Genomic DNA, 288,358 nt, shown 5'->3' on the forward strand with positions numbered 1-288,358 from the left:
CAGCTTCACGCCCTGCCAGGATCTGAGGTCATAGAAACACGAGGAGGTTGTTAACACATCAATGGAGGGATCTCTTTGGAATCCAGAATTTGGAATAATATTTGCATCTCAAGCTCAGAAGCCGCCCAGGCAAGCCTGCTTATTGATTGCCTTTAATTTCCCCTTAAAACAGGGTCTGTTTCTGAATAAAAGATTAATCGAGGAGGGATCCGTTTGTCGAGTGATTTATATTCAAGTTCTGCCACCTGTCCATTCAGAAACACGGCGCACCCAGGTCCCAACCCTTGAGACGTTTGGATTCAGTTCTCCAAGAAAAGTAGCTGCTGGCCACGAAAGCCTGCAGCTTCACTGAATTCGTCTTTGTCCACGTAATCTTCACACTTACAAAAAGTGGGGTGGGTGGGATTTGTGCAGAAAAAACCTACGTGAAAAATACAGATGATCACTAGGAGGACAGGCTGAGGAAAGACGTGTAAGACGCACCGTAAAATAATGAAATCAAGGATGCCATTCGGAATGTCTGTGCTACACTTCTCTTTGCTTTAGTATTAACAGATACACCACTATCACCCCAGTATAAACATGGTGACCTAAAAAGTAAACTACTGCACCAACTTGGAGCAGTTCTATCATTTTTGTCTTGACTGCAAATTTCTGTTTCCTTTTGGGGAAGAAAAAATGAGAGGAAAGTGAAGATTTCTGTTTTGTGTAAAATTTGGAAACCTCTTTCTATAAACGAATGGTTGTTAATAACATAATAGCAATCATTTATCAAGCACTTTTTACCCTAACCATTGTACTAAATGCTCTTTATCTCATTTAATTTTGGCTCCAAAACTCTAAGGAGGTTCTATTAATAATCCCACACAGACAAAGCCTGGAGAAGTCCAGGAAGCCCAGTTTGTAAAGTGGCAGAGCCCAATTCTGAAGCTGGGTGTATTTGAATTGAAAATCCAAAACTGTAATCCCACCAGAAGTGCATCCATCCGTACGGGCTTGCCTCTACACACATTTATTTCTTCAACATGGCAGATGGAGGAAGGATGAACTTTCCAGGTGGGCAGCCAATTAGGACTCAAAGGCTTGAGCTTTGAGTCCCAGATCTGTTTCTTACGAACTACTCTTAACCACTAGGCAGTATTATCTCCCATGGCCAAGCAGGGTTCCTGGAGCCAGCTTTCTTACAATCTGTTGGCTTGACCTACTACAGAGTCACTTTCTGTGCAAGTGACTTATGACGCTGCAGAGGTACAGGAAGCAGAGAGGAAAGGTGAGTCAATAAGAATATCCAACACAATGCATCTCACCCCAGCCAACAAGAATTACATCCCAGGCACTGATAAAGAGAATGACACTCCCAAGATGTCACCCACTACAAAGGCAACCATTTTGCCCTAAATAACCCTCTTGATGTCCCAGGTTGGAGCTGTGACCTCGAGAGGTGCCCATTTGGATGTTCTCTAGTTTCCCTCTTTGATCGGACACGTGGAGAATAATTCTTGACCAACGTGGAGCTAGAGTTAAAGTTCTGGGGGAAAGAATGAGATCAGATTTTGGAAGGCAGGAAGTGAATATGCCTGCTTTCTGCGTTGGGATAATGATTCCTTCATTTTGTGACTCTCCACACTTCCCCTTTCCAATGACTGCTTCCTTGACTCAAACCAAAAAAACAAAAGCAAAAAGCAAAACAGAAGACACTGGTGGAGCATTGACTGTGTGCTGATTCTGTTATAGTCACTGGGCCCAAGAGGGTAAGCAAGACAAGGTTCTTACAGATAATTACATGGAGACATACACTGAACAAATAATTCCTCAAAGAATAATTTAAGGGACTTCCCTGGTGGAGCAGTGGTTAAGAATCCGTCTGCCAATGCAGGGGACACAGGTTCAAGCCCTGGTCTGGGAAGATCCCACATGCCGTGGAGCAACGAAGCCCATGCACCACAGCCACTGAGCCTGCGCTCTAGAGCCCATAAGCCACAACTACTGAGCCTGTGTGCCACAACTACTGAACCCCGTGCGCCTAGAGCCCGAGCTCCGCAACGAGAAGCTGTGGCAATGAGAAGCCCGCGCACCGCAACGAAGTGTAGGAATAGCCCTCACTCACCACAACTAGAGAAAGCCCACACAGCAACGAAGACCCAACGCAACCAAAAATAAATAAATAAATACAAATTTTAAAAAAGAACAATTTAATTACCATTTGATAACTTGCTATGAAAGAAACGAACATAGGGTGCAATGAGGCTTTATCTGAGCTGCATCTAAGCTTCCATCCCACCTCCTGTCTCCCTGAGATTCCTTTTCCTTTTGCTTCACTGCAGGGGATGACTAAGCATGCAGACTCTGCAGCCCCACCACAGGGTTTCAAATCCTTAGAGAAGTTACTGAACCTTTCCGAGCCTTAGGTCCCTCAGCTGTAGAATGAAATAATAGAAATGCCTACTCACAGACTTATCATTAGAATCAAATGAGATGATCTAAGTGAAGCACTTAGCTGTAGAAATGGGCACACAGAAGGTGCTCGATTAAGACTAGTTGTTAATATTAGTCTAAGTGGTATCTCTGCTCTTTTCTCCCCCATGCCCAGAGGTATTGGACTGTTTGCTCAAGATGCGACAAGGAGCATGATTTAGAGAATGACTTGCCAGGGTCAGAAGCCTGGAAACCCTTCAATAGCTGCGTGTCTTTGGGCAAGTCAGTCAGCCTCTCTGGACCCCACTTCCTTCACCTGCAAAGGGAAGATCTCAAATCCCTTGGTGAATCAGCGCTGATGCACATAAAACACTTGGTAAACAACAGCTGCTATTATTATTACCTTATTATTATTTTTAGACTTTATATAAAACATAATAAAGCCTAACTATGCCTTTTAATTCCCCAGGGTTAGAGGTGTTTATACGCCAGTTTCAAAGTGGGATTCTGAAAGTCTTTCTCCCTAGAGTGAATTGTCTTTTTTTCTCCCCTAACATTTTTCCTGAAAGCTTTTATTTGGTGAGTAAAATTTACAGGAGGGATGGTAGATAAGGGATTCATGTGGAGTTTGTCCTTAAAACACTTCTTTAATCTCCACAGTTGCCGTGGAATTTGTGTCATTTTTGCTTGGGTGATTAGATTACGTTTCATAAACAATATTCTCTATGTTTAAAAATCTTTAAACAGCTGCTTGTAAGTGGCTTGACATGGACTACGGTTAATGCCGTGTTTGACGTGGCTCTTCCATTGTTGACAGTGCTGACAATCTACTGTTTATGTCAGCATCGGACTCCTAGTGGAGACCTGTGTTTTTCAGAGTATTCTTTTCTTATCTGAAATACTTCCTGAGTTTTCTGATATCCTCCTGTTGAAGAATTTGGGCACATCGACTATCTCTTGTAACCTTCCCCAAACTGGAATTATTGCTGCATTTTTGTATTTCTTATTTTCCCGGGTGTGCATCTTCCTTCCAGAACTTTCAAACATCAAAACGGCCAGCTGCCCCTGATCCTTCACCACCCTGGGGCAATTGGGGAAAACTGGATACTGAAAAGTACATTCTTAAGTTTGGTTTTAGCTAAATACTAACTTCCAAATTGAAGGATTAAAACTCCTTTTGCTTACGGGCTGCTCTACAGGTAACGCACTTGATCTGGGCTATTCAATTAATTCTCTTCTCCACAGAGTCCTAGAGGGTTTTCCCTCCACTAATGGCTCTCAGATCATTTCCCTGGTGTCCCCACCTGCCTCGTTTGGACGGTGCATCTACCTGCTCTTCCTGCTTCATTCTTGCCCTCCTTCAATCCTCCTTCAATGTCATTCACAGAGCAGCCAGAATGGCTTTTTTAAGATGCACAGCTGATCACGCCAGCTCCCTATTTAAAACCTTTCCATGGATTCCCACGGTACTTCCAACAAAATAAAACATCCTCAAAAAAAAAAAAAAAAAAAAAAAAAAAAAAAAAAAAAAAAATAAAACATCCTCAGCAGGCATATGGCCCCGGTCCTCCCCGCATCCCCTCCAGGCACCTCTGCTCACTCGACTGCAGCCAGTCTTGCAGCCTTCTCTTCCTTGAACAAGCCATGCTTGGCCAGGGCTCATCTGCCTGGCTCCTTCCTAGCTGCCAGTGTTCAGCAGAAACGTCCTGTCCTCAGGGAGCCTGCCCTGACAGCAGCACCCCACCCCACCCCGCCCCGGCTACAACAGCCGTCCGGGTCACTCTGTCCCAGTCCCAGATTTACTGACTTCGTAGCACAGAGCAATGTCTTGAATTGTCTTTAATTTGTTTATTCTAACTTTGTTTTCTCTTTCCCCTCCTAGAACAGGGTAGGGCAGGAGCTCTCAGCCTCAGCACTATTGACTTTTTGTGGTGAGGGTTTCCTGTGCATCGCGGGACCTTTAGCTGCATCTCTGGTCTCTACCCACCATCTCCCTCTGCTCCTCCGAGTTGTGACAACTAAAAATGCCTCCAGACGTTGCCAATGTTTTCTAGAAGGCAAAATTGCTCTGTTGAGAAACACTGGTCTAGAATTTAAGGTCTTGTCTCAGCCTGAAACAGCACCAGGCACATTATTGGTAGTTAAACGTTTACATGTTGAAGGAGTGAATAAACAACCCTCGCTCGTGGTGTGTAACGATCCCCACTACACACAGCTACCGAGGATCTGGAATTGACGTGACCTGCTCAGGGTGCACAGCCAGCGCGCTTTGGAGCTGGATTCCACCCAGGTTGGTCTGAAATCCAAGTTCAATCTCTTTACTTTACGCAACATGAACATATAGATATGACAATGATAATGCTACCTGGGTATTTTCCATTTTGGTCACTTCTGCGTGCTGCCACAAATAGCTTCCACTTCTACCACATTCTCTGCAGGAGCTGCCGTTCCAAGCACACTATTTAGCTAATTTCATCTATTTTTCACATAGTGCAGAGAAACAAAAATATTTTAACATCGAGTAGCAACATGCTCTTAGAAAATTACTGCTCTAAACACCTTGATAGTTTTTTTAAAAATTCAAGCTTTTGAGTAGTTAATGCATTCACATGGTTTGAAAAGACAACAATATAAAAAGGGATAGCACGAGAAGTTACATTCCTGTTTCCATCTGACCCATTACTACCTTCATTGGCCCCTTTTTATTACTTTCCTGGGTGTCCTTTCAGAGTCTTCTTTTATACACGAAGCACAAACATTTTCTTGTTCAGTCTTTTACTTTCTCAAGGTAAACTCTGGTGTAACATACATCTTCTTAGACATCTTGCTTTTTTCACTTAACTTATCCTGATATCTTTCCACATTAGTGCAAAGAGAGCTTCTTCCCTCTTTTTAAAAAATATCCCACTTTATTTTTTTATTTTTATTTTGTATTTTTATTTATTTTTTTGCGGTACGCGGGCCTCTCATTGTTGTGGCCTCTCCCGTTGCGGAGCACAGGCTCCGGACGCGCAGGCTCAGCGGCCATGGCTCATGAGCCCAGCCGCTCCGCGGCATGTGGGATCTTCCCGGACCAGGGCACGAACCTGTGTCCCCTGCATCGGCAGGCAGACTCTCAACCACTGCGCCACCAGGGAAGCCCAAAATATCCCACTTTATAATCACATATAAGTTTATTTAACCAGTTCTCTGGTGCTGGATATTTGGGTGGTTTTTTGTTTTTTGTTTTTTTTTAAATAAATTTATTTATTTATTTGGCTGTGTTGGGTCTTCATTTCTGTGCGAGGGCTTTCCCTAGTTGCGGCGAGCGGGGGCCACTCTTCATCGCGGTGCGCGGGCCTCTCACCGTCGCAGCCTCTCTTGTTGCAGAGCGCAGGCTCAGTAGCTATGGCTCACAGGCCCAGTTGCTCCGCAGCATGTGGGATCTTCCCAGACCAGGGCTCGAACCCGTGTCCTCTGCATTGGCAGACAGATTCTCAACCACTGCGCCACCAGGGAAGCCCTGGGTGGTCTCTTTCTTGTCTGTTATAAACAGTGCTGACATGAATAGCCTCAATATACAGTATTTTCCTGAACCTATCAGAGAGATAATTCTTCATATCATATAGAATTGCTGGGTCAAAGAACAGTGCTTTTGGTAGATGCTGCAATGGTTTCTTTGAGTAGAAGAGTCCAGCTTTCTAGGTATGGTATCAGTGGGGTCAAGGGAGATGAAAAATTGATGAGGATCAGTTGTAACAATGGAATGCAAAGAAGGTGGCATTTCAAGGCGGGCAGAAGTCTCAGGAACCAAGGAGAGGTGCAGACAGGAGAAGAGGTCAGAGACAGGAGGGAGAGGTTGGCGGGGGGAAAGCAGGGTAAAGAAGACCACAGATCTCTAATGAAAAATCTCCAGTGGCAGAGGCACATGAGGGGCTTCAGGAAACACCTCCATTTCCTCCAGGTGTTTGGTCAATTTCTGCTACAACAGGGGGAAAAATCTAGAGTGTCTGCAAGATTGGAGAACTTGAAGACACCTGGTGGTATGTGAGGCTGGTTCTATTCATACTCCCATTTTACAGATGAGGGAGGTGAGGCTCAAAGAAGCTGGCCTGACCCCACAGTTGCATTTACCAATGGTAGAGTTGAGATTTGCACTATGTGTCTGATGTTAACTCCTGTTTTCTTAAGCACTCTGTCAAAGGCTATCAGGCAACGAGTAAACGAGTCCTATTTTCACATTAAAAAATACAAATAAACCTGATAAAAGATGTCCAGGGCTTTTGTTATTGTTACCTATGTCTTTTTGTGTCATTAAAACCAGCCAATTATTACTGTTTATATCTTCTGTGTTTCTAAAGGTTAAAGCAACCCAACGAACAATTTACCTGAAAACTGTTAACACTGAGAAACATAAGGTTAAGCTGGCCAGAGGCTAATAGGATAGGCTTGCCTGCAAAATGCCCAGTGAATATTGCTAGTGCCTGCATTTCCTGTAACCCGGAGAACGCATCCCTGGAAGCGGTAGCCTTCTCTGCATCAGCTTTAAATGCCTGTTTTGTTCTCTTCAACTTGCTCAAGTTCATATTAGGGCTCTGGTCCTGATTTCTTTTACCTGTTCTTTAAAGTTGGTGACTTCTTCCCTGGTTGCCACGATAGTTACAACCCCTCATCCTGCCACGTTATACCCGAATCAATCTTCACTCTTCTGCTTCCCGGGCCATTTATCCTTGCTTGAATTCTAACTTCCAGTAGAACATTTCCTTTTTTGTTTTTTTAAACGCATGTAGGAGAACAAATAGAACTCACAATCAGTACTGCACTCAACTCTGCATTCCTAGCCAGAGGAACAGCATGGCCACCAGGAAACTGAGGTCACAGCCAGTAACTCAAAGTTCTTCAGTGATAAATTAACCCACGGAATTAGAAGGCATGATGGTTGAGGATGGGTTAGCAGGCTATGATCCATGGACCAAATTCAGCTTATCTAGTTTTGTAACTTAAAGGTCCTATTTGACCTGCCTATTTGAGTAGGATTTCGCCATGCAGATTTGGAAGGAAGAATATTCTAGGACGGGTTGGCCAACTACAGTCTGTGAGCCAAATGGGGCATACCTTCTTGCTTTTGTAAATAAAGTTTTATTTGAACACAGCCACCTCCATTTATTTATGTATGGTCTACTGCTGCTTTCACACGACAAAGGCAGAAACTGGATGGTCCCCAAAACCTAAAATATTTACTGTCTGATCTTTTACAGAAAAAATTTGCCCACCCCTGGTGTTGGGATTAGGCACTTTGGTTGTCAACAGCCTTAATTCAAATCTCACTTCTACAACTTACTTCTGTGTAAGCTTGGTTACAAACCTATAAAATGGAAATATGAATACCTCAGGGTTGATGTGAGAAGTAAATTCAATAATCCTGGTAGTGCCGACTCAGTGATAGTTATTATGATTCATCTAAATTAAAGACTTCCAGAGGTTTTCCCATATTCTTGGATCTTTTCTGTCCTTATAACAATTAAACATCAAAAATATTTGAGGAATTTGTGCAGCCACTCTTCCTGTTCCAGGAATATATAAGATCATAAGATACTTGCAGCATATTTTCAGTATATTTAATGTTGATTACTAGAGCCATGGCAACTTAGGAAGTGTCCATTGGTTGGCCACGGGGCACTGATTTAGGTCTATTCTGGATATCATTTCAGTTCAGGACTGAAAAATTAAGGTATACAGATGAAATGTCTAGGAGACAAAAAGCTGATATAAGAGGATCAAGGTTCACAATGGTCCCCGCAGCCAAATGAAACTTTTTACCAGGGACTGATGTGGATTCTGGCATCAATTATTTAAGTCTGGGAATCGGGAGACTTGGCCAGACAGCAGTTCCTGGGAAGGAGATCTGGGGCTTCTAGTTGGCCACAAGCTCAATTTGAGCCAGATGTATACAGCTGCCAAGGAAATGACCTTAGTTTGCATTAACAGTCAGTACATGCCTTGTGGGTCCAAGGAAGGTAAAGGAAGAAAACAATTTAAATGAGCGAGGCAGCCCACATTTGGAGAAGGGAGGTTAGTTATGGAGACAAATTACAAATTTGAGTGGGGATCTTGCAAAGTCGTGCAGGCCGAGGGGGAGGTGGGGGGAGTACTCAGGTTGATGGGTCATCTGGGATCCGTCATAGTGAGGAATGACTGAAGGATCTAAGGATGTTTCCCAGGGAAAGAGATGACCACAAGGGAAGAGAGAGCTTTGTGAAAACCCCCAAATTCTTCCACGTGGAAGAAGCTGTCTTATTCTCCCTATTGCTTTCCTGGCAAACTTTGGGGAAATAAATGTGATACCTTTTGGGGTATCAGCTCAGCTCATGACAGCTCCTCCACCCCTCCCCTGTCCACCCCGAGTCCACTGTCTCAGGTGAGGTGAGACCCTGCAGGCCATACTTGTTCTTTACAACCCTGCCTTCCAGTTGACAGCTGATGGGACAAAGGGTGGATGCCTGCGGGAAGCCAGAACAATTCATCCTTTCTCTGGGGAACGTGGAGTCTGCCTTGGGGACAGACTGCCTGGCCGCCTCTCCATATGATTGCATCTGCAATGTGTAAATGTGGGACAGCCATTCGCCACCATGACAATGGCGCAGCCAAGAAAAAATCAATCTACAGAAGAAAAGAATGAGGCAGGAATGCAAAGAGGCAGAGGTGGAAGATGGAGGGTTCTGCCTGGCCCGGATTCTTTTCAGCTCCCCATTTCTTGGTATTAGTTCTTCTGAAAGTGTAACTGCCTTCCTGGACATGTGCTTTGTGAGATATCTTTTCGTCTTTGTTATAAAGCCACCTCCCCTTCTTACTTCCACCAGGCCAGCTGGGTTGCTTCACTTGTAACTAAGTGTCTTAACTATTGCAGAATGCGGCAGAAGGTAGCTCAGTATATGGAAGACATAATGGTGAACCCTATTCAGCCATTGAAAGAGTAGCCTCAGGAAGTAAGGATATTTCTGTTTCTGGGATCATTCATGTAGGAGCTGAATGACCTTCGATAATTGGGAGTCATAAGGAGAATCTTGCACTTGGGCTTCAGAAAGTCTTGGAATTGACCCTGGACTCTGCCACTCTCTTGCTGTGGGTCCTTGGACAATGTTCTTAAGCTTTACTGAGCCTGTTTCTTCTGCAGAAAGGATCAGTTGTAACAATGGAATGTTACATACCATTGGCATACCTCATAGAACTGTCGTGAGGATTAAACAACCTAATATATTAGTTTGCTATTGCTGCTGTAAGAAATTGCAACAAACTTAGTGGTTTAAAAAAGAATAAATTAATTATCTTTCGGTTCTGGAGGTCAGAAATCCAAATGGGATTCACTGGGCTAAGGTCAAGGTGTCGGCAGGGCTGTGTCCCTCTGGAGGCTCTAGAGGAGAACCCACTTCCTTGGCTTTTCCAGCTTCTAGAGGCTATGTGCCTTCCTTGACTCACGGTCCCTTCCTCCATCTTCAAAGAGCATCACTTCAACCTCCGCCTCCATCGTCACATCTCCTCTGACACTGACCCTCCTGCCTCCACCTTTCACTTCCAAATACCCTGTGATTACACTGGACCCACCTGGATGATCAAAGATAATCTCTCATTTAAAAATCCTTAACTGCATCACACCTGCAACACCTCTTTTGCTGTGTAAGGTACCATATTCACAGGCTCCAGGGATCGGGATGCAGACATCTTTAGGGGGCCATTACTCCGCCTCCCACACCTAATGATAGGAAGAGCTAACTTTTATTGAAAGCCGTCTAGGAGGCACTGTGCTAAATGCTTTCACGCAGAGTATTTTATTTAAGCATCACCACAGTGCCAGGGGAGAGACTCAGAAAGGTGAAATGATTTGCCTTAGGCCACCCGACTAGGAGGCAGCAATGCTAAGAACCAAGACTTGTCGTTGGACTCTCCAGAGTCCTCTCTTAACCACCAATGAGAAATGGCAAACCCACAGGGCTTACTTCAGGCACGTAAAGAGTCTGTGGTGAACCAGAAAGTACTCACGCTGTCTTATGAGGTCAGTGGCTCCAGAGCTCCAGCCCATAGGCGTCAGTGTTCCAGGAGATGCCATACATCTGGATTAGTCATGTGAAATGTCCCAATTTTGAAACTGTGGAAACAAGTTCAAACGTTTAAAAAACTTTGTGCTGCCAAATAATACAGGTTGATGGGTGCACCTCACCCCTACACTATCAATTTAAGACATCTTTAATAATATACTATATATATTTTTTGTATGTGAAGATCTCTGCCTCATCATAATGACTAACAGTTAGTTAGCAGTTATTATATGCCTGGCATGATGCTACATGCTTTACTGTCTTATTTCATTCACTAGTATGTGTTCTTAATTAAGAATTTAATTCCATACTTGGGAAGTTATTTTTGTTTTTAATGGGATTCTTATTGGCAAATGGAAGACTTCGATGAAGGATCTTACAGAGCAAAGGTTCAGTTGATCTTGGTTCCAAACTTGGCTCTCCCATTTCACTAACTGTGATGGTGGGCAAGTTAATGCACCTCTCTGAAGTGATCTCCTCACCTATAAAGTTTGTTCATAGTTTTCTGGAAGGGTTTCTATGACAATATGATTGTAGGTGGAATTCACTTTCCAAAGCACCATACAGATGCTACTTATGATTCACACATAATTCACCGGAAGAACCAAATCAGGAGGTAAACAGCACAGAGATGGTGGACCCTGTTATAAATAGACGATTGAGGTTAAATGTGATGTTTCCAGCTAGAACTTGTCACATATTGGGTCTCAGGGCTGGAGGGAGCCTCCACTGCACAACTTAAACTGTCCTGGAACAAAGATGGACATTTACTGGCTGGGAAACAGGAGTTATGAGTACTACCTTCTTGAGTTTCTAACTCATTGGAAAGGTCTGTGTTCTACAGTGGAGACTTACATGCCCAAAGTGGCAGCAAAGACTGGGTCTCGGGGAATCTGGGTGCTAGTTGTAAACTGGTTACCAATCAGATGGCATTAGGACTTTTTCATTTTCTTGACTCAGTTTTCCCATCCAGCAAATGGGGCAAATTGGGAAAAAAATCATGTAATCTATAATCAATCCTGTTACTTTAAAAAACAGACTAAAAAGAGACAAGGGAATTCCTTGCCAGTGGATCTCAGAACTTTTCGTATTTTCTGAAACTGTTTCTGTTTTGGAGAGTGGAACGGTGGTTACCAGGAGCTGAGGTGGGAGCAGTGATGGAATAAGAGAGATGTTTAAGGTACCAACTTGCAACTAGTAGATAAATAAGTCCTGGAGATCTAATGTAGGGCCTAGTGATTACAGACAACAGTACTATGTTACAAACAACAAAAGAAGAAATGATAATTCTGAGATTCTACAGAGGTATTAGCTAACACAACAATGGGAAGCATATTGTAATTATAAATTAATCAAATCAACATGTCATATATCTTAAACTTATACAATGTTTATGTCAAACATTTTTAATTTAAAAAGTGGTTTCTGTTTTACAGGTATCTGGACATCAGAAAAAATGTAAATGAAACTTTTATTATATTTGTGTTTTAAAAGTTAAAAAGTTCAAACAGGTGAAAATAAAGTTTCCTTTCCTCTTTTGGTTGTGGTCTTCTAGCTTTCATCTTCAGACAAAGCCCCAGTTACAGGTTTCTGGTATATTCTTCCAGAGGTGCTCTGTGCCAGTGGTTCTCAAGTGGTGGTGATTTTGACCCTAGGGGACAGTTGGCAATGTCTGGAGACATTTTTGCTTGCGACAACTGAGGGAGGGGTACTACCAGCATCTTGTGGATAGAGGCCAGGGATCTTAAAGATGCACAGGGCTGGCCCCCCAGAGCAAAGAATTATCTGGCCCCAAATGTCAATACTGCTGAGGTTGAGAAACCTTGTTGTATACATATATTAGCAAATACAAGTATGCATGCACACACACACACATGCACACACACCTCCTTTTTATATACAAATGGTAGATACACCACACTCTTTACTTCATCTTTTCCGTTTCACTTAACCATGGAGATTGTTCTGTATCTGCACAAATAGATCCTTTCAAGCTGCAGAATATCGTACTGTATAAATGATCATTTATTTACTCAGTCTCCTATTGAGAGACATTTAGATTGTTTCCAGCTTCTACAAACAATATTGCTATGATTCTTGTTCACAAATGCCCAGATGCTAGCGTATCTGTCTTATAATTCCTCTAAGTGGGACAACCAGATCGAATAGTATGTGGCTTTAAAATGCCGATCGGTGTTACCAAAGGTTACAACTAATTTTACATTCTCACCAACGATGGAGAGAGTGAATCTTGCTGGCGCCTTAACAACAGAATATGGCCCTCTGTCTTTCAGTTGACTTAGCTTCAAACAATCACACACTTTAAACTAACTGTAATTTCCAACCACTCATTTTTCAACAAATATTTATTCATTGTGTCAGGCACTGGGGTGAGGTGGGAGGAGAAGAATAGATCTTGGTGTCTCTCAAAGGTACTCCCAGTAGACTAGAGGGACACACAGTTTGTACTAGAGTGTGGTAAATTCTATAAATTAGGCCAGTGTAGAAGGGTACCTCATTCTGCTTGGTGCTTTCATGTGGGCCCAGGGTGTGTCTAATCTTCTAATTTTTCAAGAAATGCTTGGAAATTAGAGTTTCACGGGATAGCTCCTCATTTTGAAATGCAGGCAAAAAATTCAAATGATTTAAAAACATTTTGAGAGTCAGAGAAATCAGGTTTGAAAGGTGGGGCTAGCTTGTGGACTCTAAGCTGTAAACCTCTGACGTTCAGCTTTTATTGCTTCTCAAGGAGACTAACGGATGCAAAACCTCCCTCCACAGGGACCAGGGCTGTGGCATATATGTTTGCATGCATCCTTATTTCTTCAGGATAAATTCTCAGAAGTGGAATTGCTCAATAAAATAGAATATGGTTCCAAGGCATCTGATATATATTGCCAAGGTGGCTCCCAGAAGATTATGCTAACTTCCATTTCTACCATCAGTATATGAGTGCTTTCCCCGGTTCCCTTGCCAATGCTGGGTATTAATAATAAAAACATCCTTCTGCCAGTTTTACAGTTAAAAATATTCTCATTGTTACATTATTTTTATTATGTATGATATTCCTGGCTAAAGTTAAAATACCGACTTCATGAAAGTCTGGTGAGAACGCAGACCTGGAGCCTCATACACCACTGGGAGGAGTGCAAAATGGAACAACTGCTTTGGAAAAGTTTGCCAGTTTCTTAAAATGTTCAACACACATCTAACCTATGACTCAGCCATTCCATATTTAGGTGTTTATCCAAGAGAAGAGGAAATAGATGTCCATATGAAAACTTGTGCACAAATGTTTATAGTGTCTTTACTGCAATAGCCCCAAACTGAAAATAACCCACATATACGTCCATCAACAGATGCCTGGATAAACAAATTGTGGTTTATCCATTCAATGGCATACTACTTGGCAATAAAAAGGAATGAACTGTTGTTCATGTGATAATATGGATGACCCTCAAAATCATTATGCTCGAAGGTGCCGGACAGAAGTGTTACATACTGTATGATTCCACTGAACTCTAAAAGCTCTAGAAAGTACACACTAATCTATAGTGACAAAAAGCAGCCCTGGTTGCCTGGTGATGGTAGCGGGGAGAAGAAAAGAGGGATTACAAAGGAAAATTGGGAATAAAGGATATACTCACTAAACTGATTGGTGGTGAAGCTTTCATAGGTATGTATATACGTAAGACTGAACACAGCAAACTGTACCTTTAAAAATGTGCAGCTTATCGTGTCAATTACATGTCAATAAAGCAGTTAAAAAAATATCCCTCCACGTACTACAATACTCTCGTTGTTGTTTTGTTACTATTATTGTGCTGCTTACTAAGTAGGGACACTGCGCAGGAGCAGGCTGCCTGTGAACTGCACAATTCTGGGAGTGCGTTCCAAATAGGCTAGGACGTGAGCCCCGCCCCCTGGAGGTGTGCCATGAAGGCAGCAGCCTCACTAATGAGCTGGATGAACATCACTGCATTCGCTGACAGCCTCTTCTGTTTCTTCTTGCGGGAGTTGCCTTTTAGAAACCATCTATAAGCTCTCTTTGTATACTAAGGAAGGCTCTCAAATGAGTGTCTGTTGTCCAAAGATGTTTTCCAGCTTTGCACTTTGGAGCTGAGTTTTGCTGCTCATAAACCAGTCACATTTACTTCTGATCTGATAACTTATTTCTTGGCAAAGCACTGCCCTGTGAACTCCTTTCTTGGCACCTAGGATCATGGCTTCAGCACCTGTTATTTTAGGAAACAGGTTTGTCCAGCAACTTGTATTTGTAATCTTCCTTGTGATTTGTTTGATCAAGCCCATTGTCTCTGAAGTCGGGGTGCCACTGGCTGACAGGTTAAGTGCACTAAGCTTTGATGGGCATTCTGGGGTGCTTACCAAAAAACCCCACTCTTAATAGAATAACTGTCGAGAGTGCTTCTCCTTTTCTCTTTTTTTTTCTAGCTGTCACCCTCATCTACCTAGGTACTGTCAGGTTCATTTTTTCACATGAGGACACTAACTTCCGGAGAAGTGAAAAGTCTTATCCAGGGTCCCACGGGGAATAGCTGAGGAAGCTGAGTTTGAGCTCATATTGGTCAGACTCCAAGTCCCAAACTGTCTCTCACTTACCGCCCTGGGTTTCAATCAGTTCCTTAGGCGGTCTGTCTTTCTTTATCTTAAAGGACAAAGGTAGAAACATGTTTCATCTTTTAACCCTGATAACAAACCTAATATCTTGTGCACAATAGGCCTTGAGGTCCAATGGGTTTGAAGAGGAAAAATAAGTCTGTGTGGAGTGAGATGGGGGTGGTTTCTAAAATGTTTTCATTTCAGTTCCACACACAAACGTACAATGGATCAAAAAGTAGTAAGACAATAAGCTCACTTTGTCACACACTGTTCCAGCGGTCAGACTGTGCATGAGAACACCAGGGGTGAAGTTTCTCAACTTCGGCACTACTGCCATTTGGGGCAGGTAGCTCTCGTTTACAGCGTCCTTGGCCTCTACCCACTAGATGCTCTGTGGTGACTGCCAAAATTGTCTCCAGACGTTGTCAAATGTCCTGAGTGGTGGGGAGGGGGTGAGTAGAAGAATTGTCCCTGGTAAAGCACCACTGGTCTGTAATTAATAAACGCTTAACAATGATTTTCAGAGCTCCAAAGAAATATCCTTAGGTTATAGGGCCAGTAAAAACACACCGGGGATTTATCTCGCTCTCTCTCTCTCTCTGTCTCTCTCTCCCACTAGCAGAACTTCCTAGTGGAAGCTAAATGTTTGATTAGCAGAAGGCTGAGAAATGTTTACTTAAACATATGGTTGATTCAAAGAAAACATTTTTATCATCCTTTCCTCATTAGAGATGATACTTATTGAACTCATACTATTTGCCAATCTCAGTGCTAAGTCCCTTAATGCGTGTTATCTCATTTAATACTCAGAGCTTTTTAAAATAGGCATAAACATTATCCGCAAGTTACTGGTGAGGAAACAAGAGATTTAGGGAGATGAAATAACTTCTTCAGAGTAACTCAGAAGAATTGATGCAGCTGGGATCTTCACCCGAATTTATTTTATGCTGCGGTTCACTCACCATACCGATTTCCAAAATTACATTCATTCACAGTAGGGCATTTAAAAAAAACCCAAAACAAAAAGAAGAAAATAAAATCACTGCTAATCTCACCATCTAACAATCACCAGTGTTGACATTCTGTTAGGAATCCATCCAGTCTTTTTTCTCTGCATTTAAAACGTGTACTTTATGAAAGGTGGGATGTGTTTAATATTCTAATTTTTCTTTTGACATTTGGGACTGCTTTTCCATCATGATGTTAAATATTCTTCACTAGCATCATTTAAAAGGGCTGTATCATATTCCAGCAGGGAACTTCTAGGCAATCTCCCAATATCAGACATTCTGGTTATATTTTTTTTCTCCCTCCCTTTCTCCCTCCTTTTCCGCTTGCTTCCTTCCTTCCTTCCTCTTCCACGTTATTTACTCAGGATAAATTCCTGTCAGTTGAATCCTGGTGTAGTGGTTGTCATATTTTTAAAGCTTTTGATGCATTCTGTCAAATTGCATTCTCCCCAAAGGTTGTATTGATTTACAGTTTACCTGCACTGTGTGGATAGATATATTTGTTTCTTCCAAGAAACTCAGGACTTTAAACTTAAAACACACACACACACTTGCAGATATTACAAAAGAAATCGTATTTGGTTTTTATTTGCATTTTTTGACTCCCAGTAGTTTGAAATCTCTTTATGAAACATATGAGAAATGTATGCACTTTAAAAAAAGTAGTCGGGGCAGCAGTGGTGAAAGACAGATTCTCTGAAATATGAGTAATATTCAGATACCTTTCAAAGAAAAGAAGTCTTGTAGATGTCAAGTGTTAACATATATGTATGTAACTATACAACATAAATGCACAGTAACATAAGAGAAGGCTTACGTCCCTTACACTCAGTTCTTCGGGAGCCCTAAGATCAAAGCAAACTTACAGATGAACACAAAACTATGAAAACTGTTAAACCCAAATAAGCCACAGTAATTTAATATGGTGGCTGAAACAACTGCACATAAGTGACATCTGGAAATCTCTGCAGACAGCGTGGACTCCCAATCACAGGCACTTTCTGACGGTGCAGTGACTCAGCCCGCCCACCACTTTTCAACTTTGGGACCAGAGGGAGAGAAACAAAGCCTTCCTGGGGCTCAGATGCACCCTTTACATGTTCAGCCTGCCTCTCTTTTCTTCCCATTCACTCCACAAATAAAGTAATATAACTTGGAGCCAGTGACTGTCAACCCAAGCACAGGAACCAGCAGGATGCTCAGTTAGAATACGGAAAGATTATTTTTAGATGATTTGCAAAAGGGAACATAAAATGTGAACGATTTTCTTATAGGGAATTCAAAAGCCTCACTTTGCTGGACTTTGAAATCACTGAGCAAGGATCAGACAGACTGAGAGCAAGTCAGAGCCACAACTTTCTCACCTGTAAAGTGGAACAATAATAACTACCATATGGGATTGCAGTGGGTTGTGTGAGAATAATGCAGGTAGGCTGCTCAAAACATGCCAACCTGTCCTCAGTTCCTCAGTTGGTTTCTGTGGGATTTTAAAATGACTTTGGCTATGTTGTCTTTACAGGAGAAATGATGCACTCCAAATCAGGACCACGAGTTATTAAAAAAAAGTCCCTAAAATACAAGCTCCAGGGTCCCCACTTTGCTCCACTTAGCCCAGGGGTAGCTTGAGGGCTCTACACCAGGATTTGTATTAATTTTTATTGGTACAATTCAATTTGATTAGTCTCTGTGATCAAATAGTTGGCTGCATTCGGAGGGGTTTTCTAAGTGAGAGAATTACTGGCTTCTATGCTGCATAAACACCAGAACCTGATTCACAACGTTCTGCGTGGGGCCTGACTCCTACGGAAGGCTCCCCAGAGATCTCTGCTCTCCTTCCTGCCACGTGACTCCAGGAAGGCGGCGTTTCAGCCTCTTGCCAGCAAACTCTTGGGAAAATAAAGCTGGCCTCATGGAGGCACATCCCTGTCACCCCAGCTAGCTGGAGTGAATCTGCATGCACATTTTGTTGATGTTTCCTGCGTTTATCCTCCTTTCTGTCGCAGCAGGAGCAGGAGCAGGTGAGGACACATTCAATGCTTTACCGGCTTCCCCATGGGCCCTCTGGCCCCCTATTTCGAGCCTCCCTATTGCTGCGACTCACAGAGTCTCACCCTCACCGTGAAACCCTGCCAGTCCCTGCAAACCTTTCTAAGAAAAGCCTTTGGAAGCCCGACTTGATGATGATGATGGTGATGAACTGGGGTCCAATTTGTATACAATAAATTGCAAAGATTTCAAGTACAGTTTCACGAGTTTCGACAAATGTCTACAACATTGTAACCACCGCCCTAATTGATACAGAACCTTCCATCACTCGCATATACTCCTTCACGCCTCTTCCCAGTAAAAACCCTCCCACCCCCATAGCTATCCCCACAGCTCAGCTTTGTCAGTTCTGGAGCTTCATGTAAACAGAACCAGGCAAAATGTACACTTTTGTGTCTGGCTTCTTTCAGTATGTAAGGTTTTGGAGATTCGTTCATCATGCTGTGTCTCCTTAGTTCATTTTTATGTATTTATATATTTATTTTTGTTTGTTTTCTTTTTTGGGCCGCATTTTGCGTGGCGTGTGGGATCTCAATTCCCTGACAAGGGATTGAACCCGGGTCAAGGCAGTGAAAGCCTAGAATCCTAACCACTAGGCCACCAGTTCATTTTTAAATTGCTCCTGGGTCATAGTTCTCTGTGTGGAAAACCAGCACTTTGTTTATCCATTCATCTGATGATGGACATTTATTACTTCTTTTCCAGGTTTTGGCTACTATGAATAACACTGTAATGGATGTATCTGTGGATGTATCTGTATAACTCTTTTTTTTTTTTTTTTCTGTATAACTCTTTTTAGAGACATGTATGTTTATTTCTCTTGGATAAATACCTAGGAATGGAATTTCTGGGTCATAGGGTAGATGTAAGTTTAATGTACATGTAAGAAACTGCCAACTGTTCTCCAAAGTGGGGAACTTACTTGGTTTTGAGATTCCTGATTAAAGTGTGTGCCTCATTACCTGCCCTTTAGTAACACAAGAGCTTGTATTTTTCTTTGTCTGGGTAGAATGACTGCGAAAGATGGCTGTATCTCTCTATCCCTCCTTATACTCATATCCTTTGCAATGTCACCTTTGCAGTGCCTTCCATCAAGAGATGGAGTCTACTTACCACTCCTTGAATATCAGTTCGATTTGTGTCTTGCTCTGACCAACAAAAAGCAGGGGAAATAACAGTAAGCCAATTCCCAGCCTGTACCTCCAGAGGTCTCATGTATTCTGTGCATGTTTTGGGACCCTGCTACTGCCATAAGCACAGGCCTGGCATGGCCTTCTTGAGGATGAGAGACCGCACGGAGCCAGGCTCAGTTGTCTCAGCTAAAGCCACCACGGACCAGCCTACAGCCAGCCGACCTCCTCACCTGTGAGAGAACCCACTCTACATCGGGAGAGCCACCTGCTCAACCCACAGCTGACTACAGAGGCCTGAGTTTAACTCTGAAGAGAGGAACCACTTGGCTAAACCCACAGACTCAGAATCAATAATAAATGCTTATTGTTTTAAGTTACTGAATTTTGGGGTGATGCGTTACACAGGCATACCTAACTGACACATTTCTATTAGGACAGGTCTTCACCTCTTCCTCTACCACTTACTACTTGGGTAAACATGGTCAATTTAGTTACCACCTCTGAACCTTAAGCTACCACATCTGTAAAATGAATATTGTAATTCTCACTTTACAAAATTGTTTTGAAGATCAGATGAGTAACTGAAATAAAAGAATATAACAGTGCCCAGCTGATAGTACGTACTCAATAAACTCTTGCTATAGTAATAATAATTTTTAAAAATCACCACATGCTCTTTGTGCCGTAACACATTTTCTTGCAGCAGAATCTTCTACATTTTAGAAGCAGAAGTGTCTAGACATTCTGAAGGTGTGTCCTTCCAGGTTGGAATATGAGCTCATTTTTTTTTTTCACCAGACGTTTCACAGTCACATGATATAGTTAAGCTATTCGTTTTCACTGACTGAGAAAAATATAATGGCAAATGCATAACTGTAAATTCTCAAGGGCTGCTGCAGTGTATTTGTATTTTGGGAAACTACAACAACATTGCCAATACATTTAAAAGCTAGTGGTACACGAGAAGTGAGATCCATGTATTTAACTGATAGATACTATTTTATGTATATACCAAATCTGGGGTCTTTATAATAATTTCCTCTCTTCGTGAATCCATCCATCAGCTTTCGTCACTGCTGGGGACTACAGCCCAAAGGTTGGAAACCACTGATATAGGTCAACAGTGGCCTATAACACAAGCCCTGTGTGGCCCAATCTTTCCTCAAGCTGCTTACTTTTGGCCCTTATGTCTCTATATTCATCTCTATATTCATTCATGTGTCTCACTTATTCATTTAGCTCCATCTGTGGCAGCCTTCTGGCCGTTCCTCAGCCACCCCCCAAATTAGTTTTTGCTCTTTTACTGCCCCCCCGACCCCCGCAGCTCTTCACACAGGCGGCTTGTCCTGTATTCAGACTGATGCCCAAATACCCCCTCCCTAAAAAGGCCTTCCTCAGCTCTCCGTGTAAAGTGCATACACCTCCTTCTACCCATTCTTCTATTTCCTCTGGTTTTGTTTCCTTTTGTGCGCTTCTCTAACACTGTTGAAATGGCTTATTTATCTTTTTCTTGACTGTTACACCCTGCTATAGGATAAGCCTCATGAGAGAAGACAACAGCGCTGTGCAGTGCCTGACATGTAGTGGTGCTTAGTAAGTTTTAATCTAATAGATTAATCTTATTTTACAGATGAAGACCCTGAGGTCCAGAGAGGAAGAAGACAGCCAAAGTCATGTCGCCTGCGAGCAATTAAAATCAAGGTTTCGGGCTTCCCTGGTGGCGCGGTGGTTGGGAGTCCGCCTGCTGATGCAGGAGATGCGGGTTTGTGCCCTGGTCCTGGAGGATCCCACATGCCGCGGTGTGGCTGGGCCTGTGAGCCATGACCGCTGAGCCTGCGCGTCCGGAGCCTGTGCTCTGCAACGGGACAGGCTGCGGCGGTGAGAGGCCCGCGTACCAAAAAAAAAAAAAAATCAAGGTTTCTAAATCTCTTGATAATGTTCGTTCACACCATCACCCAGCCCTCATCCAACCTGAATTAGTACGGATTCAGTTTAAATGCAAGAAAAGCAATTGTTTGGGACTTCCCTAGTGGCGTAGTGGTTAAGAATCTGCCTGCCAGTACAGGGGACACGGGTTCGAGCCCTGGTCCAGGAAGATCCCACATGCAGAGCAACTAAGCCTGGGTGCCATAACTACTAACCCTGCGCTCTAGAGCCCATGAGCCACAACTACTGAGCCTGTGCGCCGCAACTACTGAGACTGCGCTCTAGAGCCTGTGAGCCACAACTACTGAAGCCCACGCGCCGAGAGCCCGTGCTGCGCAACGAGAAGCCACTGCAATGAGAAGCCCAGGCACTGCAACGAAGAGTAGCCCCCGCTCGCCACAACTAGAGAAAGCCTGTGCGCAACAACAAAGACCTAACGCAGCCAAAAAAAAAAAAAAAAAAAGCAAAGCAATCAAGCAATCGTTTAATGAATTAAATATAGTAGAAAAATATTTTTCTTTCACATAATCTTGATGGTAAGCAAAGACTGTTCTGGGTATCACTCTGAGTAACAAACCATGTCAAAATTTTGTGGCCTAAAAGAATAATTTATTTTTTTCATGATTCTGAGGTTCAAGGGGCTCAGCTGGTCACTTTTCCTGCTCAGTTGGGGCTTTGCCCACTGAACATAGAGTTGAGAGGAGCTCTGCAATAGTACCACGTATTACTTCCACCATACATGTAAATAACCTCAAGAGCAACAGTAAAATGTAGGAGAAGCATTAGAAAGTGAATTTTGAGTATCTGTTTCCTTTAAGTTATATATATACACAACGGATAAATACATATGTGTATACATATACAACACACATGTGCATTATTGTTGTAAAATATACATAAAATTGACCACTTTAGCCATTTTTAAGTGTACAATTCAGTGGCATTAAGTACATTTACAGTGTTGCATAAGCATCAGCACTATCTCCAGAACTTTCTCATCATCCCAAACAGAAGCTCTGTCCCCATCAACCAATAACTCCCATTCCCTTCTCCCTCCCCCAGGCCCTGGGAACCTCTCTTCTTTCTGTCTCTATGAATACACCTATTCCAGGTACCTCATAAAAGTGGAATCACACACTTGTCCTTTTGTGTCTAGCTTCGTTCACTTAGCATATCCTTTGTATTTAATACCCTTCATTTAATCGTAAGTGTGTAGAATTTAATTTTTTCATAAGCTGTGTTTAACCACCAGCTTGTGAGATTCCTGAAGATTCGATCACCAGCTCCTGCGCGCTGGCAGAGCGGGCCCCAGCGCAGCCCTGAGCCAGCCCACGGCCCAGCCGTCGTGGATCCAGAACTCCAGCGTGGGACTCTCAACTCCACAGCCCTGCTCTTCATCACTGGTCTCAATGGATTTCCTGACCTCATTCTATTCCATCACCAGCGACCTCATCACAAACCGCGGCAGAACGTAGGCATCCTAACCCTCCGTTTAGAAACGTGGGAGAACACCACCTGGGAACACGAAGGGTGCTTCTGTAGCAAAGCCAACACTTACTGACTCATATTAGGCCAAATACATAGTAAATGTGACTCTCCCCAAAGCCATTCTGTATTTTTGTTTGTTTGTTTTTTTGCAGTACACGGGCCTCTCACTGTTGTGGCCTCTCCCGTTGCGGAGCACAGGCTCCGGACGCGCAGGCTCAGCGGCCATGGCTCACCGGCCCAGCCGCTCCGCGGCATGTGGGATCCTCCCGGACCGGGGCACGAACCCGTGTGCCCTGCATCAGCAGGCGGGCTCTCAACCACTGCACCACCAGGGAAGCCCATTCTGTATTTTTAAGCCAAGAAAACTGAGAAAATAACTTGCCCTTGAAATTGCAGTATCCTGTAAATTTTTTTCATCACTTAGAAATGGAAGTCTCTCGCCAGGAAATTGTATGCTCACATCACTCATTCACCTGCACCTAACCGGACTGTGCATCCACCCTCATTCGATAAATCTCTGGACAGAAGATAAGGACACGACTTACACACTACAGTTTTTCCCCCCATTTTCTTTGCAAGGGTGCAGCCACTTTCCTCGTAGGAAAACAAGTTCATAGTGAAATGACTCAGTCGGTGAATCTGACAATTAGATTCAAAGGGTTGAACAGCGGGTAGGGCAGCAAATGATGGCGGACACCCCGCACAGCGGCTGGAGCTCGGACTGGGTGCCCACTCACAGCAGATCTTCAGGTCTGTCGGGGATTCTTATCTGTGGGCCTCCAGGCAGGCTGCTCAGCCCCTCGGAGCTTCCTCTGGTCATCATCCCAAGGCCGTGCGATGGGTGGCTGCCAAGCCAGCCTCTCAGCAGTTTTCCCCTTGTTCCCCCTGCCCAGCCACACATGCTTCTTGCTGGTCCTCAACACAGCCACACACTCCTGCCAAAGGGCCTTTGCCCTCGAGGCACCCTCTACCAGACACTTTTTGCCCAGACACCCACGACGCTCAGTCTCTCACTTCACTCCATCTTGGCCGAGATGCCACCTCTTCATACAGGAATTTCTTGACCACTTGAGCTGAAAGAGCACCCCTTCTGCCAAAATCACTCTGCCTCCCCTTCCTGCTTTATTTTCTCCATAGCCAGTTTCTCCGCAATGGTCCGGGGTGTAATTGGTTTTGTTTAACAGCTTTATTGAAATATCATTCACATACCATATAATTCATCCATTTAAAGTGTACAACTGAATGGTTTTTAGTATATTCATAGCCTTGTGTAACCATCACCACAGTCAATTTTTAGCACATTTTCATCATCTCAAAAAGAAACCCAGTACCCTTTAGATATCATTCCTTATTATCCCCTTTCTTAGCCCTAAGCAACCACTCATCTACTTTTCGTCTTAGATTTGCCTATTTTGGATGTTTCCTATAGATAGAATCATGTAATATGTGGTCTTTTGTGACTGACTTCTTTCACTTAGCATAATGTTTTCAAGGTCCAGCCACGGTGTAGCACACATCAGTACTTCATTCCTTTGTATGGCCTAATACTACTCCCTTGTAAAGATATGCTACATAATTTTTTAAGTCATTCAGTAGTTGATGGACATTTGGGTTGTATCCTCCTTTTGGCTATTATGAATAACGCTGCTATAAACATTCAAGTTTTTGTATAGACATGTGTTTTTATTCTTTTCTTGGGAATATATCTAGGAGTAAAATTTCTGGGTCATAAGGTAACTCTATGTTTAATCATTTGAGGAACTGCCAGATGGTTTTCCAAAGTGGTTGTACCATTTTACATTCCCACCAGCAGCGTATCAGGGTCCAACTTCTCCACATCCTCTCCAGCCAGGACGTATCTGTTTACCCGTCTGCCGTCTCCACCCCTGGGATATAAGTGGTCTGAGGGAAGGGACTTTGTTGAAGCTGTTCACTCCTGTACACCCCTCCCCACTCTGGAATATAGCAGATGATAACACTGGATGAATGAATGATTCTATCCTTCTTCTTTTCCTAGAACCTAGCATAGCACTTGGCATTTATGATGGGCTTGGAAATCTTTAAAACTTGAAAATACTGGTGATCGTAGAGTCCATTCGAAATGCATCATACGTGCATTTAATTTTTAGGCTGAAGTTAAGGCCATCCACCCCCCTTCCCTCCTACCATAAAAATACACACATTTTCACAAACAAATCCCACTCTCCCAGTTAATTCTCACAACTGCAAACAAATCTATGAACTCATATCAAGGCCACAGAGGCTTAACATTCGAGCACATGGAGGTAAGTCCCATGATAAGCAGGCCACTTTCAAGCTCCCCACCATCCACCATCTACTGCTGGGACAGAGCCGTCCTGAAGACGAGGAGATGTGCGTGCCTGCAAGCACACAGGTGTGGACAGGCTCCTCGTGCTTGTCTGTTTAGTCCAGCTCAGAGGATCTTCAACCTTAACCGTGCATAAAAAGGATTCCATAGCTGTAGGTACCAGGCCATACCTACATCACGCGAGATTTAGGCTCAAGGGATTTTCAAGCGTAACTTGGATAATGTGATTTTAGGTTAATCCTGACTTTCAAAATTATCTTCCACCCCACATCCTGCCTCAGAAAGGATGCCTCTTCATTGTCACTCCAGAAATGGACTCCAGCAACAGAAGAGGGTCTGAGGGCTTAACAGGGGGGACTGTTGAATCTTTCATTTATAAATGATACAGCACCTGCCAGTCACACTGATAAGTGAACTGCTAAGTATCACACGAAGCACACAGAGGTACCAGCAGACCTTCCTAGCATTTCCCAAATGACTACAGGGGAGCAGCCACAAGGATGGGTACCATTTCCCAAACTCAAAAGACCCTGTTGCTGTGTAGGATGTGTTCATTTCTTTCTAAAAGTACTGCTGGCCCATGCACTGTGCTGGGCACTGTTCAAGATATAGCAGTGGGGGCGGTGGAGTCAGTGATTAAAATCGAATATCTGCTTCAGGGAGTTTACAGACTAATGGAGAAATCAGGTAATGAACAACTAAATGTGTTGATTTATAATATAGTATCAGGTGGTGACGAATGCTGTGAGGGAAAAAATACAGCATGTAAAGGAATAGGGAGTGACAGGGGGAAGCTATTTTAGATGGTGTCCAGGGAAGAACTCTCTGCAAAAAAGGTCATCTGTGTAGAGGCTGTGATGAGGATGTCTGGGGAAGAGCATCAGGCAGAAGGAACACCAAGTGCAAAGGCCCAGAGGAGGAACAAGTGAGGTGTGCAGGGACCAGCGCAAAGGCCAGTGCTTGCAGCAAAGGGAGCAAAGGGAGGAGGGAGACATGGAGGATTAAGTTGGAAGGTACCCAAGGGCCAGACTGCGTAGGACATCATAAGCCACGAAAAGGACTTTGGGTTTTATTTTATTAAGTTTTATTTGGATGGAAGTCATTGGATGGGTGCTTATATATTGATTCCCTTAATCCTTATTAAAAATATTATCTTACTTAATCCTTATAATAATACTGTGGGGTAAACATTGTTATCCCCACTGGGACACCAGAAAAGTAAGGCTCAGAGAGAAAAAAATAACGTGTCCAGGGTCACGCAAATGGTCACTACTAGAGTCAGGATTTGATTCCAGATAGCGTGACGAACCGGCCCGATTTCCCCAGGACTGACCCAGTTTTAGCACTGAAAACCCTGCATTCGGAAAACCTCTCCCTCCCAGGCAAAGCAGGATGGTTGGTTACCCTAATTCCAGGTTTCTTTGCCTCCAAAGCCCATATGCAAGGATGACTGCAGAACCCTGAAAGAAAAGGATCAGAATTCCAGGGCCTGCAAGCTCCCTTTCTGAATTCTGCCAAGGAGGAAAAAATATGTTAACTGCTCCCTCGAAAGAATTTCATCAGGGGCTTGGCAGCTACGAGAGAAGGGTGTACTCCTTACCTACAGTGACTATCTAATATATCATACAAACTGGGATGCTATGAAGAGTGAAAATGATGCTATGAATAATCACATGGAAACTGCAAGTATTGTCCAGGGCAGGCCTGGGTAAACTGGGCCAGAGGACCACCCAAACTGTATCTGGTTGCAGAATCTGGAGGGTGGATCTCACCAGCAAGGCTCTAGCAGCCGTGTGTGTTTCTCTTCGGCCTTTTAGCTCCAGAAGCTCTGCTCAAAGTCTTTTCCTGATAAAAAGCCTGAAGTCCTCTTAGCAGAATCAGTTGAAATACATGTGCCCTCTGCTCTCTGTCCCAAGTTACAGTTTTCAAGCTTCAACAGCCACAGGGATAGTTTCCCTCCCTTAAGTCACCAATGACTCAGTTTGATTCTGTTAAAAGCACTGGAGCTTCCCAGTCAAAAAGAACTGGCATAAGTAAAACAGAAATAGTAGCTACTATTTTCTGAGCATCGATTACATGTCAGGCACAGTTCTACATCATTTAAGCATCAGAACACTCCTTGGAGGTGACGCCATTAGCCCCATTTTACAGATAAGGACACTTAGGCTCAGAGTAGTGAAGGAATGTGTCCAAGGTCACACAGCCTATAGGAGGCAGGCGTAAGAGTCTGAATTCAGGAACATCTGACAGCAAATCTTGGCTTTTCATTTGTACAGCCTCTTTCTTGTGTGGAGATCTTTGATCTATATTCCCTTGAACCCTTGTGCTAATTGCTCTCTCCACAGGAATCTTTAACCTGGTGCCCACGGATCTCCCCAAGTGATCCTTGGATAAAATTCAGGATAAATAGATAAACATATAACACTAACCTGAATATTATTATTATTCTCATTTTAAAAATGAGAGAAAATTAGCAGCATTGAAACTTTGTCACCAGTGGAAACCAGATACTTTCATATCACATCAGTTACAGATAATTTGAAATATCATTTATAGTTATTCCCACTTCAAAATTAGTTATTAGACTTCATATTGGTCTTGTCATTTAGTGTGTTAATAAAAAAGCACATATATTATCATAGTACATATTTGTTGAAAAATTTTGTTTAGTAACTGCGTTTAAATATAATTGGTTTTCTTTGCAAGCCTATGCATTTTTAAAGATTTAAAAACCATTCTGAGAAGGGCATAACAGGCTTCCCCAAGCCCCCAAAAGGGTCCACGACATAAAAAGACTGAGCTCCTGTAAAGAGCTGGGAAGTGGGCCATTTATTTAATAAATGATTCACTGTTTGGGCACAAAGTTTTAAATAATTTCTTTACAATATCACCAAAACTTGTACATGTAAGAGGCAGGGAAAGCCTTAATGGAAATATCTCATTCATTCGTGCGTCCCTTAAACAAAGATTATTTGGGCACCTACGGCGCATCAAGCCCTGTGAATGGCACGGGAGACGGGACAGACCAGAAACTCTGCTTTCACAGAGCTGACCTCGCAAAGGGTCAAGGCAACCACACAACAATCATCACACATATAATCAGGTAACACAAGGGTGACAGGGCCTGGGGTGGGTGCTCTGGGAATTCCCTGACTGCTCAGCTGAGGTCTGAAGGACGGGTAGGCATTAAATGGGCAAACAAGGTGTGGAAAGTGAGCTGAAGTTGACTTACACAGGCTCATAAGAGCCGACTGATAGATCTGAAGGGATTTTGTGATCCAGTTGTTAAACACAGCCATTATTAAAAATTAAGCTATAAAACTGACAATTAAATGAATTATATTTAAAACAGAAAAGAAATACCTCTAGCACTGCTCCAGACGTCGTAACTGGTGGGGCCTAGTGTATTCCTACATCACTCGACGATGGCGGTGGTCAATGCTACTCATTTCAAATGTCCCCTTTCCACTCAGAGCTCTCTGGAACCCCTACAACTCCCATCACCTCCTATTTCTCTCCCCTGCTTGCTTTACTTTCCCCCATAATTTTTATCACCCTCTGCCCTACTATATAACTGGATTATTCATCTCCTGTCTTTATCATTCTAAGGTTGAACTCCATGACGGCAAGGAGTTTTTTTTCTGTTTCCTTCCCTGCCAGGTCTCTAGTTCTATAACTGTCCTGGCATTTAGGAAGCCTAAATATTTTTTGGACGCATGAATGCTGGGATTTGAACACTTGTTACGAGTTGACTGATAATTTTAAGAGTCTGTTTCCTTAACCCCCATCCCTTCCTGGCTAAACCAGGGTCAGCACTCTGCCCTGCAGCACACGCCATTCTGACTCGCGGGCTCCACCGCCATCTGAATCCACTTGACGGTTGGGAGCCTGCCCCACGGAGCTCATTTTTTAATACCAGAGAAACTCTTAAAGTCAAGACTCTGTAATCTATGACTTGAACTTGAATCCTAACTCTTCTTATGCAGGAAACTAAAGATACAGATCCAAAAGGCTTTACAGAATCTTAAGGAAAAAAAGAGAAAAATCAGAAACGTAACGACGTGGCTCCTAACGATCCCTTCAGCTGCCCCGACATCAGGAGCGCCCTCCTCAATCAGAAGCACAGCAGTCACACGTGCGGCCCTAGAGCTGTCTGCCGGAGCTCAACTTCTGCCTGTGCCATTGGCTTTGCAACCTCGGGGAGTGAATTAATCTCCACCAGCCTCAGTTTGCTCATCTGTCTAACGCGAATAATAATATCACAGTTCAACCACTCCAAGAAGCCACCGAAAGGTAACACCATGAACCAGTAAGAAAGAAAAAATTGTTACTAATTATAAAATAACCCACTGACTCTAAGACTTACAGGGACTTTAGAAATGTTTTAAGTAGAGTTGCTGCATAAAATACAGGATGTCCAGTTATATTTGAATTTCAGATAAAAAATGAATAATGTTTTAGGATCAGTGTATCTCATTTGGGGCATACTACTTGGGACATCTCTATATGAAAAAATTATTCATTGTTTATCCAGATTTCAAATTTAATTGGGGTCCTGAATTTTATTTGCTAACTCTGGTAACTCTAGTTATAAAGGTCAAAAACATATGTCCTAGACTCTAAAATATGGTAGTGCACATCGCGTTGGGAGGTGCGGGTCGAATGGATTAACATAGGAAAAGCCTTAGATCAGCGCCTGGCACACAGCAGGCCCCCACGAAACGTTAGGTGGTGTTGTATATAAGATAAGCTCGTACCAGTTCACCAGCCTGGAGCTCCTGGAGAACCCACCATTCCATCCCCAGGCCTTGGCTCAGAACTTCTCACCCTGAAAGAGTCCAATTTATTTATTCAGTCAAGAGAGACTCCTTTTTCTTTCTCAATGAATGGAAAAATACCCCTTTAAAAAATGCAATGAATGGAGAGCTTCAACTTTGTTTTCCACCCCTTTTCTGTACTGGTTCCCCCATGGTCTCAATCCTTTGAATGCCCCCAGGGTGGGAGGTGGGGGTAGTCTGTTCCAAATCTTCTCCGAAGTCTGGAAAGAGAATACTTTTAGATAAGCCCCTGCAGTGAGCTCCTCTCCTCCATGGTGCCTCCACCCCTCCAGAAGCCTTCCAGCATCTACCTTTGAGAACCCAGGTGTCTGCGGCCAATTACTTTTTTTTTTTTTTTTTTTGGACGTGTTGGGTCTTTGTTGCTCCACGTGGGCTTTCTCTAGCTGCGGCGAGCAGGGGCTACTCTTCATTGCGCGAGCTTCTCATTGCAGTGGCTTCTCTTCTTGCAGAGCACGGGCTCTAGGCAGGCGGGCTTCAGTAGTTGTGGCACACAGGCTCAGTAGTTGTGGCTCATGGGCTCTAGAGTGCAGGCTCAGTAGTTGTGGCACATGGGCTTAGTTGCTCTGCACCACGTGGGATCTTCCCGGACCAGGGCTCCAACCCGTGTCCCCTGCATTGGCAGGCGGACTCTTAACCACTGCGCCACCAGGGAAGCCCCCCAATTACATTTCTGTCCTACTCATGAAACTGCTTAATTAGCCTAATTGCAGGGCTGCAGCAGCAGGCTGCCTGGGAAGGGGTATTAACCCTGTATTTCCCTTGCACAATGCAGGCTCCCAGGGTCCCCTGTGGCCCCTTTTACCAAGTTCCTTTGCAGTGGCCAGCACACTCTACAGTTTGCTCGGAGTCTGTCTGTTTCAAAACAACAACAATAATGTAAAAATAATAGTAATATGTACTCATGGTCAAAAATTTTAAACAGAAGTGTAAAGTGAGACCTAAAAGTGATCTGAACACTCATCACCTGCATTCCAGCTCCACTTCTTGGAAGTAAAAATTGCGCAGTTTTTAATGTACATAGGAATGTCCTACACTCAAATTACATATATATATTAGTCTGTAAGCATATGTGCATATTTGGGATGTATTTACATTTTTGATACATAGTACCAAACTGGAAGATAGTCTTTCTTCTGTTGATGTTTAGTTTTTCTAAATAATAATGAACAATATCAGCTGAACACTATGTACATGCATTGCATGTTTTATATACGCATATATAAAAATTTATACATATATTGCATATACTCACCTATAAATGTCTGTCCCATTTATTTTGTACAAATGGAATTGTACAATATATACGCACAGGTGACCTGCTTCGCTGGCTGTCTTTAATGTCTACACTTTAGAGCCAACAGTTCTGTGCCTTTTTTTCTTTTTGGCCACACCCCCTCCGCACGTGGGATCTTAACCACTGCACCACCAGGGAAGTCACCGGCCGTTCTTTCTTATAAGGCTGCATGATATTCAATAGGAGGGACATGCCACAATTTAATGAGCCTCCTATTATGAAGCACTTAGGTTGCTTTCAGATTTGTGCTGCACACACACACACACACACACACACACACACACACACACACACAAACAACATGCAAAGAAGCAAATGAAACAGGGAAACATCCTTGAGCTGGTGGTGGTGGTGAAGGTGGTGGTGATGGTGGTGGTGGTGCAGCTTCAAAGTAGCCCTGTTGGCCGGACCAATCGGAAGGCAGCAGGCAGTGGGACCCTTTGTTGACCCTTTAGTTTCTGGATCCTGGGACGCCCCAGATGGTTCCAGGGAGAGGCCAAGGCAGCCTGGGTGGTGGATTGATGGGCCTGAGGAAGCAGCTGTTGACCATCTGGTATGGAAACCCTCCTGTATTTTAACGTCAATACGCTTCTCCTGGTCTTCCTTGTTGGCTATTGTCCCTGTTTGAATATATCCACAGATTTCTAACCCTGGAACTCCTGGGTCAAATGGTACGAACACTTCACCTCAATTACGCTATTATCAGAATGTTCTTTGGAATCTTTTTTGGGGGGGGAATTAAAAAATAATATTAATAGATGATATTTATAAGAGCTAGGCACCCACTAAGCGCTTTATACATCTGATAGCCTGCAATCCTCCCAAGAACGCTGTGGGGCTGGTATTTTCACCACCCCCATTTTACAGGTGGGAAAACTGAGACTCCGAGGCTGACTTGAGTCACATAACAAGTCACAGGTGGTGCTGGGATTCAAACCGATTTCCATAGGGCCCTGCAGCAGCTGCTTGATTGACTTTCTATCAGTAAATCCTAATGAGACGTGAAGAGAATGAGAGGGATGCCCACAGTTCCCGCCTGAGGGGGTCACAAGCTCATGCACATATATGCACACATACGCATCCAGGTGACAAAGAGACAAAAGAACAAGACAGGTGTCAGGTTCCTATCGACAGCAATTTGTGGTGTTATGAGAGGAACTCCCAACAAGTGGCTACACGGACTTGACTTTTCCGAGCCTCAGGTTCTTCATCAGGAAATGGGAACCATAACCCAATCCAGCGGAGCTGCTGAAGGGAACTGAGTTAACCCACATGAATGCCTGTGGCCTGGCAGTTACTCTTAGGTCTGTGTGTGAGTCCAAGGGCCCCTTCAAACTTTCGAGAACACAGCTCTGTGATATCAGAACCAAAGGGGGAAGACTGTCCTTTAAGGGCTGACCATTCCTCCCAACAATGTCCTAGCCCTGCTCCCAAGTACACTAAAAATAAAAAATTTCCCCAATTCTATAAATGTCTGATTTACCATACGAAAATCGGAAAATATGATTAAGTTTTAAAAGACAAAAATAAAAATCACCTGCAGGGCTTCCCTGGTGGCGCAGTGGTTGAGAGTCCGCCTGCCAATGCAGGGGACACGGGTTCGTGCCCCGGTGCGGGAAGATCCCACATGCCGCGGAGCGGCTGGGCCCGTGAGCCATGGCCGCTGAGCCTGCGCGTCCAGAGCCTGTGATCCGCAATGGGCGAGGTGACAACCGTGAGAGGCCCGCGTAGCACACACACACACAAAAAAATTACCTGCGATGCAGTCTACTGCTAACATTTGGCATTTATGTTGATATACATTTATATTCACATACTTTAAACTGACCCCAAATATTCCATCACAATGTACTATGCCTCCCTCCAGTCTGGTCTTTGCACTGTGGCCTGTGTGGCTTTTCTGGGACACAACGGGGACCACTTCATGCCTTGGATGGAACCCTTTCAGTGGCTCTCACTGCTCTCGCTGTCCACGCTCTTTCACTGAAATATAAAGTCCGCACGTTCTGGAGGGTTTCTTTTCCCGCTGTCTTCTCTCTATATTCCCTTTCTCCCAGACTCAGTGTCTCTGCTTGTCACTGAAGAGCTGAGCCCACTTTCCCTGTTGAACCCAGTCATACAAGGGAAATCCAGTTTCACCTTCTTTGGGAATCCTTCCCAGCTCCCTTCCTGGGGGTCTGCCCCTGCTCCCCTAACCCTCGTCGTCCCAGTGATCCCTGATCACACTTCATTGTTCTGCCTGGTTATCTGTCCCCATCACAGTCTATGAAGGCAGCCAGCCATGTTTTGTGAACCAAACTATATCCCCAATGTCTAGCATGAGTGCTTGGCACTGATGTCCTCATTATGCACTTAGCAAAGTGATAAGCAAACCTGGGAAGCTTTCACTTAATACAGCAGGACAGACTGAGGGCAGCATGTGTATGTCTTCATACTCCATGACAAGGGGTGAGGTGGGGCAGTAAAGGAGGGACCCCCAGGTTATCTCTGACACCGGCTTTAGACACTCTCCCAGGAGTCACGCAATGCCCAACCTTACTGTGACTCACTCCCAGCATCGTGAGTGCTGGCTCCACCCCTGGAGTTCATGCCAAAAAAGATCTAGAGAAACAGGAATATTACTGATTAATGTTGCACTGCCCTCCCCATAAGGTACCCAGATCCTACAAGTGTTTCACCCAGTTGCTGGTGCACAGAAACCACAGTTTCAACCACATTGCTCTGCACACAGGTTTCTTCTTAAGTTCTCACCACTACTTTTAGCTTAACAGGTGTGCACACAGGTGTCTTGTTTTATTTTTCGAATATATGATGCGCCGTGGGACACTGACATCGGCACCAATGGACTCAGTAGGCAGAGACCATCAAGAAAGCTTTGCGTGTGAGAGCGTGTGGGTGAGAGTGAGCAAAGGCATTCAAAGTGGTTGAGCGGATGTGTGTTCACTTCCAAAAGAGGGGACGAAGCCCCGAGACAAACCTGGTTTGGGAAAAGCTCCTCGGCATCTCCCGTGGGTGTCAGGGTGTTCTCATGTTTGAACATGGGAGTGAGCAAATGTGTTTGGAGGGACTGAAAAGGTAGAAAGAAGAGGCCGTATCAGAGCTGAGCTCTTGGAAAGAAGGACAGTATCGTTCTCACCACCCAGAGTTAACCGGCAATAGCATGGTGGTGTACTTTCCTTAGAATTGTTCTGTGTGCGCATGTGTGTGTGTGTGCGCGTGCGTGCGCGCCATACCATGTTGTACACACCACTTTCCCACGGTTTAGTCAAGGACATTATGAGCATCTTTTCATGCCACTAAACATACTTTTATACCTTAGTTCTGAGGACTATCGAATATTCTATTTTCTATTTCATGACGGGACTATATTATTCCCTCATTGTGAAATATTTAGGCTTCTAACGGCAAAGCCCATTAACAACTCCTGGGAAATAAAAACACAATCTGGGTAATCAAATAAAGTCTAACCTTTTTTTTCCTTTTTCCTTTGTGCTTGGTCTAGTTTCACTGGCTGGCAGGAGACCACGTGCAGACGTCTTGCATCTGGAACTTCAGGTTTCCTACCGTGAAATGGCTGCTCAGGCGCCTTCAGTGGGGCTGCGCATGCGTAAGCACTGCACATGGCACTGCAATTCAAGATGGCGGCGGCGGGCCGTGTGCAGTGGCTGCGCAGGGCGCTTGGATCCAGAGCATCGCCAGCCGCACAGCTACGCTCATCCCGCGAGAACTCCGCCCCCTCCCCGCTGACACTATAAAGCAGTCCTGCGCACCGCCCGTTGGGAGAGTGTGTGCTCTGGAGCGAAGAGCCGCGCTGTTGTATCTTTTGTCAAAGAATGAAGCTTTCCTTTACTTCTGAATCCACCTCGGTCTCCTTCAATTGGCTCCAAGGACGGCAGGCCGGAGGACGCTTCTTCGCGCCCCACTCCAAAGGTGGGTAACAGGTTATTTTCTATTTGTCACTGTATTACAGTGCAGTTTGGCATTTAAAAATATCTGTTTATAAAATGGAATGGCGTTGGGGAAAGGCTTAGTGAATATTCAAGTTTTTTAATTTTTGCTATTTTCATTGTCCTCGTTGACTCATCGGGTGTGTTACTCTCTTGGCCCCGACCACATGGGAAGTGTTCTGAGGGCAAAGACTGATCCTCATTCCGCCCTTGAGGTCTCCAGACCCCAGCACAACACAGAGCATGTGGTGGGAGCCCAGGAGGAGAGGTCAAGTGTGACTTGGTCACTGATAGGCGGCAGCTGACCACTGCAGAGACTTGAACACATACGTCACAGTTTGTAGTTTTTTTAATTAAGAAGTAGATCATTGAGAGAATTTTCTATTATGCATAGGTACATTTTAAAATGTGTATATATCGTAAACGTACAGCTTAATGGAATTTCACCCACTGAACAACAGGTCTGTGTGAACAGCCACCAGATAGAGACATAGAATATTCCAGCACCCCAGAAACTCTTCTCGTACCCCCCTTACGCTCCATGCATTAGTTTGTTTTGCTTTGTGGTCGTTGTAGGTGCCTTTTTTCCCCCTTTTCTTTTTCAGATTCAACCTTAGCAAATGGAATCTTGTCTATAGCCTTGGGAGAGCAAGCCCTCATTGTCTGTTGCTCTGGGCCCATAAGGGGGGCTGTTGATGGAAATGCAGAAAGACAGCATTTTAATAACAAAAAATTAAGGCATTTAGAAGAGCTGATGAGATACAGTTGGAAGCTAAGAACATTTACAAGAATATCGTCCTACTAACCTCTTAGTACAGACCTCCACGGGAGAAAATTTATACTCGGCATTACCTGGTCCTGTGTTTAGTAGTCAATCATACATTCATTTCATCTTCATTCTTCATTCATTCCATCCAGCAAATATTTTGATTGATTGCCTGCTACAGGTTTTAGACCAATTGTGTGTGCTGGAGAGAGAGAAGGAATCAGAATCAATAAAGCCCCTGCCCTCAGGGACAGACAAACAAATAAGCAAAGCATACTGCCTGTCAAATGGGTGTGGTGCTGCCTAGAGGGGACAGGGGACACCAGCAAGTGGCCCTGTTTTCTGCAGGCAGGCAGAGGAGGATCTCCTACGAGGAAAGCCTTTAGAAGAGCCATACATGGGAAGAGCATTCCAGGAAGAGGCCCCAGCAAGGGCAAAGGCTCCGAGCCTCGCTCGGGCTACCCGGCATATCTGAGGAGTGGGAATGAGACCCAAATGGCTGGAGCCAGAGGGCCAAGAGGAGGAGACTGGACGTGAGGTTAGGTTGTTTTCTTCTTTTGTTTTTGTGTTTTGTATTGGGTCTATTTTATGGCTGGGATTTCTCCTTCTACGGGGCGGGGAGGGGGCGGGAAATTTGACATCAGGATGTGTTAGGTATGCCTTAAATGTGAAAGCGCAAAGAGGAGTGACTGGGCTTCATTTTGGGAGGCATAAGTATGTTTCACCAGGTGGGTGGAGAAGCACAGTGTGGAGGGCCCCCTAGAGATTGTTGTTGTTTACTGGGGGAAATGGGAAGCCATGGGAGGGTTGGGAGCCTAAGATGTACGTGACCTAGACTAAAGATCACTCGGACTGCTATTGAGATATTTATAGGGGGCAAGAACGGAATCAGGAAAACAAGTTTGGAGGCTAGTCCAACACTCCAGAGCAGACAAGATTTTTTTCTCCCCAGTTTCTATTGTTTAACAAACCACCCCAAAATTTGTGGCTTAAAACATCAATAGTTTATTATTTCTCACGGTTCTGTGGGCTGCCTGGGCAGTTCTTTTGCTTCACAAGTATCAGCTGGGTCCTATTTTCCTCCATCTTTGCAGGCCTAGTTTTTTTTTGTTTGTTTTTTTTAATGTTTGCCCATATGTATTTGACCTTGTTGGCTGTGGGGTGTTTTTATGTTTCCATGAATATTTCCAAGCTTTGTTCTGGAATGCAGTTAAAGGACCTGGAAATGGTTTGATTCTTTCAGGTCTCGCTTTTAAGATTTGTTTGGCAGGATCAAAGCAGCGTTCAGCGTCCAAGGCTAATTATTCTCTGCTACTGAGGCAAGACAGTGTTCTGCCCATTGCCTGGGAATTGTGAGGTTGTCCAGCTGGGCTGTGTGAGCTCCAGTGTGGCTTGCTCGAATCCAGGGTGGTTGTCTCCGAAGCCTCGAAGTTTCTTGAGTGTGTGCTGATCCATAGTCAGCTGAAGACCTCACGTGGGCCCTTTGCCTGTCTCTGGAGTTCTCTCTCTCCACCCCACTCCTCCCTCTGGTACCCTGCCCTCTGAACTCAGCTGACTCAGTCTCCCCAGCCTCTCAGCTCCATCTCTTCAGCTCAGAGTCCATCTTGCTTCTCCTGGGTTCTCCCTCCCCAAACATATTGACTTTGAGATGCCTTTTAACCATCCCACTGGAGATTCCTTGAAATGTTTTCTGGAAGAATCCCTTCTGACACCCCAGACTTCTCGTGTTCAAGGTGAGTCAAAGACTCAGGTGCACCTCCTACGCAACCTAACATTGCCTATCAAGTGATTGCCTTGGCATTTGGAATCTGACTCTGGACTCAGTCTGGCAGCTGTAACTCCTTAAATTATTTCACGTACTAGGTCTTGGATTTGGTTGACGAGCCTCAAAACTTTAGCTTTGCTTCTTCCCTGATCAGGTAAAGGAAAACAATACATTGGTGATTCTGGTTATCCCTTATTTTAAATATACACGGAAGAGACTTTGCTTTTGACTAATGGGCTGCAGTGCTGTTTGTTAGTAGTAGCAGCTAAAGTCCTGGCATTGGTGAATGACGTAGTCTTAAAAATATTAGTTAGAAAGTAAGGTATTCTTATAATAATATCACTCTCACTCGCCAGCTTCTGTATTAGCCAAGACTCTTGCTGGCAAGTCGTGGAAGTCCACCTCAGATTAGCTTAAGCAAAAGTCCTAGAAGAAATCCCCTTACATAAGTGGAATTTATAGGCTCCTATAGCTCAAAAGCTTAAGAGGTGGGAAGGCAGAGCCTGATTCAAACAGTCTTCAGACCCCTCTCCCTCTCTGTCTCTCTCCCTCTTAGTTCTCAATCTGGTGGGACCAAGTTTTTGTTGGCCTTAAGGTTTTGACCTGAGAGAGAAATAGAGAACACTCTTCCCAATATCTCCGGCAAAAGTCCCGTGGGCAAGGGGATCCCAGTTGGCCAGGCTTGGGTCCCCTGTCGGTCCTTGGTGCAGGGTCAGGAGGAGGTCAGGCCCACAGGGTGATAGGACCGGAGCAGCACTGATCTTCTGGGCCCTAGAATTCTTTGCTGTGGGGGCTGACCTTTGCATCCTAAGACATGTAACCGCACCCTTGGCCTCTACCCACTAGATGCCAGTATTAACCTCCCTCCACCCACCGTGACCAGGAAAATAACTCCAGATATTGCCACATGTCCCCTGCTGGGCAGAATCACCCCCGTTGAGAACCAGTTCTATGGAGCGAGAGTAGTTTTCTACGGGAAGAGATGCCGGCTGGGAAAATAGGCCTGTGACCTATTCCAGTGTGTTTTCTGAGCAGAACAGAAGGAGGTGGACCAATTGTTGGGATCTGTTAATGTACAATGAACCACTGACGGGTACAGTTTAGTGCAGTGCTTTAATTCTTACAAAATAATTTTGTGACAGGGTACATAAAAATTGGGGGATACCTGTGAACGTGTTCGAGATGTTATAAGTGTTATAGCAGGACCAGAAAATTCTCTGGTGTCATGATAAAAACCAGAAACTAAGATTGATATACCAAGGTTAGTTTTTTTTTTTTTTTTTTTTTTGGGCTGTGCTGTGCAACTTTCAGGATCTTAGTTCCCTGACCAGGGATTGAACCTGGATCCCCACGAGTGGAAGCACGGAGTCCTAACCACTGGACAGCCAGGGAATTCCCGTACCAAGGTCTGTTTTGGCTCAATCTTGTACTAGGTGCATGATCTTTCTTAAATTATTTAATCTCCTTTAATCCTCGACTTTCTTCAATATACAAAATGATTAGTGATGTCAGACAAAACAATAATATATGTGAAAGTCCTGGGTAAATGGCATTCAAATTGGAGGTATTATTTAAACTTTTCAATTAATTGAACATGGACGCTACTTCGGTGACTTCTGAGTTTTTAGAATAGTGCATTCAGGTGTGTTTGGGTTGTTTATTCTGTGACTGTGGAGCATGGTATTCTGTTTCTTATTCTCTCCTTTTCCTTCTCTCCCCTTTTTGGTTAACATAGCGATGTCAGTGTTATAAGAAAAAAGATGGTTATTTTTACTTTCTAGTGTGTTCCAAGAGGCAAAAGAATTGCTCACCTGAGAATTATCAGTCTCTTCTGTTCCTCCTGTTTAAAAAAAAATAATAAGAAAAAAAACATTTCCAGTTCATCTAGCTAACTGGTGGGTGAGAGTCCTAGGAATGATCCTGTCCTCAGGAAGGCAGACATTATGTTCCAACAGCGCATGGTGTATATGTTTTCAGCTTTCTGGCTCTGTTCCACCTTGGTAATAACCCACCCGGTTAATTCAGTGGGATTTAAGCTTCTCGTCTTTGTCTGAACAAATCAGAGATTGCCAGAAAACGTTTGAACAAATCGTGGAACCCAGTCATATTCAAGCATAGAATATATCCCAGAAACAAACAAATGACCTAATCCCATGTCAGATGCAGGGGCTAAATGATTCGTCTCCTAAAAGAGTCTTATAGTCAGTGTTTACTTCCCAAGTGAAAGAGAAAATTTGCGTCTTGATCTAAACCAGTTGTAGGAACATTCTCAGAGTGTCACCTTTTGGAGCAAACGTTGTTTGACTTTTGGATTAGATTCGTGATTTTTTACGCAAGACTGTCTTTAGAGTTTTGGGTTAAGAATGCTGTGTTTTCCTTTTCTGTTTGTAGAGACAGGCTTTCCTGGGTGACATCTCTTGTTGTTATCACTATTAGTGGATCATTTTTCATATTCTTGTTTCAAATCTAACAATTGCTGAAATGAACACATACATTTCTCAACTAGTGAAATATCTCCTAAAAGGTGCTTTCTTCTCAGCAGGAGGCTTTGGTAACTTCCGGAGAAATTCAGCATTCTTTAAGTCAGAGACGACACTAATAATCACGATTTACATGTGAACATATAAACTACAGGAAATCAGAGAGGGAGAAGAAAATTTTATTATGTGCTTGGCTAGGAGTCTTTGAATGTTTATAGTCTGGGAACGGATACTGCGCAAGTCTTTCTGGGATTGACATATATACACTAATATGTATAAAGTGGATAACTAATAAGAACCTGCTGTATAAAAAAAATTAATTAAAAAAAAAGTCTCTTCTGTTGTTAGGGAGGGCCCACGTTCCCACCCCACAGCCCCAATCCTCAGCCTTGGCTTTGGAGTCAAAACAGCACTCTTCTTACACTTGATAGTGTTAGGGGAGATGTTTTTTTTTCCCCTTGGCATATTTCTACAGCTGGAAACTAGGGAAGCAAGGAGGCTGATTAATCGCTTTCTAGCTAAGCACATTAATACTATCCTCTTGGCATCTTCCGACAGTTTGTTTTATTTTGTCGTAAGGACCTATTTCCTTTCTAATGAAATTTTGGTGCGACCTTCTTGTGTGAATGCTTCTTTCTGGGCCCTTTGGGGTTTCCTTTACCAGTATTGGTATTTCCACCAGAGAGCTAATATCTGTGGACTGCTGCAGGCACTTGAATCGTGTGTGAGTTAGAGATGAGAGGTATGCAAGCGTGTGGGGTGGGGGAAAGGAGGAGTCAACCTCTGCTCTTCCGAATATGTCCTCAAATACACGTAGCTCTCCGTTCATGGTATATGATGACTTGGTCATTCCAGCTGCTGTTAAGTTTTTTTTTAATTTTTATTTATTTATTTTATTTTTGGCTGTGTTGGGTCTTCGTTTCTGTGCGAGGGCTTTCTCTAGTTGTGGTGAGCGGGGGCCACTCTTCATTGCAGTGCGTGGGCCTCTCACTGTCATGGCCTCTCTTGTTGCGGAGCACAAGCTCCAGACGCACAGGCTCAGTAGTTGTGGCTCACGGGCCTAGTTGCTCCGTGGCATGTGGGACCTTCCCAGACCAGGGCTCGAACCCGTGTCCCCTGCATTGGCAGGGAGATTCTCAACCACTGCGCCACCAGGGAAGTCCTGCTGTTAAGTTTTGAAGGGCCAGTCAACAGAAATAATAATCAAATCATTCTTCTTCCTCAAGGGTGTCTGAGAACTCTGGCCAGAACCTAGTTTTTAAAAACATAACATATTAGTGATTAGGACAGAATTCTTTCCCAGGGCTCTTCTAGATAATGCCTCCCTAAATGATGGCTCAGATGTATGAGTCAGTCTCAGGAGCTGACCATTAAGCCACTGGCCAAGCTTCTATTTTTAAGAATCGCTAGGAAAAACTGGAAGCAATTTTAGAAAATAAAGGAAATACTCTTTGTCCTTTCTTTTTTTTTTCCTTGTGGGGAATGAGAAGAGACAGAGTCTTTGATTCATGTACAGCCAAGATCTAGGAATAAAACAAATACAGTAGAACCCTTTCCTAAGTGGTAGGCACAGTTCTAATTCCCGCAATTTAGAGATCTGTTGTACATCAGGGTTTTAGTGTATGGGGCTTGTTGTCAACCACACAGTATGATCTGCGATATACCTAGGGTTCCCTGAATATGAAAGCAAAACTTTGCAATAATTTATTTTATTGGATTTGAACCCACTAAACACAGCTCTTGAGTTGTGTACACAGTCTCATTGTTCTAATAGTAAACATTGTGTCCATTGTCAAGTTTAATTAAAATGCAGTGAACCTGTGGCAACTGTGGACAATGGAATCCATGAACTGATAAATAGCTCTGAGATTGTACACACCTGACGTTTTAAGGGCTTTCTGATGATCAAAGTTCAAGCACATTTAATAGTTTCAGCAGTTGCACTGCTTCGATTTGTGTTTATTTTCATTTCCCCTGGGCAGAACTCTCTAATCTGGGCTTAACTTTTCATACCATACTTTTGAGAGAGGCTTAAATTACCCTATTCTCGTAATAGCAATACTCTTAATATGGAAGACTTTAAAAGTGTCTCTGCCCACTTGAAACAGAATTTCCACTACTGTGCATTTATTCTGTAGATACAGGAAACCCAATTATTGCTTGGAATCGAACTAGGCCTTGAGGAATGTGAAACTCTCGTTTTCTCCTCCGCCCCCTACCCATCATCAGACATGGGTTTTATTTTATCAGAATTAAATAAAAATGGATGATGTGAGTGCAAATAGCTACAGGGAAGGGAAAATCTATTTCTAAGATCTTTACTACTTGTGCCTAAATAAGCTTGTTCTCTGATTATTTGCTGGCTGTTTATAAGAGAAAATCATTATTCCTGGCTCCTAAGTCTGGAAGTCATTCATACAAGGAGGCACAAAATATTTCAACCGTTTTTATTCCCTCAGTTTTCCTGTGAGTATTCATTCAATATTTTGGCTGATAATACAGTGAAAGAACAGGCTCTAGGCAGTTTTTCTAGAAACCAAGATTTATCTACTTCTTTGGATAATCAAATATTCCTTGCTCAGAATGTCCTTCCAAGAACAACCTTTATGAAATACTGCTAGAGCCCTCACCTCCCATCTCTCTCCGTTTTCTTGCCCTGCTTTACTTTTTCTTCAAAGCATTCATCAATACAGGTTATTTATTAACTCCCGTATTTATCTGCTAGCTTATAAACCTCTAGAACAGCGCCACCCAACAGAAATCCAGTGCAAGCCACATAGGACATTAAAAACGTTCTAGGAAACACATTCTAAAGGTGAAAAGAAATAGGTGAAATTAATTATAATAGTGTTACCGACCCAGGCCCTTAGACTCTTTAATCAATAGAAATTGATAAGAGGCCAGATGAGAGTTCCAGGCAAACCTTTATTGGGGCTCAGGCTACAGCACGAGGGAGTGAGAACAAGAAACAGGTGCCTCTGCACTCTCCCTGAGAGGAGCTGCTTAAGTCCTTAAATGGGGTAATGATGGAGGGGGGGCGGGTCTGTGGGGTGGGTAGGTGGCTAGCTTAGGTGGTCTGCCCACCCCCTCAGTGGTGCTGCATGCAGGGATCACACACAATCCCCTGTTTTTGCTCCCAGCACCGCAGAAATGGCAGTTGGTTTGTGGCCTTTTTGTATCCTGTTGTTCATAATTGCCCCAAATGCCCATTCTTGCAGTTATTTTAGTCCCTTATAGTTTCTATGTATTCTGTTGCCCAGAGAGATGTTAGCCCAAGTGCAAGCACTCTGGTAGAGGGTCCCAGGTCCCAGCCTATCTCAACAGTATGTTTTATTAAACTTAATACATCCATAATATTATCACTTCAGCATCAAATCAGTGTAAAATGATTGCTAATGTGATTTCATTTTCATTTTTTGGACTAAGTCTTCAGAATCTGGTGTCTATTTTATACTCCCAGCACCTCTTAATCCCAACTGGCCACCTTTCAAGGGCCACATGTGACTTGTTGCTGCCATGTTGGACAGCATGGCTCTAGGATGTAATCTCCACATGGTTAGTGGCTTTGCTTTGTTCACTAGAGAAAATAAATACTAAGCACGTCCTAAGTGCATAGTAAATAGTCAGTGAAATAGCAAATGAATATTAAAATTATAATGACCACACTGTTTAGCCAAAGGTCTGTGTATTACATGTCATCTAGCATGCTGCAATGCCTCTAGTTTTCTCTTCTTCCTAACATTTCCCTCTTGCCTACTACTCTAAGAATATCAAAATGTAAGAAAGTCACTGTGATCATTTATTCTGCCATTGACCTACTTTTGCTGGGAAAAGCCAAAGGCTATATCCTGTGGTGACTCTTCCGCCCTCCCACCCCTCAGAACGGACCCATTCGAGTCTTGTTTCTGCTGTTGCCCCTCCTCTTAGTTCTGTGCTCCCTCCCTTTGATCAGTTCTCAAGCTCCCTAATCAGCAGTGGCTCATACCATTTTTTTAAAACATCATATATCCCTTAATATCTGGGCAACACCTCCTTCCCTTCTCTTCCTCCTGTCAAGTCCAGTAAGTAAAGAATGCATTAGGCACCTTCCTTGTGCCAGATACCATGGAAGTAGGCACTGCACATACACCTTAGGGCAGTGTAGACACTGGCCCTGCTTTTGAAGCACTTTCAGTCCAGTGGCTGAGAAAGACAAACAGTCATTACAGTGACGACACAGGAGAGTGTCATGGCAAAGGCACAGGCTCTGGGAAAAACAGGGTTCAAACCTTGGCACTGCCACTTACTAAGTATATGGGCTTGAGCTGATCACAGTATATCTCTATGCCTTAGTTTTCTCATCTGTAAAATGGAGCTAATAAAAGTATGTACCACATAGTGTTGTTGTAAGGATTAAATTATAGGCAGGTCGGGTGGGGTGGGGAGAAAAAAAATTATCTGCAGGCATACCTTGTTTTTTTTACACGCAATTTGCTTTATTGTGCTTCACAGATATTGCGTTTTTTACAAATTGAAGGTTTGGGGCAACCCTGTGTCGCGCAAGTCTGTTGTTGCCATTTTTCTAACGGCATCGGCTCACTTCATGTCTCTGTGTCACATTTTGGTAGTCCTTGCGCTATTTTTTTTTAATATAAATTTATTTTTATTTTTGGCAGCATTGGGTCTTCATTGCTGCGCACGGGTTTTCTCTAGTTTCGGCGAGCGGGGGCTTCTCATTGCGGTGGCTTCTGTTGTGGAGCACGGGCTCTAGGCGCGCGGGCTTCAGTAGCTGTGGCTCGCGGACTCCAGAGTGCAGGCTCAGTAGCTGTGGCGCATGGGCTTAGCTGCTCCACGGCATGTGAGATCTTCCCGGACCAGGTCTTGAACCCGTGTCCCCTGCATTGGCAGGCAGATTCTTAACCACTGTGCCACCAGGGAAGCCTTCCTTGCACTATTTCAAACTTTTTTATTATTATACTTGTTACAGTGATCTGTGACCAGTGATCTTTGACGTTACTACTACGACTTGTTGAAGGCTCAGATGATGATTGGCATTTTTTTTAAGCAATGAAGTATTTTATTTTTTACGTATTTTTAAATTAGGGTATACGCATTGTTTTTTTAGACATAATGCTATTGCACGCTTAACAGTGTAAGCATAACTTTTACACGCACTGGGAAAACAAAAAATTCACATGACTCACTTATTGCCATATTTGTTTTATTCCAGCGATCTGGAACTGAATTGGCAATATTTCCAAGGTGCCTGTGTGTATCACCATTATACTCTTGTAAAGAGATGACCTTGGATCATTGCCAACTGTGGTTAAGAGACATGCATATCTAATGTATATACACTTACTAGAAGAGTGTCTGGCATTAACATGTTTCTAAGTGTTAGATATTTTTATTATTATCCATGTTGGAAGAAGATGGCCCTTTGGGAGAATTCAGGGGGCACAGCAGCCCAGATAGTGAAGGGTCAGGTGACATTTCCTGGAGGAAACCCCATCACCAGTGAAGCCTGATGAGGAGTTTAAGGGGGAGGAACAACATTCATAAAGACCTGGAAGCAAGAGCTCTTACGGCAGTTTGAGGAACTGAAAAAAGTTAAAACTGCCTAAAACGCAAGCCCAAAGGCCTCTGGGGACCAGGTAGAACATATGAAACTGTTGATATTCGACACTTTTCAAACTATAAAAATGGAGGTTATTTATGGTTTAGCCTTAGTATGGCTAATGTGAGCTGTGTAAAAAAACCAAACCAAAACAAAACAAAACAAGAGCGAGCTCCTTAATACACCGTGTGTCATGGGACATTGGGTCTCACTGGGACACTGGGTCTCACCAGGACACCTGCTGCCCTTCGGCTGGGAGGGCTTGTGGGGAAGAGAAGACCTGGGCCCAGGTGGCCTGAGTGCATGGCCGGCTGCAGGTGCCCTGTGGGACTGAATATACTCAGCTGTGCCCATTTTAAAAGTCCAAAGGGTGAATTTTATAGGTTTTTTTATTTTTAAAATGTTAGCCCAGATTTTGGGGAGTGGGGCACAGGAGGGACCAAAGCGTTTGTCAGCCAGACATGGCTGCTTAACTACTAGTTGGTAATCTGCAGCCTGAGTTTAGACCTGGGGGCTGGGGGGTGGGGGCAGGAATGAGGCTGGACTTACGAGTGCAAGATATTTTTTTTTAGGAGTGAAATACTGAATATATTCCCCACTTTCTCTGGCCCTGCCTGCTGCCATCACTGTTCAAAGTCATTTCCTTCTGAAGCCCTCCAGTATCTTCCCACCACACTTAGAATCACATTCAGACTCTACACCCCAGTTTATAACTCCACCCGATCTGCCCCGGCCACTCCCAACCCTGCATGGTGTTCCTACTACACTCAATTTTTTTATTCCTGAAACCCACCAAGCTCATTTTGCCCTCGGGGCTTTTGCACCAGCTATTCTGTCTGCTTGAAATACTTGTCTTTCAGATAGTCCTAAGCCTGGCTCTTTCATTCAGGGGTTGGCTCAAGTGTCACATCCTCAGAGAGGCTGTGTTGGAGGTCTCCAAAACCACTTCTGGATTTAAGGATTTGCTAGGAGGACTCCAGGAAGCAGCATGGCCATGATTTTTACAGAGAAAGGACACAAAGGAAAATGGGCAGTCAGCGAATATCCAGTGGATGGATGGATGGATGGAGGATTTTACCTGTCCTGTTGCTCAAGGGCAATGCTTGCTCCCCCATCTGTACTGTCCTAAGACTTCTCTTTCAGGCCCTTCCCTTTGGCCTGTAGATACCAACATGTGTACCCGACGTGTGCCCAGCTGAGAGGCTGATTTCATGAGTGAGAACAGTTGGATTTTATCCCGTCCCTGACCAGACTTCAACTTTGCAGACTGCAGTGTTTTCGGTTTATCTCGTAGCTGTGTCCTAGCATCCCCCTGCCCCTCAGCCTCCCTCTCCTCCCTCATCCCTTTGATCAATGGCATTATCCTTCTCTGGCTGAACTGTTTACACACACACACACACACACACACACACACACACACACACACACACTTTATAAGCACTGAAGCAGTGAAAAAGCAGAACTCTGACCCATACTCTATATTTCATGGGAAACCTTTCCAAAGAGATTCAGCTGAAAGAGTTTCTAAGAAACTCCTTCCTCCCTCCCTTCCTTCCCTCCTTCCCTCCTTCCCTCCTTCCCTTTATCCACTTTTTTTTTTCACTCTTTCATAAAACTCTGAGCCAGGCACTTTGTCAGGCATGGGAGACAGGTGTGAACAAGACAAACACCTGTGGTTTTTATCCTTAAAATCTGGCTTTTAGATGCTGCAGGCATGGACACTAGTAGGTAAGGAAACAGCAAGCAGCAATCATTTTGTAAAAGGTCCCAGAGGTGAGGAAGCCGCTGAGGTTATAACTGTTGGCTGCCCTACTCTGCACTGAAAGTAAGGCCACGGGTGCCAGGACTGGCCGTGTGAGGAAGTAAAAAAAAACACCACCTCTTTGCATCTAAGAAACTTAAAGGAGCACCGCTGTGTCCAGCCCTGCTCGTTCAGCCTGTGTCTGGAGCTCAGTTTCTCCACCTGAGGATGGCGCTCTCCCAGGCTGTGTGGCTATGGGGTGTGTTTTCTACTTTTTGAGTGGTTGCCCTAGAATTTGCAGTGTACACTTACGTACATGTGCATTTACTCACATTTATAATTGATCCAAGTCCACTGTACCACTTCACAGGTAACACCAGTACCTTCAAAAACAATCCTTATTCGTCCACCATCCCTTGCATCATCGCTGTCATTCTCTTCACTTAGGCATAAGCATACACACACACACACACACACACGTGCGCGCGCACGCGCAGGCATACATAACTGAATACATTGTTGCTATTATTATTTTGAACAAGCTGCATCTGTTAGATCAGTAAAGAATAAGGAAAATAAAGGTTTTTATTCCACCTTCACTTTTTCCTTCTCTGTTGCTCTTCTTTATGTAGATCCGAGTTTCTGATTTTTTTTCCTTCTCTCTAAAGAACTTCTTTTAGTATGTCTTAGAAGGCTGGTCTGCTGGCAGCAGATCTTCTCAGTTTTTCTTGGTCTCAGAACATCTTCATTTCTCCTTCACTTTTGAAGGATAATTTGCCTGGAACAGAATTCTCAGTCGGTCAGTTTTTTTCTCTCTCAATGCTTTAAGTATTTCCCTCCACTCCTTTTGTGTGTTGGTTTCTGGCAAGTCAGGTGTCATTATCTTTGCCCATCAGTAAGGCAGTTTCCCTTTCCTTCATGAGTTTTTCCTTTATTTTTGATTTTCTGCCATTTAAATATGATATGCCTAGATGTAGTTATACGATATGAAGAAATAAGATATAGCCTAGACCTAGGCATTTATCCTGCCTGGTGTCTCTGAGCTTCCTGGATCTGTGGTTTAGTGTCTGACATTCATTTAAGGGAAATTCCCAGTTACTAGTGCTTCAAATATTCTGTTGCTTGCTTTCTTCTCCTTCTGGTATTCCCCTTATACATATGTTATACCTTTTGTGGTTCTCCCACAGCCCTTGGAAATTCCATTCTGTTTTTTCTTTTTTCAGTCTTCATCGTCTATGCGTCTTGGCTTATGAGGATTCTATTGATACATTGTCAAGCTCAAAGATGCTTTCCTCAGCTGTGTCCAGTCTACTAGTAAACCAATTAAAGACGATATTTCTGTTACAGTGCTTTTTATCTGTAGCATTTCCTTTTCATTCTTTCTTAGAATTTCTCTGACTCTCTGCTTACATTGCCCATCTGCTTCTACATGCTGTCTACCCAGTAGAGTCCTTAGCATCTTAATCATAGTTGTTTTAAATTCCCAGGCTGAGAATTCCAATATCGTTGCCACATCTGAGTCTGGTTCTGATGCTTGCTCTCTCTCCAAACTGTGTTTTTTGCTCTTTGGTATGCCTTATAATTTTTTGCTGATAGCCTGACATGATGTACCCAGTAACAGGAACTGCTATAGGTTTTTAGTAATGTGGTGATGAGGTGGGAGGGGAGGGGAAGCGTTTCGTAGTCCTGTGTTTAGCTCTCAGTCTTTTAGCGAGACTGTGCCTCTGGACTGTGAACCCCCCGATGCTTCTCAGTTCGTCTTCCTCACCCCCTAAGGTGGGACAGGTGGCTAGAGTGGGCTGAAGCCGGGTATTTCCCTTCCTCCACGTGGAGAGCTATAGGGGCCTGGAGTTAGGTATTTTCCTTCTCCTAAATCAGTTAAGTTCTTATAAAATCCCAGCAGGTGAAGTCCTGGTTAAGTAGTTTCTCCTGAGGGCAGACCTTGTTAAGAGGTACAGAGTGGTCTGGCCTATTTCAGAATGCTTCCTTTTCCCCTCCCCTGCTGGAAGAATGAGGGGACTTTTCTCTGATATTCACTGTGAGTACCTGGTCCAGTAAAACAGTGTGGGGAACCCCCCCATGACTGGGTACCCCTGGAGTTTTTGACTCTCAGATCTGTCCACAGCAGCCTTCAGCAATTCATCAATTTCAGCACCGGTTTCCCTATGCTGGCACTGGCTCCCGCCAAGGTTGATGGTCCAATAAGTGGTGATTTTCTGTATTCAACTGTCTGTCTCCCCGATTTGGGGGCAGTGGTTTGCCCTGTGACCTCATTTCTTTTACTGATCTAAGAACAGCTGTTAATTGTTTTCAGTTTGTTCAGCTTTTTGCCTGTTTCTATGATGGAGAGGTGACTTCTAAGCTTCTTACATGATGGACTAGAAACCGGAAGTCTGCCCACCAGTTTTAAGAACCAAAGAAGTGACGAATTGAGAATGTCAAGAATTTTTTTTTCGGGGCGGGGGGGATTTATTGGGTTAGAAATGGAAATTTTAGGCTTCTGTTGGAAGTTTCAAAGGTGCCTGAAAGAGAAAGTTTTGACCGATATTCTGGCCACGTGCAGGAAATGGTGATATTGCAAAGCACGTGAGTCCGGGGACCAGCGAAAGGGGAGCTTGAAATCTGCTTCTCTCAACACCCTGTTGTGTGCCCCAGGTCAGTCACTTCCCTTTTCTGAGATTCCTTATCTAAAACTGGGTGTTGGGACATTTACCGGAAGCTTTTGAAGGGATTAGAGGTAATTTGTATAAAGTACATAGTAGAAGGTATATTTCCCGTTGTTTTGTACATAATAGAATAGAAACATTATAGATCATTATAGACATAAAGTTTTTTCTTCCTTTTACTGTGGAAAAAAAAAACCTGAATGTTCACTTAGCTCTCCAAGGACACAGGAAGAGATTCAAGGTTAACACAGTGCAAACCAAACTAGAGAATGGTATGTGGAAAAGCGAATTTGAGCAACGTAGAAAACACAACTCATTATTCAGATCTGTCCGAAGATTCTGGGCACATGTGGCAAAGTGTAAGATGGTGAACTTTTCCCCTCGCAGCCTTGTCTTCACTGCGAAGTTTCTCCCTTGAGGGAGTCACTTTATGATATAGTAATTGAGTAGGAAGAGAGAAATCTCTTGCTAAAAGAAGTAAGTGACTGGGTAGCAAATCAGTTATCAGAAGCATCATTAAAAAAAAAAGTCTACTAAGCACCAGGGTATTCTTTTGTGGCTGGGAGAGTAAACTTATATAAAGCACAAAGGTACCCCCTCCCACTTTGAAAAATCTCCAACTTCTGTTTCCTCTCCACTTTGAGGGAAGTGATACACTAAAATTAAGCGGTGGCTTCTCATCGCGGTTAGCAGCCTACACTTGGAGCCAATCTGTCCTGGGTTTGCAGCCAGGCTGGCCACCGCATGTCCTCATGGAACCTGGGGTAAATTAACCGACTTCTCCAAGCCTCCATTTCTCACCTGTAAAATGGCAGTTGTTGCAAAAAATGAAATGTTGATAATCCCTGAAAAGAACTTAGCTCAGTGCTTGTGAAGGTTAGTCATCATGATTTCTAGAAAAGGGCGGCTTCAGGACGTTTTTGGACTCAAAATCCTCTGCAAACAGTGACTCAGAAAGACTTTTGAAATTAAAGGAACAATTCAGAACAGGTTTTAAAAGTTGGGAAAAGATGGCAGTGGGGACGATCAGGAGTAATCTTGCCTGCCATCTGGAAGAGAAGCCAACATCCTCCTGTGGTTTTGCTTTCCTAGAATCACTTCTGCTTCTAGCCTGGAAGTGGACAAGGATGGAGAGAGATTGGAGATGAGCAAAATGAAAGCAAAGCAAAGTGTTCCATCTTCCAGAAGGGTCCCCAGAGTTACGCAGCTTCCCAGTTCTGGGTGGAACCCAGAAACTATTGCCTCTGAGCAGAGGGCTGGATGAGTCGATGTATGTGAAGCCCTTAACAGTGTCGGGCACCAGGTAAGCCCCGTTTCATACTGTGCTGCTGGGTTTGCTCCCCCTGACACCCACGTTCCCAAGGGGCACAGAGCTGCCCTCCAGGGGATCACACTGTTTCTCGATTTCTCAAAAATCATACTCTTTATAGATAAAGCACAGAAATATGCACAGTGCATGAACAGATGTATAGTGTATATGTGATATTAACGTATCATGGGGTAATTACAAAAAACAGTCTAAAAATATTCCTTATGGGGGGATGCAAATGAGAAACATGTTAAATAACACTGGCTAACCCTGATATAACGGGCTGGGGGGGACATGGACGGGGCAGGTACCCAATATAAGACTAAAAATGGCGGGATCTCAGATGGCAGGAAGGTGGGGGGGGATGGGAGGAGGGATTTCATGTGTGCAGGAAGCACGTTAAAGTGAGAAAGTTCCCCTGAGTGAGCAACATCCTCCTCCTTGCTGCTGCTCCTACTTCCTAGTTGGGAAGGCAGTATTGTGTAAGGAGGAGAGAAGGAACGTCTTGGGAATTCTGGCTCTGCCATTCATTTGCTGTGTGGTCTTGGGCAAACCACTGACCTCTCTGAGCCACATCTATAATGTGGGCCTAGCAATACGAGAGTCCGAGTGAAGTACCTGAGGAACAGCAGATGTTTAGGAAATGTGATGTCATTTTTACACCGTCCTCTTTGTCCTGTAAAATGGCAGATGACCCAGGAGTGTTTGAAATTTTCAGGAAGGGAAATCACTTCCTTTGAGGTGAACTCCTATCCATTGACATTTTATTCAAATTCTAGTCCCTCTGTCTTCTTTTTAACCCTCTCTTCCAAAGCTCTGGTTCTTAATTTTCTTTTGAAATTTCCAATAACACATGTATTAGGGATGCATTATTTGCCAAGTATCAAACACACATTATTTTATTTAATCCTCACAACAGTCCTATGAAGCCAGCACTTGATATGTTTTTTTTTTTTAATTCAGCTATTCTAAATAGGTTTGTAGTGGTCTCTCATTTTGGTGACTAAAGATGTTGAACATTTTTTCATTTGCTTATTTGTCGTCAGTATATATTTTATTTGTGGCTGTTCAGATCTTTTGCCCACTTAAAAATATTGGGTGGTTTGTTTTCTTCTTATTGTAGTTTGAAAGTTTTCAAACACATATTCTGGATACGAATCCTTTGTCAGATATATGATTGGCCAACATTTCCTTCTAGTGTGCGGCTCATCTTTTCATTTTCTCAACAGTGTCTTTCACAGAGCAAATGTTTTCAATTTCGATGATGTCCAGTGTATCAACATTTTTTTCTGTGGATGAAGGTTTTGGTGTTGTAGCTAATTATTTTAAACACCGTGAGCCAGTCAAAATGCATCTGTGGGCCACGTGCATCCTGCGGGCCCCACAATGGGGTGGGATTTTTAGACTAGAAGGAACCTCAGGGGATGTGGAAGCCATGACAATGTGCTTCTCGGGTCTCCCGCAGCAGGGCCTGTAATTGACCGAGGATCCGGATGCCCTGCTCTGAAATCCACCTTTGTGCCAAGACCACATTTCCCCCAGGTTTCTCCTTACCAGTGACTGCCTGCAACAGGGGTACTAAAGCAGGCTCGTTTCTGGGAAACACGTGGCTTTGCCAGAACTTTCTTAGAATTGTGCCACAGACTCAGACTACTCCTACCCACCTGTTGGTTCTTCTTTTCTCCTCTGCGGGGGTTAGACGAGCGTTGTGGTCTAACTCTTCTCCCAGCCTCCTCTGGCTCCTTTCTCGTGTTCCCATCCTATGGGTCGCCCCCATGAAAAGTCTTGTATGTCTTTTCCCAGCTTGGCATCTGCTAGTACTGTGCCTGGCAGGTCATATAAATGGCTAAAGTGGTTCAGGTGAGGCCTGAGGTGAGTTAAAACCCCACCCCTGTTTCACCAGGACAGCTTGTATCTAATTCTGATTGTTGCCAAGGAGAGAGTGAACCCAGGGCAGAACATCACTAGTTTTTAAGGAGAAAAACTACAAAAAATTATAATCCTTAATTCACCCCTCTCCTTTGACAGAAGAAATTGAGGCAAGGAAGGGAAATGCCTTTTCTAAGATCATTCGTGTAGTAGGTGGCAGAATGTGGCCAGAATCCAGAGATGCTAGATCCTGATCCAACTCTTTCCCTTCTTCCTGTTTATTGAGTAGGTGGGTCCGTATTCGTTATCTATGGCTGTGTAACAAATCTCTCTCTCTCTCTCACACACACACACACACACACACACACACACACACACACACACACACACACACACACACACACACACACACACACACACACACACACACACACACACCCCTCTGCGCCAAATGGCAGCTTATAACAAGGCACACTTACTGTCCCACAGTTTCTGTGGATTGGAATCTGGACTCTGCTTAGCTGGGTCTCTCACAAGTCTGCATTCAAAGTGTCAGTTTAGGCCAGGGTCTCATCTGAAGGCTCAGTTGAAGAATCTGCCTCCAAGCTCATGTGGCTGTTGGTAGGACTCATTCCCTCAAGGGCGCTTGGACTGAGGACTTCAGGTCTTTTCTTGCTGTCTGTCAAAGGCCACCCTCAGCTCCTTGCTGCGTGGAGCTTCCCAACATGACAGCTTGCTTCATCAGTGTACAAGCTGAGCAGGGACAGAGCGTCTGCTGGCAGAGGTGGAAGTCACAGTCCTCTGTAACCTAATCACGAAGTGCTATCCTCCCATGTTTATTGTATTCTATTTGCTAGACAGTCACTAGGCCAGCCTACACTCCAAGGGACATGAATACAGGGGGCCATGTTCGAATACTGCCTTGGAAATTAGGACACCCCCAGTTGTGTTGCATCTTTCCCCTGTAAACCAAGACACTACTTTCGTGGGGAGAGGTCGGGGATCTATTATATTAAAATGAAAACAAGTGCTGATGTAACTGCAGGACAAGATTGTGGAGGGAGAACTAGATCAATGTGGACAAGAAGGGAAGCGGTGGTAGGGGATAGAGCGGGGGTAGAAAAAGAACCTCCAAGCCAGGGCAGCAAAACCCTGTTTTCCCCACCAGACACCCTCACCGTGTTCTATCTTCATTTTGTTCTGTGCCATGGGCACGGAAAACGTTGTTAGCAAAATTCAGGACATTGCTTTTGCAGAGATCCTTTGCTCTCAGATTACTGCATATTCCTTCTAGTACTGGGAGTGCTCATAATTGTCGAGGAGAAATACAAGGATCAAAACTGTCTCCTTTGTATATAGGGAGGAAGTATGGGACAATAATTAAAATAATGATAACCATTAATATTTGTCAAGGGCTAGCTGGACAGCCTGCCTGGAGCCCAGCAGCTTTGCCCCATTGAGTCCTCAGAACAATTCTGTGAGGTTGTATTAATATTCTCTCCATTTTACAGAGGAAGAAACTGAGGCTTAGAGAGATTGGGAGATTTACTTAATGTCACAGCTAGATGGGGCTAGAGCAGGAATTGACCCATGTTTTATTTCACTTCAATGTCTACCACTAGAGTCTTTCCCAAATTTTATTCATTCATGTATAAACTGTCAGAGTTGCTGCCATATCCAATATCATTTATTCTGCTCTCACATACGGGGTACATCTTACTACTCTCCCCTAACTTGCAATGATGCAGGCTCTGGGCTATGGCAGAACTGAGTTTAACCCTGCTCCTATCACCTCTCTGAGCTGCAATTTTCTCATCTCTAAAAGAGGAGCACGGGCTCAACTTGTCTGACAGAAACAGGTCATGGGAGTAAATTAGGAGGCACATTGTAGGTGCCCTAGAAATATTTTGCTGAAGGGACCCTCAAGGCATAGGATCTATCTTTATTAACTCTTCTAAAAGATATATACATGGTTAGTATATTTTCAACGTCATCATCAATATTAAGGAATTCCTTAGCACTTTCCATGACCTCCGAGAAATTTGCAATTAAGTGTTAAGATCGGCATGTAGATTTAGTGTCCTGGAGTTGGAGGCAACATTAAATAGTCTTGTTACTCTATTTGGAGCACATACATTTGCTCTAGCGTTTTTGCTTACTTGAGGGAACCATAATGACAGTATAACATCGTGATTAAGGGTATGGATTTTAAGGTCAATGAGATCTGGTTTTGCTTTCTGATCTCTCCATCCACTGGCTTTGTGACCTTGGCTATCTAAACGTTCTCTGCTTCAGTTTCATTAAATCAGTTGGGAATGCTTTCAGCTGTAAGTAGCAACCACCATACCAAAAAGCCTACAGAGACTTAGGTTGTTTTTCCCCTCACTTAAAAGGAAGTCCAGAGCAGGAAGTTGTTATGTTTCAATGGCTCCAGAATGTCAGAGCTTTGCGATTCTCTCTTCATGCTTGCAGGATGCCTAACCGCTTTACTCACAAGTTAGGGAAAAGGAAGGCAAGTAGAACCAAGGACATCTTTTCCTTTCTGAGACAACAAACCTGCCCAGAAAACTCCCAGCGATCTCCTTCACCGGCCTGAACTGTGTCACATGGCCAAGTTGCAAGGGAGACCAGGGAAGGCTCCAGAATGGAGGTGGGTGAGGGAGAGCGGGCTGTGGTGGGCATTATGTCAGATAATGTATGTAACTGCAACAGGGAAATGGAGGCTTCATTCCAGTGTCCTGCAGTGAGGGAGCGTCACATCAGAGACAGGGCAAAAACCTGGTTTTCTACCAGACTGGAAGCTCCATGCAGGGAGGGTTTTCTGTCTTTCTCGTTTATTATTCTAGCTTGATGCCTAGAACACAGATAACCATATGGTGCTTCTCAGTAAATATTTGATAAATAAATGAATGGGTAATAATCTGATACATTTATTTGATTTACTGTCGTTCATCATCTCCTCAAACAACATTTATTCATTGCCCCTAAACAAACATCGGAATGTAAGAATCATGAAAACAGGACTTTTGGTGGTGTATTATTTATCTCTTGCTGTGTAACAAACTACCCCAAAACTCAGCAGCTGAAAATAACAAACATTTCTTATCTCACACCGTTTCTGAGGTCAGGAATCACTGAGATTCTGGACAGGTGGCTGTGGCTCAAGGTTTCTTGTAAGTAGTCACGATATAGTCAGGATGTTGGTCGAGGCCGCCAACATCTAAAGGCTTGACTGGAGTTGGAGGATCTGCTTCTCAGATGGAGCTCACAGGGCTGCTGGCTGGAGGCCTCAGTTCCTCCCCATGTGGACTTTTCCATAATGCTGCTTGAATATTCTCAGGACATGGTCGTTGCCTTCCAGAGGGAAAGAGCAAGGAGGAAACCACAGTGTGTTTTCTGACTAGGCTTGGGTGTTGCTCAGTGTCACCTGCATAATATTCTACTCCTTAGAAACAAGTCATGAGGTTCAGCCTAAGCTCAGAGGGAGAGGCTTCTGCCTTTTGAAGGGGGAGTGTCACAGAATATTTTCCCCCAATGTGTTTACACTTAAAAAAATTTTTTTATTGAAGTACGGTTGATGTACAGTGTTTCAGGTGTAGAGCAGAGTGATTCAGTTAGACATATATGTATTCTTTTTCAGATTCTTGTAGACATTTTAAAACCACCAGTGTCTATTCCATTCAGTGTTACATTTCTAGCATCTAGAGATGCCTGGCTCCTATAATAGATGCTTAATCAGAGCTGGTTCCAGGTTGGTAGCCTTGAAGGTTATAAAATTGGGGGCTTTAAGAGAAAGGATGTAGAAAAGTTATGAAAAATGTTATACAAGTTAGTATTTATTTAGAATAAAAATATACTACAAATTACCCAATTTTTAAAGCTGAAAATAACACTGACATCACAAAATCCTCCAAATAACATCTTTATATTTTATTAACTACCTGACTTTCCCTGTAATGTGCGTTTCCTGTGTATTTTGGCTGCACGCTCTTGGATTACCTGTTAATATGACAGTGATCTTGGATTATCATTTTCTTTAGAGAGACTACTAGAAAGAAGATTTAATCTTTCCACCATCAGGATTGATCAAAATTTGTTGTTGTCAATTTAGAAAAGTTTCTTTTGGCTTTGCAACACATTACTGGTTAGGTGATGTAAATTTTTAGGATTGTTGTGTCAGATTTGGGAAAACATCTGTCCAGTTGTTTATAATGTGACCTGTAAGATTTTAGGCAATTTGAGTTTTCCACAGCAGTGATGAATCTCAAATACTCTTTGAATGATGACACCCATTAACTAGTTTGTAACGATGGAGCGTTTCTTTTGCGTTATCTTTGTCAGTGCCAATACTTCTTCCTGGGTGACCATTATCGTGTGCTCCTCTTCAGCAGACTGTAATGGTTAATTTTGTGTGTCAGCTTGACTGGATCATGGGTTGCCCAGATGTTGGTTAAATGTTATTTCTGGGAATGGCTGTGAAGGTGTTTCCTGATGAAATTAGCATTTGAATCAGTGGACTCTGTAAAGCAGTGCGCCCTCCCCAGTGTGGGTGGGCGTCATCCAGTCCATTGAGAGCCTGAATAGAACAAAAAAGCAGAGGAAGGAAGAATTCAGCCCTTCCTGACTCACTGCTCGAGTGGGGACTTTGATTTTCTTACCCTAGGTGCTCCTGTTTCTTAGGCCTTTGGACTCAGACTGGAACTACACCCCTGGGTCTCCTGGGCTGCCTGATTATAGACAGAAAATTGTGCAACTTCTCAGCCTCCGTAATGGCGTGAGTCAGTTTCCTAATAATCTCTTCCTATACTTACATATCCTATTCTGTTTTTCTGGAGAATCGTGATTAGTAGAATGATTTTAAAAACCCAGTTATTAGTTAAAAACCTAGTTATTAGTTTTATTCAAAATTATGTTTTACTGGTATCACTTATACTTTGATAGAGAACTCACCAGAGTTCCAAGCTCAAGGTGTATCAAATGTAAGTTCCCTGATATATGAGAAATGCACCACATCTGACTATCCTGTGTGTCTTCACACACATACTTGCTGTTTATGGAACTGTCACACTGAAATTTAAATTTCAGTGTCCATATATACAGTTCTATTGGAACTTGGACATGCTCATCCATTTACTTACCGTGTACAGCTGCTTTCATGCTGCAGCATCAGAGTTGAGTAATTGAGACGGAGCCCACAGAGCCGACAAAGCTTAAGGTATTTAGTATTTGGTGCTTTACAAAAAATCTGTTGACCAACCCCTGTCCTATGGAGATGAGCAAGAGACACACTCACCTTCTTGGCCTCCTGAAGCAATGGCCATTTTTCAGTCCCTAAAATATACCAGTCTGTGTACTGACTCAAGACTAACCTGTCCGCTCTTCTCTCTGGAGAACAATCTTCTCTCAGCCATTTTTGGTCTGATCATATTCATCCTTCAAGCAATTTCCCCTACCTAGAGAAGACTTCTCTGGCAACCTGTCTAAAACAGTTTCTATTATTCTTTTTTTTTTTTTTTTAATTTTTGGCTGTGTTGGGTCTTTGTTGCTGCACGCGGGCTTTCTCTAGTTGTGGTGAACGGCGGCTACTCTTCGTTGCGGCGCGCCAGCTTCTTATTGCGGTGGCTTCTCTCATTGTGGAGCACGGGCTCTAGGCGCGTGGGCTTCAGTAGCTGTGCCTCGTGGGCTCTGTAGTTGTGGCTCGCGGGCTCTAGTGCGCAGGCTCAGTAGTTGTGGTGCACGGGCTTTGTTGCTCCGTGGCTTGTGGGATCTTCCTGGACCAGGGCTTGAACCGGTGTCCCCTGCATTGGCAGGCAGATTCTTAACCACTGTGCCACCAGGGAAGGCCAGTTTCTATTATTCTTAACCCTTGTTTCCTGTTCTTTTCAATCATAGTCCTGCCCATGGTTTGTAATTATTGACTTGACTTGTTCGTTAAGGTTGCTGCCCCTTTTACTCTGCAAATTCCCTGTCAACATCCCAGGGTGGGTAAGAGTGTGAGCTCTGAAACCAGACAGCCTAGGTTTGAATCCCAGCTTTGTCACTTACAAGTTGTGGAAGCTTGGGTAAGTCACTAATCTTCTTGCTTCTTCCATTTTCTCATCTGCAACATAGGGATAATCATAGTAACTACACAGTAAACATAGTAAGTACTACATTCAGTTTTGAGGATTAAATAAGTTGTAGATAAAGCATTAAGAAGGAAGCAGCAAAGGAAGCCATAAACAAAAGGAAAAGACAACCTACGGGCTGGGAGAATATATTCGCCAACAATGCGACCGACAAGGGCTTAATTTCCAAAATATACAAACAGCTCATACAACTCAATATCAAAACAAACAACCCAATCAAAAAATGGGCAGAAGACCTAAATAGACATTTCTCCAAAGAAGACATACCGATGGCCAACAGGCACATGAAAAGATGCTTAACATTGCTAATTATCAGAGAAATGCAAATCAAAGCCACAGTGAGGTATCACCTCACACGGTCAGTATGGCCACATCAAAAAGTCTACAAATAATAAATGCTAGAGAGGATGTGGAGAAAAGGGAACCCTCCTACAGTGTTGGTAAGAATGTAAATTGGTGCAGCCACTGGAAAAGAGTTTGGAGGTTCCTTAAAAAAACTAAAAATAGAGTTACTATATGATCCAGCAGTCTCACTCCTAGGCATACATCAGAAAAAGATGAAGACTCTAATTCAAAAAGATAATGCACCCCAACGTTCATAGCAGTACTATTTGCAATAGCAAAGACATGGAAGCGACCAAAGTGTCCACTGACAGATGAATGGATAAAGAAGATGTGGCATACACACACACACACACACACACACACACACACAATGGATTATTCAGCTATCAAAAAGAATGAAATAATGCCATTTGCAGCAGTGTGGTGGACTTAGAGATTATCATACTAAGTGAAGTAAGTCAGAAAGACAAATACCATATATCACGTATATGTGAAATCTAAAAAAAATGATATAAATGAACTTATTTACGAAACAGAAATAGACTCACAGACATAAAAAAAACAATCTTATGGTTGCCAAAGGGGAAAGGGAGGGGAAGAAGGATAAATTAGGAGTTTGGGATTAACAGATACGCACTACTATATATAAAATAAACAAGGACCTACTGTAGAGCACAGGGAACTATATTCAACATCTTGTAATAACCTATAATGGAAAAGAATCTGAAAAATGTGTGTGTGTGTATATATATATATGTGTGTGTATATATATATTTCTGAATCACTTTGCTGTACACCTGAAACTAACACAACATTGTAAATCAATTATACTTCCAAAAAAATACTAGTAAAAAACCAAAAAACGAAACCCAGTACCTGGTAAGCAATTGATAAGGGTTAGCTATTAATACTTAGTACTGTATCTTCAGGGTTGAACACAAGAGTACAACCAGTATCTCTTTGAGTGAAAAATGTTTTTGGAATGAAGCATTTGTGGAAATGAAGGCTTTCATCTGGTGCCTCATACCTCTTTTATTTTTTAACCATATGCTGTTTCATTTAAACATTATGGACCTCAAGTTTCATTTAGTCTATGAAAGGCTATAACTGACCTTGATTTACATAACAAATCAGTAAGACAAGTGTTTGAAGCTTTTTTTTTTTTTTTTTTTGGCGGTACGTTGGCCTCTCACTGTTGTGGCCTCTCCCGTTGCGGAGCACGGGCTCCGGACGCGCAGGCTCAGCGGCCATGGCTCATGGGCCCAGCCGCTCCGCGGCATGTGGGATCTTCCTGGACCGGGGCACGAACCCGTGTCCCCTGCATCAGCAGGTGGACTCTCAACCACTGAGCCACCAGGGAAGCCCTGAAGCATTTTTTTTTTAATTACTTTTTTTGGGGGGGTGGGTAATTTAGTATCTGTCACGGTATGCCCACGGACAGATTAAGACCTATAAGTATTATGAGGCCTACATCAGTCAGCTATTGCCATGCTAATGTCATGTAACAAATCACCCAAAGCTCAGTAGCTTAAAACAATAATTATTTAATCTCACAAAAGCATCTGCAAGTTGGCTGGTTTTCAGATGATCTAGACTGTCTGGGCTGGGCTTCAAGGTGTGGGTTGCATCAGGGTCTGCTCTAGGTGTCTCTCATCCTCCTTGAATGAACAGGCATGTTCTTCTCACAGCACCGTTGGACATGCAAAAAGAGTGAGACCCACGGTGTAAACACGTTCTAAGGCTTTGCTTGCATCCTGCTTGCTAACAGCCTATTACCAGCAAAGTTACATGACTGAGCCCAAATCAGTGGGTCAGGGAAGTATATTCCATCCAAAGCAGGCATGGGAGAGGTGTATTTCCTGAACAGTAATACACGCTATCCCAAGACCCATAACCAAATAAAAGCTAAAATAAAAATCAAACTAAGGGCTCCCCTGGTGGCGCAGTGGTTGAGAGTCCACCTGCCGATGCAGGGGACACGGGTTCGTGCCCCGGTCCGGGAAGATCCCACATGCCGCGGAGCGGCTGGGCCCGTGAGCCATGGCCGCTGAGCCTGAGTGTCCGGAGCCTGTTCTCCGCAACAGGAGAGGCCACAACAGTGAGAGGCCTGCGTACCGCAAAAAAAAAAAAAAAAATCCAAACTAAAATGAAAAGTTATATTTTTCAAAGAGACAAAAACACGTACATGTTAAAAATAGCTTTTCTGAATTTTCTGGTTGTCTCCTTTGGCAGTCAAGAGGGATTGTAATGGTGTCCCTGCTTTTCTGGTCCTTTAAGTGTGTGTCTAGTCTTCATTTGGGGCCAGCCAGCACTGATGCCTACTCCTTTTTGTATCCTAGTGCCCAGCACTTGGTGGGTATTTGACATAGTTTGTTGAACGCAATGTTGAATTCTGTAAATGTATGGCAGTTGCATCAGTGCATGATCGCTCTATTGCTTTACAGAAATTCAGGAGCATTGTAGGTATTGCACGTTTCTACATCAAAGCTTTAAAAGTAGTTATGGGGTGTGGAGGTGCACACAGCTTCTAACACTGCCGTGCATACCTTGGAGGCCTCCAAGCAAGTCGTTGCCTCTGGGTTTCCTGTTTCTCTGTTTCCCCTGCAATGGAAAAGCGATTGCTTTCTCATCTGATGTTGCTCAAGGGAAATGCGTGCCTGGAAGATAATCAACAGAGAGGAGAGTGTAGACGAGTAAATAAATAGTTTAATGAATATAAGATAAAACATGAATTAGGGCTTCCCTGGTGGCACAGTGGTTAGGAATCTGCCTGCCAAATGCAGGGGACATGGGTTCAAGCCCTGGTCTGGGAAGATTCCACATGCTGCAGAGCAACTAAGCCTGTGTGCCACAGCTACTGAGCCTGCGCTCTAGAGCCCGCGAGCCACAACTACTGAGCCCGCACGCCTAGAGCCCTGCTCCGCAACAAGAGGAGCCACCGCAATGAGAAGCCCGTGCACCGCAACGAAGAGTAGCCACCGCTGGCTGCAACTAGAGAAAGCCTGCGCGCAGCAACGAAGACCCAACGCAGCCAAAAAAAAAAAGAAAGCCATGAATTAAAGCCAGCTTTCAGAACCTCACATTTTCCTTTCATCTACTGTTTATTCAGTAATTGCACAATTACAACTTGCATAAATGATTTTATATACCTAGTAGTCTATAAATATCTCCAGTGTATATATGTTTGTAGATAAGGAGGGCAGGGATGATCATGATTGAACAAACATGTTCTGACATAGAAATAACCTTGCAAATACTACGATGTTCAGCTTCTACCAATGCTAGTTTTTCCTGACCCGGGGAACTCAGTGTTATGAATTTTATTAACAACTACCTTTGAGAGTAGGTAGTTATTATGCCACACACTGGGGTGAGATATCTCTATATATTATTATTTTTAACCCATGTAACAGCACTGCCATGTTAGAACATATCCCTGTAGTAGAGAAGGGAACACAGAGATGCAGTAAGTAGCTTGAGCCTGTATTTGAACTCTAACATGCTTCACTAGAAAATCAGGCTGTTCTGAAAGTTGACTACCCACCTGTGTACAGGGAGGGCCAGTTGAGGACAGGCAAGCGTGGCGTATAGATATGCATATGACTGTCACGTCTTATTTCTTGCACCAGGATTAATGTAACAGAACACCCAGTGCGGGAAGCCACCGCAGGGCCATCCCCGCCATTCTGCTTTCCTTCAGTTATGTAGTGCAGAGCTTCTTAGTTAGATGACTAAGGTAGGCATGGTAAACACGTCACCCGGATTGTCAGATGCCTCTGGTTTGGAAATGTTCACTCAGAGCCATCAGTGAAGCCCAGAGATGACATCTTACAAGCTGGTGATAAAGCTTCAAGTAGCTTCCATTGTGAGAAGGGCTTAATTATGTGTGATTTTTCAAGCAGCGTCTGTAGATTATACAGATAAGATGTCTCCTTTCTGTCTGGCGTGTGCCTTGTACTAGCACCCTTATTGAATCGTGACTGTTGCCTCTCCTTGATTGTGAATTAGGGCCCCAGGAGCCTCCAGTCAGGTTTAGCCATTGTCCTCACGAAGCTCATTATTGCTCTTTTGGTTGAAATTTGAAGGGAAGAACCACCATTAGGTAAGTATGCAATGTCAGGGAAGCAATTTGGTTTGAAAAGTCTCAGAAACGGCCTTTTAAAAAAAAAAAAACCCGTCTAGGGCATTTCTTTTTTGAAAAAATAAGTTGAGTATCTTTGTTTAAAAAAAAAAGAGGGTTTCTGCCTTTCCAGTTAAGAGCAATCTTTCAAAGGCATCCAAAAAGAAAAAAAGTTGGCTCTGTTTTCTGAATTGCTAGTTGGGAGAACAAAAGCAGCAAGGGAAAGTTTGACTTGACTTCCTCTGCAATTTGTTTATATCATCGGAGCAGAAAGAATCTCAGGGCTCAGCTCGCCACTTCCTGAATAAAGAGAGAAAAATGCCCAGAGTGCTGGATTCATTGAGAGGTGCAGAGCGATCAGCAGAAATCCTGACCAACTGAGGGGCCCCAAGGGCAAAGGAAGAACGTTTCTCCGTTCAGCTACAACCTAAGATAAGTGCGAGGTCCCCAGTCACCAAATACTCCCCCAGCCCTCCCAGTGGCCACAGGGAGGCCAGCTGGGAGGAAGGTACAGGCTTCCCTGGCTTGTTGCTGTGGAGTCGGCGTCATCCAAGACAGTATCGTCAGTCAGTCCAGTTGAAAGACAGCAGTGGCGGTGATGGAACTGCATTGAAATTACAGATATTTCCTTGGGGAAAAAAAAGTCCAAATCAGATGTAACTGAGATGATAAGGTTCTGTTTACTTCTCTAGGTAGTAGCCGGGAAACAGCCAAACCAGTTAGGGTAGGAAATTTTCTTCTTTTGGTCAGGTATGTACTGAATCACTGGCAGCAAACTTCAGGGATTTTTAAGAGAGAAGATTTCTTTCTCTCTAGGTTCTCCTGGGCAGAGTGCCTGTATTCCTTCCCCTCCGCACACTTTTTTAAAAGCAGTTCGAGGCCAGCTGAGCTCATTTTGATTATTGCTGTTAGTTTCCTGCCACTTGTCTTTGTAGGCTGGAGTGAGGCCTCAGGATTTAGATGAGAAACATCGGGCTGCTCTCCTCTTCGAGAAACCTTACCTGTGTGGTTTCCTAGCTTGCCTTTTCATCACTTACTCGGTTGAGGTCTGCCATAGCTGGCCTATTAAAGAGAAATTTGAAATCAGTGGGTGAAAGGGCTAAGAAAGAGAAAAATACAGTTGAGCAGTGAGTGTACTTGGCTGGGTACCCTTATGGGAGACTGATTTCATTGGCCTTTGGAACACTGGAGGGGATTGCAAAACATGCAGCTAGAACAGAGCGAGAATGCAGATAGAAGCGGGGGGCAGAATGGGGAGACAAAGAGGGGTTTCCCTTTCCTCAGACAGGGGGGATCATCCTTACTAAAGTGCGTTTCTTGGGGCAGCTCAGAAGCAGGAGAAAATGCCAGGCAATAAGGGCGGTGGCCATTTGAATAATGAATATATAACACGCAGTGATTTCAAACCTCACAGTTTGTTATTGGAAGTTTTTCTTCCCATTTGGAGGGCAGGTTTCCATCAATTCTCTTGTCTAATTCCTGCTTCCTGCCAAGCTGCTGCTGTTTTCAAGAAAACACTTGGGTCATCGTTTGAGAGCTTCAAAAACCTCAGTGTTCAATTAGCCTCCTTTTGAATCCCTTCTGACGGTTGGTTAAATATGGGTCCAAAGTCCTTTCTGTGAGTAGGGCTGATCCTGGGGTGAGGAAACTTAATTTTCTGAGTGTTAAGAAACAAAAATAATGTTTTAACAGCACCATTACTAGAAAACTTGGAAATTGCACTCTTCTAGTCTGTTGTGTTCAATTCCATTTTATGGACCTCTGAACATTTCATAGTACAAAGGGCTATTATATAAAAAGGACATTTGGATATCCTTCTTAAAGGTTCCCTTGTACTTTCATAGCATGTTTACAAGGTTACTAAGTATGCTTTCTCATCACTGTATTTTAAATGGCTCGACGACTACTCCCACGTTTGAGAATCATTGAAACTGCCTGAATGGAACCGGGATATCCTTTGTTCCCCATTGATTCGGAAACAAAAGACGCAGGAAAAAAAGTTTATTTTGCTGCTGAATGCCATATGCAGATGAACGCATTGTCGATTAAATTAAACCAAGGATCTGAAGACTTTTTCAAGCCTTAGAAAGAATGTTCTTATAGTTATGGTACATGTTAGAATTTGCCCTCCAGTTTTCATTTATTCTGTTGTGCTTGTGTCTAACGTGGGGTTATTTAAGTCACACACCCAAGTCTTCAGGAATAATAAAGCGTAATCAATAGAGGAGAATCAGCATCAAAAAAGACCAAAGTGGCTGTGTTGTTTCTTAGGTGGGAAAATACCAGCTGGACATAAGTAGGCAGTGCCCTCCATTCATTTCCTCCCTTCTCCATCTTTTCCAGTTTCTCTAGACCGGAGATTCTCATTTTCGGCACTGTTGACATTTGGACTGGGTCATTCTGCGTTGCAGGGGGCTGTCCTGTGCGTTGTGGGGTGTCTACCAGCTTCCTGGGCCTAGACCCCAGATGCTGGCGGCACCCCCCACAGTCATGACAGGTAACCTCGGCTCCTGTAGCTGCCATGTGTCCCCTAGAAGGGGGGTGGGGAGGGCGTTCGGATCGCCTCGGGTTGAGAACCACTGTTATAGGGCAACCCACCCACAGAATCCTGTTTGAAGGAGGAAGAGAAGATTAACTTAGTGTTCAGCCAGCGACAGTGAAAATCACTGGTTACAAAGCAGTTATTTTAATCAATTCATAAAGTTAGATCTCAGAATATGAGAGAGAGAGCAAGAGAAGGAATCAAAGGAGTCAGACAACGTAATAGCTGCCCTTCATTTTACAGGTGGGGACCACAGCAGGAAGTGCATCCCAGCATATACAGCTAGATGGTGAGCTAAGGCTAGTTATTGTCAGCTTTTTTTCTTGTTATTTCAAGTAGTTCATGGATTCACTTACCTATCGTTGTGCCCCTCCTGCTGGGAAGCATCTCAGAGTAGACGAGAAACAACGCATCTCAGGATCCTTTTCCTTATGACTGTGAAGTAATTAATATTCACTAATTTAATTTTCAGTGGCTAGAAATGGGCATGTAGTACAGTAATACACATTTTATGAGATACTGTTAGAATAATAAAAATGTATCGGAATGACGATATGGCTAAAGAAGTTTAAAACACGTCTTAATAAAGATGTATCTCTGTTTCACTAGGATGTATAGTTCACATCAACTATTTTTTATTAAATATCGAACAAGAGAAGCAGTGCCCAGAACCACATAATCTGAGCCCTGTATGTACAATAATGAAGCTATCAGTGTTCATTTTGAGTATTTTTTTTTAAATTTTAAATGAAGTGTTTTGAACGCTGTGACAAATGGACAGAATGAATGGTGCAATGGTCAGTACACGTACTTACTGCCAAGATTTGCTGGTTTCCAGCTTTCCCATTTCAGAGCCTTTACTGGTCCTTTTGGCAGTCATTTATCTGCATGGCTCATTCCCTCCTTCCCTCATCCAGGCTGAAATGGCACCTTCTCAGGCCTCCCAGTCTTTCTTTCCAGTGATACAACTACAGAGTGTGTTCTATATGATGAACAGAGGGCACCATCCGTCACTTGCCCGCCAGCCCTGCCTTAATTTTTTATAGCACATACTATATATAAATATGTATTTGGTTTACTTATTTATCTGTTTCCTCCAACTAGAATCTAGCCTGACTCCCTGATGGCTTTGTTTTATCTAGTAGTGCTCAGAACAATGCCTACCTAGTACACAGTAGGCGCTCAGTAAATATCTGTTGAATGAAAGTGTTGTCTGGGCAAACTGGGGGCGCGAGCAGGTGGTAACAATTTAGTGTGGGTTGATGCAGTCTTGCACTCTTGTAAATGACCTTTGTCTTCTCAAGTGTAATATTTAATATTTAATTGGCATGACAAGTTAAATATTGCAAGCGGTTAATCATTTGTTCATTTTAAATAACAGGTTGTTTTTTAATAGAAGTCTAATGAAGAAAATAATAATGGACTCCCAGCCTACTGATCAGAGAAGCCTACTGATATTTAAACAGCTAAACAAAAGTACATGCTTATAGTTAGAAACTTGAAATTGCATAGAAAAGTTACAGAATAAAAAGTGGAAGACATTCCCCTATCTATCTACAAAAAGAAACACTTGTAACCAATTTCTCATGAGTTGTTCCAGAAAATTTCTCTATGCCCATAGGTATACATTTACTAGCAAAATATACCTTAAATTGCTTTAAATGCGCACACACACATGCATACACACATACCAGAATGGTTTCTTTAACCCTTGCACGGTTTGTACTTAGATACTTATTTGCTCAACTATGTGTTGAACATCTCTCTTCCATCCAACTGCACCTGCCTGTCCACCATTCTATCCCCGGTGCCTGGCACACAGCAAGCCTCATTACCTGTTCGTTGAACAATTGGTTAAACTGGTACACAGTCTTCAACAGCAGGTGCTATGCTTTTATTAATGTACCGTGTCGTGGCCAAAACACGATCCTTATGCCATTGGTGAAGTTCCTTAGGATTTGTATCCAATGAACATTTATAAATTTTTAAAAATTGTTAGCATTCTAGGTGTTTTCAAGTGAATTAGCTCATGCAGTCCTCAGGCAGATCTCCTAAAGTGATTATTTTCATTTCTGCTTTTCAAATGAGAAAGACTCAGATATCAAGACCGAACTATAGATGAAGATGTAATATTAGGAAAAAGTTCTAGGCCTCCATGCCCTATTTCTATTTCTCGGTAACTTCATTTTTTTTTCTTTTTACCAATCTCAGCAGTTAGAATGCTGTGACCGTTTGAGCTGAGCTTTTAATACCAAATATTTCTATATAGTCTCTCGCGTCACAAAGATACATTTCAAGTCTCTCTAATTAGCCCAGCAGATGAAACAAAGATCTGAAGACTCACTAAACACTAACAAAACAAACAAGCAAACAGAAAATTCCTCTAACAACACAAGAGAAACTTCGTGACAGTGTAAAGAATGAATCCACCTGGCTTCTAAGAAGCAGGTCTGAGCAGCTCAGAATCAAAACACAGGAAGTAAGTTGTAAATGGCAGAATGAATAAAACAGCTATTTTGGGGGTGAAACAGAAGTTGCTGTCTGCACTTTAGATGTCACCTTTCAAAGTGAGGAGGGAGCACGTGGGGTCAAAATGTTCACCCACGGGCTCCATTTTCAAAAAGAAACAGCCAGTATACAACTCGGTAAATAAGAAGAACATCGAACTACATGGCTAAAAATGGGTGAATTTTACGGCATGTAAATTATATCTCAAGGTGTTAAAGAAAAAAAAGGAAGAGCCAAATTAAGTTAAAAGTTGTTTTATCTTTGCCAGAGTGTGTGTGTGCGTGTGTGTGTGTGTGCGTGTCGTGTGTGTGTGTGTCTGTGTGTACTGTGGTCTGTGCGTCCAGTATGTGGGGACTCAAAGGTTACTGTTTAATATTATGTAGAAAACATGTGCAGAGCCAAGGAGGTGAAAACAGTTCTCTCATAAAAAGACCACGGGGCTGGGGGGCTCCTGAGAAGTCAAAGTAGTTGAAAAGATGAACCTTTTGTCCTGGAGGTGTCATCACGTCCTCCTACTGGGGCGAAACCACAGAGCATAAAGCTTGCCTCCCGCTTGCCGCTTCCCTGTTGATTCTGTTCCCTCGTAATAGCAGCCTTGTTCCATCTGCCGGGATTCAGAGATTTATGGAGGCAGAGTGTGAGAGGAATTATTTCCAAAAGAAATAATCGCAGGAACAGTGAGACGGGAGGAGGAGGAGAAGAGAGAGAGGGAGGGAGAGAAACAGAAACAGAAGAGAGTAATTTCCAGGACAGAATAAAATTGGCTGTCATGTCATTAAAGTGTTAAAACACTGCAAGCACTATAAACTGACGACGGTGCCTTATGAAGAGCCTTCTGTTGGGACTGGACGAGTAAAATGAAACGCAGAGGGGAAGGGGGTGGGGGGGGAGGACCTGCTCGGTGCCAGGGGCAGGGCTTCGCGGTTAAACCTCGGGCCGTGGTTTGATGCCCTTCTGACTCACGGAGACAAAGGCCACCTGCCAGCCTGGGGTCCGGCGAGACCTCACACTCCACGTGAGCACCTCCTGTGGGAAGAAGGAGAAAAAGACGCACGAGCAAACCTCAAAATTACAACAAAAGAAAACAAAGCCTTAGTCTAAAAAACCAAGTGAGGTTATTTTTCTGAGAATTACATAAGCAAATGCTCCACGCTTACCTCTGATTATTATCTCTTAATCATAGGTTTAAAAATGCCAGTAAAACTATGTCAGACTAGGACAGAGGTTACTTTGGGGAAAGAAGAATGATTAGGAGAGGACACGGGGACTTTCAGGGTGCTGATTTCCCGGATATGTGACAACTTTGGGAAAATTCATCAAGCTGGATAGTTGCAATTTGCAATTATGTATGTTTTACTAACATTAAAAAAATGCCAATATGATCTCCCTGTGCCTCCTTCCTCATTCATTTCAAAGTTGATGTGACCAAAGAGGGCTTGGATCCTCCTAGCTGTGTCGCCCCCACTTAGCTCATGGTAGCCTTCAACGACTTACCCCAAGACTGCAGCAGCATCCTGGATGATTCTTTCATCCTGCTGGCCCTGCCTCCAAAGCAGATTCCACATCTCTCTGATTTACTCCATCTCCAGTGGCCTTCCAAGGCGACGTCCTGTTTGGCTAGACGAGGGTTAATGGACTGCCAATCACGTTTCCTGCTCCCTCTAATGCTAATCCAGTCTCCAAAGTTACCTTTTGTAAAAATGGAAATCAGGTGACCACATCCTCCCTCAAAGTCAGCTTCCCATCACATGTAAAGTAAGACCCAGCTGTGGGCAAGCCTTCTGGAGTTGCTTTCCTTCTATTCCTCTAACTCACTAAGTTCATTCCTTCCTCCGGGACTTGGCTTTGCTGTCCCTGTCCTGGGTCTGAGCTCTCCCGTCACCTGCCCACCGAGGCCGCCCCCAGTCAACTATGACAGTCACCACTCCCCATCACATGACCATCACGACACCTGGCACTGTATGACAGGTTAGGTTGTCTCTTAGTTGTGGTGTTGACGGGATTTCTCCCTCACTAGGATATAGGTTCCCAGAGAGGCAAGGACTGTGTCTGTCCTGTCAGTATCTCCAGTTGGATGTTATAAAAATAGTCTGAAACATCACATGCGTGAAACCCAGCCTCTGGAATTCTCCCTCCCCACCATCACCACCTCTCTCCAACCTGCTTTCCTCATAGTACTCTGCTCGTGGCAACTGTTCATTCAGTGACTCAGGCCAGAAGTATTGGAGTCACCCTTGACACCCCTTTCTCCCCTCACATCCCACCTTCAATCCTTCAGCACTTCCTGGTGCTCTTACCTTCACAGAGCCTGACAACTCATCTGCCACGTGAGCCCCTGCCCTGGTGCAGGCAGAAAAAGGGTTCCTGGAGCTGCCTAACAACCCCCTACATCTCCCTGGGTCCCCCTTTCCATTTAGTCTCCAGAGTCAGGTTATTTGAATTTTTTTTTTTTTTTTTTTTTAGCCGCTCCACACGGTTTGTGGAATCTTTAGTTCCCTGACAAAGGATTGAACCCAGGCCCTCGGCAGTGAGAGTGGAGTCCTAACCACTGGACCACCAGGGAATTCCATCGAAAATAATTTTAATTCCCACATCTCTTCCCAGATGTGTCTTTCCAATGACTCCCCATCTCAGAGCAAAATCTAAACAAGTCCTTCGGTGACCTGCACGCATCTGCTCCCCTGACTGCCTCACCCACCCTCTTTCCCTTGCTTTCTCCACTGTGGCCACACTAACCAAGGACACACCCCCTCAGACCTTTGCACCTGCTGCTCTTTCCGGAATTATCCCCCAGGTGCCCCTCACTGTGTTCCCTCACTTGTCGGGGTCTCTGCCCAAGGAGGCTTTCTCCAGCATCTCTCTTCAAAATTGCCCCCATCCTGACCCTCCCTATTTCTCTCCTCTACTTATTTTTCTCCAAAGCACTTAAGGCTCCACAAACTTATGTCATATTTATGTATTCATTGATGGTCCCTTCCCCCTAAGTTCCATGAGGGTGGAGATTTTTGTTTCTTTGTCCCGGCTGTGTCCTCATTGCCCACATTTGTGGGCAGATAGTAAACACTTATAGGTTATTAATAATTAATTGAATGAGAAGTGTTCATGCTAAATATTCTTTAGCATGAATATATAGTATTCATGCTAAAGATTTAAGTCCTCATATAGTGAGTGAATGAATGATAATAGAACATTGCCGAAGTCATTAAATCAACAAAGATACACAGAGTTTCTGTTGTGGGTCTGAAACCAATCTAACCTGTTCTACAGTAGTATATACAACAAACAAGATCTCTGGTCACCTGGAACTTGCAGTCTACTTGGGGAAAGCAACTGATCCAACAACTGCAAAAAGCATCTCATTACAAACTTGGTATTGCTGGGAAGAAAGAGGACCTTCTGAGATCATAGCTCCATTAGAACTGGGAAGGCTTCTCAGAGGAGGTGACATTTGAGGTGAGATGAGAGAGTTTGGGTGTACAGGGAAGTGGGGGACTGGGGAGAGCATTTGTGGCAGAAGAAAATTCCAGTACAGAGCTCCCCTCCCCACCCCCAGACTTTTAATCCAACGCGTATGGATTAATCAATTACATCTGTTTCCAAGATCCTAGTGAGCCTTGGTATTTGGTTTCTGATATTTACTATTAAGTTCATTTTTTAGCTGCCAGTATTAGTGATGGTTATGATTCTTTTCCTGATTGAGGTGGGAACCACCTCCAAACTCAGGAATCCGATTAAATATTGGAGACCTCAGAGTTTATACAGTGTGTGGCTGGATTTTTACATCATCCTTGTTTGTTTTCTTCTTTTTCCAGTCCTTCGACACTGGCTGGTCATTAAAATTTAGAGCTCACCCTGGGTTAAGTGGATGATTTCCTGGAAAACAGCTGGTTGAGCCTCCCCCTGTGTGCCTCTGAAATAAACATCCCCTTTGGAGAAAGGCTTTCTTTAGTGCCTCCCTGCTCAGCATCTTTTTTGCAATTTACATTCCTGTTTTGCATGACTTCTCAGAAGAAATCTAGAAGAATAATCACTAAAATAACAGCCAAAGGTTATTATGCACTTCATAGTGTTCCCAGCCCTGGGAGCTAGGTACTATTAGTATCCTATATTCAGAGATGATGACCTGAAGCTTGGAAGTTAATGTGTCCCGTATCAATCAATAACTACAAAATGGCAGAGGCAGGCTTTATGTCCAGACCAGATGACTGAAGAACTCGTGCTGTTAATCATCAAGCCACAAGGCCTCCTCGACCCCAAACTGGAAAGTCTCCTCTTAACTTCATTTTCCCCAGCTGTTAGATGAAGGTGTGGAACCCAAGGTTCTAATTCTTCCAGTCCATGTGCAGACAGTGGGGTTGTATATTCTCTTGCAAAGGCAACCAACTCTGGCTGACCTGTGCTGAGAAGAGTTTAAGGGACATACTGAGTCACTCACAGATGGGGAATTGAGAGCTAAGGAAGGAAAAAGAGAGGAAAGGAGGAAGACAGAGAACCAGAGCCGTCCCATGCATCTAGGGAGCAAGCAGACTTCTCAAAAGTATTCTTCTGGAGTAGGGGAGCTACAGTTTGCTTTCCACCCTGCCTCACTCTGGTGAAGATCAACCGTCCCAGAATCTGCAGTGCATTGACTTAATCTCGGCTGTGGATTCATCCCTCCGCTAGGAAAGGGCAGAGTGCCTGGACAGTCCCACCGGGGTGACTCATGAGGGGGTGCGTATTTCCTCAAAGAAAAATCAGGGCACTGTAACCCAGGCAATAGGAACTGGATGCCAGCCTTCTCAAAAAGAGCTGACCCCACTCTACAGTCAAAAGGTCAGAAGGGAAAACTCTTTTCAGTCTTGATGAAGCCTTTTGCTCCCACTTGGAGCAGCTCATCCTTATCTAAAGGGTGTCTAGTGCAGGGCCAGTCAAACAGCAGGTGCTTAGCCAGTAAATGTGGGATAAGTAAGTGAACTGAAAAGAAAGAGCATCCCTGATGCTGAATCATTGTTCCCGCTTATAGATCAGACATCACACCTCTTTAAAACTAGCATCCTCTGGGATGGGCTTTTGGGGTAGGTCCCTTCCCAGCCAGAGTTCTTAAGCAATTGAGAAATAAGACAAAAGAACGAGCAGGTTGTCTTTGTCCATTCGAGCTGCTGTAACAAAAATACCCCAGACTGGGTGGCTGACAAACAACAGAAATGTCTTTCTCACAGTTTTGGAGGCTGGCAGCCGGAGATCAGGGTGCATCATGGCCAGGCGAGGGCCTCTCCGAGTTGCTGTCTTCTCACTGTGTCCTCCAGTGGTGGAAGGGGCAAGGGAGCTCTCTGGATCTCTTTTTGTAAGGGCACTAATCCCACACGTGAGGGCCACAACTTCATGACCTAATTACTTCCCAAAGGCCCCCATCTCCTAATGCCATGACACCAGGGATTAGGTTTCAACATATGAATTTGTGGAAGGGGAGGAACATACATTCAATCTATAGCACAGATGGGAGCCCAGACGTCACCTCTATTGCTGATAAATCTAGATATCTGTGGGCCACTGGACTTCCCCACACTGACCCCAGAATGAAATGAATCTTCCAACTCCAACATAGGATCAGAGAATAACTCCCCCTCCACAAGGAGACAGGGAGCAGAGGACAGCTTGATTCTTCCCCAATTTACCTAGCAGATGAGTCTCTGCTCCTCTCCTGAAGGGGAGTGGGTGAAGGGCAGGGAGAGGCCAGGAGTTTTAGGAGCAAGGGGAGAAGCAGTCTTTCCCAGCTTCCTGACTGGGCACCAGGGGGCCCGGGGAAGGTACACAGAGCTGTTGACCCCAGGCTGATAACAACCTACTCTGCAGCCGTGTTCATATTCTTTGTGGCTATCTACCAATTATGTTTTCACAGCTGAGACCAGAAATATTTCCATCACTCAGGACATGACACCAAAACACCTGGTTTTGAAATGTGGAAAATTTTGTCAAAGGACTGTGAAAGTTCTCTTAAAATAGAAACATTAGGGCTTCCCTGGTGGCGCAGTGGTTGAGAGTCCGCCTGCCGATGCAGGGGACACGGGTTCGTTCCCCGGTCTGGGAAGATACCACATGCCGCAGAGCGGTTGGGCCCGTGAGCCATGGCCGCTGAGCCTGCGCGTCCGGAGCCTGTGCTCTGCAACGGGAGAGGCCACAACAACGAGAGGCCCGCATACCGCAAAAAAAAAAAAAAAAAAAGAAAAGAAAAGAAACATTAAAAGCCCCAGAAAGGAAGGTATAATAATTATCATCATCAACTCAGTTACAATCAAAGGGCAGTTTGCCTGACACTGAACTGACTCACAGGAGAACAGTGGCTAAACTTTGTGGTCTGAGACTCCCAAGTTTGAATTTCTGCTCTGCTCCATATTAACTGTGTAAACTGAGGCTTGTTGATGCCCCTGGACCTCATATCTGCAGCTATAAAATAAGGATAGGGGCTTCCCTGGTGGCTCAGTGGTTGAGAGTCCGCCTGCCGATGCAGGGGACAGGGGTTTGTGACCCGGTCCAGGAGGATCCCACATGCCGTGGGGCGGCTGGGCCTGTGAACCATGGCCGCTGAGCCTGTGTGTCTGGAGCCTGTGCTCCGCAACGGGAGAGGCCAGGGCAGTGAGAGGCCCACATACCAGAAAAAATAAAAAAATAAAATAAGGATAATAGCTTCCATTCCATGGGGTTTTTTTGGGGGGGAAGATTCTAGAGATAATGTATTTCAAATACACATACACCTGGCACAGAGTAAGCTCTTAATGAATCTTAGCTAATGCTATTATGATTTTTTTCTCATTGGTGATGATGTTTAGGGTCCTCGTGTTGCCATGAAATATTCTTTCTATTCACTTGCATTATCCTCTGGTTCTTTGCTAATGTGCAGTAGAAACAACCCGGGAACAGGAGTCTGGGGGCCCAAGTTCAAATCCAAGTTCTGGTACTTTCTAGCTGCATCGTAATTGACAAACTCACTAGAACTCTTTGAGCCTCAGTTTCCTCATCAGTCATGGGTGACATCATAGAAAAGCTTAATCTGAACTTGAAACATGAATTTTTCCTTCCTTGGAACATTTTTTCCTTCATCCCTTCGTCTATTAACAGGTGTCCAGCCAGGATCTCAGTTCATCTACGCATCTGCAGGGCAGCCCTTCCCCCACCCATTGCACATATGCATTTGCTCCACAAATTTTTACTGAGCAGCTACACTGCGTGCCAGACACTGTTCTCGAAGCAGAGTTCTGTGTTAGCAAGACGTGGTCTCGGCCTTTCAGAATCAGAGGAAAATGTCAAGGGACTCTTCTCTGTTTTGTGTCTCCCGGGGTCAGCCCCTCTCCCTAGTGGAGCATTGCTCTGAGTTGTGGACACAATCAACATGATCCAGACCTAGAAACGTACACACTGTCACACCCTGGTCCACTCTCCCCGAACCAGGGGCCTTGTGAATCTCCTTATTGGATGCCAGCTGACGATGCATTAAATCCCCCCAACAAAATTCTCCCAGCCTCAGGCCTCCTCTCCACCCCAGAGTGAGATTATTCAGATTCTTTAACAAACTTCTTCCTCGGAGCAGCCCCAGGCCATGGTGATGTTATGGGAGCACCAAGGTCCTGACTCAATCAAGAGGCCTTTCCATAGGCAGACAGGTACAGAAAACAAAATAAGACAAAACCAACAGCAGTGGGTAGGTCACCTCCTTTCTCACTGTTCCTGCTGGGACACCCTTGGCCAGCTTCCCTGGCCGGGCAGGCTGGAGAGCTGAGCTTGGACCACATGTGCCTGGGTACCCACATACTGCCTCTTAGTACCAGTGTGGCCTTGGGCAAGCAACTCACTCTCTTTAGGCCTCAGTTGCCTCATCTGTAAAATGGGGATGATGGCATTTACACCTAATATCATCATGAATGTTAATGGAGACAAAGTGTGAGAAGCATTTAGTGTCATGCTTGGGGCATAATTGCTCAATAAATATCGGCAACCATTCCTATTAGGACACGTCATTATTCTCACGTAGGAAAAAGACCAGTGCGGTTTGATAAAAATACATGACTCATAAAATGTATGGCCTGGAGTGAACCCTTCTCCCCCTCCCCCCATGGCTGACTCCTGTTCACTTTTGAGGTCATGGCTGTAACATCATCTCAGTTTTTCTCACCTTGGCTACACACTGGCAGCACCCGGGGAGCTTTTTACAGTTAGTGATGCCTGGTGCAGCCTCCAGAGGTTGATTTAACCGGGTACAGCCTGGACACGGGGATTTTTAAATGCTCCCCAGAAAATGCTCGAGTTCAGCCAAAGCTGAGAGTGACTGCTTTTAAAGGCAGTGGATCGTGGTAGCTGAAAGCCAGGCTGCTGGGGTTTGAATCCTGATTCTGCAACTCACTAGATGTGTGACTTTGGGCAAGTTGTCAAAACCTAGTGCCTCAGTTTCCTCATCTATAAAATGGGTATAATGATAATAACAGAACTTACCTCATAGTGTTGTAAAGATTAAGTAAATTGATATGTGATACATTTAGTGCAGTGCCTGACAGACTCAGAGAAAGACTTTTAATTATAATTCCTTTCATTTCTAAAAATATGTATATTTTACCACAATAAAAAATTTACCATAGGGGCTTCCCTGGTGGCGCAGTGGTTGAGAATCTGCCTGCTCATGCAGGGGACACGGGTTCGAGCCCTGGTCTGGGAAGATCCCACATGCCGCGGAGCAACTAGGCCCGTGAGCCACAACTACTGAGCCTGCGCGTCTGGAGCCTGTGCTCCGCAATAAGAGAGGCCATGATAGTGAATGGCCCCCGCTTGCCACAACTAGAGAAAGCACTTGCACAGAAACGAAGACCGAACGCAGCCAAAAATATAAATAAATTAATTAAAAATAAATAAATACTCCTGTTCTCTGTTTAAAAAAAAAAATTACCATTTAACCAGTGTTAAGTGTACAATTCAGTGGCATTCAGTATGTTTCCAGTGTTATACAACCATCACCACTGTCAGTTTCTAAAACTTTATCATCCCAAAGAGGAACGCTATTAAATAACTCCTCCTTCCCCCCAGCTCCTGGGTAACCTCTATTACACTTTCGGGCTCTCTGAAGTTGCCTGTTCTATATTACTGCAGATAAGTGGCATGATACAATATTTATCCTTTTGTGTCTGGCTTACTTCACTTAGCATAATGTTTTCCAGTTTCATCTATGTTGGAGCATGTATTAGAATTTCATTTTTCTTTTTATAGCCAAATAATTTTCCATTGCATTTATACATGTTTATTCATTCATCTGTTGATGGACATTTGGGTTGTTTCCACCTTCGGTTCTTGTGAATGGTGCTGCTATGAGCATGGGTGTACACGTTTCTGTCTGAGTTCCTGCTTTCCAATTCTTTGGGTATTTACCTGGGAGTGGAATTGCTGAATCATACGGTAATTCTGTCTAACTTTTACAGGTTTTCCACACGGCCTGCACCATTTTACATTCCCACCGGCAAGGCACCAAGGTTCTAATTTCTCCACATCTTCACCAACACTTTATTTTTAAACAAATAATAGCCATCCTAATGGGTGTGAAGTGGTATCTCATTGTGTTTTAGTTATAATCCCTTTTGATCTCATCCGATTACCCATCGCCTATTATTCTCTCGCCCACAGCACACAGCTCTTTACTCTCAGGCTGGTGTCACAGCGTGTCCTTCTGTTTGTTGAATGTCTGCCTTGCCGAGTAGCCCAGGACTTGGCAACCTATGGCTTGAGGCTGCAGGTCAAATCCGGCTGCTGTTTGTTTTCGTATAGCCCACAAGCTAAAGATGATCTTTACATTTTTGAATGGTTAAAAAAAAATCAAAAAAATAATAGTTCGTGAAATGCAATAATTATACGATGTTCAAATTTCATTGTCTGTAAATAGTTTTACTGGCATACAGCTATGCCTTTGTGTTTACATGTTGTCTATAACTGCTTTTGCACTACAAAGGCAAAGTAGAGGAGTTGCAACAGGAACCATATGGCCTGTAAAGCCCAGAATATTCACTCTCTGGCCCTGTTTCTATGTATAGAGAAAGATTTGCTGAATCCTGCACTAGACCCTGAACTTAGAACAGTCATCCTGATGTCTCCACAGAACTGGCCGTGGAATTTGTTGATCCCATCTCCCGCGCTAACTCCAGACACACACAAAAATTTGAGATGGATCAGAGAGTTACACGTAAATGCTAGTACTAGAAATCTTCTAGAAGAATACATTAAAAAAAACTTCTTTGTAAACTTGGGTTAGGCAAAGAATTCTTCGGACACAAAATGAACGAATCATAAAATAAACTGGACATTAAAGTTTCTGCTTTTTCAAAGATACTATAAAGAATACAGACAAGCCACAGATCGGGAGAAAATTTTTACACCTGTATGTGATAAAGAACTTGCATCTAGACTATACAAAGAATTCCTACAACTAATAAAAGACAAACATACATGTTTTAAAAATGGGCAAAAAACTCAGACACTTCACAAAAGATATAGGCATAGCCAATAAGCACGTGAAAAAGCACTTAACATCATTAGTCATCAGGGAAATGCAGTTTAAACCCACAATGAGATACAATTTCACACACATTAGAAGAGCCAAAAAAAAAAAAAAGAACAAACCCACAAGGAGGAACAACTTAAACCTTTACTATGGTTCTGTTATTTAATGGCCGACGGAAGTACAAGGGCTTTGGGAACTGTCTGGCCGTGTCTTATAATTCTACTCCTCCTCGGTATTACTCAAGAGAAATGAAAACAAGTGTCCATACAAAAGGCTTATACGTGAATGTTTACAGCATTTTTATTCAGAACAGCCACAAACTGGAAACCACCCAAATAGCATTAACAACAAAACAGATTTTTTTAAAATAAGATACATTGATTGGATGTATCTACTCAGTAATAAAATGGAAAGAACTACTGATCTACGACACAGATGAATCAAAATTATGCAAAGTGGAAAAAAAAAAACAGACATATAGGAGCACATGCTGCCTGATGCCATCTATATGAAATTCTAAAAAAACTAATCTATAGCAACCAAAGCAGATGAATAGTTGCCTCTGGAGAGCGGCTGGTGGCTGGTAGTGCCCAGGACAGGGCACAGGTAATGAACACATTCTATAATTTGGTTTGGGTGTATGTAAGTGTCAAAACTGAGAACAATTGAGATCTGTGCTTTGTCTGTAAAATTGACTGCCGTTTAAATAATGAGAGCGAACAGCTGAAGTTGAAAGTGAGAAAATCTCCCTTTACAGGTGGACCAGTCTCTAAGGGTCAGCCTCTCCTGCCCATGATGAAGCCAGTCACATTTGCAAAGGAAAAGGAGAAACCGACGGTGCCCTGATGTCTGTCAGATGCCAGTGGCCCTACAACTCGTTTCCTGTTTTAACCAGAGCTCTGGTGTGAAGGAAATAACAGCGATCCCTCCTCCTCTGAGCCCTGGAACTCGGAGACTAGAAAGCCGTTTCCTGGTCTTGCAAAAAAAACGACAGTTCCCTCCGCTCAGCTGGAAACGCCTTCCACCTGCTACCGCGTGGAAACTGCTGGTGGCTGGGGCCCGGGGGCATCCCTCCTCCGGCTGAGTAGCCGGAAGCCCACTCCCCCGTCAGGCTGTATAGACGCGCCCCACCCCCTTCCCAAGCACAAGGGTCCGAGCACGCAGGCAGGCGAGCTGGAGAAGCAGAAGCAGTGGCTGCCTATGGTTTTATTTTTAGAGGGCAAGTGAAACCAACCTGCCTCCGTGAAGCGAATTGCCCAGACCTCTGACTTCCTATAAATCTGAGGCCAGAGTCTGAATCTTTCCTTGCTGAATGCGTTTCCTAGGGCTGTAACAAATCACCTTAAAACAACTTAAAACAGGCTTCCCTGGTGGCGCAGTGGTTGAGAGTCCGCCTGCCGATGCAGAAGACACGGGTTCGTGCCCCCGTCCGGGAAGATCCCACATGCCGCGGAGCGGCTGGGCCTGTGAGCCATGGCCGCTGAGCCTGCGCGTCCGGAGCCTGTGCTCCGCAACGGGAGAGGCCACAACAGTGAGAGGCCCGCGTACCACCAAAAAAAAAAAAAAACAACTTAAAACAATATAAACTTATCTGCAGTTCTGGAGGTCAGACGCCCAATCCAGGCCTCCTCGGGCTAAACTGAAGGTGTTGGCGGGGCCGCGTTCTTTCTGGAGGTTCCAGGGGGAGAATCTGATTCCTCGCCGCGTTCCTTGGCCCCTGGCTCCTTCCCGCACCTTCAAAGCCAGCAACGCCGATGCCGCCATGACTTGTTTCTAGGGCCTCCCTCTTCCACTTTTAAGGACCCTGTGATTACATTGACCCCACCTGGATAATCCAGGCTACCCCTTCCTACTTTCAGCTGACTCCCTACTGTCCGCTGATGAGCAAGCTTAGTTCCATCTGCGACCTTTATTCCCCATTGCCATTCAAAGTAACAAGAGCCACAGGTTCTGGGGATTAGGCTACGGACCTTTCTGGAGAGCCACTAGTCTTCCAACTACACCCCCTGATGTTCAAGTCCGACTTCAACTCCCAACCTCTTCCCTCTCTTAAAATGACCCTGGGTTGGTAGTTCAGTTCTGAGATTCACAAGTATGATAACTACAGCAACAGCAACAATTACAGCGACCATATGTTGAGAACATGATGTAAAGCAGGCACTGGGGACACAAGGTCTCATTTGATCCTTCTAGGACCCCTGTGGAGTAGATATCATCATCCCATTATAGATGGGGAAACCGAGGCCCAGGCAGTCTAAGTTGCAGCCCAAGGTCGCTCAGCTTTTAAGTGGCAGATCCAAGATTGGCACCTAGTTTGTCTGACTTCGGAGTCTGTGGTCTTAACAGCAGATGTCTTAATAGCAAACCTCTACGACATCTCCATGTCACCCTTTCTCTGAGCAAAGATTTTACGTGAGGATTAAAGGTAACGTCTGTCCAGTGCTTAGCACATAGTAGAACCCATGACATGGATTCAGGACTATTCAAAGATCGTCCTGTTGCCTCTTTATGCCTGTCCTGAACCTTCCTTCCATCCATCCATCCATCCATCCACCTGAGGCATCTTTTAAAGTGGATTCAATGTTGTGTAATAGTTAGGATCTAGGTTCCAAGTTCAGACTACCACCTGGGTTCAACTTCTACTTTCAGCTGCTTCCCTTTGGGCCCACAGCACCTCTGTAAGTCTCAAATTCTTCCCCATTTATAAAAACTGGCATGTAATCATATCTACCTTATCAAGTTATCAGGGGGATTAGAAGCAATCATGCATTCATATCACACACGGTAAACTATCATTATTAAGTCACCTCTACGTGTCCACTACTGAAGCACGTAGTGTAAGGAAAGAAAGTATGATCTTCGTTTACAAGGATCCCTCTCTCTCTTTCTTACACACATACGCGTGCCAGTTAAAGGTGTAAAATGGGAAATTAGGAAGGACTTAACATAGGAGACCAAGACAGTTGATAAGATGGTTCTAATTTGTGGTTAGGAAATCTGTCAAGGACAAGGTCAATGTGTAGTCAGAGAGAGGAAGGGTTCACTAAGAAAGAACGTAGAACGCAGGGTGAATCACACAGGCCGTCATTGCCTGGAGCCCTCAAGAGGCCCCTTGACCATCTTGCTGGGCTGTTTTAATCACCAGATATGATGGACCACAGTCTCTGCCTTGTATAGGATTCAGTTAATACTTTTCTTTAGATCGATCTACTACTTATTACTGCACAACTAATATTAATATTAAAATAATATTGTATTAATAAGTAGTACTTATTACTACTTAACTACATTTATATCAAAAGGAAACTTTGTCACCTTAGTAAATGGGAGACCGATTCCCTTGCCACAGGTAGAAACTGTGAAAATAAAAACATGACTATTAAAGGTAATAAATAATTTTGTCCTTACATCCCCTCATGTCATTCTGTATCCCACCAGCCGTCGACATAACATCCCTGGGGGTGCACTGTTCTTAGGGAAAACACTGAGGATTCTGCACCTTTAGGTGCTGTTGCCTGAATTTCTGCTTCTCAGTTTCTTGTCATTAGGATAAGATGTCAATAAAAATAGCCACCACTATAGAAAAATGACTGAGCTGAGCAGTGTACACCCCACAGCTCATTCAGTTCTCTCAAAGTCTCCATAATGATGGCTGTTAACTGAGGTTGGATCTATGAGGAAACCGAGGCACGGAGAGGGGAAGCGGCTTTGCCCCGTCACACAACTCGAGGCTGCAAGAACAGGAATGTGCCACCAAGTCCATCTGTTTACACACTTGGGACTCTCGTGCCTCTCTGTGCCTCCTTATGGGGCAGAGAGCAGTCAGATCAGCTAATGCTTAGGAGGATGTACTGGGGGAAGAGAGGGGAGGATATCTGTGGTTGCCTAGCATGGGACCGTCTTCTTAACACTTTTTCTGTGTTAACTCATCCCGTCCTCACAGCGGACCTGTGATGGTGGTCTTATTGTGGTTCCCATTTTACAAATGAGCATGTGAGGCACAGAACCTTTAATGAACCTGCAACTAGTCAGTGGTGAACCTGGACTGGAACCCAAGGGGTCTTGGTCCCGAGCCTCTGTCCCCACAATTTTATCAGGGCATCGTATAAGCGGCATGACTGTTTATGTCACTGCCTGTGACAGTTTCCACTTTGCAACTGAACATTTATCAGTCGGCCCCAGGTCTTATCTAGCCCCTGCCAAGCCCCCCCCCCCCTTGCTTGATTTCCTGTTTAAGGTAGAATTGAGATGACCTTGGTCTTCTAAGAAATTAACTTCCTCCCAGGAAGGTGCTCATCCATTCATTCGACATGGAGGCTGACTGCCAGTTGCTGTGTTCTGTGTCACAGAAGCAAGAAAGCAGCTCAGGTGGGAGACAATCATATAGACCCAAGATCCACACCCAACACCAGTGTTTGGCAGCTGTGGGACCTTGGTTTTGAAACCCACCGAGCATCTGTTTCCACATCTGTCAAATAAGATTACTACAACTGCCCATAACTTTTTCTTTTTTCCATAATTTACTTTTTGGAGAGGATTTTTGGGGTGAGTGTTTACTTCATAATACCTCCTCGATTCGTTCTACTCTGCTGAGTAGAGGAGTATCTCGATGCTTTCCCTATGTTTTCGTTTGTTTGTTTTGCTGATTGTAAAAGTAATACAGGCCCATAGTCCTATGTCCCAAAACCTAGAAACCAGGTGTGTCGTGTAAGCCAGATTCTTTTCAGATTTTTAGATATGTTTTGTTTACACTGAATATCAAATAACACATTAATACTTATTCAAACAAATGTATGAATATTCATACCACCTGGGATCATTAAAGCCCTCAAGTAAATTCAGAGGAGTCCAGATTTGCTGTCAAAGGAGCTCTGTGGATTTTGGAATTGTGGGTAAGAGACTATGAACAGGACCTGCCATGGTGGAAAATTTGGAAAAATACAATGATAATCAAATGATGTAACAAAATAATCATATTAACAAGAGATAACTACTGAAATTTCCATGTCTCTTTTCTAATTAATTGAATTATTCAACAATATTATTGAACACCTTTTATATGTTTAGGCCAGTGGTTTTCTACCAGGGGTGATTTTGTCTGCAAAGGACATTTGGCAATATCTGGAGACATTTTGGTTGTCACAACTGGGTGCATGGAGGGGCACTACTGGCATCTAGTGAATAGAGGCCAGGGATACTGCCAACTATCCTACAATGCTCAGGACAGGCCCCACAATAAAGAATGATCCAGCCGCAAATATCAGAAGTGCCGTGACTGAGAAACCTGCTCTAGGTTCTGGGCACACAACCAACACAACAATAAAAATAAATCTATTTACTATGTATTTATAAAATATACATATATACACACAAACAAATATAAACGTTTTACACATTTGGTATTCTTCAGTATATAGTTTTTAACTTATTGTTTCATGAACATTTTACAATATTCACAAAAACTCTTTAAACATGGGATTTTCATGCCTATTAAGTGTTCCTTCAGAAAAATGTGAAATTGTTTTCTTAGCCATTCCTTTATATTAAAATTGATTTTTTCATTTTTCCTATTTTTTAAAATAATACCATGATGAATATCCCTACATCCACATCATTGGTGTCATCTCTGATAATTTCATTAGATTCTAAGGCTTGGGACTGATTCTAGAAGTGAGGTGATTGAGTTGAAGGGTATAAACTTTAAAAATGCCTCGATGTGCATGATGAAATTGCTTTGCAGAAAGGTTGTCTCAAATTTTACCTAGCATAGGAGTTTACATTTAAAAATCAGGAGTCTTAAAGATTAAATAAGAAACATAGCTAGTACAAGCTACCAACAACACAGCTAGCAAATTCTGGTGACCAGAAAAGTCTTTCAGAGAGAGGGAAATAGTATGCTGGGTTCAAATTCAACTTGCCATTTGAACCTGAATGGATTGGGTATGTTTCCTTTCAGTCAGTCTCCTGGTACTCATTGTATTTTAATCATCCCAGAATGCAAACAGATTGGATGCAGTTCAAAGACTGGGCAACAAAACACAATTAAGAAGCACCTGACTTATGGGAAAAGATGAAAAGGGCTCAAAGTCTGAGAGTTGTGTGGCAGAAAACCCTGGAAGGAGGTGATCACCATTTCCAAGCATTGAAATTCAGTAAATAAAAGGCTAGAAGAGGAACTTCTTGGGGGGGGGGGGGCGGTTCAAAAGGTAATGGGATATATTTGAACAATGAAATCTCGAGAGGAAACTTCCTTGTGGTTCTCTATAAGCATCATCCGTTGAGGAAATGATAGAATTCCTTTGAAAGAGTTAGTAGGTGAAACAATCAGGGAGATGTAGGCCAAACAGACGGTGTGATTTTATTCTCCAGTGAGTGTTTCATGAGAACTTAATACAGTGGGTAAGCTGCTCCCTTCCCCTGGGTTGAGCAAGGATATACAGTCTCTGCTATAAAACGCGGTGGAACAGGAAACTTTGATTTGAAGGGAAGAGAATTCACGTTTCATCTGAAGCTAAACTACAACAACAATAACATCATTTAAAGTAGGGGGCTGGCGGGCTTCCCTGGTGGCGCAGTGGTTGAAAATCTGCCTGCCAATGCAGGGGACACGGGTTCGAACCCTGGTCTGGGAGGATCCCACGTGCCGCGGAGCAACTGGGCCCGTGAGCCACAACTACTGAGTCTGCGCGTCTGGAGCCTGTGCCCCGCAACGAGAGGCCGCGATAGTGAAAGGCCCGCGCACCGCGATGAAGAGTGGCCCCTGCTTGCCACAACTAGAGAAAAGCCCTCGCACAAAACGAAGACCCAACACAGCCATAAATAAATAAATAAATAAAGTAGGGGTTGGCAAATTTCCCGCAAAGAGACAGATTGCAAATATTTTTGGCTGTGTGGGTCTGTGTCAAAGGCTGAACTCTGCCTTGGTAGGCTGGAAGCAGTCATAGACAATATGTAAATAATGTGCACGGCTGTGTTTCAATAAAACTTTATTTATAAAAACAGACAGGGCTCAGGAAGCCTGGCTTGCTGACCCCTGATCTAGAGACTTGGGAAAGAGACCATGTAAAAGAGTAAGGAGGTTCTGAGAGATCTGGGTTCAAATCTCATCTGTACCACTTATTGGCTGTGTGACCCCAGGCAAGTTAATTAACCTCTCTGAACATCGCTTTTCTTGACTCTAAATGGACTAATTGGAGTCCCCACCTTATGAGTTTGTTCTCCGAATCAAATAGAACAACACTTGAGTAATGTTTCACATACTTATAGTATAAATACTATAATAAAAGAAAGGTAATAAAAAAGGATGCAGGTGTTGTTATAATTCTTATCTCATTGTATGTGGGTTTGTGTAACTGTTTTCTCCACTAAGTTTCTTTCTCCTGAAGTTCAAGGACCACATCTTATTTGAGCGTTCCAGTGCCTGTTGCCTTGGCACACAGTGGGTTTCTAGAAGCAGATGTGGATTTGGGTGCCCACGGTTTAGCCAGAGAAGGCGGCCGGAAGAAGGCAAGGGAGGGAAGCAGGACAGGGCAGGGGGAGGAGTTAAGCAGAGCTTTTTCTTAGCTGGAGTCTAAGCCCAATCCCACCGGGATCTAAAGTATACAAGGCACCACAGTGTCACCTGGGGGCCAAGGGGCTGGCCCGTCACACCCTGGCTGTGGGCTGCCCCGCGAAGGGGGAGGGACCATCTCCTAGGTGAGCTGGCGCCTGTTGTGCTGACGCTGCTGTCAGCATCACTGCAGCCGGGAAGGTGCTCTGCCCGTGAGCGAGACCCGAGGGAACACCGACAACCTTTCACACAGTGCCCAGTGATTGCTGGTTACGTAAATTATATTCTGAGGTGTGCTTTAACCACCCATGAAACACGGCTGCTTATAGGAAGAGGGAAAAGGGCAGGGTCGGGGTGACTAAGTCATCATCTGTCACTACAAGGATAAATTGTTTAGCTTAGAGGCTGAACCCAGGGATGGTGAGGACCTTGAGGAGGATGTTCTCATTCTGCAGGGACAGGAAGTGGCTTCTTTCCCAGTGGCCTGTGGCATTTCCTTTGCCCAGAGGAGTGAGTGGTATCATCCAGATGATCCAACCCTGCGCTTGGCACGAACGGCAATGACATCACAGTTAACACCTGCCCAGGGTTCTGGCGTCTAGTGGGAGTGGGTGTCCTAGCTCTGACACTGTAGCTAGGTCACCCTGAGCCAGTTACTTGGCATTCCTAAGCCTCAGTTTCCTCATCTATAAAATGGGGATAAATAATATTTCCTTTAGAGGAAAACATAGGCAGAACATTCTATGACATAAATCACAGCAAGATCCCTTTTGACCCACCTCCTAGAAAAATGGAAATAAAAACAAAAATAAACAAATGGGACCTAATGAAACTTAAAAGCTTTTGCACAGCAAAGGAAACCATAAACAAGACGAAAAGACAATCCTCAGAATGGGAGAAAATATTTGCAAATGAAGCAACTGACAAAGAATTAATCTCCAAAATTTACAAGCAGCTCATGCAGCTCAATATCAAAAAAACAAACAACCCAATCCAAAAATGGGCAGAAGACCTAAATAGACATTTCTCCACAGAAGATATACAGACTGGCAGCAAACACATGAAAGGATGCTCAACATCATTAATCATTAGAGAAATGCAAATCAAAACTACAATGAGATATCACCTCACACCAGTCAGAATGGCCATCATCAAAAAATCTACAAACAATAAATGCTGGAGAGGGTGTGGAGAAAAGGGAACCCTCTTGCACTGTTGGTGGGAATGTAAATTGATACAGCTACTGTGGAGAACAGTATGGAGGTTCCTTAAAAAACTAAAAATAGAGCTACCATACGACCCAGCAATCCCCACTACTGGGCATATACTCAGAGAAAACCATAATTCAAAAAGAGTCATGTACCACAATGTTCACTGCAGCTCTATTTACAATAGCCAGGACATGGAAGCAACCTAAGTGTCCATCAACAGATGAATGGGTAAAGAAGATGTGGCAGATATACACAATGGAATATTACTCTGCCATAAAAAGAAACGAAATTGAGTTATTTGTAGTGAGGTGGATGGACCTAGAGTCTGTCATACAGAGTGAAGTAAGTCAGAAAGAGAAAAACAAATACTGTATGCTAACACATATATATGGAATCCAAAAAAAAAAAATTGTTATGAAGAACCTAGGGGCAGGACAGGAATAAAGCTGCAGACCTACTAGAGAATGGACTTGAGGACACGGGGAGGGGGAGGGGTAAACTGGGACAAAGTGAGAGAGTGGCATGGACATATATACACTACCAAATGTAAAATCGATAGCTAGTGGGAAGCAGCCGCATAGCACAGGGAGATCAGCTCGGTGCTTTGTGACCACCTAGAGGGGTGGGATAGGGAGGGTGGAAGGGAAGGAGACGCAAGAGGGAAGAGATATGGGGATATATGTATATGTATAGCTGATTTGCTTTGTTATAAAGCAGAAACTAACACACCATTTGTAAAGCAATTATACTCCAATAAATATGTAAATAATAATAATAATATTTCCTAATTCATAGGTTTTTTTGTGAGGATTAGAGTTAATGCTTATAATACTTTGTAAGCATCAAGTGTCTGGCACCTAAGGAACGTTTAATATATGGTAAAAAGAATTTTCATTTTTCTTTTCTTTGTTGTGGTGGTATTTTTTGTTTGTTTTGTTTTATTTTGAGAAATAGTATTGTCCAGCTCATCGTTTCTCCGTTGTTATTTGCACATTACTATGGATTTTTGCCATATCTGTTACCACCTGCACTTATTTTTTATTTAATATATATTAACTGACTCTAAAAAAAAAAATCCTTAAACACTGTAAACTTGCAAATAAGACCAGTGCAATAATGGTTCAGATAAACTAGTGCCTGCCACATGGTAAGTTTGCTATAAATGAGAGCCACTGTCACCATCAACAACGATGTTGAATGACTGTCAGTTTTGCCCCGTTTCATTCCTGCCTTTTAGAATCAACTATCTTTCGTTCCCTCCACTGAAAGAGGTCACACCTTCGATCCTGCGTGAGCTCATCGACATGTTCTTATAGTGGCTGTCTTTGTTAGGAATTCTCTGCATAATATCAGGGGATTTTTTTTTTTTCCTGTTAAATAACTTGGACTCTGACAGATTACAGGGAAGTGGTTACTCAGAGCAGAGTGCCCGCGACAGATTAGAGGGAGAAGTGGAAATTCCCTTCTTTGCCTAAAATAACTGGAACTGGACCATGACAGTATGAGCTTTGTCCAGACTTGATATCCTTTCCAAGTGAATTTGGTACAGAAATACTCACCAATATATGGTGGTAGTTCTCACTGACAGGCTAGAAGAAGTTTAGCCCTTCTGTGTTTGCAGCTAAAAGGGCCATTGTTAAGGAGCGAGGAGTCCCAGAGGGGTGAAATGTAAGTAGGTGGACATGGTAATACTGGATTCACCTGACTTCTCTCTGCCCCTTACCCACTTTTTTTCTTTCCTATCACACACAAAAAATCGCATTCCAGAAAGAGACCTGCTCCCCATTTATTTCATTGTTTTTATGGCAAGTCTGTTCATGACAGCCTCCCGGACACTCCCAAGCAGACTCTGAGGAAATGAGAGTAGGAAACGCACAGATTCTTACAGTGGAGCAGAGTTCAGAGTGGCCAAGTCAGGACGAGTATCTGTGAGTTCAGCTTCCGTAGCAGCTTTAATCCCATGCCTTGAGCTGGGTCAGAAGGTCCATAATTCGAACAAGGGCAAGGTGTTCAGCCAGAGTCCGACTCAGGATGAAAAGATCTGGGATTTGGTTTGGATGAATATCCTAACCCTGAACGATGATTCTGACTATTGTAAACTTAAAAAAAAAATAGACTGGGCAGGATCTCAAGAAGTACTTCACTCTGTTGTCTTGTTTTTTTTTTTTTAATTTTATTATCGTTTACAAAAATGTATTAAAGCCTAAGTGTGGGGAGGCAGGAATGAAAGTGGGAAGTCATACATCAACTTTTTATTTAGGCTGCAAGAAATTCTGTTATTGCCGGTTATGTTAGCCAGTGCTAATGTTTTCTCAAGCCCTGAAGTCTACTGCACATGATTTATTAAGATGAAACGCCATGTCAGGGAAAATTTCCTTCTAAAGGAAGGAGGCAGAGTGGAAAGGTCATTTTGACTCATTTTCCTGGCTGAGGGCTTGGTCTGTGGGCTCTGTGGACTCAGCCCCGGCAGCAGGGCCTCCCCGCCCACGGTTTCAGGAGGGAAGCGCTCAGGGCCGGCTTTGGCACCGTCCGCAAAAGGAAGCGCAATGCTTCTGGTAGCTAGCAGAGTGGCAGGTGGGACTTCAGAGCTCACTCGGCCTTTTCTGTCTCTGTCCTCTTTTCTCACATCCTTCCATCAATGCAGAGACGTTGCATCGTTCTGCTCATTGAATATATGCATTACTCAAACTCTGTGATCCAATGTGGCCAGGGATGGTCACAGGTGAGAGAGCAAACAGTAATGTTTGTGACACTGGTGATGGTGGTTCCAGCTCTCAAGGGAGCTTGAGGTGGGAGGACATGCCTGCTCTTCCTGTAGGAAGGGAGAGCTCTCTTGTTCTTTGGTGTGTAAACCTGGTTTACAGATTCACAGTGTTTTCTTAGACCATGGCTCCTAAAGGTAAGCCAGCTATTGTGTCTGGTGTCCAAAGACATAAGTCATCTCTCTACTCCAGCGTAAACTTACATGAATGCCTAGGGAGACCTACGAGAGCATCGGCGGGCCAGTCTGGTTTGTAATGGTAAACAACTGGTTACACACGAAATGGCCAGTTAAGAGAGAACGTATTCTGGACTGGGTACGTGCCTCAAGTATATGGTCAGTGAGGTTCTTACCTGGGACTTTTGTTAGAGGTATTGGGAAAGGTGCGTGTGCGCATGTGTGTTTCCTTTGGACTCACCAGCCATGAGGATCATCTAGGCCTAAAGCTACAGATGATAACTTTATATTCACATGGAGAGAGTCTACCTGAAAATAACGCCAACACAGAGGAAAAGAGAGCCAAGAAAAGGAGAATGGCCCGCTCCTGCTGCTAACTGCCTTAGACACCTGGATCCAGCTATGCCTGAAGTCGACAGTACATTTGGATGCATCAGTTACATACAATGATAAATTCCTTTTTATTCTTAAAGCAGATGGAGTTATGCTGCTTCCACTTGCAACGGCAGTAGTCTTGCTATTACATCCTCCTCCTTCTGATCTGAACTCTAAATGGATATGTAAATATTTACTTTGACTAATGACCAAATTTTGCAACAGAGAAAATCCACTAATCCAAGAATCAAGTGCTAGGGCTTATCTATATGCAAGGATGGACTTTCATTTTAAGAAACTGGGCAGCTTCAACCGTCGAAAATTTGTCTAAGGGGAAGCAAAAAGGTATTCTAATTGCTACTGAACAGTCATTTTTGGCATAATTTGGGACCAGCCAATGCCATCAAACGTTGATATCTGTGATAAGCACAAAGGATTTCTTTAACAATCAGTTTTCATCCCAGAAGTATAAAGTCACCCTTTGGGTCACTGGTTGGCTAATAGTTCTTTTTGCCACTTTGGGTCGGCTATTCAAACAGATTTTGAGTTTATGACAAACACACTCCTAGATATCTGTCCCTTATGAGCTTCTGTGTAATGCCCTCTGGCACGTGGGATGTTGCCTTTTAATCTAGTGGCCTGAGCATAGCCAGGTACCCATTTCCCTTGGCTGCTCGCTGAGTGAGTGCTGATTTCACCATCAGGGCCTAAGCCTTTGACTTGTTTTTCTTGCAGAGATAATGTTTCATGCCAAGTCATCCACAGAACAGCATGCAACCAGGGATGAGGCTGAGCTGTGTAGAGATGCAAAAGGGAAATTGTGTAAAAGCCAGTTGCAGAAACACCACCTCCTGTTAGAGCTTGTGCCTGAGAAGACTGTCTTTCTCAGCCTTCCAGAGAGCTGTGTACCCCCAGGGAATGAGTATGATGGGGATTCTATCTCAAAGAATGTGGACACTACACAGGTATGGGACCCAGGACCACAGAGCGTCTGGGAGAGGACCAGGCTGTGCCTACTTGATGAGACTTCTAGCATCTCAAGAAATAAAAATAAAGAATTGCGGAAACAGGGGTTACCAAAAGTTATGAAATATTTTCAGTGTCTACACTGAATAAAATAAGAACTTGAATACACACACTGATTACTGTTCACTGCAATGACGTTGGGCTGTATACAGGATTATAGGATTTATAAGACACCATATCTTAGAATGAACTATATAAGCAGCATGATCTGTGGATGGGACACAAGTATAAAGGTGAAGCCCTATTACTACATCCCTGTGAAGGCCTGCAATATTTTTGGAGATGACATCAGAAGATCACTATAAGGCCTGGGTCAAATGTCCCCTAGACCCCTCACTGCCAGCCCTACTACATGACATTCAAATTAATTTTTAAAAATGATTAAATTGTGTCTTGTGCCTCTTGCTTTCTTAGACCTGGACATGAGGGCATTGTGAAGAAGCAGAACCATCACCTGATGGGGACCCAAAAGAATTCAATGCTTGCTCTATGGCTTTGCCCCAACCAGCTGTGTGACCTTGGGGAAGTCACTTAACCTCTCTGGATTTCCCCATCTATAAAAATGCAAGCATTGGATGAGGGCCTTACAAGTTCCTTCTCAAACTTTATGATTATACCAGTTCCATGTGAAGAGTCTAAGTACTAGGGGTAGCATGGTGGGGAAGAAAAAACCAACACTCCACACAGATTCAGCCCTTGTCTGTGGAGTGGGGGACGAGGATAGGGAGGTGTGTGTGTGTGTGTGTGTGTGTGTGTGTTGACAGTCAACAAAAATGATACTATACAATGTCAGAGAGGGCAAATGCCATGAAGAACACAGCAGTAAAAGGAGATGGAGAGAGGTCAGGGAAGGCCTCTCTGAAGAGATGACCATGAATGCTTTCCAACTGATTTGATATTCTTTTAGCAAGACACTAAGAAAGGATGTGCCATAGAGGTGGGTGGAGGACTCAGTGGGCAGAGGGGCCATTGAAGGATCTAATGACACAGGATATGACTCCTTGGTGACTCAAGAATAGAAGGGAAACAAGAGAAAGGAGAGCAGTGATGATCAGAACTGGATTCCCGTAGCACTTCTGAGTGTGTCGTCAGGCAGGGTTGGATTTGAATCCCAAATCCAACCACTTACCAGCTGTGTGACCTTCTATCCCCCCCCACTGGTCTGATCTTCAGCCTCATCTGTAAGAGGGAAGTAAGAAGCAGCCCTGCCCTGTGAGGGTGAAATGGAATAAAGTCTCCGAAGAGCTTAGCCCAGGACCGGACACAGTAACAAATGCCCAACCTATAATTAGTGTAGTGCTTGCTAATACTTGCTGAGCATCTGCCAGGTCATACTTAATATGGATGACTTCCTCTTGCCCTCCCCCAAACAAGCCTAGGAGGCAGGCCTTGCGATGATCCCATTTTACAGATGAGGAGGTCAAGGTCAGTGACTGGGCCAAGGCATGAACATTAGTCATCATTATTATTTGTCCTCTGGCAACACCAGAGGAGGTTATGGTGACCCAGCAGCTTAACAAGAACGTCAGCGTCGACAGGCAACAGCTGCTGAGGCTAGCACTCTTCCGCAGGTGGAAAGTGAATAAATATCACATCTGACAGAAATACATTTTTTTTTCATCCAACATGCTTGTATTTTATTGAGGTATAATTTACATACAACGCAATGCACCCATGTTAAGTCTGGTTTTGAATTCTGACAAAGGCATACAGCCCTACAACCATCACTACAACCTTGGCAATGCCTGGTTTGCTCTCTGTCTCTATAGCTTTGCCTTCTCTAGAATTTCATATAAATGGATCATATACTTCTTTCCCTGAACGTGTTTTTGAGATTCACCCGTGTTCTTGAGCATATTAGTAATTCCTTCCTTGATGTTGCTGTGTGATAGTCCATCACAGGAATGTATAACAATTTGTTTATTCATTCGTCAGTGGATGGACATTTGGGTTATTTCCAGTTTGGGGCTATTATAAATAGAGCTGTCATGAATGACTGAACACGAGTTTTCGTGTAGACGTGTGCTTTTATTTTTCTTCGGTAACGCCTTGGAGTGGGATTGCTGGGTCGCATGCTAAGTGTATGTTTCACTTTATAAGAAATACCAAACTGTTTGACAACGTGGCTGCACCATTTTGCATTCCCATCAGCCCTGTATGGAAGTTCCAATTGCTCCAGATGCTTGCTGACAGCTGGTATTATCAATCTTTAAAATTTTAGCCTAGAATGCGGGTGTGTGGTAATATCTCATTGTGATTTTAATGTGCATTTCCCTAATGACTGATGATATTGAATATCTGTACATGTGCTTATTTGATATTCTTCTTTCTTCTCTGGTCAAGTGTCTGCTTAAACATTTTCCCCATTGAAAAAAATTGTCTTCTTATTACTTATATATCTAGAATACAGGTATTCTTGATCTATTCTACTGCAGGGTCAAGCCTTTCATCAGCTATATGCTTTGCAAATATTTTCCCCATTTGTAACTTGATTTTTCATTTTGTTAATAGGGTCTTGAAGATCAAAAGTTTTTAATTTTTATGAGGACTAATGTATCCATTTTTTTCCTTTTATATAGATGATCTTGTGTCCTAAGAAATATTTGCCTAACCCAAGGCCATAAAGATTTGTCTCCTGTGTTCTTTGAAAAGTTTTATAAGTTTCTCTCTCATATTTAGGTCTATTAGCTCTTTGGTCCATTTCAAATGAATATTTCATGTATACTGTGAAAAAAGGATCAAGGTTCATTATTTTTTGTTATGGATATCCAATTGTTCAGCATCATTTGTCGAAAAGATTACCATTTTCCCGTTAAGTTGATGCCTTTTTTTTTAACTGATCCTATTTGTGTGGGTATATTTCTGGATGTTCCACTGATCTACAAAGCTCTCCTTACATCAGTAAAAACTCTCTCTTGGTTACTGTAGCTTTATAGTAAGTCTTGAATTCAGGTACTTGAAGGCTTCCAATTTTGTTCTTCTTTTCAACGTTCATTCATGGAGTGCCAGCTGTGTATCCAGTTCTGCTCGTTTATTCACTGATTCATTCAAGAAAAATTCTAGAGTGTCTATTATGCCAGGCTCGGCTTTAGGTGCTGGGATACAGTGGTGATAAAAATATACACACTCCCTGCCCTCATGGAATTTACAATCTATTGGAGGTTGGGGTTGGGGAGTTGGAGTGATAGTCAGAAATATATGTAGATTATATTTGTCAGATATATACTGTGTGTGTGGTCAGAGAGTAATAAGTGCTATGAAGAAAAATAAAGGAAGGAGGAGAATGTCGAGGGAAGGGCTCTCTGAGGAGGTGAGGGTAACCCCAAAAGAAGGGTGGGGTCATGCAGCATAGTCTCTTTATAAAGAGCAGAAGCGAAAAGAAGTACCCAGAGACTGAGCAGAGTGGGAGATGTTTAGATAAGGTTTCTGCACTATATTTGTACGAAGTTTTAAAAGAAATCCACTTGGTGGTCATTTCTATGATAAATAGAGAGAGCTGGACAACAGTTGAGACTGACATGATCTTGGAAGATGAAGACAGTTATGTGAAGCACTGGATAAGAGTTTTCCAGGAGAGGGAACAGCAGATGCAAAGACCCTGAGTTAAGAAAGGGCTTGGCGTGTTCGAGAACCAGAAAGCAGGCTAACGAGGGGGAGTCTGAGATGAAGCTCGATAAATGAAAGAGACCAGGGAATTTCCTGGCGGTCTGGTAGTTAGAACTCCACGCTTCCACTGCCGGGGACCTGGGTTCTATCCCTGGCCAGGGAACTAAGATCCGGAAGCCACGTGGTACAGCCAAATTAAAAAAAAGAGAGAGACCAAATGCTTACAGGGCTTCGTGAGCCAGACGTTAAGAGTTTGGATTTTATTCTAAGGGGGCAATGTATACCACCGGGACGCTCTAAGTAGAGGGAGTGTTTCTGTGTGTACTGCAGTGTAACTTAGTGGGTCCTGAGAAGCCATTGGGGTGTGGCTGTACCATCCGGCAGCTTCCTGTAAACCCCCTAATCTGGGAGAGTTTATGAAAATGTTCAGGAATGCACCTCACATTTTGACTGTTGAATTGTCTCGGGTGCAAACAGGAACGCTTCATTTTATTAGTGTGAGGTATGAGCTTTGATATATGGGGGTTGGGGTGTGTGTGCGTGTGTTTGGAATTCTTAGTCTTCATGAGTTATGAAGTATATTTCTACATTTCAACTAAACGAACACTCTGTTTATTGTTTATAGCCTCTCTCTGTCTCCAGCTTTTAAAACACTGTTTACTTGAAAATAATTTCAAACTTACCCACCAAGTTGCAAATATAGAAATAATACAGATTACCTGTATACCCTGTATATTTACCTATTAAAAAAATTTTTTTTTAAATTTATTTTATTTATTTATTTTTGGCTGCATTGGGTCTTCGTTGCTGTGTGCGGGCCTTCTCTAGTTGCAACGAACGGGGCCTACTCTTGTTGCATTGAGCGGGCTTCTCATTGCAGTGGCTTCTCTTGTTGCGGAGCACAGGCTCTAGGCGCACAGGCTTCAGTAGTTGTGGCTCGCGGGCTTCAGAGCGCAGGCTCAGCGGCCATGGCTCACGGGCTTAGTTGCTCCGCGGCATGTGAGATCTTCCCTGACCAGGGCTCGAACCCATGTCCCCTGCATCGGCAGGCGGATTCTTAACCACTGTGCCACCGGGGAAGCCCCTAATATTATTAATATTTTACTCCATTTACTTGATTGTTCGGTTTCTCTCTCTCTCTCTCTCCCCGCCCCCCGCCACACACACACAAACTTTCTTCCTGAACCATCTGTGGCTGTTACATTCATCATGGCCCTTTTCTCCTGAATATTCCAAGTATGTATTTGCTAAGAATGGGGATAATCTCTCACACAGCCACAGTAGATTTAACAACTTCATACATTTATCCTGATACAACTCTTTAATTTATCGTCCATATTCCAGTTTCCTCAGTTAGCCTGTGCTGTTGCTTTTGACATTCCCCCCGCCAGTACAGAGTCCTGTCTAGGGGCAGGGTTCGCATTTAATTGTCATGTTCTTTTAGCCTCCTTGGATCCAGAAAATTTCCAGTTTTCCTTTGTTTTTTGTGAGATTAGCATTTTTGAAAACCACCATCCTTCCCCTGACTGCTACCCCATTATAACAGAATGTTCCTCAAGTTGTGTTTGTCTGATTAGGTATAGGTTGTGCATTCTTGGCTGGAGTGCGGAGCAGAGAAGATGCTGTATCCTCAGGATATCATCTCTGGAGGCACATGATGTCCGCCCGTCTGTCATTGATGATATTAAATACCCACAACCTTTTATCCGACGTTTGTGGATGACATGAGGTGGAGGAAGGGGGAAGAGAGTTGAAAAACAAGGAGGCATATGACTCAGCATTAGTTAAGTTTGAGTCATCTGTGTTGCTGATTTAACCACTCCAGGTAAGGTTTTGTATAATCACAAGGGACACACACACTCTCACACACCCAAGCTCTGTTCCACTTTGCACTTTTTTAGCTACCACCAAAGTCTGGTTTCAGCACATGGGACACTGGAAGAAATAATGTGGAGAGATTTTAAAATTCTGCATTGAAGCATCCCATATAATCATTACTTCCTAATAATTCCTTGGGTCTTAAAGGAGGTGGTCCCATGGCTGAGAGTTTGTGGGCACCAGCCAAGCGTGTGTATTAGCTTCAAGCAGTGGTTTTCAGCCCCACACATTATGTTCTCCTGGGTGCATTTAATAACCGGTGCTGGGCAGACCTCACCCCAGATCAACTGAATCAGAACCCGTGAAGGTGGGGCTCAGGGATGGAAGAGTTTTAAGACAAAGAACCCCCAAGATAAAGAACCACCGGCTTAAAGGTGTGATTCTGGAGCTTCAATGATCCCCTAAGGTCTTTAACTTTTGGTCAAGTGCTCCCTTTAATAGCTAAAGTGTATTGAGCCCTTACTGCATGCGATGGACATCCATATATTTTGTTTACAGAGTATCCATTTTCCGTTCTTTGAGTAAAAAGCTCCCTCATTTTCCTTTGACTAACACCACCCCAACTTGCAGCTCATGTGGGTTTTGGGGGCCTTACCCTGAATCCTGTCTTCAGGGATGGACATTAGTACCTAGGCTTGGCAAATTGATCTGTTCACGAATGGTCTAAGTTAGTTAGATGAGACCTGAGCCAAGACTTTTGCTGGAATTATTGGCAAAGAGGTGTTTTATTTCCACTGGGGCTTATAGCTGAGAGAATGTTAATGTGAAGTTACCAGAGTTACTTGGTCCAAGAGTACCAAGTTACTCTTGGATAGGTCCCCTATCCAAGGGGGACCTCGGAAAGGGGACCCGTCCAAGAGTGAGGCCAACACAGAAGAAAGCAGAAAAAGAGATGAACTTGGTGGATATTGGTTTGAGCCCCAGTCCTGGATCCAGCCATGCCTGAAGCTATCAGCTCTTAGATCTTTAAGTTATATGAGCCAATAAATTCCTATTTTGCTTAAGGCAGTTTGAGCTGAGGTTTAAGAAGCAGGTAAGACAAATCTCAGCTATGAGGACCCCATAACTTGACCTAAGGTGGAAAGTAATCAGAGGCAGGAAAGCCTTAGAGAGGGAGGAGAGTCCAAACACTGGTCCTCTGGCCTGTGGCTGTCACAATCACCCAGCTTCCCTGGGCTCTGGCTTCCTCCTCAGTGGGGCAGGGGTTGGGGGGTTGGGATAATAAAATTCAAGAAGGCATCTGGGGACTTCCCTGGTGATCCAGTGGTCAAGACTTCATGCTTCCACTGCAGGGGGAGCAGTTTCGATCCCTGGTTGGGGAACTAAGATCCCACTTGCCACATGTAGTGCCAAAAAAAAAAAAAAAAAAAAAAGGCATTTGGAGAGTTGGTGGAGCAGGAGACGTGGATGTTTCTGAAATGAAAACCGTGCTTCCTTTGGCCTCTGCCTCATCTGCTCTGTTTGGGGGTATGTGCGAGCAGGACATGGCAGGAGGTCTGGGCTCCTATTCAGAAGGCCACTTTCTCTGCCTCCCCTGTCCCTGTCCCTCTCCTGTCACCCAGCTTAGGCAGAAGCCATCACGCCATCATCCTTTCCCCTGTTGCATGGTGTACGTCCTCCACCCTAGCCCTCACCCTCCTGGCCTGCTGTGTTGTTGTCAGTTTAGATGACCCGTAATCTGACAGTAGAGCCCATCTCCCCAGCCCCAGATGAACTCCAAAAGAAAAATGTACTAAACCATAAAATAGAATTCTATTTCCTGACACGACACACAACACTGTATGCTACAATTATTTCCTTTTGAGATGCTCTCTTTCTTTCTTGGGGGGGTGAACCCCTTCTTCGCTAGAGCCGCGACCATGTGATCGGTTGCCCACTGAGAAAACTTGAGCTGATTGTGCATGAGCACAGGCCAAAGCACCTGCCCGCTAGTCAGCCCACCAGCCCCAGAGATGGGTACCACCCAGTGATCCCTGGTTTCCAGATGAAGAATGGAGACGCAGAGAGGAAGTGATTTGTCCACGGTCACAGAGCTACTCAGCTCTGCAGGTAGGATGTGATGCCCGGTCTAGGTCTAGCTCTCTCAATCTCCCGTGTGTTTGTCTGTCTCTCTCATCTATTAATCTATCTATCTATCTATCTGTTTCATCTGTTGTCTCTAATCAATTGTCTATCTAGCTATCTATCTATGCATCCATTTATCTATCATCTATTTTTCTCCTATCTATCAGTTATCTCTCCGTCATCTATCAATGTATCTTTGTCTCTTACACCTGACTTTGAGCTTACCCAGGCCTGGTGTTACGTTTTCTGTAGAGTGACCTTATTTGTCACCCAACCAAGCACACCTGGGGAACAGAAGGACGTGCCCTTAGCACTGAGGCGAACACGGGCGCTGCCCCAGGCACCCTCACCATGCCAGGTGGGGCAGTGACCGGGTATTTCTTTCTAAACCTAGCTCATCATAAGGGCTCCATAAAGGTGTGCTGAGTGTGTTTTATCAACAGTATGGGAGGAGTGGTAAGTAAAGAGCATTTGTTTTATTCAAAGAGAAACTGAATCACAAAGCCCTGACTTACAAAGTCACAGAAAGGAAGTCGCAGGTGAGGTAGGGCCAAACCTCTCCCGCAGGACTCCTCGGTTCAGGGGACACAAAGCTCCCTCCGTCAAGCACTTGTGCTCAGAAGCCAAGCTCTAGCCTCCTGGAGGGAGCTCGTGGCAAAGAAATAATAAACTAGCACTCGCTGCAGTTCACTGAATCCATGCCATGTGCCTTCCCGAAGCCCTTTACCTGCACCGTCCTACTTATTCCTTAAGGAAGGCGCAATTATTCCAGAAAAGGACACTGAGGATGCCGCCGACAAATCGCCCAGCAACTAGAGCCCAGGAGCCCAGCCGCAGGCTTGTCTTCTTCCCAGAAGGTACAACAGAGTAGTCCTGGGGGTTTGCCACCGAGAAGCCCTTTCAAAAAGTTGTCTGGGAATCTTGAAAAGAGCAGTGAACGTCCATTTAGAAAGGAGCTTTTGAACCTCCTACGTTTGAGGTACCAAAACAGGAAAAAAATAACCCAAACCCAAACTTGCCTCAGCACCTCACCCCTTAGATACAGAAAAATAAATCACAAACTATGCTCAGCAATGAATTACGAACACTGAGAAGCCCAGAGCAGACATCAGATCAGCTGGGACTCCAGCCCCCTTCCGTGGGGAGAGCGGAAGACGCCAGCAGAGAATGCTGCCGGAAGAATAAGGAGAGAGATGGGGGGTGGGGGGGACGGAGAGAGAACGAAACAGAAACTGGAAAAGAGGGAGTGGGGGGGAGAAACAGAGATTGAGAGGGATATTGGTGGAGGAGAGAGAGGGAGAGAGAGAAATGGGGGAGGAGGAGATAGAGACAGGGGTAGAAAAAGAGATTGAAAGAGAGGGAGATGCTAGATGACAGACGGACAGATAGATACTGAAATGCGGCCTGATGGTGCAGGGAGGGGCAGCTAAGCAACTTGTATACGGGTCCACCTCCGGTCCCTGCAGCCACCCCTTTCCAGTTCCCACCATTTTGTTCCCTGGCAGGGGTGTGAGATGCAAGACTGTTTCCAGGGCGCCCCCAAAGGGCAAAGCCAGCATCAGCGGGGAGCTCCTGGGGGCGGCCCGCTAGCCCCCCAGGCCTGGCCCAAGGGGCGGCACGGATTGAAGGGAAGACGGTTTGGACCTCCTTCCTTAGTTCTGCAAAATGGTGTCTGCGCCACGGACACGGGGGCTGCGGTGTTGCGTCCGCGGGGGCGAGTGTGCGGTTCCCTACGAGCCGCCTGCCGCCCCAACGGCTCTCATCTCCACGTTTGGATGACATGTCCTTAAAGTGACCTATATTATCTGGCACCTCGGATTGCTACTCACAAAAAAAGTAACACTGGAAGAAGAAAAAAATCCCCAACGATTGTGTAAATATTCCTTACAGAGAAGAGTAAACTCAGGTGCCCTCTGCTGGGCGAGACAGGTAGGGGCCAAGGCCAGGAGGGAAGGCAGCTGGGGGCGGGGCCTGAGTGCGGAGGTCCCTGGCATAGAGGCGGGGCCTGGCGGCCGCGGTGGGCAAAGCCTGCCTCCCCATCTCCCATTCTTGTGTGACCCACCGGCAGCCTTCAGGGCAAATGGGGCCAAGCTGAGGTCTTTGGGGCATGGGGAACGAAAAACCAAAACCGAAACTGCTTACGAGCAGATCATTCACTTTGGGAGAACTGACAATTTCTTCACTGGGATTTTCTTTTTTCCAATAAATATTGTTGGATTTGACAGGTGCGAGAGAATCAGGAAAAAAGGCAAGGGGCTTGCTGACACTGCCAACTTTTTCATCAAAGCAAAGGGCTTGGGGTCTCAGCGCAGCGAAGTCCTGCCAAAGACTGGCGTAGGGAGGCTGCCAGGAGGTGGTGGCCAAGTTCATTTCCATTCTTAAATTATTATTTATGCCTTGAGAATAAAAGAAGGTGCTATTACTGATTACAGCTGGTCAATAGATGTAATCCAGGAGTGTCCCAGGCAAGTCAGACTCTCTAGCCCAGCATTGTCCAACAAGAACGTTCCATGATGATAAAAATGTTCTAGATCTGTGCTGCCCAACAGGGTGACATCAGCCCCACGTGGCTATTGAGCATTTGAGATGTGGCCAAGGCAACCCAGGAGACAAATTTGTAGCTTCCTTTACCTTTTGTTAATTTAAATGTATTGATTTTTTAATTTTATTTTTCCGCATGCGGGATCTTAGTTCCCAGACCAGGGATGGAACCCAGCCCCCTACAGTGCAAGTGCGGAGTCTTAACCCCTGGACCGCCAGGGAAGTCCCTTGTTAATTTAAATTTAAATACTTGCATGTGTCTAGCGGCTAATGTATCAGACAGTAGAGCTCTGGTCATATTATTCATAGCAAAAGACCAGAACTCTGGGTGGTAGCAGCTAAGGCCCCAGGCATAAGACTTGCTGAGACAGGCCCTCAGTAAGAATTGGTTGAACAAATGAAAACTCAATGATCAAAAGTCACTGTGTTCCAACTCTGCAGTGGCAGAAATTCAGACCACTTCTCAGAGATTTCCAGGAACTTCGAGAAACACAGCTTTGCCTGGGGAGAGCCAAGATCCCAGTGACATTTCCTGCCAAGTGTCCAAGGCTAACCCCAGGTCTTGAGTGTCCACCCTGGCATGTGGCACTGCAATCAGCACTTGGAAAGATTATTTGCCGCTTGTTCCCAGTGGTTTCCTGGTCGCGTCCTAAAAGCCAGTGGAGTGTCCACCTGATCAGAAAAGCCCTTTTACATTTGGGGTTTCACCAACAACTTCTAAAAATCTCTCCAGTTGTCTCCTGGTGTTATAGATTTGGAAAGAGGCGTTTTTGTTTCTAATTATAAATTCCTGGGTGATGTCACGCAGTCCCCCAACACCCACTGGGGCAATGCTAAGCAGGGAAAGACAATATGCTAACAAGTTATCTGGAGGTGTCAGAAAGAAAGGATGAAAAACAGTACAGTTTGGGGAAATGTTTTCCAGGCCGCTTTCTGGTTTTAGCAACTGCGCTGGAGGAGATAAGATACACATGGCTTTTATAAGGAGGCAGCGGGATCTCCAGGGGACATGAGGCAGGAGAAAAGAATCAGGCTGAAAGCATCCAATCATCACATATTCACTGAGAAACAGATTACAATACAGCAAAGGAAGCTCTTCAAGGAAGGACTCCTACGGGGACCTTTGGGGCAAAGATTCAGTGCACTCTGGAACAACTTGACTTCAACTCGATGGTATTTGAATAATCGGCCAGAGAGAAAGCAGATATAGCACACACGGTCACATTTAGCGTTGAAACTTTCAGTTTGACTGTGAGTAATGATCTGCCGTGCCCAGAGGTCAGGCTGACACTCACTCAGAAACAAGTGGGGAATTGAAGCAATTATTCAGATACCCACAGACATAGCTACTGGCCAGGGTTGCATCCCCAATTTAGCCCAGAAACAGTAACACTATTATAAACTGTTTGCGATGTGTGGGGCCATCTTGAATTTATTAAGGAAAGGAGATTACAGAAAAATCCAGAACGTCAGTGGGAATGCAATCAGGTTAAGTCACATAGAGTAAAGTGGGAGATTGAGGGCCTCTTACCACCGAAAGGAACATCTTGCTTTCGGCCAAAATGGAAATAAAAATTGGGGTTTAAATATTTCAGATGGTCAGTTCTTCACATCACCCTTTATTATATGCACAGTTGCTAAATTTCACATTGGACTACATTTGAGCCAGAAGACCAAAAAATGGTGAAACAGGACATTAAGAATTTTGAAATATTTGCTATGAATAAAGTAATATCATTTCAGCTGTTCCTTAATTAGTCCCTTCCAGTGATTTTTGGTGGGCTAGCCAGAGGGAAAAATGTTTTTTTTCCTCCCTTCAAAGTAGCTTCGAATAGAATATAGTTTACCTGCCTTTAAGAGATAACCCAAATATCAGCAGCTTAAATAAGATTTATTTTTCCCGTTTAGTAAGAAATTCAGAGGCATGTTGGTGTAGCATAGATTTTAAGGCTAAATTTTTGGGTCTTTTCCTCATAGTCACATAGTTTTTCAGGTAGCAGAAAAGGAGAATGGGAAAAGAGATCACCTGAGTCTTGACCACCCCCCTACCCACCCAACCCCCAAACTTTAAGGAGCCTTTTGAGAAGGCCCCCCAACCAATGACTTCTGACATCTCATTGGCCAGCACCATGTTACACGGCCACGTCTACTTGCAAAGGAGGCTGGGAAATGTAGTTTTTAAAGCTAAAGTTTCTAAAGCCCCCACCCCCACCCCCCTTAAAGTTGATATTCTGTTAATAAGAAAGAAGGGAGACTGGATATGGGGTAGGCATCGAGTAGAATTTACCACTTCAAAGCATCTTGAAACAAATTAAAACAATTTTATCTCGTTTTACAAAAATAATCTTGATAGTCATTATGAATGACTTATTTGTAACTAAGTACCATGTAGTGAAACAATGCTCATGCCTACTATTAAATGCGTATATCAAGGAAGAAGACCAGTTAGTTAAAAGGAGTGTGTGTGTGTGTGTGTGTGTGTCCTGCAGGAAGGTGAGCTGCATTTTTACTGCATGATGATTTTCAGGACATTCCTCCTGGGGTGTTACATGAAGTAGGTGTGACTTTGTCTGTCAGCCCCTCAGTCTCCTTCCATTAGAATCAGAGCTGAGTGGGGTCCTCCTGAGAACTAACTTCAGGAGGAGTTTCTTAAACCTGAAACGCACTGTCTAGAGCAAGCTCAACTTCATTAGCGATTTGAAGAGAGATTTATGGAGCCAAACGTACGACCTCTCTGAACGGAGTGCGTCTACCTTGGTTTAAGTAACTAAAACAGTCATGGTATTTGAGTGGTGCTTAGATTCAGGTCAGAAACAATTTTTTTGTGAGTCAGGAACAAAAAGGGGAGTCGAAAAGAGGGGCTGGGAATTTAGGCTGGGGGCAGAGGGGCCAGATAGCACAGGGTCTCATGCGCACGCTAACAGCGTGGGCTTCAGCCTGTGGCTCAGGGCTGGCAGACGCCTTCAGGGCCAGCCAGTAACACAGGTACAGGAGGCTGGTCAGGGTGAGAAAAGAGGGGCGGGGGCAAAGCCCCCAACTCTCCATGGTGACAGTCACTGCTGGGCTCCGGGCAATTAATTCCATGTGAAGCTGCAGACCCAGTGCTGCCAGCCAGGCAGATCTTTCAGGAAAAGCCCAATATCTGAAGGTTTATATGAAATCTGATTTGGTTATGTTGGGTCAGATCTTACAATGCTGGGCCAAATGCTGATTCAACGTGGCCGTAGCTGGCAACTTTGCTTTGGGAGCAATGTGACACTACTAAAACTCTGAGCAGGTTGCGGTGGGGGTGGGGGGTGGGGGTGGAGGTGGGCTTGAGAACACTCTAGAACAGCGAGGAGGGTAGCACAAAGGTGGGCCAAGGAGGATGCTCTAGGCCCAGGCAGGGCGGGGATTTGGTGAGCTTCGGAGTTAAGGCAACGGCAGTGAGGATGGAAGCGTGGGCCGAATTCTGGCACAATTTCTTAGGCGGAATCAGAGGATTAGTGACCAATGGGATAAGGGACGGGCCCAAGGAAGGAAAAGGGGGATTTGAGAAAGGGAGTGATTATATCACTATTTGAGGTCGAAGTTCCCATCTGGCATCTTAGCAGCTGAATCATCCTCAGAGGTGTGTTGTGTGGACCACATGGGGTTACAATTTCTTTTAAATTAATTTCCTATTCTTGAAAAATGTGAGCATTTATATACCAATCTAGATTTCCAGCTTCTTTTGAAAGAAAAACTATCTGAGAGTATTAGACGTGGATTCCAAGAAAGCAGCAATGGCTGGAGCTGGGGGTGAATTGGGGCTTGGGTGGTAGGGGAGAGGTTCATGGACTCCCCACTATTTCTTTCACCCGCCTGGTTCCTATACATATTTGAGTCTGTGACCCCCTGAAGGAGCTGGTTGTGCAAGCCATGGGATATAAGAGATTGCTCAGGTAGAGAAAGAAGTGAGGAATTCCAGGCAAGAGCCACTTCAGGACAGAGTAGAGGATGATTGCAAAGGGGATTTACAAAAGATAGGCTGGGAGAATGAAAAAGCAACAGGAAGAAGTAGAATAAGAAGTAGAGGGGTAGTACTCCCTCACACCACATCCAAAAATAAACTCAAAATGGTTTAAAGACCTAAGTATCAGACATGGCACCATAGAACTCCTGGAAGAGAACATAGGCAGAACATTCTTGGCTATAAACGTAGCAATATTTTCTTAGCTCAGTCTCCCAAGGCAAAAGAAATTAAAGCAAAAATAAGCAAATGGAACCTAATCAAACTTAAAAGCTTTTGCACAGCAAAAGAAACCATCAAGAGAACAAAAAGACAACCTACGCAATGGGAGAAAATATTTGCAAATAATGCTACCGACAGGGGCTTATTATCCAAAATATACAAACAGTTCATACAACTCAGTATCAACAACAACAACAAACACCACCAAAATGGGCAGAAGACCTAAATAGACATTTCTCCAAAGAAGACATACAGATGGTCAACAAGCACATGAAAAGATGCTCAACATCACTAATTATTAGAGAAATGCAAATCAAAACCACAATGAGATATCACCTCACATCGGTCAGAATGGCCATCATCAAGAAGTCTACAAATAATAAATGCTAGAGAGGGTGTGGAAAAAGGAAACCCTCCTACACTGTTGGTGGGAATGTAAATTGGTGCATCTACTATGGAGAACAGTATGGAGGTTCCTCAAAAAACTAAAAATAGAACCATCATATGATCTAGCAATCCCACTCCTGGGCATATATCCAGAAAAGATGAAAACTCTAATTCAAAAAGATACATGCACCCCAGTGTTCACAGCAGCACTATTTACAATAGACAAGATATGGAAACAACCCAATTGTCCAATACACACACACACGCGCGCACACACACACACACACACACACACACACACACACAGAGGAATATTACTCAGCCATAAAAAAGAATGAAATATTGCCATTTGCAGCAACATGGATGGACCTAGAGAATATCATACTAAGTGAAGTAAGTCAGACAAAGCCAAATATTATATGATATCACTTATATGTGGAATCTAAAAAATAATACAAATGAATCTATATACAAAACAGAAGCAGACTCACAGACATAGAAAACAAACTTGTGGTTACCAAAGGGGAAAGACAGTGGAGTGTGGGGATAAATTAGGAATACGGGATTAGCAGATACACACTACTATACGTAAAATAGATAAGTAACAAGCATTTACTGTATAGCACAGGGAACTATATTCAATATCTGGTAATAACCTATAACGGAAAATAATCTGAAATACATATATATATAACTGAATCACTTTGCTGTACACCCGAAACTAACACGATATTGTAAACCAACTATATTTCAGTTTTTTAAAAAGCAGTAGATGGGGTAGTATTGCTGCACGACGCTACTGAAGAGCTCAGTGTAGAAGGATTGAAGTAGGCTGTTCATGTAAATTGGCGCTGCCACCTTGGAGGGGGTGATGTCAATGTGTGTGCACGTTATCAGGAAAAAGTACTCAGCTCAGTGGCCTGGAGGTCCAGTTCTTGGTATTTTCCCTAGAGCAGTAAAATTCCCACAGAAGTGCCCAGAGGAAGAGGGTCAATAGTACTCTTTGTTGCCTCCTTGTTTGTGATAGTAAACACCTAATGTCCATCAGTAGAGTTACAGGTAAATAAACTCTGGTCCATTGTATATCTGAGCTGTGGAGACACAAGGATCACTTAGAAAGATAAGCTACACTAAAAGACTTCCAAACGAAACAAATACTACCTGGCACCTTTTCCATCTCCCTCTCATTCCGCCTCTCTCAGTCTCTCTGTATGTGTAGATAGGACCTGGAAACTGCTCCCCTCCCCCATCACCACACTTGCAACGCTAAATACCCTTGTTGGAGGGGAAAGTTTCCAAGATGAGGGATAAGTGGTTACCAGGGAATCTATCTTTAAGTTGTTAATTATTTTTAACTAGGAAAATGCCTTTCTCTATCACTTGTGCAGTTAGAAATTACTTGAAAGCATAGGACAATGCATCTGGCATTTTGCAAGGACAGTTGCAGCAGGGCAATGAGAGTGGAGGAGAGATGACAGCATCTTGAGGGGTAAATGGGAGGTTAAGAGACAGAAATCAAAGCAAAGGGAAAGAGGAACATAAGGCTACAGAAAGGCCTGGGCGGGGGGAGGCAAGAGAAAGTTCTTTGTTGGTTGGCTTTTAACTGGGGTGACTGAAAAGCTCAATAAAAGGGCATTTTGATTTCCTCTTACAGGCCATTGCTTCTATGGTAGAGCATGGGGTTTGCTTGTGATTTGAGATCACTCCTCTGATTCGCATCCCAACTATTCTGATGTAGAAAAGCCTAGAAGGATTTTGATGGGAAATTAAAATTGTTTGCTTGGTAGGATAGGGCCAGAATACCTGTATAAAGGCAAAACATTCCTAGGGAGAAAATGTTGCTTGAAATAGGATACAAAGGAATGTCCACCAATGGAGAAATGATTAAATATGTTATAATAATCATTGGGGTAGACTCTTAGGTAGTTACTAAAAACCACGTTTTACAAGTTTTTAAATTTGAAAACATGGGGAAGTGCTGGTAATACAATGTTTGATTTAAAAAATGCATGCCCGGGGCTTCCCTGGTGGCGCAGTGGTTGAGAGTCCGCCTGCCGATGCAGGGGACACGGGTTCGTGCCCTGGTCCAGGAGGATCCCACATGCCGCAGAGCGGCTGGGCCCGTGAGCCGTGGTCGCTGAGCCTGCACGTCCGGAGCCTGTGCTCCGCAACGGGAGAGGCCACAACAGTGAGAGGCCCGCATACAGGAAAAAAAAAAAAAAGGTCTATATGCATAAGGGAAAAGAAAGAAGGAAGCATTCATTTGTTAACAGTGCTTTTCTCTGGGTGATAGGGAAATTGGTGATTTTATTTTTCATGCATTTCTGTTGACACAACAATTTTCTATCGAAAACATGATTGCTTTTTTAATTCCCCAAAGGAATTGTTTTTAAAACTGTAGTTTGAAAATCATTTCTGAGGGAAGACAGCCAAGGGAGGATTCTTGTTTGGCAAGGAATCAGCCACGCAGGACCCAGGCAGCCTTTTGGGGACTTTTTATTTCCCCTTTTGCCCAAATGTCAAGTGTCAGGCATTCACACAGTTAAAAAGGACCTAAAACGATCAACTTCCCCAATGCTGGGTGACAAGTGTCAACCCCTCCCCCCTCCCACCCCAAGGGGCTGTTGTGTGTTCTTACATTTATAAGAGAAAACACAGAACTTGAGCGGGCTGGAGCCACAGGCTGGCAACAGAGGTTTGGCCCGTTTCCTTAAACTGATCCCAAAAGAGTTATGTAACGTGCAGACAGAAGAACGAAGCTCTCTCCCTCCCCCTGAATCTCCCTCCTTCCCACTAACATGGCAGGAAGCAATACAGCTTCATGATTAAGCCTGTAAACTTTGGAATCAAACAAACCCGTATGGAATCCTTGCCTTTCTTTCTTTTCTTTTTTTTTTTTAAACTTAACAGCTCTGTGGCTTCCGGCAAATTCTGTAAACTCCTTTTACTTTTGTTTTCTCATGTGTAAAATGGGGAGAAGATCCCCACCTCATTGGGCTCCTTTGAAGATTCAATAGGATAAAATACAGAGAGTGGACATGTAACTATCACTGAATCAGTAGTTTTATTCTCAGGTTACCTATTTTTCTTTTCTTCTCACCCTACCTTAGGGCCATCATTCATGGGATGAAATAAGAAAAGACAGTGTGGGGAGAAAGATACTCTTGTTAACCTGCAGATTTTCCTGTGAAAAGCAAAACCTCCCAATTCCAGGTTGGTATCCATTGGGAGCCAATGAACCAATCTGTTGAGCACTATTACCTGCTAGGCCGTGTGCTTCAGCCCCCTTTCAGGTCCACATCGATTATACTATCGTGTTACATTTTATTCAAGTAAGTCCTGAAAACAGCCACTTCTCACCACCTCCTCAGCCACCATCTTCTCTCAAGGAGGCACAGCAACAGCCTTCTCCTCGGCCTTCCCCCTTTCATTCTTCCCATTTCCACTAAACTTTGGAATCAACCAAAATAGGAGAACAACCAATCTGGAGAGAGCGTAGTGTTACCTGTGGAAGCCCAGGGACTTCAGAACCAGGGAGATTTGGGACTGAACCCTGCCTCGGTCAGTTACTAATGTACCTTCGGTCACAAGGTAGCAAGTGGCAAAGGCGCTTTTCATGCCCATGGCTGCCTGGTTCCAGAGACTCTGCACCACCAGGCTTGCACCCATCATTGCTGTGACAAATAACCATCAAGGCGCAGCTGGCTGTCTCCGCATCACTAGGAAGCGGCTCTCACTTAAACAGATTGCTGTGATCGCTCCTTCCTCTCTGCTTTACCAGCACCGTGAGAGAGAAACTTATCCACCCAACCCATCCTAAGATGTTAGGGGTTCCGCTTCAGGAAACACAATACACGGCTGAGAATCTTTCTCCGCAGCTTTTAAAAGCCAGTCTTTGGATTAACCAGAGGTCTGACGAGCTCTTTTTTTAAACACATACCTACTAAGAGTGACAGTGCCGTTGTTTTTGTTTATGAACACGTCTAACTACTCTTACCTTTTATTGATCCGTGTTGAGGGAGTTGTAGGTTTTCATACAATGTTTTTTCAAAGAGTGAAAAGCAATACTTCAGAATGAAGATAGGATCATACGTAGTTTTATCACCTTGTAGAGCTCATTTTATTTCAACCTGACCTTATGGAAGGAGTCCCATTTTGGTTTCATCTTTTGGGACTCCCTGCTCAGCTAACTTAAAGGTTTAGCTTGGGATGTTTAATTCCATAGTCTACGATCATCTTATGAAATTTCCAAAAAAGGCAAAACACAATACATAGAACTGTTTACTGTGGTAGAGTCCAAAGTAGAGTGATCTGCAGTAATTCTACGTACGACAGCACAGCAAAAGAGAAACGGCTTAGCCAAGCTCATGTGTTGACATGAGCAAAAGAGAAACGGCTTAGCCAAGCTCATGCGTTGACATGAGAGATCCTAAGGCCATAAAAATTATGATCACACAGCTTATGAAAAAACATAAGGGGAATGTACATGCTATAATTATAATATCATCATATCATACGTAATATAACTTAGGTACACAACGCATAACACAAAATAGTTTGCATTGAATCGGACAATCAGGCAGTCAGTATGCATTTTATTGATTACCTGCTGTATGCAAGGTACTTTTGTATGAAATAATCTATATAAAAAATATCTGAAAGGACTATGTAATGATAAGACTGAGTCAGGGAGATGGGATTATCATGGGTTGTTTTATCTTTATTCTCCCCTAACATTAAAAATATATGATTTCAAGTGGAACCTAATTAAACTTAAAAGTTTTGCACAGCGAAGGAAACCATCAACAAAAAGACAACCTACTGAATGGGAGAAAATATTTGCAAATGATATGACTGATAAGGGGTTCATATCCAAAATATATAAATAGCTCATACAACTCAACATCAAAAAAACAAAAAAAACCCCAAAAAACCCTATTAGAAATGGGCAGGAGACCTGAATAGACATTTTTCTAAAGAGGACATGCAGATGGCCAACAGGCATATGAAAGGATGCTCAACATCGCTAATCATCGGAGAAATGCAAATCAAAAGCCCAATGAGATGTACCTCACACTTGTCAGAATGGCTGTTATCAAAAAGAACACAAATAACAAACGTTGGCAAGGATGTGGAGAAAAGTGAACCCTAAGTACACTGTTGGCGGGAATGTAAATCGGTGCAGCCACTATGGAAAACAGCATGGAGATCTCTCAAAAACCTAAAAATAGAACTACCCTATGACCCAGCAATCCTACTCCTGGGCACATATGCAAAAAACACAAAAACACTAATTTGAAAAGATACATGCACCCCAATGCATGTATTTACAATTACATGCGTTATTTACAATTGCCAATATATGGAAGCAACCTAAGTATCTGACAACAGATGGATAAAGAAGATGTGGTGTATATATAAATATATATATACACACACACATACACAATGGAATACTACTCAGCCATAATAAAGAGTAAAATTTTGCCATTTGCAACATGGAAGGACTTGGAGGGCATTATGCTAAGTGTAATAAGCCAGACAAAGACAAACGTTGTATGATACCACTTATATGTGGAATCTAAAAAGTACAACAGGGACTTCCCTGGTGGTCCAGTGGTTAAGAATCCGCCTTCCAATGCAGGGGCCATGGGTTCAATCCGTGGTCAGCGAACTAAGATCCCACATGCCGAGGGGCAACTAAGCCCGCACGCCGCAACTAGAGAAGCCCTCACACCGCATTGAAAGATTCCACATGCCACAATGAAGATCCCACCTGCTGCAACTAAGACCAATGCAGCCAAATAAATAAATATTAAAAAAAAAAAAAACAACAAGCACGGGCTTCCCTGGTGGCGCAGTGGTTGAGAGTCTGCCTGCCGATGCAGGGGACACGGGTTCGTGCCCCGGTCTGGGTAGATCCCACATGCCGCGGAGCGGCTGGGCCCGTGAGCCATGGCCGCTGAACCTGCGCGTCCGGAGCCTGTGCTCCGCAACGGGAGAGGCCACAGCAGTGAGAGGCCCGCGTACCGAAAAAAAAAAAACAAAAAAACAAGCTAGTGAATATAGCAAAAAAGAAACAGACTCACGGATATAGAGAACAAAGTAGTGGTTACCAGTAGGGAGAGGGAAGCGGGGAGGGGGGCAATAGAAGGGTAGGGGATTAAGAGGTATAAAACATTATGTATTGGGCTGGCCAAAAATTTCGTTCGGGTTTTCCATAAGCTCTTGCAGCAAATCCGAAAGAACTTTTGGGCCAATCCAACATTAAGTGAGCTACGAGGATGTACTGTACAACGTGGGGAATATCACCAATATTTTATAATTATAAATGGAGTATAATCTTTAAAGAAATATATGATTTCACAAATTTTTTTTTAAAAGGATAAAAATGTTTGAAGCAGCATAACGATAAGAGCTGCAAATGCTAATTTTGTGCTAACTTAATCCCAGGTACTGCTCTGAGCAGGCTGGGAATTTCATCTGGTTACTTCTACAATGATGGTATTGTCAAAATCACTGCCATTTTACAGTGAAGAAACTGAGACGTGATGTTTTATACAAGCCCAATGTCTTAGGGATAGTTCATAGAAGAACTGAGTCCTAGAATGTTCTTCATTACTACTCCAAACATATCACACAAGGGTACGACACACAACTATGCATGTGGGATTTCCTACAGCATTTCCTTGATATATGGCCTTGGGAATGGATCCCTCCTTAGCCATACTGGAGTGTCCTCTGCTTTTCTTTTTACCACTCTCCCAGGGCCAGACTCACAACTGATACTCAATCGGTCAATGAATAAACCAATCCCACATTGATAAAGGCGGCCAGGAATCGGGTCATCCACTCCTTTTTTCAGAAGTGTCTGTCAACGTCATGGGACTTTCATAGATTTATTTCTGTGTGTCCACCATTCCAAGTTGAAACAGATAATGTCAACCCAGTTCACAAGACAAGCAAACACTTAAACTGAGAAGACGATGATAAAACCAGGGACTTATTTCACCCTGGGAATATTCCAGAAACCAAGTTTGAATAATTGGTTCATGTTCAGTTGGACACAGGTTCACTCCTAGGTTGACTCACACATAGAAATACTCTGGACTATCTTATGACTACTACACACACACACACACACACACACACGCACGCGCACACACACACGCACACACGCACACACACACGCACACGCACACGCGCACACACACGCACACACACGCACACGCACACACACGCACACACGCACGCACACACACACACACGCACACACACCATCTTTCCAAAATGGTAATTATGCAGCATGAACCAGTCACCCTTGACTTCAGAGCACCGAGTCCTTCAATGTCAACCTTGATTTCCGTCTCTTTCTGATACTCTTATCCAATCTAACAGCAAACACTGCCCGCCCCATCTTCTAAATTTTAGGCCTACTGTATGGCCAGCACAGTCAATTTTGGTAAATATTCCATATGTACTTCAAAAACATTATATATTCTGCAGTTATTGGTTGCTTTGTTCTATAAATGTCAGTTCAACCAACTGTGTAAATAGTGCTGGTCAAATTTTTTTTTTAATTTTTTTTTTTTAATTCCTACTAATTTGCTTTTGTTGGTTTGTTTATTAGTTACTGATAGAGGAATGGTGAAGCTTACAACTACCACGGTGGATTTCTTTATTTCTCCTTCTAGACCTGGGGGTTTCTGCTTTATACATATCACAGCTATATTAGCAAGAGTTTCTAGATTTAAAATTGTTCTGTCTTTCTCCTTGTCTCTGTACAGAACAAGGGCAGAATAGGCCCTCACCAAATGTTTGCTGTCTGCGTCAAATAAAGGGTCAGATGGAGACGATTCAGAGTCTCTCTGCTTCTCGTCTCTAATAGTCTCTGATAGTCTCTCTCTTTTTTATTTAATTGGATCCAATAGTCTCTATTTAGCCCCTGAATGAAGAAGCCTACGTTTCCCTCTGAGTCAGAGTCAACAGCAAAAAAAAAAAAAAAAAATTCCTGGCTTGGTCATTTTTCCAGAGTTGCTATCCAAGGCTGCTATGGCATCGAGGGATGAAAGAAACATCACCACCAGCCCCCATTCCAGAATTTCCTGTCTTGTCTTGTGGTTAACTTAAAACCTTTCACCTCCCGCCTCCCTCTTTCTCACCATCTCTTCTTTATGGTTAAAGAAGTTATAATTTTGCAAAGGGCATGATTAAGCAAATCCAGAGATCTTGGCTAGGGGACCTGATTTTTCAAGGCCCTATTTTTGTGTGAGCTGAAGAAATCTGTATGTTGCAGAGTTTGCACATGAGTTTTTTAGCCTTAGTCAGGACTGGTGCACAATTTCCTGTTTTTGTGTCCTCAAAACTGCTAAGCTACTTGTGAACAACTGGCCAAGAGAGGGAGGGGACAGGGGCTGTGGAGAGAGGGTTTTGAGCCAAGAGGGGTGGAGAAGGCTGCTTCTCCCTGGGTTCTGGCAGGACTTCTGTGAAAGTGGAAAAGTTCCTTGGTGTTTTATTTTTGTTGTTTAAAGGCAGGGAAGTAGAGACTGGAGGCAGAGTCTCAGATTCTAGACTTGAAGTTGGGGGTTTGTGTGGTTAAGAGAAGAAGAAACAGGTCTGAGCAGGAATTTTAATCAGTTTCCAAATACTCAAATGACAGTTGAATCTCATAATGTTCTGATAAACGTGAACATTTACTCAGCACTTATTATGCGCCAGGCACCGTGTTAACTGCTTTGCAGGGAGTGTGCTGTTAAATCCCCGTAGCAACCCCAGGAGGTGGATTCCACTCTCAGCTCCATTTTATGGATGTGAAAGTGAGCCTGGGAGAAGTGAAGTGACCTGGAATTCCAACCCAGGCCCTTGGACCCAGAGCCTGTGTCCTTAACCACTCCTCTGTCCTGAAGAGACAGAAGGTGACAGGGCTGTCTCAGAGACCATAGTAGATGTGCTCTTGTCTGTGGAAACAGGGGAGGGGATGGGTCCCTGACCAAAGCTGCTCCCTGCTTTTTCTTTTTCTCTCTCTTAAAGCAGGGTCTTGGACTGTGCTGGGCATTTGCCTATTTGCTCCTACTTCCTCTCTCCATGCTGCCCTTCACACTGCCTTTCCCAGGTTCCATTGCCAACTGGCTCCTGGTTTGCTTCAGCCAGTGGAAGGCTCTGGCACCACGACATTTTTCCCTCCCATCAGCAGAAAAACACTGCTTCCGGACCCCCGTCCCCACAGCTGCCCTCAGGCAGTCTTTCCCCTCCCGCACCTCCCCACATGGCGCTCCATTTCCCACAGGACCACCGGGTTCCCTGGTCTGGTAACACCACCTCTTCCTTTTATCTGTCTGGCCCTAATAGTGGTTGTGGCTTCCTTCTGTGTCTCATCTCTGGATGGCCTCCTTGTCACATGCTTGCCTTGTCAGCTCTTCCAGCACCTTTAAAACCACTACCCATATTAATCCTCCTCTATTAGACTACTGGCACAAGCGAGGTTCCCTGAGAGAACCCTAAGTGAGACACAGACGTTTGCACTTTAGATACAGACCCTGAGACAAGAAGTTGGACGCAGGTTGTTTATTTGGGAAGGGGTCCCCGGGAGCGTGAATGAGGGAGAGTGTGTTTCTGAGTGTTACTACTGGGGCAGTTGGGTTCAGTCTTGCTGGGGACACTGTGGGAGCATGCGGAAGACCCACCCCAAAAGATGGCAAAGCTGAGATATTTATCCACCGTTTTCCACCCCTCACTGGTTGAGGGTAGCCTCTGGGGACATGAACTTTCAGGCATTTCCAGGATGCCCTGCATGGGGGCTGAACAAGTTCTCACAGCCCCTGGAGGAAGCCACCAAGAAGAAAAGCAAATCATGGAGGGATCATTGAGGTAGGAAGTTATCAGTACCGGTGAACTCAGACCTGGACTGAGGAGCAATGAGGCGGGGCAGCCATAGCATCTGTTACTATAGCAACCTGGCTAACAGTATAAGTAGATACAACCAAGGAAAGTCAAAGGCAGACCTGAGTTCCCTCCCCCACCCACCCCCAATTCTACTTTATTTTAGAAGGGGATGGACACCAGGGAAGATCGGCATTTTTCTCCCTCTCTCCTCCCTCCTTTCTCTTTTCTTGGATGAGCCAGACAGACAAGTGGTTACCAGGACGGGGAAAGACAGGGATGCGGCTTAAGGGTGTCCCAAAGATTGGATGGGCTTTGAGCCCTTGAAAGAGAAGACGTACACTCTACCTTGCACAGGTGTCACCAGCCTCATCAATAATGCTGACTGAGCACTCAACACCTGCCGGGCACCACACTAGCAAGCCATAAATGCGTTGTCTCATTTACCCTTCTCAGCAAGTCTCTGAGTTAAGTTCCATTATTATTCCCATTCTACAGATGAGCAAACTAAGGTAAAGTAACTGACTCAAGATCTCACAGCCTTGGTTCATAGATGTGGGTAATCTGGGTGGACTGTGGGACAAAATTCCAAATTCACACGTACGACGCTTGGGAAGAAGCATTGAAGCATTCTTTTAAGGACCAGCGCCATTCAGAGGTTTTATCTGAGTATTTCTTACACTCGTTAAAGAGTCTTAAAAACAAAAGGATGATACTTTATGGTATCTAGTAGTTCAGGTCACTCAAGGAATCCAATGAATATTAGTTGAATTGAGTTTGCATTATTAGATATGCCTGCAACAAAATACAAATCTGATTTTGTAACCCTCCAGCTCAGATCTCTCCCATGGCTCCCTACTGCCCTCAGGAGAAAGTTTAAACTTCTTACCATGGGCTCCTTACTGCGTGTCCCTGTTGACCTGGTCTGGCCTTCTCCCCAGCCTTCACCATCTTATCTATCCTCCCCTCGCAGCCTCTCTCCAGCCATGCTGAGCTACTTGCCATTCTCTCTGTAGACTCCGGGCTTTTGAACTTGTGTTCTGCTGGAAACCCCTTTGGCCATTCTTTGAGAGTTAGCTCAACTGTCGCCTCCTCCAACGGCCATCCCCTGTAGTCTTGTAGCAGTGCCTTCCTCTGAGTTCCACAATGCCCTGCATTTACTTATCTTACATTATATTATGATTGTCTTTTTGTCTGCCTGTCTTTCCCACAGATATGAAAACATGCATTTAAGAGCTTAGGTTGGGTTTCAACCTTGGTTCTGACCTGTGTGTCCTTGGGCAAGGTTGCTTCTCCTCTCTGAGCCTTGGTTTTCTCATCTGTAAAATGGGCAATAAACAAGGGAATTCATGTGAAGCACAATACCTGGCATATAGTAAAGTCCAGTGTTAGCTATCATCATCTTTGCATCTCCTGGTCTTTTTTAGTTGATGCTCAGTGAAGTAAGAGCTCAACCTAGACCAGTGGTTTTCAATTTTTTCTGCATCAGAACCACCTGGAGCACTTGTGAAAACACACATTTGATCCAGTGGGTCTGGAGGGGGGCTTGAGAATTTGCATTTCTAATTGGTTCTCAGGTGATGCTGATACTGATTGTTATGGGACCACACTTTGAGGACCACTCAGCTGGGCACCTGAGGAGGGAAGATGTCTGAGTGATCAAACACTTGGAGCTAAAATAAACTCATACTAGAGCATAAGGCAACCCTCTTCCCAATGGACGTGGCCATAGAATATTTATCTATCAATTTACCCATTTGGTTGCCATTTATTGAGTATCTACTATGCCCAGGCATTGTGCTAGACACTGACGATAGAGCAGTGAATGCGACAAGAAGGTCCCCGGTGTTGACGAGCCCACGGTCTAATGGCCCTGGTTTGCAGGGCAGGCATCATAATTGCTCAGGTCCCATCAATTTGAATTGAAGGGGCCTGGTTGTTTTGGGGAACGGCTACCTTTAAAAAATACTGAGATTAGGGCTTCCGTGGTGGCACGGTGGTTGGGAGTCCGCCTGCCCATGCAGGGGACGTGGGTTCGTGCCCCGGTCCGGGAAGATCCCCCATGCCGCGGAGTGGCTGGGCCCGTGAGCCATGGCCGCTGAGCCTGCGCGTCCAGAGCCTGTGCTCCGCAACGGGAGAGGCCACAGCAGTGAGAGGCCCGAGTACCACAAAAAACAAACAAACAAAAAAAAAACAGATTAATGCTTGCTTTACTGTTTACTGCATTATCCTAGTTGCCGTCTCAATATTGATTTCACCAAAATGATAAATCAAAACTGATTATGGTAATCCCGTCATTCCCTTGTCTGGCACTGCAGCCATCATCTGGCACTGGTTTTAGGATGAGGTCAGCTCATGGGACATGGCAGAGCAGAGTCCCAGAGAATCAGAGGCAGGCTGTGACAAAACACCTGTTACATGAAATGATAAATATCCCTACTGTTTTTATTATTAATTAGCCAATTTGAGTAGGAGTTTTCAGCTACTTGGTGCTAAAATGCCCCGTGCTCTATCAGCCCTCCTGTACTGTTTTTTATGCACCAGCCACTGCATGAAGCGTTTGCCTTGCTCCAACTTGCTCCATGCTCACAGCAACTCCATGAAGTTGGCACTTTTATTATCCTCCTGTTTAGGGAGGAAACTGACGAGGTAAGTCACTCGCCCTCTCCCCTAGTTGGGTGTGGAGATGAGAGAGGCAAGGCTGCTTTGTGGAGCGTGGTGGGCTGGTGAGGGTGACTTACATGCTTAGCAATGACACCAACTTAAACGGTTTGCAATCACACTACCCTTCCTCAAGCTTCTTCCAAGACTGAGCTGATAAGAATGGAAAAACCACCAACAACCAACTTTACCTTTGCTTGGGGGACTGAGAATCACAGAAGGCAATTGACTTACCCGGTTTGGCCCTCTTTTTCTAGTTCTCTTCATTCAACTTGACCACTTTCTAGAAGTTACTTAAGAGTAACATATTCTTAAAGAGTTGCTTCAGCCCAGCCTCCTGGTCGGGCAGTCAGGGAAAAGGACCAGGCTAGAGACTGTGGGACGCCAGATCTTGGAACTCCCGGCTGTGGCCAGATTTAAAGGGAAATGTCCTTCAATGAGAATAAATCACGTGAGCAATGAGCAATCATTGCCAGAGTTCCAGCTGGAGGCCATTTTGTTAAGGAGTGCGCCTTTGGGGGAAAAAAAGCCATACAGGTGCACACCAGTCCCCCTCATAATAAAATATAACAAAGGAGGCAATTAAGTGCAGTTAGGGGCATACAGCTTTAAATTAGATAATGTATTCAAAAGGCAGTCTATAAACTGTGAAGTGTGTTAATGTAAGGCCTTATTATTATTACCCTTACTTCTGTGAAATTGCACGGGTTGCTACCCAGGCACGGGCTATGGCTAGTTAAAGGGCCAGGGGATAGACAGGCTTGAGTGAATAGGTTTCCGGGGAAGGGAAACAGAGGCGAAAGAGTTAAGCTCCCCAGAAAACCAATTTATGCAAAGGGCTGGATCCTGACTGGCATTCAGGCCAGGGCTAAGATCTGAATTACAAATTTACAGAATTTGCTGCTCTGTAAGTAATTTCTTTTCTTCCTAATGGAGCCTGTAATTTCCAGGGGGGCTGGACTCCCTTTATTTCCACTGATAGAGTGAACAAGATCTAGACCACAGAGGAACCTAATCCTACTCACCGAGCAAACTGCCTTTTTAAAAGGCCGAAAAAGGGACATTGGGAGGATAAAAGCTGATAAGAATCATCTTACATTTCTGCAAAGCGCATTCCCTGCATTTGCAACCTGGGTGAGTTAATAATGGAAATCATTTTGCTTTCCTTCTAAGGTAGGGTGGCGATCTGATTTTATTTTGTAAGGCTTAAGGTCAACTTGGGATTATTTGACAAAAGAAATGATACTCGTCAGGTCTGCTCCCTTCCAGGCACTTTGAGAGAGAGCCAGCAGAACACAGATTCTAGCCTCTTGGAATCTAATTAAAGGGGACCCCAGTGCATCTGTTTGCAAACAAACAACAACAGTCCAGCTAGAGAGTCTGCGTGTGTGTGTGTGTGTGTGTGTGTGTGTGTGTGTGTATTTAAATCCCCGATAATTTGTTTAAAGGGCAGGGGGGTACAATAAAACCAGTTTGGCATTTCCTTGGGTGGTATGTGTCCCTTTCCCCAAGAGGATGAATTCATGAGAGACCTCAGGGGCTGCTGAGAACAACTGTGCCTTTGAATGAATTCTTTTATGGATATCAGTCCAGAAGTCGCCGTTGGCTGGAGCTGGAAAGCAGAGTTTTTTGATTTTTGTTTTCCCCGATTGCAGCCATTTCAGCTCAAAGGCCCAGTTCCTGGAAAGGGTACTTCTTCATGACATTGGAGAAGACACTCTTCCATGTGCACCTAAAAATAAAGAAGTCAATAATTTAATGAGTATGTCAACTTCAAAAAGGTACCTTTGCCCCCTCCTCCAGGTCGTAATTTCTCTTTCAGTTTCAGGGTGTTCTTAACATTTTACTGTGTGCCGTTTTGCTATCCAAATGGCATTCCTGGGTTCTGTAGTTTGAAGAACTTCAGTCCTTCTGTGAATCCGTGTCCTGGGAGCTTTCCTGAGCTCACTTGGGAACTGTGTGCTCTTTTCACACTAGGTCAGCAGGAGCATGGAAATTAGTATTTATTGTAAACGCATCAGGAATTGGCTCGCCAGTCAAAACCAAACAAACTCCACAAAACTCAGAAATGGAGTTTGAACTTGCTTCTCAGGCTACAACTGGCTTTAGAATCCCCCCAATAAGCCATTTATTTGAGTCCTATCTGGCTTAAATTTTCTTAAAAAAAAAAAAAAAAAGCAATTTCATTACAAGATTGTTCTCTTTTTTGGCCAGGAGGATGGGAAACCAGTTACAGAAACTGTTGGCATGCTTTCCAGCAAGATTCGCAGCAGAGAACTTCTTTTTAAAAATTAAAAAATGTTTTTCTGGGGCGGGAGAGGGTGGGAGGGCTCCTTCTGCATTAGTGACTCAGCCCTGCCTGGGGACATTTCTCTTCAAGGCAAAAAGCCCCTGTGTCCAGTGAGGTGAAGCTTGCAAATAATACTGTCACCTTTCTCAATAGACTGGTATGGTCTGGAGCCCAAAGGTCACACCAGGCAACCCCCCTGGTGTTTAGAGACAAAGCAGTAACCAGCTGCCTGTTTGCCTTGAATCATCCCATGTACTGTAATGGCGATGGTGGAGGTGGAGGGAAAGTCACCCCCCACCAAGGGCTTCCCCAATGTTTTTTTTTTTTTTTTCTTCATTTGGGCAAAGTTAAGCATGCAGACATGAAGCAGCATGAGGTCATTCTCAGCTGGGTGAGTCACAGACACTGAGGACTCTCCAGGTTCGGGCAGGAGGGATGAAGAAACCAACCCCTCTGCAAGGAAAAGGCCTCTGGTCTTTACTGGAAACTGAGCATTCAGGCAGCCCAAGCTGGGAGCCAGCGGGTTCCAGGAGCCAAGGATCTCCCAATTTGTTCTTTTAGAAACATTTTTGTCCCGAACACATTTTCCAAAGGCCTTTTTGCCTAAGCCATTGTTTTATTTGCCTAAGGTATAGACTTGTCAGGAGAGGATGTTCAATGTTATTTCTAATCACTGTGATGGATTGTACATGCAATGGACTTGTATGAGTCAGTGTATGCATGTGGTTCTGTCGGTTACACGTGTCTGTGTATGATTATGAATGTGTGCATGCACTTATCTGTTCCTGTATAGAAGTAACTATGTTTATACGTATGAATGTGTGCATATGTGGGTATAAATACACGCTTGGACGTATACATGTGTACCTGTAGTGGACACTTGGGATGACCCTCATCCTCTAGCCGGTAAGGGATCCAGCTTCTCAGCTCAGTGGGAGCAGCTTGCCTGTCCTGACACCTGCCAGGGTGGCCCATGTCTCACCAACAAGGGGACAAACCCTGCCTTGTAGGTATGACCAACTTTATGGTGCAATTCATGCTCCAGGGCCCCCTGGCAGATCAGGACGAAACTCAACTCCAGCTGAGACCAATCCCTGCCCTGTCCTTCTCTTCTTCCCTTTCCCCTGGGAGCCCTCCTTCAGCCTAACACGTGCATCTGAATCCCTGTCTCAGGCTCTGCTCTAGGCGGCGTGGCCTAAGAAAGTGTTTGTATATATGTGCATGTGTGCGTATATACAAATATACGTGTGCACACATTTGTATGTGCACGTGCCCACATACAAGGAAATTGAGAAGGATCTGGGAGAAGAGATAAGATGCAAAAAGAGCACTGATTTTCTACTGTGGAAGATAAAGGCATCTCAGACATAGAGCACGAGAGACCTGCTTTCAAAGTTGAAAATTAAAAGATCCTTCAGATGTAAATGTACTTTTTATTAAATCAGAGAAAGATACAGTATACATGGTATCAGTCAATCATATGGCTACTTTGGATTACATTTTAATACACTCATCGTCCTATGTACTCCTCTGTACAAGTATTAAAAAAAACTCAGGTATTTGAATAATCTTCTGTAAATTTTTATTATTAACTGGGGTTATAGGGAGGGTTTTATCAGAGCACATCCTGAGAACATTAGGAAATTACAGACAGACTTGAGATAAGTGTCAGACAGAACAGATGAAGCAAGCCCCTCAGCCATCTGAGAAACATTAATAATGTAAGATTGCAGAGACCGAAATCTTTGTTAGGGATGCAGGATGCGGGATGAAAATGGAGACCTTGGCGCCCCCTAGTGTTGCAAAATAAACTCGCAACTTCACTTACTCGGTTTGGTTTGTTTTTTTTTGAAGTTGTAATCCCCGCCCTTGTCACTGAGCCTCAAAAAGCAATTGTTTTCCCAAATTATGTCAAGCCCTCTCCAGTCAATCTTTTCCCGCTCGTCAGTAACGTTCAAGAACCCTATTTGAAAAACAACTCTTATTCATTCCTTTGTCATTCCCCACACATTCCGTTCCAGAAAATTGGCAACCTCCCAACACAGAGCCCACGTTTTCCCTCCTTGAGACATGAACTTAAACAAACGGATTCTTGTCTCTCCTCTTCAAGCTGAGAGGATGAGCGTGTATTTACTACAAAGCTTAATCCCTTCAGGCAGGCGTTTTCCTTCTGCAACTTACTCATCACCGGCCATTTTTCATAACTTCACCAGAACGCAGTCCTCGGTCCCCTCCCCCTACCTGCTTGGCAACCATCGACTCTTCTGACCTGGCTCGTTAACCTGCTAAACCATCTTGACGGTTATATTTACCAGGAAAGACTGGACCAGAGACAGAAATAATACACCTCAATATACAACAGCTCAGGCTTAATCTGTAAGCAGAATTTCATTTCGTGGCCATCAGAAGAAAAAATATATACATGGAGCGGGGTTGGGGAGGAGACTGAGTGGGGAGAAGACCTCTTGGTGGCGGAACTTGGTGGGAACCGTGGTGATTTGTTTACTTGGATTTGCCAACTGGTCCGATGGATACGGGGTCTGTTTGCACTTGAGCGTCCAACATCCGCTTGGGTCCCTGGAGAGAAATATACAAGAAGTTGTATCCTAGTGAACAGCTGTAATATCAACAACTGCCATTTATGTAGCACCGACTCTGTGCCACATAAATACACCTTATTCGTGGCCAGTGGGTAAGAGGACGGTTTCCAATGAGATGCCCGAGTTCAGTGCCCAGTTATATTACTTTCTAGCGTTGTGAAATCCTGGACAAATGGCTGAACTCTTTCTGCTTCAGTTTCCTCATCTTTAGAATGGAGGTGATAACATTTATCTCGGAGGGGTTGTTCCAAGATAAAGTGAGTCCTGACTTGTAATGTACTTAGTACCTGGGGTGTAGAAAACCTGCCACAGTTAGAGCTCACTTCCGTCACCCTCTCTAATCACTTTCTAACCACACTGCCTGTTTGCTTTTCTTACAAAACGTATCTTTGCAAAGTTTTCATGTAATGCCAAGTAGGCTGCTTTCTGTTAGAATCCAAGCAGCATATGGAGGAGGAGGGGAAAAGGGGCAGAATGAAGGGGATGTCACTAGGAGGGCAAAGGTCACGCAGGGAGTGGTTGGCGGTGCAGTCTCTGAGAAGCTGACCTGAGGGCTGAGGCTGGGCTGGGCGGGGGTGAGGGGGGCCAGAAGCTCGTTTCCTGTAGGTGACAGGGCCTCGATGGGTCCCTGGCTGGTGCCAGTCCCGCTGCCGGCGTTGCCCTCTCAGGAAAGGGGTCAGACAACCCCAGGGAAATGTGTCCAGCCTGACGGTCCTCAGGGCTTGATCGGATCCTTGCAAAATGGCAGGAAACCCCTCCCTCGTTCTCCACCACTGTTGGGAGTCTCCTGACAATGGGAAGATGGAGGACTTGAAGAATAAGCACTTCCACCTCAAAGGGACGTTGCCGTAATTAAAGAGATGATGAATATAAGTGAAGCACAGCCTCAGAGGAAGGGCTCGGTGACTTGAATTGTAATTATTATCTAGAACCTGCCCATGTCTTGGCATCTCTGCAGGCATCACAATGCCACACCGCCACTGGCTCTCCCAGGTAACCCTAGAAGTGCTACCCTGGGCATCTGTTTCTGCTCTTGCCACTCTATAAGCCATTTCTGCACTATAGCAGCAAAATAGTCTTTAAAGGCTATAAACAAAGGTCCTTGCTTAACACCCTTTAATAGCTTCCCAATTTAAGTAGGATTATGTCAACATTCTTTGCACAGCCTGTACAGCCAGCCTGAGCTGCCCACTGCTCCAACCTTAGCGACTTTTATTATTCACCTAGCTCACCAGCTCCCAGCAACGGGGCCTCAAACATACAAAGCTCATTCCCACCCCAGGGCCCTTGTACATGCTGTTCCCTCCTGCTGGAACAAAGAGTCTTGCTCTCTTCCTGTCTGGCACCGATAATCAATCCTGTCTCGTCTCAAATATTATCTCCTCAGAAACACTTTCTGGATCCACAGATTCCAAGCTGCACACGTACTGCTGTCCTCATCCCCAGCGTAACCCGTCACATTACCATGTTTATTTCCCCTCCGTGACTTCCCACACTAACATTTCTGTGTTTTAATTTATCTACTTTATAGTTCCATGTGTCCCACTAGAAAGTGAGCCTCAAACTGAGGTTCTACACACATACTCAAGGACACAAAGACGAGACAGAAATAGATGACACTGATAAAATTTTAAACTTGGGGCCTGAGAGTCTGTATTTCTAATAAACTCCCCAGAGATGCTTCTAAAGACCCAACTGGGGCCAGAGGAACCACAGCCCTCACCGAACCTCCACTATAATATTAGAGGGCACCAATGTCTACAGATACTCATGAAATGGCATAGTTAGGAATGGTTAGGGCAGTTTGCTTCACGTAACTACCCCATCTTCACTGCAACATGAAGGTGAACCCCGGTTCACTGGCCCCATAGCTGATGCCAGTAGTATTGCCTTGCCTGGCCCTCCTGGCTCAACCCACGTTCCCATGGGCCCTGGGTATGATTTCACTTGTCTCTCTTTCTTATTATTTGGGTGATGATTCTTCTCCCTGTTTGCCAGGATTTACGTTATCCCAGATATAATGAAACCTTTACTAGTAGCGTATTTCACTCCATCTATTCGTTCATCAACAGACACTGCTGGGGTGTCGACTGTGTTCTAGCCACACGCGGGCGGGATGGAGGGGACAGCACGTCTACCTGTGACAGGTCTGGTCACTGCCTTCCCTAAGCTAACAGTCTGAAGAAGGAGACAGAGAAGAACCAAATGGACACAAATAAAGAACCCCAAGCTTAATTCATTATTTAATGTCTGGCCTCCACTCACCCCTCACTGGACTTCCCCAGAGGGAAGGCGCTAATAAGTTTTAGCCTGGTCTGTATACCCACCACCCAGGGCCAGGCTCACAGCAGCTTCCCTGGTGCAAACTCCACAAGGCTGACTTTGGCCACAGACGAGTATCCCTGCTTCTCATCATCACCTGTTCCTGCCAACCCACCCCATCCTTGTATTCCCTCTCCTCCAGCCAGACTGAGCCTCAGATCCGTGCCGTCTCCCCCCCACACCTTTGTTCCCATGGCCTGGACCTCACCTGCCTTCAGACTTCCCCTTGCCTCATCCCTCTACAGGTTAACTTGAGGTCCCTCCTCACATGGAACCTCTGAGAAGCCCCCGCCCCGCTCCTCCCAAACCCAAGGCCAGGCCACGTCCTCACCCTCAGGCTCCCTTCCCGTGCCCGCCCCTGCCTCCCACCCCCCACCCCCACCCCCACCCCACCCCCCACCCCCGCCATCAGCGTCACACCTGCCTGTGGCCGCGGAAAAGCGAAGCCTGCGCCCACCTTGCTCTCTGCGCCTGGCACACAGCAGATCCTCGGTGTTTGGCCAAGGCCCAGCCACCCCCTGGCCAGCCGGTCCCCTTTGGAAAAGCCCAGAAAGAAGAGGCGAACCGTCCACCCACCAGGCCCTTGAAGAAGCCCCCGAGGGGCGGTCGCCGCTTCTCGAGCCTCTTCTGGGACTTGTCCCCGTCCCGCAGCGAGTTCGCCTCCCCCGGGGCCTCCACGCGCGGGGCCGGCTCGTTGGCTTCCTGCTTGCTGCTCTTCTGCTTCTCGGTCTCGGCAGACGCCTTCTTGTCCTTGCAGGCGCCCTCTTTGCCCTTCTGGCCGGCGACTGCCGGTTCTGACTCCGGCGGCACCACCGCCTTCTCAGTGGCCTCTGGGGCCTAGAGCAAGTTCAAACAAAATGCATTTTTAGTGGCTGCAAGACAACGCTCAGTGGCAGGTGAGTAAACATGTTAAAACAGAGATGTTCAAAGGTTGGATGGTGCCTACGTGTTCAGGATTCCTGGGTGAGATGGAAAAAAGTAAGAAAAATGTGTAAATACTTTCTATGGTATGAGGTCACAGTGGGGACATTTATCTACCAATCTGGTCATTCATTCATTAATGAAAACTTCCCCAGCAAGCATTCTTTACTCCTTCTTCGGGAACTAGAACCTGGGTTTTCCCTGGAGAACCACCCTTCTCTCTGGTTTATTCCCTGTGGTTTCGACACACTCATTTCATCCCTGGACAAAGGGCACACGACTCAGGCCTGGCCGGTCAGAGCACTGCATGTGATTGGGCTGCTGGGATTGGTTCCAGCTGGCCAAAGGCAGCTAAACCTCGGCTAATCTCAGGGCTTTGCTAAAGCAACCGAGAGAGAGGTCAGTTCCCTTTCCATGAACTTGAAGCTGGGAAGATGAAAGCCTGGAGCTTCCAGAACCACCACCATTTCCAAAGAAAAATCCTGGAAGTGGAATTTCTTTTTTCTGAAAAATGAACCATGAGGCACAGAGGAAAGCAGAGCTGAGAGATGAAGAGAGAGAAAGGGGAAAAAAGAGCCCTCGTATGGATGGCATTACGCATGCCCCTGGATCTAGCTGTTCCTGAAGCCCCTTTTTATATGAGCCAGCTTTGAGGGGATTTCTCCCACTTGCAACCACACGTCACTCTTCTTGGGATGCCTGGTCTTTTCTTCATGATTATGTCTATCTTAATTTCTAGCGTGAAACTGTCATTTCATAAAACAGTGGTAAAAGAAGATAATGGTTTTAGTTGTGAACATACATCTTTTCACGGTAGAGTGAAATGTTTGCATTCCTACTTGGTTCCTACAATTTGGAGGAATAAGGCTGTAAAATCCAAAATTCTAGGTAAATTACAGACAACCAAAAATCTGTTAGGAAGTAAAAGACTTTTTCCCATAATTTGCTTGAACTGAAATGACTCTGGGGGTCAGACAGATAAAACGAAAGCATGAAAGAGGCTAGGGGTAAGAATAATCATATGGTGAACTTATTTCCCCAGTTGTGAAAGCAGCATAAGGCCAAAGAAATATTTCTCTAGTGTACGAAAAACAGTTCAAGCTCTGCTGGCTTTGATGCTGGGGAGACAATTTGCAGTAGGGGGCACTGTGGTGAATTGAATGCCACATGCCTTGTCTAAAGGGGCCACAACTGCTCAGACCCACCAAAGATACGATGTGGGATTACAGCCCCAGTGCTGTCATATCTTCTATGTTTTCAGATGGAAGCTTGAAATCGAATTATTTCAAATGCAAAATATGTCAGTTTAAAAATATTGACATCGAAAGTTTTAAAGCCCTGTTCACAGCAAACAACCACGACACAGTTATCCCTGTGGGCTGCATTTGGCCCACTGGATACATATTTACAACTTATGATTCATAAAATGTATGTGTTGTCCCCAAGTCACAAAGTTCTAGGACAAAGTGACAGTTTTGATTCAGAGGGCATAGAACTGTCATTTCACATCAGTGAATCAAACACACCCCTTAGAAATGAGCAGGAAGACAGAGAAAATTCCCCTGTCCCGAAGGCCTCCCCAGGCTGCAGCGCCCTCCTGGAGGGCAGAACTCCTTGGAGAACAAAGCCTCAGACATCCAGTGCAGCCCAAGAAGATGTTTTACAAGCACATATCCTGAATATTTCTGTTGGATCCCAGTTGCCAAAGTTGTAGCAAATGCTAAGATACAGATGTTGAGTATAACAGAGGGCCTAGAGCAGATACTCGCCTTAGAAAGAGACAGAAACTCCCACCGTGCTGCTCTGCACAAAGGCCAGAAACCAGTGACCCTGCTCAAACACCCTGTTAACTGTTTTTGTTGCATAGAAGATTTTAAGATACAGTGAGTAGCTAAAAGCTCAGTGTCTGGAGTCAAAAGAACATGGTGTGGGGACTTCCCTGGTGGCGCAGTGGTTGAGAATCCGCCTGCCAATGCAGGGGACACAGGTTCGAGCCCTGGTCCAGGAAGATCTCACATGCCGCGGAACAACTAAGCCCGTGTGCCACAACTACTGAGCCTGCGCTCTAGAGCCCGCGAGCCACAACTACTGAAGCCCATGTGCCACAACTACTGAAGCCCGTGCGCCTAGAGCCCGTGCTCCACAACAAGAGAAACCACCATGGTGAGAAGCCCGCGCACCGCAACAAAGAGTAGCCCCCGCTTGCCGCAACTAGCGGAAGCCCGCGTGCAGCAACGAAGACCCAATGCAGCCAAAATAAATAAATAAATAATAAAATAAAAAATTAAAAACAAAAACAAAAGATGGTGTGGTTCTGGTTTCATCACATCCTTGCTGTATGACCTGGAATAAATAGTGTGATCTCTCAGCTTCCTCTTCTGTACGGGAGTAACAAACAAACAAATCATACTTCATGGTGTGGTGTTGTGAGGATTAAATTAGCTAGTAATGGAAAGCCCACTGCACACAGTGTCTGGATGCCAAGCATAAAGGGACCAACCGTCTTGGTCTGTCTGGGAGTGAGGGGGTTCTAGGACATGGAACCTGCCTTTTTAAAACCAGGAACGTCCCGGGCCCACTGGGATGAGTTGGTGGTCCTGGCTTAACACTAGCAGCAGCGACTCTGAGTGGCTAAGCATCCAAGCTGCAGGTGTAGACAAGGCGCTCAAGAAATACAGACACCTGCTGAATCGAGTCCCCGTGTCTCTCCAGCCTCATCTTCTATCCCGCCCCACCCCCCATCCCCCCACTCATTCTGCTCCAGCCACACGGTGCTTTTTTTTCTTGAACAAACTTATTCTCAATTCAGAGCTTCCTACTGGCTGTGCTTCTGCTCGGTCTGTCTCCAGGGCTTCAGATGACTGCTTCTTTCCCAGAAGGTCTCAGCTCAAATGTCATCACCTCCTTGGAGACACAGTCCCTGATTAGAGGGTCTAAAGATGCCTGACCCCCCTTCTTGTGGAACACTGCTGAATCTTCTTTTCTTTTTTTTTAACTACCTTTCCCTATTGTATTTTTTAAAAAATATTTATTTATTTATTCGACTGCGTTGGGTCTTCGTTGCTGCACGCGGGCTTTCTCCAATTGTGGCGGGGGGGCTACTCTTCCTTGTGGTGCGCAGGCTTCTCATTGCTGTGGCTTCTCTTGTTGCAGAGCATGGGCTTCAGTAGTTGTGGCACATGGGCTCAGTAGTTGTGGCACATGGGCTCAGTAGTTGTGGCTCACGAGCTCTAGAGCACCGGCTCAGTAGTTATAGCGCAGGGGCTTCGTTGTGCCGCAACACGTGGGGTCTTCCCGGACCAGGGCTGGAACCTGTGTCTCCTGCGTTGGCAGGTGGATTCCTAACCCCTGCGCCACCAGGGAAGCCCCTGAATTTTCTTTATGTTTGCAGTCATCACGGGGATTTCTTTGCTCACCTGGAAATGTTCTGATTCCCTCCGGACCACGAAACTCCTGTGTGTCTCTTCCATTGCTTTATCCCCAGCACCTCACCTGACACATGGTAAGTCGCCATCAAAATGGGCTGGATGAATGGCCAGCAACTCGCCTTCCAAGTGTTCCCAAAATACTTCCCTTAGCACATCACTCGGGTGTGAAGTGGGAAGTCCCTACAAACCAACAGCTCTCATGGGACACTGATTTTTTTTCAGGAGGGGAGCTTTCAATGGGTCATATCCATTTACCACATGGTTATTACTCCATCCCTATTAGGCCTAATTTTTTTTAAAAAATGGCTTAGAAACGAACTTCTGGAAACAATACATGGCCGGTTCCTTACCTTCAGAGTCAGCTAAGAATCGGAACTGCGCATGACTGCTTTGTCATGAAATGCAGAAGATTTAGAATCTTTGCTTGGGGCTTGACGCTGTCTCAAAATTTGTAACGAAAATTATTCCCATCTGAATAACCCGAGTGTCTCCTCTCCTAGAACCCAGGGATGCTGGCAGGAAGCTGGAGCACAAGGTTACTGGAGCATCCCGCTTGATTCAGACACTGGAAGCCAACCCAGGCTGGGAATTTCTTGGGCTTTTTTTCATGGAAATATCAACTAAGGCTTTTATAACTCAGAGGGCAAATCTAACAGGAGCAGAGAATGTCTGTTCCCACCCCCCAAAGTTAAACGAAGCATTTGTCATCTCCCAATAGTACACACCAATCTTCTCACGTCTGGATCCAAAGCCCTGGAAAATAGAATGCTCAAAACATTTCTAGATGAGTGTAAATAGAATGACGTTTCCAGCTCATTCAAATTTCCACTGACTGTTTTCAGATTTTAGAATCACCAAAATGACTGGCATAACTGTTTCACTGTCAGATTCCAGACAAAATGTACAAACATATTTCAGTGTTTCATGGTGAATGACGTAAGTTTATCATGTTTCCAAGGTAGTAACCTTTGGGATTTTTGGTTCCAAAGTGGTCCAGAGTATGGGTTTGGGGGGGGCAGGTATAGTAATAAGTTAAAAAAGAAAAATGAAAATAATTTGAATGCACTAAAAAGCAATATATTCCATGTCGAAATATACAGGATAAACTAATTATTATGGAAGTAGAAATATCATAAATTATTTAGTAATTGCTGGAATCTGTGTGTGTGTGTGATATGAACAACATTACAGGGTGATAATTTCTCATCAGAAGCACAATAATAATAGTAATAGAACAACAGCAACAGCTATGGCTTTATATGGTGAAGCCATATAAAGCCAATGTGAAAGTATTTGGAGTAAGGAAGTAATTAAGGTTAATTGAGGTCATAAAGATGGGGCCTTGATCCAACAGGATTAGTGTCTTTGTAAGAAGAGACACCAAAATACTCATTCTCTCTCCTCTCTATGGTATTTTGTTACGGCAGCTCATGCTGATACACAGCAACTAACACTTGTTGAGTCCCTACACCAGGAATGTTCTAAGTGCTTTACATGTATGGATTCACCTAAACATGACAGCCCTATAAGGCAGCACTTTTCCTAGCTCCATTATACACATGAGAAACTGAGGCATGGAGAGATTGGTAATTTGCCTTTGGTCACACAGCTAAAAAATAGCTGAGCCAGGATTCAAACCCGGGCAGTTTGAGTCTGCAACCCATGCTCTTAACCACATCTCTGTATTACCAAAATTAGAACAAGAATATTTGATGACATTTTTGTGGAGGTATATTTCTAAGTTAAAAAAGAGTGCAGGTTATAAAATAGGGTGTTGAGCATGAGATGATCCCACTGGGGAAAAAACAATACATATATTTATAAAAATGTCATAGCTGTCTCTTTAGGATAGAGAAAATGATAGAAACGAACCACCTGACCCCATGTCTTTCACACATCTATTCCAGAAAAAGCTCCTACTATGTACCAGGCACCATGCAGTGTGATAAAAAAAAAAAAAATAGAAGAGGCCCCTTCTTTGCTCTACAAATACTCCAGACAGGGGCGGGAAGGGGTAGGGGAGACATGGACATATGACTTATTTCAATGTGTGACAAGTGCCATGAAGTAAAAGGACAAGATGCAGGGATGATGGGTGGAAAGGGAACAGCTTTTTGAGGAGGTGACATTTAGGCCAAGATGTGAAGAATGGGAAAGAATTGTCCATGTGGAGAGAGGGAAGAGCACATGAAGGTGCTTTGCGGTAAGAAATAGCTGAGGAACTCTAGCTTGTTCGTGCTTGCATCTGCAAAGCCCAAAGTGGTGCCTGGTATACAGCAGGCACCCAACCTAGAGACATCAAATGAGTTGGCTGTGGTTGAGAATTGCATCAGAAAGAAGGCTGCAGAGAACCAAGAGCATGCCAGCTAAACCCACCATTGAACCGAGTTTACAGATCACTTACTTGGTAGCTGGAGTCTTTCCCATTTATTTCTTCTGAGTGGGTGATCCCTCCATCCCCTTTCACTGACTAAAATAACAAACAGACAATGGCCTTTCAGCTACCACAAGCACAGCAACATGGAGAACGCAAGGGAGGTTGTGAAATGGATAACCTCAGTCATTCATTGTTGAGATTCAAGGTCAGGACAAATGGAAGACCAACTAGAAACGCCTTCCTCATGAGTCACATGATTTCTATGTGGTCTATAACCAGAGTCGGATTAAATTCAAGTGTTGGTCTCCAAAAATAACTACAATAAAAGTCTTAAACCCTGGGATTAGGTAATTCTGGGATAAATAAATGATGATGAAAATACTGATGTTGGAACCAGAAGGTGGTTGAACATGTAGAATGAATGAATAAGTAAACAAACAATTAAACCATTGGTAGCTATCTATTGGTAACATTTAAGTGGTGGGTGTTTTGCTGTAGTATTTTTTGCCCCTGGCGGACTGATGGACTGTCGAACACTCTATTTTCCAATCTTTAGTGCCCCCTGTGGCCGGCGGCATCAGGGACAGGGCTGAATGGGGCTGACGTCACAGATTTGGGCCCTTAAATCAAAAATCTAAGCTAAAGTTTCTACAAGTGTGACACCGGGACCAGCAGCTTCAGCATCACCTGGGAATCTGATAGAAATACAAACCCTGAGAACTACACCAGATCTACCGAGTCAATAACTCTCGGGGCTGGGACCCAGCAATCTGTTTTAATAAGCCCTCCAGGTGACTCTGAGGCATCACTGCTTTAAGCTAACTGGCCATAGACAAATACAGACCAATGCTGGAGTCTGCAGTTTTAGCTGTGGATTTAGTAATGTTCTATGCTTGACGCTTGATAGAAGGCCTAAGAAGTCTGGCAATGAATTGTTCAGTTATTAACAATTCGGACTCAGGTCTAACCCCACATATGTTTTCAATGCTTATGGTCTCCTCCTCCTGGCTAGAGGGAGGGATTGTAGAAGTGGAGGTTAAGCTCTGTGGCACAAAGAAGAAGACTTTAGATTCCACTGTTATTATCTTGGCTGTTCTGCTTGCGGACAGCAAGAACCTATATAACACCTGCACGGAGAACAGTTACAAACATTAAAGCATTCAGTACTTTTTTTTACTGGTTAATATCATGCGCCTCTGTAATCTGAGATGGGGTACTCATATTAGCAGAGATAATAAAAATTATTATTTACGAAGGCTAACTTTTAGTGGAGTGCTAAGTGCCCGGAACTGTACTAAATGATATAATAACATGCGTTAGTTCATTTATTTATCACTCCACAGTCTTAAGATAGAGGAACAATTTTATTGCTCTTGTTTTACCAGCAAGAAAATGGAAGCTTCGAGAAACTAACATGGGTCATGGAAGTAGCAGGTTGGGAGCCATGATTTGGCACTATGGCAATGAGTCCATCTTCTATATTCTTATTTATTTTTTTATTTTTGGCTGCTTTTGGGTCTTTGTTGCTGCACGCGGGCTTTTCTCTGGTCGCGACTTCATTGTAGCGTGCAGGCTTCTCATTGCGGTGGCTTCTCTTGTTGTGGAGCACCGGCTCTAGGCGCGCAGGCTTCAGTAGCTGTGGCTCGTGGGCTCTAGAGCGTAGGCTCAGTAGTTGTGGCACACGGGCTTAGTTGTTCCGCGGCATGTGGGATCTTCCCGGACCAGGGCTTGAACCCGTGTCTCCTGCATTGGCAGGCGGATTCTTAACCACTGCACCACCAGGGAAGCCCCATCTTCTACATTAACCTCCTCCCCACACTGCCCGTAGAAGGTAGGAGGTACCATTCAACGAACAAACACTTATTGAGCATCTACTATGAAGCTACCTAATTAGGAAAAATGATAAGGGCTTGGATAAGGTGGAGGTTGAAAATCTCAAATAGGGATATTTATGGGACGTGCCTATCATCAGGGCACAAATATGCTTATCTTTACTGCTTGGTGCTGTTCTCTGATCCAGAAGACTTGACTAGGACTGTCTATGATTGAACACAGTATGAGAATTCCAATATCCTTCCTACCCCCAAAGCAACCTTTCCAGAGCTAGGCTACTAGGACCTTGATACCTACTTCTTCATTGATTAGGAATGGAGAAGCCATTCCTGAACTCTTTCTTCAGCCTGAACTCCCAGTGTCTGGAAGTTCCATGCACTTTTCTTAGAGATATCATTGTCATGGGTTTCCCCAAGCTGCTCAACCCAAGGGCAAATAAGGATCTGTTCTCTTTGTACAATTTAGACCCATTCAGATGGAAGGTGGTTTTTTTCTTCCTCTAGGTCTTCTGCATTGTTCTACAAGGACCAATTTCTTGAGAACATTTAGAAAAAGAAAGGGCTCTCAGTTATTATTTCTCTCCCTGCAACTAGCTCTTTCAGCTCTCACCCAAGAGTTTTACCACTTTGGGATTTCACGGGGCCTCCAGAATTCAGGCTGTGTTGTAACTACCCTGCCTACTCAAACATACTCCCTAGGGTCCTATAGAACACAGGGTCCTGTCCTAATGAGGCGGCCTTTAGGGAATGCTGAAAGGCAAAAACCAACCAACCAACATGGTTTTTTAAAGCAAAACCTGAATGGATAATTAGGAGTCATGTTACACCCGCTAAGAGAGAGAGATTTTTAACTTCCCTTTAATTGTTTCAATTTGGTTAGTGTTAGGTACCTGCCAGTTTAAGGTTAAAATTGATTTTCTTCTTCCTTCCTTTCCTAGCTAGCCCTTGAGGGAGAATTTGGATTGAATCAGAAGGCTCCCTTGACAGTAGTGGATCTAGGCTACTACCATCCTGAAAACAGACCGTCATGCTGCCAGGGAAATCATTGCAAATAGGTTAAAAGTCTTTAAAAAAAAAAAAAAAAAGGGAGAATACCTCGAGTTTTTCTAAGATTTTTCTCTGTTGTTCACTTTGAGGCATATAAAACGGTATTTATGCAAAGGTGACTGTATGCTGAGTTTAGACTAAGGGTCTTATTAAGTCCATCTGAGGTCTCTTCAATACCTGCAGTTATTAACAATTCCTCCCCTCCTTCCTCCCTCCTTCCTTCCCTTCTTTCCTTTCTCTTTCCCTCTCTCCCTCTCTCCTTTGTTTTCCTTCTACCCCTCCTCTTTCCTCTTTGCAGAGCCCTCTTTCAGTGACAAATTAAAATAGTTCCTGTTGGGCTTTCTATTCAAAGGACCATAACCTCAGAAGCTTATTTTTCCCAGCTGTCACAAAAAACAGAGTTGCTGTTTAAAGAGACAAAAATGCGTTCAGAGACTATTTAGTACTTTAAAGAACAGTTTGAAGACTATTAAGTAATTGTGGAGATTTCCCAGTATGATACTGAGCAAGTTTCTTTACAAAGAGTTTATTTTTATTCACAAGAATCCAAGATGAAGCATCTCAGGGCATCCAGCCTGCGGTGCTGAAATGGGATCTGGTTGTGAATCCAAGCCTTGCATATTAATGAAATCACTTTTAAATTTCTTTCATTGTGTCATGCATTCCTATAGCTTGATACTCTGAAGAATGCTGGAAGCATCTCTGATATATATCACTTAGGTACTTAAAATTCTAGTGGAAGTGTTTGATGGTCAGTTCAAATCTCTTTGAAAGGAATACAAATGTATTTTGATAGAGATCTATCCCAACTGAAGTTGCGATTTAAAGGAAGAATTGGGATATTTTAATTTAGTGTGAGTAGAGGAGCCCGACTGTTTACTAAATCAACCTCATTACAACAAATCTAAAGAACTGGACCTGCTAGAAAGTTCCAGGATAAACAGAGGTTATGAGTCCAATCTTTGTGTTTTACCAAGACGCTCACCTGAAATGGAATTGGACAATTCAGACAAAACGACACAGCCAAGGTAAATCTCGCTTTAGTGACAAGTATATTCAGAAAACTTTCGTCCAAGCTTTATGTAAGACATGTATGAATTCTGCTTTCTCGTGCTTTGTTGTAATTTCAGGTGGAGAATCACAGAAATGGAGCTATGGTTGTTCTATTTACTCTCCAAGAAAATGGCTGCCAGAAGCAGCACAGGAGGCAGCAGTGACAAGGCTCAGCTTTAGAAGCAACGAAAGCCTGACTCTGAATTCCGGCTCTGCTGTCGACCAGCTCCGCGACCTTGGGCAGGTCCCTTAAACACTCATCTGCACAGTGGGGCAGGAAGAGTGTTTGTTTCACAGGGTTTTTAGAACAGTAGCTATTATTATTATTACTATTAATAGCTGAGACCCACCAAATGACTCCAGAGTCCCCTTTTAGGGTAGGAAAGAATGCAAGTCGCTGATGGAGACAGGAATTGCCCCCAACAAATGCTACTTTCAGAAACCTTACCTTAAAGAACAACTCAATATTCATATTTTAACACTCAGGGAAGAAGTTGAGATCAAAAACTTTGGCTAAAAGACGCCTGTTTGTTGTTTTATAATTATCCTTACAAACGATTCTCCTTTTTCCACAAGACAGTCAATTTCAGCAGGTTTTCTTAGATTTATTAGATTGAGTGTAATTAACAAAATCCCTCTGATTTCATGGCTGTCTCACTTGGGCCTTTAATTTGCCCAGTATTAAAGTTCAAGAGTCTTTCTTATCTAAGCCTGAGAAGGTTATTCCAACAGAGTTTCTTACAAAACTAATGGTCTAGAGAAAGAGACAGGAGGAGGATTAAATGAAACCATGTATGTGACAATGGTTTGCAGGAGAAAGCACTTTTCAAGTGTAAGGTGTTATTAATATTGACAAAGTATAAATCTATTATCTTTGTACTTCCATCCACCACCTTTTCTGGTTTCATCTGCCTACCTGGTTTGTGGGTACATGAATACAGTTCTCCACCCACGCACTTTGTAAAAATATACTAGTGCTTCAGATAGCCAATTTCTTGACATACCGTTGAATTAATACACATAAGACTCTTTTTCTATTTAGGGTGTGACAGATGTCTTAGCTATTCCTTGCAATTTTTTCGAAAGTCTGCAGGAGCCCATAGGATTTTTGTGAAGTGCTATATCTACATGTGCCCAATGCAATGTTAGGACTTATATGACTCTATTTTCTTTTCCCTGAAATATAATTATTTGAAAAATGATCTTCTTTCTATTTTTAGGAAAGATTGATTTCTGGAAAGAAAAAGATCACTTTAGAAATGAACTGGGAAATGCATTTATTTAAAAAAAATACTCAACCGAGAAGTACTTTGCCATGGGATAGTAAAATACGCTATCTGAAAGAAATTTAAGGGAAGGGAAGGCTAGAAAGTAGAAAATCAATGATCAGATGAATGGAAACCCTGATTACAAAACAAGGGTGATGTGTTTGCAATTGAGTTTTCCCTTCTATTAAATCAATTACTTTTAAAAACTATATTTTGCTAAAAATACTTAAAATCAGTTTAAAACATTCACTTATTCAATTATAATGCTCAGGCACATACTAAAAGAAATAGAAAATAAAAATCCCATAGCGATGGGCCAGATGCTGCCTCTATCGTCAAGCCCTTAAAGCAGTTTTTTGTTTGTTTGTTGTTTCCCTACATAAATCCAAAGACTGTAGTTTGAAAGCTATGAAATATTACCCAAAAGTGTTTCCTGAAAAAAACTGCTGAAGCTGACTTGCAGGATTCTACACTATGGGGATATTAACACCTGGGCAAAAGTAGACGTATAACGATATTCATGCAGGTTAGTGAAGCCGCTGAGATCACGTGTGGAAGATACATGGTGTATGCTCACTGAATATGGCACAGACTTCAAAATAAGTCTGTTTTCCTTACTAGGCTTTGTTCTGCATGAGGACACGGACCACATCTATTTACGTATCTGTATCGTCTAGAATATAGTGAGAGCTTAATAATTATTTGTTGAATAAGTGAATAAATGAAATGCAGAAAGTTGGAAACCAAATGTCCATCCATAGCGCAACGGTTAATCAGAACATGATAAACCCAGACAATGTGATTCAATGAAGTTCTCATAAAGAGTGAGATGGCTCTGTATCTGGGGCTGCAAACTCAAATACCCACGGGATAGACCAGAAATGTCAATGAGGGAGGTGGCCTGGGCGGGGCAATAGGGAGTGGTGGGAATTGTGGTAAACTTGAAAAAACCCCTGTCTTTTGTGTATCTGAATTAACTGCAATGGGAATATAATGTTCTAATGAAAACAAAACAGAATGCAAGACCAGAATAATTAAGAAATCTGGAATTTTAGGGGAAATCTCAACAATCATGGAAGCTTGGGGGTTTAAACATTAAAAGGAAGCAATAATATTCAAGCTCCCAGGTATAACCCTTTTAGTGGGCAACAGGAAATAAGAACAATGGACATTATAAGACCTGGCACTGTGAAGTGACGGAGGATTACTTGGGGAAATGTGTCCTTTTCTACCCCATCCCTATCCTATGGAGAATCAATTCCAAACGACGCTTGTTTCCAATTTGTTCAGACTTACACAGTTTCTACTGCTAGAAAATATCCCCAAACAACATCTAATGGATAACTCCAGAGGACGAATTTAAGTATGGAACCTCACTTGAATTTAAGGACTTGTTTTGAATGGATGCATTGGGTGGTTTAGAGGTCTTTCATGCTTTATTTGGAGTCTCTCTCTTGTATTTTCCTCCCTTTTAAACGAAGAAGTCTCATGTTGATTATTTGGAAGAGAAAGTCATTCTGTTTGCTTTTTTTTTTTGTATCTCTCAACTCCATCCAGAAACGAGAAAGCTGGACCATCCTCAATGTTGTGATGAGCTATTTGGGGATCCCATTTGTAATGTAGATGGGTTGGCAGAAAGAGGCCAAATGTTCTTTTCTTTCCTGATGTCATGTAAAAATTGATTTAAAAATCTCAAATCTTGATGCCCATTTTCAGTGCCAAATTGCAGAATAAATGGCCAGGAATACAGATGGGGTTCCAGCCATGCAGGCTGCCCAGTACTTCTTACTCCATGAGAATTCAGCAATAAAAGAAAATGATTCCTGTCAACAGTTTCTAACAGTGATTTCTAATATTCCTCATCTCCCACTGGCAAGGGTTTTGTTCTGTTTTGTTTTGTGGACTAGAAAGAATTCCTTAACAGATTGAGCTTGTGAAATTAGAGAGTTGCTTTCTCAAAGGATTAATTCCCAAATACTCCTGAAAATAAAGGCACACTATAATGAAATTCTTGTTTTTCATTAAAAGAGAATTAAACCAATGACCTTTTACATGGCTTTTTGTTTTTTTGTCTTCCAGCCGATTGGGGTTTGATTGCATTATATTAAGTTCCTGGATGTTTAGATATTTTATGCACATGACTCTTCACAGACGCCCAAAGATGTCTGCCCAGATTCCTTCCATTCTATAGAAATTAAAAACATGGCAAATTCACCAACTAAATTATACACCCTCACTATTAGGAAATCGTCATTTCCTTTCATATCATACCCTTTCTGGAATTATCTATAAACAAGCTTTGCCCAAATTTGTGTCACTCATACATCCCCTTCAGAAGTTTTCCAACATCAAAATATAACTTGAACTATTAATTACTTAATCCTTTAAAAATGCCTTATGTTCTTTATGTAAATAAACGTATTTTCAAAGGAAACTGCATATTATTACCATAACGAGGAAAATGGGATCATTTGCCAAATACACAGAGAAACTTTTAAAAATAAATAAAATTAAAAGTAAGCAACACTATTAACTTCCAGGTTGGTATTGTTGTCTGCCACAGCTCAGGAGCCCAGGCCAGCTCCTCCTTTGTTAAGAAGGCAGTTAGCAGGGGTTAAAGGTTAAGGAAAATTAGCAATAAAGAGAGACATTCTCTGTGATTAAATCAGGAGGACGAAAGGGAATTTTCTCAACTCCTATTCAGTTTATATTCCATCTATACTACCTAGAGTCATGTCTCACTGCCTGACCTGGGCTCTTTGGTCTCAGAAGCTGATGTATGTATTTCAGTTTCCCTGAACTGGAAGCAAGGGCTTACCATCTGTCTGAGAAACGCCATCAGAGAGGGTCTTGGTGTTTTGCGTTCTGCGCTCTTGAGCGTTTCTTCTGTGGGTTCAGGTGTGCGATCTCCTTCTTCGCTGAGATCCACTGTTTGTAAGGCTGATTCTACTTCTTTGGACTTTACAGCCTCTGCCTGTGATTCACACACCACCTGGATTGTTTTGCCAGGTAATAAGACAGTGGGAAAAAACCCCATCCCCCAGACATGTTTTATAAAGTGGGGTCCCGGTTCTCCCCTCAACCACATGGTAGCTACAGTTTGGAGTCTAGGTTATACATAGGCACATCTTGAAGAAGTAATACTTACATCATATCATGTGCTCTCCAAATATGCTGAAGTGGAAGAGACAAAATTCCTGCCCTGGGAAGCTACAAGTCTTGCATAGGGAGTCCCTTTTAAGGACCGCCCTTCAGAGCATGCTCAATACCCCTTCCAATCAATCTATCAGACCCACCTGTTTGGTCTCCCCTAAAGGTAGATCACACCTGGCCTGTGTAATTATGTCCTTAAGGGTACAATCTTAGGACAGTGGCCAGGATGTTTTCCACTGCACATCCTAGCTCGCTGCAGCTGTGGAGAAACCGTCCTCTTTGCAAGAAAGGATAGCGTGAAAGCTTCTCAGTTTAATGGGCTTGACTTCCTTGTTAACTCATTTTCCCACTTCTCCCCAGACCAGTCACTTGTTCTTGTTACTTAACTGAAGTTCCTGCTTTCAGAAACAGGATGAACTTGGCAAGAGAACCCTGGCTAAGTTCCTGTGGCCCCCAGCAGGGTACCTCGTGAGCTCAGCGCCCCTTGAATGTCTGAAGGGATGGCCACCAGTGGGGGGCTGAGATGGAAGCCCTGCCCTTAGATGGTTCACCTGCGCTCTGATTCCAGATTTTGTTCGTTTGCATCGCCTCACTCCGTTTGGGCTGTGCCCCAGTCACACCTGGGACAGCTTTTGTGTTTGCACTGGTCCCTGCAACGCGACAGAGTTAGTTGGCCTGGAGTTTTATAATTTCCTTTTCGTTTCCTCAGGCAGGGGTTGGCAAACTACTACCAAATTCATCCCAGAGCCTGTCTGAGGATGGCCCATGAGCTAAGAATAGATTCTAGATTTTTTAAAGGGTTGGAAAAATTGTTTAAAAAGATGAAGAATTGGCAACGGAGACTCCACGTAGCCGGCAAAGTCTAAAACATTTACTATCTGGCCCTTTACACAAACACTTGTCATCTCTGCCGCAGAGAGAAGTCCTCTAGAGCCAAAGGCATCTTTGCATTTGTTTTGGCTGGTGCCAGACCCCCAGCTTCCTCCGAATCCTGTTCTTGCTGTTAGGGAGGAGGGGAAGGGAACTTAGTCATTTCTAAAAACACAGGATGACTGTGGAGAAATCATTTTCCGTTCCTCCATGCAGAATATACCATTGGTTTGCAAATAACCCAAATGATCCAAATTGAGAAGGACCCTTCATCTTTATATTGTCAGCTGAAGCAGGAAGGTGCCCATCAGCAAATCAGCATATAGAAACATCCCCAAACCTGGCAATTAAATCATAGCATTCTCTCCCCACCTTCCGTTTCTTAAGGTATTGACACAACTTGCAGCATTTTCCCTTTGTAATCTAAGATCTAGGTTGGGGAGTTATAAAGTCAAAAGTCCCAGAATGCAAGGCAGGTGAAGTCAGCATGGATTGACCAGGTTTAAGACAAAAAGGAGTGGTGGGAACTACAACAAATGAAAGTTATGTCGTCCCACTGAAAGACAGTAAAACACTAAAACCACTGGACAGTCAAACAAAGCACGACTGGGAGGAGGCTTCTGCTGCTGGGCTGTCTGTCTTCAACCCAGGCCTGTCTTTAGGAAACCAGGCAGAGACTAGAGCCAGATAAGAGGCTGGATTAGTGGTCAAATGTGGTCCTGGGTTTCCGCATCCAGGCCTGACTTAATTGCATTTCTGAAAAATAAGCTTCAGCCACAAGAGCCCTGGGGTACATCTGAAATGTAGGCAGCCTGGTGGAGTGACCAGCCTGCCTGGGCCTAAATCTTGACCCTACCCCTTCCAGGGGCTCTAATCCAAGTTTCCTACTCCACACGTCTGTGCTTTCATTTCTCACTTCTCGATGGGGATAGTATGCACATCAGAAAGTTGTTTTGAGAATTAAATCGGGCAACACGTGTGAAGTTCTTGGAACCGTGCCTGACATGTAACGAGCACTTAATTAACACTAGCAGTTGTTACTTAGGCTATTTGAGAGCCATTTACTCCACGGGCATGAATTACCTGGAATCACCCACCATGCACATGTCCACTATTTAGAGAAGATATCAATAACTATCTCTTACTATGTCAGACATTGTACAAGGTATTTTTAATACATTACCTCAATAAAGAGTTACTGAGTTACTCAAGACAGCTCAGAGTAGGTAACATTATCCCTATTCTATAGATCAAGAATCATAATGAGTGAATGACTTAGCCAAAGTCGCACCACAGGCAAGTAGTCATTTCAATGAGGATGGAGTTGTTTACCAGTAACTGAATATCTAATAGTGACTTAACCAATAACAATATGGAAGAAGAAGGTTGAAAGTAGGAAGTTACGGGGTTGGTTTGGTGGCTCCACAGTGTTTCTATAACCTGGGCTCTTTCTATCCTTTGGCTCTGCCATCCTTGTCATACTGAATTTTCATCCTTTTATCTGCTGCCTCATGGATATAAAGTAGTTGCCACAGTTCCATGCATCACATCCTCAACCCAATGTCCTAAGAAGGAAGGACAGTCACAGCAAAAGAGTGGCTTCAAATGAACTTCTGTATTTTGATCCTCTACTCAGGGTACATTTCATTGACCAAAAGTAGGTCACATCCTTACCCCTTGACTAATTATTGGTGAAGAAAACGGGATTGTTGGTTTAGACAAATCACAGTGAAATACTTTGGGGTTGCCAACCTTACCTAAGATCAAGAGAAAGAGGGTGGAGGAATGGGAAATGGCCCATAGGTAGGTAATGAACAGAGTCTGACTCACTGACTCTGGGTTCAGATTTATTTGCGATTGAAGCAGCAAGTTCATTTTTTGTGTGGAGAGCCTGGTGGGCCATTTACTCATATGATAAAATGACTGTATGGGAATAACTTTGCACATCAACTTTACTTGAGTGCCAATGGTTTTCTTACTGGACCTTTCCAAATGTCAAGGGGTGTCAACTTATAAATCCTAGCCCAGAGTCCATTCTTCAAAACACAACTATTTCAGTAGGAAGAAAAAAAGGGACTTCTAGGGACTCTCATTAGCTTTGAAGTCAGGCCAAGAAGTTGGCTTTCAGCAGCCAAGAAAAAAAAAAAATCCACTGACATCCAGTGTGGAAATCTAGAAGGATTCGAGCTAAGTGAGGATCTGATTTGCATATACAGACATGAGAATTTGATTTTTCTTTGGATAGCTTTCTGATTCCTTTCCAGGCCAGAGCTTTGGAAAGAGTTGTTCCTTAATCAGAATATATGACTGCATCTGCACACTTTAACTTTGGGTACAGTGGACAAGGTGAAAATCAGATTTGTGCTACATTTTAGAATTAAGTCTCCCTTGCTTGATTTCAGTAGGGGATATTGTATGTTGCATGTAGAAGGCTAGTACAATTAACACGGACAATACACATTTCAGCAAAAGGTTTCACTTTTTGCCCCTAGTAATATACCATATTTACTCTTAAAATTTGGTTTACACAGTTTTTACTAGAGCTGTGAGTTTCAGAAACTGATTTATAGCAAAATGGATTTCCTCCACTTAAACTTCACCCATGACATAATAATATTGATATTAAATTTTTAAATTATAGAATCTTATTTGGATTTGTTCTGATTTGATTTATAACATGATTATTTAATTGCAAAGACACTGTAGAGATTTCATTTTTATACCCAGTAACTCTTTCACATTCTTCCTCATTCTCAGCCCCCTAGGTTTTCTTTGGGAGGACAATCCTCCCTAACTTTAATACTATGTAATACGGATGAAGCTGGTTGAGCAGGTCTAAGCCAATTAACATGGCCTAGCTCCTTGGTCATATGAGTTCAGGGATGGGAATATGTGGCAGAAAGTAGAATTTTCCCAATTATTCATTCTGCCTTCCTATAAAAGAATTACACATGCATGCCCACTGCTGTGTGACTTGCTTTGGAGAATGGAATGTGAGTGGACATGATATAAACCTCGACTGAGTGAAAGTTTTAAGAGCTATTCCATGGCTCAGCCATGGCACTATTTTCTCTCTGCCATTCCAGCTGCACCTCCTTGTTGAAGGGGCTGCTTTTTCCATCTAGATTTCAGTAGGAAGAGGCCATAAGGATCACCCACAAGCCAACTTACAGCTGATATGCAGCATGAGTGAGGAAAAAAAAAAAAAAAAGAATCTGTGCTGTTGAAAACCACTGGAATTTGGGGCTTGGTTGTTATTGCAACACAACCTGGCAGATGCTGACTAACAGAGCATGGGAACCCGTTTAAGTCAATGAACAGGAACAAATTCCAGGACGTGCAGGGTTGCTGCTGGACCAGTTTCTCCTTTACTCTGCACTGGCTGACGTGATGTTGGAAGGCAGAGGACGTAGCCAGGCCAAGAAGGTTGAGCCAAGGGAGAGCATGAGAGCCAATAAATTCCACTTTCTTTTTAATCCAGGTAGAGATGGGTTTTCTTTCACTTGCAACTGAGAAGTTCATCACTAAGAAAGAGAAATACCTGTTTCCCTGATCTAATAGGTCACTGGAAAGGAAAGCTCCCACCCCCACCCCCAGCCCCCCACCATTAGTTAGAACATTACCTCAATTAACCAGTGGTCAAAACATTTTCAGGTTACAACAAAAGAATTCAATATTTTCCGTAGTCAGGATAAACAGATTTTTTTTCCTGTTAGGACCAAAGGCTCATTCTAGGAAAAGCGTTAAAACTTCCAGGGGCTTCAAGCACCTTATTTTTCTTTTCATAAAACATTTTGAAAAATGTTGACATCAGCCTGCTCTTTACTTTGCACTGGGTGATAGATCAGTTTTGGAAATTCTCGGTAGAGAAACTTTAAAAACTAAACTCAATCGCATTTCAGCCAGAAGAAGTTGAGACTGTTTCAGGACTCTTGTAATATGGTTAATGACACCTAATTGTCCTGTTCTGAAGGATTAGAGTATTATCCATTGTTTGGATTAACACCATCTCTCTTACTTGGGAAAAGGAAATTAAACTAGTTGTTTTACACATACCTTGACTCCACGTGGACACTGAGTCAGCTGTGAGGTGTGTAATTTCATGAGGAAATATAATCCCTGATTACTGGGAAGCACTCACTTCCTGTTGTTACAACTCCTATGCATTGACATTCCCGCAGGGGGAGGCAAACTCTTCCTGCAAAGGGCCTTGCAATTACTCAGCTCTGCCCTTGTAGCATGAAAGCTGCCATAGACTGTGTAAAGGAAGGAGGGTGTCTGTGTTCTAATAAAACTTTATTCATAAACACTGAAATTTGAATTTTGTGTAATTTTCACGCATCACAAAATATTATTCTTCTTTTGATTTTTCTTCAACCATTCAAAATGTAAGAACCATTCTTAGCTCATGGGCCATACAAACACAGGTGATGGGCTATATTTGGCCCATTAATGGTAGTTTGCCAACCCTGAATTACTGAGTTCTTCCTATGTTTCAGGCACTGAAATACGCATACTACCTGCATTACTCATTTAATTCTCACAAGAATCCTAAGGGGTAGGTAATATTATTACGGCCATTTAAGAGATGAGTAAACTGAGGTCCAAGAGGCAGCACAGCCTGGGGATGATGGGGCCAAGATCACAACATTTTAGCCTCGCTCTTTCCAACTAACAGTTAGGAGATGAAATGTGAAAGCTTAGAAATAGAAACATCATTTGTAGGACTAAGCAATTTAAAGCGATCTTTAAATGCTTCTTTATTTTCTTGACAAAAATATTGGGTTGGCCAAAAAATTTGTTTGGGCTTTTCCATAAGATATTACAGAAAAACCTGAATGTACTTTTTGGCCATCCCAATATTTTGCTTTCATTTGTATCTCTATCTGATTTTGTGTTATCTTTCAGTATCAATCATTTAACTAATTCATGTTATTTTTCTGTTTCAAATTTGAAAATAAAACACATTCTGTTTGCCTGCTGGAGATCAACTCTGCATTTTCACGTGTGAGCTGCAAGAGACACGAGGTTCCTCGGATAGGCAACTACACATGAATATCCAAAAAGAAGTTTCTCTTCAGAAAACCTGGAACTTCGAAGCTAACAACTGCCCTGGATTTAACCTGCAGCTTTTAAATTTAAAGTTCATGGGAAGAGGTCCCTCTTGTAGGCTGCTGAAACAGAGACCTAGGCTTGCTAGAAAATAGCCAGCAAACTCATGAGAATTTGAATTACCAGAGACCTGAGCTTTGTGAGCTACTAAATTTGGCTCCAAAAAGAAAGGGTGGGGGGGAAGAAGAAGAAGAAGAAGGAGGAGGGGGAGACAGGAGGGGGAGGGGGAGGGAGAGGAAGGGGAAGAAGGGGAAGAAGAAGGTGGGGGGGGCAGAGAAAGAAGGGAGAGATGGAGAGAAGGAAAGAGAAATAACAACAGTAACAACAACAACAGAGCAGATTCTGAAGGGTTTTCTCCCAACAAGAATTACGACATAGCCATTCTAATTTTTATTCCACATCACAGACATCCTTTCTGGAACATATTGGATTTTCAACTTCTGCTCAGTTCCAGCAATTAAATAAAGGTGAAAACACAAGTCCCATCCATGGCAAGCAAACAAGAGACACCTCGGAAGAGCCAAACATATTTTGCTTTGGTGAAATGATAACAAACAGTTTCTATCTTAAGGGGCTGTGAACTTCGCCCACTTAGAACATTTTCCAAAGACTGTACTTCTTTCAGAGCAGAAAGCTGCTGTTTTGGGTCTGAAACTCATAAGGCCAATGTATTCATCTCCCTGGAAGATGTTTTGGAAAGATACGTTTTTGTGGTGTCTCACAGGGAGCCATCTCCTTCAGACATGAACGCAACGTCTTGAAAGTTTTGACCATCATTCTCGGAAATTAAAGGCCAAAAAGAGAGTGAGGCTCAACCTATGTCTGTCAAGTGTAGACCCATACAGTTGGCTCTCCTGCCCGAGACCAAGAGTCTCACAGCAACTACTGCAGCAATCTGCCATCATATCTGATGCAACTACCTGTCCTGGGTACCACCCACTGTTAGTGGAGAATCTAGGTTGCCATGGAAATAAAGGCGCAAGAGCGATCGAAGTAAGATGAAGCAGAGGGTGCAGCATCATTGTCCCTTAAGGAAGCGGCAAGATGTTCTTATGTTTAGTAGACTCTTTCAGCCCCTTAAGGGTAACAAATGCTAAAAATGTGTGCTCTGATTTTGCATTTTATTTGCATTGGTTCAATGGGCTTTACAAATATTTATCCAAAGTTGTTCCCCCACGGTCCCTAATTACGTGAAAGGCAGAAAGAGTCTACAGCGGATGAATAACACTTGGAACATGCAAGAACCCAGGACCCCAGAGCTGACACCCCCAGTGGTCCACCATGCCGGAGATGAGTATGGAATGATTCTGTCATTTAATGCATAACTTACATTCTCCTCTGCACCTGTGGGAACTGAATCCTCTTTAACTGACTAAAGGGAAGATAAAAACAAAAGTAAGAGTCAGACTGTTACCAAAACCGGGGCTAACAGCTCTCGGGTGCCATTCTTGGACATAGCTTATGCTACCTTGTTCCAAGAAGAAACTCAAGGAGCTTTACACAAATGTAAACAGTGTAAATTAAGTTATGTATTTTAAAATGTAACAAAGGAAAAATAAACATACAGATGCAGGCAGAATACAAATGGAGTAAGGAGAAGGGATGCGACAGAAAACACAAACTACAGTCTTGGCTGTGGGCAAGGAACACGTTTGCCTTGACAGTTTCTGGTAGCTGATGAAAAGAGGGATCTATGATTGGTCACACGATACAGTCATTGTTAGGCAAGATACATGAGCTTCTCAGGAAAATTCTGGTAACGTGTCCAGAGAAATCCATCCCATGGTGCTCAGAGAGCAAGCAGTACTCAGCCTTACCCTGGCAGTCGGGCAGTGGCCAGCATCCGAAGCGCCATCTTACATCAGCGTTCAACGTAGGCCAAGGTCACCATGCCAAAGTACAATCTGGTTAAAATACTTCTATGAAGGGCCAGAGGGCTGGGGTCCAACACACCCAGCTTCAAACCCTGTTAATCCCTGCAGTAATTCTGGCATCTACAGTCCTGCCCCAAATAGGAGAGGAGTTATCCAAATCCTATCAAAGGTCAATATCACAATCATTATATCAGTTCGCCAAGCTCCAACTTGGGAGGTCATCTTTGCATATTTTTTGCGGTTGTTCTGAAGGATTTTTAGGTGGGTGGGTGGTGGTGTTTACAGACCACTTTGAGACTCACTTGACAGAGCTGGTCTCTCTTCTCAGAAAAGTAAACATGAACAAAATATTTTGCAAATAATTTCAGGGTGTTCATAGACTCTTGTCTTTCTTTTGGATTCCAGGGTAAGAATTCTTATCTATGTTGATTTTGTTCCAAGTCCTGCCTTTATTTTTGCTTTAAAAACATGCAGTGGGAGGGCTTCCCTGGTGGCGCAGTGGTTGAGAATCTGCCTGCTAATGCAGGGGACATGGGTTCGAGCCCTGGTCTGGGAAGATCCCACATGCCGCGGAGCAACTAGGCCCGTGAGCGACAACTACTGAGCCTGCGCGTCCGGAGCCTGTGCTCCGCAACGGGAGAGGCCACAACAGTGAGAGGCCTGCGCACCGCGATGAAGAGTGGCCCCTGCTCGCCACAACTAGAGAAAGCCCTCACACAGAAACGAAGACCCAACACAGCCAAAAATAAATAAATAAATTAAAAAAAAAAAAAAAAAAAACATGCAGTGGGAGAGGAAGAAGGGACCTGACATTTGTAAATATATCTTCTTCATGTGGTGCTCTGCATACACCATGTCACTTAAAGTAGCCCCAAGTGGTCAGCATGGTGACCTTCACTTACACGACAAGAGACCGAAGTACAGAGAGGTGAAGTCACTTGTTCAGGATGGTACAGCTAGAAAGTGGTGAGGGCTTCCCTGGTGGCGCAGTGGTTGAGAGTCCGCCTGCCGATGCAGGGGACACGGGTCCGTGCCCCGGTCTGGGAAGATCCCACATGCCGCAGAGCGGCTGGGCCCGTAAGCCATGGCCCGTGAGCCATGGCCGCTGAGCCTGCGCGTCCGGAGCCTGTGCTCCGCAACGGGAGAGGCCACAACAGTGAGAGGCCCGCGTACCGCCAAAAAAAAAAAAAAAAAAGTGGTGAAAATGGTTCCAAAAGCCAGGTTTTCCCCCTGCCGTGGTAACTTGAAGGATCAGAATCACTTTGTGTGGGGCTTCCCTGGTGGCGCAGTGATAAAGAATCCGCCTGCCAATGCAGGTGACATGGGTTTGAGACCTGGTCTGGGAAGATCCCACATGCCACGGAGCAAATAAGCCCGTGCGCCACAACTACTGAGCCCATGTGCCACAATTACTGAAGCCCCCGCACCTAGAGCCCATGCTCTGCAACAAGAGAAGCCACCACAATGAGAAGCCCGTGCACGGCAGCGAAGAGTAGCCCCCGCTCGCCCAACTACAGAAAGCCTGCACGCAGCAACGAAGACCCAATGCAGCCAAAAATTAAAATAAATAAAATACATAAATTTATTTAAAAAAAAAAAAGAATCACTTTGTTTGTGTGTGTGTGTGTGTGTGTGTGTGTGTGTGTGTGTGTGTGTGACTGTGTGGGCTTCTTCCTCCTCTACCAGACTTGCTCTCTCGCTAGATGAGATCTTCAGCTTGGACCATTTATTTTTCCTTATCTTCTCATACTGAAGCTTACCTGCGCACAAAATATGTCCCTAAAATGGACTGTGGGTTTTCTGGAAGCTTCTGATTGTCAGAAAATTATAGCACACTCAAAAGGAACTGCAAGCAGTGTAGCTTTCTTGGAACTACACCCCTTCTCCCGAGACCACCTGGATGCTATTTAATCCCATGAAAAGGCAAAGAGTTAAATGATATTTTAAAAGCCAGGCGTCCTTAAACCTGACCCACAAAAGTTTCAAGAGTCAATATACTGTCTACGTTAGGCTGAGAAAACCCGCCCACTATGTAAGAACGGCACTTTTAGGTTTTCAAGGCCTTTTTCCTGTCCCAGTTGGTTGTAAGGAGACTAGTTTGTGCTTTGGTTTCCTGTGTCTGGCAAGTTCTTGGCTGTTGACTGCTCACTGTTTTCTACAGGAAACTGAGAACTGGGTGTAGGCGATGGTGCGGCGTGGAAGGAGCTATTCTCAACAGCGATGTTTCCATCATCTTTGTTACGGCTTCAGACATCCAGATCCTTCTGATGTTTCAAAGTTGGCATTATAAGTACCGTCTGTTTCAAAAGCAATGACTATTTCCCACTTCAAAGTTCTACTACCCAGCAAAACACTCCTTATTTTGGGAATTAGCCCAGTGGGACATTTCTCAAAAGTCAGTAATTTGCATACCATTTTCACGATTCTTGACCTGCCCGTGTACCATCTGTATTTACGTGGTATTTGTCTTTAAGTTGACTATCTTTTTACTTAAACAAATATATTTTAAAAGAAAGCATCTTATCATTATCATGAATGTAATATCAACATCCTCCCTGTAACCAAAAGTATGTATCAAAACTACTGCAATGAATAAAACAAAAATGCTCATTAAATTCTAATTATTTTTAAGTTTTTGTTAAAAAGAGAGACCAGCAAGTGTTATTAGCACAGTAAAAAATGCCTATTAATATCACGAAGAGATTTTATAATTAAGGTCACCAAAGGAAACGGAGTAGAATGGCGAGAAGATAACTTTGCATTACATGACTGATTAAATGTTTAGGGCTGTCTTCAAGAACCACTCAAAATCATTTTGCACATTTTTGTACATTTGCACACTGGCCTAAGGGCATAGTCTTCATGTTGGGGTGGCTGAAATCCAGTTAAAAGAAGGACCCAAAATTGGATAATGAGACACCAGGTTCTTGTTTCCCTTTAGTGTTCGGCACATGTAAGGAAAACCTGCTCAGAACCCAAGTCTAGAGCATCTTGGGCTATGGAGTCAGGTTCAAATTCACTGTTTTAGCTGTGCAACCTTGGGCCAGTCAACCACAGCTCGCTGAGCCTCAGTTCACTTACTCAAAAGTGGGCTATTGGACTGTTACCAATCAGAGAGTTGTTCTAAGGAATAGATACAATAAAGCCTGTGAAGGGAAAGTCATGCCTGAGGAGAGCTGAGACTCACCTACGTCTGGTGGCTGGGGTCAGGCCACACAGCTCCTCCCCGTACGTATGTGAAGACCTCCCTTTCCAAGGGCATTAGAGACTCTGGAAGGTGTGTGTATGGTGGGAGGGACAACTTAAGCCATGTTTGCAATGAGGGGTCAGTTGTCTACAGTCTTTTCTAGAAGTCAGAAGGCATGGGAGGAGAAGAAATAAAGACTTTAAGAAAAGGACATCAGAAAGAGAATTCACCGATGGAAGTTAGGACTCCAGGCAAGCCAGCTACCTGCAGGAGGAGCTCTGGGTAGGATGCTGGTGGCTGGTAGACCAACTCAGACCAGCTCAGCTACCCTCGAGTTGGGCGTCCACTGGGGAGAAAAGGGCTGCGTGGATGCCGAGGGTGGCTCTTGTTAAATGGTGTCACTCTGTGTCCCGAGCCGCTGCTCCCAGAGCTGAGCACCACACAGAAAGAGAGTTTTCTCCTACTGCTTTGCAAGTGGCAGGGGAACTATGGCAGGCTCGTGAGGACATCAGTGAGGCGTCGGGTAAGTTGGTGTGGACCTTCTCCTTGGTGGCTCTGGTGACAGTGGTGTGGTGTGGGAGAGATCACCCAGTAGAGACATATGGGGGCCTGGACTGATTTGTGATCACATTCCTCAGATTCCTAGAACTATGTGAATGGGATGAGTAGGGGTGTGGATTGACGTGCTTCAGTCGATGAAAACTGCTGACGTTAATCTCATATGTGTAAAGCACTTAGCACAGTGCCCGCACATAGGATGTGTTCAATTAATGGAAACGATTTTTGTGAATGCTGAGGAAAAGTGGCATAAATTAGGCCTACTTGACCTATTTAAGACTTTTCTTAGGGAACCCTCCTACATTGTTGATGGGAATGTAAATTGGTGCAGCCACTATGGAAAACAGTATGGAGGTTCCTCACAGAACTAAAAATAGAGTTGCCATACGATCCAGCAATCCTACTCCTGGGCACATATGTGGACAAAGCTATAATTCAAAAAGACACATGCACCGCTATGTTCACAGCAGCACTATTCACAATAGCCAAGACATGGAAACAGCCTAAATGTCCATCGACAGATGAATGGATAAAGAAGATGTGGTACATGTATGTATGCAATGGAATACTACGCAGCCATAAAAAAGAATGAAATAATGCCATTTGCAGCAACATGGATGGACCCTGAAATGATCATACTAAATGAAGTAAGTCAGAAAGAGAAAGACAAATACCATACATCACTCTTCTGTGGAGTCTAAAATATGACAGAAACGAACTTATCAACAAAACAGATAGACTCACAGACACAGAGAACAGACTTGTGGTTGCCAAGGGGGAAAGGGAGTGGGGGAGGGATGGATTGGGAATTTGGAATTAGCAGATGCAAACTGTTATATAGAGGATGGATAAACAACAAAGTCCTACTGTATAGCACAGGGAAATATATTTAATATCCTGTGATAAACCATAATGGAAAAGAATATGATAAAGAATGTGTATATATGTATAACTGAATCACTTTGCTGTACAGCAGAAATTAACACAACATTGGAAATCAACTATACTTCAATAAAATATATTAAAAAAAACTTTTCTTGACTAATTCCATGTTGTTTTCAAAATTTCCTTATATCTATCTCAGATATACGTTTGCTCCTGAATCCCTTAGGAGCAGACATTTTCAACGTTGCTCTTAGGTTATGCTGGGTTCCAGCACTGGAATGGGGTACAGGATGGTGTGGGTCTCAGTTAAAATTGTGATGATCTGCTCCCTACAGGATAAGTGGCACATTGACCTTCGTACAACAAAAATCCCAGGACATCCTAACTTCAGCCCATTGTGCCAGTATTTTGAGATCCTTATTGTTTATATTTTGTTATATTGTTTATATTTTGGATTGCATTAATGAGCCCTCCCAGCCTGTAAACTTGACAAATGCCCTTCACAGTTTATTGACCAAGTTACAAATAAAGACTCTGAATAAACAGGCCTGAGGCCAGATTCCAGAGGCCGTCCCAAAGACAGCTTCTTGCATGTGGTTTTGATCCTCTAATAAATATCCTTTGTTGGCTTGCATCTACCCATCTTGTGAACATGCCTTAGATGCGACACTACAGAACCGAAGAAAAGCAGTAATACTATCAAAGATAATAATAATGATAGCAACCCATATTACTGGGCTCTGCGTTAGGCAGCAGGTTAAGTTTTTATGTTAGTAATCCATGTCAGTCTTCAAAATGGAAGCAGATCTCCCCTAATTTCCAGGCCTCTGCTCCAATACCTATTACATTTTGCTCTTATTCTAAAACAATACCTCCCTTTGAAGTCTGAGGTGTGTCTCTAATTCTCCTTCAAAGCTGACATCCTGGATCTCACATTTAATGTGTATCTGTAACCGGGATGGTTTCCACGTTCAAGACACAACTACAGACAAAGACATTGGACAGCTTCTTCCTTTTCTCCTCATCTTTTCCACACAGCAGAAAGCCTGTGAGCTGAGGACCCAGCAGAACCAGATTCCAATTCATCATTTCCACTGCCAGCGAGTACGCCGTGATGGGTGATCTCTAAGGAGGAGGAGAGAAGACTAACTCTTCCACACTGGGAATATGTTTGGGAAAGGAATTTCAGAGACAGGAAGGAAAATCGGACGGCACAGCAACTCACTTCAAAGCGAATGAGAGAGAATGATTGTAAAGTGCAAGGTCGATTTCTGCAGACCAGAGGCATTTATTAGGTTCTCAAGTCCTTCAGCCAGAGGAGCATGATAAGGTGTGGGGCTGGTCAGGAAACACACAGAGCGTGGGATTCTCATTCGAATCTCAAAACCAGGAACACTTCAATCTTTTTCAATAAACTGGACATCTGGCTGTTATCTGGCGAGTCTAAAAATTGTCCAATCTCATTAACAGCAACAACAAAAATCCAGTTTGAAATCTAAAGGATCTTGTCTGGACATTTATATTGCCAAGAATAAGGATCTAAATAGCATATGTACTTATCATATAAACGGGATTAACAAGAGCTCCTCTCCTTTAAACAGCGCATTTCAATTCTTAAAGGAATGTTTCTTTAAAATGCTGTCACATGGTAGCACTTAAGCCAGAAGACACCCTGTTGCTACCAAGTCTTCCAGAAGCACCATTTGGATCACGTGACGGCTGTTCTGAGTTCACTGATTTCACGGTGGACCTAAGACTTTTTCTATCAAGGCTGGATACTTCATCCCATCTTTCAAGTGCTTCCATAATTGTCCAGCCCTGTGCCGGGCTTTCTAAACCAGGATCCCCATGGATTCTGGGATCACACACAAGATTCTGTATTTGAAATAACCCAGATGAGTCAAAGGAATTTTTAAGTTCTCTTAGTCTGTTTTGACCTACACTGACTGCTCCCTTGTCTGAACAGCCGCAGCGTTTTTAAGCTGTATTCCACGGATTAACACTGGATTCCACACCTGACTGTTTTGTAATTCACTCACTGAATGCCACTCACTTTGCATTCATTTTCCAACTCAGTTCTCCCCCCACATCATGAAAGGTAGGTACCACCTCCTACGTTCAGAGCTGAGGAAAGTGAGGCTTGGAGGGTGTAAGTCTCTGCTCACATTCAGACAGCCAGCAACCCTCAGAGCCGAGATTTGACCATGTGTCTCTTTGGCTTCAGAACTCGCATTATTTCTCTACTTCATCATTTGTCTCTCCCAAAGGAAATCAGGAAAAAGGCTGTTTTGAAGGTGCTCCAAATGTATCAATGTGTGCCGGCACACACACATACACACGCACGCGTGCATGCATGCGTGTATATCCTACTCCTCCAAGTGGATTTCAAGGTTTTGATGGTAGTAAATATGTCTTAGACTTGTTTTGTACCTCGGGTGCTATTGGCACTTGAAGCCCCACGTGGCTTTTCAGATCATAACCAGCGACGTCATACTTGAAGAAATGAGGGTAACACCGTTCACTGAGCCCTTAGTATGTCTCAGATGCTCTCCATGTAAATGATTGGATTCTCATAACAACACTGTGAGATAAACACAGTGCCTATTTTACAGATAAGAAAATAAAGGCTCTGAGTGATCAAGTAATTTGCCCAAGGTTACATAGTCCCACCTTTCTGATTCTGACTGTTACGCAAACTCGCCATCCCCAAGATTTTTTAAGATAATCTACTCCAATCTTTTTACTCAACAGAGGAGGAAAAAGAAACCCAAACAGAGTAAATAACTTTTGTGAGGTCACAGAGCAAATGGTATTCCAGTTAACCCTGAACAATCAAGGGCGCAGTTAGGCCATATAACTGGATTTAAACATTTTCTGGCAGGCACAACATAATTTGAAATTAATTTTCTCAAAGCTTATTTTTGTTTTTGTTTATAATAAGAACTATTTTAGCAATCAAGACTATAAATCAAAATAATAAATAGTTTCATACTGACAGCCTGTTAGGGGAAAAATTCATTTCTGATGTTCATAATTGCAAACTTCAAAATGTGTTTGTTTAAAAGCTTTTCAATTAAAAGAGAAGAAAGCGAGCTTAGGGTTAGTTAGTGGAAATATCAGCATTTTCTGGTGTTTCCCTTTGTTTGTTTTTCAAAATTTTTACCAGAATGGTTTTATAGCCAAAGCTTATTCTAATTTAAAGAAGAGAAAACAAAGACTTTCATTTTGTTTCCTACTAGAAATAAGTTCCTTCATGAGAATGTAAGCTACCAGAGGACAGCAATCTGCTCACTGATATTTTTTCAATGCCTAAAACGTAGCACGCACACCCCCCCCCAAAAAATTAGCACAAAGAACCACTGCTGAATGAGTGACTCTCCCCTTTTTCACTTCCATATAATCTATTCTTTCAGATTGGGTGAAAGAAGGAAAGACAAGATTTACAGGAGACTTGGTTTTTAGTTTCTCTTAACCTCACTGTTTTTATGATCTACTAAAGAAATAAAAGTCAGATAATGGTGAAAAACCAGTGAGACTGAAATAAATGAATAGATGAATGCCCAGTGGTCCTGACTTTTATTTTCAATGGAAAGAGCCGGAATTTCAGAGAGGAACCAACACATCCCTTATAGATGCCAAAGATAAGGAAAGAGAAAGCATGTGAAGTTTAGAAGCCCCCCCAGATTGGATGGCACAGAAAGATGCAGAAGTGGACATGTTAGTGTCCCAGCCCTCTGAGCATAAATGACGGAAGGAGGACGGACCACTCATCAGACGCTGTTGTGTGAACCGCGGTGGTGGTGACGGTGGCGGGGAGGCGTTTACTGGCCTTTTAAAATTTAATCCTCGCTCATTTCCATGGCATGGGTACTATTATCATTTGCATTTCACAAATGAGGAAACTGAGGCTCATGGAGGTGGACTGGGACTCAGAGTGGGATCTGTCTGACTCTAAGCTTTTAACCCTGCATCAGTGTTCCTCCAACTTCAGTCGTTTGCTGACCTCCAGTATAGTTCTGCCACATTGTACGCACCATCTGTGGCAGCCGTGGCCGTGTGCTGGTCAGATTTCCCTGCAAGAAAGGCAGGCTTCGATTGTCACGCCTTCAGCATCTGCTACCGCTGAGATCTCGCTGCTCCCCGGAAACGACTGAGCACAGAGGGTGCTGGGCTGGTCCTGCCCAATGCAGGACTCCCCCCGGGGCACGCTCTGCTCTGGGGGATACCTCCCGCCCAGCTCAGCACCACAGCCACCCTGAGGTCTTTCCAACCCTCTCCTCCTTCCCTCTCTCCCTGCACAGAGGTGTCAGCCCCTCGCTGTGGTCTGCAGCCTCTCGCCATCCACTCCTGCCCCCTTCCCTTTATCCTCCACAGTCGGTTTCCTCCGATACATCTCCTGCACATCAATTCTGTCTTAGTGTCCGCTTCCTGGAGGACCCCGATTTACCGTTATTTACTTATTATCCGTACCATTAATTACATAACACTTTCCTTTTAATTGCATTACCTTTTTAAACTAAATCTATATAGTCTCACCTTGACCAAAATATATGTTAAATCTTGACTTTAATGTGCTAGTTTTATTTTTCCTAATACACTTTGAATATATGTATATATGGCTATTTAAGTAAAAATATTTGAATATGAGTCACTTAAGTCTCCCCCTTGCCACCAATATATGGATGTAACTTTCTTGGAAATTTTCCCCTTCATTATATTGCTGATAAAATATTTTTGTAAAAAAAGACTGGTGAAGAAGGAGGATTTGAACAGAATGCCAAGTGACATCATCCCAAGTTTTCATTAAGTATTAAGAGTTTGTGTTCTGGGCAGAACCTAGAAGGGAGATTTCTGTACAACAGAAAACAAACAGGAGAACATTTCAGAAATCCAGCTGGATTCTGGACAAGAGCATAAACTAACAGCACAGCGGCATCTGTATTTATCACCTTCCTTGCATTGTGTGCCAAGTGGCATGGATGTTTTGTTGAAACGGCTAAGTTAGATATTTCCAGTTCTATCTTACACCTGCCCCCACCACCTCCCCCTGCCCCATCCCTGACTTCTCGCTCATCTTTTGGCCACATTTAAAACAGGCAAGAGTTCTGCACCTGTCTGGCAGCTGAGGTTTGCTCAGCAATGAGATCAGGGAATAGCTCTCAGAATTGCTCAGCCCTACCCACCTCATTTCCTTACTTGGCACCTTAATTCTCAAGGGAAAAGAATTCAGACAGCGGTTTGAATTCTCCTCTCACAGAGCATCTTGTGGGCTTGCCCTGGTGGTGAACTGGTTGACAACCAAGGAGATGGAGACCTTGGGGCTGCTGATGGCTGCTTCCATCTGGCTGGGGTAGGAGGGGCAGAGAGCCCAGAGGCGGTTCATCTCGCCAGGCTGGGAGAGCTCAGAGAAAGCCAGGAGGAAACCAGAGTAACCCACATTTTATTAGTTTCGTTTGTTTGTTCTGGAACTAAAAATATATTCACAAGTCTTAAATCTAAGGAAGACTGAAGATACAAGAATGGCCAAAGATGTACCGTGAGCAAAACAGCATTGATGTTAAATAAATATACTAACAGCCTCAAGCTGTTAAGGGGACAAAGAGAAATATTGTGCTGTGATGAAAGGAACAATCTACCCAACGATCCCAGTTTTAGGAAATGGGCAAAACTTATGAATAAACAATTCACAGAAAAACATTAATGGTTCTTAACACAGATTAAAAAAAAGGCACCCGGGGCTTCCCTGGTGGCGCAGTGGTTGAGAGTCCGCCTGCCTATGCAGGGTACACGGGTTTGTGACCCGGTCCGGGAGGATCCCACATGCCGCTGAGCGGCTGGGCCCGTGAGCCATGGCCGCTGAGCCTGCGCGTCCGGAGCCTGTGCTCCGCGACGGGAGAGGCCACAACGGTGAGAGGCCCATGTACCACAAAAAAAAAAAAAAAAAAAAGGCACCCTACCTCATTCACAAACTATACATAATTTAAAATTACACTTGAGTACCATTTTTCACTCTGTAAGACTGGCGAGTATTAAGAAGTTTGATAAAACGCTGTTGTCAAGGGTGTAGGATAATGTGCTCCCTTATACTGCTGGTGGGGGCATAACCTTCATGTAACCCACCATTTTAGAAAGAAATTGAAATCACGAAATACCATAAACCCTCTGTCATGAACCGGATTAATTCCAAGAATGAAAAATTCGACTTGTTCACTTCCTTTTCTTTCCCACAAAACACATGCTTCTAACGCAATAGGTATTTCATTTTTCCCGGGGGTGAGCTACAAGTCTTCAACTCAATGGCAAGATGAGTCATTCTGGAGAACAAGAAACTCCATGCATTGCTGAATACATCCGTTGGCCCAATAGAAACCATATCTCAAGTCATCCTGGCCCCAAGGACTTTCCAAATCTTGAAACTAGGACTTACCTTTTTCCAGAACAGTTTGCCCAGAGGCAGAGAGGTGGGGCCCCCCTTTTCCTTGGCACCTTCCTTTGCTGTTTCAGTGGATGTAGAATTCTTGGCAGCCCCTTGGGGCTCCTGGGGCATAACATTGCCTTTGTCTGACTTGAGGTCGGCTGAAGTGGTGGGTGACTTTTCGGCACCCTATAAGAGTTCAAAAAAATTAAAATGATCTCAGGATTTCAAAAGCAAAAGATCTCTTTTTTACAAATATGGACTGGGGTTATGCAAGTTAAGTGTCTTCTTCATAATTTTCTGTATTTTCCAAATATGCTACATGGATGTGGATTTGTGTTAAAATCTTGGAAAAAGATCAAGATATATTCCTTTTGCAGAAAAAAAAATATATAGAACCATCATGTAACATGTTTATGTAAGTAACGCATTAGGACTCAAAGTGATTGGAAGAGGCACTTGGCTGTTAGAATGTTAGGTCATGTTGAGGACCCTGGTCTTCTTTCGACCATGGTCATGGCAGTAAAAATAGTCTGAACATGCACCTCCAATACACACGTATTTGTTTACATGATAAAGATGTATTGTTTTACTAATCCAAATTTGAAATGAAAGATGGGTTCCAATAAATATACTTCCAAAGAGAAGTGCTGAAGTTTTCCTCTCACACTCTGCTTTAGAGATTACTATAGTGATCTGTAGTCTACAAAGTTTAGTCTATAAAGATCTAGAGATCTATAGTCTATAGAGTTTGTGTAAGGAACTCAGGGAAGAGGTTTGAGCTTGAACAGCATCCACAAGCCCCATTTCTTCACTTTCAGATGCAGCCTCAACATCTAAATTAGATGGGACTGGATGGATCGTCATTGATACAAAACTCCAAATGCTATTCACTCAGTCCCTATTCTCTTGCTCTCCCCCACCTTCTCTCCATGCCACCGCCCCCCATCTCTCCCCACTCCGAGCGGCCAGGCTGAGGTCCACTTCCGGGACATCTGATCTCTTCAGTGACTGGGCTGTTACTTCCATGCTCTGCCACCTCCCGACTCATGGGACAAAGGAAGAGTTAGGAGACTTACAGTCTCCATTTACCTCGATGTGAGTGAACATTGCATTAAAATTTTTAACACTGGGCTCACCTGACCTAACCTCGTCATCTTAAGCATCTTCATTTTAATGATCCTTGGTCCAGGGACTTGTGACACAACCCTTTAAATTCCCAGGGAGGTCAGATCTTTGACTACATTTTCTGAATAAAAGAAAAAAAAAATCTGGCAGTAGAAACAGGGTGTGGAAAAATTCAGGACGTTTCAGAGTATTTTTGATGTTGGAAAGAGTCTTAGAGACCACCTAATCGAATGCCCGAATTTTCATGGATGGGGAAATTGAGGTCTACGACCTGCCCTACACTAACCAGGGCCACAGTCTGGTCTCAGATCCAGACTTCCGGCTCCTATCTGGTGCTCTTTCCACACTGCACGTTGCCCCTCCAAAGGGAGTTCACAAAAAATGTGAACTTTACTATCTGATGTAAGACAGTATCTTCTGTGCTGACTTCTTTGATACTAGGAGGGAGTCATTTATTGAACAGATTCTATGTTCGAATCAGGAGCTACAGGGCCAATGTATAGAAATGACTTTTGTGATAGGTGATCCTGGAATAATCCCAGTTCCATTTAAAAATGTATAAAACCGCATAATGCTAGGGTTTAAAATAACCTCTGCCTTGTATCAACAGTGCAATCAAAATGGCTGAGCTCAGACGGTTCTGCATTTATGCATGTTCCAAATGGTCTCGGACACCTGGTGCTGTTTTAGCTCTAAATGGTAATTAAATTAACAAGCACTGGTTGAAGGGGAAGTGCCCTCCACCAACTAGCTTGCTTGCTTTTCCAGAAAACAGGAGGAAAGTACTATGATTTATTCATGTACTCATAAAAAATGCATCGACTGCCTTCTATGACCTGCGATGGGTACTGAGTGCTGGGGTTACATGTCCTCATAGAGAGAGAGAGAGACACCAAACAAATAATTCCACAAATGTATGTAAAATTTCAACTATGATAAGTGCTGTGGGGTGGAGAGAAGGATTTGGTGCTAAAAAAAAAAAAGGCTAAACTAGGGAATTAGATCCATCATGGCAATCAGGAAGGCTTGATAGAGAAAGAGATGCTGTGTCCTGACCTGAAGGGTGACTAGAAATTAGCTGCAGGAGGGAGGAGAAGCACACCAGGCACAGCGGAAGCGTGCTCTCAGCGCCCTCTGAAAGCATCAGAGAGCCGTGATGGAAGCAGGAAGGAAAGGAGTGGCCACGCGTGGTCCCCAACATCAACTCCCCTTCTGCTTTCTTGGGAAAATCCCCACTTGCTCAAGGGGTCCATGTTAGGCCAAGAATCTGGGGGCGGGGTGAGGCTGACCTCACTTCTATCTCTAAGAAAGGGTTCTTGTTGGCTTAAGTAAACCGTCCGTTCTGCTCACATCATTACAGCAGATGCTCCATTGCTCCACACTGCTTTGATTTAAATTCTGCTGCTTTGCTTTCTATACTTAGAGACGCCGCGTTACCTAACCAGCTCCTGGACACCCCTGCGTATGTGCTCAGCCTACCCAGCCAAAGCCACGTGGGGGTTACCAAAAAAAGCTAGTTCTGGAGTTCTAGACTTCTAGCCAGGACAGGTCTAGTTTGCTTAGCCCATCACACGCCTCTGGTTTGGCTGGTTTGACCCTTTCCTTTTGTTCCCCTCAGCCTCCTTTCTCTCTCAGCCTCTGGAAGAGGGACTAGGGTCCAAGGAGACTAGGCACAGAGATGGCCAACTTTTAACTCTGATTTAATAGTGACAATAAAAGCTACCAGTGCCAGGCACTGTTTTAAGCAACTGAATGTTCTAACAACAGTCCTATGAGGAAGGAATTAATTGTTATGTCCATTTTATTGTTAGGGAAATTTTGGTCCCAGGTGGTTAAATAACTTGCCTGTGATTGCACTTATAAGGCGACAGAGTTGGCATCTGAATCCAGGGAGTCTGATACCCAAACCCAGACTCTGAATAGCTACTCTGTCTACACTGCTTCCAACAGACCAAGGTCTCCCCACTCCATGTGCTGTTGTGCCCATCAGGGGATGGAACCGTCTACGGCATATGCATTCTCAGCCACGGCAATCTTAACTCCACGTGGGGGAAAGTTGGGGGGTGAGATTGCCCTTGTTCTTGGGGCGGTGCGTTATGGGCAATTTTTAGATGTTTATATTGCCTATGGCCCTACTAAGGGCCACGGTACATCAACAGATAAACAGTGTAGCTGTTGTACTAAAATTCCACGGGGAGAAGGGCAATTAGGGAGAAAATATCTAAAGAAGCTTCATGGTGGGGGGGGTGATAATGGGAAAAAGGTTGAGGAACACATCTATACTGATCGGTTTTGTTGGGAAATGGCCAATTCTCTTTGCCCTGGGAAGATACCCTGAGATCTTCGAAAAACATGACAAGGACATGACTCTATCATATGTATAGTAATAAAATATAACGAATATATCTGTGTAACTGTTGAGTATGCATTTCTCTGGCCAGAGTATGAGTTCTGTGAAGGCAAGAGCTGTTATGTCTTAGTCACCATTACACTCCTACCACCCATCAGACCCAGTGTCTGGCTCAAAACAGGCATTAAATAAATAACAAATTAATTTTACGACGAGAGGGACCACAGAGAGCTACCCACACAGCACCCTGCCATGTCATGTTTCCGTCCACCCACCCCCTCCTTACAGGGCTGTGGAGTCACACACACCCATTAGTCATCCTTTCCCTGCCTACTCATCTCCTCGCTTCCCAGAGAAGTGCCCCACATGGTGTTCTGCCAGCATCAACTGAATTCATGCTCTTTGTCTCCATTACGGAGGAGACTACGAAAATTCTATCCATGTTTTTTGGAGACAATCCCCTGAGTAGGGCTGCCAGATTTAGCAAATAACAGTGAGACTATAGGATGTCCTGTTAAATCTGAATTTCAGATCAACAAAGAATAAGTTTTTTGCCTAAGGATGTCCCAAATATTGCCTGGGACATACTTAGATTTATACTCAAAGATTATTTGCTGTGTATCTGAAATTTGAATTTAACTGGGTACTTGTTATTTACCTGGCAACCCTACCCATGAAATTCTAATGTATTAGATTTGGAGATTGCATATCAGATGACCTTACCTTCTTCCACAAGAAGTTTTCATCATTTTCACATTTGAGGGTGGCAGAGGGGACGTGTTAGTAAGATGGAAACATTGTACCAAGAGCCAGAAAGCAATGAATGTGTGGCATAAGCTTATGAACCCTGGGAGGCAGCTGCTAATGTTTTAGCTGCCTTGCGGAGAGGGTGGGCATTGAGCAAACCCGAGTGGGGAGGGGAACATTTCCGGGCGTGGCAAAGACATTCTAAAACAATGTCCTGCTCTGTGTACATGGGTCATGTCCAACGTTTGCAGGTCGTGTGAAAAGGTTTTATTCTGAGGAACCGCATGTGATTAAGTCAAGGAAAAAAAATTCAGATTCAGCAAAGAAACGCTGACCCCCTTATTATTTATAATAATAAACTTATTTCATTGATTAATGTCAGCCTTTCCTCTTTGAAACTAAGCAGATTCTTTTTATAGGAAGGAAAATTGACATACAAAGAAATGAAAGGAGGAGTTAACCAGAATTGGTAACCACTGTATTTTTTTTTAAAGAGCAAAACTAGAAGATAACGTTTTACCCTTGAATTTGCTTGGATGTCTTTTTTCTGTCTTAGGTCACACTGAAATCAAGGAGGATGAGTATCACACGTCCCATAATCATGCAACGGGGTTCACTGATGGACTCTGCCTGGTCAATTTTAATGGCCCTGTTTTCCTATCTTTTGGGATGACAGAACAACCAACTGAGGAAAAGAAAAACACTGTCCTAGGCATGAAGGTAAAAGCCAATGAGATCTACCACACTGCTGTATAAATGAGAATTAAGAACATCTGGGAATTGTCCCCTTACTTTACTTTAACGTAAAAAAATAGACCGAATGTAACTCAAGGCAAAACCTTAGTCTGTGTTACAGTATCCCAGAAAGGGTCGTTTCTTCTCCATCGTCCCAGTGGTTTTAGAATCCTCTCCTACCCCAAACGTCAACTCAGTTGGCAGGATGTGAAGCCAACAATTCGGGGAAGCCCCAGGAATACTGAACTTGGGTGGTCCACTTGTGGGAGGGGAGAGATTCTGGAGGCACGAAATGAATGTCGTGATGAAATGCAGATCTGTGGGGGTCGGGGGAGGGGGAGTCATAGCGTCTTAAACTTTCAAGGGCCCCTACTCACCGAAGCACCGGTGGGAATTCAGCTAGATTCCTTTGTACCAGATCCCTGACAGATTTCACTAGCAGTTACCAAACTGTCGCCCACATACAGTGGTACCACTTTTTAAGGTTCCCTCCCCCATTGCAGTGTCTCTCATCCACCCCCTTGTCTCGCTACAGGACAAAATAACCCTGTATGGAAATCGAAGGGTGGCTTCATAACATAGTTTGTTTATGCAAATATAGATTCCGCCGGGAGAGCTTTCTACGGAGCTTTTATCTGCATACACAATCCTGGGACTATTACATCCAGCTGGGGAAGTTTTTCAAATAAGTTCATTCAACTTAGTGGAGAATGGTGGATATTTTAAACAAATTTACAAGCATGCTGGCCCAAGTCAGGGATCCTTTTAATTGATGGTTTCAGACAAATACTGGCATTTTCGTAGACATTAGAAGAGTGAAATCTCCGAAACTCACTTCTCTGTTGTCTTTACTTTCCAAGAACGTGGAGACAGAACTTGCTCTGCCTTCATTCATTGTTTTGTTCTGCCTGGGCTTCCATTTGGGCTCAGTATAAGTTTAGTTAATACAGGGAAGAGATGGAACGGACCACAGGAAGATAGAATTGTTATCTTGAGGTTAGAAGAGCATTTCCCAAAGTATAGCAAGCATACCATTGGTGGGATCAGAGATGGCCTCAGATTGTGCTATGATATTAAATAATATTAAAATCGTGAAAATACTTTTCCTTTTTCAATTCTCATCTTTCTAAGACCATTGGGGGAAAATCTCAGTCTGGTGCCGGTAGAGAAATCTTTAACATTTCCCTACTGCTGGCTAATTGCCTTTTCATAAAGCTAGAAATGGCAATAGACTCAGAGCTTAACACAAGCGAGACAGCTAGAATGTAATCTCTTTTTTTATTGCCCATATAATGGTACATTCCTCTTATGAAAAATGATCTGCTTTTCCAAGTGTGATGTAATACAAAGTTTCTTTTACAGATATCTTTAAATAGGAAGTGAGTCAATTTCAATATAAAAATATCAAGTAAATAGTGGTATATCTGCCAAAAACGATGAAGGTGGTATGCAAACATTCAACATTTGGGAAACACTAGGTTAGAAGAATAATCTCAGAACCCTGGTCCACACTAGGAAAGTAGTCTGAGATGTTTACAATTATGGGGACTTAAAATCTCTGAAATTTGATTCACATAGTACTTAATTCCCCTCTAATGATTTCTACCACCCAAGGCTCTGTCTTCACTGAAGTGGAGCAGGCTGGATACAGGATGGGCACATGTGTCATGTGGTGAAGACCAGGGTTCTTATTTTTCCTCCTATTTTAACAAGATACAGACCTTATGCCTAAAGAATTTTCTAAAGGCGAGTCCTAGCCTGGGGCTATGCAGATGCTTTTTCTTGGTGCCTTTAGCCTGGATCTCGGATGTCTTCTGCCCAGCTTGTCCATCACAGACACTTTCTGCTTTAGATGCCTTTTGGGCAACAGCAGTCACAGCTTAGAACTTTGTTTTTAAACAGAATGCATTTTTTTTCTGTTGTTTTTAAGCGCAGTAATTACTTTTTCAATTAGCTGCCGGTATATCACCCCCATCTCCCAATCACAAGACATCATGTGAATGCTTATCTTTTTCAAACTCTCAAAGACGATTTGTTAAAGTGCAAATTCACAGTCTATTTCAGGTACATGTTGATTTTCAACACAGCAACCTATTTAAATGACCCAGATTAATGCAGCTCCATTTGCTAAAGACAATGACAAGATATTTAAGCTTTGTCTACAGGACATGTAATATCCAGGTGAAAAAAATTAAAAAATAAAAACGATAATGCAGTCCCTACCCGATGATTTTTAAAAATCTAAATGCTATTGTCACGTGAAACAGAAGAAAAAAATACCTGAAGACAAGCAATTTATTTTTGCATCCTGGAGTCAAGTACTGCCACTAAATGGCTTTCATTCTCAAACTGATCTCCTCTTTTGCGGTATTAGAAACTTCAGGGAAGCAGTATCACCCACAAAAATCTCAACTGACTTCTAGATGGGCAGATCTCCTGGGCAAAAGATGTTTCTAGAGTGAGTCAGTCCACTGAGCCAAAGTGAGGGGAAATTGGAACTAAAATAGCCCAGCTACAACCATTCAGAATTGTTGACTCAAGTCACAAATGGCAGGGGATTTTGTGTGTGCAGCAGTGGAGTGTGCTAAAAATTGCCCAGGGCCAAATGAGAAGATGGACAAAAGTGTTGACATTTCAAAAGCATGAATCCAAGAACTTCAGTAGAAAAGATGTCAAGAAGGCAAGTATGAGAACCAGGTTGGTAGAAAGAGGTCTGTTTGTGGGCATCACGGACAACCTACATTCACAAAACCTGCTTTTGAGGTCCAGTTCCATCAGCACTGAGCGCATAGCTCTCTGGGCAGGGCCATGAGATTTTACCACTAGGTACTTTCAGCTGGGACATTCTGGGTGGGGGAAGAGCCTTGATGCCGTGAGCAGCTAAAGGGAGTGAGGGCATCAGGTCACTCGGGGAGCCACACAACACACCCACATACCCCACTGTTTATAGCCTATTGTGCTGACTCTGTGATTTCCAACAATGCAGGACACAGAACCCAAAGAGAAACATTTGGACCCAACCATTCATTGAACTTGACCCTAGCTGCCTTGTAGCAAATAAATAACCTTATGGGAAAATGCACGTAGATACCTCAGATATATCTTTTTTTCAATGGAAGAAGAAAATTCTAGAGGAACCAATCAGTACAATACAGATGTAATCCTGATGTTCAGTCTGTCCTGCTGTGATTATGGAAATAGGGATCACCTACATTTGAACAGAGCTCCAGGGTTTACCAGGCACTGTCACACCTTCATTCAGTCCTGGGGTTGGGGAGGCAGAATTTTTATTGCCCCAGTTTTACAGATGTGGAAATTTGGGTTCAGACAGGTTAGGATCACACAGCTATCAAGTAGCAGGACTGCGGCTCGAACACAGGTCTTCTGAGACAAATTCTAGGATCCTTTTCACAACTTAGCCCCTTCAAATACGGGGAGCAGATATACTGGGTTGGCCAAGCCATTTATTTGGTCCCAGTGCCTTTCAAAGCACTTTCAGTTATCAAAAGGAGGACACAAGACATTTATCTGTCACCAAGTTAAATTTCCCTCATGATTCCCGTGAAATTTAAACCACGTGTTCTACGAAAGGAAATCGGTTCTCTCAAGTGCAAAGGGAAAACATCTCTAGAAAGCAGTCATTCCAAACAAAATGTACTTTGAGGGGAACTGGCTGAATTTCTAGGATGACGGCGAAAAAGCACACACTCTCTAGGGCATCCTAACCCCTCTACTTGTTCCTTCATTTGGCAAGTGTCGACTGGTGACTATTTCATGCACCAAGCAACTGCCATTGCAGTGGAGACTAATTTTTTTCAAATTACATGAAAAACAAAGCAAGACATATTTTTTAAAAACCAAAATCTAGCAGCTCACATCTGCTTTAAATTGAGTCTCATGACTTTCGCATTTCCAGTGGCTAACTTTTACCATATTCCCTGGGTCTCTCTACACACAGCTAAAAAGACTAAGATGATATATAATAATGAGTATTCTGTTCTTATTCTGTATAAGAAATTGGTTTTTATGACATTATTTAGCCAGAATTGGCACATATTTCAAGCTTCCCACCAAAATTTTCATTAAAATACCATTAACATAAGTGGAACATTTTAAAGACAAGCTAACAGCACTATTAAATTGCTAAATATGTATATATGTGTGTAGGTATATCCCACGCACACAAAATTCCAAAAACAAAGACGCATACGTAAATCCAAACCCAAACACACTTCAAATGACCTACCGTGTCTTCCAGATCTTTTTTTGTTTCAGCTTTGTTAGGCGAAACCTTAAAAGTTTGAGAAAAACCAAATGTTAAAAACCATAGCTCTAAAAAAAAAAAAAACCATAGCTCTGTAGGGTGTTTCTTTTTCTTTCTTTCTTTTTATTTTAGTTCCCCGACCAGGGACTGAACCTGGGCCCCGGCAGGGAAAGTGCCAAGTCCTAACCACTGCACCACCAGGGAATTCCCTATTTCATATTTTTATTTAGGGTGGTCCACTTCACTCTACAAGTAAGGAATGTAATGAGAAGTCCTTTTAATTTAGTAGAAACCCATGGACTTCTGGGTAATACCTAAGTATACATAAGTTAACAAAATTAATATTTTATAATGAAATGCATCAGATCTTATACATTCACTAAGAGCTTGACCACATTCAAAACTGTCTCCTGGAATGGCTACACACTTTCCAACAAGTCCACCACTAAATCCAAACAAATGTACAAGCCTTTGGTGTTTGTGGCACATTCGGTTGACTTTTTCTGTTTTATCTTTTGAAGTTGGTCTTGGCCTTTGGGAATAGCCCAAACACTTGGAGATGTCTGTTTAATTATGCATTCACGCATTCAGCCCTTTTTTGAGTGTCTGGCAGGTGCCAAGCTGCGGGGTCTGAAGAGTCAGACAGGAGCAAGCAATGCAAGATGTGAGTCCCTGCCTCCACCCAGTCAAATGGGAGCTTTAGATGTAACAAGATAGTGATTTCTACAGTTTTATTTGCCATTTGAGTGGCAAAAATGCTTTGATAGGTCAGCAACTCAAGGAAGTATTTTCCAATTATTTTTATGATCAATGACCATAAGATATCCAATTGCAGTAGCGTTCTACTACCACATAGCTCATGTCGCATAGTTAATCTCACAGTTCGCAGCAACTAAAGACTCCTTCACTGAAAGCCAATTCCCTTACGAAGCACATCTTGTCCCTGTTCTCCAATGTCCCAGCTGCATCAAGCCGTTTAGAGCAGTAACATTCAAGTATGCATCATTCTTAGATCTAACAAAACTTTTGAGCAATAAAATTGAGGAATAGAATAGAAAAGGAGATGAAACTGCTTACCAGAGTTTTAAGGAAGCTCATGATGGAATTATTATTCTCTGTCTGGGGGTCCTCCTTTGCAATCTCCAGTTCTTCAGGGACCCCGGGGACAGAGCAACTCACAGTTGGGATTTCCTGTCCTTCTTTTCCCGTGCCGTCAGCTATGTCCTAGGAACAAGACAGAGTTTTCATGGTTGCAACTTGTTGAATGTGGACTCTCAAAGTAATATTTTTGCTTCGCGCCCCTGTCTCCCTTACCCCCTAATTCCAGCCATACTTCTTCTGCCCACGGGGGTGTAGAACAATCAGGAGCTTATGAGAGTCACTCTTCCTTCCCTGCCCCCTCTTTCTAACATAATCAGCATTTGCAGTTAGTTGGAGGGACATTGTTTGGAGCCAGAGGCTAACAAACGCAGCAGTGCACGTTGCATCCCAAACAAAAACCCTTTTCTCCCAATTCTGCACAGAGGTTATGTATGATGCCAATATTTTGTGGTCTTCCAGTTTAATCATGGAAGATGCCTCTATCTGATTTCCCACAATCCCCGCAGTGCTGAATTGTATCAACTGAAAAAAAAGTACTGATGTTTTAAAATAATAATTCCGCTTTCAGGATCTGGGAGTTAACTGTGTGAAGGATGTGCTATTGGGACGGATTTTCCTCTCTAACTCACCCAGGAGGGTGGGATGCAGGCTGAATATCCTCCTTTTTTTCACGTTCACTCCCATGACCTTGGCCCAAGCCAGGTTACCTCAAACCCATTCATTCTTCAGCCTCGGGCTCAAGTTTACTTTCTCCACTGAAGTCTTTCTGGGCCACAGCACCCATGGAATCTACTCCCTTCTCTGAGTTTCTAGACCACCTTCTCCGGCACACTCATTTGGCACGTGGGTTACCCTAATGCCAAGGACTGGGCCAGAAGAACCTGCATTAAAAACGGGGTTATTGGGCTTCCCTGGTGGCGCAGTGGTTGAGAGTCCGCTTGCCGATGCAGGGGACATGGGTTCATGCCCCGGTCCGGGAAGATCCCACATGCCGCGGAGCGGCTGGGCCCGTGAGCCATGGCCTCTAAGCCTGTGCGTCCAGAGCCTGTGCTCTGCAACGGGAGAGGCCACAGCAGTGAGAGGCTCACGTACCACAAAAAAAAAAAAAAAAAGAAGAAAAATTACATAAGTCAGGACTTCCCTGGTGGCGCAGTGGTTAAGAATCCACCTTCCAATGAAGGGGACATGGGTTTGAGCCCTAGTCCGGGAAGATCCCACATGCTGCAGAGCAACTAAACCCATGCGCCACAAGTACTGAGCCTGCGCTCTAAAGCCCACGAGCCACAACTACTGAGCCTGTGTGCCACAACTACTGAAGCCCACACGCCTAGAGCCCGTGCTCCACAGCAAGAGAAGCCACTGCAATGAGAAGCCCATGCACCACGACGAAGAGCAGCCCCTGCTTGCCGCAACTAGAGAAAGCCCACACACAGCAACGAAGACCCAATGTAGCCAAAAATAAATAAATGAATTAATTAATTTAAAAAATACTACACAAATCATCAAGCAGGTGTTTGGAACATGAGCCATTATGAAAGTGGTACCAGGACTAAATCTAATGGAGAGGTGCCCCACTTGGCCTGACGGAGCTATTGCCTAGGAAATAGTTATTTATTTCCAATCACTCATTTACTCACCTTCACTCAATAGCTTGCTGGGGGAATTCTGACCATGTACAAACTGTATCGAGGCAAAATGATATTAGCACGGGCTCTGAGGCCAGCCCGCCCAGACTCCACTCTCTGTTCCATCCTTCACACCAGTGCGATCCTGGGCCTGTTCCCTGACATCTGTGCCTGGGTTTGCTCATTTGTAAAAGGGGGATCAGTAGCACCTGCCTCTCAGAGTGGTCGGGGCGTAAATGGGATAATCCATCCACAGGATTTAGCATGGTGTGTAGCACATAGTAAACATGCAGTGAATGCTAGCTATTATTATCATTATCATTATTGTTACTGTCATAGTTTACGTTACTGAGCCTTGTTCTGAGCCCGGTGAGATTAACAAAAATGAATCAGACACAGTCCTCTCTCGAGATGCTTACAGTCTCACAGTGGATAAAGGCCAGCAGAGGGGGATAAGTACTCGGATAAAGAGATAAAAGAATTCCGCTAGCCCACTTAGCCCTGCACAGCGTTTTCAACCAGTATTAATGCCCAGATGCCACCCGAACCAATTCGATCAGAATGTCTGGAGGTGGGGTTCAGGCGTCAATATTTTTAGAGCCCCTGGGTGATTCCAATGTGCACAAGGTTGAGAACAGCTGAAGTACAGGGACAAGAAAGGTGTGAAGATGAGGCGGCATCTGCCCTCGGCCCTGGAGCCTGAGCTACAGGTCGACGTGCGGAGGTGGGGGAAGGATGGCGTGCTGAGGAATTTCAGACAGAGGAAAGGGCGTGAAAAACATGTAGAAAAGGATGAGGTGGGGATGGGGGTGGGGAGGGTTTCGGGGTAGATTGTTCAGGTCAACTGAGATACAGATAAACGCAAGGTGGTTAGAGAAGACCACCGTCAGTCACACTGAGCTTCCTCTCAATCTGCTGGGCAGCAGCTTATAGAGTAGGCGCTTTCTAGGTGGAAGGTTTCTGGGCTGGGGGTGGAGTATGGGGCAAAGAGCCCCGTAGCAGAAGAAGCAGTCGAGGGGCTTCCCTGGTGGCGCAGTGGTTGAGAGTCTGCCTGCCGATGCAGGGGACACGGGTTCGTGCCCCGGTCCAGGAAGATCCCACATGCTGCGGAGCGGCTGGGCCCGTGAGCCATGGCCGTTGAGCCTGCGCGTCTGGAGCCTGTGCTCCGCAACGGGAGAGGCCACAACAGTGAGAGGCCCGCGTACCGCAAAATAAATAAATAAATAAAAAATAAAAAATAAATAAAAAAAAAAAGAACGTAAGACTCTGCTTCCAGGAAGAAGGAGGATATAGACTTTCCTTCATTCCTCCCAGTAAACACAGTGGAAAATCCTGGACATTATGTAGAAAACAAACACAAAAGGACTCCGAGTGGTGGAGAGGAGAAGGCAGGCCAGCTAGGTACCTCAACAACAAGATGGTGGTGAGTTCCCTGGGTTTTCCTTTTGCCGCAGATATCCTGGACTTGGAGTTGGAGAAGCCAATGACCAGGAAACACCGATGGGCAAACCCTCCCGAAACGCCTGCTCGAACCAAAGGGCTAGGAAAGGGCCAGTCTAGCATATGACAGAAAGCTTTTAGACAATAACTGTTCTCCACCAGCCAAACACCGTAGAAATGCAAATAAAAACCACAATGTAATATCACCTCACACCTGTCAAAATGGCTATCATCACACAATGTTGGCGAGGATGTGGGGAAAAGGGACCCTCGTGCTTTGTTTGTGGGACCCTAAACTGCTGCAGCCACTATGGAAAACAGTGTGGGGTTCCTCAAAAAATTAAAAATAGGCCTACTGTATGATCCCACAATCCCATTTGTGGGAAAGAAAATGAAAGCAGAATCTTGAAGAGATGTCTCTACTCCCATGTTCATTGCAGCATTATTCACAATAGCCAAGATATGGAAACAACAAGTGTGTCTGTCTACAGATAAATGGATAAAGAAGACTGTATATAATATATATTATTCAGCCGTGAAAAAAGAAGATAATCCTGCCATTTGTGACAACATGAATGGACCTTGAGGGCATTATGCTGAGATAAATGTCAGAGAAAGACAAACACTGTATGATATCACTTATATGTGAAATTTTAAAAAGCTGAACTCATAGAAATAGAGAATGGAAAAGCGATTGCCAGTGGCTGGGGGGGTGGGAGAAATGGGGAGGTGTCGGTCAAAGGGTACCAACTTCCAGTTATTAGATGAATAAGTTCTGGGGAATCTAATATACAGCATGGTGACTATAATTTACAATACTGTATTATATACTTGAAAGTTTCTAAGAGAGTAGATCTTAAATGTCCTCATCACAAGAAAGAGATGGAAATCATATGAGGTGATGGAGTTGTTAACTAACCCTACTGTGGTAATCATTTTGCAGTATATACGTGTATCAAATCATCAAGTTGTACACTTTAAACTTACACAAAAATTATATTTCAGTTACATGTCAATAAAGTTAGAAAATAATACCATTTATACTGGTACCAAAAATGAAATACAAAATATGTACAGGACTTATATGCAGAAAACTATACAATACTGATGAAAGGAATTAAAGGACATATAAACAGAGAGACATACAGTGTTCATGAACTGGAAGACTCAACACAATAAAGGTGTCAATCCTCCCAAGGTGATATACAGGTTTAATGCAATTCCTATCAAAATCCCAGCAAGATGTTTTGTAGAGAGAGATGAGATTATTCTAAAATTTGTAAGTCAAAGGAATTAGAATATCTAAAGCAATTTTGAAAAAAAAGAATTAAGTGGGAAGAAGCAGGCTTCCTGATTTCAAGCCTTGTTATTTAGCTATAGTAAGCAAGGCTGTGTGGTACTGGTGGGTAGAAGCATAGACACATAGTTGACTGGGCCAGAAGAGAGAACCCAGAAATAGACCCACACAAAATGTGCCCAACTGATTTTTGACAAAGGTGCAAAAGCAATTCAATAGAGGAAAGATCAAAATGGACCAAGGACTTAAATACAAAATGTAAAGTATAAAACTTTCAGGGGAATTCCCTGGTAGTCCAGTGGTTAGGACCCTGTGCTTCCACTGCAGGGCGCAAGGGTTCAATCCCTGGTCAGGGAACTAAGATCTCACATGCTGTGCAGCAAGGTCAAAAAACAAACAAACAAACAAAAAACAAAACAAAAAAAAACCTTTTAGAAGAAAATAAGAGAAAATTTCTGGGATCTATGGCAAAGAGTTCTTAGACTTGACATCAAAAGCATCATCCATAAAAGGAAAAAATGATGAACTGGTCTTCATCCAAATTAAAAGATTTTGCTTTGTGAAAGATCCTATTTAAAAAAATGGAAAAAATGGGACTTCCCTGGTGGCGTAGTGGTTAAGACTCCGCACTCCCAGTCCAGGGGGCCCGGGTTCAATCCCTGGTCAGGGAACTAGATCCCACATGCTGCAACCAAGAGTTTGCATACCACAATTAAGGAGCCCGCGTGCCACAACTAAGAACCAGTGCAACCAAATAAATAAATACATTTTTTTTAATGGAAAAAAAGCTAGAAAGGAGGAGAAAGTATTTGCAAACCACTTATCTGACAAAGGACTAGAATCTAGAATAAATAAAGAATTCTCGAAGCTCAACAGTAAAACAAACAAAAAATTCAAGCAATCCAATTAGAGAACGGCAAAGACATGAAGAGACATTTCACTGGACAAAAGATATAGATGGCGGGCTCCCCTGGTGGTGCAGTTGAGAGTCCGCCTGCCGATGAAGGGGACACGGGTTCTTGCCCCGGTCCGGGAAGATCCCACATGCCGCGGAGCGGCTGGGCCTGTGAGCCATGGCCGCTGAGCCTGCGCATCCGGAGCCTGTGCTCCGCAACAGGAGAGGCCACAGCAGTGAGAGGCCCGCGTACCGCAAAAAAAAAAAAAAAAAAAAAAAGATATAGATGGCAAATAAGCAAACGAAAGATGTTCAATTTCATTAGCCATTAGGGAAATGCAAAGTAAAACTACAATAAGATGTCACCACACACCTATCAGAACGGGTAAAGTGCAAAATAGTGACAGTTTCAAATTCTGGCAAGGATGCAGAACAACTAGATCACTCATACTCTGCTGACGGGAATGCAGAACGGTACAGCCAATCGGGAAAAGTTTAGCAGTTTCTTAAAAAAACTGAATATGCAACTCCAACATAACCTAGCAATTACACTCCTGGCTTTTTTTCCCCCAGAGAAATGAAGACTGACATTCACACAAAACCCCATACATTAACGTTTATAAAAACTTTATTGTAACGGCTGAAAACTGGAAATGACCAAATGTTTTTCAATGGCCCTCATATTTTACTGATTGAAGTATATACTATTTCAGTCCTGAGGCAGGGCTGAAATTTTGGCATTATCAACTAAAATTTAAAAAAGAGGGGCTTCCCTGGTGGCGCAGTGGTTGAGAGTCCGCCTGCCGATGAAGGGGACGCGGGTTCGTGCCCCGGCCCGGGAAGATCCCACATGCCGCGGAGCGGCTGGGCCCGTGAGCCATGGCCGTTGAGCCTGCGCGTCCGGGGCCTGTGCTCCGCAACGGGAGAGGCCACAACAGTGAGAGGCCCGCGTACTGCAAAAAAAAAAAAAAAAAAGAAAAGAAAAAGAATATATTCTTTTACCAAGCGATTCCACTCCTAAGGGTTGGTTTTAAACCTCAATTCACATAAGTGTGAAATAACAAATACACGAGCTTATTCACTACAATGAGGTCATGGCAAATGTCTGGAAACCTGCCAAATGTCATTAATAAGGTCCTGGCTAAATAAATCATGGTACATCCATTCATTGGAAAACTATGCAAGTGTTACAAATGAGGAAGCTGTACAGATATAGAAAGTAGTGTTAACTGGGAAAAAAAAGCATGGGATAGAACAGAGTGTATATTATATTACCATTTGCTTAAAAAAGAAGGAATTTGAATTTATACTTATCTTTTGCTTAATATATGCTCAAGAAAGACTCATTTAAAAATACAAACAGTGATTCTCTATTGCGGGTGGCATTGGTAGAAAAGTATACCGTTTCATAATTTCTTATTTTGAGCCATGTGAATGTATTATCTATTAAAAATTAAAACAAAATGTGGGCAACTAATTCCAAATTTTAAAAAACATCCAGAGGGCCACACTCAACGCAGTTTGGAAGACGATCCAGCCCAAGGCCACCAGTTTGTGGCCTATGCCTTAAATATTGGGTTATTGGTAGGAGCTTTGTCCTTAACTACAAATACGTCTGTGCTATTCTCATGAGGCCTGCAGATCATTCTCAGCAAACAGAAATTTTAGATAGAAACATAGGCGTTCTCCAGGAAATATCTGGAAACTTCTTTTTAAGCAAACAGGTGTCCATGGTATCAGCTTGCTTTTCATCCATATGGAAGAGGCCTGTATTTTTTTCCTTTCTGTTGGCTTCCAAGGGCAAACAGATAGGAACACTAGTTAAGTGATCACAATTTGTCATGTTGAAAAATTGTGCTGCCTCATCCTAATTTGATTGCCTATAATAAAACGCATATGGAACTTCTGGTACCTTCCTTCCACTGTAAATTGTCAATTGGCTTTCGTCTTTCTCTAAGCAAGGTCTGCATTGTCCAAGTGAAAATACAAGTGAAGGCAGGACGATCAAGGCTAAAAAAAGCTTTGTCTGGAACTATTTGTGATGAATGTCTACCTCATCTAGATGTCCCCACCGATTGTGCATAACGGTTTCATTTTGAATCTTTGTACCGAGAAATCAGTGTCTAACAGGCAGTTTAACACAGGAAGATTTGTCTAAAAAAATGTTGACTGGTACAGAAACCCATTACTCTTTTCCATCTGTTGGAAATTCGATCCACAGGCTGTCTGGGATTAAAGGGAGGAGCTATGTTTCCTCTCCCACTTGGTTGCCCCAGCGGCACAAAGGGCATCATCTGCTCAGCAACAATGTTCTCTAGACATACATCACGTCTTTACTTTTTTTCTTCTGGGAGCACATCACCTGCATACACCCATTGTCAGACTGGGGATGAAAAATGGGATTTGGTTAATTCTTAAAAATAAAAATTTATCCTCCAATTTCCATAGAAGGGGAAGCAAATTACTGAAACAAGCAGGAAGGAACTCTAAGAACAAAGTCTACCAATAATATTTAACGGAACGTCAACATTTCCGAAAGAGTTGGGCTTTTTTTGTTTTAAACTTTGTTTTACTACAAAGCCCAAAACCACCGAAGGAAGGTCTACCCCTGTAGCTAATTTTGTATTTTTATTTTTTCCCACTATAGCTTCCCAATGCACATCAACGGATAAAAATGCACTCACATCTTTTAAGCAAAAATTAGGAAAGAACGCAAGTAGCACAACCTTAAGAAGTGCCAGTTACGAAAGGGCTTTGAAAACTGCCACCCACGACAAAATTCCTCTTTCCAAAATACACATGAGCTATACGTGTTAAAAATCAGTGTTATTTCTGAGCAGGAAATTGCCACACAAGCTCTGGACTGCACAGTTCCGGAATTACCGTGAGCGAAAATAACCTGTTAAACCGCTTGTTACTACTGCAGTTTCTAATACAGTTCAGGATGCTGCAAGCTTCATAGCGCTATCTAGTGGAGGAATCAGGAAATTACCTAGATTGTAGTATTTTCCTTATACTTAGGCAGTACTCAGTGCTTACTTGCTCTGTTTCTAAAAAAGAGAAAATCTAGATGAGCAAAGAGTAAAAATATAACATGCACCCATTATCCCATTACAGAAAATAACTACTACTAACAATCCGCAATTTTTCTTTCCACACCCCTCTTTGGGTGGAAGGATGAATATGTGTGGGCAGGCAAGGCAAATATGATTTTTACCGAAAAGGGACCTTTCTGTATATACTATTTTGAAAGCTGCTTTTTCCTTTTTTTTTTTTTTTTTTTTTTGGCCACACCACGTGGCATGTGGAACTTCCCCAACCAGGGATGAAACCCACACCCTCTGCAGTGGAAGCACAGAGTCTTAACCACTGGACCACCAGGGAAGTCCAGAACCTGCTTTTCTTATTTAACATTATGTTATAACCGTCTTCACATGTCAATACTTCTATTTCTATGTCATCTTTGTTATGATGTCCAGTGTAAGGGTGTACCACAATCAGTACAAAAACCCTGCAATTAGATCTTTTAGATCTTCCCAACTTTTCTCTTACAGACAATGCCAGACTTAAAAAAAAAAAGCTTGTGGATAAAATGTTGCCCATTTTCTCAATAAATTCCTAGATGTCAAATTGCCTTTTCAAACCTTCTTAAGGCTTTAAAATTGTGTACTGCCAAAGTGCCACGGTTGAAATAAACTTCCTAGTGATGCAGGTAGTTAAGAGATTATCAGACACTTCAGAGGGCAATAAAAAGAACATAAAAATATTGAAACGTGAAATCCAGATTTTCATATTGTCTTCTGGCATGTTTTCTAATTGGGGAATCTGCATGACACAGATCTAAAAATGCTCCACTTACCTATTTTTCCCTCCTCTTTTTGGGAGGAGAGAGAGGCAACTGTTCATTTTAGCTGCTTATGCTAATTGAATCAAGCGAGGTTGGACCAATTATCCAGTATGATGCTCTTTATTATAAATCATAAGATCACCACCTGTTTTAATACTCTGTAGACATAACCTCAGGATGTTAAAAACTCATATTCTATCTTGGTGGCAGAAGCGTAACATAGCACCTTGACATGGTAGAGCCTCATTAGCCCATGATATTGACGGATGCAGAGATGTTTTAGTTAAAAGATTAAATAAACCAGTTGTTCATTGTAGTCATAGGTGGAGAGTGGAAAGAAATCTATCAGAGAAAGCAATTCACACTTTCTTCCTATAAATAAGGGTTTTCCATTTTCTGTCTCAGTAACTCCTCTGCTTGAGGGGTAAGTGAATTTGTCAACTTGATTTCCAATGGCAAGTGAAATGTGGGTCGAGGATTAAGCAATACAATGTTCTTTCCTTGCTTCTGTTTTTGGCAACAGTAATTACTTTGAGGATATTCCTAAGAACACATAAGTTGGCACACTTTTTTTTTTAAATTTATTTATTTTTGGTTGCATTGGGTCTTCCTTGCTGCGCAGTGTGAGGGCTTCTCACTGCGGTGGCTTCTAGTTGTGGCACGCGGGCTCAGTAGTTGTGGCGCACAGGCCTAGTTGCTCCACGGCATGTGGGATCCTCCCGGACCAGGGCTCAAACCCATGTCCCCTGCACTGGCAGGCGGATTCTTAACAACTGCGCCACCAGGGAAGCCCTGGCACACTCTTAAATAGAGTCCATTATGTATGATATAAAATTGAAAAATACATTTACTGTGGGCAAAGGGTGGGTGGAGAGTGATTCCCACTTCACATCAGGCAAAAAAAGAATCTGTGGTAGATTCTTCTGTTCTATGATCAGTTCCAACATGTGCAACCTCCAGACTGATAATGACAATTTACACTTATTAGAGAAAAAAATATCCAACATCAAAAAAAACCACTTCAAAATACAAAAGCAAATAACCCACAGTCTAGAACGAGTTTGTCATCTGTTTAACAAACACTTCCCAGGAGTGAGAAAACTGTTTTGAATGCTGCCAAAATTAAGCTGCAGATTTTCTAAGAATGGTTTCGCCTTATGCAGAAAAAAGAAAAGTCACATCCTTTTTCCTGAAGTTTTACATTAGACCAAATCCTTCCTGACCCTACCCCCTACCCAATCCTAATTACCAGCCCCTTCTCTTCTCTGCTTTCTCAAAACTCTGTTTATTTCATTTGTAACCCTTTTAATACACTGGAACTCTTTGTGTATTTATTTTCGTGTTTATTGCTGGTCTTTCCACTAGAATGAAAGCTCCCATGAGGTACATCATTCTATCCATCCTAAAATCATTCCTGGCCCAAAGCAAGCACTCAGATGTTTGTTGAATGAATAAATTAAAGTATCAATGCCTCCCATTTACTGTTCAACACCTGCCGACAAACTGACTCTTGGGCTGGATTTATAGTTTATTAGCCAGATGGTCACCTAAATTGCTTCAAATTGCCTTATGTGCTACGAAGGATGCAAAGTGGTCTCTGATGGAATTACTCTCAACTCTACCACAAGAAAATAACAGTGCAAGTGTTATAGTGAAGGACAACTCACACGCTGTACTCTCAGGAACCAACAGGGAGGGGGGGGGACTTGGGTGAACTGGGGAGTGAATGCCCCATCTCGAGGGGCAGTCACAACTGACATCCCACCTGGGAATATAGGATGAAACTTCCCATTTTCCAGAAATTTCTGAAATACGGAATTCTATTGAAATCTCATAATTTAAAACTATTGTGAACTTTGTCAATTTCAAAATGTTATCAATTAATTAAAATATTATTTAAGACACTGTGTAGGTCAAATAAAACCCATCTGTGGCATGATGCATCCTACAAGAGCCCATTTTCCAACTTTGGTCTACATGCGTAGCTCAGCATTTCCTAGAAGAACTATTCCTTGGAAGATGCAACTGTTCTATGGATAATTAAGTCTGAGAAGCAGTTAAAGTGAAGCAGGTGTGCTTCTGCTGCAGGACTTTTCAGAGGCTTTAGTAGGCTGGCATCACTGTGAATCTTCAGGAGAGTATAAAGCAAGTACTATTTTCCGAAACTATTGACGGTGGCACCCTATTTCTAGGCTGATCTCACTGGACTGATGAGTCCACAGAATGTCAGTTTGGGAAATACTAGCTTCAGGAGTTTTAAAAAGATATGTTTCCAAAGGTTCTAAACGTTCCCTCTTTTTAAACTCACAGGCACAGTGACTAAGCCTGTAGGTGACAAATTCCAGCTCTGCCGCTTTCTAGCCACTTTATCTTATGCAAGTTACTGCACTCCTCTGTGAGTCAGTAAATGCTCAATAAATCAGGACTGTTATTATAACCTTGGAAGGAGAGAATCAGACTGGATAATGCCAAAGGGAAAGTGAACTCAAAATTTATTTTGCAAATTCACTGCAAAACACAATTCACTTGATACTCAACCGTGATGATTAACACCCTAACATGTTAAAGGCTGAATGAAAAATACCAAATAAATAGTAGAGATTCATGATTCTACATAGTTTATCTATGAGAAAACATCTATAGCGTACATATATTTCGAAATCATTTTTATTTAAAGTTGTGTTAGGCAGAGGTGATAATGAGATTGCAATAATACATTCCAACATTCTTTGAAAAATTGTAACATGATGTGTACGTACCACCTTCATCCTTGTCAAGTTCATCTAACGAACATTACTGCCTGCCAGGGTGTGCCAGGCAGGGTGCACTGGGGACACCCAGTTGCATAAGAAACAGTCACATCCCTCAAGATCACTGTCTCCCTATGTGAAAAGGGTGATGGTGGTAGAAAAGAGTTTTTCAAACTTCAGATTGTGACTACGGGTGGACTGGAACATAATTTAATGGATCAAAACCAGCATTAAAACCATCAAATAAAATAGACTGGAAAGAATAGAAAATAGCCTGTGTTACGTGCGGTAAGAATACTACTATTTGGTGAATTCTTTGTTTCATGTACATGCACATGTATCACATCAAGATGTAAAATCTATTTCTTACTGCAGATCATAGTCAAGTTAAAGAGCTATTTATTGGGCTTCCCTGGTGGCGCAGTGGTTGAGAGTCCGCCTGCCGATGCAGGGGACGCGGGCTCGTGCCCTGGTCCGGGAAGATCCCACATGCTGCGGAGCGGCTGGGCCCGTGAGCCATGGCCGCTGAGCCTGCACGTCCGGAGCCTGTGCTCCGCAACGGGAGAGGCCACAACAGAGAGAGGCCCGCGTACCGCAAAAAAAAAAGAGCTATTTATTTAAATAAATTACCATAGGGAGATACTGTAGTAGCCTTTAGCAGCTCCATCCACTTAATGTTCTTCTCACATAAAGTTGATAGAAAATAATATATCTGGTTTCTACCTGTGACATATCTTCTTTGCGGGCAGAGCCTGCTTTCTACTGAAGAAACTTTCCACCCCCCCCATTGTACCTCCACCCAGATATGTGACTTCGTTTCACCAATGAGTAAATTTTAGGAAACTCCTATTTTATTTGATAGAACATTATGACTCTATACACTGCTTGGAACTATGGCAACCTTCTTAAAACCACAAAGCCAATATTTTACAATAACTATAAATGGAGTATAACCTTTAAAAATTGTGAATCACTATCTTGTACACCCAAAACTTATATAATATTGTACATCAACTAAACCACAAAAAAAAAAAAAAGAAAGAAAAAGAAAAACCACAAGGGATCAAGCCTGTGAACCAAGCCAATACACAGAGGGCACTGAAGACTGATGCATTCTGGGGCTGTGAAGATGCTGAACCAGACTAAACAACCCACTTCTCGAATTCTTATTATGTACAAGAAATAGTACATTTCCTTTCATTAACGAAGCCACTACTGATTTTTTTTTTCTTTACTTGCAACCAAAGGTACCATAGATGATATACTATCCAAACTCCATCATACTGGAAGACCATTTGCTCTATTTCATTATTCTTTATTTCTAAGTTTCTGACAATTTAGAAAATATACTATTTCATTTAGCATTATTATTACTGACTGCCCATGTCATCTCTGTCCTTGCAATAGCGTCTAGGGCAGGCAGTATCTTCCTCTTGTGAATGAAAACACAAGGTTTTGAAATGAGTGAGTGTAACAGGCTTTGGTCACTGCCAGATCTTGATTCCAGTTCTGCCACTAATTTAGCTGTGTGGCCTTGAGCCAGTAACTTAACTTCTCTGAGCCCTGGCTTCCTCATTTGTTAAATGGCAATAAAAATATGTACCTTGTTGTGTTGTTATAAGAATCAAAGCCATTAAGGTGTGACAAATGCTTACTACACAGCCAAGGAATAACCAATTATTAAAAACTGGGGCAATTGTTATTAGTTGACTCTACCACACAGCTAGTAAGTGGTAAAATCTGAACTCATTCCTGTGTCAATCAGGCTCCTAACACTTGCACCTCTGCTACAGTAAATGTTTCACATCAAATGTTTCTTAGTGCTAATTTATAAAGTTCATAAAAATTATAGCGTTATAGCTGAAAACCTTGCTTACTCCATAACCTGTATAATTTAAGACAGGTTTTCCCTCTTTACTGACAAACACTTTTGGGTGGATAGTTCTCTCTACCTGTTGAAATGTCATGGCCTTCTGGCCAGAGGTAAACAGGATGAAATAAAAAACACACCTTGTAATTCACTTGGCCTTCAAATGCTGGAATGAGGGGATTTTTTTTTCTTTTTGATTTGAGATTAACTTGATATTTCCAATACTGCATGTACTAAAATTTTTAAAAGCACTTCCTCACATCATTATTTAATTTTTCATAGTTGCAACGTTATTGCAGTTTCAAATAATTGGTAAAAACATAATATTGAGCATGAGAAGTATGGGCTTTGGAGACGGACACGTATTCTTTTTTAGCTGTGTAACTTGGAGTGAGTGACTTGATTTCTCTAAAGCTTTGATTTCTTCATCTGTAAAATGGTAAAGATACAAAAATTCCCTTGTAAGTTTTGATGTTTCAGTGAGATGATTCCTTCAAAGTGATTTTATCACAGAATTTCACTTAACATATAGAATACCAAAAAAAAAGAAAAGAAACACTAGAGGGATTCACGTCATCAGAAACCAGCCAGGAGTGGGGCCATCTCGTCAGCTTCGTGGAGAACTTGGCACTTGAAGGTGAAGTAGATTTCTGATAAACAGAGAGAGAAGGAGATACAGGTAGAGAAAATCCTGGGGAGCAGAGGCATCTGCACAGGTCATATGTTGGCCATTTTGACCAGATCAATTTAGGGGAATAGGGGAAAATACAGTTAGACAAACAGACAAAGGAAAGCTTGTAGAGACCCTTGAATGTCAGACAAAGAAAACGGGGCTTGCGGGTATGGGGCTTGCAGGTATGGGTATAGAATAAATTCTGTTATTTCTAAAAATAATTTTACAACTCTGGCATCTTTTTTTTAACCCAAATTAGGACTTATGCCTTTGGTTATGTAGCTTTCAAATTAGATTCAATTGTGCTATCTCTGCAGGTTTTGGTTGAAGACCATGGAGGGGAAGGGTAAAAAGACTAAAATGTGAAGTAAGGGGGAGAAAAACCGTGATACTGATAATATTTCTCAAAATGCAATAGCTCTGTGTTAAGTACTTTACATGACTTATTTAATTTTCAGAAATGTGAATAATGTGAAAATGTGCTTGATATTATTATTATCCCCATTTTACAGATGAAGAAACTGAGGCTCAGAGTGGTTAAGTAACTTGCCCAAGGTCACACAGCCAGTAGGTGACAGACACAGAGTTGAAACCTAGGCTACTTGACTTCAATGCTTATGTTCTAATTCACTACTTTATACCATGTAGAAAAGGACTGTAGAGATCTTGGTTCTTTCATTCCAGTTCTACCACTAAAGAGCAGTGGTAGGATGGAGTTGCCAGTAACTGAGATGAGAAGCCTGTGGATTAAACAAGTGGGTATGTTGTCAGTGGTGGTGGTGTTGAGTGTGAATGAAGAGTTCAGTTTTGGACCTATCGAGGTCCAGATGTCCAGTAGACATTCAAACAGCGGTGTAGAAATCCAAGTAGACAGGCACCAGAGGCAGCTAGATACTCAAGTCTGGACTTCGGGGGTAGATCTAGGCTAGAGACATCAATCTGGCACTTGTCAGCAGATGGCTATATTTAACCCTTGGGACTGGGGGAGATCTCCAAGGAAGGAAGGAAGTGTAGTTAAAGACGAAGACATCCAAGAACTGAATGATGGGGACTCCGATGTTTAGAGGGTAAGACTCAGCACGAGAGATTAAGGAAGAGCAGCCAGGGAGGTGGGGAGCCTGCAAACCAAGTGAGGATGCTGCTTCAAGAAGGAAGGGATGGTGGGCTGTGTCAGGTGTGACCCGCAAGTAGGGTAGGATAAGGATGGAGATGTACTCAGTTTGGCAGCTGAGGTGAGGGGGGAGGTGTGACATCGTGGCAGCTTTGACAAGAGCAGGTTTTATGGAGGACAAAGCCTGAATGGTATGTGTTCAAGAGAGAAAAGAAGAGGAGGAAGCAAAACACTGAGTACTTCTCTAAAAATCCATAGCCTGAATGAATTTCAGGATCAATGCACTTATCACAACCTCCCTTAAAAATGTGTGTCTTGGGACTTCCCTCGTGGCACAGTGGTTAAGAATCCGCTTGCCGATGCAGGGGACAAGGGTTCGAGCCCTGGTCCGGGAAGATCCCACATGCTGCGGAGCAACTAAGCCCGTGCGCCACAACTACTGAGCCTGAGCACTAGAGCCCACGAGCCACAACTACTGAGCCCGAGAGCCACAACTACTGAAGCCCACGCGCCTAGAGCCCGTGCTCCACAACAAGAGAAGCCACCATAATGAGAAGGCCGCGCACTGCAACGAACAGTAGCCCCTGCTCGCTGCAACCAGAGAAAGCCTGCGCGCAGCAACGAAGACCCAACACAGCCCAAAATAAAATAAACAAATTAATTAATTAATTTAAAAAAAGAGTGAATTGAAAACAGACAAATACCATATGATTTTTAAAAAATAGTGTGTCTCTTACTAGATCACATGATCTTTGAAGGTCTAGGACCATAATTTATCTTTTAAGTGCCTTGCACAAGGTTGGTGTTTAAATAACACAGAATTTAATTAAACTTTTAAAAGAAAAGGGATAGTCTTGTTTAAATCTCCTGAATCTGTGCTTGGCAACACTTAAAGCACCCGTACCCCCAACATAAAGACACTTCTGGAATTAACCAGTGACAATAGAAATTTAGTGTTGCTTTTTTTTTTTACCCACTAAAGATCAAGTTTTCATGATGCGATCAATTTTGAGAGGGCTGAATCTGTTAAATGCGTATTTATAATTCTGGTTCAATTGTTGGGGTGAGAGAAAAATTACAAAAAACCCACCTCATCCCTGCCAACACATTGGTTTGTGTGAATCACAGCTCAGTGAAACCTTTCAGGCATATAATTTATCTTTTCTTTGGCCTATGTAGTAAATGCTTCATTTGTTCATGAATTCTGGCCTTGTTTTAATTATGCTATGCTCTGAATGTAGTTTTATAAGGCACAAAAATAAGATTGTCGTTCTGAAAACACAGAAGATTTGTGTGTTTCCCCCAGAATGAAATGGTGGCATCTTTCTCCCAATTCACGGCTCTGTGGGTTTGTGGCTGGAATTCCAATCCAGTAAGAGACACACAGTGAAATCGGGTGGTGGGGGGGAGGACTGAGTGGGTGGGAGAGGAGAGACAGCTGACACCGCTGAGCCGAAGGCATAATTTACCCTAAGAATTCTCAATCGATACATTGACGGCCACTTATGCATAATGTGCTACTCCCACCAAGAAAGCCATTGACTGAGAAGTTTTATTCCTGTTACTTTCTGAGGGCTGGACCCTTTCATTACACTTCCAGGACAATTGATTTTTCCCCAAAATACAGACTGTGCAGCCAGGGACCAGAACAGAAATCTTAACAATCAGAAGGCTGTTGTTGTTAAAAACCTTTACAGATATATGTATTTGAATATCCACAAGTTTACAGACTGGAGGAGAAATGAGTGGCTATTTCATAACTTTTCCATGTTTTATAAGCACGTAGGGCAGAGTGAGCACTCCATATTTCAAATCCCAATGATACAACCAACCAAAAATGGAAATTTGTAGTGGAACAAACACAGATGCAAATTTCATGGGTGAATCTAGGGAAACAAATTCACTTACTCCAAAAGGAAGATAAGTGACAATTTTTAGATTTTCTGAGAGGTTACTAGAACTTCAGGCTTGACTATATTAAATACCTTCCATGTTCCCAACACAGACCCCATCTTCTGAATCTCATCTCATTCTGGAACTCATTCCACTCCAGTTGAGGTGCTGTCCCAGAGCACTCAATTAAAATAAAACTGAGTTGATAAAGCACAATTCTAAACCTTTCTGCGCTCTTCTTAGGATAGGAATGGATGGATCACATTAAGCTTTTAAGGTTAAATACTTTCAAGGGTCAGTTCTCGGAGGCTGAACGGGTTTACTTAATTAGGATGGAGATTTCGGTGCATCACAGACACCTATCCCAAGACGGGGAAAGCTCAGTCCTTCATCCTCTTTCCATAAATAACTCAGCCTTTTCCTAACTCAAGCAATGGGCTGGCTTTGGATGCCCATGAAAATGAAACATGTGACTCTTCAAAAACTCAGAATGGCCTTAGTAGCCCATGACCAATAACAAGAAGGCAACAAGAGTTTCCCCACTCAAAGTAAAGTAGTAAATAGCTTCTCAAATATTCATGAATATTGATGACCAGTTTATAGCCCCAAGACAAGGATCTTTCGGGCTCCAGGTTTATACATTTGATGGAAGGTTCCCTGGGCCAGGTAGGCTAATTCTCCTCATGTCTGGACATCCTCTCCAACACTTGGCCTTCCCCACCAGAGCACTGGGCACCTTGCATTGTCACTGTGAGGTTTTTGTACCTCTTCTCTCTCTAGACCAAAAACTCCCTGAGCACCGGGACCCTGTCCTGTCCACCACTGTGGCCGTGCTTCACCTGCACCTGGCAGCGTCCCCCTCAGTAAAGATGTGATGCCAGCATACATCTGAAGACTCACTTTGAATTAAACAGAAAGCTATTCAATTGGCTCCTGAACTGCTGCATTTGGGGAAGTGGGTGTTTAAAGGGCAATTTTTCTAACTTTTGAAAGAAACTATAATAATCAGTTCTTAGAGTAAAAATTTACAGAAATGACAAGAATGCTGATAGCATGAGCCTAAACATACGAGCCTCATCATCTGTGCCTCAATTCTAACAGTCCAGAATTTTCAGGTGGTGTCTAATATTTACAGTATAATTTTTGACAGCATCCTGGATACATTAAAACCTCAGATTAATGTGATACTCATTTTCCTGAAGGAAAGTAATATCTGGACAGTGCTTAGAACAGAGCCTGGCACATTGTAAAGGCTAAATAAATGACAGCCAGTGTTATCATTAGCAACTTGGCAGGGAAGCTGGTTGTCATGAAGACAAATATATTGACAGCAACGATACACGACCATGTAATAAAAAACAACCCAGTTAATTTTTTCCTGGGTCTAAGCTCAAGTAGGGGCACTTTACTCCCAAATTTTGAAAAATCCTGTTGTTTAAATCCATTAACTAAGGGAATAAGTGCCTTAAGATACAATGTATCTACTTTTATTTCCTTCTTCATTCAAGGAGTTCTTTTCTCGGTCCCCAATACAAACAAACTCTCAAGGTTAAAATCAAACGCTCTTTTTAAGATCAAAAGGACTTGCCTTTCTTTGCGCAGGAAAGAAAGCAACCGGTTCAGATGCCTCCTTAAAAAAAAAAAAAAAAATCTCGTTTTTTACAAAGGTATTACTCCAGCGTGTTGAAAAATAATTTGTACATAAAAGAGTCTGCCCAGAGCTGTAAAAGCTCTTTCTTTAAACGCACACTTTAGTGAAAAAGATAGTTAAAGATCAGTCCAAGCTATTAAACGGAAGAAGTGAACTGCATTCCAACAAAAGCCCATAAACATTCTGTATATGAAACCAGCTACTGAGACGGGCAGGTATTTAAGTCTTTTAGGAACCGTTTTTATTCTGCTAATGCTTTTCCCTCCAGCCTCCATTTGATCATAAATGCAACCTGTCCACCTCTGCCTTTGATAAATGGAAGGACAGATTCATCTGTATGTGACTCACCTCCTCTTTTCTTTTACGTGAAACAGATGCCACAGCTGTTGCTGTTCTTCCAACAGATGTTTCTGCCCCGCAGAAACCCTGGCGAGCACCGCGCTGCAATGTGCTGCTGGTTCTAGAGGGATCCGCGGCTTGAGACCTTGTCAGGACCCCTCCGTGATGGCACAGCAACACACGTGCAATCGTCCTGCCCCACAAGTGCCCCCCGAGCCTGCATTAAGAACAAAACGGATTGTCTTACCCTCTCTGCAGGGACATCGTCCGACTGCGTGGAGATTCCAGGAGTTTCGGCGGTGGGGTGGTGATGCTCTGCACTCTTGGCTTCCTGCTGGCGGTCCACGAGGGCCTTGTCCCGTCCCTTGTCCAGTTTGAAGAGTCTGTCAAAGAAGCTGGAGTCCTTGGGCTTGGAGGGGGCTGCCCCTCCGGACTCAGATAGACGAGACTCTGGTCCCCAAGTGGCAGAGGGCCCCTCGGCTTGGGCCGGGGTCTGCACGGGGGTTTTATCTGGGTCGCAACCCAGTGCAGCTGCCACCGGAAGCGCCATGGGCTCACTCGGGTCTTTGTTCCCTAGAGCTTTATCAGAGCTGACATCAAGCTTCACTGGTCCAGTGGATGAATCCGTGGCTTGGTCTCCGGTACGTCCTGGTACAGGCCGAGAGAGCGTCAAGAAAAAACGAGATTTAGCAGCTGGTGTCTGGGGTTTGGCCTCCTTCCCAAGATTCTTCCCGTTGGCATCCGCAACAGCGCTTATCTCCATTGTCTTGGGGGAAGAAGTGGCCACATTATCCTCCTGGACACTTGTTTCCAAATCAACTGTAAACACAAACATCAACAGCGGTCATTCAGCCCAGTGAGGAAATTCAAGGATTGCTAATGGACTCCCAACGTCTCCTACACAGAGGCTGTGATGCAGTCTGGGACTCTGCTGTGCCTGGGTCCCTCTGCGGAGCAGAAGTCAGCTATCGAGGTGTCTTCTGACCCTGCTTTTCTCTGGAGAGAGGAATGGAAGATTAGGGAAGAGGAAAGCCAAGTTACTGGAAGGCACGCACCAGGTGCTGTGTTAGTGACACATTAATTATCTTCTTTATCTCCATGGGAATACTGTGAGAAGCTAATTATCATGATTTCACCTGCGAGGCAGGACAGCAGTTACGGGGTTAGGAGAACAAGTTTCCCAGCCTCGGGACTTATTGCTGTTTGGGGCCGTATCATTCTTTGTTCCAGGGTCCACCTTGTGCCTTGCAGGGTGTACGGCAGCATCCCTGGCCTCTACCCACCAGATGCCCATAGCATCCCCTAGTGGTGACAACCAGAAATGTCTCCGGAAGTTGCCAAATGTCCCCTGGGGGCAAAACTCACATTCGGGAACCACTGAGCCAGACTGTCAATTTGAATCTGAGTTACTTAACTTTTCTGTGCCTCAATTTTCTGGTAAAATGAGGCAAATAGTAGGACCTACATCCATAATTTTGTCATGAAGATTCCATGAGTTAATATTTTTAAAGCACATCAAACAGTGCCTGGAATATAGTAAATGCTCAATAAATGTTATGAACGTTAGTTATTGTCATTATTCATGAGTGAGAAAATGGACAGCCAGAGAGGTTGATCCACCTTCCCACAGCTGGCCAACAAGCAGAATCTGGTTATGGGCAGAAATCTGACTCCAAAGTTCATGCTCTCTCTATCTTATATTCTAGAAAGTTTCCACTGTGAAGTCTGGAAGTTCAGATGTCTACACAGGAAAGTGGATTAGACCTTGGGCCGCATGGAGGCAGAGTGTAGCGTTACCTGTGCAAGACTGTGGGTGCAGGTTCTGCCCCCTCCAGGGAGGGGTGCTGTTTCCAGAATCCACCTGTTTCTGTTTTGAACTCTGCGTCGACCTAACTGAACTGCATCCTTTTCGAGGGCCCTTTTCTAAAGCAGTGCAATATTAAGGGGAAAAGATACACTACAAAATTGGAAATCACAGCTGAAGATCAAGATTCTCTACCGATAAGCTGTGTGACCTTGGGCAGGTCACTAAAACTCTTTGAATTTTCTCATTTGTAAAATGGGAAAAATAGAAGCTCCCTTGCAGGGTTGTTCTGATGTTTAAAGGAGAAAACTCATGCAAAGGATCAAGAATCCTGCCTTTTCCGTAGTAGCTGCTTAGTAACTGACAGATACTGTGACTGTGTAGTTTGTAGTCAACCACTTCTTAGTATCTGTTTGCAGGATGATAGAAAGAGAAAGAAGAGAACCGAGGTTTATTTAGCTCATCTCATATTGCTCAGAGGTAGTGAGAAATACACACATCCCTTAGCAATTATTTTTGCCAAACTCTAGGATCTCACAGTGTCTAAAGTCAAGAACAAACAGTAAAGGAGAGAGAGAGGGAGGGAGAGATGGAGAGAGGGAGGGAGAGATGGAGAGAGGGCTCTGGATTCCTGTGCAGAGTGGTGGTCTCCTCTTTAAGCTTTGAGGAGCAGAGAAGAAATGGTACTGAAGACCGGTGACAAGCACTAGGGGCTCCTCATAAACTCAGACCCTTTATGAACACTGGATATATCCTTTGGCTCTTCTTAACCATTTTTCTTGTGGTCCTGGAATTCGTAATTGTGGTAACTATTATACTCAGAAGGGAAGAGGGAGGGAGAGAGTGGGAATAAAGAAGTGATGGATGGATGTGTCAAGATGCCAAATAAGCAACTCAGGCAGTTGAACTGTCAGAGTGAATATAAATGAATTGTGGGGATGCTCCATGCCAGGAGAAGGGGAAGCAGTTGACAAAAAAGGAGGAGATGAAGATTCAAAACAAGGAAGGGCTTTTCAAAATGCCAAGAACATCAACTGATCTCCTCTAGTCTTCCCTGCTCTCTGGCGGGAAGACAAGGAGCTAGTGGTAAGTAAGAGTATTACAGTCAGAGAAAAAGTCTTTGAAAAGAATCTTCCCATGGACAGACTTCCAAAAAAGTGCCAATATATTGCTTCAACAAAGGATCCATCCCTTACATCCAGGTATCTAAACTAGACTTCAGTGCATGAAGAGTTACAGCAGATACAAACCATAGCTCTTGATATCAGAGAATGGGTAAAGTATTTTTGATAACTTGTAAGAACTAGGACCTCTTAGATGGGGCAACCCATTTCCATGAAGCTCTGCCCCCCGAACTTGAGTGAGTGTATATCCAAGTCCATCATCTGAAGCTTCTATCTCCCTTGCTAAAATGCTCACCTCCTAGGTGGGCACATGACCTACGCTACACTAACAAAAATCAGTCTTGTGACTTTTGCTGAACCTACTAGAACAGAGTTACAAATCTTTGTGCTTGGGTTGGCAAACCAGTAGGAGGTACAACTGGAGCTGGTGGCCTTGGCTGTCACCTTTCAGAGTGCTTGCCTGAGAACTAACATAGGTGAAAGCAGAGCCAAGAGGTCCATGGGAGCATCTGGACACCTGAATCCAGCTGTCCCTGAAGCTGGTTTACAATTACATAGCCAGAGCCAGCAAGTTTTGTTTTTTTTTTTTTCACTTATGCCAGTTCAAATTAAGTACATACTCAGTGACTTGCAGGGAATTTCAGGGAATTGGTCAGTACCTATTTCACCTGTTAATTAATAGCAATCAATCCTCTCCTTGAGAAGTGGTCTCTGGGCTCTTCAAATATGTCTAGGAGGCATTTAATATGGGATGGAGGAGGGGAAAGAAAATGAAATGGGAGAAAGTGAGCTCTAAGAAGCTGGATAGAAACAAAAAAATACCCGCCAACACTTTGTTTTCTCAGTAAAAGTGAAGGAAAAAAATCCAAGTGGGCAAAGAGATTCCAGTCATTTGAGACCTTAGATAAGCATTAAAAAACAAATACATTATGTTCTGAAGCATTAACACACACACACACACACACACACACACACACACACACACACACACACACCCAATCTGTGTGAATGAGTAGGAAGAAAACCCATTGGAGTTTCAGGTTTTATATTCTTGCAAAGATGGGGATAATTTACAAGCCTTCCTCACATTATTATGGAAAGAATAAAAAGTTCCTTCTAGATGACTGGAACTAAGCTTTCTGTTCCTATGAAAAATCTTGGGAGAAGCCCATCTGGAATCTGGTTTCAATAAAAAGTTTTCTCTTAAAGCAGACAAACAGATGACATACCAAAGAGATTTTACTTTCCATGAAAAAAATGTGTAAGAGTTTAAGGAAGATAAAAAGAAATCAAGTAAGAATGTAAATGGTAGCTCCCAAATATTTAGGAGAGTTGAAAATTTTGATCTCCTTAATGCAGAAAATATATTTTGTTGTGTGTGTGTGTGTGTGTGTGTGTGTGTGTGTTTTAAGAAAGTCTTTTTTTTTTAAATTATTTTTTGGCTGCGTTGGGTCTTCGTTGCTGCGCGCGGGCTTTCTCTAGTTGTGGTGAGCAGGGGCCACTCCTCTCTGCGGTGCACAGGCTTCTCACTGTGGTGGCCTCTCTCATTGCAGAGCACAGGCTCTAGGCGTGTGGGCTTCAGTAGTTGAAGCATGCGGGCTCAGGAGTTGTGGCTCGTGGGCTCTAGAGTGCAGGCTCAGTAGTTGCGGCACACGGGCTTAGTTGCTCCGCGGCATGTGGGATCTTCCCGGACCAGGGCTCAAACCCATGTCCCCTGCATTTGCAGGCGGATTCCTAACCACTGCGCCACCAGGGAAGCCCTAAGAAAGCCATTTTATCTAGACATGTGATGGAGATGAATGGCATCTTAGCGTAATTGTTAAGTACTTAGATTGTGGATCAGAGGGACCTGGGTTTAACCTCTAAAATATTAAATATGTGACCTGGACAAGTTACTTTATATCTCTATGCCTCAATTTTCTTATAAAATGGACAAGAAAATAAGGGTCTTCTTCAAAGAGTGAGGATTAAATGAAATACTTCCTACATGGTGCTTAACATAGGCGGGTACGTGGTGGATAGTTAATAACTATTAGTTGTTTTGTTATATTTATATATTATTACTACAATTACTATTTAATTTTCTAAATAGAAGCATAAGGAAAGGAATTATTCCAATGGTTTAACCTCTAAATTTGGGTGCTCTGGAAAGACTTTTAAAATAGTAATTATATGAATTAATTTATCTTCAGAAATCTAAGAACCTGGGCCAGAGAAGTTTCAAGAATGCTTTTTCCAAGCACCAAGTATTCTTAGTTAAAACAAACTGCTTCATCAGATTTCTATCACATATTTAAGACGCACACATACATACACATACAAGGTTTGTGTTACACTGTTCAGAACTTCTGAGTAAGGGCTATCTTTTGTTTTGTTTTTTTCATGTGCCAAAGCTACAATTTTCACTTGGTACAACTGTAATCACAATAGCTAATATTCATGGAATGTTTCCCAGGTGCCAGGCATTATAGTAAATGCTGTATGTAACAAGATACATTTTATTTATGTATTATAGCAAATCTATGCTAGATACCATCAGCACTCCCATTTTACAGATGTGGAAACTGTGGCTCTGAGAATAAAGTCACTTTTCTAACATTATTCTGCTCACAAGTGGTGGAGTCAGGGTTTAAACACATGTTTGCCTGATTTCAAAGCTCAAATTCCTAACAATGTATTGTAGTAGAAGCAAGAACAGAAGAGCAAAGGAGGAAAGATGAGTGGAACAAAGTCTGGTTAACAGAATTAGTGGATTTTCAAGGAAAAAAAAAAACTCTGCACAAGGCGGAATAAAAGCCTGTGCTTTCTCATATCTGGGCAACACTGGTGTATGATTTTTGTTTATTTGTTTTAAATAAAAATCAGATCATATCATTTATCTGCATAAAACTATCCAAAGAGGGCCTCATCACATTAAAATCAAGTCCAAATACAACAGAGAAGAACAAGCCTGACTCCATACTGGATCTATCGCTTTAGCTCTAACCCTTGCGCTCTGTTGCCTGTGCTTAGTCATGCTGGCTCTGTATCTTTGTATAAAAAAATGCTGCCTAGAAAAAAAAAAAAGTTGCCTAGAGCCTGAAATATACAGGAGAGCCCATCTTCAGATGGGCTCTGACCTTTAAAGGTATAACACTTTTCCATTCATATAGAGATAGAAAGTTGCAGAACAGAAAATAACATTTGTCCTGGTGGAGGCTTATAGGAACATTATAACCAGACCTACATGGACAGCTGCAAGAACAAAGGATTCTGTCACCAAGAAGTTTGCAGCAACCAGCCACACCCCCATTTAGTATAAAAGAAGCCTGAATTCTAACTCGGGGACGATGGTTCTTTGGGACACTAATCCACCATCTTCTTGGTCTACTGGCTTTCCGAATAAAGTCGCTATTCCTTGCCCCAATGCCTCATCTCTCAAATTACTGGTCTGTCGTGCAGCACAAACTTGGACTCAGTAATACAAACTGTACGGTAGACCACACCCACCACAACCTCAGCTCATACTGTGTGCTTCCTCTCACCTCTCAGCTCACCAATTGTAGTCCCACCCGAGGCTCTTCACACTACTTGTCCTTTCCACCTGGGAACGCTTTCCCTAAGATCTTCCATGGCTACCTCGTCATCATTCAGGCCCCAGGTCAGGCCTTCCTAGACCACCCTCTCTAAAGTAACCCCTCCCACTCACCCCATTCACTCCATGGATTTTGCAGAGCATTCATTGGTCTCTGAAACGATCTCATTAATTCATCGTTTACTTGTTTCTTCCCCAGTAGAACGTAAGCCCTGAATGGACAGACTTGGTGTGTTTTGATTACAGCTGCATCCCCAGTGCCCCCAGCAGTGCTTGGCATATAGTAGGATTAACTCAGGGAACACAGTAAGGCAGGGAGAAGAGCCAGGGGCATAGCACATGCTCAGCAGCCATGATTCTAAGAACGGCAAAAATAGCAACCCAAGTAATAATGGCGGTGGCAGAGATGGAGTTGTTGGTTTTTTTTAACTTTTATGTATATTTTTTATTGAAGTATAGTTGATTTACATTATATTGGCTTCAGGTATACGACATAATGCTTCAATTTTTTTTTTTTTTTTTGCGGTACGCGGGCCTCTCACTGTTGTGGCCTCTCCCGTTGCGGAGCACAGGCTCTGGACGCGCAGGCTCAGCAGCCGTGGCTCACGGGCCCAGCCGCTCCGCGGCATGTGGGATCTTCCCGGACCGGGGCACGAACCCGTGTCCCCTGCATCGGCAGGCGGACTCTCAACCACTGCGCCACCAGGGAAGCCCAATGCTTCAATATTTTTATAGCTTATACTCCATTTAAAGTTATTACAAAACAATGGCTATATTTCCTTGTGCTGTACAATACATGCTTTTGTTTATATATTTTATACAAAGTAGTTTGTATCTCTTAATTCCTTACCCCTATGTTTCCCCTCCCTGCCACTTTCATTTTAAAATGGCTAAACTTATTTTGGACTTCTTTTAAGAATTCATTATCTAAACATTCCTAGTTCTTAAGGTTAAAGAGGAAAACAAACTGTCATCATAATTTTATCCACAAATGAAGTGTCCACTTACGATTCCCCACTCAGACATCCCTTCCTACGCGACGCTGTCCCTTCCTATGCGACACTGTCAATATGGTGGTCAGTCAGCATAAAAGCTAAATAAAGAGGAAATACAATGCACACTAATTGTAAAGGGAAATTGCAAATCTTGCAAATGATGGAAGAGTTCATAGTCATATAAAGATCACACACATGGTTATTGTTGGATGGGGATCCGGCAGAGTTAAAGTAGTTCGCCAAAGAAGAAGGAAAAATAGAAGGGAAAGTAGATGATGACACACTAAATTCTTCAAAAGGGGACTGTAGTTGAATATCAAAGGATTACAGTAGGCCCTAGGGAAGACCGATGAAGACCTCAAAAAGTTTTGCAAAAATGACCCTTTTGCGGTCAGCCTGCAGGAGTCAAATGACACTTCAAACAACTGTGGCTTTCTGTGTTGTGTAAATGCATTTGTTGTTTTAAAGGTCTTGAAATAAGGATTCACGTGGCAGCTGCTTATGGCTTGGAGGGAGATGTTAGATTTCAAAACTTCACTGAATGATCAGATTTCATGCTCTCCATCTCAATATTAAAAAGCCAGGTTATCTTCTCCAAGAGATTCTAGCATAAATAAAAGAAAGGAACGGGTTTGGGGGGCAGGAGGGAAGAATTCTCAACTGTCAGCTGGATACAATGTGTCTAAACATTTGGTGATGAAAATGCTGGGTTCAAACATTATGTGGGCAGAAGGTAACTCACCCCACGCTCTCCCGGAAGCATCCTCTGAAGTCAGCAGTGACTGTTAGTCACTGTGGGGCAAGACTACACCAGTGACTTAAGGATTTTTCCTCTCCTCTTTACTCACACATTTCCTATCATTCATATGCCTATAAAAGTCTGGAACATACAAAGATAATTTACCTGTAGAACCAGGCTTTGCTCCAACATGAGCAAATATTTCACTCAAAGACACATCAGATGTTTGATTTTTTTCTCAGTTCGATAATAATACACATTTAACATGTGTTTACCTCCCATATGATTAATCTTTCAACCCTTTCCTTTCCCTATCTCTACCTTCTACCCTCACTGCAGTATAATGAACATCTGCAAGCCGGGTGGCTTATCAAACTTTGTTCATGCTCAGACAAATACATACAAGCCTCCCAGACACATGTACATATATCCTGGTTGGTTTTTATAAAAATACGATTATGTTAGATTTTTTTGGTTTGTTTGTTTGTTTGTTTTGTTTTTAACATCTTTACTGGAGGATAATTGCTTTATAATGGTGTGTTAGTTTCTGCGGTATCACAAAGTGAATCAGCTATACGTATACATATATCCCCATATCCCCTCCCTCTTGCATTTCCCTCCCACCCTCCTTATCCCACCGCTCTAGGTGGACACAAAGCACCGAGCTGATCTCCCTGTGCTATGCGGCTGCTTCCCCCTAGCTATCTATTTTACATTTGGTGGTGTATATATGTCCATGCCACCCTCTCACTTCGTCCCAGCTTACCCTTTCCCCTCCCTGTGTCCTCAAGTCCATTCTCTATGTCTGCATCTTTATTCCTGTCGTGCCCCTAGGTTCATCAGAACCTTTTTTTTAAGATTCCATATATATGTGTTAGCATATGGTATTTGGATATTGTTTTTGATTGCTTTTATATATCACTGTTATGGATTGAATGTTTGTGTCTGCCCCCCACCCCCCACCCCAAAGTTCATAAGCTGAATCTTAACCTCCACTGTGATGGTATTAGGAGGTGGGGGCTTTGGGAGGTAATTAGGTCATGAGGGTGGAGCCTTTATGAATGGGATTAGTGCCTTTAGAACGGAGGCACTAAAGAGCTCTTTTGCTTCCTCCACTGTGTGAGGAGACAGTGAAAAGATGGCTGACTGTGAACCAGGAACCTGTCCCTCACCAGACAAAGAATCTGCTGGCACCCTGATTTTGGACTTCTCAGCCTCTAGCATGGTGAAAAATAAATGGTTATTGTTTAAGCCACCCAGTCTATGGTATTTTTGTTAGAGCATTCCAAATGGACTAAGACATCAATAGTTCTCCCTCCCAATCAATATATCCAAATCTATCTTATCTTCTTTTCAATAGCTGCAAAATATTCCTTAATATGGATATACCAAAAGACATGTATGCCATTGCCTAATTAATGAACATTCTGATAGTTTCCAAACCTTTATTTTTCCATTTCCATTATAAACAACATTGGGGAAAACTTCCATATTCAAAAATCCTAAAATAGTACTTTATTTCTATGGAATAGAGGTACAGATGTAGAACTGCTGCACCCAAATTAATGTGCATTTAACTTCTAAAAGAGACACCGCCAGATTACTTCCCCAAAAGAGGCTCTAGAGATTCACATTTCCAGCAGCAACGTGATGAGTGGCTCCCACCCCCAAGGGTAGCAGTGATGCAAAGCAGCAGGAACACTCATCACATATATTTACAATATTAAACAGCTTTTAAATGGAAAAAAAAAATCAACAGGAAAATCATATAACATTCTATTAGTGCCCTCAGCTCTTAGGATACAAAGGGTAAGCTTTGGAGATGCTAGGTGGGGGTAGGTTGAATTCAGGCCACAAAGAACACGGCTAAAAAGTGACAGTTATTAGCTTGGGGCCCCAGGGCACTAAGAGTATCTAGCCAGAAAGTCATATGAAACAAGGGGCTAGAGAAGAAGGATGCGGAAAAGAGCCAAATCAAGAAGACATTATAGGGCTTCCCTGGTGGCGCAGTGGTTAAGAACCCGCCTGCCAATGCAGGAGACATGGGTTCAAGCCCTGATCCTGGAAGATCCCACATGCTGCAGAGCAACTAAGCCTGTGCACCACAACTACCGAGCCTGCGCTCTAGAGCCCGTGAGCCACAACTACTGAGCCTGCGTGCTGCAACTACTGAAGCCCACATGCCTAGAGCCCGTGCTCCCAACAAGAGAAGCCACCACAATGAGAAGCCCACGCACTGCAACAAAGAGTAGCCCCCGCTCGCCGAACCAGAGAAAAACCCGCGTGCAGCAACAAAGACCCAACGCGGCCAAATATAAAATAAAATAAAATAAATTTATTAAAAAACAGAAGACATTATATTCTGCAGAGTAGAGATACAAATGATCAATGAGCGCATAAAAAGATGCTCAACATCATCAGTCATTAGGGAAAGGCAATCGAAACCACAATATGTTACCACTTCACACCCACTAGGATGGCCATAATCAAAAAGACAGGCAATGACCAGTGTTGAGGAGAATGTGGAGAAATCGGAACCCCCATACATTCCTGCTGGGATGTAAAATGGTGCGACTGCTTTGCAGTTCCTTAAAAAGTTAGACATCAAGTTGCTACATGACCCAGTAATTCCCTTCCTAGGTACATAACCAAGAGAATGAAAACATATGTTCACGCAAAAACTGGCATACAACTCAAATGTCCATCAGCTGATGCCTGGATAAACAAAATGCGGCATATCCATACAGTGGAGTATTACTTAGCCATACAGAACAATGACGTGCTGCTCCCTGCTACAACATGCGGGAACACTGAAAACATCATGCTAAGTGAAAGAATCCAAACACAAAAAGCCACATATTGTATGATTCTCTTTACATAAAATGTCCGGAATAGGCAAATCCACAGAGACAGAAAGCAGATTAGTGGTTGCCAGGGGCTTGGGGAGGAGAACGAGAGATGAACTGCTCAAGGAACTTCTTTGTGAGGTGATGAAAATGTTCTGGAATCAGGTCGTGGCGATGGTCGCACTACCTCGTGAATACACTAGAAAGCACTACGCTGTACGCTCGAAAAGCGTGAATTTTATGGTGTATGAATTATATCTCAATTTTGAAAATGAAGACATTATATAAACACCAGCACAGCAGGGGATGGCTCAACACGAAACGTGAGCAGGGAGTCCACAGAAAAGACAGAGGGTTGGCTTTTAAGCCAATGAAAAGATGTGCAACCTGATGAGTAGTAAAATGTAAGCAAAATAAAATTGTGAGACTTAGCTCTCCTCCTATCAACTTGGTAAAACGGGAAACATGCAGTAACCGGCAGCGGAGAAAGGATGAGGAAGAATGCCCGCATCTCTTGTGGGAGGAGGCGTAATCTGGCTGTCTCTCTGGAGGATAATTCAGGAATATATATCAATATTTAAAAATTCACAAACTCTGGGAGCTCTGATTTCTACTTCTGGAATGTTACCCTATAAATACAATCGCACAGAGCCACAGAGATACATGTTAACAGATACACATCATCTGCTGGACTATTGCTGTGGTGGCAAAATAGTAAAACACCCTAATGGCTTAGCAATAGGGACCTGGTTAAATAAATGATCATTTGTCCACACAGTGAACTGCTCCACAGGCATTAACATTCTCCAAGACATACGGTAAGTGAAAAACAGCCATGTTCGACGGTCTGTATAGTATGTTCCCGTTCGTTTTTTTAATGGTGTCAAGAGGTAGAGGGGAGGATTTAAAAATATACACACGTGGAATACCTCGGGCCACAAGAAACTGTAAAGAGTTCCGGCCTCTAAGAAAGGAAATTTGGGGATGGAGGTTGGGGAGTGATCAGAATTGGGGATGGGAAGGTGTTCCCTGTCCTATCTTATTATGTAAACTGTTGAGAATGTTTGCTAGGTATACCCCCCAGGTCACTTAAAAATGTAAAGTAATGAAAAGAAAAAATAAAGGGAAAGGTGAGGTCTAGCAAAGAGAGGTGGGATTTAAAGCCAACTGGAGGAATGTGTGACCTGCTTCCGGTTTGCCTGGGGCTGCCCAGCGGTGATGGCAGGCTCTGCAAGCGACAAGGTGCAGCTCTGACTGGAGGAGTTGCCAGGCCAAGTGGGTCCTGCATCCTGGAGTGAGGGGCATGACCTCTGGGGCACCTCCATATTCCAGAGTCTGACCCTTTGCTCAGCAAACTCAGAAACTCAAACTTTTTAAGTCACCTGGAATCCCTGTACCTCCCAAGGTCATTCTAAAAAGGACTTGTGAATTAACCACAGGCAGCTTCTTGGTTTAAGACAGGACAGCTGCAAAGGGGACGGGTCACAGGCGACCTCCCGCCCACTTGGTCCCTCCCTGTGGGAAACTCACATGGGTTCCCATCATCATGGGCAGGATGCCCAGTGAGCCGAGAGGTCAAGCCAGCACGCTGGGAGTTGGCTGTAGGATTTAAATGTTTAATTGTTTCAGGCTGGGATAACCTGATGACAATGATGATGATTTAAAAAGGCTTTGCTGAGAGATGCGCTTTAGGGAGAAAAACTTTACAGAATCAGAGGTTGGCAAATATGAGATCCACTGACAGCTTGGCGCTGGGCCAGCAGAATGTTTAGATGTTTCTGAATTGGGGAATTTCATTTGCAAATCCTAAAATGGGGCTTTCACTGAAATATCCTCTTGTCTGCTGAGGGATTCTCACAGGGCAGCCGGGCCGAGGGCTGACACAGGGAGAGTTTCCAGTTTCCTGCAGCCTCCACATCTCGTGCCAGTTCTCAGCTGCAGTGGTCCTTGCTTCTGGGGGAGTGTCAGAATCTCCAGGAAGGCTTGTGAGAACAGAGGGCCAGCCCCACCCACAGCATTGGATTCTGGAGGTCTGAACTGGGCTGCAGGTCTAACTAGTTTGAGGTGACGGGATGATGCTGGTCCAGGGACCACTCTGAGAATCACTGATACACATCCCAGCTTCTGTACTGACAAATGGAGCCAGACTCCGCTTATGTCTTCCTGCTCTCATTCCCAGAAGTATTTGGTCTTTGAGGTATGTTTGCATATATCAGATCTCACCCACTAATGTGCTGTTTCAATTGTTAAACTTCTAGCAATCTGGAGGGCACCTTACCTTTTATTTGGTATAAGTGATTTATTATTTTTATTTTTGTTAACTGAAAAGTTGTTGGCAAGCGGGTGTGTTTATTCCATTTCCAGATCTGATGAAAACGCGCCCCGGAGAAATGAGATGATGTGCAGTTGTCACAGGACGATACTGTTTCTCTTCTTGCCGTTTTTTTATGTTTTCCCTTGGTCTCTCCCTGGCTCTCTTGGTCTTCCCTTTAAGAGAGGGACAGGTTCATATCGCTCAAGCTGCAGGAACCGTGTGCATGCTTCTATCTTTAGAGAGGAGTGTGCTGGTTGTCTTCTTGGTCCAGAGAGGCAAAGAGCAGGCTGTGTGTTACTTGACAGCTGCGTGGAAGTTAATGCACCCAGACGGTCTGCGCCCTGGAACGGAAAGCTGTGCCCCCGGCGTCAGCCATGGCAGGGACAAAAATGTTCCCAAACAAATTAAAACAGAGATGCCAATGTTTCACTTTTGAAAAATGTGAATAAGGAATTTTCTATTGGAGTGTGTTTCAAAGGGTTTTCAACGCTGGCAGAACACGAGGAACTTTAAAAATACTTAGCCCAGGGAAACTTGAAAAAAGACATGCCCGGGCCCTACACTCCAGGGCTTCTGATTGTATTATTCCAGGTGAGGCCTGGGTATGAGGATTTAAAAATTCCCCAGCAGATTCTAATGTGCATTCAAGTTTGGGAACCACTATTTTCAGGAGTCTATATAAGTATAATGGCCATCATTTATTGTTCCAGGCACCAAGTAAAGGGGTTTGCAAGCACTATCTCATTTTCTCTACCGTCAGGTCACAAAGTCTCTTGTTTATCCTCACACAGCTGCTGAGAGGTGGGGTGAGGCCTCAGACACAAGTGGTTTGTCCAAAAGCACCTGTCTAACCATTGTACAGGCAGACCCTGGAGATTTGGTTTGGCACCAGATCACAGCAATAAAATAAATATTGCAATAAAGTGAGTCACACAAAGTTTCTGGTTTCTCAGTGCATATCAAAGTTATGTTTACACTATACTGTAGTCTATTAAGTGTGCAGTAGCACTAGGTCTAAAAAAAGTGCATACCTTAATTTAAAAATACTCGATTGCTAAAAATGCTAAGCATCATCTGAGCCTTCCGAGAGTCGTACGCTTTTTGCTGGTGGAGGGTCTTTCCTCGAAGTGGATACTGCTGACTGATCAGGGTGATGGTTGCTGAAGGTTGGGAGGCCGTGGCAATGTCTTAAAATAAGACAGCCATGAAGTTTGCCCCTTTCACGAATGATTTCTCTGCAGCATGTGATGCTGTCTGACAGCATTTTACCCACAGTAGACCTTCTTTCAAAATTGGAGCCAATCCTCTCACACCCTGCCGCTGTTTTATCAACTAAGTTCATGTAATATTCTAAATTCTTTGTTGTCATTTCAACAATCTTCAGAGGTTCATCGCCAGGAGTAGATTCCATCTCAAGAAACCATTTTTGGGGCTTCCCTGGTGGCGCAGTGGTTGAGGGTCCGCCTGCCGATGCAGGGGACGCAGTTTCGTGCCCCGGTCCGGGAGGATCCCACATGCCACGGAGCGGCTGGGCCCGTGAGCCATGGCCGCCGAGCCTGCGCGTCTGGAGCCTGTGCTCCCCGGCAGGAGAGGCCACAACAGTGAGAGGCCCGTGTACCACAAAAAAAAAAAAAAAAAAAAAAAAAAAATTCAGTAAATCATGTTGTAAATAGACGTGCTGTCATCCAGGCTTTGCTCTTCCACGTATGGAGCACGGGCAGAGCAGAGTTAGCCCTTAAGGGCCCTAGGATTTTCAGAACTGTAACTGAACACTGGCATCGACTTAACGTCACCAGCTGCATTAATCCCTAACAAGAGTCAGCCTGCCCTTTGAAACTTTGAAGCCGGGCATTGACTTCTCCTCTCTAGCTATGCACGTCCTAAATGGCATCTTCTTCCAATAGAAAGCTGTTTCCTCTACACTGAAAATCTGTTGTTTAGTGTCACCTTCACTAATTATCTTAGCTAGATCTTCTGGATAACTTGCTGCAGCTTCTATATCAGCACTTGCTGCTTCACCCTGTACTTTTCTGTTATGGAGACGGCTTCTTTCCCTAAACCTCATGAACCAACCTCTGCTGGCTTCAAACTTTTCTTCTGCAGTTTCCTCACTTCTTTCAGGCTTCATAGAACTGAAGAGAGTGAAGGCTTTCTCTGGATTAGGGTGTTTTTTTTTTTTGCTCAAGCTAACGTTGTGACTGATTTGACCTTCTATCCAGACCACTAAAACTTTCTCCATGTCAGCAATAAGGCTGTTTTACTTTCTTACCATTCATGTGCTCACTGCAATAGCACTTTTCATTTCCTTCAAGAACTTCTCCTTTGCGTTCACAACTTGGCTAACAATTTGGCACAAGCTTTCGGTTTGTCTTGTCTTTCAACACGCCTTCCTCACTATGCTTATTCATTTCTAGCGTTTGATTTAAAGTGAGAGATGTGTGACTCTTCCTTTCACTTGAACACTTAGAGGCCACCATAGTGTTATTAATTGTCCTAATTTCAACAGTTGGTGTGTCTCAGGGAAAAGGGAGGCCTGAGGACAGGGAGAGAGATGGGGAAACAGCTGGTCGGTGGAGCAGACAGAACACACGACACTTATTGATTAAGCTCACTGTCTTACATGGGCGAGGTTTGCAGCACCCCAAAACAATTACAATAGTAACACCAAAGATCACAGATCACCATAAAGAGTTTGCAGTACTGTGAGAATTACCAAAATGTGATACAGAGACATGCAGTGAGCAAATGCTGTTGGAAAAATGGCCTCCATAGACTGGCTCAACACGGAGTTGCCACAAACCTTCAATTTGCAAAAAATGCAGTATCTGCAAAGCACAATCAAGTGAAGCTCAATAAAACAACACGTGCCTGCATTACACGGCTTCCCTCCTGAAGAAGTTATCTAAAATACAAAGAATAAAAAACATGTACAAGAATGTTTATTGCAACATTGCTCAGAGTAGAGAAAAATAGAAAAAAAAAAAGCCCAACACCAGGGTAATGGCTGAATGAATTACAGTACATCCACACCTTAAAATACCTTGTAGCTGTTACAAAACAATGAATTAAAGATGTACCAGTTGAATGGAAGGGATTTGCACACGTCTGTGGAGCTCAAGGATCTGTCCCGGCCTGGGATGGCCGGAACATCTGGGGACTAGCTGAGCATTTCTTTCTTGTCACATGGCTTCTTCATGTGACTAGCTTGGGCTCCCTTCCACCATGGCAGTCTGAGTCGCTCTGACATGGTGGTTAGCTTTCCCCAGAGCTAGTGCTTTGAAAGACAAAGGCAGAGGCTGGAAGGCTTCTTAAGACTTAGGCTTGGAAGTCATGCATCATCCCTTCCACTACATATTATTGGTTCTACAGGGTCATCTCAGATATCAAGGGAGAAGACTACAGGGGTGTGAATACTGGGAAGTCTTGATTATTGGAGAGAGGGGAGGGATGTGCAATTTTGGAGACTGTCTATCACAACAGAGTAACAGGGAGGCTACATGTACCAGACAGAAATTCTCCACTAGAATTTTTTTTTTTTTCGGTACGCGGGTCTCTCACTGCTGTGGCCTCTCCCGTTGCGGAGCACAGGCTCCGGATGCGCAGGCTCAGTGGCCACGGCTCACGGGCCCAGCCGCTCCGCAGCATGTGGGATCTTCCTGGACCGGGGCACGAACCCACGTCCCCTTCATCGGCAGGCGGACTCTCAACCACTGCGCCACCAGGGAAGCCCTCCACTAGAATTTTTGATGAGAAGAAGCACTAAGAGGTTGAGAAGTATTAGATTTCACAGGGACTTCTGCATACTTCCGAGGACAGAGGAGCCAGGAGCTGTCAGGCCACCTGGCAGAGCGCTTTCAGGATTCTCTGTAACCACTTTAAGTAGAGAGCTGTCGCAGTGCAACCCAGAGGAAGTGCCTGTGTGGGTGGCATGTCTATCAGGGTTGCAGGGTGGAGGACTGAAGATAAGGAGCTTATTTATTGAGTGAGATATATACAGCAAGATGGTGGAAGGAGAGAGAAAACGGGCGTTCAGGAAATGAGCTAGATCCCTTTAATGACTTTTGAAAGGCCTGAGTAAACATATGTGGCTACTTTCGGTTGCTCAATTGTAATTCTTTGAAATCAAAACACTGGCAGACACTGGGGACTGCCTGTCCAGTGGCCAATCCACTCCAACCCGTTTTCTTTGCTTGCTGCCCAGAGAAGTACCTGACTTCCCAGCATCTCCTGCAGCTAGTGGTGGTCATGTGACCTCACTCTGGCCAATGAGATATAAGTGGATGCCTACTTGAGGCAGGGGCTTCTAGGAAGGACCTTCCTTTCTTTTCTAATAAAAGGAGAAAAAAGAGCAGCAAATCGTGGCTTTTCCCTTCTGGCTTTTGGGTCCCGTCATGTAAGGATGTGATGTGTGGGTCTGTGGCATCTTGTGAGCCGCAGTACGTAACTGGCACACTTATCTGGTGTCTTGATAATGCCGTCAAGATGCTGCACCGAGCTTGGAACTGCCGACCCCCAGGCTTCTCGTTATAATTAAAAGTGCTATTTACTTAGGGCTGTATTATTGCAGCAGATACATCAGGATCTACAACTCTCTCTTCAGCCGCATTTTCTTGCTCTGTGCCACCGTTCGTTTGTTCATCAGTCATTTCCAAGCCCTTTGTGTATCTCAGAGCCTGTGTTAACTTTGGGATTATTGCAACAACAAAGGAAATACTCTGTTCTCAGGAATTTTTACTCAAGTGGGCGAAACATTAAAAAAGCTGGCCAATTGTGGGGAGATAGAGGATGCTAAGAGGGCACGTGTGTTTGCTCCCTTCCCAACCAGTGAGGCTGGTCCCACGTCTTTCTCTCTATCAGGTAGCTATGAGTTTTGGCACCGGGTCTCCCATCACACTTTGCCCAGGCATCATGATTGGCATATTCTTTTCCTCCCATTCATCACGTTACAGCATCGGCAGGAGCACTGTTTACTCAAGGATTTTCAATCCAGTGAAATGATTCCAATTCTTCTTTTAAAAAAAGCAAAATCAGGCAATTCTTTTTAGAAAAAAATCAACTAGGAACAAAAAAAGGAAAGATTAATTTTTTAGAAACTTCTTACCCAGGTGAAACAGAGACGGTCCTCTGTTTCTGAAAAATGGCGTTTTCTGGCAGATAAATCATGCCTTAGTCTCCACCATTCATCAGCAGTGAGAACTGAACAATTTTTTTAAAAGGGGGAACTAATGTGATAATTTTGATAGAAGGAATCAAAGAAGGAGAAAAATGAGGCATTTTTATTTCCCTAAAAACGGGTGAGGTTTTAGGCATAAATACACAGGTGGGAAAGTCTGGGCAGGTGATACAACAGGGGAAAGGCCAATGATAAGGGCTACTCTGCTTGTAGATTTCCCTGTCTTTTTATTTCGTCACATTTACCCTGTGCCAGCCACTGTTCTTGGAGCCACCCTACACAGTTAATATTATTATTCTTCCCATTTTCGAGATGAGTCTCTGAGAGTACACATTTCTTGCCAAGGTTACAAAGCTAGTGAGCGGCAGAGCCAGGACCTGGTCTGTGAGCCTCGGAAGCTTCAGTGTGCTCATATCAGTTTCCTTTTGCTGCTGTAACACATTACCATAATTTTTGTGCCTTAAAACAACACAAAATATCTTACAGTTCTAAAGGTCAGACATCAAAAATGGGTCAACTCCTGGAAGCTTGAGGGGAGAATCTGCTTCCTTGCTCTGAAATCGAGCAGGACCCTACAGGACCTTCTAGGGGACAGACCTCTGTGTCCCCCGCCTCTTGTTTATAGAAAACCTTTAGCCTCCTAGGCCTTCCCCAAGTTCCCAAGAGCAAATTTAATCACAGAAATGAGAAAATGCAGAAACAAAGGAAAACAGTCAAGCAAGACAAAAGAATTATAGTTTAGCCACAAAACAAAGTCCAGACCTTTAGTTCCTCTTCAAGGGCTACAGATAATATCCTGAGCCATATCCTTGAGTTGGTTTGCAGATACTAAAAACCCCACAGGTGGAGGAAGTTAACTACATGATGACCACCAGCACGGAGACCCCAGACCAGTTAGAACCAGAAGGTTGATGACTGAAATCTCTGAAATACCTCCCAGTTACCTCACCACCAACCAATCAGAAGAACGTCCACGAGCTGATCAGGCAGCCTGCAACCCTCTCCCTCAGCTTGCTTTTAAAAACCCTTCCCCAGAAGCCAGGGGAGAGTTCAAGTCTTTTGAGCCTAAGCTGCCCATTCTCCATGCTGGGTGCCTTGCAATAAACACTGTACTTTCCTTCACCACAATCCAGTGTCAGTATATTGGCTTTGCTGTGCATGGGGCAAGTGGACCCAAGTTTGGTTTGGTAATCCACATTCCTTGCCTCATGGCCCATTCCTCCATATTCAAGGCCAGCAATGGAGCATCTTGAAGTCTCTCTCTCTGTGACATCCACTCCAACATTACATCTCTTTCTCTGACTCTGACCCTCCTGCCTCCTGTTACCATGGCTGTTAGTCTTGAGCTCTAACCCTCCGCCTTGCTTGAGGGGATATAAGCTGCAGAGAAGTGTTATCATATTTTACAGGAGACCACCAGAAGAGAAAAACAAGAGCCCACCAGAACTGGTTCGAATCAGCAAGGGCCAAGATGGCAGAAGCCCCAACCTCCAGCAGACCGTGAACTTCATTATATGCTCACTGTAATACATTAGCAGCTAAATGACACCCGCCAGCACCGTGACTGTTGACAGTTGCCATGGCAACAGCCGGAGGAGGGCATACAAGGACTGAAAAGGGGTGTTGTTCCAGTACTGAGCATACCACACCCCTATTCTCAGAGAAGTCATGTACATTTCTCCCTCTCTTTATTCAATTCCCTCCCTTTTGCCTCGACCCTCCTATATATACGGTGTCTCAGACCAAGGCGGGTTGAGAAGTTGATTTTCGAACTAAGTCCCCGCTTCTCCATTCTCTGGCCATGGAATAAAGCTTGTGCTGTTTCAGCCTCAGCGTCAGTTTCGTCATTGGCTGTGCGAATCCGAACAGGAAAAGCACCTTCCCCACCAAGGCAGGGGGGCTTCAGCCTGGCTAGGGCCTAAGTGGTGATCCATACGACCAATCTGGCAACACTGCCTCTTATAAGGACCCTGTGGTTACACTAGGCCCGCCTGGATAATCCAGGATCAGCTCCCCATCTCAAGATCCTTAATTTAATTACCTCTGCAAAACCTGCTTTTGACAAGCAAGGTAACATATTCACAGGTTCAGGAGATTCAGATGTGGCCATCTGGCCTCCTTTTCTTGGCAGGATAGTTTTGAGATCCCTCACGGTGCTGTATTTGGTGGTAGCTCATTCCTATTTTTGCTGAGGACTGTGTGTGTCTGCCCTAACTGATGCGACCACTCTACCAATGAACATTTTGCTCTGCTGGAAGTACTTCCCCAGCTACTCTGGAATTCAAATCAACATGTACTGGAAAAAGAAAGGGAGAAACCGAATATATGAATTTAAACAATCACGTTTTGGTAGAGCAAACACGTTAGCCTCTAACCCGAAGTTGCAAGACAACGTGTTGCTCTCTGTGGCACTGCAGGTAAATCACGCTGTGCGAGGCTTTGGCATCATTACCAGCTTTCTCTGACACACGACTTTCAAATGGCATCTGAAATTGGCAAATTAAGCTAGAAATATAATGTGGCAATAAAAATGAGACATTTTGATTTTCTAAGATACTGTTATTGAAGATGAATTATAATGCTAAGCTTTGGAGAGAAAGCCCTCATTCACATGAGCTGTACTAATTAATGTTTGTTTGATATCACAATCCCCTGGTCTCTTGCCCTTCCCAAGAAAAAATACTGTGCGAAATAAATTTATTTCTATGAAGAAACAGAATGTAACTTCATGAATCACTTTAAAAGAGGTGTTTTGCCTGACTGCTCTCTCCCACAGTGTCTCTGGAAGACAAATAAGTAAAACATTGAAAAAGAATAAGGGATGTAGGAAAAGCAAATTTTAAGGTCAGATTTTAAATTTCTAAGTGCTATGCTAGACAGGGCTAATACAGTTAACTTCAAACTGTAATGACAGCCTTTATTAACATTAAATCCAACACAGAAAAATAAACTTTCCTCACATGTTGACCACGTGCCAGGCACTCTTCCAAATATTGTAGGTCTATCAACTCCTTTAAGCTTCCCAGTGATCTTCGAAGCTCTGGCCTACTGCTATTATGATTCCCATTTTACAGATGTGAGAACAGAGAGGCTGAGCAACTTGCCTAAGGTCACACAGCAGAGCCACAAATTGAATTTAGGATCCTGACTCCCTAGGCTGTGTGCTCAGCCACTGTGCCATCACTGCTTCTCAATAAGTCTTCACAGAAAACATTCCCGCATGGTAATGAACAGTTTTAATTATAACAGGAAAAAGTATAGATGGAAAGAAGGAAAACAGTCACCCAGCATCCCACTTAGCTATTTTTCTGGTGACTTTTCTCTATGTGCATACATATGTGCAAACAGCAAGAGAGATGAACACAAATGTGCATCAAAAGACCCAGTCAGAAAATTCTGTCCAAAGGACAAAAAAAGTCACCCAGAATCCCACTTTCATACCCCTTTAAAAACTGCATCGAAAACTATAATAACCTAGGGGAAAGAGCATGAGGATGATAAGCTGCCTTCCTCATTAAATGAGATAATCATTCCAAAGTGAGTTGCAGAGACCTGGGTTGTCAGTGAACGTAGGCAGAGTTTTTGACTTCAGAGGATTAACTTAAACCCTTTACAGATTCTCAAGCCGGTGCTGATGCAAGGCTGCAGGGTATGAGAGCTACGTGCAACCAACCTACGACTCACTCAAACCAGATTCTCTTTTCCCTTGTATGTAGGTATCCACACAGCAATACACTGTCCCAGACTGTTACCCTATATTTCTGTTACTTATTTTCCTCTTTCCAGGAAGACTGCCTCTTCTATAAAAATAAATGTTGGGAGCAGGGAGGAAAGGAGGGAAGGAGGGAGAAAAAAAGGGAGGGAGGGGCAGAGAAAGAGAGAGACAGAAAGAGAGAGAAAGACTTTTTCAATTTTCAAGTTTGTTCCTATGCCCTTCCTACACACTCCTTGCCCTTGTGCCCCATATTAAATAGGGGCATAAAAACAACAACAACAGTAATAATACAGATAAAATGATGATAAAGAAAACCATTTCTGTAGGGCATATTATATTCTCAGTGCCTCTCAATTTTTTGAGAACACCTACAGTTTGCAAATTATAAAAACAATATGATTCTCATTTCAAAGTCTGTGCATCTCAACAGCCAGCTTTACACTGTTCTCATCAAAGGCCGCTGCTGTCAGTACAATCCATTTTGTGCACATCAAAGTAGAAGCTTGACTCACAAGGTTGAAAGGCAGGAAGAGACTTGTGACATGATCTCATCCTGTGGTTGCCAATCCTGGCTATGCGTCAGAATCTTCTAGAAAGCTTTCAACAGTTCAGATCCCCAGGCCTCAACCTTAGGGTAGTCTAGACAGAGGCTATGGGCTGGGACCTGGGCATCTACGTTTTTAACAAGCAACCTGGGGGTATAATGTATTAAGAAATACAGGACTCCCCTGGATGTCCAGTGGTTAAGACTCTACGCTTCCACTGCAGGGGGCATGGGTTTGATCCCTAGTCGAGGAACTAAGATCCCACAAGCAGTGCAGCGTGGCCAAAAAATAAATTAAAAAATAAATCTATATTTGGCCTTCATCTCTGTTCCTGGCACAGAGCTCCTAAAACTTAACTTTAAGAGCCATGAAGAAGACTTTTATCATTCATAACAAGCCAGCCCCTTTTAACCACATCTGAGTTTATGTTATTGAGGTGACTTTGGAAAAGCCCCTAAGGATGGGGGCCCCGGTTGCCAGGGGAACAAGTCATGTGATTAGAGGGCTGGGACTTTCAGCCTCACCGCCCCCCATCTCCAGGGAGGGGAGAGTAGCTGGATATTGAGTTCCACCATCAATGGTCAATGATTTAATCAAGCATGCCTACATAATAAAGCCTCCACAAAGGTCCCTAAAGAACAGGGTTCAGAGAGCTTCTGGGTTGGTGACCACGGGGAGGTGCTGGGAGGGTGGCTTGTCCAGAGAGGGCATGGAAGATCCACTGCCCCATCCACTGCCCCCAGGATCCCCTCCCCCATACCTTCCCCTACGCATCTCTTCCATCTGGCCATTGCTGAGTTGCATCCTCTTATAATGAACCGGTAATCTAATAAGTACGTTGTTTTCCTGTGTTCTGTGAGCAATTCTAGCAAATGACTGAATCTGAGGAGGAGATCGTGAGAACCTCTGATTTGTAGCCAAGTAGGAACAGAAGTTGTGGGTGACCTGGGGACTCCCCACTTGCCATTGGCAACTGAAGTGGGAGGTAGTCTTGTGGGAGTGAGCCCTTTACCTGTGGGAGCTGCTGCTAACTCTGGGTTGATGGTGTCAGAACCGAACTGAATTGTGGGACACCCAGCTGGTGTCACAGAATCACTTGTATGGAAAACCCACACATCTGGTGTCAGATGTGGTGTGGGTAGCAGAGCATAGCGAGGGGAAACAGAGAGCAGTTATTTTTCTTACACTAGGAAATTCTAAAGCCGCTGGAACCAATGCTATGATTCATCTCATTGTTCAGGAAATGAAGCTGAAGCCCAGAAACTTACATGTAAAGGACAGCAACCATAAGCCTCATATAATCATGATAGCTAATACATACATAGCACTCACTATGTGCCAGGCACTGAAGGATACACTTGTATTATATCTGATATCTGTGTTGTAGGTACTGTTATTATCCCACTTCACAGACAAGGAGGCTGAGGTTCAGAGAGGTTAATTAACTGGCTCAAGGTCACACAGCTGGTAGGTGGCAAAACCAGCAGTCTGATTCCAGAGTTCATACCCTCAACCACTGGGCTATACTGCCTCATATAATTTATAGATATTCCTCACATCGTAGGACTCAGTCATTTTTGATGCTTTGAAGTTATAGCCTTATACTCCAGAATGAAATCAAATTGGTAAGTTACATTGTCCAGTTTTAATACTGCCCTCTGTTGTCTTCTATATTTTACTTGTTTCTTTGGAATTCCTAAGTGCTGGGTAATATGTAAAATGCTTGGTGAATGATCTCCTTGAGTCCTCTCAGCAATTCTGTGAGCTAGGTGTTCTTATCCCCACTTTACAGATGAGAAAACCGAGGCTTAGAAAGCCAAACGACTTGCTCCAGGTCACACAGCTAGTAAGTTGCAGGACAGGGATTTTCACTTTGGTCTGTCGGACCCTGAAGAGGCCAGACTCTTAGTGTTTCTACTGTATTGCTTTTAATTCATTGCTGTAAAGCCTCGGCCTCTTCCAGGCATCATACATACTCAAGAGAGATGAGTACTGTTAAGAGTTGAATTGCCGAGGAGCTTCCCTGGTGGTGCAGTGGTTGAGAATCCGCCTGCCAATGCAGGAGACACGGGTTTGAGCCCTGGTCCGGGTGGATCCCACATGCCATGAAGCAACTGGGCCCGTGTGCCACAACTGCTGAGCCTGCGCTCTGGAGCCCACGGGCCACAACTGCTGAGGCCCGTGAGCCTAGAGCCCGTGCTCTGCAACGGGAGAGGCCGCCGTGGTGAGAGGACTGCACACCACTGCCAAGAGTGGCCCCCACTCGCCTCAACTAGAGAAAAGCCCATGTGCAGCAACGAGGACCCAATGCAGCCAAAAATAAATTAAAATAAATAAATAATTAATTAACAACAACAAAAAAGAGTTGAATTGCCAAGAAGATGAAGTCCTAGCCCCCAGTTCCTATGACCTCGTTTGGAAAGAGGGTCTTTACAGAGGACCAAGTTAAGATGAGGCCAGTGGGGGTGTGCCCAATCCCACAGGGCTGTGTCCTCATAAAAGGGGGAGGTTTGGACACAGAGTGGAGAAGGAAGATGCTATGAAGACACAGGGAGAGCACCACGTAGAAGCCAAGGAGTGCTTGAGGCCACCAGGAACCAGGGCACAGGCAGGGGAACAGATTCTTCCGCAAAATCTCAGAAGGCACCAACCCTGCCCACACCTTGATTTCCAACTTCTGGCCCCAACACGGTGAGACAATACATTTCTGTTACTTAAGCCACCTGATTCGTGACACTGTGTTTGCAGCCCCAGGAACTAATACAAGTGTCTTCCACGTGAGTCTGTGGCTTCAACTCTTCCATCTTGTTTCACCATCAACAGGGATCAGCAGACCCTTCACCATCCCCCCAACCCCCAGGAGGAGCAGTCCCCACGTGACACTGACCTTCATGGTAGAGTTGAACAGAGTGGGTGGATACCATCACCGGCATCCCATTTTGACCACACTTGTCGCCAGATGCCACCTGGAACAGAACATGTGGCAGTATTAGCCGAGTCTTTGGGGAAAGTCAGAAAAACTCAAGGCCACAAGGGTGCCTCACAAAATTCAAGTCTGCATTTCTAGGAACTACCCGTTTTCTATCACGCCTCAGAGAAACTCTATAACCTGCTGCAAGGACTGGACTCCTGTGTTGATAAGAGCTTTGAATGGTCTCTACCTCCTTTCAATGAGTCCCACAAGCACAAGCAGGACAGACACCCTCGTACAGATGGGACACACAGGCAAACTGGGGTGCTGGTCTGACCAGGGAGGGGACAAGAACTTGACATGCTGTGAGGTTAACCACACTCCAGGGTCCTGAACACAAGCACAGGCGTCTCTCGTCAAATACAGGAAGTTCGTTGTTGCTATTTTTCTGCTCCGTGTCCACTCCTTCCCCTGCACTGTTACAACCCCCTTCCGACTTTAGACCACTGCCCTGAATTTTTTTCTCTTCTGTTATTTACTGTAGACATTTAAAAAGATTATACATATATATGTATGCACAGATGTACATATATATACACACGCACATATACACATACTCTCACATGGAAAGGAAAAAAGGTTGCAAAAAAGAATGTATGTTATATAATGTCATTTTAGTAATAAAATAAATTATACCTCTAATAGTTGGCATTAACTGAATATTGATTATATGCTAAGTACTTTGCATATCGTGTCTTATTTTGCCAATACTATTAGTAGTATAATATATGTTAATAAGTGAAGAGAGAAAAAAACCTAAAAGACTAAATACTCACCTCCTGATGATGGGAAACTACTGGGGAGATGTGAAAGATGTTTCTTTTCTTTATATTTTTGTAACAGTTTTGCTTAAAAGAAACCTGTGTTGGGAGTTCCCTGGCAGTCCAGTGGTTAGGACTCGGTGCTTTCACTGCCAGGGCCCAGGTTCAATCTCTGGTCGGGGAATTAAGATCCCCCAAGCCACATGGTGTGGCCAAAAATAAATAAATAAAAATAAAAGAAGCCTGTGTTCCTGAATTTATCATTAACCCCACCAAGAAATCATAAAATTGAAATATCAAACTCATGAGATCATTTGGGTCTGAGGTCATAACAGGCATCCCTGGGGTAATACTTGGTGTGCAAATTGATTTACTTGGCTCACAGAAGTTTTGTTTGTTTGTTTTTTTTAAGTATTTTGGAATCAGTTGCCAATATTTAAAAAATCAGGAGGTTGCATTAACACCATTTTCCAGCTTCACATGAAAAATAAGTCTCTGGGAACGTGCTGAGGGTGAAGTTGGTCAGAACCAACTGTCTGCAAACGGGCTTCACCCTCCCGCTTTGCTCATTTTTGTCACTGCCTGGTCCTGGAGGCCAGAGGCTCCCAGACTCGGAATCATTTGGGGATCTTGGGAAACTACTGATGGCAGGGCCCCTACCCGGAGGTTGTGTTTTAGTTGGTCTCAGGTGGTGCTGGGCATCGGGCGTTTTCACCATTTCCCAGGGATTCTAATACGTGGTCAGGTGTGAGAACCTTCTCTGACTGCAGCCTTCTGTTCTGAGCAGGAATTCCCTCTATGCTGTGATCAATATCAGTTCGTAGGTATTACCTCCTCCTACAATGATCTCCATGTCTAACTGGGCTCTAGATCTTAAACTGAGTTGATTGCAGAAGCACTGGTGGTGGACATGTAGCTTCTCTGCTGCCTGCTTGTAGATCTAAGGTCTAAGGAGAAGCATTTGGGTGTCCCTGGCCTCAGCCCTCCAGAGCAATCTTCTAAAGGAGGGATTCACAAACAAGAAGTTCTACACGTCGGCTGAACACGCAACAGCTGAGGAGCCTTGAAAATCCAGGTGCCGCCCTGGTTCCCACACACAGATTCTGATTTCATTGGTCTAGGGTACAATTCCAGCCTCACGATTTATGTTTAAGTTTCCCAGATGATTCTAATGTCCAGCCACGGCTGCAAACTGCTGATCAAAAACTGGGTTTCTCATCCTCAGCACTGTTGATACTTCGGGCTGGATCATTCTCTGCTGTGGGGCCGTCCTGTGCATTGCAGGGTGTCTAGTAGCATCCCTGGCTCTACCCACTAGATGCCAGTAGCACTACCCGAGTTGTGACAACCAAGAAACATCTCCAAACACTGCCAAGTGTCCCCTGGTGGGGAGGCAAAATCACCCACAGCTGAGAACCCCTGGTCTAAACCCACCTGGGAACAGAGATCAGATTGGCCCCAGGGGAACCAATCACCATGGAGACAGGTTTCATAGGCTCCCAGCCCTGCAATTTCTGACTCAGCAGGCCTTGAGCGGGGCCTAAGGGCCTGCACTCTTAACAAGCTCCTTGATGGGTTCTGGAGGTTTGAATACAACCGAACAACCCCTGGGAAAAGCAGCATCAACCACGCCTCTGTGATGAGCCCTGGGCAGGCTGTTTATTCTGCCGTTACCCCCAACTCTCCCAACTAGTAGCTAATGACCCAGTGACCATAACTACACCACCTTGTGAGTGTCCGCTTCCGAGTCGTTCTCTTGGTCCTCGACTCTTTGGGGAACACTCATTTGGTTACCCATTGTTCCTGCAACAGAGAAAAAGAGAGACAGAGAAAAATGAAAACCCAAGACCAGCAGAAGTCTCACTCCTGCCTATAAAACTAAGGTGCAGAGACCGCCAAGGTATTGTGGGTATATTATCACAAGCCCCAGGTAGACCAATTGCTTGTGTTTATTTTGGGGAATGAGGGGAGATTTTGGGCTCATAAATTCAACAGAATTGAAGTCAAATGCAGCCCCAGTTTTCAATTACATTTCATTGCTGGGAGAATATTATCATCTCAAAAAGGATATTCCGTGTAGATAACATTTTCTTCTTTCTTAGCCAGTCACAACTATTATATCAAGGAGATTTTAGAATGGGGACAGTTAAAATAATACTTATAATTTGTAGTATTCTCTGACCCTCAAACTAAATTTAGTCCTGTTAAAACCTCTCATAGGACTGGCTTTGTTTTTCATAGCATTTAGCACTACGTGTAATTATGTGTTTATTTGGCTATATCTTCATTCATTTATTGATTCAACAAATATATAGTGAGTGCCAGCTCTGTACCTTACGCTGTGCCACACACTAGAGTTACAGCTGTGAATTAAATGGATGAGGCCCCCGACTTCATGGAGCTGAAATCTGTTGGGTGGACAGACAATAAACAAACAGACAGTAAATCCACAAATCAGGCCGTTTTCGATAGTTCAAGGCAGCATGGTGCAGTGGTTATGAGCACAGACCGGGAGCAAGACAACCTGGGCTTGAACCCTCTCCCTGCCCCTCACTGCTGTGTGTCCTTGGATGAGTTGATTAGCCTCTCTGTGCCTTACAGGACTGCTACAAGGACACAATGAGTTAATGCTTGTAAAGCGGTTAGAATAATGTGTGGCTCTTAAGAAGCAATATATATGTTAATGTGTTATCAAAACACATAGGATTCAGTGCTATGAATAAAAAGGAAATTTGTAATGTAACAAGAGGGGGGCCACAGCAGAGGGCAAGAGGTGGCAGCACTGAATAGGATGGTTCTGGAATGAAGTAACAATGGATCTAGATTTGGAGGGCAAAACAGAGCATTTAACTTCTGTCTGCCTTCCCCAATAAGCTGTAAGCACCACGAAGGCAGGGACTGTCTGTCTTTACCCACTGTTGTATCTCCTATTCTCAGCACTGCATTTGCATTGATCAGGTGCTAAATTATTACTTATTAGTTGAGTGGAGGGAATAATCATTCATAACAACCCCTCACCCGGCAGGCAGGCGCTGAACTAGACACTTACCCACATTATCACTAAACCTCTCAAGAGCCTTGTTAGAACAGTAATGGTAACAGTTAACAATAATTTAGCATGTTCTCAGTTCCAAGCACTGTTTTCCAAGAGCGTTTCCTGTACCGTCTCATGTAGCCCTACACACCCGTGTGAAAGAGGTGTTGCCATCGTGTCCCTCTAGCTGAGAGGAAGCTGAGTCACAAGGAGGTAAATTACTTTCCAAAGGTCAGCCTGTTAAAGATGGTAGAGACTTTGTAAAACAATTATACTCCAATAAAGATGAAAAAAAAAAGATGGCTAGATTCAAACACCGGCTGCCTGTGCTCCCAACCACTGGAATGTTCCACATATAACTTTACAAGGGGAGGTAATAATATGTCCCACATATTATTACCTCCCCTTGTAAAGGAGGGAATTGAGTCTCCCAAACTCACCCAGGACACATCCAGAAAATGGCCGAGTGAGGATTTGACCCAGAGTATGTCTGGTTCCAGAAGTGGGACTCTTTCAGCCACTCCAAGCTTCCTTACTACCTAAAAGCTTTTCCACGCACACAAACGATTCCAGCGTAGCGTGCGTCTCCAAAGACCTGGCTGCTGGCTCATCTGCCCTGATGGCTCCCAGAATAACAGCCAGGGCTTTTGCTTTCTGGCTGAAAGCAGCCAGTGCATCTCCAAGGATTCCCATGGGCCTCTGGCCCATGGTATGAGTTTTTATGCCCTGGTAATAGACTCAAGTAATCAGAAGTTGGGGAGGCCAGAAAAGGGCTTTCTTGGGGGAACCTGGTAGATATCAGAATCTGGGGATTATATATGTTTACTAACTACAACATGTAATCAGGCTGAGCAGTGCTAAAACATACAGGACACTAGTTATGTTGCAATATTTTCTATTTATAAAATCCAAGATATACATACTTACAATAGGCCATCACTTCATCTATAAATGGGACTTTATGAATATAATATTGAATATTCAAGGCCAGGGTCAGGAAATGACAGCTGGGGGACAAATCCAGCCTGCCGCCTGTTTTAGTATGGCCAGTGAGCTAAGAATGGGTTTTACATTTATAAGTGGTTGGAGAAAAAATCAGAAGAATCATAGATTGTGACACATTAAAATTATATGAAATTCAAATTTTGGTATCCATAAATAAAATTTTATTGGAAGACGTCCATGCCCATTCATTTATGTATTATCTACGTACGTCTGCTTTCACGTACTGAGGCAGAGTTGAGTAGTTGCAACAGAGACCATATGGCCTGCAAAGCTTAAGATATTTACTGTCTGGCCCTTTCTACAAAGTTTATCACTTCTGCTCAAGATCACCCTGGGTAACATATATACCCATTTTGCAAATAAGGAGATTGAAGCAGCTGGGAAGTTAAGTGTTGCCCAAATTGAGACTGACCAGGATTTGAACCCACTGTGTATAAAAATAATGACAACAACACTCTAACCATAGTAATGATAAGATAGTAATAATAATAATAACAACAACAAATTTGGTGAGTGCTTACGATGTGCTGAGAAACTGTTCTAAGAGCTTTACTTGCTGTAAATGAATTCATTCCTTATAGCAAATCAACAAGGCAGTGGCATCATCATTCCAGTCTTACAGATGAGAAAACTGAGCTTTGTAGGTTAAATTCCTCGACCAAGGCCACTTGCAAAAATGGACACACACTAGATGACATCTCCATCATCCAGGTTTTATAAAATTAAAAATTATTTACCAAAAGATTTACAAACTTTCAAAGTTCCTGTTATTCAATCTAAATTTAGTCCAATTTGGGGGCTACCTTCAATAAAAATATTTGAGGTTATGAAAAAATCTTTGGACTGGGAGAGATGTCATGTGTGCAAGCAGGAGAGAAATTTTTTCAACCCACAGAGTTCGGGTTCGAGTTCGGGTTCCATTACCCCAATCATTGCACTTTTAAGGAGCCTCTTGGCAGATTCAAGGCCAAATGGACTCAGAAAAGGAAAATCCATTTGCACGTCTTTTGCGGGGACAACTTGGACTCAGATAACATTGCTTTCCACCAGCAGTTACAACATATGTGTTGTGAAATTGCTCCTGCCCTTCCTTCAAATTCGGCGAGGAGCCTGATTTCCACGAGACAAAAACAGTTACTGCCACCTATTGGTCAATGTCAGTATCGGCAGAAATGAACATATTCAGCCTCCAGGGCAAGGTCAAAATGTCTGGGGAGGTCAAAGGAAACGGTTTTACATTTAGCAGTTAAACCTTCCGATAAAAGTTGGCAAGACAGTGGCAAGTCCTCTAGCCCCAAAGACAGTACAACTAATAAGACAATAATGATGATCACATCTGCCTTATGACGTGCCAACCCAGTGCTAAGAATTCTGGGTGGAGAGCACTGCAGCAGGATAAAAATGTGGGCTCTGGAGACAAACCACCAAGTTGAGAATCCCTGCTCGGCTACATACTGAAGGAGTGACCCTGAGCCAGCGACTGAGCCTCACTGGGCCTCAGTTTCCTCTTCTGTAAGGAAGAGGAAAGGTGATCAGGATAAGCTGATCACCCTGGAAGCCAGGTCGGGGACTCTGTGAGGCAAGGGCCCTTTTTATCCCCATTTAGCAGATGGTAAAACCGAGGCTCCAGGTGGTCCAGATGACAATTCCTGTCTGTGATGAAGTTTTCTCCAGTCTCCAACAAAGGAGAAACATAAATTAGATGACAAGTTTTTTCATCAAGAAAAACATATTCTTTGAAAGAGCTAGGTTTTATTTTGGAAAAAAAAAAAAAAGTTTGAAGGTGATGTCAAAATGCCCCTTCTTTGATGAACTGATGGTGTGAGTTGTTTTGTTCTTATGACCTTATCTGACATTAAACACACGCCTCCATATGGCAGAGGGGTTTGTTTTTGAAATTGGACTCATGTTTGAGGGCCCAGCATTTGGAGAACATGGGGTAAGTCTTTGGACGGGGCTCATTCAGATGAGAAAGTCCCTTTACTTCTCCGCTTCCCGACCGTGTCCTTGAGGCCAGTCTTCAAACCTGGTTACACATTAGAATCACCGTTGGAGATTTAAATGCCCGGGCCCGGGCCCCAGCCAGACCCATTCCATCAGACTCCCCGGGGTGGGGCCCCGGCATCGGAATATTTTCAAGATCTCTGGGTGACTTCCATGAGAGCTGAGGCCAAGAGGTGCTGTTTTGGATATTCTGGGGAAGTGAGCATCCCCCAGGCCAGGGACCCTTCCGGATGCCGACTACCCTGGTACCCAGAACCAGCTCGGGATTCTCAGATGGAGGAAGCGCATTGGCTTCCAGGTCCCACAAATCACAATCAGCCTGGGCATTTGAAAACATTCACAACCCTTTCAAAGCACTTCTTTTTTTTTTTATTGGCTGCACCGCCCATGTGGCATGTGGGATCTTAGTTCCCCGACCAGGGATGAAACCTGCACCCCCTGCAATGGAAGCATGGAGTCTTAACCACTGGACCACCAGGGAAGTCCCGCACTCCTTTTTGAGCCCTCTGTTTTGTCAGCCCGAAAATCAAAAGAAACCTCCTGGGTCTCCGGCTTTCCTTCCCTGAGAATAGGGGTGCAGGGCACACTTGCTCCTGGACAGCCTCACCTCCTGATTGGTTGTTGAGAAGTGAGGGGCACGTGCCCCGCGGGAGGAGGGTAGAAGGGCAGCCTGAGCGGGGAGCCATCACTCTTCTCCATTTCTGGGCACCCCCTCTTCCCCCTCATGAAAAAGAGCTCTGGAGTGACACATGCCTCTGTAAACCCCACGATTGTGAGGCTCTGGGCCAAGCACTGGGCCCTTTCAATGCATTTTTCTTGTGGAAAATGACAGTATTCGTAACGGTGACAACAATAAGCATGTTCTGAGTGTTTCCTATGTGCCGAGCACTTCTTCTTTTTTTTCGGTACGCGGGCCTCTCACTGCTGTGGCCTCTCTCGTTGCGGGGCACAGGCTCCGGACGCGCAGGCTCAGCGGCCATGGCTCACGGGCCCAGCCACTCCGTGGCATGTGGGATCTTCCCGGACTGGGGCATGAACCCGTGTCCCCTGCATCGGCAGGCGGACTCTCAACCACTGCGCCACCAGGGAAGCCCCCGAGCACTTCTGATTTGTGTGTATTGACTTCCCTTGGCCCTTCTGCAACCGCTCTCTGGGTTAGATGCTATTTTCTCAATTTTCTTTCTTTTTAATTGAATGAAAGAGTCTTTAAATTCTACAGCGCTTTACAATTTTCAAAAGTTTCACACACATGGTTTCATATAATCCCATAATAACCGTTTCCCCTCACCACTATATTGCCCCTCCCCCATTCCCTCTCCCTACTGGTAACAATCCGTTTGTTCTCTATCTCTGTGAGTCTGCTTGTTTTTTTGTTTTAGTCACTAGTTTGTTGTATTTTTTAGATTCCACTTATAAGTGATATCATACAGTATTTGTCTTTCTCTGTCTGATTTATTTCACTTAGCAAAATGTTCTCCAAGTCCATCCATGTTGCTATAAATGGCAAAATTTCATTCTTTTTTATGACTGAGTAGTATTCCATTGTATATAAATGTGTGTGTGTGTGTGTGTGTGTGTGTGTGTGTGTGTGTGTATCACAACTTCTTTATCTATTCATCTGTTGATGGACACTTAGGTTGCTTCCATGCCTTGGCAATTGTAAATAATGCTGCTATGAACATTGGAGGGCATGTATCTTTTTGAATTAACATTTTTGTCTTTTTCGATATTTTCTCATTGTTTTTGAGAAACTGAGGCACAGGAAGGTTGTGACACTTACCCAACAATCTTTATACATCACAGTAGTGTGTGGGAAAGGTTAAATGAGGTAGGCACGTAGCAGGCACAGAGCTAGTATATTAAATTATATAATGTCTGGTGCATTTGGTCCCACTTATCCAGGACTATATATTTACATTTTATATTTCAGATCTTGTCATATTTCTTGATGAGTTACATTATTATATTAAAATGTTCTCCTTAGGGGCTTCCCTGGTGGTGTAGTGGTTGAGAGTCCGCCTGCCAATGCAGGGGACACAGGTTCGTGCCCTGGTCTGGGAAGATCCCAGAGGCCGCGGAGCGGCTGGGTCCATGAGCCATGGCCGCTGAGCCTGCACGTCTGGAGCCTGTGCTCCACAACGGGAGAGGCCACAACAGTGAGAGGCCCGCGTACCACTGAAAAAAAAAAAAAAAGTTCTCCTTAGAAATATGCTTCTGTTTCTCACAATGATTCAAGAGCAGTGTTTCTCAAACTGGGGGCCCCCCAAGGGACATTTGGAAATGTCTGGAGACATTTTTAATGGTCATGACTCAAGATGGGAGGCTGCTACTGGCATTCAGTGGGTAGACACCAGAGACGCTGCTAAACATCCTACAATGCACAGGGCAGCACCACAACAGAGAGTGATCTGGCCCCAATGTCACTACGTGGAGGCTGAGCTGAAAAGAAAGCAGTTCATGCAGGGTTTAGCCCACTGGCTGGTGCACAGCAGTTGAGGAATAAAGATTAGCTATTATTATAAATGGTAAATAAAGTGTGCCATACTTTAGAAACAATAACACCTACTATTTCTACAGTGCCTTCTCTATGCTGGGTATTGCTCTGAATGCTTTTCTGTATTAACTCTCTGTATTAACTTTTCTGTATTAATTTTTTTTATGCTTTTCGTATTATATCCTCCTAAGAACTTCATGAGGCAGATATTCTTTTGGACCCCATTTTACAGATACAGAACCTAAGCCCAGGGACCCTAAATTTCTTGCCTAAGATCATGCTATGAACTGAATTACATCCCCCTCCAGATTCACATGTGGAAACCCTAGCCCAATGTGACTGTATTTAGAGATAGATTAGAGGAAGTTATAAGCGTGGGGCCCTAATCCTCTAGGATTAGCGTCCTTATAAGAGGAGACACCTAAGAGCTTGCTCTCTCTCTCCCACGTGAGGACACAGCAAGAGGGCAGAGGTGTGAGGACTGCAAGCCAGGAAGAAAACTTTCACCAAAATCAGAATTGGTTAGGATCTTGACCTTGGACTTCCCAGCCTCCAGAATTGTAAGAAAATAAATATGTGTTGTTTAAGCCACCCAGTCTATGGTATTTTTGTTATGCAGCCTGAGCTGACCAATACAGATGATCAGCTAGTAAGAAGAAACATCAGGACTTAACCCTTGGCAGCCTCGTTCCAGAGTTCAAACTCTTAACTTTCTTACCTTTACTGTCTCCTCTGCCATATAACTTATGCTATATTTTATTTATTAATACAACATAGAATATTAAATATTTATTGCATATGTGTTTTTGCAGTGAGAAATTAAAATCATAACTAGTCAAGGAATGTAGCCAGATCTAAAGTGAGGAATAAAAAATTGAGAAGTCATCAATAATCTTTGGAAAGATTTAGCCCGAGGGCTTGGCAGTAGTCAGATGAGAAAATGTTAGTTTTTACTATTTATTTCTCATATTAATGTTATGATCCCATTAGCTCTGTGGTCTGATCCACAAGTAAATTGGCCATTCTGGAAGTTTCCTTTGAATCCCTCATTTACTCCAGTGATTTGTGTTCATGTGGCTTCATTTAATTTAATCAATTAATTAATTTTAAAGATTTTTAATTGAATAAGTTTGATGTGTAACATTGTGTAAGTTTAAGGTGCAACACGTTACTTTGATATATTTATATATTGCAAGGTAACTGCCGATGTAGTGATATTTATCACATTACACAATTGTAAGGCAATATTATTTTCTATACTCATTATACTGTGTACTAGATCTCTATGGCTTATTTATGACTCGTTGCAAGTTTGTTCTCTTAGACACCTTCACTTTTATCCCCTCCTAGCCCTCCCACCACCGCCAGCATCTCCTCATTTTAGTTACAGCTTAACAGTATGCCGTCCTCCTGGGAACAGATCAAACACCAAATATGGTACAACCTGCCCTGCAGCTGCCTTACCAGCCGGCAGCTAAATGACTGTTAAATGAAAGGAGGAGGTCCTCGAATGGTGGAATGGCGACAGAATTAGTCACCAAGTAAACAGAAACACCTTTGATCAATGCAATGGAATGCAGGCCAACTGTGGCCCTTCTCACCACCCATTGAGGGCGGGCGGTGTCAACATGGCCAGGCTGGCACACCAGCAGAAGCCCTCTGCCCCCCAACTCCAAAGGCAGGGTCAAGATGAGTAAAGAGAACAGACCTGCTCTGCCAGGTCCCATAGTCCTGCATCTCCCCATGGTCCCCAGCACCGTGCTGGGAGCATGGGCTGCAGTGTGCAGTGGTGCAGGCTGCCACCTGCACGGGGGAGCACATGAGGACTGAAATCCATCCGTCTCTGTGCTCCCCAAGTCCTGTGCCCTGCGCCCTGGCATGGGCCCATGTGGGCCCAGGGGAAGGAGCTTCTTTATCAAAATGGTGCTGAGTGTTTTAGGAACGCTTCGTAACTGATGTCCTGCTATTGGAACACTCCATTGTGTTTGCATCCATTTACGCCTTGTTGTTCCTAGAAGGGTCAGAGCTCAGTATCTTATTCTGAGCGTTGCATCAACCATTTTTAAGCTAATAAAGATAGCAGGTAACATTAACTGCAGGCTTACCATGGGCTGGGCAGGGTCAGGAGTAGGGTGGGACAGGAGAGGCATCCGGGTGCAAAATGCAAGGAGGCTTCCCCCTCAAGGTTGGGTAGGTGCAGATGGGCACCTAAGAGGGAGTGCCTCCCTGAATTTTGCCTCCAAGGTGCCTGGGGCCAGGCTCTTTATTTACATTGTCTCTATTTTCTCTTTCAGCAGCCCACATCATTCCCCCATTACACAGATAAAGAAACTGAGGCTTAGTGACGCAAGCCCTTCATCCCTAGAAGATAAGCTCCATGAGGGCAGGCGCCTTGCTTTTCCTGCTTGCACAGAGCGAGCCCTCAACTCACCTTTGCTGATTAAATGGATAAAGGAGAGTAAAGTAATCCTGATCAGAAAGAAAGCTCTGGAGAGGCAGAGCTAAGGTTGAACCTGGTTCCACGTGACTCAGGCACTCAGATCCTTAACCACGTCCAGGCCCAGGTCTGGGCAGCAAAAGAAGCTGCTGACATGGTGACGCTCCACAAATGTTTAACCCGCCAGCAGCTCGGGCAGGCCTGTGGGAGCCGAGAGCAGCCCTCCCAGGTCTTTTCCAACCCTCTCCCTGTGCAACCCCATCACTGGGAACAAGCCAGGATGGGCTTTTCCAGGCCCATTACTCTCCTGAAGCACATGCCTTTTTCCTAGAAAGACAACCCTTCCCAAGTTTCAGAACCCTTTGGAAAAAACACCCACCATGATTTGGGACCCCTTAAATTGAAAACTACATTAGCACAGCCCTCTCTTGCCTTTTATTTAGGGAGAGAGGAAGGATCTATACACCCTAGGCATCTAAGGCAGTGCAATCGGCGCAGAGTGCCATGAGGATGGGGCCAGGTGCCCCCTGGTGTAAAATTTAAGGGGCACCAGAAAACTCAGCCATCAAGATAGACGATATATTTCACCACAATATTTAAAAAAACCAAAGTTAGTGCTGGGACTGATCCTATCTTTACTAAATATGTTGCTACTTTGTTCACAGTGGAGTTTTGGCATTGATCTTAAAATTTTAAACCATTGCCTTAAAATATAATTTATCTCGAAAACTGAGTTTTTTGGTGTCTCTTAAATTTTGCACCCAGGGTGAGTGCCTCACTCCTCTCACTGAAGTTCTGGCCCTGATCGGATCCCAGTTTCACAACTTCCTTTCTGTGAGCTCTAGAAGGAGTTCCTACCCACGCCCTCCTCCAACCTCATTTTCCTAATTATCAGACGGCGATGATGATATAACAACAACAAAAATAACAGCTAACGTGTCAAGCGCACAGGTGTTCCCATGCGTTGGTCTCCTCAGCTCTCATGGCTGTCACTTTGATCTCGGTACTATGATAATGCCCATTTTATAGTTGAGGAAACTGAAGCCCAGAGAGTGAAGTCACCCGCCCCAGAGCAACCAGGCAGCCCAAGGTGGGACTGAGACTGGTCCCACCCTCTCGTCACCATGACTCTTCAAAGCAGGAAAACTTCTGAGGGCAATGCAAATTTCTGCAGTTGTGCTGCTGGGATTTGAATCAGCACCTACCTCAAGGGGCAGTCTTGAATGTTAACTAGGACAATTTATGTGAACAGCAGGATTCACAAAAGGCACTCGGGGAGTCCTTCTCCCTGTCTCCTTTACTTCCTTAGACAATGGCCCTAGACACAGACTCAAAGTTGGCTTTACTATGGGGGATTCTTGTCCTGATGGTGGTCCCCAAATCACACAGAATACCCTTCCACCTGCTGACTTTCCCCCAAGTTTTACACTTGAAATGACGCTCCACTGTTCCATGCAAATAGGAGCTGTTTCTGTTGCTTTGAACTTGACACTGCCCACATTGCCATTTAATCTTTGTAACCTTTCAGGTAAGGCTATCTTTGGGTCCATTTCACAGATGGTGAAACTGAGGCTCTCACATACCCAACGCCACGCAGTGACTCAGCGGCAGAGCCGGGGTCAAGCGCAACCCTCTCTGACCCCTGGCTTCTACATTTCACTGCCTGCCACAAACAACAAACCCTCCAGTCACGCTTAAAGGATCTGGAAGCAATTACCTGCTGAGCCCCTGGTGGGAGTGTCTTCTGTCCTCTGGTGTCACCTGGAGCTGCTTTTACTTGGAGCGCTGTGTCTCCAGCTGGTGCTGCCCAGTGCCAGGCTGTCAACTGAGCCCGGCGGCTCCCTGCCCTTTGCTTCCTCGTCCGCAGCCTGCTGGCTGAATACACAGAGCAGGGCAAACACAAGTCTGGGTGGAGCCCTCCTCTCCCCGACTGCCCTATAGAAGCAGGTTCTCTTCCTGGATTCAGGGGCTGTCCTCACCTCTCCAATAAAACCCGAGTACCTGATTTCTTTTGTGCTAATGCCTCCCTGGCACAAGCATCCTGTCTGGTTGCCCTCACCGGCTGCAGCTGCTCGGGTTGACCTGGGTAGCTAATTCCCCTCCCCGGTAACCACGGGTCATGGGCAGAGCAGGGAAAACACGTTCTGTAAGGTTTTACCGTTCTGTCTGCCTTTCACCTTCACTCTTTCTGGAACACCCCCTCCGCCACCACCTAACCACCTAATCGGGAGGAAATAACATCTCACCCACTGCACCGCCCCCAGTCGCATAAACATCACTCCCAAAGGGCTTTGGATACTGGAAGGCAGGTAACCTAAGGGTGGCTTATTGCTCTGGAGACAGAGCACGGCATTGGAAAAGGCATTCTTTTTCTCTGCAGGCCAGAAATTCCAGACAGGCTATTTATTTTATTTAATTCCAGCAAGGATATTTACTAAGGTGTCTTAGAAAGACATATGCAAGGCAGTATGAGAGCATAAATAAAAAGATAACAAAAGAAGATAGAAAAATTAGAGTGCGTACAGCAAATGGGACCAGCACCACATATAAATCTGCATGTGGATTTACAAACTTGCTATGAAGGCTTCACAGATGTGGCTTTGAGCCTCCTGATAGCCATTGCAAAAAGGGAAACATGATAAGTTATATTATTCAGTGTTCTTGAAAACATTCAGGAGAAATACAAACTAGTAATTATTGTGGCTTTATTCATTAATATGCACATCCAAGCACCCACCATGAATACTTGTTGAGCACTGGGCTATATATAGGCCTGCATTTAGAGTGGTGAGGAAAAGAGGCCCTGTCCCCACCCTGCCCGGGCTCATTATAATTAAACACAGAGTCCTACAAATAGAGTCACAGAGTAGGATCCTCATTATGAAACAAAAGCCGAGGCTGCTAAGAGAGAGAAAGAAACAGGGAGAGCTGGAGAAGGCCCCTTTCAGAAAGCCACATTTAAGGGACAAAAATACTATTGAAATAAAAACTGAATTCACAGCTGGATGCACCATAATTAGGTCTATAACCTCAAGTTCAGCTCAGCACTGTACCTTTAAATCTGGAATGTCATAAACCCAATTGCTAAGCAGCTGTCAGGCGCGCACACAGTGCGGACACAAGCACAGAGGCAGGCTGGCCTTGGGGGTCAAGGGCCTGGGCTCCCGGACCCTGGGTTCACACGTCACCAGCTGCTGAGTGGAACAAGCAGCTTGCCCTCCGCCCCCCTCAGTCTCTGCCGCCCCTCTTGGCTGCCAGTGCCTTGGAGCTGATTTGGTGCTGGTTTTTGTATCCCGACTCTCAGCACCCTGCAGAACGGGGTGACCACCTCCCCGCCGTCGAAGAGGTGCTGGGCAAGCACTTCCTGATGGGACCGCCCCCCCCCATCATTACTTATGACAGTAAGTGCCCCATGGATGGCATTCTACTCTTTGCAAAGCATTTCACATCCACCCATCTCAGTTACGTCCACGCCATGATTAGGAGTTTGGCATCTGTTTTACGGGAGAATTAATTATATGAGGTTTAGGGCCGTGAGTGACTCGGGCCACGAAGGAACATCATTCAGGCAGGGCACTTGGCATTGTGGCTGGTGTATCTTAGAATCTCCTCGAGTGTTACTGAGTAGTGGTAATGTGGGCAGGGCTGGCTACATGATGTGCAGGACCCAGTGCAAGAGGAAAATGTTGAGCCCCTCGCTCTGAAAGCAGGAAATAGTACTGGTAGACATCCTGAGATAGAAAGCGCTTTCCCTTCTTCCACAGTCTCTCGCTACGTGTTATGTATTTTATTTGCTATTCTAAGTCACTCTAAGGAAAGAAAAATTTTAAAAGTTATTAGCATGAGTTTTACCATTCATATTCTATTGTGCAATAGCGGTTTTAAATGCAGTGAACTCCTGTGCAGAATCTCCCACATCACACACTCGTATTTCGCTTTTTTACTAAAGCAGAGTAAATGCCACACAAACTGACTCCGCTGTTTTGATTTTGCTTCTAGACACGCATGCATTCTACCAACACCGTGTACTTTCAGTTTATGGAGGAGTAAGGAAGGGTGGAAAGGAAAAGAAGCTACTGGTTGCTCCATCTTTCCTTTTCTAAGTCATCATTTTTGCACATTGGCAGCGAGGTAACATGAGTAACAACTCATGCAATAGGGTTCTTCTGTTGTTCATACTTCTTAGACTGCATCGCCTTCTTTCTGCATTCGAGACAATTTCTGATTTGAATGGAAACTGTGGCTTCTCAGGGCTGCCAGCGCCCCTACAAACTCGGCTGTAGCTACAACACACTGTACTTTATACTCACCTTGAGGCTTGCTAGACACCCACCCATCACGGTCCCCTGGGATTCTCTTCCTGTGGGGCACCATGAATGCTATCTGTGAACAGGCAGCCACAGGCAGCAGGCGTGTGCGCCGTGCTTCCTCTGCTCACGTACCTGCCGCCTTTTCCATCAGATGTTTTTTAAAGATTCTATTGTTTTAGGTTCACAGCAAAATTGAGAGGAAGGTATGGGGATTCCCCATATGCCACCTGCTTCCACACATGCAGGGCTCCCCCTCTATCAGCATCCCACACCAGAGCGATACATTTGTTTCATTCACTGAACCTACACTGACACTTCATAATTACCCCCAATCCATAGTTTTGATTACAGTTCACTCTTGATGTTATACATTCTATGGGTTTGGACAAATGTACAATGATGTGTATCCGCCATTGTAGTATCATACAGACTAATGCCCTGTCCAAAAGATCTTCTGTGATCTGCCTATTCATCCTTCCTTCCCCCTAACCCTGGAAACCATTAATCTTTTTAATGTCGCCATAGTTTTCCTTTTTCCAGGATGTCATATAGTTGGGATCGTACAGTTTATAGCCTTTTCAGATGGGCTTCTTTCACTTAGGAATATGTATTTAAGTTTCTTCCATGTCTTTTCATGGCTTGCTAGCTCATTGCTTTTTAGCGCTGGATAATATTCCATTGTCTGGATGTACAAGTTTATTTATCCATTCACCTTCTGAAGGACATCTTGGTGACTTCCAAGTTTTGGCAATTATGGATAAAGCTGCTATAAACATCTATGTGCAGGTATTTGTGTGAACACAAGTTTTCCATTCCTTTGGGTAAATGCCAAGGAGTATGATTGTTGGATCACATGGTACGAGCATGTTTACTTTCATAAGAAACTGACAAACTGTCTTCCGAACTGGTCACAACATTTTGCATTCCCACGAGCGATCTAAGAGAGTTCCTGTTGCTCTACATCCTCATCAGCATTTTTTTTTATTTATTTATCTTGGCTGCGTTGGGTCTTCGTTGCTGCATGCGGGCTTTCTCTAGTTGCGGCGAGCAGGGGCTACTCTTTGTTGCTGAGCGCAGGTTTCTCACTGCGGTGGCTTCTCTTGTTGCAGAGCACGGGCTCTAGGTGCATGGGCTTCAGAAGTTGTGGCGTGTGGGTTCAGTATTTGTGGCTCACAGGCTCCAGAGAGCAGGCTCAGTAGTTGTAGAGCACGGGCTTAGCTGCTCAGCGGCATGTGGGATCTTCCCAGACCAGGGCTCGAACCCGTGTCCCCTGCATTGGCAGGCGGATTCTTAACCACTGTGCCACCAGGGAAGGGAAGTCCGCTCACTAGCGTCTGATGTTGTCAGTGTTCTGGTCTGACCATTCTAATAGGTTGTCCCATCCAATTTTGCTTCCACAGCACGAGTTCAAAGATAAAATTGTTAATAATTTCAAGATGGTGACCACAGAGTGTTAAACCAAGCTCAGGGCACTGGCTGGAGGTAGCAGTGAGTTGACAGACTTCTTGGTGGAAGAATTCACTTCTGACCGTCCACATGGCAGGAGTTGCTCCTGGCCATGCATATTTTAGGTGGTGTTCATCATCACATCTCATGACCTGGTTCTCCTCTTAATCTTTCTTTACCACCTCCACCCCTCTTCAAATATTACAAACTCATGAAGTTGTCAGCTCCTGTTATCAAACTGCTTTCCTGGAATCTGGACGGGAGCTGGTCCCTCTGCTGAAGATTCATCGGAAATCTGAAATCTGAAGTGTCCCTGGCAACTTTTCCAGGCCTCCTCCGGCCAGCACTGCAGACACTCCTCCTTTCTACCTGCAGGCCTCTCACTCATTCTGAGCTGATTTCAGCCGTGTTTTTGATCACTGACCCAGAGGGGGGAATGACCCAGACATCACAGTGTGGTCATGCATGCCCATCCTGCTTTGGCTGAGACACTAAATCTAATACATGTGTCCACTCTTCACTTGGCATTCTTCAGATCACTTTCTTGTACATTACCTGATGTGCTCCTTAGTAAAATCATATGACATAAGAGGTATCTACTTGGGTAAGGAGGAAACAGAGGTTCTGAGAAGACAAATGTCTTGCTCCAAATTGAACTATAGACTGACACTGGAGTCAGTTAAAGGCTAAATCCAGGGCCCAGCCTTGATTAGAAACCCAGGCTCTGGAGCCATGCAGTCTAAAAAAGAATCCTGGCTTCGGGAGCTGATTGGCTGTGTGACCTTGAGAAGGTAGATTGCCCTTTCTGTGCTTCAGTTTTATCGTCTGCTAAATGGGGGTATTGGCAGCAGCACCCTGACTTGTGGGAATCAAATGAGATAATTTGATTATTTCAAATGAGAAAATACTTCACACACTGCCTGGCACAAAGTATGGTTCGGAAGGGTTTGGAAAGAAAGGGATGACATTAGCTTCTATATGACAGCACTGATGAGAAGGGAGATCTTGACCTCATGGATCCTAGTCTAGACTTGGGAGCTAGATTTTGAGCATGGACGGGGTAAGGGAGCTCACACAGTCTAACCCATCTGATTCTGCAGACCAGCCTCCAACACCAGCTTTGCAGTGGTCTCCGCACCCACATGCTTATTCAGAGTCTACAGGGACATAAAGGCCGTAGGAGGACCCGCACAGCTACGGAGAGGCTGCCGAGAAGGAGCACAATCTACACGGACTGGCATGGAAATTAAACACCATGTTAGATTCCCACAATTTTAGTCATTTGTTTCTTTCTTCTAATCGTTAGAATTAATGGCTTCCCTGCTAACCCCTGTTCTTGAGGATGGCAAGGGGACAGGACTCCCATCTTCCTAGCTCGTTCCAAGACTTCATTACCACGAACATAGGATAAAACTGTCTAAATATCGTACTGTTGTCAATGTACTGTGCTTCAGAGACTTCAGTCAGAAAGCTGTTTTAAATTAGAAGCATCTGTAAATACTTCTGCAAATAGAGTTGGAAATACGGTATTATGAGGTGCTAATAATTTTCCCTCCCCGTGTGATTTCTCGTGGGGTTTTTCTGCTCACACTGAATGAAGTAAGAGGCAGAGAACATAGATCGGAGGGCAGGCAGGGTTTGTTTTGTTTTCTTTTCCTGCTTTCAGAAAGGTGGACGGGGTTTCCTGGGCAGGAGTGTCAGAAAACCACCTCAGGTCTCCCTCTGTATTAGAGCAAACATGAACAACGACACAGATGCCAACTAGAGATTTCCTTCTGTGGGGACTTCCAGAATAGAGAAAAGGTTACTGTGTCAGAGAGACACAGGCCGTTACTGTATTCATTACGGCCGTGTGGGTGTAAGAGGTATCTGTAGCCCCTGTAGCTGGGTACCCCCATCTCCAATCTTATAGATGGGCGTGGATATCCCTACGTCGATTATTTCACTTTCTTAATAGTAGCACTTCAGACTCAGGTGACACTTTCAAGGCATAATTTCTACGGTTTCCTTTCCCCTTCCTGGCCAGTTAGCTTATTCCCATCACCATGGGGAAAGTGTGTGAATCTTCGGGAAAAGTCCTCCATTTTCCCAGAATCCATCCCGCGAGAGCCCAGAGCAAATCGCACATGGACCTGCTTATCATGCTTGCAAACGACAAGTGGATCAGATTCTCACCGCGAGAGGAGCAGAGAGCCCGGGGCCAACTGTACTCGTGCAGGACAGGGTGATGTGCAGATCCCACCCTTTCTTCTTACGCCGTTAACTTAGGATTTTCTGCTTTGGTCGTCATCCGCAATGGATGGATGGATAGAGACTTCATTACATGAGGAGAGTGTTCAGAGAGTCTCTTTACAGAGGCTCCAGAGTCCAATGGAAGGACAGGGTTTAATCTCAGCTCTGGCACTGAACTAGCCATGTGGCTGCAGGGAATGCTGCAAGGCCTGCCCGGACGCCCCCTCCAGGACTGAGCGCTCGGTCCCAGCTTCTGGAAGGGCTGGCTGTGGATGGCTCTTTCTCTCTCTGGAACTTGCTCTGCCTCAGATCAGCCCTTCCCTGGGCAGTCAGCATCCTATGACTGGTTAGTATACATATAAAGACCTGGTCACCTTGCTTCAGTGGGGACAGCCCTGAAAGGTGGGCTCAGCTCCAGAGCTCCCTGTCGGATTGACAGTGTTTCCCTTCTCCCTCTGCCCAGCCCCGCCCCCTTTAGCCCGCCCCCCCCAACCCCAGGAGTGGTTCACAAGAGCACACCCCAATAAACTCCCGACAGGCAAATCTCCATCTCAGAGTCTGCATCCCATGGAACCAATCTATGATAATGACCTTAGGAAAGTTGATTTTTTAAATTGAGATGCACATGGGAAAAAGTGAAAAAAATAATTCAAAAGGTTACTCAAACAAATGTAAACAAACAAAAAAATGGAGCTATCACTCCAACTCTCCTAGGATGACACCCTAGAGCTACATAATTTTTTTAAAAATTAATTAATTAATTTAAAACGTCTTTATTGGAGTATAATTGCTTTACTATGGTGTGTTAGTTTCTGCTTTATAACAAAGTGAATCCCTCTTGCATCTCCCTCCCACCCTCCCTATCCCACCCTTCTAGGTGGACACAAAGCACCGAGCTGATCTCCTTGTGCTATGAGGCTGCTTCCCACTAGCTATCTATTTCACATTTGGTAGGAGCTACACACTTTCTTGTGGATAATTTATGATGGCGATTCTCAAAGTGTGGTCCAGGAATCTGTGGATGTCTCTGAGCCTTTCAGGTGGGCCAAAAGGTTACACAGTCTTCATAATATCACTAAGATGCTATTTGCCTTTCTCTCGCTCATCCTCTCACATCTATAGAGACAATAAAAAGTTCATTATATGGTTTCAGATTTCACACTACAACTAACCTTAAGAAACTGTCCTTTGTCAAGTTTTGGCGTGGCATCATGGCACACGACCCACAATTATTTGAAGAGGCTGTTAAAATACTTCTTCCTTGTCCAGCTACAGAACTGTGTGGGGCTGGATTTTCTTCCTATACTTTAACCAAAGCAACATATGGAAACACATTGAAGTAGAGCAGATATGAGAATCTAGCTGTCTTCTCGGAAGGCAGAAATTTAAAAGACTGGCAAAAATGAAACACTGTACCATTATTTCTGCCTTTTGTTTTCAGTTTTGGAACAAACCAAATAGTTTTGTTGGAAGCTTTTGGAAAAAGAGTTCTTTTTATAAAATGTTATTTTTGTTAACATGGAAAGGGCTTATTATTTTTTTAAAAATGAATTTATAAATATTTTTTAAATTCTTAGCTTTAATTTCTAATATGGCAAATTTTGGTAGCTCTAATCCACATAAATAAAAGCACTCTGGGGTCCTCAGTAGTTTTTAACAGTTTAAAAGGGTTCTAGAGAACAAAACTTCAAAAACTGCTCCTCTCTTTTCTCATTACAGAAGGAATAGATGCTCATTATAAAATATGCAGGGAGCAAACGTATAAAAGGAATACTAATCCATAACCCTATCACTGAGAAATACTCTCTTTTGGTATTTCTCTCATTCCATGTCAATATCACAAACATTACTGATTCTGAAATACTGTTTTGAAGCTAAGATATCTTTTTTTAAAAATCACTGTATATCCTGCCAAATATGTCATTTAAAATAGGGTTTGGAGTGTCTCTGAGTAGCCATGCCCCAGATGAATTAACTACTGGCCATGCTGTACATTTAAGTGTTTGACATATTCCACTATTATACACATGACAGAGATGGACATCCTTGCAGCAGTATTATTGAAGTCATTTCCTAGATTTTTCTCGTAGAAGCATTTCCCAGATGTTGAAGTGTGGGATCAAAGGGATAGTCATGTTTTAAAGGCATTTCATACACATGGCCAAATTCCTCTCCACTAAATGGCCTTCCATGAGGCCAGGGACTGGGTCGCCAACACTCATGATTATATTCTGTTTTTCCACAGATGAATGAATGAATGAATCAGTGTGTGAGAGGGACAGATTCTTTGTATCCAGGTGAAAATTGGGCATTCACAGTTAAAAAAATTATTTTGTGTTTGCTTAGTGAAAAAAGATGACCTCTCATCAGTATGCCATCTCATAATTTTTCCTGCCTTAGTGAACATGAGGGTGAAAATGCTGTCACATGTTTATTGGACATTTGTCTTTATTCTTTGTCGACTGCCAAAACAATTGACACCCAGTTCCGTTTATCTTCCAGGACTCGGCCTCCTTCCTGATCAGCTTTCATTACTCAACCAAGGCAGAGGTGGAAATAAGTGGCATGAGGGCCATAATCTTAGTGATTAATCTTCCCTGATGTTGTCAGAGGGAAGAGTGTTGGTTTTTTGTTTTTAATTTTTATTGGAGTATAGTTGATTTACAATGTTGTGTTAGTTTCAGATGTACAGCAAAGTGAATCAGTTATACATATATCCACTCTGTTTTAGATTCTTTTCCCATGTAGGCCATTACAGAGTATTGAGTAGAGTTCCCTGTGCTATACAGTAGGTCCTTATTAGTTATCTATTTTATATATAGTAGTGTGTATATGTCAATCCCAATCTCCCAATTTATCCCTCCCCCCTTACCCCCTGGTAACCGTAGGTTTGTTTTCTATATCTGTAACTCTGTTTCTGTTTTGTAGATAAGTTCGTTTGTACCTTTTTTTTTTTTTAGATTTCACATATAAGCGATATCATATATTTGTCTTTCTCTGTCTGACTTACTTCATTCAGTATGACAATCTCTCAGTCCATCCATGTTGCTGCAAATGGCATTATTTCGTTTCTTTTATGGCTGAGTAATATTCTGTTGTAGATATGCACCACGTCTTCTTTATCCATGTGATCCAGCAATCCCACTCCTGGGCATATATCTGGAGAAAACCATAATTCGAAAAGATACATGCACCTCAATGTTCATTGCAGCACTATGTACAATAGCCAGGACATAGAAGCAACCTAAGTGTCCATCGACAGAGGAATGGGTAAAGGGAAGAGTGTTTTTTAAAAGCAGGAATTAATTTAATAATCAGGGAATTGCATACGAAAATTCACAGTTCTAACTTGGAAAGGGCTAGGAAGTAGTCTCTCATCACTGTTGACAGGGATTGGACATTGGCTGTACCTTTTATTTATTTATTTTTAAATAAATTTATTTATTTATTTTTGGCTGCATTGGGTCTTCATTGCTGCGCGTGGGCTTTCTCTAGTTGCGGTGAGCAGGGGCTTCTCTTCATTGCGGTGCGCGGGCTTCTCATTGCAGTGGCTTCTCTTGTTGTGGAACATGGGTTCTAGGCGCAAGGGCTTCGTAGTTGTGGCTCGCGGGCTCCAGAGCGCAGGCTCAGTAGTTGTGGCACACGGGCTTTGTTGCTCCGCGGTGTGTGGGATCTTCCCAGACCAGGGCTCGAACCCGTGTCCCCCACATTGGCAGGCGGACTCTTAACCACTCTTAATCCCTCTTACAGTACAGGGAAGCCCGGCTGTACCTTTTAAAGATCCATGTTCCTTGCTCAAGTTTCAATTCACCCTGGTCCCCTCCTCTCCCCCTACCCCGACCTCCATCTCCCTCTCTCTTTCTCTGGCCCTGAGTCCCAGCATCGTTTGCCCTTTATCCTCACCCTCATGCTGCCATTTTTTCTTAGGGTAAATTTAAAAGAACCATGAACTGTTTCTTATGCACAAGTTTCTATCAAAAGTACCAAAAAGAAGAGTAGGAGACCCCATTGTCTCCATTTGTAAGTATCCTTGTGAAAGTGAAATATATTTAATGTAATTTGATATACTACATTTTAATGCAATGCATTTAATGCAATGTATAATATGTTATATATTATATGTATATAAATATAGTTGCATATACTTAGTATGCAAAGAATGTGTGTTTAAAGCAGCAGGTATGATTTTTTCATCTAAAACATATTATTTTTTTTAAAAAAACCTCTGGAAAAATGCCCAGGCATCGAGCTCTTTTTAGATGGAGAGTTTATTCCAACATGTGTATCACATGCCCTGGGTCTCTCTGAACTGTAGACACCTGAGTTTGCGAATCCCAACAAGGCTGTCAGATGGTGTCCATCCATCTTCCTCTTGCATTTAGGCAGAAGCTTTAAGCTGAGCTTTGTGAGTGTTTTTCCTTCCCTCGAGAGAAGGAGATTTCTCAACTCACCACGTGCAGTGTTTAGGCATCTGGGCTATTTTAGCCTCTCTAAAGAGCTAGAGCTGAGAATATGAGAAAAGCCATCTCTTAGGAGCTATAATGTACACTGCTCTGACAGTTTAAAACAGACGGTTAGGAAAAAAGATGGCAAGTTTTTCATAGGTGGATTTAAACATTATCCATATGGCCATATTTGTATTTTCTCCCTCCTCCTGCAGGGTTTTCCAAACTTTAGTTACTCACTTTTGGTTTTTTGCCATACCTCCTATGCCAACTAAACTATCACTTATATGTTTCTTTTAAATTGACTCACAATTTTATTTGATGTATTTTTTTTAATTGGACATGATTACCATAAAAGGAAAACCAATATTACTTCCCACAATTGAAAAGTAACATTAAAAAAATAAACTTCAAACAAATATAAAGAAGGGTCATACATTCTAGCTAGATCCTGTTACCTGCCTAAGACCCACACCTGAGTCCTGCTCATTCTGTTAAACGATGTTAAAGAAATTCCGGCATCAAACTAAGATTTCCTCCTTGACAAATTAAAAGCAGTAACTCGTAACTGAAAGAAAGTTTCACAGGGAATAACTTTGCCACTTGCTTACTTGGTGAGTTAATGCTATATAAATCTCGTTTTATTTACAATGTAAAGATTTTTCTCTACCACCACTGATAAGTATTCCATAATTTGTGAAATCCTAGTGTACTATTAATCATTTTTTAATTGAATTGAAAATATTTGTATTACTACTTGGGTTACTTCTACCTACCAGCTACTATGTCAACCTATTATTGACTGAACAATCGCTACAATGTGCTATTTTTTTCAAATCCCGACAAAACTCTTTGAGATATTCTTTCATGCTGTTTCTCAATTATTCCTACTGCCTGTTTTACAGATGAGGAAAAGGAGGCTTAGAGAAGTTAAATTTAGCCAGGTTTTCTCACAACTAGAAGTGAGTTGAAATTCAAACCCAGGTCTCATACTACTTGTAATAGTTGGAATTGCTTGCCCTTCAGATCAACAACCAACTTCACTACAGTTTTGCCCCCTCAAACCCCATAGCCCTCACAAGTTAAGAAACCAGTAGTGTTCCAGTGGCTTTCCCCTGCCAGAGGGCTGGAAAAGAAAACCCCTAGAAGTGTTCATTTTTTCCTTAGGAACAAGGGCGGCTGTGGTTTCAGCTCTCAGGATCAATCATAGATGTGACCCGTATTGAACTATATCTTTATCCAGGTGAAATCTGCTTACAATTAGCAAATAGACTACCTTGAAGGAGAACAAGTGTCTAAAAATAAGACAACTTACCTTCTGAGAAAGGGGGAGTGGGGCCTGTACCTTCTTCCACAGGAATGGAGTTACAGAATTCTGTGGGTCAATTACAGTTGGGAGAAGACTTGATTTCTTTGATTCCAGAAGATGGAAGCTTTTGTCATTCCTTCATCAGCTGCCTCCTAGAGGTATCTGTCCATCTGTCTACTCACCCGTCCATCCAGTCATCCCCTTAACCATCCAATCACTTACCTACTCACCCACCCATCCAAATACCCAACCATGCATTTTCCCAGTTATCCACGCTTCCATCCAGCCACCATCCAGCCACTCATCCATGCATCCATCCATTCTTCTTTCCTTTCAACATTTATTAAGCACTTATCACATGCCAGGCCTTGTGGTAAGTGCTAAGATTACAAGAGGATACAAAGACACAAAAAGTATAGATTTGTCTGGGCCACAGATTAATAGGGAGAAATGCATGTGTATAAACTGAAAAAAAAAAAAGTGTTCAAACAGCAGGGGGAATACAAGACTGAGGAGGAGACACCCTAGCTCTGCCTCGGGGGGGAGAAAGCCTTCCTGAAGGAAGCATCTTACACATGAGAGTTGAACAAAAACGTGGCATTGGTCAGGTGAAAATCAGGGGTCTGGAGGGGTGAGAAAGTTGCTTCTAGCACCGAGAGCTACATGTGCAAAGGCCCAGCGCACACAACACTGCTAGTAGTAAAGCGCTGGCATATGGGTCCCAAATTTTAAGTTCTGAGGGGATTGCCCGGCCTTGCTTGCTCTTTCTGGATATTCAGATTCCTGCTTGGACTCTCTCTGCCTAAGGACTTGGGTTTTCATTTGTGTTTGCATTCTGATGTTGGCTGAACCATGGTCAATATTGCCTCAGTTCGTCTGGCACCAGGATTAAATGCTACAATATTACTCAGAGCAATTAACCTTTAGTGTTCAGCCTGGCGTATCCACCATATCCCTGTGGAAAAAGGGAATGGGTGTTTCTCCAGCTCATTTCTCCTGGCCCAGGGCTGCTTGTTGGGAGCATTTCATACAGAATTATTTTGTCTGCAGACAAACGGCTTGGAGGTTCTCTCGAATCTCTGAGGTTAAACCAGTACAGGGCTTGCTTTCTGACATCTTTTTGGTATCCCCACTGAGGCCATGACCCACCCCAAGCTGTTTTATGGTGAGGCTGAGGATTGAAAACCACTATCTGTTTCCTTCACCCTTTTACAAAGAACACAACTTTATGACATGGGAGTACACATCACTAAGTCTATGGGCAACTCAAACTTGTCACTCCCATCATACTACAGTGCCTGACATTGGTTTCATTTGCAAACTTAAGAAAAAGTGGGTTTGGAATTGGAAAGGTTGTGTGATCTTGGGCAAGTTACTTAACTTCTCTGGGCTTTAGTCTTCTCCACCCATGAAAATGAGATGATAATAGCGCCTACCTCATGAAGTTTTTATGAGGATGAAACAAGTTAATATTTGAAGGGTTCAGACAGTTCCTGGCACAGAGTAAGCAGAGAAATGTTTGTTAAATGCAATAAAGAAAGGTGTGCGGTATAGGACAGGGGATTAGAGCAGCGGTGCAGGAGCCAGGCAGATCTGGGTGCTAATGTGAGTTCTGCTACCTCCTAGCTGTGTGGCCCTGGGCAAGTTACTTCACCTCTCTGGTACTCAGTTTATTCACTGCTCAAATGGGGATAATGATTGTTCCTCCCTCTTAGGATTATGTGGGGTTGAAAGGAGATCTTGCACACAGCACCCTTGGCACAGTCTGGCAAAAAATAAACGTTCAGCATGATTATTATTCCTCAACTATAGCCCCAGCTGAGTTGGCCAAATTAAGAATTACGAAAGCAGATTTGCAAAGGGATGGGAACTCCATGCCCTCGCAATGCCAACCTCCTGCCCTTCTCCTGCATGTTCTAGAAAGTCCACTCTGTAACAGGGGTCTCTGTAGGGGGCATAGGGGACCTGGGTTCATTTTGACAACAGCCCTGGGACACAGGTAATATTAGCCTCATTGGATAAACATGGATTCTGAGTTTTGGTGACTTGCCCAAGGCAACCCGAGCACTAAGCAGCAAAGGCAGCATTTGAGCCCATGCCCGCCTCCCAGCCCACGCTTGACGAGCCCCGGGTAGCACTGAAATCAGACAGACCTGGGTTTGACTCCTTTTTGCCATTTACCAGCTGTGTGACCAAGTGAGTGTCACTGCCCTTCTGTCGCCCTCAAATTCTTCACCTGTAAAGTATGAAGAACAGTAGTAGCTACTCTCAGGGCAGTTGGTGAAGATTAAGCGAACCAGTGCCCGGAAAGCTTGGAGCTCGTGCCTGGCACACCGGAAGCACTGAATCGATGTTTGCGACGATTAATTTACTGTCGTTGGTGCTACTCCTATGATTCAGCACACTCTCAACGCTGCTCCAAGTTTCCAAAAGAAGAGAGAGAAGAGGATTTTTGAAAACGGGACCTATAGTTTTCTCAACCTCTCCTGGCATCATTTACTGCTGCTGATTTCCTGGGAATCATGTTTTTTCTAAGTTACAGTGTGTAAACTCTCATAAAAGGACACTGCCTTGTTTAAAAGCCAAGAACAGCTGTTCGGAGAGCATGTACCATCAGGAACTTCTCAAACTGTCCCACACCCTTGCCTCCAAGCAGATTTCAAGCCTTGACAATTTCTCCTCCTAAAAGGAAAGTATGTCTGTAACCACATCTTTCCCCATCGATTTTCTCCCCCTGTGTCTTTGAAACCGCAAGTCCGTGGCTAGCATCCAAGAGAGCCCTCCAGTGGTGTATCAGTGAGGGTCCGAAGGGAACAGATGGCACGCTCAAATGAGGACAATTCAAGGGAGATTTATCTCCTGAGAGATTCATCCCCAAGGTGTGGGTGGAGTTTAGCAGAAGGACAAGGACAGCGTGGAAACCCAAGGGGTAGCAGCCGTGGACTCAGAAAGAAAGAGAGCGGAGAAAGCTGGTTGCTTTAAGCAGAACAGTGACTTTCTGTAGAAGGACACGGCCAGCCTGAGGTCACCTCACTCTCCTCCTTTTCTCTAACTTCCTGTCTGGTATCCCCAGGGGCCAAACCCAACCGGAAGCCAAGGGCACAGCACTATGTCAATTGCGTGCTGACGCCGTCCACACAGGCTGGCCTTGGGAGGCAGAGCGCAGGTGGAGAGGGGTGGAAACAGTAAGGCAAACAGAAGAGACACCCCAGGAGAGATGAGGCTCCTGAGCTGCCTGGACAGGAAGGTTCTGGTGAAGCTAGTCCTAAAGACCGACTGTATCACTGATCAGCTTTTGGGCTAGCGACTCAAGGTACCAATTAAGGACTTCCCCAGTGGCGCAGTGGTTAAGAATCCACCTGCCAATGCAGGGCACACAGGTTCGAGCCCTGGTCCAGGAAGATCCCACATGCCACAGAGCAACTAAGCCCCTGAGCCACAACTACTGAGCCTGCGCTCTAGAGCCCGCGAGCCACAACTACTGAGCCCTTGTGCCACATCTATTGAAGCCCACGCACCTAGGGCCTGTGCACCACACGAAGAGTAGCCCCCACTCGCCGCAACTAGAGAAAGCCTGTGTGCAGCAACGAAGACCCAACGCAGCCAAAAATAAAAATAAATAAATTTACATTAAAAAAAAGTACCAATTAAAGTTCGGCAAGTCTTTTAAAACAAGAATATCATGCTACATTCCAGTCCAAGAACTACTGTATCTATCTCAGGGAAGTACGATATATTTCAAAGCCCAGATAACAGAATGATTGACTAAAGTAAAATAGATCTTATTATTCACCTCTGGATTGATTTTTCCTCCATTCCCTCTATAAATAGACGGTTCTTTTATTTGCACACACACAGACTGTAAAACACACTGAGGATGCCCACAGCACCTGGCGGCTTGTGGAAGTTGGTTATTCCATGGTCTGCAGGCTTCCTTTGTTCCCACCTGTTGAATGTTACGTTTATACGACTCAGTTATGTTTGCCCCCATACCCGCTTACAGTGGTAGCACCTGTTAGTGATCATTGAAATAAATAGTAAATAATTCAGTAAACTATCAGGATCAAAATAAAGAGAGTTGAGTTTTCAGTGTTTTCAGTGAGTTTTCACAGTGTTTTCAATGAGTTTTCAGAGTTTTCAGTGAAAAGTTAGTTAAATTCTTTTGGGGGAAAAACCTCAGCAAAGGACAACCTAAAAAAACCGCTGTCAAATTAGCTGCGAACAAGGCAACAGTGAATGACAGAGGGAGAACAAGAATCTGGAAGGATCTATTTGTAATTTATGGTTGTCAATCTCATATTTTCCCCTGGTCCTCAATTCACGCTATCAGCCAGACTTTTAATATTCTTGCCTTAAGGGATTTTTTTTTTTTTTAAGAAGGGCAGAAGCTTCTGCTCTGAAGTCACTTGCCTAAGCCTCAGTAATTCCCTGGAATCTCCAACATCCCTTTCCTTTCATCCAAAGACTTTTCTCGTCCCCCTTTCCCTCTTGAACCCCAAAGTCACCTGGAGAAATTTCTTCATTCATCTCTTAACATTATCAAGGATGGGACATGCCCTTCACTTCTGACCATTTCTGCTTTATACCAAAATTCTTGAGGGAACTGAAGTAAGAGCATCCCTCCTCTCTGTTCACCTGGAATCTGTATTTGCCATGCTGTATTTGAGACGTTTCCTTTCCAGGCCCATCTCTCCACTAGACAGCAAGCCCCATGAGCACTGGGACTGTGTCTCAGGCACCTTGTACTGCACCTTCCTGCTGCCATCCCCCAGCATCCTTGGGAACATAAATGCTTGTGGAATTATCTGAAAAGTTTTTGAACAGTGCTATCAGAGACACAAAGGGACACAAAGACTTTGCATTTCTAGGTAATAACATATTACCCCAACACTTTAAACCTGAAGGAGCTTCCAGGGCTAAGCTTGTTGAAGATCTAGTCTGAGTAACTCAGCAAAGGCAGAAAAGATCGAAACACTGTTAAGTCAAGGAAGTTGGTACCCTAAAGTTTGTTCAGGTTTTCCTAATGACTTATTTCTCCTCTTTGCCTGAAGGATTCATGCATCTGTAGGAATAGTCTTAGCCACAAGTAGCAGAATGTCCAAAAACAGTGGCTTAAATCACAAGTACACTTATTTATTACTTAAGAAGTACACAAATTTGCAGCCCCCGGGATGATACTGGTTTAATAATGTCATCAAGGAAAGTAGGACTTTCCACCTTTCCACTGAACTGTCCTTGGAACATTGACTTTTGTCCTTAGGCTATTATCCCATGGTTGTATTGATCTAAATATCGCATCCTGGCATGGTAGCTTCCAAAGCAGGATGGAGCATTACTTTTGAGTGGCACTCTCAGATGCAGGGAGAAAAATAGCTCCAAGAACCCCTCACCTGCAGGCAAATCACTGGCAAATTGTAACACGTTGCCACGTGTGGCAGTAGGCTTGAAGCAAGCATGGCTCACTTCCTAGGGCTGGACGCATTGCTGTCTGGAAAAATAAACAGGGTTCTGTTTGCAAATAAGTGGGGAACCAACGGTGTCAGTGAAAGTGATTTGTTACCGTGGAACACCTCAAATATTGAGATACTTATTTTTAATGTAGGAGTTTTGAAATCATGAGAGGTTCCTTAAGGAATTAGCCAAACTGTCTGTGTTTAGTGTTTGTGCTTCCCTGAGACGTGGTTTTTGTGTCTCAAGCTCAAAGACAGAGGTTTCTAAACACTCCAAGGACAAGATTTAGGTTTTTCTTAAAGAAAAAGAAAGAGGTGCATAGAGGATCCCAGGAGGGAAGCTGGGGCTGGTGGTTGAAAAAGGGGGAGTGATTCTACCCTGGTAGACAGAGGGTTATGCCCAGTTCCAAGGAAGGGGCAACACTTCTCTTGGGTGGTTGCTGTTTTTGTTAGTGCCAGAGACCAGTGCCACCTTTGCTTTCATGTTCCCTGGAGGGCAGCTATGGGACGCCAGTGGAATCTAGCTTCTGAGAGCAGAGGTTCTAAGAGTAACAATGAGGGTTACAGTCTGAGCCTGTGGTCAGGGGAAAGGGGAGAATCTTTGAGCCCACTTGAAGCATCTGGGCTCTGCAGACGGAAGAAGAACAGGTCGGTAAGGGGGGTAATTAGCAGAAACAGCAGCTGTAACTTCAAAGTGAATCCCCGGAGATGCTGAATCCCCAGTTTCCAATTTGGAAAATAGAGATTGTAATAGTAAGTATCTCATAGGTAGGATTAAACAATACAATGTACTTAAGTGCTTAGCACAGTGCCTGGCACATAATAAGGTTCATAAATCACAGCTGTTTTATTATTATTTTCTATTATTGTATGATTATATAAAAAAAAGAGCAGTGACCCCATAACCAGGACTGAGACTGAATTTCTCAGCAATGAAGTTAGTGAAGGTTTTCAGCTGGATTCATTTGATAACGAGGAAAAGAAGAGATGTGACATTTCTTGAATCTGAATGTGATGGAGCAAATTCCCATTCATCACACAGGGAATCGATCGAGGGTTTGAGTCCCTTTCAAAATCATGCTCTCTTAGGACACAGACCTTCCAATTCTACCACTAACAGAACCACAGCTGAAGTGGCCCCACTTTCATCCAGCTGGTTCCGTCATCTGTGCACCAAATTAGACGTATTTTGCTGTAGATTGCTTGTCTATCAATCTACTGATCTATCAATCTACCTAATCTGTATAATATGTGATGTGCACTACATACGCGACGTGCACTGCAACATTATCTCGTTTTATCCTCCCAAAAACCCTGTAGGTGAGAATACAGGCTTTCAAACTTTTCTAATGGTCACTTACAATTAAGACACACATTTTTTCGTTAGGACCGTGTTCACCGAAACACACACACACAGGCATCTGAAAAAAAAAATGCTCTTACTTACTCTATGTAGTACATTCTATTTCAATTATATTCTACTGCATTTTATCCTGGTCCACTTAAAAGGTATTTCTTGTGAGCCACGATACTGATTTTTTGAATCGTTAGTAGAATGAGTTCTTTTCCTCGGTCCACAGAATAGAAATTGAGAGAAGTTCAGGGAGATTACAGAAAAGGCCTGAAAAAACACAGCCAGTCAGAGTCAGACTGGAATTAGACCAATGACTTCTCTGATGTCCGAACATCCACCATGATGCCCACATCCTCCCACAGCGCATCTCCTTGAGGACAGAGAGCCCGCTTGCTTCATGATGGAGAGCTGTCCGGCCCTGCCCACCTGTCTGCTTGCTCAGTGGTTCTCAGCCCTGGCTGTACTGTACATTGGGCTCATCTAAGCTGCCCGCCCAGCAATTAAGTTTCCGTAGGTTCCGGGTGTGCCTGGGCAGAGGTACTTCGTATTATCTTAAGGCTACTCAGGTAGTTTCAATGTATATCCAGAGCAAGAACCCCTGTCGTGGGGAGCCCTGTTAGGCTCTCGCTTCTTCCTATTTTGGTGAGGGCTGAGACTGCAGCTTTGTTCATTTGCTGGGGCATTTCTAACCAGAGAAGATCCAATAATATGAACAAGCAGAAACACAAAGCATATTATTAAACCAAGCGTGTGTGCAAAGCAGTGTTCTTTCAATTGCAGTATTGTTTCCCTCTTCCCCCAGCTGGCTCCCAACTATGTAATTCCACTGCATAACTGGCTGTGGGGAGAAAAAAGTGGAGTGTGCTTTCCTGATTTTGACTGGAACCATCCACTTTCACTCAACCTTCCCTGGAGGAGAAAAGAACAATGCCCCCATTGAACGGGATTTGTAGCTTGAATCTGAATCTTCTTTAATAATTCCGGCTTTTCTGTTTGTGTAAAATTACTTAAACGCTCTGGGTCATAAGGTCCTCTCTAAATTGAAAAGCTGCTTTATTTTTATGTCTATGGCATAAGAAGCCCAAAGAATACAGTCAAACTGAATTTCCTCCTCCTGAATAGATGCAAGAATTTATGAACTCTAAGTGGTTTCTCCGTATGCACAATTTATTCTTGAAGCAAGAGAACTGTCCTCCATGAATCACGGAGGAGACCATGCTCAGTTAGGTAGAATCCATTCCCTTCTTAGGAAGCAGCATTAAGAATTCCTGGTTTGTTTGTTCCCTGACACGGAAAAAGGATGCACCTTTTTAGATAGCATAAACGCCCAAGCCACATATTTAGAAAATAAACAAGAATGAAAACCTCCTACTAAGTTCAAGACTTGAAGATGCCTGTATTCCTGTTGAGCCATGCCACGACTTTAGGGAATTCACGATAATGACTCTTTCCTAAGCCTCAGTGTGTCCAGCTGTTAAATGGGAAACAAGTCCCTCTTCCAAAGAAAGGTCTATATTCTCAAAGAAAACGATGACATGCCACCTTTATGACTAGCCTTGAGATTCATGGTTCTTCATTTTGAAAAAATACACTGTCATGCCTCATTAGAGCAATGATTATAGCTCATTATAATAGCTGGCGTTGATTGCATACTTGCTATGAGTGGGGCATCTTGTCAAATTCTGGATTTTCTCATTTAATCCCAATAATTATATTGGATGGGAAATGATATTAATCCCGCTTTTCAGATGACAAAACCAGGGTTCAGTGAGGTTAATAACCTGCCCCACATCACATGACCTACAGGTATCATTGAGAAGAGAAGGATGTAGGTCCCAGAGCTACTGAGGACCCAGTCACTTCTGCCCAAAACATGGTGGTGCGTCACTGGTGGAGAGGAAGATGCTATTAGGCTTTACAGAAGTAAATTCTGCGTAGTTCACATGACTAAGTCAAACAACAGATTCATCAAGTAATGTCATACACAGGCTTTGACAGTTATTACTTTGGACAAGGACAAATGAACATGGATTACAGGAAAAATATTGAGTAAATAATATCCAGGTAGCACATGGCAAAACTTTTAATAGCTTATTTGAATAGATAGAAAATAATTTTTTAAACAGTGGAAGAGAGAATGTAGTGGGCCCTTGATTATATTTTTTAATGAGTTATTATTTCTAGAATCATAGTCCCCAAGTGGAATCAGAGCCCCTAACTGTCCAAAAATGGGCGTTTAGTCACAATTCTGCTTTTCCCATGGCACACCGCCTTGTGCTAGAGACTTGGCAATTTACCCTCCGTAAATGTTACTGCAAGGGTGATCCGGCTGAAGGAGCCCAAGTGGCCTTGCTGATCTGTCATCAAGTTGCTGTGTGACCTCAGGCAAGTCACCTCACCTCTCTGTGCCCCAGATTGTTGTTGTCTTCTTTTTATAAAATGAAAGGGATGGAAAAGTTTGGATCTGAGGCATATTCCAGTGCTACATTTCTGGGTGGGGTGAGTTAACTAACCTAAAACGTATTTATTGGGCACTTCCTCCAGCTGTGTTGGGAGGTAGCATGGCATGGAGATTTAGAGCAGGCAACTCTGGAGGCACATTACCTGGTCTGAATTCTGTTTCCACCACTTTTTGCTGGGTAACTTTAAGCAAGTTACTTAAATTCCCTGCACCGGTTCCTGCAGGAAGCACGGGAGCAGCAGAGTTCATACGCACACATTGCCGAAGCGTGGCTACCCTGCATGTTACAAATGTTAGCTATCACTTCTTTTATCTCAACGTGCCAGGCACCGTTTAGGTGAGAATCAAGGGACTGATTTATTAACTACGCAAATCATGTTTATGCTCTAAATAAAGGCGAGGAGGATGGTAGTTAGTGAGTGTCTCGCGTCCTGTTGTGTTTGCCAAGATTAATTTGCAATAAGCTGTTTTCAAACAGGACAGACACCTTTTTGCACTTCCTGAGATCACCAGCAGGTGGTGGAGTTGGATTATATTTTAGATAGTCAGGGCCTGGGGCTCTTTCAGCTGGGGGTTTTGTGGGACAATAAATACTTGTCTTGTTTTTCTTTATCAACACCTGGGATCATTAGCATCTGGAATAAATAACAGTTATCTTGGTCACTTAATGCTAAAAAATATCAAAGAAAAAGTTCTGCTAGTTAAGAGCACCAATTCTCAAAATGTCAGCATCATTTGTACCACCTTGTAGAAATGCAAACTCTCCAGCAGGGCTGAGTCAGAAACTCGGGTGTGTGCATAGGGGCAACGGGCACAGTGATTGTGATTTGCACGCACTCAGGTAGGAGAACCCCCCCGCTAGGGCTGTGCCTAGGACAGCCAGGTCTCGGTTCTGACTCCGAAGCTGAGTGCGTAAAGAGGGGGCATTTGCTGAGTCCAGGGACCAGCAGTTTTGACTGCAACATGGCAGTTGTTAGAAATGCAGTCTCAGGACCCACCCAGACATGCTGGACCAGAATCTGCATTTTAACCAGATCCCGGAGATTCCGCACAATCGCCTTCTTTTCCTTTCCCCTCCCCTCCCCCTCCTCCTCCCTTGGCTAGCCTCACCTCTCACCTTTTCAGCAACAATTCTGACCACGACCACGTGACACCTGCCGCCCCACCCTGTAGTGCAAGCTGCCAAGGAGGGAAAGGACCAAAGAATGGAGAAAAAAAGACCTTTCCGCTTCCTGTCCTGAAAGAACTTGAGAACAATGTCCCTCACCTGAAACTCACACGCTGTCTGAGTTTGCTCGCAAGGAGCGTGGTTGGTAATGGCTTGAGCTGGCAACTGACAGTTTCTGCCACCATCTAAAGCTGGGGGTCTCTAGCCACAGTGTCCATCAGGATCTTCTGGGGAGCTTGTTAAACGCAGTTGCTGACTCGGTAGGTCTGGAGTGGGTCTGAGAATTTTTCACAAGTTTCCAGATGCTGGAGGCTGCCGGTTCAGGGACTATACTTTGAGACCCACTGCTACGGTTGGCCCAAAAGTTCGTGCAGGTTTTTCTGTAACATCTTATAGAAAAACCCTAATGAACTTTTTGGCCAGCCCAATATTTTAGATTCTAAATCAGCTTTGTGATGCTGAGTTGTGTGAATAAACCGCTCACAAGTGAAAACCGGTGAAGTAGAAAAAGAGCAACAGCTGACAGAGGGAGAGAGGGATGGAGAGAAAAGTGAAGGAAGACCTCTACTTGGGTTTCTAGAGGTTGTCACCCTCTCTATGAAGCTTTCGGACATGGATACATCTGCCCCCAAGGGTCCTGCCCTCCTCTTGGCCTGCAGCTCATGGCACACGCTGCCTTGTGTTGTGCGTTTAGCCCCTCAGAAAGAGTAGACCCTTCTCCTGGCCCCAGGGGAATGAAATAGGGTTGGTCTACACCATGATTCTTCTTTGGAAATGACAAGTTGTAACACATCAGGCCCCCAAGAAGCAACAGATGGCACCAGGTGATTTAGGAGGGGTTATTAAAATAGAATATTTATAGAGGCATGAACACATGGGACTCCAAAAGGATAGTGAGGTAATTACAGACTAGCAGCGACAGAGCTGTACCTTCCTCAGGCCAAAGGCATCAGTAGCGTCATCATAGAATTGAGGAGAGAGTCAAGTAGGGAGGACCCTCTTGAGAGCAGAAAAGTCCCCAGCCAGCCTGAGGTCACATCCAGAGAAGACATCTGGGGACTCGTCCCCCTCCCCCATCACTGTCTTTTCTTCCTCTGACCTTCTGCAGGGATCCCGCCTGGGCTGAAACCAGGCAGGGAATCTGGGAGCCCTGAAGTCCTTACAGGTAGCCCTCACTGGTCTACTTAGAATGTTGAAGAAAGGATGCAGAGCTGGGGGGAACTGGAAGATATCCAGCTCACAGGTCTGGGGGTGGGCAGATGACCCAGGCTGGCCAGTGAGATATGGGAAAGTCTGATGGGTGCTTCTGGAAAAGATTTTCTTCTCTAACTGTTACAGGAAGAAGGCTCGTCCTCTTCCTTCCTGCTTGGGACGTTGTTGAGAGGATGTGCTTTTTGGACATTTGGGCAGCCAGCTTGTGACTACATGGGGGACGTAGAGAGAATTGAAAGAATATGGGAGGTGAGGTCAGCAAGGCAGAGAAGGAGTGGGTAAAGGTGGAGCCTTGCTTGAATGTCCGCTGCTTCCAGCACATGGGACTCATCTCTCCACGCACTCTGCCTGCCGGTCCCTGTCTGCTCCACACTGTACCATTTATGCTGCTGAATCCAACTACACATCTGTCTCCCCGCCCCCCCTTGACTGTGAACTCCCTTATGACTGTGGAGAAATCTATGTAAAAATCGGAAATTCTTTTTCCACAGCAGATCGTGTTTCTTGCACTCCTTTCTGAGGCTGAACTATGTGGGCCATGATTTAATGGGGTTTCATTGTATTGTTTCAATCCAATCACCACCAGTATAAACTGTAAGAACCCAACCCATAATTGACTCCCTGTGATGCTGACCATGTGATTAAAGAGCTTGGGTTCTATGTCTTGTGGACCTGGGGCCAAATCCTAGGAGCCTCCATGACTACTGGTGTCCTTAGGTACCTTAACTGACTTCTCTGAGCAAAATGAGGATAATAATACCCAGCACAATGAGTGAATACGAGGATTAACTGTGTTTAATACGTCCTAGCACAAAACCCATAGACACCCCTCCATAATATTTCCCTTTTTCTCTACTTCCCTTTTCCTTCTCGTTAAAGATACAACAAAGCCCCAAGACGATCCTTGGAAATTACATAACTAATAAAATTAACAGCCTGAAAGCTGAGTGAAGTCTCACCCGAAGATGCAGAAGTGATGAATGTGATGCTATTTATACCAAGCTTCAAGCTGAGTGAATTCAGAGCACAGGGGACCACTCACACACTGTGGCATTAATCACTTGGATAAGCTTAAAACGTGAAAAATTTTCAGAGGTTTTGAAAATTCCAGGCAGGCGACTCCCAAAGAAACAGGATCAAGTGCCCAACAAACGCTGAGCTTCCCTTTGACCTTTGGACTCTGGCTGACCGTCTGCTTTCCTTCTGCAGGTGTGGAGGCCAGCGAGGACGGCCCGATGACGGATGTGCTACAGCTGAGAGTGCGGCGCATCCCCAGCCGGGTCACTGAGGGCTCTTGAGTCATCCTTCTTGCCAGGTGTCTGTGGTCACTGAGGGCACAGGTGGTAGAGCGCCCCAGCCTGTACCTGGTCTAGATTGACCTGAAGAAGCATTCCCATCGTCAGTGCCCGCAGGCTGGAGGGGACATGCCAGCTGGCAGGGGCATGGCAGGTAACACCAGTGGATGATCCAATGGGGCAAGGATCACCAGGTGCATCAAAAGAGAAACAACTGCAATTTACTGAAGGTCAATTATGTGCCAAGCATCAGGCTAGACGCTCCTTTTGCAAATGAGGAAACCGAGTCTCAGAGAGGTTCCATGACTTCCCCAAGGGTGGCACCAGGATGCAAGTCTAGATCTACCACCAAACTCAAGTTGCTTCCACTATGTGAGGCTAAAAACTGGTCTAGCAAATGGCAATAATATGGCTTAGGTAAGCCCTATCATGCTGGGAAAGCAGAACTTTTGATCAAGCAAGAGGCAGGCTATGCCTTTAACTTTCGTGAAATCTTGAGACTGGCCTACTCTCTCTGAGTCTTTCCATCACCTGTAAATTGAGATGGCATTATCTTTGCTTGGCAGAATAATTAGTAAAAATTATAAAGTTCTTTGCCTCTTCTAGAGGCTTCTATTGTAAGCCTTCCTACCCATCACTAATAAACAGGCTAAGTTAGTTTACTGCCACACATAGAAGGATTCCAAAGAGACAAGTGCCAGCTCTGCTGGTTTTCTCATTAAACCTCAGTTAGTTCATCTATAAAATGGGGGTAATAACCACAGGCTGTAAAAATTAAATTAATAATTTAAGCCATTTAGTTCAGTGCTTAGTAGGTGCCAAACAGATGGTGGCTATGATAACATTCGTGTAGAAGAGCAGGGGCCACAGATGCTGAGATCTGTAAGAAATGTGACTTGTTTTTCCTGGGCAGTGGGATGAGGCCAGAGTTAGGTAAGTGGCTCTTATCTTCCAGAAAGGGAAATGCTTGGGATAATGGGGAAAGCACTACCCTCCACACTGGAGAAATCCGTCCACCAGCTGCCCACTTGCCTCTGGCTCTCAGTCTTCTCATGTGTAAAATAAAGTCTCTTTAGATCAATGACCCCTAAGGTGACTGAGGTCCGTGGGGTACTGGTTCCCAAGGATGGGCAGCATGGGGTGCTTAATAATGAAAGCATGCTGTGATCCAATTAGTTAGGGGACATGAGTGCTAAGCAAATAAAACAGATTTAAAAATGATTATTATAGGACTTCTCAGAGACTTTCATGTACCAATGTATGGGATAGATCTCCAAGATGGGGTGCGGCAGACAGCATTTCCCAAACTTATCTGAACAACGCTTTGGAACTCTTACTCTTTCATCTGCGAAGCTCTTCTAGACCTGAAATTCTACGATTCGAACATCTGGGGCGTGTAAAACGGCTGGTTCTTTAGAGGTCAGCAACGACATTTTTCTCATCGTGACTCAAGGTCGTTGATGAAGCAAAGCCTCTTTACCTTTTCTCTCTGGAGGTCTAGGCAATTATTCAGTCATTTCTCCTTCCTTTGAACTGGGTGTACACATTCAATTGCCTCACTTGTTCCTGTGCATTTTAATGGTAACGGTGCTCAGAATAACTAGCGAGGATGGTTATAAGCCGGACTCAAAGTGAGCACCGTCTTGTACTGATGAAGACACACTGAGATGACAAGGTGGCAGTGAGAGTTACCTGAAGCCCTTAGCACAGGACACGTGTGACAGCAGAGGCCTCCGGTGTTAGCTTTTCATTTTAAGATTAAGGTTATTTGTAAGATTCTTAAATGACAGAACTAATAAACAGGAAAATAACGACAGCTGAGAACTGCTGAAGAGATTTCCACATGCTCGTGACTGTTCTGCTTTACTTGCCGTTGCATCATCAGGTCCGTTCTTATGAGACAAGTCCGATTATCTTCCTCCTTTTTACAGCTGAGGAAATGGGGGCAGAGTAAGTAAATTTTCGGAAGCTATGAAGCTTAGGCGGAGGGTCCAAATCCTGCGTTCACCGATTCCTTGCCATGTGGCTCTGGCCAAGTTACTTACTGACTTCAACATTTACTAGGTCCTTTGCAAGACTGAGATAATAACAATAGTATCTAAATAAGGGTGGTGGTGAGGGTCCAAGGAGACATTGCATTTATTGAATGCAGAAAGTTCCTGACACCCAGTCAGTACTCAATATATTAGCTGATAGTTTTTTTTTTTGCGGTACGCGGGCCTCTCACTGTTGTGGCTCTCTCGTTGCGGAGCACAGGCTCCGGACGCGCAGGCTCAGCGGTCATGGCTCACGGGCCCAGCCGCTCCGCGGCATGCGGGATCTTCCCGGGCCGGGGCACAAACCCGTGTCCCCTGCATCGGCAGGCGGACTCTCAACCACTGAGCCACCAGGGAAGCCCATAGCTGATAGTTTTTAATGATTATTATCACGATGTTGACATCTGTGTTAAAGGCTGTTATTTTATTTCAGAGGTGAGTGCTTTTTATATAAAATGTAAATACAATTATGTGTATATGGGATACGGGATAAAAGTGATCCTATTTTAAGTTTTATGTTTATACAGTTTTTTGCCCCAGTGAATTAAAGGTGTTCACTGAGTTGAATGTGGACCAAAAATCTGGAATAAGATAGTACTGAAATATGCAGTGGTGGGAACTCTCATAGAGTACAGGTGGGGGCCAGGACTGCACCCACTTTGCAGAGTCATTCGACAAGATCGAATCAAAATGAGGATGTGCATCCCTGGGTCCTAGCAACTTCGTGATGCCCTGGAGGAGCCCTCACACCCATGCACAAGGAATGTTGACAGCAGAAGGATGTGAGATGGTTAAAAATGGAAACAAACTGAAGGTCCAGAAACAAGATGATGAGTAAACAAATTAGGATAAAGTCATTCAGTGGAATCTTACACCAAAGTTAAATAAATGCATTAGCGCTCAAGTGAATTACAGCAGCAAGGCGAGATCTCGAGTAGAATGTTGAAAAAAAGCAAATTGCAGAAAGATATATGCCGCCTAAAACCTGCAAACAGTATCATATATTGATTATGAATATGTTCATTTGTGGTAATCATATAAAACATGTTTGGCAATAATGGATCCCAAATTCAGGAATTCAGGTTGGCTGTTATTTCTGCAAAAGGAGGATCAGGGGATTAGATTTGCTGAAAAGAAATCAGGGCAATTTGACACTATCTGTAATATTTTATTTCTTATAAAAGTGTTGGGGCCTAAATGATCAATGTTAAGATTTGACAAAGCTGGGTGGTAGATGCTTTTCGGTATGCTTGCAATGTTTCAGAATTTTAAAACTCGTATGTCATCACTTGTGTTGTCTGCTCTCCTCTTTCTTTGTCTGCTTTATAGTTTCAACATGTTTAGCACTTATGCTTAGATGTGCATTTTTCTGAACAGCATTTTATTTCTGCTATGAACCCTCTGTAAAAGGTTTTGGGTTTATGGATTTCAGTTCTGAGTGTTAGAACTTGTTTTCTGCTGGGTTCTTATGAGAGGTCGTGAAGTGCGCTCTGCAGTCAGGGTTGAGTTAATCATTGAACATGGCTTCCCCTTGGTCTGTGTCAACTCCCTGAGTGCTTCTGGCAGCTAACGCCTTCCCATGCCGGGGACCCGCAGAGGGAGAGGGACCGGGAGGTGACGTGATTGCTGATCGCTGAAGGCTGGGTCACACAGCATCCCTCCCTCCCCGACCCATCAGTGTCTCTGTCGCTCGCCTCAACTGATCAACAGCGTGAAGGAGACTCATTGAGGGAATCGGGTGCTTGTGGAGTTGTCCCTGACCTACTGGGGAAGAGTTCAGAGAGGCCAAGGAGGTTTGTGACCTTCCTGTTAAAATGTGACTTGACCAAGGGGAGGTGAGTGGACAACGGGGTCAAGTGAGGCATCAAGTTCATGGATGAGATCAGTGTCAACGGGGTCAAATCCAATGGGTGACTACGTGCATGTGTGTGTGTGAATGAGTAAAGGAGTGTGTTAAAATATATGTATTACATCTAAAGCAGATAGTATCGTACACAACATCTTCTAAGTTACTAACTCAGCACACTGTGAAATGTGAAATGTCTGACACTTAAACTATGAAATGACTCAGCAAAGATAGGGAAGGCTATTGTATCTTTAAAGGGCTTATATTCCAAGGAAGCCAGGTAGAAACTCAAATCAATTCTGCTCTGTGGATGATTTTGTGGTGGGCTGGGTTAAAAAAGTTTTTTTTTTTAAATTTTATTGTGCTAAGAACACTTCAGATGAGATCCACACTTTTACCAGATTTTTAAGTGTGTGATACAGTCTTGTTATCTCTAGACCTGATGCTGTACAGCAGATCTGCAGAACTTACTCATCTTGCATAACTGACATTTTATACCCATCGGTTAGCAACTCTGCATTTGCCCCTCCCCACAGCGCCTGACCACCATCATTCTATCGTTTGCCTCTCCGAGCTTAATCATTTTAAATCCCTCATATAACTGGATCACGCAGTATTTGTCCTTCTGTAACTGGCTTCTTTTCACTTAGCATAATGTCCTCAAACTTCACCCATGTTTCTGCATTTTGCAGCATTTCCTCCTTTTTAAAGGCCAAATAATATTTCCCCTGTATCTATAGACTGCATTTTCTTTGTCTGTTCATCCACCCAGATGCTTTAAAAAGTTTTCAAATTTCTATTTTGAAAACCTCAAACTACAGAAACATTGGAAGAGGGGCACCATGAATACCTTTTTGCTTTTCACCCAGATTCTTCAAGTTGTTAACATTTTGCCACGTTTGCTTTCTCTCTGAGATATACTATATATTATGTAGTATGTACTGTATATAGTAAGATAATATATACATTATTTTCCTGCTAAACCATTTGACAGCAAATTGCTGACATCATGTTCTTTTACTCCTAAAACCCTCAAGTACTGCGTAAGGCACCAGCATCCTCTCATACAAGCACATGCAATTACCAAATTCCTAAAGTTGATCATCGGTAACAATACTACCACCAGTACAGACCATATTCAGATCTTCCCAACTGTTCCCACCCACAAAGGCCATTTAAAGGGATTAATTCTGTGACCCAGGATCCAGGGTCACATATTGTCTTATCACGTCTAGTTCCCTTTGTTCTCTAGAATAGTTCCTTGGCCTTTCCTTGTCTTTTTGTACACGGACAGATTTGAGTGTACAGGCTAGCCGTTCTGTAGAACGACCCTCAGTTTGGGTTTGATTTCGATTGCTTCATCCCATTTAGATTTGGGTTGAACATTCAGACAGGAAAACATGAGTGGCGGTATGTTCCCGTCATGTGCATCGTACCGGGAAGCCCACGATGTCAATTTGCCCCTCGATGGGTGACGTAAATTTTGATGGCTTGCTTAGGTGGGGCTTTGAAATTTTTAAGATGAAATTCACTGGAATATGTTTATTGCCAGGATTGTTTCCTTGAACATAAAGGTTGCTTCTGAGCAGGTCTCTCATGGGGAGAGCCCTTCTCTACTCCTGGAGAAGAGAGCAGAGTGTCTGCCAGGCCCTGCTTCAGAGCAGGAAGGCCACCTCTGCCCAACATCCGCCCCACCCAGGGTTTGCCTCCTTTGGGGGGAGAGACAGGCAGTAAACAAGTAAATGCTATGAACAGCAAGTCAATTCAGATGGTGCTGTGTGCTGTGAAGGAAACAGGACGGAGAGGTAGGCATAGACAAAGTCACTGTGGATAAAGCAGAGTCCCTGCCACCCCGCAGTGCCCTTTGCCGCGTGGGAGACCAAAGGGAAGCAAATGAACACATTTACAGTGACTCAGGTAGTGATAAATGCCCTGAGGATGACACGCAGCTGCTACACAGAGAGAGAGTGTCCTGAAGGGTTCAGTGCATGGGGACAAAGACGACCGGGTTCAGGAGGTGACATCTGAGAGGAGACTGAGATGAAGTGAGGAGAGCACTGAGAGGCTCAGGGGGCGAGTGGTCCAGGCAGAGGGGTGGCCAGTGCACCGACCCAAGGGCAGGGACAGGCTTCGTGTGACTGAGGAACAGCATGGGTGCGAGGAGGGCTAGAGGGCGCCGGCGGGAGTAGGAGGGAATGAGAACGAGGAGGCGGCCGGGCCCAGACCCTGGAGGGTTTCTAGGCCGTAGGAAGGACTTTGGGTTTTATTTTTGTTGGGATGGGAAGCCATTGGGAGGTTGAGAGTAAGGAGTGACATGATCTGTGTTTAAAAGGATCATTTTGGGGCTTCCCTGGTGGCGCAGTGGTTGGGAGTCCACCTGCCAATGCAGGGGACACGGGTTCGAGCCCTGGTCCGGGAAGATCCCACATGCCACGGAGCCGCTAGGCCTGTGCGCCACAACTACTGAGTCTGCGCTCTAGAGACCGTGAGCCACAACTACTGAGCCTGCGTGCCACAACTACTGAGCCCACGTGCCTAGAGCCCGTGTTCCACAACAAGAGAAGCCACCGCAATGAGAAGCCCATGCACCGCAACGAAGAGTAGCCCCCGCTCACCGCAACTAGAGAGAAAGCCCGCACACAGCAACGAAGACCCAACGTGGCCAAAAATAAATAAAATAAAATTAATTAATTAAAAAAAAAAAGGATTGCTTTGGCAATTCTGTAGAGAAATCTTTGCGGTGGGCTGGGTGTTGCCCAAAGGAAGCAGGGAGACCAGCATCCAGATGAAAGGAGAAGTGGACTCCGGCAGAATTATGACCTCATTTTGTCCACCTGTGTCTCCCTCGTGCCTAATAAGGGATGCTCAGTATTTGTTAAATGAATGAATGGGTGGATGAAATAATACATTTGCTTCTATTATTATTAATTTTCAAGTATAGAAATTCATCTTATGGGTGGTAGATTTGCACTGTGTCAATGTAGCTAAGGTAGGACATTTCCCCGAATTTGCTTTCCTGTGTATTTCCGCTTGAGGTTGCCTGCCAGAGAAATCGGCACAGAATTGAGAAGAGGGAAGTAAAGGAGCCCCAACTTGAAAGTCCTTACTCTGCTCCCACAATCGGATAAGGTCCAATCCCATAAGAAATCCCTCTTCTAGATCACTCGGCATGGTTCTGGCTTCCCTGAACAAACCCTAAATGATACAGACTGAATTTGAGTATTATCCACCTTGGAGCCTCTTGATCTTTTCTATTCTAAGTTTTAAGGAAAAAAAAACGATTACATTATTTTTAAGTAAGTATATAAAGATAACTGATCAATCTCTTAGCTGGTACCAATCATATTCACGTGAAGACTTTTCAAATGGTTGAACCTGTTTCTCTGGATTTTATACGTGTTTGATGAGAGAGCAGTTTTTCACTGTTGGTTTGACTAAGGGGCTGGTAGAAGATATCTCTGATTCGGTTTCGTAATGCGTGAACCCAGTGACTGCAGTGAGTCGTGGAGGTGATGAAGTTCAGGTGATAATCACTGGCAGACCCCCCCAACATCTCTGTTTGGGAACTGTGACCTTTAAATGAGTTCCTGAGGTTAAAGTTTAGTCCCAGGGTGAGGCCAGATCTAAAGAATCCTGATTTTTTGAATTTATGAGAAAAAGAGACATGGCAGAGGGAGAGAAAAGGCCGCTTGGGATCTGGGCCATTGGGACAGGAGGAGGAGGAGGCCACTGGGTTTTGTAACAGTTAAGGGCTCTGTGGTCAGCCACAGGCAGACCTGAATCTCAGTAACCCCGTGTCATTGCTGTGTAATAAGAAGCAACTTACAGCATGTCTTCAAGTCTCAGTGTCCTGATTTATAACATGAGGTGATAATCCCTTTCTCATAGTGTTTGCAAAGATTAAATAGAACTGTATACGGAGGACTCTGTATAGTGCCTGGCACCCAGGGCAGTGGATAAGAGACTGCCTGACCTAGGTGACCTGAGACAAGTTACTCAACTGTTTGGTGCCTCAGTTTCCTCATCTGCAAAATGGGGTCATCAATAGTATCCACCTCCAAAGTTTTCATGAACATTAAATGAGTAGAGAGTAGTGTGATTAGGATGGCAAACGTTAGCTTCAAATTCTGGCTCCAACATTTAATTGCTGTGTGACCTTGGGAAAGTTACTTAACATCTCTGAGTCCATTATTGCTTTTCATAAAAAAAAGCATGGTGGAATTTCCTGGTGGTCTGGTGGTTAGGACTCTGTGCTTTCACTGCTGAGGGCGCAGGTTCAAGCCCTGGTTGGGGAACTAGGATCCCGCAAGTTGTGTGGCATGGCCAAAAAAAAAAAAAAAAAAGCATGGTAACAACAGTACCCATTGTGTGGGGCTGTTGTGAGGGTTAAATGTCATCATGGGTGTAAGGCAGTTAACAGAGCCATGTGCTTCCAAGTGCTCAGTAAACATGGTTATGATTATTGCTGCCCTTATCATGATGGTTGGCCATATTCCAAGGTCTGAGCTAAGTACACTGTATGCCTCGAGACCTGGTCCGGGGTTGTTTTTAACTCTTACAACCACCCTGCTGGGTAAGTATTACATGGTTCCCGTCTGATGGAGAAGCCACTGGAAGGTTGAGAGCAGGGGCCAAGGCTATCTACCTGCTTGCTCATTTTTGGTCTGGGGAGCTGAGCCCCTAACTACTTTGCTCTACTGCCACCAGAGGGACTCAGCAGCTCAGTCCCTCCAGGATCCTTGTTTCTCTCACTGAGTGCTTGATAAATGCCAAGCAGCCTGGGGACTGAGTGCCTGCAGTGAACAGACTGAGGGTTGTCTCCTAGGACACATTTGAAAAGCCATAAAAGAGAGGGTGGTCTCTCTGCGTTGGTGGCAGGAGGGCATTTGGGGAACTCTGCCTGATCTTCTTGTTGACCGCAGGTTGCTACACTGACAGTGGGAATGCTGAGGGGCCTCTCAAAGGAAAATCACAAAACCCGACCTTTTGTATTCATGAAGCAACACTTGAAGGGATACCTGCTTTTTAACAATGGAGAAGAACACGACGAAAGACAGGGAGCTTTTTCGTAGAGGTTTCAGTTGAAATATTCCTCAGTGAGGATGCTTGTTGTTAACAGCTGGGGAAATGAGACAAGATCTAAAGAACGGAGTCATTTTGCTTCTTTTGGGACTGCTGGTAAGTGAGAAGCAGGTGCTAGGGGCATTGAGCTATGTTGGTGGCCGAGGCCAGTATCTCAGGACATGAGATATATTGGATGAGGGGTTCTTCTCTTATAGGATTTCACAGCTGAAGAAAACTAGAGAGACTTTTTCTTTGCCGACTTTTTGTCTTTTTTTCATTTCGGAGGTAAATAAATGGGGGCTGGAGTTAAATAAAGGACTTGCGCATGGTCCTTAGCACATGCTAAAAGCCCAAATGCAAAGAAGGTGGGGCAAGGTTTCAATGAGTGAGATAGGCCAGGTGGGAAGTAGCAGGGAATGGTGGAGAGCAGGGCAAACCAGAGAGGGCCTGACCTCCTCAAAGGGCATTCTGTGACCTGGCTGTATCGATGGTGCCACGAGAAGCAGGCCCACAGGGAGACAGATCTAACTTTGAAGAGAAGTGAAGATCCCAATTTGGAGGATGGAATCTCCCGATTTTTAAAAGCTGTTGACGCATTCAAAAGTTTAAACCACACCATGCCGGCCAAACAAAGACTTTCTGAGGTCCACAGGTGGCTCGAAACCTGCCTGTTTGTGACCTGGGTTGCAGAATCTTCCAGCACCCTATGCCTTTCCTGACAGTGTAGTTCCCACCTCACTTCTTGTCAAGTGTTGTTTTTCCTTCCAAGGCAGCACTGTTTACTTAGGTCAGGAACCCTTGGTGTGATAAGTTCCTTAATTCTTCATTCTGAATCAGGACCTCAAATAAAGACAACATTTTACTTGTGTTTCCTCCCTACCATTCACCAGCTTGTGCTTGTTCAGCCAGAAACGCAGGAACCACAAGGAAGGCTACTGAGAAGTAAAGAAATTTTTAAACTCTCATCCCACCCCAATTTTTTTTAAAGAATCTTCTTTTTATAGTAAACCAGAGAGAGGATGTTCAGAGTCCAGGTTCAGAAGGTGCATGGGTTTTGCTCAGCAAAGTTCAAAAATAGAATAAAAAATACAGTTTGGTAAATCTTTAATGTCCAAATACTACTCCTTCCCCCCATGAAAGCAGCCACTGGAACCACTTCCACCTCTGCGCTTGGAACAAGACACTGACCAGGAGGCTAGTTCCATTTTTCACGCACTGTTGATTCTGTGCCTCGATTCCATCTGAGAATTTTAAGGCAGCAACAAGAAAAACAGCAGTTCGACCCCAGGCTGGGCTCTAAGTCTCTCTCCTGCATTTCCAAGCAAGCCCAGAGAGTGAGTCAGAGATGACTCACTTCGTAAACACATGAACTTCAGTTTCGGGTTAAGTCCTTCATTTAAGACAAGGCATTTTTCCCAGATTATAATTTTTCCTCTTTAGTGAACAAATGTGTTTACTTTAAAATACTCATCAATAGGGCTTCCCTGGTGGCGCAGTGGTTGAGAGTCCGCCTGCCGATGCAGGGGACACAGGTTCGTGCCCCGGTCTGGGAAGATCCCACATGCCGCAGAGCGGCTGGGCCCGTGAGCCATGGCCGCTAAGCCTGCGCGTCCGGAGCCTGTGCTCCGCAACGGGAGAGGCCACAACAGTGAGAGCCCCGCGTACAGCAAAAAAAAAAAACAACAAAAAAACCCCTCATCAATAAAGTCATTAAACAGACATTGTCTATCAAAGAAATGCTAAAATACTTTCTATTATGCTTCAAACAGCTTAGGAGAGAAAGATACATTACAATAAAAGAATGGGGGATAGAAATCTGAGTTTTCACCTGTGTAAATTTGGGTGACAGACACACACACACTCACACACATACATACACATACACACACTTCCAAGACACAGGTAGTGAGCAAATATTTAGTGTGACTGGTCACATCAGTTCATTTCATGGCTCAGAGCTTTATCATCTGTGTGGCTCTAGTCAATTTCTTACTCAACTTCTAGTTGCCTCTGTTCCTTATCTGCAAAACACAGGTAACAATAGTATCTCCCTTGGAAAGTTGTGAAAATACAATGATGCAAAACGTAGCACTTCTAGCACAGTATCTGGCCCATAAACAAAGACCATAAGTGGTATAAACAATACTAGGGCTACTAATACTTCCAGAGCTAATGTGTTTACAGATATCTTGCTTCCAATCATTAACTAACACAGACAGAACTATCTGATTCCAGAGCCCAGATTCCTTCCATCAACGCCTATGACCAGGATAAACACGACTAAATTCATATCCTGCGTCTACTAATTGCCTTACATTGGGAGAGAGAAACAGTGGACCGTGAACAATGCTTATCTCCTCGAATGTGAATGTTTTTGTGTCTATAAAGACCCATCTCCCTAGTTGCGTGTGTGCCTAGAGAGCATATATTCTCTGTGGAATGACGGTGGGGAGATAGAGTATCTTTGTTTGGGGACATTGAAGACCCCAGGGAAGAAATACATTTCCTGGAGGGCGTTAGATGAATTTTGCAGACAGCTGTTGCTCATAAGATTTTACATAAGCCGTGCCCACAAAGCCCAGGAAATTTTGCTAAATAACCTGGTAGTTTAATCAACAAATAGCCCCGGTGATTTACCATTTCTTCTTTGTTGAGTCTACTTTTTCTTCATAGTTTCCCACTCAGACTAGATAGAGCTAAAATGGCAATACAGTCGTAGCTTTCCCTCTGTTTCACTGCGGGAGGTGGTGTCGTGCAGGGGTTAGGAGCACACGTGCTAGAATCAGGGTCCCTGGGTCTGATTCCTAGTTGTACCATTTTTCTTGGTTGGTTAATTTGAGGTTGGTAAAATGGGGATAATGAAAATAGTAGTGCCAATTCGTAAGTGGGTTGGGAGGGTTAAATGAATACTTACAACAGTGCCTGGCTCTGAGTACAAATTCAAGAAACATGAGCTCTACCAGCTCAGTCAGTTTGGAGAGCTAGTAGACTCTCAACTTCGAGCCCCCAGCTATGAACCCCATCCTGAAAAATCCTCACGCACACGTCCACCCAAGTGTTGATGGTCTTTCTAGGGTTCACAGAGCTCCGCTGCCGCCACCTCCCAGGTTTAGAACCTCCGTGTAGAAAACAACTTGCAACAGACAAGGAAAGTGTGTTTTCATATGCAAACCGTGTTCCTCACTGTCAGGACGCCTTCAGCCTTTATGTAAACAGGCAGCGTCAGAGGGAACTTTTAATGGGGCTCGAAATGGGGAAGGAAAGAACAGGCTCTTTCAAGCTGGTGATTCATCGTCTGGTTCCTTCAGGGAAACAAAGGGAGAGAGTGCCGAGGAGTATTCAGCCTCGACGGGAGCTGGGTTTGTGGAGCAGGGACCTTACAAAGTCAGCCTCCCCGCTCCAGTTTTTCAGCGTTCCTTAGAGGGACCTGCTGAATCACTTCTGTAGACGACACATCAAAAGGCAAACTGCCGGTTTTATCAGGCTCGCCAAACCCAGTTAGGAGAACCAACAGGCAGGCAGGTCTCCGTCTGAATCACTCGGACCAGATGGAGGCAGTAGAGGTTACCAGGATGATCGGGCACAATTCCTCACCCTCACCAGGAAGGGAAGTCAAGTTGTCTCTTGTCAAAGAGTTGGGCAAGAGGACACTGCTAATTTTGTCCACCTCTTGGTGTCAGAGCAGACCCCAAGGGGGCTTAGAACATGTGGATTAGGCTTAAGTCTTGAAGAGGAATGTGGCTGTCATTCGGTGCTCAGTAAATTCCCGGGGCATGAATTCATGGGACCCATTGCTGTGAAAAATCGGCCAGCCAGTTAATTAAAAGAAACATTTTTAAAACCTGACGAATTGAAAACAGAAAAGAATTGCTTTGGGTTGTTCTTTAGACGCTTAATCCAAAATGCAGTTAAATCTTTGATACTGCCCTCCCCGACCCACTTTTTCACAAATATCTTTTCTTCAAATTCAGGGTCTTCCACAGACATAGAAAACAAACTCATGGTTACCAAAGGGGAAAGGGCGGGGCGAGGGATAAATTAGGAGTTTGGGATTAACAGATACACACAATTATATATAAAATAGATGGCCAACAGGGACCTACTGTACAGCACAGAGAACTGTACTCAATATTTTATAATAACCTATCAGGGAAAAGAAGCTGAAAAAGAATAGATACATATATATGTATAATTGAATGACTTTGCTGTACACCTGAAACCAACACAATACTGTATATCAACTATACTTCAATCAAAATTTTAAAGAACAAGTTAGGGTCTTCTTATATCTGGAATAGTCTACCACATACCATAACAGATTTAACTTCAACCAAATCCCACACTAAGTCATATTTTTATATATACATACACACTCATATAAGCATATACATATATACACATATGTACACATGTAGGTACTAACTTGAGTACCAAGTGATTATCAACATAGTTTTACATTTTCTAGATATTTATGAAACATATATTACATGTCATTTTGATATTTCTTTTTCATAGGTTGGAAATAATTTTTTCCAGGCCTCAACCATCTTTTCAGGTGGTTGTGAAAAAATCAGATCTTAATTTAGTCAGCCCTAAGGTAGCTGAAAACCTTTAGGGGAATATATGTTTTATGGCCTCATCAATCAATGAGCATATTCCTGAGGTTCTCCTAAGGCTAAATGATTCCCAAGGTTTTCAGAGTTTCTGTACTTGATGTTATGTACCCGATTTTATAGACTTGATAAATTTTGGTGGTTCCTTTCTGTAACTGGCTGATTGGATACTGTGCTGGTTTGGACTTGTGAAGGTAAGGAAGTAACCTCTCCTGTTCCAAACACCTCAGGGCGGATAAAGAGGGGGTCACGTGTGTGTCACCCGGAAACGGAAATTCTGAACTGAGTGTGTGCTTTAAATAATACATGGATTTGGCAAATCAGATGCTCTTAGAAATGTCATCCTCTAAGGAGGACAACACATCAGAGGGTCTCTGTAGGAACAGGTCTTAATGACCAGAGACTCTCACCCCTAATGGAACCAAGCCACCACTCAAGGCTCACTGCTCCACGAACCACTCAGTCCTGATCAGGGAGCGTTGGGTGAATGTTCTTCTCTCCCACCAGAGCTTCACGGCAAAAGGGACCGTGTCTGCTTTTGCTTCCCGTATGGTACACCCTGCACCAAGCATGGTGCCGGCACACAGAAATCCTCAACACATCCTCTTACTTACGACTTTTGGCAGGAAGGCATTAGAGCGTAGTCTTTACGTGTGTGGCTTGGGGGGTCCCCCTGCTGGGGTTGGGTTCTAGCTCTGTCACTGATCTTTGAATAGTTACTTCTGTCTGTACCTTGGTTTCCTCATCTGTAAAATGGGGATCATAAAAGTATCTGCTTCACAGAGAGATTGTGCTCTCTTTCTTTTCATGGTCCAGTTTTCTGATATATAAGACCGTCCAGATTCACGCCGGTTTCAAGCTTTTAATTATTTTTAATGTACTAACTTTTTGTATGTTTAGTGTTTAAATGTATCATTGGTGATTTGGGTTATTCTTAAATAAGTAGTTTAGAAATTTGGATCAAGGAAAAGAATACGTGTGTGTGTGTGTGTTTTAACTGCTGGTACGTTGTGTCAAGCCAAGCTTTAACTATTTGTGGTCGGCACATCTTTATTTTGAGGAAACAGGGTCACACTTTATTTTAACAATGTGAAAATTTATCCTGGTAATGTCTTGAATGTCGTGGGATTTGGGAAGGATTGTGACATTTGAAGAAGGGAGGAGAAAAACGAGAACTCAAACTAGTACCTTCTAATTTCTATGCCCCAGAAAACATTGACGTGTGTGTGTTTTAATCATTGCCACTCTGTCTGAAAGTCACAGAAGAACACTCAGAGGAGACAGGGGAAGAAACAAGTCTTCAGAATGGTCCCTAACATGAAGCAGCCTGGCAGAAGGGGGCAGAGGCGCGTGCTCGGGGGCGCGTTTTGAAGGGGCTGTATCACCTGCGGTTATTGATGGAGCTGGTAGCTGCGGAGAACGGGACAACGGAGGGAAGTGCATCTCGCCTATTTCACCTTGTGAACCGATCATCTTAAGTCAAGAATGAACTCCTGTCCCCGCACGAATATTACAGAGTTGGCCCAGGCGTGTAGGAGAGAGAGAAGGAAAGAGCAAAGGAATCTCAATGTTCCGGGACCAGACACAAAGTACTTATACGGATTTCCACAGAGGAGCCGGTTTATCTGAGGCACATTCCTTACTTGAGGTGTTTCAGGAGATTCCCATAACATTCTGTAATTATCCCAACCTGTGTTCAAGAAACAGCGTGAGACACCATGACATTACCCGACAACCTCAGTTTCCTGCGGACGATAACTGGCTATGGGAAGGAGGCCTCAGAGATTCCTGTGTGTAGCAGGCTATTATTAACCTTTTCTTCAAAAGAAATACCATTACTGTCAAATCAGAATCTTTTTAAGCCTTTAGATGCTTATTGGGTCTGACACATAGAAGTCTTCAACCCCGAGAAGCGTGTTAAGTCTTTATAAAATTGTTTCCCATAGCAGTTACCTTATTTCCCTTCAAATTTCTCTTCCATTTTCTCCATCACTTATTGACCACTTTTTTGTTGTTGTTTGTTTTATTTTTATTTTTTATTGATTTTGGGTGGGGATGTCACACAGATTTTTTTAAATTAATTTTTATTGGAGTATAGTTGCTTTACAACGTTGTATTAGTTTCTTGCTGTACAGCAAAGTGAATCAGTTATACGTATACATATATCCCCTCTTTTTTAGATTTCCTTCCCATTTTGGTCACCACAGAGCAATGAGTAGAGTTCCCTGTGCTATACAGTAGGTTCTCATTAGTTACCCATTTTATACATAGTAGTGTATATATGTCAATCCCAATCTCCCAGTTCATCCCACCCTCCCTTCCCCCCTTGGTATCTGTAAGTTTGTTCTCTACATCTGTGACCCTATTTCTGCTTTGCAAGTAAGTTCACCTCTACCATTTTTCTAGATTTCACATATAAGCGATATTATACGATATTTGTTTTTCTCCTTCTGACTTACTTCACTCTGTATGACAGTCTCTAGGTCCATCCACGTCTTTGCAAATGGCACTATTTTGTTCCTCTTTATGACTGAGTAATATTCCACTGTATATATGTACCACATCTTCTTTATCCATTCCTCTGCTGATGGACATTTAGGTTGTTTCCATGTCCTGGCTACTGTAAATAGCGCTGCAATGAACACTGGGAGGCATATTTTTGAATTACGGTTTTCTCAGGCTATATGCTCACGAGTGGGATTGCTGGGTCATATGGTAGTTCTATTTTTAGTTTTTTTGTTTGTTTGTTTTTGTGGTATGTGGGCCTCTCACTGTTGTGGCCTCTCCCGTTGCGGAGCACAGGCTCCGGACACGCAGGCTCAGCGGCCATGGCTCACGGGCCCAGCCGCTCCGCGGCATGTGGGATCTTCCCGGACCGGAGCACGAACCCGTGTCCCCTGCATCGGCAGGCGGAATCTTAACCACTGCGCCACCAGGGAAGGCCCTATTTTTAGTTTTTTGAGGAATCTCCATACTGTTCTCCACAGTGGCTGTATCAATTTACATTCCCACCAACAGTGTAGAACAGTTCCCTTTTCTCCACATCCTCTCCAGCATTTCTTGCTTGTAGATTTTTCGATGACGGCCATTCTGACCGGTGTGAGGTGATACCTCATTGTAGTTTTGATTTCTCTCTAATAATTAGTGATGTTGAGCATCTTTTCATGTGTTTGTTGGTCATCTCTATGCAACTGACCACTTAGTTAATTGGTTATTTTTCTTAGTCTTCCATAAAACTATGAGATAATAAACTAGTCCTAAGTCTGTGATGCTGTGCACCCCAGAGTTCAAATCCAATATTCATTGAAGGTATGGCTGATGGGAAAGAAGGTCATATAGTTCGCGATAAAGTGCTCCTAAGAAGGGATTCTGGCACCATCCACAGTGGATAATTTTCCTCATTCTTTTTTTTTCCGTACACAAAGTTCCTGATGAGTTCACCCAGTAATTTTGTCACAGCACTGTGGGGATGGTGATTCCTGGGCCATAATTGAACTCAGGGGGTTTGTACCTGGGCTATGGGCCAAAATATGCGGGAGAAAATAGCTCACCGGTACGCCTGAAGACGCTTGGTCTATGTACTTTGGCAATAAAGTGCTCAAGAGTGGAATTCAACACAGTTTTCTGGTTTCTCTTTCCTGGTTGCTTCTTTTCTTGGCTTGAACAGTGAGTCAGTACGTTGGTCTGTGTGTATGGCTCAGAGAAGCATCCAAGGGCTCCACCTCAGCTTCATGGAAGAGTGAATCTATTTGCCACCTTTAAGTCTGAGGTTCAAGTTCACACCCCTTTGGTTTATTTCTTTTTTCTTTTTTCTTTTCTTTTTTTTTTTTTGCGGTTTGCGGGCCTCTCACTGTTGTGGCCTCTCCCGTTGCGGAGCACAGGCTCCGGATGCACAGGCTCAGCGGCCATGGCTCACGGGCTCAGCCGCTCCGTGGCATGTGGAATCTTCCCAGACCGGGGCACGAACCCGTGTCCCCTGCATCGGCAGGCGGACTTTCAACCACTGCGCCACCAGGGAAGCCCCCTTTGGTTTATTTCTAAGTGTTTTCCTCATCAAAAATCGCTTCTTTCTTCTTAGAAGTCATCTCATCAGGGCTTCAAGTTCTTCTGTCTGGTAGAATGCTTTGTTTTTACTTTAAAAAAAAATAGCTTGCTAGCTTGGTGCTTAGTATGTAATGATGATATCATTTATCTGCCATTGTAGGAAAAGGGAATTATTATTATTATTTTATTTTATTTTTTTTTTAGGGGGAAATCAGTTCATGTTGGGAGTACCTGATAACCGCTGGTTATCAAACACGTGTTTCTTTCATTTCTTTCATTGACTTGAGAGATCTTTTTAGAACATGACCTGTGCTGAGAACTTAGCCTGAAGGGGCAAGAAGAGGAAATATTTTTGCAGGTGCCCAGTGAGAGCTGAGACAGCGGAGGATGGGTCCTGGAAGGAGACGTAGTCTAGTGGGATGAAGTTAGTGGCGGACACGTGGCCTGAGGGGTGACAGAAGCAATACTCTGGCCTTTCTCACTTCCCAGCCTCTGATTTCCTGCTGGTGCATGCCTCCCATTGGCTAAATCCAAATGTAGCCAAGGGCAAAGGATCTGGAGGACCATGGAGGTCAGCCTCTCAGGAATAGAGGTGGGCACATATGGATCTGGATGGGGAAGCAAAGAGATGAATAAGGGTGATGTGACCCCAGAGAAGCCCTCCACACAGGGCATCCTTTCTCAGTCTCTTCCCAGCCATCACTACACGGTTTCTCACAGCCGGTGGATCCACTGCCATTCAGCACGTGAACTTCTCTGGCTTTGTTTTCCTCTGCTCAGCATCTCTCCTATTCCCCATTTTCTTCTTTTCTATTTTTCTATTCTTCATCTTCTCTCTTCCCCTTCCTCTTCTCTTGCTCAGTGTCTCTCCTGTTCTTGGAGCCTTTCCTTGCCTAACAAAAGTCCTAAACTTCCACTGAAAACCACGAAGATCTCTTTCATGAACTTTTTTTCCAGTTGAAAAGCAGAAGGATTCAGCAGGACAGTTTCAATTTTGAAACGGAAAGTTGCATAAGACCTTCTCTTCAGGTTTTGAATCTTGGTCTTGATTATCAAAAAGAAACAAGATTTTTGGCAGAGTTCTTTTAGATAAATGAGTACTGCTTACATCATGCAGTAAGAGAAAAAAATAACAAAAAAATCTAAAAAAAGAAAACCCCATAAATATTGTAAATCTTTTCTCAGTACCGCGGGCCTCTCACTGTCGTGGCCTCTCCCGTTGCGGAGCACAGGCTCCGGACACGCAGGCTCAGCAGCCATGGCTCACGGGCCCAGCCGCTCCGCTGGATGTGGGATCTTCCCGGACTGGGGCACGAACCCGTGTCCCCTGCATCGGCAGGTGGACTCTCAACCACTGTGCCACCAGGGAAGCCCCTAACTGCCATTTTTGTGTTTGCTGTTTTCAATTTCTAATGCTGGTTACACCACTCAACTGACTCCTGGGAACATCCCAAGAGCTGTGTTTCAGGTTGGATGAAATGAAGACATTCCCAGTGCGACACATGATGCCTGTGGGCTGATAAAGCTGCCACATAAATCAGACTCTTATTAAGAATTATTGGTTATTAATCACCCCAGTCCCTGAACATGAAGATGGATTCGTTATTGCCCTAGCGACAACTTTCAGAACATAAATGTATGCCTTTCATCTGAAAAGAGGGAAAACTGTTTCCCTTTCAAAATAAGCATTTATTTTCCTGGTTAGGACATCACCCATGTATTTAGCAGTTCTACAATGTGCTGAGATCCACTTTGAGGGGGTAATGATTCACGCAGACATGGAATTGGGTTTCAGACCCTTTGAAGCCTAATCTGCCCAGTTGTAGACATTAAGTAACATGCAGTTGGGCGTAGAATCCAAACTATTCCTGGGTTTGTCTTTAATGATTAAAAATGCCTGCATGTGATGTGTCAACAGCTTGTAAATTCATAATTGGGGCGAGGCTGCTGTGGCTCTAGTTGCCAATAACATGTGAATATCGGGTTCAGAGTGTCCAGTTAGGGTGGAACATTAAACAATGTGTGATAGCGAATGAATACAAGATCACTCACGACCCGGTGGAAGTTTCTTTGAAGCTGCACTGTGTTCTATGAAATTGGAGGAATGGCTTCCCAGGTAACACTGACTTTACCATGTGGCCATATTCAGAGGCCAGAGAAGTCGTGATGAACTAAAAGTGGGTCCTTCTGAAGCCTCCCCAGATAGGATCAGACACAGTGCAGGGATGGAGGGTTGGTCAAGTATGAGACTCCTTCCTGATACATCTGAACCCTCGCCAACGTGGCTGAAGCACCATTTCCACGCAGAAGTCAGTATCTGGTTTCGTTGTGCTTGGCCTCCTTCCTGGAGGTTTGAATTGAATGGCGGTTTGAATTCCTCCGAGGCTGAAGGTGTCTCTGTCCAGCCTCTCTGCTTTCTCAGTGTCTGCAGTTACTGTCTAACTGGCATTTCCTTGTTGTCAGTACGTGTACTGTTTGTGTAAGCCAGGGTTCAACCTATTCTCTCTCTGCTTCTTTTTAACCATCCATTCATTCAGCAGCTTTATATTATGATCCCACTTTGGCCAAGGCATTATTTAAGCCACTGGGGAACACAGCAGTCAGCAAGATAGAATAAGGTCCCTGTTCTCTTATATTCTTGTTGAGGAGATACGTAAGCAAACAAACAAATAATTTTAGAAAGGGCTAAGGAATATGAAGGAAATAAAATAGGGTGATGTTGTAGGGCAGCTTAGTGGGAGTAGGGGGATGGCAACATTACACGTGACAGTTGTCTCTGAATAAGCTATTTTTATGCTGGGACCTAAAGAATGAGAAGGAGCCAGCAATGCAATGATCTGGAGGAAGAGTGTCCCAGGTAAAGGAATCGCAATCGCAAAAGTCCTCAGGCAGGAATGAGCTTGGTTTACTGAAGCAACAACAATGGCACCAACGGAATCAGTGTGGGGTATGCTTAGTGAGCAAGATGAGAAGGGTAAGAGATTATGTCAGAATGCATCAGGGCCTGGGGTATGTACACCATGGTGGGGAGCTGTGATTTTAATCAGTTATATCCATCCAACTGCACACCCTACATTCCTTCACTTCCTTGCTTATCCATCTTAGTTATCCTGATTCATCATTATAATCACTCCCTTGAAAACATCTTCCCCCTTTGTATTAGTTATCTATTGCTGTGTAACAAATTGCACCAAAAAAGTTTTGTGGCTTCTTGGGCAATTCTGTCTGAGGGTCTCAGGAGATTGCAGTCAAGATAACTATAAGTTATCTGAAGGCTTGAATGGGGCTGGGAGACTCACTTCCAAGTTGACTCACTCACATGCCAGATAGGTTTGTCCTGGTTGTTAGCAGGATGCCTTAGTTCCGTGTCTCATGGGCCTCTCCGTAGGACTTCTTGAGTGTCCTTACAACATGGTGCTGGCTTCACCGTAGAGAGAGTGATCCAAGAGAGTACAAGGTGAAAGTCACAATGTCTTTTATGATCTAGCCTTTCATAATATCTATTGGTCACACAGGTCATCTCGCTCAGTGTGGGAGCGGAGGGGCCCCACAAGGGCAGCTCATCTTTCTACACCTTTGAAGCATGAACTCAGACTCATGTAGTGTCTACTGTGTTGATGTGTTTTTTTACAGATACTCATTTGAAGACATAAATCATAGTGACTGTGAGCCCACGCTCTGGGGTCAAAAAGAATATTGGGTTCAAAGATCAGGTTTACCACTCCTTAGCTCTGCGAACTGTGGCATATTTCTTAACTTTCTAAGCTTCTATCTCCTCATCTGAACACTGGAGATAATTCTACCTCACAGCTCATGATTGATGTAAAAATTAAAGTAAGATAATGCTTATAAACAAACTTAGCCATAATGATTGTCATACAAATTCTCAGTAGATATTATCTACCACTGCCCTTGCTCTTATTCCTTTTTTTTTTTTTTTTATTACTGCAGAATGCAGCTACTCCTTGAAGTGTTTCATAAAGTTTAGTGATGTGCTAACACTTCTGGGAAGCGCAGCCTGCAATCAGTTTAGATTGGAGGGATGGTGGATTTGGTGGTCTGCATGATCCCCGGTAATGCATACTCAGGATGCCAGAAGTTCAGACATGTCATAAAAAATTCCCCTTTGGTATGGTAAAGTTTGGCAGACTCACCATTTGCCCTCAGATAAGCTGGGAGTCAAGCACTGGGCCAGCTCAACAGGAGCATCTAAGTTCAACCCCAATGCAAAATCTAATCAACTCTCAAAGTCAAAGGATGAGCTGATGATTCAGGTATTTATATCAAAAGGTGTTACAAGATTATTTGGAACATGGTAGAGGATAAGAAACAGGATTTCAAATCCATTCCAGAGTTACATTTCTTGACAGTCTTCTAGGAAATGAAGCTAATGAACTTTTAAAGATCATTCAGTGTTTTCAACTAAGGTTTCTGAGCACTTACTATGTACCAGACACTAGACCAGGTTCTGGCAAAGCAGCTAAGAGCAAGTCTGCCTGAACCCCAGCTCTCATGGTGTTCAGAATTAAAGTCATCAGTTAGAGATCATAGCCCTTATTATTTTTTTGATGGCTTAACTTTCTACAAGTTGCCAGAAGTTGCTAGAAACTTGAAGGATTTCCATCCTTATGTCCAAATGAATAATAGCATTAGTGGTAGGGATAACATTTGTACCCAGGTAATCAGCCACCTAATTATTCAATAACAGATAAAAATGCATTAACTTGCTGAGACAAACGTGTTTCCCGAAGCCATTGTTTAGAACTGAATGACCAACAACATGTTTTGAGTAATAATGTCTTGTTCACAAGTCATTTTTCTCAATTGTCTTTCTGAGGGCTGATACAAGATCCCTGGGAACTGTTTGTAATGCAAGATAAATATATTGGTAATGAACAGATTCCCAAAGCAATTTCAACACTGGCATGGAAATCTATACATTCCCTAAACTTTCTTTGCTTCAAAGGCAGGCGGAATTCCTTCTGAAATGGGTAAATGGAATGCATTCGGTAAACTGCAGCTTTTGTTGCAGTTAACTCAGTGATTCATGTGGTTCCTAATTTTGTCAGCCTAATCTGACCTGACAAGCCAATTCTTTATTTGATTGCTAATCCATAGTACAGATTTTAATCTCCAACACTTAATAACTCACCCCTACATATCTTGGAAAGTTCACAACTGCCGGTGTAGGCATTTTTACAGTTGTGTGTACAGGTCTCTAGGGAGACAATACATGCTTGTGGAATGAATGCATGCTCCTTTTCGTTCTCATTTCAATGGATGGAATTTGCATCCAACGCTTGAAATTTTGCACTATACTGAAGTGACATCTCAACCGAGAAAAATCCTAGTGTGAGCAGTAATTCTCAACTGCGGTGATTTTGCCTCCCAGGGGACATTTGGCAATGTCTGGTGACATCTTTCGTTGTCACAACTGAGAGAGGGTGCTGTTGGCATCTAGCAGGTGGAGACCAGGGAAGCTGCGAAGTATTCTGCAATGCACAGGACAACACCCCGACCCAGGGAATTGTTTAGCTTTAAACGTCACTAATGCTGATGCTGAGAAACTCTGATTCAACCAGGGTTGGTCTAGATAATTCTGTTAAGAACTTCTGTAGAAAAGGGAAGACAAGTTACTTAATTTATCCAAACCTGTTTATTCATTCATATCCCGGGGTTGGTAACAGTAAGGACTTGTTGCTGTCGCTGTGCATTTAAAAATGAAATAACGGGGGAATTCCCTGGCAGTCCAGTGGTTAGGACTCTATGCTTTCACTGCAGAGGGCCCAGGTTCAATCCCTGGCTGGGGAGCTAATATCCCGCAAACTGCGTGGCCAAAAAAATAAAAAATAAAATGAAATAATGTACACAGAGTGCTGACTACATTGTTGGCACACAGTAAGCACTTCAGTAAATGATTATTATCATCATTATTATTATTACTTTTATTAGCTTATCTCCTAAAAGAAAATGTGGCTTCTGCCTTGCTCTCACTGGGAGAGGTCAGCTGGGCTATAAGTACACACAGGAAACTCTATGAAGATATCCACGTAGTGAAGAACTAAGGCTCCGTCCAAATGGCTAGCAACTTGCTGCCGCACAAGTGAGCCATCTCGGGAGGGGGTTCTCCAGCCTCAGTCAAGCTTTGGGGAAAAAATGTAAATGACTTAAACTGACCCAAGAAGAAAAAGAAAATCTAAATAAACCAATAATCGATAAAGCAATTGACGTGGTGGTCAAACACCTCCATGCCCATGTCAGGGCTGGGTCCATGGCTATGGGATCTTACATGGGCAGTCACATGGGACCCCAAGCTTAGATGGGCACTTGGTTTAATGCCTTGGGCCACTATCTTGAAATTCTTAATTTTTTTTTTTAACAAGAAGTTCCTCATTTTTATTTGACACTGGACCCTGCAAATTATGTAGCCAGTCCTGAGCATACCTGTGTAGTTTTATAGGTGTTTAACTTTTAAGGTACTAATAATCCAAAGCCTTTCTGAAAACAGGAAAAGAAAGCATGCTACCCAGTTCATTTCAGAAGGCTAGTGTAACTTTTCCAGCTTCCAACATCTCTTGATCAAAGTCACTTAGAAATTTAGGGATAAAATGTGATTTCATCAGATCTGCCAGAACATGAATAACTACCAAAGTCATTCATTACTGAGGAAGTTTGATATTGACCTACACAAATGAATTGTCCTTTCCTCAGATGAAGTTGTTTTCTGTTTTGTTTTTTTTTTCTGGTCCTAACAAGGAACATGTTAGACAAACTTATCCTAAGTTCATTCCGGGCTAGTTGATGAGTTAACTATTTTAAGCTCTTCCGGTACTTGTAGACTTTTAAAGCCTTAATATGAATTTTTTCCCAGGTCATTTGCTAGTGAACCTTGGAAAAACTTGGCAAATTGAATGAGTGCTCATCCAAAGTCAGACTCAGCAACTTTAACCAGAAACTCTAAGAAAAATAGATGGAATTAGTCTTGGGAATTTCCTTAAGAACACAATGGCCGCATATTCTGCTGTGTCTATGGCCCTGATCTAGCCGACACTGTACTTCTAGAAGGCAATCCTTCTAGAAGCTAAACTTCATGGCCTTGTAATTTTAGTTCCTCATTTTAATTAACAGTCTGCTTCTGTTATTTAATGAAAACCAGAATCCACTTCACTGATGTCTCGAAAACAGGAGTGCCCTCCCTTCTTATTCACTTTCATGTTTTCTTCCTTATTTTCATCTATTCATTTTCAATGAGAAGTAAGATAACTCATGTGGGATTTTCCCACAGTCAAAATGTACCTGAAATTAAAAATCTTAAACACGTTTGAGAACAATGATGTTAGATAATTTCCTACAATTTAGGTGTTAAAAAAGAACTAATCAATCCTATCTTGACAGGTGGGATGAGCTTGTCTCCATAGTGAATTACACTGTGGAAAGCAGAGAATTTCCAGAAGGGAACAAGGAACAACTCTTGTAACGTGAGAATAGAATTCCTTTATCCTTAACAAGTATGCAAGTTAATAGATATTTGTTGGATAAATCAGTGCATGATACAGTTCTGATGATTAATCTGGGACTTACTAGGTTCCTTTTTGGACTTTCCTTTTTAATAGGAGGTTGCCCTCAGTTCCTTGCCATGTGGAGCCCCCCCATCAGCCACTTAGTCATCAAAACCTGCAAAGGAGAGAGTCTCCTGGGAGGACAGATGTGACAATCTTCTATTACATAATCAGGAGGTGAGGTCCCGTCACTTTTGACATAGGCTATTGGTTAGAAGCAAGTCACAGGTCTTGCCCATACTTTGAAGGGGGTTATATAACGATGTGACTAACAGGAGGTGGGAAACACGGAGGCCACCTGAGTGTCTGGGCTCCACAGCCAAACGTCCTGGGTTCAAATCCTGACCCCATCGCATAAGAGTTCCAAGAAACATAAGCATTTATTAATCTCCAAGCCTCAGCTTCCTCATCTGTAAAATGAAAAATCTACTCACACCTTCATCCTAGGGTTATTAAATTCCAGAAATTCCTCATTTCCAGATACGCTTGTGCCATTTTCATGGTTGTTTTGCCTAATTTATATGCTTTGAGAAATATCACTCACTATCATTTCTCCTCTATAATGTAAATCAACTTATTTAAAAAGCAAATTTAATAGTACTACTAGACATTTAAAAAATATTAGTATTACAGAAGATAATTGTAAACACACATTATCAGTAATAAATGTTATTTGTCTGCATACCTCCAAAATTCACCCTGCACATCACTTGTGAAAGGTATATATGTCCCCTTGAGAGGTTGGGGCCAACAGAGCCTGCATGCCACAACTACTGAAGCCCACACGCCTAGAGCCCGTGCTCCGCGACAAAGACCCTGAGTTCATCTCCTCTCGTGAGCACACCAAAATCACAACTATCTGCAGAACAACCATCAATGAAAAAGACCAGAACCTACCACAAAAGATCTTCCACAACTACAGACATAGAGAAGGAACCACAGCGAGACGGGTAGGAGGGGCAGACTCGTGATACAGTCAAGTCCCATATTCCCAGGGTGGGCGACCCACAAACTGGAGAATAATTACACTGCAGAGGTTCTCCCACGAGAGTGTGACCTCTGAGCCCCACGTCAGGCTCCCCAGCCTGGGGGTCCTGCCCTGGGAAGACGGGCCCCCAGAGCATTTGGCTTTGAAGGTCGGCAGGCTTTAACTTCCGGAGCCCCCCAGGACTGTGGGGGAAATAGCGACGTCACTCTTAAAGGGCCACATAACCTCTCACGCGCACTAGGGCCCAGCACAAAAGCAGTAATTGGATAGGAGCCTGGGCCAGACCTACCTGCTGGTCTTGGAGAGTCTCCCGGAGAAGCGGGGGTGGCTGCTGCTCACTCTGGGGACACAGACACTGGCTGGTGGCATCCTCAGGAATCGTCCTACCGCGTGGACGCTGCCGCTTGCCGGCTTCCGGCGGCTGTCCTGGTGGGAGCCTCCCTCCAGCTCATTAGTGCCAAGGCCTGGCCCTACCCGACAGCCCATAGGTGCCAGTGCTGGACGCCTCAGGCTAGGCCACTGACTGGGCAGGGACCCAGCCCCACCCATCAGCAGACGGGCTGCCTCAAGACCCCCTGAGCTCACTGCCGCCTCTAGACACGGCCCTGCCCACAAGAGGGCCTCGGACGCAGCTCCGCCCCCCTGCGTTGAGGCATCAGCTCCAGAATCCCCTGCGCCCTGGCCCTGCCCTCCAGGAAGCCGGCTCTGGCCTCGGGACCAGCCTCACCCACCAGGGGGCAGACAATAGAAAACCATAATCCCCCAGTCCGCTCGTAGCAGGCCGGGCAGGCCCTTCGCCGAGACCAGCTGGGCCTGGCTCTGGCCAGGCCAACACAATCTTTGGGACGCCTCAGACCCCATACCCAGCTGTGTTAGGAGCTAGCTCCCTCCATCAGTGACCCGCCATCAGCCCTGAGATCCCTGGGCCCTGCAACCACACTCAGGCTGCTGGAGTCACCTGTGCTACCTTCTGTCGTAGTCACACCTCTGCTCCGAGCACGGATGGTTAAGTCTGCATGGGTTAAAGGTGCATATAATGCAACTCCCCTCCATCACCTGCTTATGAGTAGTAGTTGCCCCATAAATAATTTTCTACTATTCAGAGGAGCGGTGCCAATCTTGTGTGTAGAATCTTGGCTACAAACATCGAGGAAATCCCTTGATCTCTCGATTCTCTCCTTCCTTCCTTAGTTCTTTTCCCTCCCCTCTTTTCTTGCCTCCCTCTCTCTCTCCAAAAATTATCTGGACATCTCAAAAGACAAGTGGACAGCATTCCCAGTGTATCCTCATGAACTGGTTTCCCATAAGCACCCGTTAGACTTTTGTTTGAGTTAAAGAATGGAGGTGGCCTTCGGGGAGACAGAATGGGGACTGGAGGAGACATAACGGTAAGCCACAGACGCTGAATGGCATGTATGATTGACAACAATCGTAACAGATCTGTCACGTTCACCTGGGCCGAGCAGTGTACCACACACCCATCTACCAGGCTGTGGCCAGGAGGTTGTGTGAGTTGGCTGAGTCCTGGCTCAGCCACCTGTCAACAGGATGACTTTGGGGAAATGTGCCTGGATTTATTGGTCAGCATAAAGTTCAGAAGCATTATTTATATAATCAGTTTAAAAAAAAACTTTTCATTGTAAAAAACAGTTAAAGTTTGTTTAAACTCTGAGCTTCAGTTTCCTCCTCCACATCTGTAAAATGGAGGTAATATTAGCCCATTTTTAGAGTGAGTGTATCAATCAGGGCTCCCCCCAAACAGAGACCAACAAATAGGATATATATATAGAGAGAGAGAGGGGGGGGGCGGTCAGCCTCAGCCTCTGGGGGATTTTGATCATCCAGGAAGACATCCTCCAGGAAGCTTGAGCTGTGCTCTGATTGGTGCATAGGAGAGATGAACAGGTGAAGAAAGAGTGCTCCAGGAGGAAAGACATCAGGTGCAAAGACTCGGGGGCAGAGAGTGTTTAAAGGATAGAAGAGACTGGCAGAAGCCAGTGTGGCCAGAGTGCAGAGGCCTCCGGTGGCTCGGGTGCGCTGGGGCCTGTGGGTGAGTGGGCTGTACTTTACAAGACACCGAAGTCCAGCTTAAGGAATTGGATCTTGATGTGAGAGCAATGGGATGCCACAGAAGCAGGGCTGGGACACCGTCGGGCTCGGGTTTTAAAAAGACCAATATGGCCAATGGACAAAGAACAGTCTAGAAGGAAGCAAGATAGAGATCAGTTGGCAGTTTCTGCTGTGGTCCAGAGTGAAGGGGATGGTGGTGTGGATAGAAGTGAATGGAGTAAAAAAAGGAAAGTTATTTTGCCATTCAAATGATCATCTTTTGGTAAAGCTACTGTAAAATATTATTGTAATATTATATTGTAAACTAGCCACATGACAAAATTTTCTAGTGAGACAAAGTTTGAATGTTTAACTTTGGTTGTAAGAAATGTAGTGAAGGGGAGGGGCTTCCCTGGTGGCGTAGTGGTTAAGAATCCGCCTGCCAATGCAGGGGGCACGGGTTCAAGCCCTGGTCCAGGAAGATCCCACATGCCGCGGAGCAACTAAGCCTGTGTGCCACAACTGCTGAGCCTGCATGCCACAACTACTGAAGCCCACATGCCTAGAGCCCGTGCTCCGCGACAAGAAAAGCCACGGCAATGAGAAGCCTGTGCACCGCAACAAAGAGTAGCCCCCGCTCGCCGCAACTAGAGAAAGCCCATGTGCAGCAACGAAGACGCAACACAGCCATAAATAAATAAATAACATAAATAAATTTTTTTAAAAAATGAAATGCAATGAAGGGGAAACATCTCACATATTTGAAAACTTTTATTCTTTTAGAGAATTCAAAGAAGATATACAGATGAAATCTGACAACACATGTGGATTTGTAATTCTAAAAAGAATTTCACAGCAGTGAGAAAGCATATACTTATTTTGGTGATGTGCACATATTTGTTCAAAATAAAGATATAAATGTACACTTCTGAAATAGTCTAAAAATGTAACCTAAAAAGGGAAATCTTTATCAAATATACAGAAACATATAGTATGCTTTTAGGAAAAGTAGTAGTAAAAACCTGTGCAAATAAACTACATGTAAACACAATTTTTAAGAGTTTTACAAGTATTGCTTAAATCTATATGCCTTTTCCATTTATGAAATCATATTTTCCCAAGGAGTTCAAGTCACATAACATGGTTTACCTAGTTAATCTATAATGTATGCACACTTTACTACTGACCCATCTATAGCTGGGAAAATTAAGGCAGGGAAAGTCACTGAATATTTTTAAGCCATGACTAAACTTTAGAACATTGCCCTAAACTTCTAAGTCAAATATCATATATATATTTTTAAGTGATGTAAGCAAATTGCCATTAGAATACACACACACACACACACACACACACAATTTAAAAACTACTGATCCAGTCCTTAATAGATTAAATAGATTCAATGCCATAATTAAATAATTTCAGGATCCTTTAACACAATGATGCCACAGTAAATCATTAAGGCATTCTTAGACAGGAGGTTTTGACTTCATTAAAGTACTTCTTAACATAGAGGTTTTCTCTAATTTTCCAATAATGTTTCTATTTCAAAACAAGAAAAAAAACACAACAGCTTCATAGAGACCTGATAACTTTAACCAATATTTAGTTTTGCTTCTATTATTAAGCAGTATTTCCCCAAATATATTAAACAGAGTTACAACAAATGGATCGTCAATACTACACAGGCCGCCAATAATCTAGCTATAGTCGGTCTTTCATTGTGAAATGTAAACTTCTGAGAAGTGAAGATTCCAGCAGTGAATCTGGTAAAGCTAGGACAGAAACATTTAGTGACTTTATTTATTTATTTAGCGTTACACGGGCCTCTCACTGCTGTGGCCTCTTCCGTTGCGGAGCACAGGCTCCGGACGCGCAGGCTCAGCGGCCATGGCTCATGGGCCCAGCTGCTCCGCGGCATAGGGGATCTTCCCAGACCGGGGCACGAACCCGTGTCCCCTGCATCGGCAGGCGGACTCTCAACCACTGCACCACCAGGGAAGCCCCATTTAGTGACTTTTACCTGACCAACGGATAAGTGCCCAACTGCCCTATACAAGAGAAAACAGGATGATGAGCAATTCTGTGTAAGTCAGGGTGGTGCTGATGTCAGTTACGTGTAAGTTATGTGTAAGCAGGCGGTAAACCCTGTAGAATGCCTGGCATTCCAACAATCTGCTTTCCCTGAGCCAGATACCATCTTAATAAATACCATCAGCTACACAGACAGTACAGCTTCTAGAACAATTGTACAGAAGAAAGAGTATAAACACCTGGGGCTAAATGTTCTTTACATGCTGTTTCATGCTCAGGGTTTTGATGTGTGCTTTCCTGTCATGCAGAAGCCCAAAGCCTCATTCTTGCAAAAGGGTAAAAATTGCTGCTCGTGGTCTTGGTAAAAAAAAAAAAATCTGGAAAATAAAGTATACCCCAATTATACATCAGAGCAGTATAGTTAAACAAGAGGAATTATTAGCAAAAAAATAAATGCTAAAACCAGTAGTGCCCTGGGCTCTTGTGTTTCACCAAGATAACTGTGCACACTGTCCTAGCTGAAGACTGGAAGTTTCGCAATTAAGCTAGAATTCCTTCATTATCCTACTTGATTCAACTCTGTTTGTTGGCATGTTCAGAATCTGACAATTGCCTAATGATACCAGACACGTAGGGAGGAATTCACTGGGCCTCATTCAGAAATTTCATCTGTAATTGCATGTTTCCCGAAATAATCCACCTATCAGCAAATACCCTTGCAGTTAGCAAATAGCAACTAGCTCTAGGCAAAATTCTAGGTGATGTCGTTGAAAGGGAAGAGTGACTAAGACTGAGTTTTACCACTGACACCTAATTCTATAAAGCTGTGTATCAGAAATGTCATATTTTCACATCTGATAATACTAGAGATTTCTCAGGCTAACTTCTTATCCCTTCAGTAGTTGAAAATTCATTTTATTGTGGATTAGGGGGAAATAACTAGACTAAAAAAACACCATTTCATCAAGGAAATTAGAAATAAGGCTAAAGTATACTATTAGGCCTATGTTAATTTAAAGGAAATAATTAAGCAGCAATTAAATAGCTGATATATGAATATGGCAAAAATTATGAAGCTGGTATGAGAACACCCACACTGTCAGAAAAGGTAATAAAGGGTATGTTGCAGAAAAAGTATTACATTGTATTTAATACAGGCTGGTAAATATCTCCTCTTCTATGCCAGAGGTCTGTAAATCAAGACCCTATGGTCCAATAAGTACTACCAGCTCTTTTTACAAATAAAGATTTATTGAAATATAGTACTGGTAGGCAGAATCATGGCCCTCAAAAAAGGCTGAGTCCCTAATCCCCAGAACCTGTGAATAGATTACTTTGCATTGCAAAGGGAGTGTTGCAGATGTGATTAAGGTTATGGACCTCGAAATGGGGAGATCATCCTGAATGATATCCTGTCTGAGAGATGCAATAGAAGAAGGATGAGGGATTTGAAACCTAGAGGCTAGTTGGCTTTGAAGATGGAGGAAGAGGTCATGAACCAAGGAATGGTGGCCTCTAGGAGCTGAGAATAACTCTTAGTTGATGCAAGAAAACAGGAACCTCAGTCTTACAGCCATAAGAAACTAAATTCTGCCAACAACGGAAATCTGTAAGGGAACAGATTCTCCCCTAGAGCTTCCAGAAAGGAACACAGCCCTGCCGAATGACAACTTGATTCTATCCTGGCAAGAGCTGTGTTGAATTTCTGACCTATAGAATGATAAAATAATAAATGTGTGCTATTTAATACAAGTTTTAGTAATTTGTAAGTAATTTGTTTTAGTAATTTGTTATGGCAACAATAGAAAACTAATACAATAGTCACCCCTATTCATTGACCAGTTGTCTGAGGCTGCCCTGAGGTGGAGTAAAGTGGATGTGAGAGAGACCTTATGTCCTGCAAAGCCTAAAATACTTGCCAACTGGTCCTTTACAGAAAAAGTTTGCCCCCCACCCCGATATTCACAAGCAAAAACCATGACAAGCAGCTTGCATCTTGGAGCACTTAGTTGATGCCAGGCTCTGGGCCAGGTATTTTGTATTCATATCATCTTTCTGGATGGATACTATTTTGGTCCCCATTTTACAAACGAAACAAAAAATGTGAAGGCAGAAAGGTTAAGTAACTGTTCAAGGTCACCCAGTGAACCAACAGTGAGCAGGGACTTCAAGCCAAGTATGGTTGACTTCCAAGCTTGGCTCACCTCTTGGCCATTCTCCACACCCCAGATGCTCACCTGAGGCCTCCTATCTCTGGTAGAAAGCAATGGGGAGCTGTCGGCTGGGTACCAGGATGCCCAAGTGCAGCATCTCCACAGGCTCCTTGTCTGTGGCCACGATGTCATATTTGCGGACGATCTGGAACACAGAAGCACAAAAAAGCAGAATCACCCCTCTTCTCCTGCCTTGAGGAATAGCCCAGAATACAGCTGCAGAAATCCCATCAGGGTCTTACCCAGCAGAGAGCCAAGTGCAGCTGGAGCTCGGCTAATCGGCGACCAACGCACATTCTTTTCCCAATGCCAAATGGAAGATGGGCAAAAGGGTTGATCTTTTTCTTGTCTTGAAGCCATCGTTCGGGTCTAAACTGACTTGAATCTTCAAAATTTTCTTCATTGGACCCCAACACATGGGTATTTAGCATCAATACTGTCTAAAAACACACAGAAACACAAAGCACTTAAAGAAAACGTTTGAATAGCAAAATTTACAAAAGCCATCACCTTACAAATGTGAAAGTAACCCACAAAGGTATAATAATGATGAATGCCAACATGTATTGAGTGCTTGAAATGTGCCAGGTGACACTGGCACAATAAATAGGGCATGAACTTTAAAATTTTACATCACATTCTCACAACAATCCCATGTGGTAGGTTTTATTATTCCCATTTTACAGATGAGAAAACTGAGGCTCGCAGAGGTTATGTAACTCACTCAAGGCTATACTTGAATCCAGGTCTGTCTATGGAGACAGAAGACCATTATTCCTAATGCTAGACTACACAACACGTCAACTACATACTGCAATCTACACATTTCCAAAATGAATGCTCTCCCAGTAGAAACGTTTAGGGAGATCTGATGGATATTTGAAAAGGGTAAGGTACAGACTGTACAAATTCTACTTACTCCTTTCGGTAAAGCATATTCCCCCAGAACCATTGCTTTGTCAAGAGTTCGAGTTGTAAATGGCACACTCGGGGTAA

At 43.7% G+C, this 288,358-nt stretch overlaps 2 protein-coding genes and 1 long non-coding RNA gene across 7 annotated transcripts in view; all 3 read right to left on the minus strand.

Annotated features, from left to right (window-relative positions):
• Window positions 1–56,230: 56,230 nt before the first annotated feature.
• Window positions 56,231–71,829, minus strand: LOC109551352 (uncharacterized). 3 transcript variants are annotated; one of them, XR_012326406.1, is made up of 5 exons: window positions 70,643–71,829; window positions 70,448–70,562; window positions 63,328–69,979; window positions 62,330–62,440; window positions 56,231–59,410 (listed from the first exon to the last, which is right to left on the minus strand). It is a non-coding gene; the product is annotated as an uncharacterized lncRNA (long non-coding RNA). The 3 variants fall into 3 exon arrangements; XR_012326405.1 differs by having other exon boundaries at window positions 70,448–71,829; XR_012326404.1 differs by lacking the exons at window positions 70,448–70,562; window positions 70,643–71,829 and having other exon boundaries at window positions 63,328–66,880; window positions 67,261–67,364.
• Window positions 71,830–124,444: 52,615 nt separating this feature from the next.
• Window positions 124,445–230,094, minus strand: BCAS1 (brain enriched myelin associated protein 1). The gene is made up of 13 exons (XM_073793112.1): window positions 229,952–230,094; window positions 218,987–219,063; window positions 216,416–216,494; window positions 190,947–191,518; window positions 171,285–171,431; window positions 170,190–170,234; window positions 167,665–167,799; window positions 160,996–161,172; window positions 149,395–149,436; window positions 141,748–141,921; window positions 133,757–133,822; window positions 127,580–127,840; window positions 124,445–124,658 (listed from the first exon to the last, which is right to left on the minus strand). The coding sequence occupies exons 2-13, from the start codon at window positions 219,056–219,058 to the stop codon at window positions 124,584–124,586; spliced, it is 1,845 nt and encodes a 614-aa protein (XP_073649213.1). The 5' UTR covers window positions 219,059–219,063; window positions 229,952–230,094; the 3' UTR covers window positions 124,445–124,583.
• Window positions 230,095–283,868: 53,774 nt separating this feature from the next.
• Window positions 283,869–288,358, minus strand: part of CYP24A1 (cytochrome P450 family 24 subfamily A member 1) — a 17,829-nt gene continuing 13,339 nt past the window's right edge. The window contains exons 9-13 of one of the 3 annotated variants that reach the window (XR_002178118.3): window positions 288,282–288,358; window positions 287,605–287,802; window positions 287,387–287,507; window positions 285,389–285,526; window positions 283,869–285,166 (exon numbers count right to left, since the gene is read on the minus strand). The exon at window positions 288,282–288,358 is cut by the window's right edge and continues 2 nt beyond it. Coding sequence is in view for 2 of the 3 variants with exons in the window: in XM_019944045.3 (XP_019799604.1) it covers window positions 287,397–287,507; window positions 287,605–287,802; window positions 288,282–288,358 (386 nt within the window). In the remaining variant the exon portion in view is untranslated. Of the gene's footprint in view, window positions 285,527–287,386; window positions 287,508–287,604; window positions 287,803–288,281 lie in introns of all 3 variants that reach the window. The other 2 variants (XM_019944045.3, XM_019944044.3) reach the window with 2 other exon arrangements.

This window comes from Tursiops truncatus, chromosome 15 (assembly GCF_011762595.2).
Source record: "Tursiops truncatus isolate mTurTru1 chromosome 15, mTurTru1.mat.Y, whole genome shotgun sequence".
NCBI lineage: Eukaryota > Metazoa > Chordata > Mammalia > Artiodactyla > Delphinidae > Tursiops > Tursiops truncatus.

Excerpts from the sequence above, each read along its gene's own strand:
- BCAS1 (XM_073793112.1), bottom strand. The coding sequence starts at position 219,058 with ATGGGTAACCAAATGAGTGTTCCCCAAAGAGTCGAGGACCAAGAGAAC. Across the intron at positions 133,823-141,747 it reads TGGCGTTTCTCAGACAGATG|TCAGTGAAAGGGGATGGAGG; the intron begins GTAAGCCCTTGC and ends TTGTTATTTTAG. Across the intron at positions 124,659-127,579 it reads GGGGCTTCTTCAAGGGCCTG|GGACCCAAGCGGATGTTGGA; the intron begins GTGGGTGGACGG and ends ATTTCTCTCCAG.